General features: G+C 38.9%; 3 protein-coding genes across 11 annotated transcripts; all 3 read left to right on the top strand.

The window, feature by feature from the left end:
* Positions 1-2,387: 2,387 nt before the first annotated feature.
* Positions 2,388-9,083, top strand: RPL27A (ribosomal protein L27a). 2 transcript variants are annotated; one of them, XM_081327397.1, is made up of 6 exons: positions 2,388-2,432; positions 3,433-3,496; positions 4,736-4,811; positions 6,286-6,460; positions 6,642-6,675; positions 8,897-9,083. In XM_081327397.1, exons 1-6 carry the CDS (start codon positions 2,430-2,432, stop codon positions 9,055-9,057), a joined length of 513 nt encoding a protein of 170 aa, XP_081183523.1. In that variant the 5' UTR covers positions 2,388-2,429; the 3' UTR covers positions 9,058-9,083. The 2 variants fall into 2 exon arrangements, with proteins under 2 accessions (XP_081183523.1, XP_081183524.1); XM_081327398.1 differs by lacking the exon at positions 6,642-6,675.
* Positions 9,084-18,950: 9,867 nt separating this feature from the next.
* On the top strand, positions 18,951-83,694 carry TRIM66 (tripartite motif containing 66). Of its 2 annotated transcripts, XM_081341276.1 has the most exons (21): positions 21,108-21,203; positions 30,196-30,514; positions 36,647-36,756; positions 39,355-39,505; positions 42,584-42,716; positions 43,946-44,062; positions 44,979-45,093; positions 46,537-46,683; positions 47,315-47,432; positions 52,906-53,861; positions 56,647-56,790; positions 68,727-68,996; positions 69,805-70,027; positions 73,088-73,148; positions 73,953-74,127; positions 76,023-76,309; positions 77,146-77,281; positions 78,084-78,158; positions 79,753-79,905; positions 81,600-81,818; positions 82,054-83,694. In XM_081341276.1, the coding sequence occupies exons 3-21, from the start codon at positions 36,748-36,750 to the stop codon at positions 82,111-82,113; spliced, it is 3,549 nt and encodes a 1,182-aa protein (XP_081197402.1). In that variant the 5' UTR covers positions 21,108-21,203; positions 30,196-30,514; positions 36,647-36,747; the 3' UTR covers positions 82,114-83,694. The 2 variants fall into 2 exon arrangements, with proteins under 2 accessions (XP_081197403.1, XP_081197402.1); XM_081341277.1 differs by lacking the exons at positions 21,108-21,203; positions 30,196-30,514 and adding an exon at positions 18,951-19,477.
* A 9,114-nt stretch (positions 83,695-92,808) lies between these two features.
* Positions 92,809-179,287, top strand: STK33 (serine/threonine kinase 33). Of its 7 annotated transcripts, none has more exons than XM_081320076.1 (16): positions 92,823-92,883; positions 131,113-131,177; positions 140,176-140,314; positions 145,927-146,216; positions 151,259-151,378; positions 152,451-152,564; positions 156,213-156,317; positions 158,409-158,547; positions 160,226-160,314; positions 162,607-162,706; positions 166,467-166,542; positions 169,378-169,490; positions 169,713-169,798; positions 176,629-176,877; positions 177,021-177,104; positions 177,799-179,287. In XM_081320076.1, exons 4-16 carry the CDS (start codon positions 145,995-145,997, stop codon positions 177,964-177,966), a joined length of 1,665 nt encoding a protein of 554 aa, XP_081176202.1. In that variant the 5' UTR covers positions 92,823-92,883; positions 131,113-131,177; positions 140,176-140,314; positions 145,927-145,994; the 3' UTR covers positions 177,967-179,287. The 7 variants fall into 7 exon arrangements, with proteins under 7 accessions (XP_081176204.1, XP_081176203.1, XP_081176202.1 ...); XM_081320075.1 differs by having other exon boundaries at positions 92,832-92,893; XM_081320080.1 differs by having other exon boundaries at positions 92,832-92,893; positions 162,622-162,706.
* Positions 179,288-244,053: the final 64,766 nt, after the last annotated feature.

Raw genomic sequence — 244,053 nt, forward strand, 5'->3', positions numbered from 1 at the left:
GACTATTGGAACTACATACGAACGCAGCATGAATCTTCTGAACCCCAGCGATTTGATAATTCTGTTTACTTACAAGACTTGGCACAGATAAGCGGCCTCAGTGATGCCTGAACATCAACATTCCGATAGTGTGCATATTTAAATTGGAAAAGTCTTTTAGGCAAATGTTTATATTTACTTCGTCATGTGATAAGTCAACTCTCCGTTTAGAACATGTTGAAGGAAAAGTCATCATCATGGTTCATTCCAAGCCTGGAATAAACAATATGGCGACTGCTTTAGAAAGAAGGTTGCAGTTTATTGAACAGAGTCAGACAGAAAGATGGCTCTGGAAGAAAAGAGCAAGCACATGTGGAGAGTGGGTTTTTATACCCTCTGGGGCTTTTGTCTGGAGTTGTTTCCTGTTCCTGTTTGAGGCTTTGTATTTCCTGTGTCATATATTCTGACCTAAGTCTGGATGTGCCCTTTGGCATCTGTGGGATAATGTATTGTCTTAGAGTTTGGGTGGGGTATGTAGATTTTAGGTGTCTTTATCTTCTTAATCTTCTAGCTTCAAACTTACTGAATGGTTTACATCTGCATTTCTACAGAGCTGGTTTCTGCTTGGGGGAGAGACTTGGGACTATTAAGAAAACTGGGCATGCTTTTCTGCCTCTTTAAGATCCTTTGAGAAAATATATTTTTCTGCCCTTTTAATATTTCCTTCTCTGGGGGGCTGACTTCCCACAAACAGTAAAGCTAGCCTTTGAGTTTGCTAAACTTGCACAAGAGCAACAGCCAAGGCCAGATAACTCCATTTACATATCCATTTCATCAGAAGCAAGTTCTACTGTGCTTTGAGGAGTTGTAACCTCAACAGTGTTTGATCTAATGCTAGCCAGAAACCTAGCTAGTGTAGACTGTTGCTTGTTTTGTCTCTCGAGCTCAATACCTCTTTAGTTCTGCTTCTTTAAGGGTTCAACACTATGTAAGAAAAACAAATGTACAAATAATTCAAATTGTATTTTGGCAACAGGGAAATTGGGAGAGTTGAAGCCCATGCATCTTAAAGTTGTCAAGATTTAGAAACAATTCTGTAGAATTGGAGCTTTGCTGGCTGAGGAATTCTGGGAGCTGAAGTCCACAAGTCTTAAAGTAGCCAAGGTTGAGGACCCCTGCTCTACAGGAAGGATGGGAGCACTGTCAAAACCTGCTCTGAATTTTGCTCCTTGCTTGGTCTCTGCAAGCTCCAATGAGTTAACCAGTACTTGCCATATGTATTTAACTGTACTTTGAAAGGCAGCACACACATTTCTTGTCCAACTATATGTGCCATCAAGTCATTCTTCACTTTTACCAAGCAATGAAATAACTAATTTCAAGTTCAGTTATGCAATTCATTTCTGGGAGCATGTCTTAACACAAGAACCATATCCCCTGGCTGCAAGTAGCATTAATCTCAGTGGACAGAAGCAGAAATGGGGCATAGGGAGAACTCGATTTAAATTCCTGTATTTTTGCTGTTCTACACTCGTGTGAAGGAAGTGATTTAATTTTAATATAAAAATTCACACAGCAGGCAGGATTAGAAGCTTTGTTTAATGCAGAATTGCTGTCCCTTAAGAGAAATCAGACTATGGATTAAGTCTTTCTGAGGAATCCACATTCCTGTCCTCTTAAAGGTTGCATCAGGGCCAGAAATTCAAGAAATAAAGAGCTCCCCATTATGGAAGAGTAATAAGGGTTACATTGGGGTAGGATCCTCCATACTTGGCAACTTTTTAAGACTTGTGAACTTCAACTCCCAGAATTCCTCAACCAGTGCTGGTTGGGGAATTCTGGGAGTTGAAGCCTTAAAAGTTGCCAAGTTTGGAGAGCCCTGCATTAGGGACTCTGCCTGTGACATGTCCGCCTGCAGTAGCGGATTACTTTTGGGAGGCAGCTTTTGAGGAGCGGATTGCATTTCTTGGGTTGAGACAAAAAGAGGACAGAGCTTTTTACAGAGCATATTCTTTGAAGCGCTTAATTATAAATAAAGCAAATTAAAATCACACCCAATGCTAACTTTTAGCCTCATTTTTAAATTTAACAGCAATTTTCTTCCTTCCATCGTCAGTGTTTTATTTAGGCAGCCAACAACCAAAACCCAGCATGAAAACTGACTTCGAACAATCCAGGTAGGAAAACGGGACAGGATTATTTGTAAGCGAAACGAAAGAAATTCTCTAACGCAGCCCCATCCTTTCAAATTCCTACCAAATCTAAAGAAGCCCCGCTTCGGAGAAACCGGAAGCGGAAATGGGAGAGAGAGAGAGAGAGAGAGAGAGAGAGTCTCTCTATTTTCCGTTTCTCACGAGACCGCGAGAAAAGAACTTTTCCGGGAGGGGACGCTAAATCTCGCGATACGTTGCTTCCACTTCCTTCGTTCTTTTTGTCGCCGACCGAGCAAGATGGTAGGTCGGGAGCAACGTGGTTAGTCTCGGGCTCGGGGACTTCTGGCCCCTTTTTTGGGGGGGAGCGGTAGGGAGAGGCCCCGTCGGTTTCGCTTGCTGCTCTTGCCGGGGCTGCCCAGCCATATTCCGAGGGGAGGTTGCTCCGAGGGCAGGAGACGCCTCTGCTAACTTCCCCTGGGGAGGGCTGTGCTCCAGGGATTGTTTGATGCGGTATTTAAGGCACCAGGCTAGAAACCAGGAGATTACGATATGATATGATTGATTGATTGATTGATTAGCCCTGATAAGATATGCATTGAAAGATTTTACCCTTTTACCAAAGCAGTCAAAATAAATACCTAATACCCCACCTCTTGTCCCAAAGGTGCTTTTTCAAGAGGCAACTGCACTTTCTTGTTTTTCTTTGAAGACGTTTCGCTTCTCATTGAAGAAGCTTTTTCAGCTCTTGACTTCAAAGAAAAACAAAGTCTAGTTTAGTTGCCACTTGAAAAAGCACCTTTGGGACAATCACGAGAATCTCCATAGACATTTGCCCCACCTGTTAAATCTCCTTCTCACCTTTGCTTTTCATTCGTCAGTAATTAAAATAGGTAAAACGTTTTTTTGTTTGTTAGGACTGTATTTTTTGTTATTTTTCAGGTGGAAAGATGCAATTGATTTTGACATAGATTTTCGGGGAAGGATGGGAAGACGTCCACCCGGCCTAGTTTTAATTTTGTTGGGTTTGGGCTTAATTATTTGTTGGGTTTGATTGAAGCCTACTCTTCCCTGAAAGAAAGGATCAGGGACTCTGCCACCACTAAAACAACTTCCCTCTGGTTTTTCCTCTATACATCTTTTAAAAAAAAATCTAAATCAGTGATGTAGACAAAATGCAAAAAAAAAGTTTCTTTGTATAAAGTAGAGATTATAGAAAACCTTCTGCAGAGATGGGTGAAGTAAAGGAAAGAAAAAAATAAGAGTGCATTTATTATAACCAAATTTGTTTTTATATTTTTAGCCTTCCAGATTGAGGAAGACAAGGAAACTAAGGGGGCATGTCAGTCATGGCCATGGACGTATTGGTAAGCATTAGTGATACAAAGCTTTTGAAAATACAGAATTTTTTTTCTCAAGCTATGAAATTAGAAATCCTGTAAAACACACACACACTTTTTGAGTATGTTTTTTCTATTACTTTAGCTGAACAATGGATAGTAATAGTTCATTTTATGGGAAAATGATGGAATTTGGTGAGGTGCCATATGAATGTGATTAAATTTCTGACAAGTATCAAAGGCCCTATTAAGTATCACTATCATCCAGGACCGTTGGGCTGAAGAGCACTCAAAGTATAGATCATTGTAGCTACTTGATTTCTTACTTAGAAAAAGCAGATTTGCACCTTGTTTTGCTTCTGATGAGGTAGAATATTTTGTTTGTGTTGAGGATGTATTGCCTTGAAAGTTGTGGCATTTTAAATTATTGAGTTGAATGTTCTGGCTTTTATTTTATAATACTTTTATTGTAGTAGTAGCATCTGATTTTGTCCATAATAACCATTTAGTGGAGAGACATTTTTAATCATGAAGGTATTTACTCAGAAGTCGTTAATAGATGACATCAGAAGATTCTTGCAACCCTGAAAATGCTGTGCAGATTAGTGCAATTAATGCAGTATAATTAGGTAAATTTGCTACTACAGTTTTATATACACATAAAGAAAACAGCAGATATACTTGCTTTTAGTATATGAAAATTAGAGGTTACCAAAAAGCAAAGCTTCTCTTAGCGAAGATGGCTATCATATAGATCAGAATCGAGAAATCTCTCTTCTGGATGCTGTTGAATCGGTAAAATTCAACATTGTCTATGCTGACAATACTGTAACTTCCAGAAGGCCACAAGCTGCTATCTTTGGCTGCCAAGATTCATGTTGGATTTGACTATTGATGTAGATTGGCTTGCATAATGTGACATATCTTGCATTTGTACCCATCTTCTCTGAAGAAGGGTTAATAATCTCAAAGGCAAGACAAAAACAGTTTTGTCTTGATACTCTCAAGTCTTCACATCTGTGACAGTGATTGCTATCTGTGCAGATTCAAAGTATCTACATGGGGTATTAGAATGAAACTTACAAGGGTAGTTATTACATTAAAATAAAGTGTGTCCACCTTGGCAACTTTAAGACTTGTAGACTTCAACTTCCAGAATTCCCCAGCCAGCATGGGAATTGAAGTCGACAAGTCTTAAAAATTGCCAAGGTTGAACACCGCTGCATTAAAAGAATTCCAATTGATAGCTTTTGTTTTTTACCATAGGTAAACACAGGAAACATCCTGGAGGCCGTGGAAATGCTGGTGGCATGCACCACCATAGGATTAACTTTGACAAATAGTAAGCTACTTTTCCTTTTTCTCTCACAACTGCCTTCTGTATTTCAGTTTTGTGTAATATAAAGAGCAGACCTAAGTTATGAACCAAGATCAATGTACCCTGGATACATTTTGTTACCTATTTACTGAAACAAAGCTGTACACAGTTTTATATTTACCCACTGTTTGAATTTTCTGACCAGATAATGGAAATTGCCCAGCTTAACACATCTAAAAGTCCGGGAAAATTGTTTTAATAAAATGTTAGGATTGCAATTGTCATTTCTAAATCATTATCAGAAGTGACTTACAAATAGCTGAGACTAGAGTCACATCTTGGTACTGCCAGTGATCTTGGTGTGCTATTGTACTCAGAGAGTAACAACTGACCTTTATTCACTGACTGTCTCTTTCCCAACACAGTCGGCCACCAGGTTAGTAACAGAATGATTTAAGAGATTACATGTTTTCTAAAATGAAATGATGTAACTAGCCACCATTCTTCCCTGTTACAAAAACACTTTTATACCTAGCCATTGATGGATCCTGGTATTTCTGCTTGAAAGTAGAAATAGCATAGGGAGAGAGTAGATGGAGGGGAATAGCATTGAGTACAGGAAATAAGTTTGTAATAACCATATTAATATAATTATAATTTATGTGTTGAAGATCTAAAAGTCTATGAAGATTCTTAGTCATCCAGGATGTCCCAAAGATGCTTTTTCACAAGGCAACTGGACTTTCTTTTTTCTCTTTGAAGATGTTTCGCTTCTCATCCAAGAACCTTCTTCAGATCTGAGTGGATGGTGGGGAATGGAAGGATTTATACTCCTTGCAGACAGCTGGTCATTTGCATTCTTTTAGAGAGTCCTTGATGCCATCTGGAGGCTTATCTGTGTCATCAGGGTCACCTGAGTAGTGCAAATGGGTATGGAGACGTCTTGGAACTGTTGAAAGGACTGTTTTGTAAACTGAAAATAATATTGTATACCTCCTGTTGAGAGAGGGTTGTTCAAAATATGACATCATCTATCTTCAGTGTATAACAGTCCTTTCAACAGTTCCAAGAAGGCTCCACACCCATTTGCATATGTCCAGGTGGCATCAAGGACTTACTAAAAGAATGCAAATGACCAGCTGTCTGCAAGGCGTATAATTTGTTCCATTCCCCACCATCCAGTCAAATCTGAAGAATGTTCTTGGATAAGAAGCGAAACATCTTCAAAGAGGTAAAAAAGAAAATCCAGTTGCCTCGTGAAAAAGCACCATTGGGAAGATCTTAGAAGCTTGAATTGAAGACAAAAGGCATTTCTTCTACAAAGTATAGAATACCCTGTGGTAAGATGGGTGGCCAATAAGATAGATGGATGGATGGATAGATAGATAGATAGATAGATAGAAAGAATGAATTTTGTATTTTCTAGTTAAGATTACCATTGAGTGTCATAATACATTGCCTAATAAATTTACTTTGCATGTAATTTTTTTTCCACTAGCCACCCTGGTTATTTTGGAAAGGTTGGTATGAGACATTACCACTTGAAAAAGAACCAGCACTTCTGCCCAACAGTGAATCTGGATAAGCTCTGGACGCTTGTTAGTGAGCAGACGAGGCTGAATTATGCTAAAAATCCAGCAGGACTAGCTCCAGTTATTGATGTTGTACGCTCTGTAAGTGTTCTCATCTGTTTTTTTGAAAATTCCTATTTATTTGTCCATTCTAGTAAATGAGCAGCTTACAATATTAAAATATACAATTTAATATAAAATGTAATAGCCTGAACTAAAAACAACCAAAGCAATAAAAATATCACACACACACACACACACACACTCTCACTCCTTGGAACAGAACCAGATCTTAAAGGTCTTCCATAGCCAGGAGAGTGAGTACTGTGTGTATCTTTAGGGGGGGGGTGTGATATTCTGGAGGCCGAGGCAGCAACAGAGAAGGCACACTTACTTGTCCCACAAGATGACAATGTTTAATAGAGGGGACCTTGAATGCACTTGCTGTGCCCGAATGTACCAAGTGGGCAGAAACAACTAGAAGTAGGTAGTCCCTTAGATAACAGGCCCTGTGTTGTGAATGGGTTTATAGGTAGCAACCAGCACCATAAATAGCACCCAGATCCATCTGCAGCCAATGCCTCTCACTTAGCAGTGATGACATAAGCAGTGTTACCACTCATGCAACTGTATTTTACCCTCCAGATTGGTTCTGGATGGTTTTCAAGGGAAGCCCCACGTAGAGCACAGTGTAATAGTCCAGTTTTGAACTGACCAAGCCATAAGTAACTCTGAAGGGCCTATTGGTCGAGGGAAGGGCACATCCAGCGCACAAGATGGACTTGTGCAAAGGCTCTCCTGGCCACAACTGCCATGAAGCAGTAGCCGTGAGTCCAGGAGGACCCCCAAGTTGTGCATCAATCTTACAAGGGGAAGAGTAACCTTATCCAATTCCAGTGGTAAAAACATCCCAAACCACCCCCACCCCCGGGGGGGGGACGACAATCACAAGTCCATCCAGATTCAAAGATCTCAGTTTTATTTTAGAGGTTACATGATTTTACAAATTAAAATGTAATTATTTTTCAAGATTTTGTTGGAACAGATTTCAAACTTGGTGCTATAAGAGTCATCTTCGATGGGCAAAATGAGATACAGTGCACTCAAATAGAATTATGCTGTAAAACAGGGGTGTCAAACTGCTGGCCCATGGGCCGGATGCATCATCAGAAAACCATGTCGACCACATTGCTGGCAATGGTGAAAAAGCTCTGATTCATTGTGTGACATCACGAGTTTGACATGTCTGCTGTAAAAGGATAAAGGTTTCCCTTGTGTCCAACACTAGGGGGCAGTGTTCATCTCCATTTCCTAGCTGAGGGAACTAGCATTGTTGAAGACTATATGCCAGACATGTCAAACACAAGTCCCAAGGGCCAGATCCGGCCCGCGAAGTGGTTTCATGTGGCCCGCAAAGCCACCCTGGAAACAGTGAGGGAACGGCCCCCACTGCCTTGGCCTTGGCCCAGAGACCCTCAGATCTGTCCCATTCCTGCCCAGGCCCCCATAGGCACCCTTGATGTGAACGATGTAGAGCTGGCCATGCCCACCCAGTAGGCCATACGCACTTTAGCCACGCCCACCCAGTAGGCCACACCCACCCGGCCTCCTGAGGGCAACTGCAATGCTGATGCGGCCCTCAATGAAATTGAGTTTGACACCCCTGCTATATGCCGAGGTGCACATAATGCTGTTGCCTTCCCACTGAAGTGATGCCTATTTATCTACTTGTATTTGCTTGCTTTCAAACTGCTAGATGGGTAGGAGCTGTGGCAAGGACGGGAGCTGACCCTGTCACACTGTCCTTTGGTCTCGGATTGCAAACCTTCCAGTAAATTTTATACACAAGCTAGAAAGGATTTTTGATCAATTCCCACCCACCCCAGTAAATGCAAAGAGGCATCAATTATTAGAATTGATACACAATGTTTTAAAAATACTTGCCCATTGATTTTATTGACACTATGAGTAATGACTTCAAGGGACTTGTTGTTGTTGTTAGTTGCGAAGTCGTGTCCGACCCATCGCGACCCTATGGACAATGTTCCTCCAGGCCTTCCTGTCCTCTACCATCTTCTGGAGTCCAGTTAAGCTCACGCCTACTGCTTCAGTGACTCCATCCAGCCACCTCATTCTCTGTCGTCCCCTTCTTCTATTGCCCTCAATCTTTCCCAGCATTAGGCTCTTCTCCAGTGAGTCCTTCCTCCTCATTAGGTGGCCAAAGTATTTGAGTTTTAGCTTCAGGATCTGGCCTTCTAAAGAGCAGTCAGGGTTGATCTCCTCTAGGACTGACCGGTTTGATCGCCTTGCAGTCCAAGGGACTCGCAGGAGTCTTCTCCAGCACCAGAGTTCAAAGGCCTCAATTCTTTTGCGCTCAGCCTTTCTTATGGTCCAACTTTCACTGCCATACATTGCAACTGGGAAGACCATAGCCTTGACTATACGCACTTTTGTTGACAGGGTGATGTCTCTGCTAAAAAGCAGAGACATCAAGGGACTACATGTTATTAATTTTAAGCTTGTTTTGATATTTTCCAGGGGTATTACAAAGTCCTGGGCAAAGGAAAGCTGCCCAAGCAGCCTGTCATTGTGAAAGCAAAATTCTTCAGCCGAAGAGCAGAAGAGAAAATAAAGGAAGTTGGAGGAGCCTGTGTCCTAGTGGCATAAATGTTTATATATGTATGCATACTAAATCATAGGCATGAATAAACTATTTCAGATGTTGGAGTGACTTTTCATCAGAATATTCTCTCAATTACATTCAATACTAGAAAGTTGATTTTTGAAGAATTGTAGAACTGGAAAATAACATTTAGGCCACCAATCCAATTTCCAGTTTGAGTTCCTCTCATTCAGGAATTAGGAAATCACCTCCTCCCCAGTTAGTTGATTCCACTATCAAAATTATGTTTGCAGTAGTTTTTTCCAGTGCTTAAAAGTTTTTTTCAGTGCTTAAAGCAAAATATTCCATTTTCCTTGTTCCTTATCTTGCACTGTGGGATAATAGAAAATTGCCCAGCCACATGTATGTTATTGTCCCTTGTACTTGAATGTTGTATTTGCATCACAACAATCTTAATAAAAATAGACAATTCCCACAGTCTTATAACATTGGGAATAATACTCCCTATTATCTTTCGCTGTTTTATTCTGAATTGTGGCACTGAGGGACACCCCAACTTATTTTACATCCTACGCTGATCCCAGAGAGAAAAAAGCTGAAAAAATAAGTAGTATGAATGCAAAATTACAGGCAAGGCACGTCAAATGTCTTACAATAGTCCAGCTCTAGCCACCGTTACCTGCCTAGTTAATGGGGAATAGCCTAGTGATGTATTCAAGAATGAACTCTCCACTTGGACTGGGCAAACATTTCTTTCCAGGGATCTGGGTTTGGTGCTGCCTGGGAAAGAGGGTCAAAATTACACTACCTTCCTTAATTGAAGAGTTTGTCCCATAAAATGGAACAGCAAGAAAGAAGTCAAGCCCAGGAGATGACAGAGGAGTGGGAAAGAATACAAGGGCAACATCTCAGCAGCAGTCTACCTTTGTTTAATTCGTTTTCTTGGGATATGTGATTGGTTTTGGGTTCTAGAGGTTCTAGAGATTGGTCACCCTTCCCCCTCAGTTTTAGTTTAAAACCTGATGAGTTGGGCCAGTCTTTTTCCAGGTACATTTTTGCCTGTTTTCATGAGGTACAGACCATCCCTTGCCAAGAGTCCATGTAGGAAATGCAGTCCATGATCTAGGAAACCAAAGTTTTCTTGGCGACACCAACCCTTTAGCCAATGGTTTATTTCTAAAATTCTGTTTTCGCTCAGTGGGTGTTGGCCTTTCGTTGGGAGTGCTGATGAGAACACTTTGTGCTCCTAGCTTCTTAACTTTATTGCCTAGTTGTTTGTAATCTTTCACTATTGTAGAGGTCCCCAACCTTTTGTGCACCAGGGACCGGTTCCGTGGAGAGAGGTTTTGTGTGTTGCCTACATCTTGCAGAGGGGGCTTTGTACGGACTGGTTGCTGGCATGCCATGGCCTAGTACTGGTCCATGGACTGGGGGTTGGGGAGCCCTGGCGGTTGGGGACCCCTGCACTGTTGTACTCAGGTTGTGTCGTTAGTCCCAATGTGGAGGAGGAGGAAGGGGTAGTAATCTGTAGGCCTAATTATTTTGGTTAGGTTCTCAGCCCCATCTTTGATATTTGCTCCAGGGAGACAACATACCTCCCTGGATTGTATGTTTGGTCTGCAATATGGATGATTCTGTTCCTTTGAGGATAGGTAAAGGTAAAGGTTCTCTTGCACATGCGGGCTAGTCGTTTCCAACTCTAGGGGCCGGTGCTTATCTCCGTTTCAAAGCCGAAGAGCCAGCGCTTGTCCGAGGCGAGGATGTCTCTGGTCATGTGGCCGGCATGACTAGACGCCAAAGGCGCACGGAACGCTGTTACCTTCCCACCGTAGTGGTCCCTATTTTTCTACTTGCATTTTTACGTGCTTTCGAACTGCTAGCTTGGCAGAAGCTGGGACAAGTAACAGGCGCTGACTCGGGATTTGACCCGCCAAACTGCCGACCTTCTGATCGACAAGCTCAGCGTCCTAACCGACTGAGCCACCACGTCCCTTCCTTTGAGGATAGAATCTCCTATTACCAACATTCACCTTTCTTTTTTGGAGGCTGCAGTCTGTACTTTTCTGTTTATCTCTGCTGTGTTTGCATGTTTTCTTTGAGGGGGAGGTTGTGGGTCTGTGTGTTTCCATCTAAGGGGAGAAATTGCTCAGTTTTAGTGGGGCTGTTTCTGGTTGGATTGGATTGGGCAGAAAGGGTTTTAGTTGTATGCTGCTGCTTTCTTGAGTATTGTGTTTCCTCCTGTGTTTCCTCCTATGCGTGACATACCTCCATTTGTCTTCCTCCAAAGGTTTATCAGTAAAGCCAAATCCTCTGGGAGTTATTTGTTCATTAATTGGTTTGGTTTCCTTTTCTCTTCTCCAGTCTTTATTTTTCTGACCTCTTTCCCTCTTTTACCGTTTTGTAGGGTCAGATCATCTGGGAGTTATTTGTTCGTTATTTGGTTTGGTTTGGTTTTGATGGAGCTTTCTTTTATATGTTGGGGTTTGGCTAGAGTTGCCTCTTATGTCCCTAACTTTTTCTTGTAGTAGTTCACATAATTAGCATCTAATGCATGTATAGTTTGGGTGTTCTTTGGGCATGAACGCATACATGGAACATATATTGCACAATAGTATCAGTCACCTGTTCCATGAGTTTGTTGTTTGAAAAATCCCTCTTTTTGTTTGGTGGATGTGCTTTGCTGTTAGCCTTGTTTCTAGTTTCTCTGTTCTGGGTAATTATGCCTATTTTTCTATCCTTTTTTCTGCCTGTTTGTGCTGCCTTATTATTTATTTAACCGTCTTACTATTGTGTTAGTTTTATTTATCCATTTCTTCCCTCTTATTTTTTTTTTAAAAAAGTTTTTGAGCTCCAATTCCTTTTTGTTCTTTACTTGGGGTCTTCCGTCCCTTCCTATTGAGACCTCAAACTTAATTGTTGCCTTCACTTCTGTTATTCGCTACTCCAGCCTCTTGTTTTCTGTTGGCTCCCTTCTGTCTTTGGTGCTCGTCTCTTCTCTGGTCAGGCCTCCGTTCAGCTTTCCGGTCGGCTTAGCAGCTCTGTCTGGTCTGCTTCTCTCAGCCGGCCGCTCATCTTGAGAAATCAGAGGTCTGGCTAGAAGCCTCTCTGTTGCTGCTGCTGTGTTTCTCCCCCTCCCCCCCCAGGTTTTGCCACCTCCCAATTCCTCACAGCGGAGGGATTGCTGTGTAGGCCTTTTGTCCTCTGCCAGTCCAGGCTAGCAGGAGGCTGGGGAGGGAACGCCGGTCCAGTCCTCCACCTGAGGCAAGGCTCCCCTGGGGAGTGTTGCGAGGCAGGGAGAAGGCTGTGGGAATTGGTCTGTCTTTGCTTTGCTGGGCCCTGGTCAGGATGCCTTGATTGGGGTGCGAGTCTGCAATTGCTGAATAAATGCTGTGACCCACCAGTTCGCTGCTTCCAACGGTCTCCCTCGTCTGCTGTTCTCATGCTGGTTCACTGCTCTCAGATGCCTTTTTTTCCCCAGCCTTGGGCTGCTTAGTTGTGTTCCAGAGCTGGCTCTCTCCTTCCCTGTTGCCGGCCACATGCAGCCATTCACTCGATGTGCTCCCATTTGCTGGCGTTTTTCTCCTTGCCCCAATTTTTTCTTTTTCTTTATCCTTTCTTCCTTATCTAACTTTCTACTTCTTTTTCCTCCCTTCCCCCCCCCCTCCTAGTACCTTCCTACTTAGTTTGGTTACTTCCCTCCCTGTGATCCGATACTGCTTATTTCTGATTAGCTACAATTTTAGGATCCTTGCACAGATGCTATTGCCAAGCCAAGTAACCCCCATCCTGTATCTTCAGATTCCCTTAATCAAAGCACTGTACTTGTTATCTAATCAGGAGGGTAGAATATTTTTGTTGAGGAAAATGCTAGAATGTTAAAATCTCAGTTGGAATAAAGGCACGATTGAGGTATACAGTGGGACAAAAAAGTATTTAGTCAGCCACCAATTGTGCAAGTTCTCCCACTTAAAAAGATGAGAGAGGCCTGTAATTTTCATCATAGGTATACCTCAACTATGAGAGACAAAATGGGGGGAAAGAATCCAGGAAATCACATTGTAGGATTTCTAACGAATTTATTTGCAAATTATGGTGGAAAATAAATATTTGGTCAATAACAAAACTTCATCTCAATACTTTGTTATATACCCTTTGTTGGCAATGACAGAGGTCAAACATTTTCTGTAAGTCTTCACAAGGTTTGCACACACTATTGCTGGTATTTTGGCCCATTCCTCCATGCAGATCTCCTCTAGAGCAGTGATGTTTTGGGGCTGTCGCTGGGCAACACGGACTTTCAACTCCCTCCAAAGGTTTTCTATGGGGTTGAGATCTGGAGACTGGCTAGGCCGCTCCAGGACCTTGAAATGCTTCTTACGAAGCCACTCCTTCATTGCCGGGGCGGTGTGTTTGGGATCATTGTCATGCTGAAAGACCCAGCCACGTTTCATCTTCAATGCCCTTGCTGATGGAAGGAAGTTTTCACTCAAAATCTCACGATACATGGCCCCATTCATTCTTTCCTTTACACGGATCAGTTGTCCTGGTCCCTTTGCAGAAAAACAGCCCCAAAGCATGATGTTTCCACCCCCATGCTTCACAGTAGGTATGATGTTCTTTGGATGCAACTCAGCATTCTTTCTCCTCCAAACATGACAAGTTTTTACCAAAAAGTTCTACTTTGGTTTCATCTGACCATATGACATTCTCCCAATCCTGTTCTGGATCATCCAAATGCTCTCTAGCAAACTTCAGGCAGGCCCGGATATGTACTGGCTTAAGCAGGGGGACACGTCTGGCACTGCAGGATTTGAGTCCCTGGCGGCGTAGTGTTACTGATGGTAGCCTTTGTTACTTTGGTCCCAGCTCTCTGCAGGTCATTCACTAGGTGCCCCTGTGTGGTTCTGGGATTTTTGCTCACCGTTCTTGTGATCATTTTGACCCCACAGGGTGAGATCTTGCATGGAGCCCCAGAACGAGGGAGATTATCAGTGGTCTTGTATGTCTTCCATTTTCTAATAATTGCTCCCAGTTGATTTCTTCACACCAAGCTGCTTGCCTATTGCAAATCCAGTCTTCCCAGCATGGTGCAGGTCTACAATTTTGTTTCTGGTATCCTTCGACAGCTCTTTGGTCTTGGCCATAGTGGAGTTTGGAGTGTGACTGTTTGAGGTTGTGGACTGGTGTCTTTTATACTGATAACAAGTTCAACCAGGTGCCATTCATACAGGTAACGAGTGGAGGACAGAGGAGCCTCTTAAAGAAGTTTACAGGTCTGTGAGAGCCAGAAATCTTGCTTGTTTGTAGGTAACCAAATACTTATTTTACCGAGGAATGTACAAATTAATTCATTAGAAATCCTACAATATGATTTCCTGGTTTCTTTCCCCCCATTTTGTCTCTCATAGTTGAGGTATACCTATGATGAAAATTACAGGCCTCTCTCATCTTTTTAAGTGGGAGAGCTTGCACAATTGGTGGCTGACTAAATACTTTTTTGTCCCACTGTATGAAATCGTGTCTAGCATAGAGAAAGGTTTCTGGACAGACCAAAGAAAGCAGTTTTTACTGTGCCCTACTAACTTGGAAATTCATTATTACAAGACTATCCTGAAAGGTAAGAAAGCTGAGTACTTAGCTATCTTACTCATATGTAATCTGCATCTCTGATAAGCATTTCTTCCATCATTGAAATTAACAATGAAGTCTAAAAACCTAGATTTGAACCTTGTGGGGTTCTTCCCCCCCCCTCTGAAACTTTTAAAAATATCTTTACAAGTTTTGAACTTTGCAGTTCTAATATCCATTCCTCACTGCCTCCTTTCTAGGACTGAGGGAGAGAAAATGGTTCAAGGCCACTAGTTTGCTTTGTGTCTGAAGTGGTACTAGAACTCATGGTCTCAGTTTCTAGCTTGATGCTTTAAACCACTACACCAAACTGGTTCTCCATAATAAAGAAATATTTTTAATTAATAAGAAACATCTTACTATAAATAAAACAGGATATTGGGAACTGCTAGAACATGGGAATTTCATTTCAACCTTCAAAATCTGATGCCCAAATAATTAAGCAGAAATCAATCAGCTTTGGGTTTTTTATATTTTTATTGAAATATAGATTTCACATTACTTCATCACTGTCAGTTGCAGATGAATTCTGTAATCAATTACTAAAGCGCCTTCTTCTTTCCTCCGATTCTATAGTATCCCTGAAAAAATAATAATTCAAAAGTAGTATTCAATCTATATCAATTTACCGTTATATAATCAGGCTTGTTTTGTCTACCAATTTATAGCAATTCAGCAGCCTCTCTTCAATTATCAGAATAATAAACCTCATCTTTTATGTCTGCCAGCTATATCAGGCTTTCTTCCTGAGGCTGCTTCTCCCAAGCCACATGGACCACTCTTTCTCCAAATAGGGCATGTGTTATGAGCAGGCAGGAGAAAAATGAGTTAATAAGATTAAGCTAGGCATCCAAAACTTGGGGGCCACATAGTGGTGGGGCAACTGGGGTTTTGCACAATGATATTAGTGTGACTGGCTGGAGTGTGGGGAGTTGGGTGGCATTTCTCAATGGCAGTGGTGGCACTGGGGCTGAAGTTGAGGCCAGGGAGAAACTACTAAAGGCTCTGGGCCTTTTACTTCAGCTCCAACCCTAGTGATGCTGAGTGATGCTGTGCAGGGGGGCAAAAAGGTATGTATAAGCAATGAATTAAGATTAGTAGTCTTCCTACAGGAATCATAGCACAGCAAAATGTATCACAATGCAACTCTAGCTCCATGGAAACAAAAGGTATTGCAGTTAGAAAATTTCACTTACTGTTTACAGAACAATGTAACAAATCTAACAAGCCTGATATACTAATATCTAAAGAAATACATAGGACAATATAGATTCTATGGAGAATTCTATGCAAGCATAGAATTAGGCAAATCCTGACTCACTGATAGAGAACTTTAAAATTTGCTAACTATAGTAAGTTTAAACATGGACCAAAATAGAAAAATCAAAGTCAATGCCTATTTGAAAACATATGAAATAATTTTAATAGCAAATAGAATACAATGATCAATTAATTATCCATGTTTTGGGGCACAATTTCAGGTATGAGTGAAGCCCATTTTGGAGCTTTAGATAAAACTTTGAGTTTTATTTCATTACCAAGTAATAGCTTCTTTTATAACTTATTTACAAATAACATAACTAAAGTAGTTCTAGTAATTTATTTCTTGAAGAATTTCTTTTAGAAAGCAAAATACTCCTTTTTGCTCTCTATTTTATTTTGTTTTAAATTTTAAAGTGTAAACTACTTGCCTCAGAACTACCATGTAACGACAAGTTATCCCCTATCCCCAGTAATACAGGAAAAGTTTGCTATAATTCGTATCTGTTACCAACCTGGCAACTGACTCTGCTAATGAATCACAGAGTCAGTGAATAAAGGTCAGTTATTACTCTTCGAGGACTATAGCACACCATGATGATTGATGACATCCAGATGTGACTCTAGTCTCGGTCACAAATAATTTCTTGCTGAAAGACCTTCAGCTTAATAGATTAATTCCATCCGTACTTATGGCACATATTATGAATGCATTATTAGTTGCAGAGTTAAAAAGAATCTGAGCAAAAGTACCGGTATACACTAGCCTTTCTCAAATCAGCAGAAATGCAGGAATATTGTACATGTTTAGGTTTGAAAAAAAGGATATAAAAGATTTGTATGCAAAACTACGCTGCTCCGCATCTACAGATTTTGGCAGAAATTATCTTGGAAATTGTGCTGAAAATTCAACATTTTGGTCATCGCTATTTTTTTTCTATAAGTGCAATTTTTAAAAAAATTATCTCGATTTAAATAATTTTTAAAAATATCTCTTCCACGCTACCCTACCATACCTGACGGATAGGCATTGTTTTAGCTTTCCTTATTCACAAAATCTAAAGTACATTACGTAACACCACTGCTTTTTCTTTTTTTTAGAATTAAATAAAAACTAAGCCATGCTGATTTATTTGCTCTCTCCCTAAAAGCCCCTGGCAACACTCACCGTCTTGCAAAGCGCAACACAGGAAAGACAGAGAAACGGAAGACGGCTTTTTAAAATAACGCTTCCCAGCATGCTCTCGGAGAAAAGACGCGGGAAAGGGAAGCATAGCCACTCAACATCCGATAATGGCAGGAAAGCGCCGATAGTCCGTAGAGAGACAAGTCGTGCTAGCCCTTGATAACTCTATGATAGAAATGATAGACGTTCCCCATGGGATCCTTAAGGTTGTACGATGCTGGTGTCGACTCCGCCTTCTCTAAATAACGATGATGTCACCCGCGCGCTCGGAGCCGGCATCTTCGATTTGATCGGATAAGTCACGTGAGAGAATACGAAGCAGCTGTTAAACTGCGCATGGCAAATTTCTACGATTATTTGTTATTTATGAAATAAAGCGAAAAGATAATAGGGAGCGTGTTATTCGGTTAAAATAAGCGGGTCTAGGACGACCTGTACTTTGAAAGGAGTGGCTCGGGGGTTCCTTACATTTCTTAGCTTTTTTTGGTTGTATTTGCTCCAAATACGATCGTAGCTGTGCATCTAGGAAACTTACTTCAACGCGTGGATTGTTTAATCTTCTGTTGCTATGATCTTGCAAAGAATGTTAAGATTGATTTTTTAAAAAAGTATTACAAAGAAGTGTGCATGTGGTTTGCTGAGCTTTTTTTTAGTAATGATTACTAACGGAATTATTGTTGCATCAAAAATCGACCCCCAGATAATTGGAATCAGAACCAATACAGCCTAATTCCAGCCAAGTGCTTAATATGTGGATATGAATAGTAAACTTCAAATGATTTTTTTTCTAGAATTTGTTTTGCTTACCCTTGATTCTGCATCTGTTCAATGAAAATTACACAATATGCATTAAATATTAAAAAACCAAAGACAACCATTCATCCTTAATTACTTTACAATTTATCATGAAGAGAAGGCGATAGTTTTCTTGGCAGAAATATGGTGGGATAGTAATGGAATTAATTTTAGGGAGTAAATTAATGGCAAGCACAGGCAAGCTCATAAGCTAAAACAATTGCATGGCAACTAAAATCAAAATAGGTCAAATAGTATTTTTCCCCTTGAGAAAGAATATTCTGTCAGGATTTGGTTACAAAGTTTTGCATGGTTTGAAAAATAACCAATGAACTGATCCTGGAAGAAATATACTGATATTTGAGACAATGATTAGCAAACAGAAACTTGGAGAAATGATACAAGCATATGAGGAATTAGGAAAAAAAACTACCATATGACAATGGGAAATGGAAGATAGTAGATGGATGACATCAAAAAGATAACCTGAATGTTTCTGAAAGATCAAAATTCCTGCTAAAGACAGATGGAGAGGGCAAGCACTTCTGAGCTTGATGTTAATGGTGGTACACTGGTACCTAAAATGTTCTGTCATTCTATTGTACTTCTTCCGTATGATGCCTACACTACGATACAAACCTATATGTATCTACTTAGGAATAAGCCTGAGTAACACTACTGGTACTTATGTTCAGGTAGGTTCATATGATTGTAGCTGTAATTTTTAATGACACAGCAAATTAAGGTATTTTTTTTTTAAAAAACCTTTCAGGTTTATTTGAAGTAACTTGAATATGCGTCACTTTCTGGAAGCTTGTCTTTCTCCAAGAAGCAGTATTGTTATTATCGGAGAATGCCGTCTGGTGGCTCCCAGGGGGAGGGCGTTCTCTGTGGGCGCGCCTGACCTATGGAACCGTTTACCGGTTGAGCTCCGGATGGCTCCCGACCTTCGCTCCTTCCGACGCGACCTAAAAACACATCTGTTTAAGCAATCCGGTCTGGTCTGATGGGTTCTTTTGTAATTATTATCTTAAAGTAACTATCTTCTACATTTGGGCTAAATTAGGGTTTAATTTATTTTGAATATCTATATTTGTACATTCTATTATTTATGTCACTGTTCACCGCCCTGAGTCCTTAGGGAGAATATACAAATCAAATCAAATAAATAAATAAATAAATAAATTAAATAAATAAATAAATAAATAAATAAATAAATAAATAATTACTTTTAATCGACACAATGATTAAATATAACAATGTAGGTTTGCAGAAAACATCCTGCAGAAAACACACCTCCACAACACACTCCTTTCAGCAGTTCCAAGAAGACTCCACACCTGTTGCACTACTCAGGTGACCCTAAGGACACAGGCAAACCTTCAAGTGGCCTCAAGGACTCTCTAAAAAATGCAAATGCTGTCTGCAAGGAATATAAATCCTTCCATTCCCCGCCATCCAGTCAGAGAGATGAAGAAGCTCCTTGGATGAGAAGGGAAACATCTTCAAAGAAAAACAAGGAAGTCCAATTGCCTCTTGAAAAAGCACCTTTGAGACAACCATGACCTGGGTGACTAAGCATCTCCATAGACGTTTGTAGATTTCAATTGATTAACCAGAAATATTTGTAAGTACTTTACAGCATACGGTAACTTTATTTCTACAGTGTAACATTAAAAAGAATCATTAACGTAGTAAAATGTGTTTGTAGAGTGGTACTTCTTGCGCTAGATTTTGTACTATATATTCTGTCATGTTCCTCTGTAGTTATTTGAATTAGAGACTGCAATAAGAACTTTGCCTAAAAGCACACATGTTGTGTGATCCTATTGGTTTGCTTTCCAGTATGGCATGAATTTATCCACATTACACGGATTCTTTCAAGAATAATATAGCATGCTGATTATTTGTTTCCTTACTGGCTGCCTGATAAGATATTTTAATAAATGCATCCATTATTAAGTAAATATGTGCACAGATAGTCCATGACTTGTGGCTGATCGATCAGCTGAAGCTATAACAGTTGCCCACAAAGGTATTTATAACCTGGTTCTGAAGCCACCCCTCTCCATGGTCATGTGATTGTATGTCAGGGGCTCAAGCTACTGTCCTGCCTTTATGGCTGTTTACAGCATCCTGACCATGTTTTACATTTTTTTTGCCTTAGCCTGGTATTTACTCTTGCCAAAAATGACCCACAGTGAACAATTGGTTCAATTTATGACTGCAGCATTTGCTTTACAACCATGGCAGTCGCTTTACAACTGCTTCAAAAAAGGTTGCAAAAATGAGTCTGGTCACATGGTGACCCACTCTATAACTCTCGTGACTGATGATCGTAATGGACCATTACGGTTGTTAGTTGAGGATTGCCCATAAAAGGATTTTCTTCCCCCCCCCCCCATTTTCCAGATTGTCAAACTGAATGAATGAATGAATGTACTTTAGAAGGGCCTTGGAGCTGCTATCATATAGTATATCTTAATAGAACTTACTCTACAACAATTTCCTCCAATCTCTGATATCATTTGTAGGTCAAAATACCTAGTACACGTCATAATCTAGAAGCCAAATTCTGAATTTCCATGTTAGAATTAGGGTTCATTATCAAGTGTTTGTGTGATTCTGTGAATTTATGAAATAATAAATGTGTTTCCATTCTTTATTCTGTTTTTTAGTATTTTCATTTGAGGTTTCTTAATTGTGTAGTATCAGAAAGAGGCAGTTGTAGACCTAAAATGTACATCTTGAAAAATTTGTTGCATTATATTTTGGAAGTTATTCATACTTGTGAATTGATACTGAGTTAAATTCCTGTCTCTGGTGTAGCACATCAGGTTAGGATGGAAGAAGAGAATCTTGGACTTTTCATTGAATCCAGTGAAAATACTTTATTTTCTGTTTTGTGGCATTTTGGTAAATCAAAGTTAACTGCTTGATATTTATGTACCAAATCTTCAACTTTATTCATTTTTATATTTATGCTAATATACACAACAAGTCTTAACAATTACATCAGTATTGTATAAAATCACAGAAAAGTAACATTAAGTCGTGCACATATGCTATTTTGGTGTGTTTTTTGTTTTGCCAGCAAAAGGAATCTAATAGTAAACTTAGCCTGAACTGAGTGACTGTCATTTGAAAACAGGATAACACCATAATTCGTCTTGTATTGAGTTCACACTGTACTATATCATTATGTGTGTGTTTGGGATTGCTTTTCCCTGTAGTATCTCTGAACACTGAATCCCTAGGCTGCTTTTTAAATTAAAGAACAGCTACTACAATTCACGGCTGTGAGCTGTGAGCTGTGAACTGTTGTGGCCAAAATCAAGTGCCAGGCTGCAAATGTGAGTATAAATATGCTGCGCATATTCACATTAGATCTATTTGGGGTTTGCTTGTTTTTTTTTCTTTTTTGAAACTGATAAGAAAGCTGATTAACAGAAATAATATTTTAAAATGTTTGATTAGAAAATTAGTAATTACAAATTTATTAACCCATCAAAAATCAGAATGCTGAACAAGGTAGAAAAGGGGAGACAGAATCCTTTAATAATTCTATGTCCTTATTTTCTTCTGTTATAAATCAAAATATATTTTTTAAAAAGCAAATGAGGTGAGGAGAAAGGAGAGAGAAGAATCAATCAACAGTTATATTCTCATAGGCCCATGCAAGGCACCAGGTGCAAAACTCTAATTAATATGTTAGCAGCATGGAGAGGAAAGAAAACATGTAAGGATTTTATTTAAATGAGATTACAGGAAATAGTGAAAATCAATGCAAAGCAATGAAAGAGATGATAATGGAGCATCAGCTACACTTTTCTCATTCACAGTTAAATGATAAATTATTGCATATGGTTGGTCTAATATGTATTTACCATTTTATTTGTCAGAATTGATTGCACTGTTGCAACAAGGGTAAGGACGGGGATGATCGTTGTATTTGCCACGTTCTATAGTAATCTAACTGAAGTGTTCATAGACTAGGAAGCCCATTTACCCTATAGATGAAGAATACTCAAAAACTTAGTGATCAGTGACTTAGTGAGGAAAGAAAGAGAAAAAGAAAGAAAGAAAGAAAGAAAGAAAGAAAGAAAGAAGAAAGAAAAAGAAAGAAAGAAAGAAAGAAAAAGAGAAAGAAAGAAAAAGAAAGAAAGAGTGCAGGAATGTATTTTGAGTGAGATCTTGATAGGTCAGGGGGAAGTAATTCAAAGAGGAGCAGAAGATTAAAGTGTTGCACTGTTGCAATATAAATTCCTTTGTTTTATTGCATTGTGACATCTTATGCAGGTATGACAGGGATGGAAGTCAGACAGCATTATGAATTTTTCATTTTGAGAAAAATGTCATGTCCTCTGAACCCATCTAGTTAAAGAAAAGTTTCTGAAAATAGCAATGTGAAATGTAAGGCAAGTGTGAAATTTTTAATTTGGGTAAAAGAGAAAACACATTGCCTGAAAATGATTGTGGAATAGAATAGAATAGAATAGAATAGAATAGAATAGAATAGAATAGAATAGAATAGAATAGAATAGAATAGAATAGAATAGAATAGAATAGAATAGAATAGAGCTGGAAGGGACCTTGGAGGTCTTCTAGTCCAGCCCCCTGCTCAAGCAGGAGAACCTATATCATATCAGACAAGTGACTGTCCACTCTCTTCTTAAAAACCTCCAGTGATGGAGCACCCATGATTTCCGAGGGCAAGCTGTTCCACTGGTTAACTGTCCTCACGGTTAGAAACTTTCTCCTTAGTTCCAGGTTGCTTCTCTCTTTGACAGTTTCCAACCATTGTTTCTTGTCCTGCCCTCTGGTGCTTTGGAGAATAATTTGACCTCCTCTTCTTTGTGGCAGCTCCTCAAATACTGGAACACTGCTATCATGCTATCACCCCTATTTCTTCTTTTCTTTAGACTAGCCAAACCCAAGTCCTGCAGCCGTTCTTCATATGTTTTAGTCTCCAGGCCTTGGATCATCTTAATTGCTCTTCTCTGAACTTTTTCAAAACTCTCAACATCTTTTTTGTAGTATGCTGACCAAAACTGGTTGCAGTATTCCAGGTGTGGTCTCACTAGGGTTTTATAAAGTGGTAACTAATACCTCGTGTGATCTTGATTCTGTACCTCTGTTTATGGAACCCAGTATTGTATTAGCTTTTTTGGCTGCTGCACATTGCTGGCTCATAGTCAAGTGATCATCCACTAGGACTCCAAGGTCCCTCTCACAGTTACTGTTTTTGAATCAGGTCTCACCTAATCTGTACTTGTACCTTTGATTTTTTTCCCTGCCTAAATGTAAAACTGCTTTTTTCCACACTGAAACTCATTTTGTTGGATAGGGCCCATTGTTCAAGTTTGTCAAGATCTTTTTGGATCCTGAGTTTGTCTTCTGGGGTGTGGGCACAAGTGTTGTTGTCGGAGTTCCTTGTATAAGAATTTCAACATGGATAAAGCCTAATCCTGAAAAGCTTCCTCAGAATTAAATCTTGCTGTTTTTGTTGAAATTAGATACAATGTTACTGTTTTTGAACCAGGTCTCACCTAATCTGTACTTATATCTTTGATTTTTCCTGCCTAAATGTTAAACTTTGCTTTTCTCCACATTAAAATTCATTGCTCCAGTTTGTCAAGATCTTTTTGATTCCTGAGCTTGTCTTCTGCAGCATTGGCTATTCCTGCCAGTTTGGTGTCATCTGCAAATTTGATGAGTTCCCCTTCTATTCCCTCATTTAAGTCATTGATGAAGATATTGAAGAGTACTGGGCCTAAGATGGAACCTTATGGTACCCCACTGCTTACTTCTCTCCATGTGGATATGGCACCATTGAGGACTACTCGTTGAGTACGGTTTGTCAGCTAGCTACAAATCCATCTGGTGATGATGTTGTCTATTCCACCTTTTTCTAGTTTACCAAGCAGTAGATTGTGGTATACTTTGTCGAATGTCTTACTGAAATCTAAGAATTATAGAATTGGTTATAAAGCAAGTATGAGTTAGTAGTTGGGCTCTGAAGCACTGCTTGGATTTGATTCCCAAAAGAGTTCTTGGAATGCAAATAGTGGCATGAATTAAACTCTTCTCTGCCATTCGGTAATATAATAACCATGCCTTTTTTGCAGGGTTTCATGGCAGCTGCTTTAAGGAGTTCCTGTCAGCCTTGTAAGATAGTCCAGACAAGCACACCCAGAAGTGCTAGCTCTACCTTTATTGTAAGGTTCCATTAACAAAATTTTGCAAGTCTGAAAGTATATCTCCTCCTTCTGTCACCTTTACACTTCAGGAAACTAGGGAAGGTTTTTTTCCCTGAGATGTTTTATCACACCCACATTCCTTCTACAGGCTCATCTTCCACTTCTCTGACTGATGTCTAGTCTGTGGTTCTTCCACCTGTCCCCCAAGGTCATTGCCACATACCATTACTGTTACAGGGAAGACCTCAAGGCAGCAAACATAATGCTTCCTTTCCACAACAACCATGTAAGGTAGATTGGGCTTAAAGAGAATGATTGCCTGATGTCACTTTGGTTTCCCACTAAACAGTTAAGGGATAAGGTTGAGTTTGAAATTTGTAGCTAGAAATTTTGCTTCAAGCCAATAACAATGTATGGTTCATGAGAATAAGAATTAACCATTACAAACAATGTCATTCCTCCTATTTTATTAACTACATTATTGCCAGTATTCTCTTTTTAAAGTGTTTCAATATCATACGATTATTTTAGTGTTAGGACTTTATATTCTTTTTTTTTAAAGCACAACTCCTCATTTAGTGGCCAAGTTTTATTTTTTATTTATTTATTTTAATTCCATTTATATCCCGCCCTTCCATTCCAAAGACCAGGTTATTAAACAAAATATTCGTTAATATACAGGGAGGGAGGAGGAGAGAAAGGGACTTTGAATATCACTGGTTGCTGCTGTCTCACTTAGTTAAAATTCTCTTGTGCCGCTGTAAAGGAGTTATTCTTATATTAGTGCGTGTTGTTGAAATTCGGTTGTAAATGCATGCATTGGTTGGAAAATGATTTTTTTATAATTGTTTATTATCGTTGTATTTGCAAATGGTTACTAACCAAGGAAATCGCAAGGAGTTGGGTATATGGTTTTGTTTTTTGGTTGTATTTTTCTAAGCCCCCTAGAGCTGTTAAAAGCTAGGTAACGTCAATTTTCTAAATAAGGTGGATTGCCTCATGTAGCTCTTTGATTCTTCCCAGAAGGATTCAAATGTTCTGAGGCATTCCTGGCGGGGTGTGTGTGTGTGTGTGTTGTGAAACCTTTTTATCCAGGTTGTCTTGGAATGAGAGGTTTGTAATGGTAGAATGAAAATGTGAGGAGGAAGCTTCCTGAAGTGATGAAGCTTTAAAAATTTGCTTTAAACAGACATTCAAAAACTAGATTTGTTCATGCATTCTTAAAGAAAATTACCAAAAAAAGCCCCCAGTTAAGTGCAAATTATAAATATCAAAAAGGCACAAAGGAACACTAACAATCACCCAGATGAATATTAATTTTTAAAGTAGACAAAAAGACCACTGCTATTGGTTCCAGCAGTAAATTCCTTTCAGTCCATGAATTTGTTTTATTGTTGTCCAAGCTTGCTATCTTTGAATCAGGAATGATTTTGTATACTAGTACTGGAAGTGGGAATGTCTGACTAGCCAAATTTTAGCTGCTAGAACTCACTAAAACAGGAAGTGGTAAAATTGATGCAGCATTTTTATTGCAGATTTTTGAAAAAGCAAATTATAATTATGTATGCTATTTTGACCAACTTCATATTATTGGTGCTAGATTATAGGGATTGCAAGTGAAATTGCTTTGTTGAAATCTCTCCAAAGGCAAGTGATGCAACTTGTTACACATTCTCCTGTCTGAAAATGAATGTCCCCTAGTTTTAATTAAACATTCACCCTGAGGTGTAGATGAAAGCATCGCTTTATTAATCACGCCAAGAAGGATGGGCAGGAAAATAAAATGTTGCAAGCAGTTTGCATAAGGGTAAAAGTTTGCTGGGCAGGGTGAGGCCCACTTTGTCCTTCTTTTGCTCCCCACTCAGAAGGCAAATTGAACAACTGAGTTGACCAGGTAAATAAAAAGACAATACAATACCTATTTTGTCTTTAAAACTGTGCTGCTAGGTCCCATTAATTGGGCCTCTGAGAACATGTGAATAATACCAAGAGTTCTAAGCATTTAGGTAAAGCTCTTGGAGATTTATTATCTTAACATTTGCTTAGAAGAAGTAAGATTAGCCAGAAGGTGAAATAGTAGGCATTGGAGAGGTTGAATCAGTCAGACTGAAGTAAGTTAAACTCCAGTATCTCCGTATCATGTATGAATAGGTAGTGTTGAGTTTCTCAGTAAAAATTCAAACCCAGGTAATACATATAATTTGATTGGACCGTTCACATTGGCTTATGTTTTGGAAGGATACTTTTCAGGACAATCTGGGTCCATTCATTTTGTTTTCTGTGAGAGACTTGAGGCATTGTGCTAAGCCTAAAAAGGCTTAATGATGATTTGCTGAATTATTGCACATTTGACTGGATTTACATGACATACTACGCCACGGATGCAGAAAATGCAATTTGGGGACCATATATTTTTTATGGCTCTCTTTGCTCTTGAGCAAAGGACCATAATAATCACACACACACCCTCCCCTTTTGATTCATGGGAATGGATTAAGAGGCTATATGATTAAGTATTCTATGGGCTTAAAAACATCTGGATCTCCTTCCCAAGGGTCACAACCACACCCAGATGGTCTCAACATGCTGTGCAAAATCAGATACAATCCTCAGCTGGTGGAAGTTAAATACTGTATTCCTGTGTGACTGTAATGTGACTTATTTGTGCCTGGCATAGATCAGTGTGTGACCCTGATCATACTTCATAAAAGTTAAAATAATAGATTGCCCAGATAAATGTCTTGATTCTAGAATACAGCTTTTTCCTCACTGTTTCCTAGAATGAGGCCATTGCAGTCAGTCTATCATAACTGAAAAATATATTATGTACTATTTTAAAAAAGACAGAAAAATGCTGAGAGCTAACAACTTCATCCGAAATAGTTCATCTTCAGTTTAATCTGCTATAGCATAGGTCACAAAACAATTTGCGCAGATAGAGTATATTGTCATTTTTTTTTCTTTCCATTCACTTGTGTCCAATTCTCACAAACTGCCTGGACAAGTCTCTGCAGTTTTTTGGGCAAGGTTTTTTAAAAGTGATTTGCCATTGCTTGCTTCCTAGGATGAGAGAAACTGACTAGCTCAAGGTCAGCTGCTGGCTATATGCCTAAGGCAGGACTAGAACTTAGTCTCCTAGCTTGCTGCTCTAAATCACTACGCCAAACTTCCTCTCATATTCTCAAATATTTAAGCATTAATATATGATTAGTTTACCCTGTCTTAGAAAAAGCCTAAAATAGTATCACCATTTTGTGACAGTAAAGCACATAAGCAAACATAATATAAATGAATAGAAACTGGATATTATTTTTAAGCTTTGCTGCACAATAATAAAATTGGGAAAGGTGATAGTGGAAAATATAGAAGCTCTGAAAAAAATGTGGATTTAATATTTTGTGGCATTATGTATTGCATAATTTTACTCTTTTACAGAAGATCTGTTTGTTGAAGTCTGCAAGTCTTGCTAGGCGTAGTTTCTCAGATGTAAAAGGCATGATCTGCTGCCCCATGCTCGGGGACAGTAATAGGGAAAGTGAGCTATTGCCTTTATATACCGCTTTAGGCTTTCCATTGGCAAGGCATTTGATTGGCCACTGTGGAAAACAGGAGACCAGTTCTGTTAAGGGTTGTAACAGGCTGTTTCTTAGATTCTTCATCCAGAAGATAATCAAGAACCCAGGGGAATCCTACCAATCATAATTTCTTTCAAATGAGCTGTTTCCTTGGTGTTGTGTTTCTCACATTAAAGCTGCCATGAAGGTACTGTGTAAATTAACAATCTGGTTCCATCATTTATATCATTTTGGAGCTGTTAGTACTGGTATTAATGTAGGGTTGATTGCCCCATAATATGAATTTGTTGAAATACTATTCAGTTCTATGTTTTATGACTATAAATAAGAATAGTGGTGTACATCTGAAGTTGGATGTGTCAGTAAAACATCTACTCTGACTCTGACAGGGCATATGTACAACCTGGGTGCATGTTTACATTGCATTGTAAGCACCCCAGAGTTGCCTTGAATTGTGAGATAGTAGCATATAAATTAGATAGATAGATAGACAGATAGACAGACAGACAGACAGATAGATAGAATGTTTACTTAGAAATAATGCTCTTTAACATCAGTGCAGCTTACTCTCTGAAACAATAGTGGAGAGGATAATTATACCTGTAAATCATTTTATAATACAATCCCATATGATTTCACTGGGGAATAAATCCCAGTGAATCAGTCTTGTATTCTTATTTGGGAATATAAAGCAACATTTAAGCAATTACATTTCCTTCAATTTTAAAAATTCTCTTTTAGAGACTATGCATTTATTTATTTTGTATGGCAGGTGACTCTTGTATGGCAAGTAACTCTGGGTAGTGAACAATCATAAAATAAATTAAAAACAAATTGCCATCATCATACAAAATTTAAAATGTATGCAGCAGCTGAGGAGAATATTACAAACCGTGGTTGTTAAAAGAAGCAGGAGGTTGGGCTCTTCACACACTTGGGGCCCAGGTCCAGGCACTTAACCAAGTATTTAGGGCCTTACAAAAGGCCAGCAGGGTTGGGGCCATCCTGATCTCCAGAGACAGAAAAGGCACATCTCTTCTGTCATGGCAGCTGGCGTTCCCCTGCCGATGGAAGCTGGAGCATGACAAGGTAGAAAGAACTGGAAAAAGATTGTCCCTCGGGTAACCTGGTCTCAAGCTATGACGGGTTGAATTGTACCCAGAAGCACACTGGCAGCCAGTGCATGAAGTAGTGGTGTTATATGGGTTGAGTACCCAACATCGTTTATTACCTGTACAGCTGCATTCTGCACCATTTGAAGTTCTGAATGCTCTTCAAGGGCAGCTCCATGTAGAGTGCATTGCAGTAATCCAGATAGTATTGCAAGCCCACCCTTCCCTGCTAGACAACAGTGTGAGAGGTAATGAATTCATTGTATCATAGGCATCATCATGCAAACAATGTGAATTACATAAATTGCATCATGCACCTATTTCCTTCTTACAAATACCCACAGATGAGATAAAGCAAGGGAATGTTTATTTTTTAAAACTTTATTTTTCAAGGCAAATTTGGTTTTGGGGTTTTATACTGTTACGGTACATGTTATTCTATTTGTCAATTAGAAAAATGATGTATTGTTTTTATAATGTTAGATGCATCATCAAAGTAGTCCTGACCTCTAATGACTATATGGACCAATGCCTGACTCATTTTTTATAGTTAAAATAAATCACTATGAAGTTTATGGTATATTATAGGTTTGGTATGGAAACATTTTAGCCTTTTCTAGTTATTTTTGTCATTCCCTTGTTTACCCAAATATGGCACAGGTTGACATTTAAAGATTATTTTCATTAACTGATTTACTTCTGCATTCTGCAGATGTGGAAACTCCAAAATAAGCATTATACAACTTAATGGTCTAAGGATTTTTGTTAGTTCATTCTGAATTAACTGTGACATTGTGATTATTTTTATAGCATTGTCATGCCATAAATAGATAGCTATGGATTCAAGCCAACAAGTTAGTACTTGATAAATGTTGAAAAAATTGGTATTTTTTATGAGTCCATATTCATAGCCCTATGAAAAGCATTAAGTAACATTAATTGTTAATGGAGAAATCAAAATATTTTTTAAGGACTAAAGGCAGATTTTTGTAAGAAGCAAGATGTGCTAATTTGGACCATGTAACAATACAAAAACCGAATTTGCTCTATTGCTTTTTAAATATTGTGGTTTGAGTTGTCTAATTTCATCTTGGATTGCTATTTAGATTCGCTGATTGCATCATTCTTCATACGTACAAACAGTAAATCTCTAGGGCAAAGCTGAATACTCTTCCTCTACCAACAGAGGTATAATAATGGTATATTTAAAAGAAATCTCTCCAAGATACAGGTGCTGGAAAGAGATGCGGTATTGGGTATAAAATCCAGCCACTTTGATGAATGAAATACCTGACTAAACGGGTATTTGTAATTTGGGTTGTCGCATTATACTCTCCCTTTGTGAGTTTTTATTGTAAAATATGTTGAGAGATTTTCTTTCGGGGGGGGGGGAAATCTACTTGAAAAAGAGAGCTTGCCGTACTTCTTATCTGACTGTGGAATTGTATTTTCTTCCAGCAAACTGGAAAAATAATTCAGAGGAGGCCTAAATGTAAGATAAGAAAAACAAAACCTGTTTAGCGATCTGTGCACCCTTCTACGTTGCTTAGTTTTTGAAGTGGGCATTAACAGAGAGAAAAAGAAAGAAAAGAAAAGAGTGAACCCTCAGAGGCTGCATAGGAAGGTCTAACTAACCCTTTCCTCTCAGCGGCAAGAGAGTTACTGCTGAACAGTAAAAGCTGTTTCCAAGGATTACGCTGTGCATGCTTGTCTGCTTAGTAACAACCCATTTCCTCAGTCAAGAGACTCCTAAGTGGCTGCTTTAGAAAGAGAACAGGTAAGCAAACACGAGAAGTATTTTTTTCCCCTGAAGAAATAAAATTGTGCAGAGCTTGGGATAAGCACTTAACGTTTCTGAGCAGAAGAGCTCTCTGGTCAGTTACGATTTATTGCCTGGTTATTTTTCCAACATGCTTCATGGTATACTGATCAACTTTGAGTAGCCAATTCCAAAAGGAAAGGTATTGATGATTAAATATTATGTAGATTTAAAAGGTAAAGGCCACCAGGCACGTGGAGGGTGAGGAGATTGGTGCATCTCTTCGGTGCTCAGGTTTAAAATTACCAAGTAATGCAAGTCGCCGATGCTCTGACTTTGAATAACTGAAGGGCAGTTGTTCTCTCTGTGGGATAAAGACAGCAATGTACAAATCAAAATCTAGATGAGATAATATTTAGGTAGTTGATCAAGAGGCAAAAGTTGGGAGAGTGTGCATGTACTTGTGTGTAGGTATGTGTGTGAAAGCTGCTTAATGCAGTAACTGCATATATCTTGGCTTTGCTGTGTTACGTCTGCTATATTAGCAGTTATATTTGGATTGCTGCTGCTGCTGTTGCCATTGCTTCTTCTCTTAACTAAAAGGCCTGAAGGTCATAATCACCTTGTCCTTTGTCCAGAAGGTTTGTTGATTTGGACCAATAGGCTAATTCAAATGTTTACTTGTTTAAACTATCTTTGTACCGAACCTGTCACATATGTTTTTGGATGAGGGCTTTTTTCCCTGTATCACGTTCATTCAAGCTTTCAAAGACCTACCCATTGGTGAGATACACCCTAACCTAATTTTGACACATAGCAATTCCAGGGACACCATTTCAGATACAGTCGTTAGGCAGAGATGAGTGTAAATTAGAGCATATTTCCACAGACTGCTTTTTAATTTGTCCTATTAAAATACACGTCCCCACAAGGGCATTATGCATTTCTATTCTGCATCACAACTCCAGCTGTCGGCAGCAATGAATCATACTATAGAGCTGCCAGCTGTCAAGAAAAATCATCTTGCTTAAATTATTTTAGTTTAAAAAGGAAGCTTAAATAGTTTACAAAAGAAAGTGGTTTTAAAAAGGAAGCAAACATTGGAACAACTGATAGAAATTGTGCAAAATAACAAAATATCTGCTAGGTCTTTTCTCCAATAAAGTCTAGCAAATTTTCCTAGTTATTGTCATTTTCAGATACTGTGCCTGCTTGAATGTATAATAATAGTTTAGTTACACATTGTACATTGACTTTATATGTTTATAACATCTATTTTATTTAATGAAAGAAGTTACCAGAAATAAGTTGTTTTGAGTCGAGTAGTAGAGGGGGAAGGAAGTACTGAATTTGCTAGGATTTTTCCTCTCCATCTTAGCATTATCCCCCTAATGGAAGTGCATCAGCAAAAAGAAGTAAAGATATGACATCAAAAGAGATGCACAAAATTTTCATATGCTAACTTAAGTACAGTATGCACATTTAGAAAGTACTATAATTTAGAAACTTATTGCTTTCCTAGCCTGCTTTTCCTCTTAAGAGTGTTAGCCAGCATACACAGCGTCCCCCAATGTCCTCATAACAACAAGCTTGTCAGTTGGGTAGGTCTTTGAGAACGTGACTGATCCAAAGTCACTAAGTGAGCTCCATGAATAGTCATGGTATGTATGTATGTATGTATGTATGTATGTATGTATGTATGTATTTATTTATTTATTTATTTATTTATTTATTTATTATCATAAACATTTCTTTAAAAAGAGCACAGATGCATTAATAATACACAGCATGATCATGCTTGCATTAACCTAATGAATGTTTTGCTTTATACAGTTGATAAGTTATTTTATATGAGAACGAAGCAGCTTGACATAAATCCTCCTTTGAACTAGCATGGCTAGGGCAAACTATTACAGAGATGTGTTAAAAAGGTGCAGTGTAACAAAACGTGTTGTATTGTCTCAGTCTTCCCAGATTCACACAGGGAAGAATGCTCAGCCTGGGAATTTTTTGTTCAAAAATACAGAAGGGAGAACTTTATGCCACTCTGTGGTTGAGTGGGGACTTGTATTTGGATTTTCCCAGTCTAAGTCCGACACAACCAGTATGCTCAATTAAGATGTTGGACATGGAATAATGGAAAAGGTACCGATTAAGTGAACTATAAGTGTGTGCTGTGTGCTGCCCAAGTGCTAAAAACTGATGGGCAACTGAACAACCACTGCTTTCCTCCTTGTAGTTCTTCAACCCAGGCTGGTCTGCTCTATTACTTATAGGATACTTTCAGCTAATGGACTGATCTCTCTTTAATGTAGTGTAATATAATTGCCCTTTGTAAAATAAGAGTCATAGTAGTTGTATCCCCAATCTTCTACCTTTGCTTGGCAAATAGGTAGCTATATAAATAAATTAGCCAAATCACTGGGTTTTTTCCTTCGGAGCTTTATTCTCCTGGCTATTTCCTATCATAGTGAACAAATTCTGGATATCCACCCAATAATAAAACTGGAGTGTAACAAGCAGAACTGTGTATCTTGGTCTGATAAGTGGGCTCTGCTATATAGTTCCTGCATGTCTGAAAGACACCACACTGGAAAAGACCAGTGTATAACCTGACTAGAGAAATGTGTGAGGTAGCTCTGGTTGGGGATAGAGAAGAGTGGGTGGGTTTTATCTAGCAGATTATTACTTATTTCTATTTCCATCCTGAAATTTGATTTAGAACAATAATTGAAGATGTCCATCAGTTTACTCTTAAGAAATTTCTCCCAGGCTTCTAGATTGGCACTAAAAAAATTTAAATACAAAAAGATTGATTTAATTGTTGATTTTTATTTTAAATAAATTTCTAAATCATCACTGAATGCTATAAGAATAATACAAATCAAAAGCAATGAAAAAGCCAATAGGCTTGTACATAAAACCTATAGTAATCAGTACAACAATTAATACAATACTGATTAAGTCAGAAAATAACTTCACTTTGCTATTTTAATTGCCATCTTTGTATACTTCACAGAATGTTCCATAAGATTTTCCTGCTACAATTTCACAACTTGGTGAAATTTGTGGTTAATCACACGAAACAGTTATGAAATTAAAAAATAAGGCTCCAAGGCCATCAGAAAAATTTGTTTTAAATGCTCAATGACTAGAAAGAATCATATAAATTGAATAAATAGATAATATGAAAAAATGATATCATACATATTATGTGAGTAGGTCAGTAACACAACATAAAGGTAAAGGTAAAGGTTCCCCCGCACATGCATGCTAGTCGTTTCCAACTCTAGGGGCCGGTGCTCATCTCCGTTTCAAAGCCAAAGAGCCAGCACTTGTCCGAGGACGTCTCCATGGTCATGTGGCCGGCATGACTAGACGCCAAAGGCGCACGGAACGCTGTTACCTTCCCACCATAGTGGTCCCTATTTTTCTACTTGCATTTTTACGTGCTTTCGAACTGCTAGGTTGGCAGAAGCTGGGACGAGTAACAGGCGCTCACTCTGCTACGCGGCACTCGGGATTCGACCCGCCAAATTGCCGACCTTCTGATCGACAAGCTCAGTGTCACTGAGCCACCACATCCCTCAACACAACATAACTGGCCTCAAATTTCCTTTGTTTTCTTATTTAGATTTGTTAGGTGATGAGGACATCTTTAAAGTAACGCTACTATGAAAAACATCATAATATTGAAAATACATTTTGAAAAAAATAGGATGCCACTATCTTAGGAAATTTATTAATTTTAAATGTTAGTACCTTGATGAAATTTGGGTTATACATGTCAGTTAACTGTTTTGTCTTTATTTACTTCCATATTTTTTGATAGAAATGAGATGCTATATAAGAGCAAAATTTACATATCTCTTATCATTTCTTTAATATACCTGATTAGGAAATATTAGGTTTGCCTCTCTGCTAATTCATACAGTACATTTCAGGTGAACTAAAGCTTTCTTTCCTACATTCATCACTTACCTATTTTTCTTGTTGTTGTGAAAGAAATATTCCCATGTGAGTTTCCCTGAACTTTCTCTAGAAGAGCATGGAACAAATAAGATAGTAGCAATGCATATTTGAAAGAAAGACATTTAAAAACAAGTTTATGTCATATGTAATTCAGCTATTATTGTGCAGGTGGCATTTTCTTTAATAGCAAAAATGCAATAACTTAGAAGAATATGCATAAAAGACCCCCACCCCATGAATAAAAGTCATTTTAATTGACACATTGACACAAATATAATTAATCATAAGAATAGTAGATGTGTTACTAACTGAATGCTCTACAGATCATTTAATAAGATAATATTAATATCTGAAACTATACTTACTCATAAGTATACTTAAAAAATTGATTATGTGCCATCGTTAGTGTCAAGTCTTAGAGATAGCATAGATTCCTTCATGACTATCACATACCTTATATTTTTAAAAATTATTAATTTTGACCTCTCTCTCTCAAGTTCTATCTTCTCTCTTTCTCTCTCAATTTCTGTCTTATTTCATCTATCTATCATCCATCTATCTATCTATCTATCTATCTATCTATCTATCTATCTATCTATCTATCTATCTATCTATCTATCTATCTATCTATCTATCTATCATAATGTAATGTTTAAATAGGCCTAAAGTTTTTTTTCCTATTTGAAATACAGGGGACATTAAAATAGTTTGTATTTTCATATTATAAATGAATGATTTTCAGAATATAAGAATAACATACAAGAGATAGACCGACTTTTACAATATTCTATTTCCAAATGAAACAGAAAAATCTTTTGGAGATATCATTAACCAACCTATTCAGCCTCAGCATTTGATATAGAAGAGTGATATCTTCATATTCAATATAGTATTAACAGGAAAAAATAAGCTGAGATTTTGAAATAATAACAATTCATTTGCACATCTACTCTGCTTTAACATTGCACAGTGGAAGTAAAAGCTGATCATCTGAAACATATTGGAAGTATTTTACATACATCTATAGTTTAAACATTTTAGTACAACCATAAAGGGCACACAAAATAACTGGTTTGTCTCATTACTTTGGCAGCTTGGAAAGGATAAACACTAGCCCCATTTCCTCAGAATACTCTCTTGTTTGCTGTTAATGTAGTAGCATTTTTGCATAATAAGTATTTCAATGCAATAAGGAAATAAGCAGTGTTGGGATCCAGCTGGTTCGCACCAGTTTGGCAGAACCTAGAATGGACTTCTGGAAGCGGCATCCACACAGAGAACCAGTTGTTCACATATCTGGATCCCACCACTGGAAATAAGACAATTCTAGCTGTTTCTGGATAGTCAGCAGACTCTTGGAGAAGCCATTACTACATCTGTTTTTGCACAACTGAAATCTGATTTGCCGAAAAACGCCATAGATTTTAAAGGATGCAAGTAGCCAAATTATTGATTATTAATTAATTATTAAAGGATTAAGATTATTATGACATATGTAACACGTAACATATGTAACATCTTTCTTATTTTTTGCTTTATGATCATGATTTTGAAAATTGTCAATGTGAAATGAGCATTTTCTTAAAGAAACTAGGCAATTTTTTAGAAGAACACAGCCAGTTCTTATGTGGGAAATTGCCTTATACAAAGCCAAAATATTAGTTCATATAGTATAATAACGTACATTAATTGTCAGTAGCCTTCCAAAATTTGTGTACATCTTAATTGTGCTAAGAGATATCAGGAACCATACAAATTATATCCCCAACCATCCTATTTAATCTTCTGTTGGGTCATGTCACAAAATGTTCATCCCTAATGTCAGTCCATAATATTGGTTAATATTTTTTGGTTTTGCGTGGTGTGTGATTGTAATCATTCTGGCTTAGTGTCATGTACAAACTAGGCTACCATGATTTGTTCAACAAATCAGGATTTAAAAATCTTGGCTTAGTTTTATTCATCAGTGCAGTTACTATTGAGTAATGTATTCAGCAGGCAATCAGGGCCTATACTAGCCAGGTATATATACCATTATTCTGTGTACTTAATTCCTTGTATATACTAAATTCTTAGGTATATACATGATCATTTAAGATTTCAAGACAAATATGCAAAATGTGTCCAAATGTGATTTTCTGAATGCTGCTGATGTTTTTTTCCCTTCTCTTTATGTAGGTAGCATCTGCTTTGTACATAACTTCTATATAACTGTACCAAGGAATGTAGTATCACAGAAGATTTCTTTTATAGGAATTGTTGTCACAATAAAGCCAGACATGGCAAGGGTAAGTATATTTAGTTATAGTTGTTGTTTTGTTGTTGTTGTTGTTGTTATTGTTTCGTTGCAATGTTGAAGTGAAAAGGAGATACTCTGGGCATAAATTGCTGTTGATCAGTAGTTGTAATTTAAAAGAAGCAGTTGTGCTTAAAAAGAAATGGTTTGTCCTGTTCAACGTTGAATTCCTTCATAAAATACATTTCGTGTGTCTGCACGCACACAGTGTTATGCAGGATGGGATTTCATTATTCTCTCAGAGCTAGATAATTTAAAAGTTTTCAGGTTTTTATGCTGCATCCAGTACTACAGTGTGTGTTTACTTCCATTAACTGAATTGTCACACTTGTGTAGGGATATAGAATCAGAACAAATTATATTTGATCTCTATATGTGACACAGATTGTCAAGCCCCTTTCCCACATGAAAAGTAGTCCTTTTGGTGATTCTCACTTATCTCTGATTTATGAACAAGTCAAAGGAAGAAATAGGATCAGCCATCCTCAGGAATCCTAAAAGTCTATGGGGGAAAACCTTTGGAAAATAATATGTCCAGCTTATTAATGATTTGAAAAAGCATGATGTATAAAAGTATTGAATAGCAAGGAATATCTCTTGTAGACTAGCCTTGCTTTTTTCAAAATGATAATTCTTACTCTCCATTGTCTCAATTTTGATAAAACTTACAGTACAAACCTCAGAGCTGGCAAAGCACAAACAGGATCTCAGAGCCCCAAGAGAGATGTTACTTCAGCAACAGTCTGGCTCAAGCTGAGAGTGTAGAGAAAAGCTTTCCTGAGCTTTCAGTCAGTCTAATTCAAGCAAATTCCCATGGGGACTTCCTCTTCTAAGTAATCACACAAAGGAAGCCTAGGTAACAGGGAACTGGATGCTTTGTTGAAGACACCCAAAAGGGCAGTTCTGGAGGATTTAGATATCCATGCTGAGGCCATAATGGATAACAGCAGCTCAGGGTTTCAAGGCAGCTGTTAGCTCAAGAGTTATAACTGGTCACATGCTAAATTTGGTTTTCTTTATTAGGCAGTACTTTATTAGGCAGTATTAGTATGATCTGGAGGTGAAGAATTATATATGTGTTCTTTGTCATAGCCGTACTACTGTTTGCTGAAATTTAGACGTATAGTTAACCATATTTGTGCAGGAGTGTGGGATAAACAAACTCCAAAGGATGCAGTGAGACTTTCGGCAATTTTCCAGCTAGCATGGGGGTACTTCTGTTGAAGAATTATTACTCATTTGCTAAAATGAATTGAGGGAAATCTGAAAAAAAGGAACATGGACTTTAGAAAAAGATAATTTGAAGACATTCCAGTTATGATCTGCCAACTTGAACATTATGTTTCCAAGAATAGTTTGTGGGTTTCTTCCCCACACATATCACTCAAGGATTTATTACTCTAACAGCATAGATAGGGAGAACAAGATCATGAGAATCTGCTAGTTTTCATTTGCTTTCATTTTTAAAAAATTGCAACAGGTTATTTACTATTATATTTGATTGGATACATTTATATTTTGCATTGTGGCTATGCTTGAATTCTGATAAACACTTAGAAAAATAGTACAAGTGTTTCAGATTGAAATGATATGGTATGGTTGCTTCCCATATATTTTGAGATGGAAAGAAACATATAGGATATGATGAAATAGCTTAAATATGTCTCACACATATAAAGATTTCCTGGTTTATTGTAAACTTCTTTTACCAAGGCATCATTCAGTTGTGGGAGTCAACTCTCAGACTCCTTATCCATTCACTGAATATGTGAATTAAACAAGATTAGAGATCAAGAACCACGGGTCACGGGTCTCATCTCTCTTGTCAAATGTACTGTGTGTGGTCCAGAGCACGAAAGGTTGCCATTAAAACAAAGGATGGAAAATGGATATTATTGAACTACAGCTCCCAGCAGCCCTAGTTAGTAGGACTGATGACGAAGGATGCCATAATAAGAGAGCCAGAAATCCCATACTTCTTCTTTTAAATAGTTTGGAAATGTGATATGTCAAAGAATATGTATTATTTACTTCTGCCACTAAACAATGTGCTCACACTTTACATTCTTTATTGGAAACATGTCACTGGGTATCTCTACAATTTCTCAATTTAGTTGGGTAGTTTCTGAGAAAGCACTTTCTTTGGTCTGATGTTCAGAGAGGTTTGCAACCCACATATTAGCAGAATGAATTGTCTGCACAATTTAAAACCTTCTTTGTGTCAATTCACCATCCTCTGACTTTTTCTCTCTCTAACAAAGTGTTTAAGAGATGGAAATCTCTTCGTCCATTAATACTGTTTTCTCTCTAACGAGTTATATTATCTCATAGTCAACTATCACTATGGTGATATAAATCTTGCTTTAATTATTCATTTCAGAGGCCGCATAATGCTGTAAGATGCTAGTAACAAGGTGACCTGCGCCATCATAGTTATATGTGCTTCAAACTATGGCTGACTTACTAAACAGCAAATGCCACCTTTAAAAAGAATAATTTCCAAATTTGCATTGTATTGAGACAGTGACAGTCAGCTAATGGGAATCATCCCAATGTAATTATCTTTTTCGTCTCTCTGAATCTGTTACAGAACTGCTCTGGTTGTAAAGAAAAAAGGCCTGCACACAGTTTGTGTACTAACTGCAACAAGTGGCTTTGTAGCTTATGTACTGAAGAACACAGCCATAGCAAAGAAGCCGGAGGAGAACATTTTTTGCCAGTCTCCTTGAAGGGGTGTTCAGGTAGAAATGGAACCTGCTCATGTTTTTCCCCTTTCTTGTGCTGAACAATATTTATTTATTTATTAGTTGAATTTATATTCATATATTTATGATTCAGTTATAGGATCTGTGTATGTGCAGACAGAGTGCCTTAGCTAATGTGATATAGTTATCAAGGGAATTCAGTGAGCTTTCACCCATCCCCAATTAGTGCAACTCACTTACAATGCAATTCACAGTAGCCCCGTATTATGCTTCCCGAAAGGTGAAAATTATAGTTTAGCATATTTGTAGAGCGCCATCATGGAAAATCAAGGAGAGACTCCTTGATCACTTGATCAAGGAGAGATGCAACTTGGAACTGAGAAACTTCCTAACAGTGAGAACAATTAACCAGTGCTTCATCACTGGAGGTTTTTAAGAAAAGACTGGACAGTCAATTGTCTGAAATGGTATAGGGTCTTCTGCTTGAGCAGGGGGCTGGACTAGAAGACCTCCAAGTTCCCTTCTAGCTCTATTCTGATTGATTGATTGATTGATTGATTGATTGATTGATTGATTGATTGAAAAGGCTGTCATAGCTGATTGAGATCAGATTCTGTAAAGATAAGACAGGAGTAGAATTTAAAAAACCTAGAGGAAATCAGGGGCAGGAAGTAAAAAATCAGACAGGAATAAGTTAAATTAAGGAGAAATAACACATAAACTGAAAATATAATATTTGGCAATATATTTGCCAGATCGTTTGAAATTTCATCCCTCGAATCGTAACTAAAATTTTCGCCTAAGGAAAAATGCACATAAATTACAAATATATAACATTCCAAAATTAGCCCATGAAAAGAATTCTGTACATACACATACATACTGAGAATGATTAGATAGGTAGTCCTCGAGAAGCAACCTAGAACTAAGGAGAAACCTCCTGACCGTTAAAACAATTAAACAGTGGAACAACCTTCCTCCAGAAGCTGTGAATGCTCCAACACTGGAAGTTTTTAAGAAGAGACTGGAGTCTGGACAGACATTTGTCTGAAATGGTATAGGGTTTCCTGCCTGAGCAGGGGGTTGGACTAGATGACCTCCAAGGTCCCTTCCAACTTCTTCTTCTTCATCATCATTATTATATTATTTAACAACCATTCATTTAAGTAACTTTTTGAAGTTACAACAGCAATAAAAAGTGACCATTTTTCACACTTATGACCATTGTAGCATCCCCATAGTCATGTGATCAAAATTCATATGGTTTCAACAGGTTCATATTTATGATGCTTACAGTGTCCCAGAGTCCTGTGATCAGTTTTGGGGACTTTCTGACAAGCAACAGGGATGCCAGGTTCCATGTGATCCTGGGACACTGCATCAATCATAAATATGAGCCAGTTGTCAAGCATCCAGATTTTCATCACGTGACGATGGGGATGCTGCAGTGGTTGTAAGTGTGAAAAATGGTTGTAAGTCACGTTTTAGTACTGTTGTAACTCTGAACGGTTGTAAACTAAACCATTTACTAAACAAAAGGTGGTAGTTCAAGGACTGCCTATATAAAGTAAAATAAATACTTTATATATTCTGGATTCCAATCAAACTAAATGGTACTACAGAATGTGCCCTGGATTGACCTTGTCCCTAGGTAAGGCCATGTTGGGAACATAATTTTTTAGTGGCTGAATAAAGCAAATTAAAATTATGCTCAAAACAGATTATCTTTTTTTCGCTTTGCTGAAACAGGTTCACATTTGGTCTCTAGAACATACAGATGATGTGTTTAGAACAGCTTATGCAAATTAGCCACAAATGCAAATTTGTTTTATTTTGCACAAACTGAACAGCTTGCATGGTCTATTCCAAGTACAACAGAGAAAAAAGTGAATGAAATATAAATAGTAGTAGGGATTATGAGAGTAGGGAAAGATAAACAAAAGCAATGTGGAAAGACTTGAAGTCTTAGTAGATAAAGAAATCTGTATGATTAATGAGAACATCCCATGTTCTAATTCAATTCTATCTTATTATACCTCTCTTATTCTTGACTATTTCACTTCTGGGACAAATGACATGGCTTTAGTCAACTAACACAACATAAGAACTTTAACTCCTTGTGTCTGAGACCAAAGTCTGTATCATCCAAAATTCTACTTCTCCCAGTAGCCGAAGGGAAGTCTATAAGCAGCATTTCCATTGACAGAGGGAATTGGGTGCTACGGGGAGAGAATATCTGTGTTTTGACTCTGCACAAGTAACACGCCAGCTCTCTATACCTGGTCTGCTATTTTGTATGAAGGAAGGGATGTCTAGAACTTCTATATCCTTTCTGAAAATTGCCAAAAAGGACAATCTGCAAAGGGAAACTGAAAAAGGTTCTGAATTTCTGTGGACTCATCTAAACACTTTTTTGCTAATTCCGTTTTTTCCTAGCTCCTTCCAGAGGACAGGACATATTGTATTTTGAAGGCACTGCACAAAGAGTCAGATTCTGCTCTTTTTTCCCTACAAACTTTTTAGTTTTATATTGAAATAGCAGGACATCATAAATTTATGATATTTGCATATGAAGGGTTTATATGATTTACATAAGAGTGTGAAATTTGATTGATATAAAAATACATGACTTCTGACAACCCTAGATTAATTGTGTTAACTTTCAGAATGTACTATATAAGATCATTTAGTAATCATACATTTATACCAATCTTTCCCTAAAAATCAACGTCTAAAAATCAACATCCCTAGAACTAAGGAGAAACTTCCTGACAGTTAGAACAATTAACCAGTGGAACAACCTGCCTCCAGAAGCGGTGAATGCTCCAATACTGAAAGTTTTTAAGAAGAGACTGGACAGCCATTTGTCCGAAATGGTATAGGGTTTCCTGCCTCAGCAGGGGGTTGGACTAGATGACCTCCAACTTTGATGATGATGATGATGCATTTTTTTCCTAGAATTTTTCCCACAAATGCAGGATACACTTTTTTTTTATTCAACTGACTGTCAGTCCATGGGCTGTGGCAGGAATTGACTGACCATCTTGTTGCCCTAGCCTGATATTGTAGGCAATTGCAACTGTTCTTATTTTATAGCAATGTTTTCTTTTTCAGGAGTTGAAGGGGAAACCAATGAATGTCCCTTGTTTTGTCCAATGCACAGCCAAGAAAGGCTTAAGCTGTTTTGTGAGACTTGTGACGTCCTTATATGTCGCTGCTGCCTCCTGACGGAGCACAAGGATCACAGGTAGAAAATCAAAACTGCCATAAGTTGACTCGCCCAAAGGTGTCTTGGTACAATAAGAGACAAGGTCCCTTAACTTTTTAAGACTTAGGCAGAAAAGGGAATTGGAGCAGGTTACTGGTGTTCCTCCCTCCTTTCAATTTTTCAACAGCCATGTGCCCGCCCCTATTCAATTTCTGGCCACCCTAGGAAGATTCTCTGTCCCAGTGCTGTAAGGCCAGTGGGAATGCATTTGAGGCCCTGCTCATTGTAAACAAGACTAGAGTCAAAAAGACATAGGAGCTTTATTTTGTTTATGTATTTATTTATTAAATTTATATGCCACCCATCTCTGTAACAGCAACTCTGGGTGGCTTGCAGCATACAGCTCTCCTTTTTGCTGTTGCTGTCTTCCACCTATTTTGTTCTTGTCATCCTTTTCTCTTTCTTTTCGTTCCTTTTCTAAATCTGGGTGATGGAGAGAGAGCTTTTGTCCTTTTTCATTGTGCCTTGACTCCTGGTGCTGGCCTGGAGTACTGCTTGCAGTATTCTTGGCAATATTTTTAGAAGTGGTTTGCCATTGTCTTCTTCTTCCTAGGACTGAGAGAGAGAATGATTTGTCCAAAGTCACTCGGATGACTTTGTGCTTAAGAGTAGATTAGTTTACTAGTTTTTAATCCAATTCTTTTGACTACATCAAACAAGCTTTCGCTGATACAGGACCAGATGTGAAATAATCCTCGGAGAGGTTCCTCCCTCACACCAGGGCCCTGGTGGCACAGTGGTTAGAATGCAGTATTGCAGGCTAACTCACTGCTCACTGTCAGGAGTTTGATTCTGACCAGCTCAAGGTTGGCTCAGCCTTCCATCCTTCTGAGGTCGGTAAAATGAGGACCCAGGTTGTTGGGGGCAATATGCTGACTCTGTAAACTGCTTAGAGAGGGCTGTAAAGCACTATGACGTATATAAGTCTAATTGTTATTGCTATTTTCTTCTTGCCCACTTTCTTTGGCTTTAGGCTTCCCACACCTGCCTAAAATTAGGCCAAGGGATATATGCTGCCCATCTCTGCTATGCAGGATGTTGTTGAGAAATACAGTCACTGTTTAATTCCTATGGAATTGGAAGGGAGAATAGAAATAAATTTTTAAGAGATCGAGCTTAAGAGGAAGGGATGGCAAGCTGTTGGGGAAACTGTCTGATTGGCCTTTTGAATCCAGGTAAAACTTCCAAGACTTCTCTTGTTTCCCTAGATTCAGGCATCTTCAAGAAGCTTTGCAAAATCAGAGGGTTATCCTGGAAAACATAACCTGCAAAGTAGAAGAGAAAAAAAATGTAGTGCAAGTCTCTGCTAAACATATTGAAGACAGGTAACTGAGGAGATCCCTCTTTTAAGAAGATGAATTCTGTGATGTTTTTTTTAATTGACAAATTGATTTGTAATTCTAAGCATTAATTCCTGAGACTATCTTAGAGAATGATTTGGTGCTTCTGCCTCTGCAACTTAGTAAATTCTCTACCCATTCATATTCATATTGTTTTTCACTGTGGATTGACATCATACACTCATGCTGTTATTTAAATCACTGTAGATGTGGTGCACTAATTAATAATCCTCAGAGAATCCTCATATCAAGTTTGAGCGTTCCACATTTTTAAGGATTCTTCTTTGATCTGATTTCTTTAGTGACATTTTTCAGATGTTTACAGAGGTATGACTTACTGGCAGTAAGTAACCTAGTATAGGCTAGGACACTCTCACTCTCAATATAACCTACATGGTGGCATCATTTAGATGACCTGTTTATTTTATTTCGTTTTATTTATTTTTTGAAATATTTATCCTATGGGTAGAAAGTGCTGGAATATTAGGTTGGTTTTCTTCAAGATGTGAATATGGATACCAAAATACCCGTAAAATAAAAAGTGAAACACTGCTGTGTGGCAAATAAATATTTAATGTTGTACATTTAAATGTAGTTCAAAAATCTTGTCAAAGAATTTTTAAAAAGGTAGTGCTTAATATTGGCAAAACTATTCTTTATTTTTGTCATTTTGCCATTTTAATTGTTATCTGTGTACAAATGCTAAAAAAAATATTAGGTTGATCAATGCACCCTGCAACTTGAAAGTTTCAGGCCATAAATCCATATACAAACTCATTCTGCACAGGTTTTTACCATTGATAACCCAGATAATTGTATTTTTAACCTCCATAAATACAATTTCTTCGAAACATTTTGAAACATGATTATAGTTATTGAAATCGTTAATCTCTCTCTACAGATTGTTTGAAGCAAAACACTTGCAACGGAAAGTGGAAAATCAGATCAAAATGGCCAAAATGGTCCTGATCAGTGAAATAAATAAGCGGACAAATGTTCTCCTGGAACAATTGGAGGTAAGTAGGATGGCTTCTTGAAGCAAAGAAGATAAGGAAGCAGAAGATGCCAATTAACTGCAGCACTGACTGGTTGATAAATTCACTAGTTATAATAGCCAGTGAGAATGACCTTGGGAGATGGAGGGGGAAAGAAAGGCTGCCTAGGGAATGTCAAGAAAGGACATGGGCAACTGATGCATAATGGGCAAAGAAAGAAACTCAGAAGAAAATCACTGTGACTTCTTGGACTGTAAAAAAGACTGCAGGAAATTTGACCTGCAAGATTCTGTTAATGTTGCCTTACAGTAGAGTTAGCTCATCTGGTTATGTTTCCTGTCCAATCTACCTGGGAAGGCTGAGGGAACATAAAACTTGGAAGGATACTTTTATTCTGTAAGTAAGTCTGGCAATAAAGGGACACAGTGGCTCAGTGAGTTAGGACGCTGAGCTTGTCGATCAGAAGGTCGGCAGTTTGGCGGGTCGAATCCCGAGTGCCACATAACAGAGTGAGCGCCTGTTACTCGTCCCAGCTTCTGCCAAGCTAGCAGTTCTAAACCACTACAGTAGGAAGGTAACAGCGTTCCGTGCGCCTTTGGTGTCTAGTCATGCCGGCCACATGGACCACGGAGACGTCCTTGGACAAGCGCTGGCTCTTCGGCTTTGAAACGGAGATGAGCACCAGCCCCTAGAGTTGGAAACGACTAGCACGCATGTGCGGGGGAACCTTTACCTTTACCTTTAAGTCTGGCAATACCCTGGGCTACTACTGAGTTTGGAAGAGAGATACAGCTGAATACTTATTAGATGTATACCATCGATTGGATTCATAATGTGATCCTAGATGTACAGGAAATTAGTACGCAGTCAGTTTCTGTTCTAAGGAAAAGAGGATGAATGAAAACTAACTTCTACCACTCTTTATTGGTTAAAGGATTAGTCTTTAACCATTAGGTTTTTTAATTAGAAATAAATTAGTCAGTGTGCTAAAACCAAAACTTTTGCCTATGTTGACAACTACATTTACAAGAAATGCTCCAGGACCCATCCAATTCTTATAGGGTATCTTTAAAAATAGAAATGGAGATTTACTGTTCTATTGGATACTTGCTCATCTGTACAGAAAAAGAGACAAAACTAAGCTACAGTCATGAAATTGTTGAGGATCTATGTGATGGTAGAGAGCTACAAAAACAGTTCATTTTTCTGGGAAATAAATACTTTGTGAGTAGCTGTGCTTTCTGGGCCACGCCTAAATTTTATGTGAACACATCATTCTTCCATGGCAGCCATTTTCTGAGAGTGCCGAGTGTAGGCTTGAACCATGTTATTTGGGTCTATTGACTTAGCAAAGGTTCTTTGCTCCTGATCTAATTTGTGGATTTTTACAGATGTCATTTTTACAAAACAAACTATATTTTAAAATGACTGTTCATTTGTTTCTTTATTCCTGATTGTTGACAGCGGATCTCCAGTGAAAGGAAGCAAAAAATGGAACAACAGCTTCAGGGCATCATGGTGTTAAACAGGCAGTTTGAACACGTGCAAAACTTTCTTAGCTGGGCAGTATGTAGTAAAAGCACTGTTCCATTCCTCTTCAGTAAAGAACTGGTAAGAGTAAAAGGATACTTTACATGGGCTTCTTGTCTAAAGTATTGTTTGACCTTTTAAATGAACAGTTTGCTATAAAAATTACTCAGATTGATCATTCTGAACTGATAAGTGAAAAAGTGTGAAGAAAAAGAAATACCATAAGCAGACAGTGAGAAGAAGGTAGTGCTGATAGGTCAAAAGTGCCTTCTTTCCATGAATAGACCATTTAAAAGGTTTCTTTTAAGCAAATAAAAAGTCATCCCAACAGAAGGAAAGGGTGCATTAAGCCTCTAAGAAAAGTATAATAAACATTATTCTGGAATGGCTTTTCAGGCCAGCCATGTTGATTGTATCCTCATTTGATTACTATAGTGGCCCAGCTTTATGGCCTCCAAAATTTCTAATGCTGATAAAACGGAGTCTAAATGCAAGATAATTTATTTTATGGTGAAATAAAATTTCCTTTTTTTTCTTTTCAGTTCATAATAGCTTAGGAATCTCCACTTTAATATATAAGCAAGCCCATAGTGAATGGGAACAATAATGGAAATGTAGGACCAGGTACCCATTTCACGTCCTAAGCCATAAATAACCAAATATAAAACATATATTTATTGCATCAAATTATAATTTTCTGGTTTGTTACTAGATTGTTTTCCAGATTCAGCGTTTGCTAGAAACCAACTGTAATGCAGATGTGGGTTCTCCTTGGAAGATCAGATTTACATGGGACCCATCTTTTTGGACTAAACAACTATCCAATTTAGGTAAAAAGAAGTATATTACTGTTTCTCTGAAAATAAGACCAGGTCTTATTTTTTTTTGCCTTCAAAAGAGATACCAGGTCATATTTTGGGGGGGTGTCTTTCCCACTCACCTCACAGGGGTGGCACCGACAGCCCCGCCCAGCTGGCCCACTTCTTCTGCGGCTGAAGGAGCAGCTTCATTCTGCAGCTGAGAATGGAGCTCTGGCCTGCATTTTGCAGTCAGAGGCCTTTCCGGAAGGCCTCTGCAGCCAAGAACCAAGCTATGGATTGAATCCATAGCTCGGTTCTCAGCTGCTGAGGCTTTCCAGAAGGGCCAATGACTGAAATGCAGCCCGGGGGATGCTGCAGGAGAAGTGGGCTGGTGAGACAAGTGTCAATTCATGGGATGTCTGGTAATTGGTTGCAGGGCTTGTGGGACAGCTGCTTGATTTTTAGGTGTGCACCTCGCCTCAAAGCTAGGGCTTAATTTTGGGCCCACCCCCAAAAATCAAGCCAGGGCTTATTTTCAGGATAGGTCTTACTTTGGGGGAAACATGGTATATAAATTGTACATTTTTTTGGAAAATGAAAGTATGTGTATGTGTGTGTGTTTATGTGTGTGTGTGTGAGAGAGAGAATGAAAGAGAGAGCAAGAGAGAGTGAGAAAGAGCTGTTCTTTATGTTATGTGAGTGATGTTTTCCTTTCTCCAATGTGGCCTGGGAAATGAGGAAACTAGCTTAGAATGGTTTCTTATAGTTTCAAAAACATCTTGGATGGGACAGAACAGAGCACAGTCAGAATCTAGAGGAGCTCATTGTAAGAAGTTGCAGGCTGGGCATTTCCCAGTAAGAGCTTTTTTTTTTTTTATTAAAAAGTTTTATCATACATTTTATCTTTAACAAACCCCCCTACCCCTCCCCTATCCCTCCCTCCTTACCCCTCCCCCCCTCCCCCCGACTTCCCAGAGCTAAGTACAAGGTATAAAAAACAGAAAAAAAAGAATCATAAACAACCACATGCTAACAACCGTAAACTCTAAAATCTATCACTCTCTAGCTCATATAGAATAACTACAAACACTATTAATATAAAATCTTCATTTCAAAAAAAAAAAAGATTTAGGCAATCTAGCATGACTTGGGACGCGCTTAAAAGCTCCAGCCTTGTCCATCTGTACATCCAAAACACCATTCCAATCCCCCATAAAAATAACAGATTTATAATCCAACTGGGTAAGCTTTGTATAAAGTAAACTAAAAAAGTCAGCTTGTTGTTGATTAGGAGCATATAATCCAACTAAAAGCGTCTTTTTGCCTTCTAGCAGCAGCTCTATCATAACGTATCTTCCATGCTTATCTGCTTCAATTAAGTCTGCTGTTAAAGCACTTTTAACATAAACAACCACTCCATTTTTCTTATTCATTGCAGAAGCAACAAATCACGTACCCAACCTTGAGTTCAGTAAATACTTTTGATCCACAACCCTAATATACGTTTCTTGCAAACATATAACATCTATCTTGAATTGTTTTAAATATTGAAAAACTTTCTTCCTCTTCTGTGGTGAATTTAGTCCATTAACGTTCCAAGTTAAAAATTTAGTTGTCATGCATATCATCCCAAAGCTCTTAAAGCGCTGCTCTGATAGAACTATCTTTTTTAGGCCGTGCTCCTCCCACTGCTTGGCTATAAGTACGTTGTGAAAGTTCCATAGGCATCTGCTGATCTTGTTCTTTTATTTTTTATTTTTTAATCGTTTTAAAGCAGCACGCGTCACCCTCTGCTCTCTAAGATCATCCAAAGAAGTTGTAGCTTGATCTCCTCCAGCACCGTTCTCCTCTGTCTGTCCATCTTCAACCTCTTGATGTTCTCCTTCTCCAGATCTCTTTGCAGCTTCCAAAAGTAATAATGGGGTTGCTTTTAAAACGTTATTATAAAAATCACGCGCCTGCATCACAGTAACCAAACGGTACCTTTTACCTTCATGCATCACCATCAACCCAACTGGGATCTCCCATCTGAACCTTATATCTCGTTGTTTGAGCTCTTGCACAAGAAATGTAAAATCCTTCCTTCTCCTTAAAATCTTTGGAGGAATTTCTTTTAAAACCAAAACTTCTTGATCAGCAATCACAACTTTAGAATCATAGGCAGCTTGTATAACTTCATCTCTAATTTCCCTCTTTACAAAATAAACCACCACATCTCTAGGCAGCTTTCTCTGTCTAGCAATCCATGAATTCACACGAAACACTTTATCCATGCCTCCCTTTATTTCAGATGCTGGCTGATTCAATACCACTTCCAGAGCCTCAGAAATCAGCTGCTTTAGATCTTCCTTAATATTCTCTTTTAAGCCTCTGATTCTAACAGCAAACTGCATCTGGTAATATTGAGCAAGACTCAATTCTCTGTCCATTTTGTCTCTTAAATCTTCATTCTCCAATACTTTTGCTTCTAATATGGCATTCTTTTGAGTCAAATCTTCCACTTTTTCATCCAGGTCTTCCACACATTCAGCCACTTTATACACTGAAGACAAAATGTCTGCCTTCATCACACTGAACTTCTGTTCCATCCTCTCTTCCATTCTCTCCTCCAATTTCTCCAATTTCTCCTCCATCCGTGCAAATTTATCACCCATTGATTCCAGAATTACCTGAGCATGTTTTTCAAGAGCATCTTGTAGATCCTTCGGTGTCAATACATCAGGAGGATGCAACGCCTGCAATGATGATTGTTGCGTCGGAGAAGTTCCAGCACTCCGAAGAGTTTTTGAGGGAGGTTTAGCCGCCATCTTTTACTTCCACTTGTGACGCACTTTCACTTTAAGTTTAAAAAAGTCCATCAAGCTCGAGAGTAAAATATAATAATCCTCTTCATCCTTTCCTCTTGTACCGCTCTGCCTGCTCCTTTTATTCCATAGTCCTTCCTTCAGGCAGGGGTGGTCGCAAACGCCTGGCTCTGCTCCAAAAAATCCGGAGCAGAGACGCTGGCCAGCTGGGAGCGACCCAGGCTACGGGGGAGTTCGATCCTTCAGCTGCCCAAGCAACAAGCTCAGGCGGCCCCGGAGAACTCAACCCCTACCTGGGGCCTCACCCCCTCCTCTTCTCCCGAGGAGGGGGCTTCAAATTCACCCGAACAGCTGATCGGCGCTGTTTCGGGTGAAAATTACTCAGCTGAGCCGCGGGCAGCCCGGGAAGGCTGTCTCCGCCGCCGCGCAGCCACCGGAAGTCCCCCCAGTAAGAGCTTTGTTCCAGCAGTTCTCTGTGGTCAGTGGAGAGTTTTGGATGACTGACAGAGCCAAGGGATTCTTTAGCGTTTTCCTTCTTGTTGCTATATTGAAAATAAAACACCTCTGATTATTTTAGTGGCTCTGCTCAGCTGATAAATGGAGAAAGTATTTTCAGGCTGGATGGAATAACAGAATAGCTGATGGTTTCTCCAAAATTGGTGTCTTCAGGGTTTTGGAGAACTCCTGAGGCTGGGAATACAGTATGATATCCTGTTTTGATGACATTTTGTTGATGCACAGATTTCTTAAGTGCCATCCAAGATTTTTTGGTATGGCACCTGGTGTGTGGATAAGCACAGGGACCATCACATTATTATTTTGATTATTATTAAGGACTTCCATGGATTAATAGTCTATTGATTACTATTTTGTAGTGCCCTCCTTCAGTGTATGTTAGTGTTTTTTTGGGTAGACAATCAACAATGAGTGACTGCAATTAGAAAAGGGCACACTCTACACATACATTATCCTTTTTTGATTCCTGATGCTTAGCATTTTTGGTCGAATATCAACAATTTTAGTCATATATTAATTTAATTTAATAACATTTATATACCGCCCTTCTCCCTGAGGACTCAGGGCGGTTCACAGGGCAGAATAAAATAGCAAATACAAACATTAAAAAAAGATTAAACAATTGCCCTAGTTAAAAACAATGGAAATACAGTGCTAAAAACCCCAAGAAAAATTAAAAGACCAAAGATAAAACAACCCCAACAATCCCCATCAGGCTAGGCCAGCTTGTACAAACAGAAATGTCTTAAGATCGCGACGAAAGGAGCGAAGATCGGGCGCCATCCGGAGCTCTACCGGTAGCTGATTCCACAGCTCCGGAGCGCCCACAGAGAAGGATCTCCCCCTGGGGGCCACCAAACGACATTCTCTGATCGGTGGCACCCTGAGGAGGCCCTCTCTGTGGGAACGCACAGGGCGCAGGGAGCTTGATGCCGGCAGCAGATGTTCCCTGAGGTACTCCGGCCCCATGCCATGGAGTGCTTTAAACACCGTTACCAGTACCTTGAATCTCACCCGGAAGACAACTGGCAACCAATGCAGCTCACGGAGCAGAGGTGTAACGTGGGAGTATCGGGAGACTCCCAACACCACTCTCGCGGCTGCATTCTGTACCAGTTGGAGCTTCCGGGTGGTCCTCAAGGGCAACCCCATGTAGAGAGCGTTGCAGTAGTCCAGACGAGAGGACACGAGCGCATGAGTGACCGTGCATAGATCATCCCGGCTAAGATAGGGCCGCAACTGACGCACCAGGCGAACCTGTGCGAAGGCCCCCCTAGTCACAGCTCCTATATGGTCTTCCAAGGTGAGCCGTGAATCTAGGAGGACCCCCAGGTTGCGAGCCCTATCTACGGGGGGTAATAGTTCACCCCCCATAGCCAGAGGTGGAATGTCCGAATAAACCCGGGATGAAGGTATGCAAAGCCACTCAGTCTTGTCGGGGTTGAGTTGGAGTCTGTTCCTCCCCATCCAGACCCGAACCGCCTCCAGGCAACGGGACATCACGTTGAGGGCATCACTGGGGTGGTTTGGGGTCGAAAAGAAAAGTTGGGTATCATCAGCATACTGATGATACCCAACTCCAAAGCCACGAATGATCTCACCCAGCGGCTTCATGTAGATGTTGAACAGGAGAGGCGAGAGGACCGACCCCTGAGGAACTCCACAAATGAGAGACCTCGCGGTCGACCTCTGCCCCCCTGCCAACACCGACTGCGAACGTCCCAAGAGATAGGAGGAGAACCACTGTAAAACTGTGCCTCCCACTCCCAATCCCCTGAGACGCCGCAGCAAGATACCATGGTCGATGGTATCGAAAGCCGCCGAGAGGTCTAATAGGACTAGGACAGAGGAATGCCCCCTGTCCCGAGCCCTCCAGAGATCATTCACCAGCGCGACACTTAACTATTGAAAAATATGTACTGATACATTGGATCAAACCATTATTTTCGCTCAATACTATGTTTTTAGAGTAAAACTGTCTTTCAGAATTTAGTTTATCAGTGCTGCTTTCCTGGTGCTCGTATGTTTATTGCATAAGACAGATTTTCCAGGATGGAAAGCTTTTAGATGGTTATCTTCTCTACACCTTTTACTGAACATGAAATTATCCTATTCTGGATAAAGAGTCTTAAAATGGGGACTATTAATGTTGTCCTCCATTATTTCTGGTTTGTTCTTTTTAGGCCACTTGTCAATGGAAGGGGGGCCAAGCCACCATTCAGATGTACCAACCTATGCAAGTATACAAGGAATACAGCCGTCTCTGTATCACCATCATGGCCATCATTCTCCAGTGCCACAACATGACCCACTCAGTAACCAGCCCCACCAATTTCAACCTCCTGTCCATTGCCTGGCACCCATGTGCTGTGCCCATTGCCTTAATATCCCACATATGAACAAAGGGCAGCTCTCTCATCAAACTGTGAGCCATCCCCAGCCTTTCCGCCAGCCTTCTGAAATGCAGCACCACCCGCAGCATTTCTCTCTGCAGTACAGTTTGCAGCAACATGAGAGGGAGCAGAGGTGTGCCCCACGCGTGCTGAAAACCATGCAGCCATGTGCTGAGCAGAAATCTCACCAAGAGCCCGATAGCCTACCTACCAGGTTTGGCAAGAACTCCCAAGAGCAGCCAATGCACCATGCCCTTCCACCTGTTTATCCCCTTTCATCACAGGATGGCCACCAAAGCCAAGGTAATCACTCCCAGCAACTCCCTGTACAGTCTTCTCTGCACAGTCCAACGGTGCAGGTTCAAGTTGGTCCCCTGCAGAAGTTAAAGCTGAATAATTTGCAGCAACAGCAGCCGCAGCAGCCACCACAGCCGCAGCCACCACAACAGGAACATCCATTGCCGCCCCCACCCCCACTCTCCCCGCAGCAGTCGCCGGCAGCAGGCCCAAATGAGAAGGCTCACGAACAAGTGATACAACAGAGCTTGGACATCATGCACCACCAATTTGAACTGGAGGAAATGAAGAAAGATTTGGAGCTTCTCCTTCAGGCTCAGCAACCAAGCCTGCAGCTCAATCAGGCCAAGCAGCCTCAGCATGTTCAGCAAACCATTGTTGGCCAGATAAACTACATTGTCAGGCAGCCAGCCACGGTTCAGCAGCAAAACCAAGAAGAAGTGCAGCAAGTGAGCTGACTAAATTTATTTTCTTTTGATTTTTACATTTGGTGGCATCTTTGTCAATGTTCATGAATATTTAGTCTTAAGCAAGGCTGGTGAAGGATCGAGTAAAAAGACAATTAGCCCAGGTTAAGAAATAATTGCTACTTTAACCTTATTTATTTGTTTCTTTGTAAAATTTATTGGCCGCCCATCTTACCGCAAGCTAACTCTTAGCCTTAATTTTAAATAAATCCAAGTAGATATGTTTATCAGGTAACTGATATTTAAGCTAGGCTTGAAATATTAAGCTTTCCCCTTGAAATTTATGTGAAAATTAGAGTTACAGGATAGCCTTCCTTCAAAAGTTTCGGGGCTACAGAACCGTTTCTTGGGGATTGTGTTTGGCTCCCATTCTCTCATTTTTTAAGGGAAATCTGTAAAGATATTTCTCTTTCTCCAGGTGAAGAATTGTTAGATAACTGTAACATTTATTTAAGCTGTTTTTTAAAAAAACCAAAACAAAACAAAAACGTTTTAATATTTGTTATTGCTTTTAAATGTTTTGGGCCTCCTCAGAAGAGAGCATGCTTACTAGATCAGAAAGATGGGGTGCAAATCAAGTATAACATCAAGGAAAAGATGGTGGATTAATATTATCATGTCTTAATTGCCCTGTTTTTGCTTTGATGTGATTGTAGGATACCTAGATTCGCCATTCTCTTAGACCAGTACAAGCCCTAAAGGAGAATACTTAACAAATCAAAAGTTAATGCATGGTGGGGCAGAACATGGTGTCTGACAGGTCCAGAAAAGAATGAGGTTGTACATGTCACTCTAGAGTATTAAAGTTATACCAAACATTATTTAAATAGAATCCATTGACAAGTTCCCAGTCTATCATTAGAAGTGATTTTTCTCTCTATATTTCCATGCTGTAAGGTGGCCGAGCGGTTAAGATGCTGGGCTTGTCAATTGGAAGTTGGCAGTTTGAGGCCTGTACCATGTGATGGAATGAGTTCCCATTCCTGCCCCAGCTCCTGCCAACCTAACAGTTCAAAAGCATGCAAATGCAAATAGATAAATAGCTACCACTTCTAGGTAACAGCGTACCGTGCACCTTCTACATATAGTCATGACAGCTACATGACTACATATGTCTTCAGACAGTGCTGACTCCGACTGTGAATCAGAGATGAGTGCTGCCCTCTAGAGTTGGGCATGTCTGGCAGGAGAAATCTTTACCTTTTTAAAAAAAGGGATAAAACTCACCTTCCCCAGAAGTTAGTCCTTTTCCCCCAGGTCAAATAACAATTTTGGGGAAAATTTATGATCAGATCACTGCCTGGGGAAATGATGTGAGAATGTCCTGTAAAATGTTCCTCTTTGTAACAGATATCATTCTAAGTTTAAAATATCAGTGGAATGAAAATGCTGTCTGAGAAGTGAATAACAAGAATGAAATGTTATTTTAAGATAGCCCAACCTTTTTTATTTATAAAAGTTATTAAAATAATAATAATAATAATAATAATAATAATAATAATAATAATAATAATAATAATAATAATAATAATAATAATAATAATAATAATAATAATTTTATTTGTATACCGCCCTTCTCTCGAAGGACTCAGGGCGGTGAACAGGGCAAACATATAAAAATACAAGAATACAAATATTAAAAAAGATTAAACAAGGTGCCCAGAACTAACAACAATAAGTTAAAATGCACTAAAACAATATTAAAATCCAAACCCATCACCCATCAGGCCAGGCCGGCTTGTTCGAAAAAGTAGGTCTTCAGATCGCATCGGAAGGAGCGAAGGTTGGGCGCCATCCGGAGCTCAACCGGCAAACGGTTCCACAAATCCGGCGCGCCCACAGAGAAGGACCTCCCCCTGGGGGCCACCAGACAACATTCTCTGACCGGTGGCACCCTGAGAAGGCCCTCTCTGTGGGAGCGCACAGGGCGGAGGGAAGTTGATGCCGGCAGCAGGTGATCCCTAAGGTACGCCGGACCCATGCCATGTACGGCTTTAAAGACCATTACCAGCACCTTGAATCTCACCCGGAAGACAACTGGGAGCCAATGCAGCTCACGGAGCAGAGGTGTAACATGGGAGTATCGGGAAACACCCAGCACAACTCTCGCGGCTGCATTCTGTACCAGTTGCAGCCTCCGAGTGGTCCTCAAGGGTAGCCCCATGTAGAGAGCGTTGCAGTAGTCTAAACGAGAGGTCACGAGCGCGTGAGTGACCGTAATATATTTTCTTCTGAAAGGCAAAGTGATTTAATATGTTTTAATTCAAATAATATTCTTTTTAAGTGATAATAAAGTTGAACAAACAAAAGTAACAAGAACAAAAATTCAGATTAAATGACTGAGAAAAATAGGCTCTAGGGACAATTTTTACCACTCAACTGATTCCCAGCCACGGATGGTCTGCCAGGTTTCCGTAATCTCATAAATTTCTCTTATATATGGTCAAAAGTGACCTCAGAAATTTTGAAATAATTATGAAGTTCATTTGAGAAGTGATGTGTTTGCTGAAATGCTGCAGTAAGGATATTTAAGAGCTAAAAATGGATACCAACATCTAAACTGGTGATATCTAGGCAGCCAAATGCAGGCAGGTTAATGTAAAATATAACTATATATGAAGCTTGAAAAGTATCCATTTTTGGGGATAATATAAATGATCTTGTTTATATACTGTAAGTGATCTTGCTGCCATGTGCTTATTATTCCTTTATTTTGCTGGTCATTGACTGAATAAACTATTATATCTATGTATTACCTTTATGAAAGATTGGTGAAGATTCTGCTGAATCAGAAGGTCAAAAGCCAGCACTTCCTCTTGACAGAAATGTGATTCCATCTATGTCTCAGCCAGTAGATGAAGCCATTGTCAACATGCAATCTCCAGAGAGTATGTTGAGTCCAGTCAGAAAGGTAAACTTCCTTCCTTCCTGTAAAACAATCTGTTCTTTAAAATTCTATGAGGCTGCTTTAAAAATCCCCTTTCTCTACCTTTATAAAAATGGAAGGTAAATTTTTCACCTTCATGGAGGAAATCTGTGTAGAAACCTTACATAGTATCATGCAATTTATATGACATTTGATCATTGTGAATGAAGTAAAGCATAGGAAAAAATGATATTTGTTAGACGAGCTTTCTGAACAAGATGATTTTGATATTTCTGTTGCAAGGTAATTGAAGCCATTTTAAGGTTTAAGTATCAAAATGCCTTTAGTTTGTTTTAGATCTCTGTTATGGCAAGATAAAACCCTGAAAGGATAATTTGATTTAACAAAAAATTTGGTCAAATCACCCTATCAAAGCAGATTTGCTAGGGGAAGCAAGGACCCACTTTGGTGTAGTAAATTTAATAAATATGTAGTAGTTTGATTTGGTTTGCAAGTTCAGTGACTTTTCTGCTTCTGGGAATGTTGCAGACAGTACATTGTTGCAATTCACTTTATATTGACAATATATTGAGCATATATATTGAGAATATTGGAAGTGGGCAGAAGTGTTGTGTAACAGACACTCTGACTTTGACATAAATAACCAGCATCTCATGTATGATTTCATTCAATTGCCTGCCAACCAGAGCAATTGATAAAGCTAATCTTGATTTGAGTTTCATTTACTTTCTCAACTGCCAGTTTCTATAATGTGGCCAATCACAAGACTGAACTCTGCTCTTTATCATGCTAATGGAATATAACATATTTGATGTTACAGAGCACCTTAACTTTGAACACTTTAATATGGACTCATGGTTACCCAACCCAGTATACTCTTCTGGGTCAAATATTATTTTTAAATTCTTCATGAGTGGGACATTTATAAATGGGTGCAAGGCTAACACAAACACTGTCCCAAATGTTTGCTGCTCCTAAAAAAATCCGCTTTATCTGTGCCAGATAATGGCTGGCATTTCTCTCAAAGCCTGATAGATACCAAGTCTATCTTCAATGACTTATAAGTTATTAATTTTTGGATGGGCATTCACGTTTTAGGGCTGTTTCATAGATGGTTTCTTTATATATTTTAAATAATATTTTAGTTTATTTTACTTATTTTATTTGAAAGCGTAACCAAGAAAAAGAGGTGAAAAAGTTGAAAAGAGGTTTTAAAATTATATAAAATTGAAAAAAAAATCAAAGTAATACTAGATAATACTGCATATAATGAGAACCTTTTATCAATATAGCATTGTAAAACTGCTATTAAAATCAGATGAACATTCAATAATTAGCAAAGGGAACCAATATACAGTAAGACTTATCAATCAAAACATTTTGTGGGAGCTTCTAACTTTTCTGGACAACTCTGTCCTTATTATCACAAATCAGGCAAGATCTAGTATTTTAAAGCCTTATGTTTACTTGTATTTTTTGTTAAAAAAGAACTTCAGTATTGCTCATTCATGTGGAAAATTCTTTTGTGAATAAATAAAATTTATAACTAAAGGCTTCCAACTAATGTACAAAATTGTAGCAGTGATGTTGGCAAAACTGACATGTAATATAGAAACGTGCGATCAGTTGGAGACTGTTGCAAAGATAAGAAAGACAGAGAAGTAAAGAATGGCAGTCCGATGTCATGATGAGGCATGTGGTTTTTCCTAATTCCTACTTCCACAGGTTGTGGAATTATCATGTGCTTTAGCTCTTTCCAAATTCTTGATTTGTCAGAGCTGTAAATCTCAGAATTCCCTTGAATGTGGCCACTGAGTATTATGAATTATTGTGAGGACAAGAACTTTAGTAGACTGCACGGTGACATATGCAAACTGGGAGAATGCTCATAGGGCATGATAGTTTGTGGTGAGTACAAAAGGTGGCCTCAAAGGGAAGAAGGAAGATCTGTTAGCAAGACAACAATCAGATAAATGAAGGTTGAGCCCAGCCCAGTGGTGTATGAAAATGCCTCAGATAGCCTTGCCCCCTACCCCACATTTTATATGAAGAGAAAAGAGAGAGGAATAGAAGGATTTAGTAGATTATTAAAGATTCTGAGGCTGAAGAGGTAGATGATCTAAGTCTTCTTTGCATAATCTCAAGTGATGTCCCCCTGCCCTGTTGCAGGGAAGAGTGATATATTTATTATCTTCAGTGACAATAACAAATGATACATTTATGTTGATATCAATATAGAAAGGCTGGAGGGAGGTTAATGGTGTAGACACATAGGAAGAATTGTACTTACTAGTGGGTTTGTTTTGGTAAAATATCTTTTGTTTTTTAACATGCACAGAAGGAATCTTTCCTGATATTACATGTATAGCGAGACAGAGAATTAAATCATTAAGGACTGTACCAATGATTACTATACAGTATATGTCATTGTTGTTTCAGTTCCAGACATGCATGATGGAACCTCTTTTTTAATATAAGTAATATAACATTCCGAAAGCTGCTTACTTAAGTTGACAGACAGTTCTTGGAATTGCAACTAGAGCTCTTCATGTGTCAGCCTTGATGCTAACTCTTCCCAGGTTCTTGGTCCTCTTCTGTTCTGTTCTCTTTTACATGGTGTACTTCATGGCCAGTATGAAATGCTTATAGATAATAAAGAAGGGATGCTTTATAAACATAATTTAATAGTGAACTTGTTGGAGCCACACAATTATCATTTGCAAAGCAACAAGCAAAGCAAAAAAGCATATTTGTATATAATTCTTATAGAAAAACACTGAGGCACTTTGCATATATTTGACTAATTAGATACTGTTCATGAGTATTAGAAAACAACTGATAGATAAAACGGAGAAGGGCTATGATTGCCTCTTATTGCTCAATGTCCTTCATTAATTAGGATCTGAAGAACTTTACAAATGTCTTAACCGATAGATTGGACAACAACACTCAATACATCCATTCTGATCAAATGGAATTCCTCCCCTGATGATATCTGATGGACAGAGTGTTCTACATTTTTGATATAATGCACAAGAGAGAAAAACCCATCATTTGAGTCCCATGATAAGAAAGCTATTGTGCTGAATTCCGTTCCAAGTATTTTCTTTGTCAGATGCTTTCTGAGTTTAACTCTACCATGGCTTTTCAGACTAATTATTTACATTGTTATGAGCTGATATAAAGAATTGACTTTTATGCCTTTCATTTCCAAAAAGATGTTAGACAAATCTATTTGTCTAACTATAACTTCTATACTGTTCAATGAAAGTTATGTGAATGAAGGATATGTCCATGAAGTCACCAGAATATGAATATGATTTGGAGAAGACTTTTTATTGGTGAACATAGTGAACCAAATATGAAACAATATGGCACTTTTCTCTGATTGGACCCCTCAACATCTCCCTATCAGGATTGACTTGATAGATTTTCTAAAACATTTGAATATAAAGCCAACTATTAACTGGAATTCAGTTGCTCCTAAAACAATTCATTAGTTTGTTCACAGATCACACTGATGTCACCTCAGGTCTTTCTGGTACAATCAACAACATTCTTTAATCAACTGCATGGTAAAAACAAGTTAATCCATGGACTTTTCTAATATTTCATCAGTTTTCCTAAGTCAACCCAACACTCTTAAGGATAACTATGACTAAATCAGTCTGATACAACAGAGTTATGATTTATTATATTTTGCACCAACTCACTACAATTATTAACTGAATAACTGTATCTCTCTTAAAGCTTCAGCGGATCGGATACTCCAATGCCAATCATTTTACTCTAGATGCCTTGATTTGGAAGTTATTTGTTTAGGAAATATCATAGGGATAGACTTAAGTAAATACTCAACATGTTTTCATTAAAGATACTCTATTTGGGACTACTGGAAATATAATCTGCTTTCTGGCCTGAAGCTATGTAGAATTTGTCTTCTCCCCCAACTGGAAGGCAGCAAAGGCTCATCAACTTGATAAGAAAATTCTGTCTTCTTCAAGGACCTATTGCAAAAAGCTGAAGTAATATAGTTTCAACATCGGTGTTTTCAACTGTACCATTTTCTCAAATCAATCAAATAACTTGGGAATTTTACTGACAGCATTTTAAGCATGTAGTTTAATATGTAATGCTATTCTGCAAACAATTTTTTTGTCCCTCAATTTGTTTTTTGTCTTTCAATTTTTAGGAAGAAACTTTCATAGAAGGACATTGAAAAATGGAGGGGGTGGTTTAGATTATCAATTGGCAAAATATCTGAAACTCAATCACCACTAACATTAATTTCAAGAAAACACTATTTAAAATGCTTTCAAGCTACATCATTTAATTCAGCTAAATGAGCTAGGACTTTATCCAACTGTAACGGGAGAATTTTTCTTCTCACTAGCTACCATTTTTTGTGTGCTAAATATGACTTTAAAGAAGGCAAGCTATGTTTCCTGCACAAAGTCTTGATAAAAAAAACAACAAAACAAGATAACCAAAGTGCCTAGGAAAGATTTAAAGAGTATTTATGTGTTTTGCCAATACATCATGCATTCAAAGGGGTGCACTGATGTGGCACTACTGTAACTGCAGCTAGCAGAGGCCACTTTATGATTACATATGAATCTTAAATCCAATAACTGATATATTTATATAATCACTTTCTGCAGATAGAAGATACATTCCAAAAATAGTGCAGTTGCAAATTTAGTGTTTAGTGTTTAGTTTCAGGTTTTTTTTAAAAAAAACACTTTACATGACAGACTGCAATGGTATATATTCAGAGCTATTGCAAACGATTGAAAATGTAATTTGGCAAATGCAAGATAGCATGACAGCAACTCTTAAGAACAGGAGGATATTCCATCCCAGCCCAATAGATGGGGCTATGGTCATGCTGCCATTTGTTTCCTTTCTGAAATGTTGGTTGCACATACAATCTTGTACAGTTGGTTCTGTATAAGGAAGAAGTTAAACTTTGATAGATTGAGAAAGCAATTGTGTCATGAATACAGGAGGGATGCAGTGATGGGATTTAAATATGTGAACAACCGGCTCGCTCTGTGGATGCCACTTCCGGAAGTCCATCCTGGGCCTGGGCAACAAAAAATTAGTTACTGGTTCTGCTGAAGTGGTGAGAACCGGCTGTATCCCGCCACTGGAGGGATGATGTGGAATTCACGTGATAGTTGCCAGTGATACTGTATATTGCATTCTCAGTGTCAGTGCTTCTGGGAGAAACATCACTAAGTATACAATATTCTTTGACTGTTCAACTAATACTGTAGTTTTATAATAAGAACTCTTATTATATTTGGTAATGTGTGGATGATATATAGAAATGTAGTCATGTGCAACTCATCGAGATATATGTAAGTATATCAATCACATGGTAGAAAATTATACTGTACATAAAGATGGTGATGATTATTTGTACTTTGTTGCAATTGCCGTGATGACATAAGTGTCATACATGTGAATTGTGACCTGTTAAGAACCCAAAGAATCAAATGAGCCCAATAGCAGTACTAGTCAACATTCATTTTAATTTTCCTCAAGCTTACCACACATACAAATACTGAACATTTAGGTACTGCATACTGGGACAATAATAATAATTGCTTCACTTCACTCTTATAAAAATACTATCTGAAATAACTACTGTAGCAGCAAAAATATGACCAGCATTTGTGCAGTGCAGTGTCATATGAAGACCATCCCGTACATGCTTATGACTATCTGAGAAATATTTAAACTGAAAATTGAGCACCATCTCGGAACGATTTAACAGCAATATTTGTCTGAGGTTTAGGAAAAACAAATATTTAGACAGTGAACAGGAATTATCAGAGTAATTTAAATTAATTACTATAAAATTGTGTAATTTCATTCTTTATCTTGGTTCTTCTAGTAAAATGTGTCCTTTCCAGGATGTTTTTATGATGCAAAAAACCAATGCATGTGATTATTTTCTGTGAAAAAGAAAAGGCTAAATGTAGTCTTTCAATGTGCATTTAATTTTTTATTTTTTTTTTACATTTAAAATCTACAACATAGTGCCATTGTTATCATATGTGGAGGTTCAGTCAAGCTTTTGCAACCAGTGCAGATAATCTACTTTCCACTAAGGAATTCTTGCCATACATCTCTTGTGCTGTTTAATCATTTATTTTGATGTGAAACCAGCATAAAAACCAAGACAAGTACTGTATAGCACTGGAAGACCAGTGCTCTGGAATTTATGCAGACATTATTGGAGCTGATCTTTCTACAGCCTTATAGTTTGCCAGTAAACTGCCAAGTCATGCATTTACTTATTTAAAAAAAATATTCTTCTGCTTCTACAGTTCTGGAGTTTTCCTCCCTCCCTCCACCCTGAGTACTAGAAACCAGGGATTGTTAGATCAAATTTATTCAATTTATAACAAAAAGCCTTGGCACTATTGCAGATGTGAGGTTTAAAAATATGCTATTGATTGTAGTCATTCGTGGCTAAATCCTAAATCTTGCTGCATTGCTAAATATGCACCTGACATAAGCTTACAGCTTTATCTGAGTAACTTTACCAGGTTTTCAAGCTGTTTATTTTAAGAAAACCTGAATGCAGATACTGATCTCATAAAGACACCTCTTATCCTGAAGTCTTTTGACATTTAAACAGATTTATTTCTGTCATAGATTTAATTTGGTAGGTTTACTTCTGTTGTTTACTTCTGTTTATTATAAATATGTATGTATGTATTTATGTATGTACATATGTAAGTATGTGCCATTCATCTTGCTACCCAAAGCACCTCTACATTTGGAATCCACTTAAAATGATTGATGATGTGATAGCACAAAAAAAGTAATTCTGTTACTAATCAAGCGTTCAGGATGGAGCAAGTATTCAGCATCAGCCAAGTTGTTCCTTTCACATCATGTCTTGAGAGAAGCTATGCTATCCATCTCTCGGTATACGCCTAGCAACTATCTTTTGTCTTCTTGACCATGTGTTTCAACAGGCAGCTGGTTTGAACTGTGCAGAAAGGTTGCTTAGATTTTTTCCCTTGCTTTAGGTCAGTTGGCAGGCCTGATGGTGGCCTGATGCCAGTGCATCCCAAATGTCATGGAGGTAGATAGGTCAGTTGAAATGGGCAAGGATCAGATCCTTTGGTTTCTAAGCATCCTATGAATCTGGGAACATTAAAGAAGGCCAACTCATCATGTCTCCCCCCCCATTCCTTTTGTTTTAGGGGAGACAATTGTCAAATCATTTGTTTTTATTAAACATATTTTGCATGTTATTTTTATTTGACCTGAAATGAATATAGAGCTGACTTTAGATTCCCTCCCAGAGTTTTATTTAAATTCTAGTGTAGGCTCCTGGTCACTCTGAGATAAACTTGAGCTAACTTGGTTTGAATTACTGCATGTGTTTAAGTTTACAGCATAAAGGAGTTGCCAAGGGATTTTTCCACTTAACTGCATCTTTTATTACTTTGTAGCCATTTGCTCTCAGTAATTTCTCTGCAATTGCAAAGATTCTGTGCCATCTTAGCAAATCCCAAACCTGTTTTTTTATTAACAATTGTCATTTCCCTATCCAGTTTATTCTGTAGTTTGTTTTGCACACATTATACATTCTATTCTCCCTTTTTATTGTTGTAAATAAGACTTCAATCTTAAATAGGCATTATCCCTGCATCACTTGATAGCTTCCTGATACTGTAAAACCAAGAAAGTTCATTTTTTCTCCACTTTTATGCCATTAACAGCATCACATCCTAATTTTTCCATATAAGGTTGCCATTAAATGTATGGAATAAAGACAGTGAAAAGCCTGGTACCTACAATACTGAAGTTGAAATTCACACAGTAAACATGAAAGCAATTGTAGGAAAATTTCTTAATTAATCATTTTCATGTTAGATAAAGAGCATCATTTCAGATGCTGCTGCAATTTATATGTTAGTATAAGGAGAAATACAGAAGTATTTCACTACACAAGTGGAAACAAATGAGAACGAATAACAAGTAGAAACAAGGATTGAGAAAAGTAAACAAACTGCAAAATATATGTAAGGATGTAAACAGATGTGTTTGCAATATACTAGATATCAAAAAGTCAAATGAATTTATACCACAAGTTGCAACATGAAAGCATATGACATGAACATTTGTTATGTATAAGGGTGAGATATTAAATCTTTTTAGACAACATAAAAATAGAAGTATCGTAATTTAGGGCAGTACAAACCACAAGGGGAAGATTCCTCTCCCTTTCCTCCACTAATGGAAAAAGGAATGATCGTTTTAAGGAGATAATTAATAGAACTTAATGAACCTTACTCCCAATACATTTTTATTGCATCCTTGACAGTAGCTTTGTGAATCAGCATGAAAATGCATCAGATCTTGCCAGGAGCTTAGATAGGCACACACACACATATACATATGCAACATTCCATATACACATTTTATTAGGCAATGCATAGTTTCCTCATTATTAATGTCACAAAATTAACTTTTATTCCAGAGAGAACTAGGCAATTAGATAGCCTCATTTCCCATTTCCCAGCTATTTTCCCTCCTTTTAGTAAGATTAATGTTTTATATTGCCTTAAGGAGTTATATTTTCCATGTAAGTATTCTAACAGAATATAAATTCTTTACTGTTATTGGTAATTTGAGGTCTAAGTACCAATGTCTTTCTCATGTTCCTATTCATATTTGAACTTAGTCACAATACCTTAACACAGAGGTACCCAACCTTTTGGGTCCAGTACTGTGGAGAGAGGTTTTTTTCGTGGACCGGAGGGGGCCTGGTTTCATGTACATCCTGTATATAGGGCTTCACTTGTTTGTGTGGATCGGTTTCTGGCATGCCGCGGACTGTTGCTGGTCCAGGGACCGTGGATTGGGGACCCCTGCCTTAACAATAACACTGTCCTTACTGTCTTCAAAATGTTGCCCTGGTTTCATCTTTGGACCATGAGTGAGACTAGCTGAAGGCATAATTAGCTGTACCAGTAACAAAGAGATATTTCCTCACTTTTTGACGCCGTCCAAGGACAGCCTTAGCGTGTAAAAAACTTTTACAGTTTATCATCCCGATATCTTGCATAGATGAGACTAGAGTCATATTTTTGGAATGCCCAGAAACACGAATATACCTCTTCTCTGGTCACTAGCTAGCATTCATTTTGACCATTTCTTTCTCAACTTTTGGCTCATGAGCACTTTATATCCCAAAATTAGATCTAGATCTGTAATTACTCCCCTCTTTGCTTTCGACATCAATTTTTTTCTCCAGTCTTTCAATAAGACAAAGCTTTGTTCATCTTCACTATTTCATTTGGGGAAGACATAGGGGTTTTACTTCCTTGCTAGTTTCCTTGTATTTGCCATGTTCTGTACCTTCTTTCCTCTCCTTAAAGGAAGAAAGGTATTGCCCATCAGCAAATCAGTTTTAGTTCTTCGACTCTAGTTATACAACCAATTTTCTGCCTTTTCTGGAGCAATTTCTGCCCTGGTGCTATCCCATATATTTGTTATTTAACTTGGTAGAGTTTGGGAGGAGGGTCCATCAACCCAAGCTAGGGAAAGTAGACCAAGAAAGGTGCCTGAAGTTAGGGATGCCACACTGATGTTTTTTTTTCATTGACTGATGGTATGCTGGAAGAGGTAACAAGTCAGAGGAAAAAAACCAATAATTTTGCTTATGAATGACATATTCTCAAATCAGAACAGTATCATTTTGTAGTGATATAGAAGTCATCCAAAGCAGGGCAGGGTTTGGCAGGAAGACATTTTTTTGCTGGAACCAATCAAGGGTGAGCAGTTAGCACTTTCACTCAGTAATACATACAGTAGTCAGGGAAGGGCTCAGTCACATGATTGTTCCAAAATTTTGGGATATTTGAAGATATTTCAAATCCTGACTCTAGCACTTGGAAGCTCTAATGTCCTGATTCTACAATTCTTCCAATTGGGAGGATTTGTTTTCAGAGCCCACAGTGTATGGAAATTCCACAAGCCAATAGATGAACCAAAATACTTTAACTATCATATATGTAGTGTTCCACATTTTGTAACAGAGTTCTCTGATGAAAAAATTAGTACACATTTTTTTAGGGAAAATCTCACAATAATATGAACATGTAAGGAAACTAATTCTCAAAGTATGTATACTTATTAGATTTTAAAGTATACATTAAAATATTAATTAAGAAAATAAAGCTAAGAGTATTAGGAATAGTTATCATTGTATCTATGAAACCCCAATTTTATAAGACCCCAGACAATGAGGTTTTGTTGTGTGAATTAATCTCAAAGATTTCAATATGCCAGAGGAAAAAAAACTTCTTTTTATAGTTTTTTTGTACATACTTCTGTAAAAGCATGAAGGATAAAGGGAAAACTCTTCTTGTGACAAGGCACAATTTTCATGCAGTTCTGTGAATTGATGCAGAAAAAACAGCTGATTTAATACTGGAAATAAATGAAAAATTAAGAAAAATCTAAAATGAAGTTTTATTAATTTCCCATTAAGTTTGTCTTAAAATAATGTTGCATTAGATTTAGAAGTACACCAGCTGGCTGCTGAATGAATAGTCATTTCGAGATGTCATATCAGAAATTCATGGTGCTTGCATAATATTTGGGGTGAATGTCCAGCATGCAGTGTCCATACCTGCAATTTATTTGTTCCATAATTCAGTTACTACTATGAGACGCACACAATACTCACGAACCATCTTTATATTTTTCTTATTATATATGTAGCATTTTAATTTTCCGAAAGAACTAGTTCCATTGTCTCAAAATTTCCTAGGTTTCGACCCATTATCACATTGTCACTTTCTTCCCATAGACATCACTGGCAGAGTAGGAGAAAACAAAGGAACAAAACAGGAAAATAAAAATAATAAAATAAAATAAAATAATAAAATAAAAATAGGGAACTTCAAGAAAAAATGTCTTCCATCTGGCAAACCTTTGGAACTTAATAGAATATTTTTACTGAGAGAAAAAGCTTCTTTACTAAAATCAAATATATATATTTAAATCAGATGTTTAAGATAGATTGCAATTTTAGTGTTAATGGCTCTGAGATTTTTTAAAATAGGAAACTATACAAATATTGTAAAACATATAGTTTTATATCAAAGTTCCCTAGCATAGGAAAAATAAAATTTTTATATAACAGGAAAAAACTCTTCTTTCCTTCTGTATAAAATAAATAAAAAAACAACTCAATGAAAAATCATAACCATTAATTTTGTGAAATTTGCTTGAAGATTACTTTTATTTATTTATTTTTATTTATTTTAATTCCATTTATATCCCGCCCTTCTCCGAAGACTCAGGGCAGCTTACAGGCTTAGCAGTAGCCTTCATTCTATGTATATGCCTGCTTATTAGGGCTTTCACACACACCCCAAGTGGCATTATTACAAAGTCAGCTTATTGCCCCCAACAATCTGGGTCCTCATTTTACCTACCTCGGAAGGATGGAAGGCTGAGTCAACCTTGAGCCTGGTGGGATGCGAACCTGCACTAATTGCAGGCAGCTGGTGTTACTTAAGGAGGCATTAGCCCACTGCTCCACCAAGGCTCTTGCAACCTTATTAACATAATTATCATGAAAAGCTATTTATTTTGCTTTTAAATTTTATGTCTGAGGGTTTTAAGTGTCCATAATTTCCAAAAAAGCATTTCCTATTTTTAAATGAGGTGATCTTTTCTGTTAGGACATTGTATGGTTTTTAGAGATTAATGCATTTTAAGAAAAACACATATGTTGACTGATTGAGGAAAGTTTTAGTGGATTTAAACATTTAAAATAGATCATTGTTGTGATAAACATTTAGAGTGGTGTTCAATAAAATGTTATAATATTACAATTAAATATTGCAACCTTCCCAGTGAAAGAATTAATGTTGCAATGAATACTGAGCTTCCTATGGTCTTTTTCCTCCCCCCAGCGGTCAGCTTCAATGAACATTGTGGGTTTTCCAAACATTTTAGAAGTTGATTTGTCTTCAACAAGGACATCCAAACAAGCTGATTCACAGGCAAAAGAAATCTGCAGTACAACACCTAGCCTGTCCCAAAGTGTGCCACATATCTCTGAAGTGCTTCCTGAACCTATATCTACTTACAATCTGTCTTTGGATAGAACCAGTACCCTGAGTTCTGAAAATATTGAACACTTAGCAATTGGTGGCATGCCTTTGGTAAACCCAGTTTGTAAGGTAAGAACAGTTGATCCATCAGGTAATCATTTGGTAGGGAAAAAACAACAAGAAGAATGGCCACTCTAGTTCATTTCATAAGCCACCACACACCTGAAAAATCTCTGCTGAGAATTTTGGAACCTGAAAAATTGTGGCAGTATTTTTGTGCAGCTCTCATTTAGGTTATCTGGAACTTCAGTACTGATATGCCTTTTGTATAAACCAGGGGTAGGCAACCTCGGCTCTTTTATGACTCATGGACTTCAACTCCCAGAATTCCTGAGTCAGCTATGCTGACTCAGGAATTCTGGGAGTTGAAGTCTATGAGTCATAAAAGAGCCGAGGTTGCTTACCCCTGGTATAAACCCAGTTAATTTCAAAAGCTCCTATGCAAATCAAATTCCTGGCAAGAATTTCTTATTTCTTGAGACTAATCTAGAATCCATGTGGGGCTTTCCTGTTCTTATGGCAAAAAGTTAAAAGTCTCCTTTAAGAAAAATTAAACACTGGATTTTCATGAACAGTTCCAAGGAATTTTATTAGAAGAAGTAATTTGCTTTTGCTACATACAGTGAGCCTATAGATATGATACTTCCTTGTAAACATTCTGTGTCCACACTGTGGTAAAGTTGATGTTGAGAAATTTTTGAAAATTTGTTGTAGACCTATGGTTCAAAGATGTTCAGTTACTTGAATTCATGCTTTGTATGCCCCTCAGAATGAAGCAATCTGAGTTGGAATAAAATAATTCTGCTTTTCTCTTGATTATTTTGTTGATGTATAAAATATTTTGTAAATTTCACTTTTTCCCCTCTTCAATTACCAGCTGGAAAATGAAGAGTTTAGCCACGTGAGTTATCCTCTTGGGAGCAATACTGTCACTGGACAATCAAAAGACATGAATGAAATGACTCTTCCTTTACAAAATATTCTGGAAGAGCCTATTAATCTCTCAGTGAAGAAAACTCAGCCATGTACCTCACCTCCCTTACTTATCAGCAACACAACCTTCATGCAATCTGTTAATCCCAAACCAGGACACACTGAAGGTACCAGATTTTTTTTTTCTTTAACTTTCATAGATGTTTAAAAACATAATTATTTCAAGATTTGCTACTGAAAATACAAATGTTTTATGTGATAAACCATAAATTAAATTATGATTTCTGTAATTGTCCCATGTTTTCTGTCCACTGTACTGGCCTTTAGTACACATGGAACAACTTCCTGACTAATGGTGGGATACATAAAAATAGAATATTTGTCTAGGCTTGATTTAATGTTAGAAATCTGTTATATTAGAGATCTGTTAATTTGAATGAGCCTGATAACATAGTAAATAAAGATGATACAGCACACTTTTAAATGTTATCAAAAATGTCATACTACCGCTCACAAGAGAAGTAGCAGAGAAAAGTTTTATTATGCATTAAGGTAGAAAAGATAGCAGGGAGTTTGGCTGTTCAAGAATGACATTTTGGAAGCATCCATATACCATCACCATCACTTGATGATCCTCCTTTGTATATTTTATTCATCGTGATTACAGAATGTAAAAGCAATGTAATTTTGTAAGATAAATTGTCATTTTCAACAGTTCTGCCAACTGTCATGTTCTAGTAACATCCAAATTAGATTATGAATTTTCTATATGAGGATACCATTGATGGCAATTCTGTATCACAATTCTTTCAGAATGAAACTGCTGTTAAATTCTGCTATAGCTCAAGCTCTGCTGGCTTTCTCAGACAGAACAATTTTTTTTCTTTAGCTTTTTTGCCCCAGTGGATCGTTGAATTTATAATAATCTCCTTTCCCATTTAGGGAGGGGCTATTATTTATGGCAGGTAAAGGGAGGGGTGAACGCGGTGGCTCAGTGGGTTAGGATGCTGAGCTTGTTGATCAGAAGGTCGGCAGTTTGGCGGGTCAAATCCCAAATGCCGCGTAACAGACTGAGCGCCTGTTACTCGTCCCAGCTTCTGCCAAGCTAGCAGTTCGAAAGCACGTAAAAATGCAAGTAGAAAAATAGGGACCACTACGGTGGGAAGGTAACAGCGTTCCGTGCGCCTTTGGCATCCAGTCATGCCGGCCACATGACCACGGAGACGTCCTCAGACAAACGCTGGCTCTTTGGCTTTGAAACGGAGATGAGCACCGGCCCCTAGAGTCGGAAACGACTAGCACGCATGTGCGGGGGAACCTTTACCTTTACCTTTACCTATTATTTATGGCAACTCCAGGGTTGGTATAGCTGACAGGGCTGATTAGGTCCATTTGAGGGAATAGAATGGCTTTGGATCCAGTAGATCAAAAACTGACTCTTCCATGCCCCCCACCCCAGAACACCCATTTTGTGGCTTCCTGCTGACTACTGCCGGAAGGAGAACTACCAGCAGATTTCCGCCTACTTGAATGCCATAAAGGTCTTCACCGTGGTTGGATCCCACCCCAGCAGTGCTCCTTGCTGACAGCAAAGGCCGTTGGAAAACCACCAAGCTCCTAGCTTCCTCCAGCCACTAACGTTGCCAGTGGAGGACTTGTGCTCTCAGATAATAACTTTATGAATTTAAGATTCATAATTGAGAGTTGATAAGATTTTAGACTTGTGCCAGGTCAAAAATAGGGAAACTTTGTGAATAGATCAGCCTATTTTTTAGATATGTTATATGTTAAATGTATCTCTAATTTTTGTAATGTTGCTCTATCAATAAAGATTTTTGTAAAAAGCATTTATTCTCTGAGGTCAACATATTGACACTTAATGATAGTCAGTATTATAAATAAGATTAGCAATGCCTCCTTCCCCAGGAAAACACAAAAGTAGATTCATGAGTATAAAGAAAAACAAATCTATTTCTTAATAGAGTCCAAGAATATTTTCTTCCAGCCCTTCCTGCCCCATGTATTAGGATACAATCCTATAATCCCTAAGAGGTTTCAAGAATCCTAGATAGTCCTATGAACGAATATAGAAATTTGCATACTGAAGGAAAGAAAACTTCAAATTCCCTTTGACTTCCAGGGGTGAGCTCCACCAATATAACTGTGTGAGGGACTAAAAAGATCACATGAGTGACAGATTAGAGCAGAGTCTGTATCTGCTGGATACAAAGCCCCTTATGTCTCACTATCTTTCTGTAATTGGAGAAAACAATGTCATCCCTGGAGCTGTTGTAAGTGTCAAAAACAAACAATGAATATTTAAGGCAAAAACATCCTCCCACGTTACAGTTTTTGGAGCATCAATTCAACACAAATTCTCTCTTCTTAAAAAGATTTCTCTGTTAATGAACTATGGAAGGAAGGAATTAAGGATATGCATATCAACCTAAGTCCAGTAAATGTGACATACTTGAAAAAAATCCAGAATTATAACTTCTGATATTCATGTTATCTGCACACCATAGTCACAGTGTAGCTATCTTTGCCCTGTATGCAGCTTTCTCTACAGTGCAGTAAATTCCTTTTCCATGTCTTTTGAACTAAAAAATATTTTGAGACCAACAGTAAGAAATTCTGTGAAATATACCTGTTCATGTTCCAGGGGATTCCATTGGGGTAAATCTTAGTAATCTTGATTGAAATTACAGTACAGGTAGTTCTAAATTTATGACAGTTGGGACTGGAATTTTGGTTAATAAGTGATGCAGTCATTTTACTGGACCTGATTAGAACCATTTTTTATTGCAGCCATTAACTGACTCACCATTGTTGTTAGGGAAATCACACGGTCATGAAGCAAATCACATAGTTATTAAGCAAATCCCCTCTCCCCCACTGATTTTGCTTGTTATAAGCCAGCTGGAAAAATCACAAATTGCAATCATGTGATCGCAAGATGCTGCAACTATCATAAATGTAAGCTGGTTGCCAAGTGCCTGAATTGTGATCCTGGGGGTGGTGCGAAGGATGTAACTTCAAGGATGTGTTGTATGTCATTTTTTTCAGTATCATCGTAGCTTCAAACCATCATTAAACGAATTGAAGTTGAAAACTACCTGTACTTCTGTGAGAAATTTACTGTAGGTCTGTATTTTGGATGCTTAAAAAAAACTCTCCCCTTTGATCAAGGTAGCTTTGTGTTATTTTACTCATTTTATTTCTTGTAGATTGTCCTAACTGTGAAGAAGAACATTTTGAAAAGGAAATTAAAAGTAGTCAGAAAAACAGGTAATCAGAATTAATGGATCTTACTAAGGCTCATTTCAAGAAATGAAACATTTTTTTTCCATTTAGAAAGTATGTAAATTGGGATTAATCAATTGTGGAAATAATCTAGATAGAATGAAGCAATTCTAGATGAGAAAAATCTATGAAATAAAAATTAATCCAAATTACACAGTAAATGGAAAACTGTAATTTTTTCTGTAAAACTGCAGATGTTAATACTAATATACCTAGCTATTATGTTTAAGTAGTATCATACCTAATAAGATAGGAGTGACATAAATGATTCAATACATCAAAGGAATTATATATTCCTGCAGAATTTATAACATAGTACTATAATTACACAATATCCATTTTTCGCTTTAGTTTACCTGATTTTGAAACAATTATATATGTCTTTTAAAATCAGATATTTCCTTTATATGCACTATAAAAATCATAATATCTAATTCATTTATATTGCCTTTTTAAAAATGTCCTAAGTAGTCATAGACATCATTCCAAATTTACTAATATATGGAGTCAGTATAAAAATTATTTGAGTATGAAAATGTGCAAGCTGCTTACTATTGTGTATGGGAATCTGTTGATTCTAAAATAGAAATGATAGTGTGGAAATATAAGATTAATTAACAAAAGCAATGTTAAAATATTAATTTTTTAAAAATTAAAATTGTTAAAATATCAGTACTGATTTAAATACTAACAAAAATATAACATTTTGACTTAGTTTGCTGAATTGTATTACAATGATAAAGGTAAGTTAGCATTGATAAAGTTGATTCACTATTTAATACATTTTAGAATTTGTGCCAAAGAGGTGAAAATCCCTTATGTGCGATTGGAACGATTGAAGATATGCACATCAGAATCTGGAGAGCTTCCAATTTTTAAATTGCAGCCACAAAAAAGTACACATGATGGGACATTTCTGTTGATTATTGAATGTGGTACTCAGTCTTCAAGCATGGCTATTAAGGTAAATTCAATTTATCTGCCTTAAGTTGTTTTTCCCCCCATTTTATTCAAATGCATTTAGTAACATTCAATGATGACCATGATCAGTGAATTTGATCATGGTGATATACTTTGAGCCAAAGTAGAGGGACAGCTAGGATTCATAATCATATCCTTCAAAATTTTAACGCTTAAGAAGTAATATTAAATTTGGGCATTAGGGTACCTTTTCCAGCAAACCATTTTTCTGAAGTAAATACTCATACCCAAATATCAAAATGAATATCCTAACAGGGGAGAAATATTCAGAAAATAACGCTACATATAGATCTTGACTTGGAGGTATTCTTTCATTAGAAGTTGTGATGTTTTTGAAAGGGTGGGTGCAGACAAATGGAAGCAGTATTCAGTAGCATATTACATAAAAAAATAATAAGTTTTCAAACATTGTGTACCAAACGTTGAGTCAAAGTTGCATTTGTGTCAAGGACTACCACGTGGAAGTGAAATATATAACTATTCCTTTTCTGCATATGCACTGTGCTAGAGCAAGGGGCATACAATACTTTTGAGAATATTATTATTAAGTGGCTAGTGATTGAAATCTTGTAGAACCTGAACATTATTGTATTGACTCTTATTGTATCCTCATCATGTTATTTTCTTTAAGAGTGCTTTGCCTGCTATGCCAGTGAAGAAATTAAATTAATATTCATTAATTTATAAATTTTATTCTATTTTAAGTAATATCACTCTTGAAGATTATATAAAGCAGTGGCTTTACTTGCGGGAATGCTGGGAAGTGACGAATAATTATATGTTCATCTCAATTTGTTGTGCTTATATTTCAAAAGTAATGTAGGTTGTCCTCATGTAATTCCACTCAGTCAGCAACCGTTCAAAATTATGACTATGCTGAACAAAGGGGACTTCCAGCGGGTCGTCATAGTTGTGGCTGTTGCAATAGCTTTGCAGTCACATGATTGTAAATCAAGCAGTTGGCAACTGGTTTGCAGTTATGACATTGCAATGTTTCATGGTCATGTGATTGGTATTTGTGACCTTCTTTGCTGGCTTCCAACAAGCAGAGTTAATGGAGAAGCCAGCAGGAGTGATTTTGCCATAAAACAAAGCTTTAGAGCAGGGATCCTCAAACGTGGCCACTTTAAGATTTGTGGACTTCAATTCCCAGCATGGCTGACTGGGGAATTCTGGGTGTTGAAGTCCACAAGTCTTAAAGTGGCCACGTTTGAGGACCCCTGCTTTAGAACCTCAATGGCTGCGAGAATCATAATGAATGAAAATATAGTATCATCAGTGTGTTGCAACTTTCATTGAGCAGAGTACAGTCTGAAACTTCATTCAGCCTATGATATACTCCTATTTCTTTTTCCTTCAGGTCACTTATTGTTCCCTTGCCCCAGATGGAGGCTTCTTTAGATCAGCATGTGAAGCAGTGCTGAAGGCTGCTGAGAAAAGGAACAAATTGGCGAACGATGCTGTTCTTCCCCCACCCCCATGCCCCTTTTCTTCTGTTAGGGACTCTTCGTTGAACCTCTCTTCCCTCTTTAAATGGAAGGAACCTTTTTTTTAATTAAAAGGCCAGTTTGCCTACAAAGAAGGGCTTATATGTCTCACTTATAACCTATGCTTCCGTTCAGAAGCGAACATTTTAGCTTTATAAGTAGCTGGTAACTATACTGCTAAGGTCATTTAAAACTCTGGGCAAAATTACTGAATTATATAATGAATGTTAACTGGAGATTATGTCACAGTTGAAATCCCAGGAGACCTCCCCAATATCCAGTCTTCAGGAGAAAGTAATATATTACATTCACTACAGGAAACATACAACTATTTAAGCTTCTGCAGTATATTAAGCACTTTTTGTGAAAAAGTTTTCCCTTTTCATCCTAGGTCAATCAAGGACATTCATCTGAAAGTCTAAATCCTAAACCTGGAGAAAACCTGGAGAAAAGCAGGATCCTCACAAGCCAGCTGACTGAACAGGTGTTACTTCCTTCAGGAGATCACAGACTCAGTAATAACCTGAAGAAATCTGGGCATCCTCAGGAAGATCAACCCATTGAGAATGAAGACTTTTGTGCTGTTTGCCTGAATGGAGGAGAACTTTTGTGTTGTGATTACTGCCCGAAGGTGTTTCATCTCTTGTGTCATGTTCCTGCATTACTTAGTTTTCCTGTGTGAGTATAACAGAATTAGGAATATTTGTTCTCTCCCTTAGGTCTATATCTTTGCAAGTGAACTGCTTTAGAACCTCTCTCCTTGAAATGATGTGTTACTTTTAGTGCTTCCTTCCTATTAATTTTGTTTTGTTTGTTTTGAAATAATAAGAACTTAGTCAATGTTAAGCTTGGATTATATAAAAATCTAACGCAGTATAAATGTTTCCAATGGAATTTTTGTTTTTGACAAGGCAAACATTGAGGATAAACATCAAAAAGATTTGTTTGGGTGTTTTTTTAAGGTTATTACAATCTATAAACAAACAAACAAGTATTTTTGAAAGAATATCGTAACTTTCTTCTTTGCTCTTGATGTTTGGGAATTCTGTTTATGTCTCTGCCATGTCTTATATTAGTTATTAAACTTGTTATAATAACTTAAATAATGTATAATCTGTATAGATTTCTGCAATATTCATAGCATTGGGATTTTTCTTGCTAGAAGCAATGAGTAAAAGAAAATTCTTCCCTAATTTAGCATTAAAAAAATCAAGAATTTCTTAGTCTAACACAGAGGCCCCCAACCTTTTGGGCATCAGGGACCGGTTCCGTGGAGAAAGGTTTTTACGCAGACCGGAGAGTGCGTGGTTTTGTGTGCTGCCTGCATCCCATGGATGGGGTTTTGCTTGTTTGTGCGGACCGGTTGCTGGCATGCCACAGACCAGTACTGGTCCACAGACCGGGGGTTGGGGACCCCTGGTTTAACAGAATGTTAGTTATCACATTGTCTACCATTAACTTTTTAACTGAACTATACTGTACCAATGCTGCATGGTTTTTTTTGTGTGCTTCAGAGGTGAATGGGTGTGCACAGTTTGTCGCAATGTGGAGAAACCAGAGGTAGTCTATGATTGTGAAAACACACGATTTGACTACAATACACTCATGCGAGCAAGACCAGTTTATGGCCTTGATGAATATGACCAAAAGGTAAGTTCAGGTAACAATAGTAATAACACATGTATCTTCTTTGCCAGTAATGTACTTTCCCTTTTCAGTAAGTCTGCGTGTCCCAGGGCTTCTTTAGAAACTGGGCAGAATCAAGTTGTGAGTTACAGTAGCACCTGAACTGAAGTTTATCTAGATTAGTTAAGCAGTTTTTGAATTATTTTGTCTTTCCTCTCTTTTATGAAATGAAAGGGGATAAGAAAAATATGTACAGGATATTTTTACATGGTACTAACCATTTACTGGGAATGTATTTATTTAAATGACCTATATGGCTGACCATATCATTAGTGATTCTGGGTGCTGTACGAAGATTAAAATATAAACCCCAACATATAAACCACAATGCCCAAAACTAAAACAATAACCCCCCAATCACAAAAACACAAATCCACAGCTGCAGAGCTGGCCTAACCTCCTGGCCTGAATGCCTGGAGAAATAACCAGGTTTCCATGCCTTGCAAAAGGCTAATAGGATCAGGACTACCGCATTTAGAGTATGTTACAGTAAACTAATTGTATTACTGTATTGTGCTGAATTGTACTATAGATATTATGTTAAAACAATAGAAGTGAAACAGGGGAAGCTGGCCAAGAATTTGTTTTGAGCTGCACGTAGTTCTACCTGTGTTAGAATGACACTATGAGAAACTAGGAATATTAAGAAATACAAATGTCCGTGTAAAAACTCTTGCTTTAAATCAATATAGATATTTATACAGAATATAGATGTTCATGCAGTCATTTAATATTCATAAGTTAATTGTAGATTTATGTCTTATAGAAATGTGAGAAATTGGTGCTGTCACTGTTCTGCAATAGCTTGAGTCTTCCATTCCATGAACCGGTCAGTCCCTTGGTAAGTACACAGAACTTCTCTGGACGGTATGACCTTCTCAATCAGTGATTAGCTTCCCCCCCCCACCCTTTCAGTGTATACAGGCTTTTTTGTCTTTGCCTTGCCTTCTGCAATGAAAAGGCTTTTATCAATTAAATGACCAGAACTACTTCACCAAAATCGCCAGTTATCTTGGAAATTGATCTAATCTTGTACTTGAGTCAGTTGGTAGTTTTGGAAACAGGAAAAAAAAGGGGAAGGCAGTTTGGAGATTCATTGGACTTTCAAATACTGTTCCAGCTTTCTTTCCATATACTGCCATGTACAAAGCTAGAGGAAGGAGGTACAATGTGCTCTTTAATATTGATATGAGTGCAGTAGTTGGCCAGTAATTTTTTTTTAATCCCATTTATATCCCGCCCTTCTCCGAAGACTCAGGGTGGCTTACACTCTAAGCACAAATCAATGTGCTTAGCAATAGCCTTCATTCTATGTATATGCCTGCTTATTAGGGCTTTCATACACCCCCCAAGTGGCATTATTACAAAGTCAGCTTAATTGCCCCCAACAATCTGGGTCCTCATTTTACCTACCTTGGAAGGATGGAAGGCTGAGTCAACCTTGAGCCTGGTGGGATGCGAACCTGCACTAATTGCAGGCAGCTGGTGTTACTTAAGGAGGCATTAGCCCACTGCTCCACCAAGGCAGTAAATTCTATAAATTCTGCCTACTTGGGGAATAATTGCTTTATTGTTTATGCTATATTTTATTTAAGGGAATTTCTTTTGAAAGAAAGAAAGTGTTGCTATATTAGAAAATTGGGCATAATTCCATTTCTTCACTATACTATTAAATAATAATAAATAATCACTTTTTTGGTAATTGTTCCACAAGCTGTACATAATCCATCATTCACAGAAAAGGTTAATCTTGCCATTGAGCCGTGCTAACCAATCTGCCATCCCAGAAAAAGCAAGTGGTCCTGGCTTTTTAAAGTTTTTATCTGTTAGTTGGTATAAGATATTCGTTATATTGATTGGTTCAGCACGGTTTGTCTATTGGTGCTTTGCTGAAGAGATTTAAGGTTGCTATTCTTTCTCCTCCCTGCTATCTCTCCTAAAGAGGTGCAGGGGAAATGTTTACAAGGCCAATATTTTTTAAAAAAACATACAGCTGAAACTTTGAATGGTCAGTGTTGTCAAAAGCAAATGCATGCTAGTTCTTTGGGGTCAACGATTGCACTTGCTTTGAATGGACTGAGTGTGGCCACACTCCTTAAAAGTAGGGAGCATGGTCACGACAAAGGCAAACTGAATTTTATTCCATTGACTTTGACTATAGAGTGACTTAAAATTCTGTAATCATGGATTTAATAATTTTGCCCTTTTCTCCCAATAAAAAATGAGGTCCACATCAAAAAGTGGGACCTCAGTTTAATATATGCATAAGTATATGGGCTTCTATAGGGATCAGAGAAACCCGGAGGTTTTATTAGAATGACGTTATAATCCTGGCTTTTATCATCACATATAAAAAAATGAAGGAAATATTTGTTTTGTGAATGATTTAGCATCGTGGGATTTATCAAATATCCTGCTAATGGGATTCTTTACAGGCTCGCCATTATTATCAGATTATCAAGAAGCCCATGGACTTGTCGACAATTCGGAAGAAACTTCAGAAAGAGGACAAACTGCATTATACCTCTTCAGAAGAGCTGGTGGCAGATGTCCGCCTTATGTTTTGGAACTGTGCAACATTCAACTATGTAAGTTCTAGTATCATACACATAAAGGACATGGTTTTGTTTAGCTATGAATATTTTTATTTGAGTTTTTAAATGAGATTATAGCTAAAGAAAATATGGAGATGGCTAGAGTTAATAGAAGAAAAGATGCATATAGAACAAATGCCGGTACTACTTCTGATTTGAATATTTTGAAAAGTGCAATTCAAAATAATTTTAAGGGAAGTAAAGGAGAAAGGAGGACTTCATCCTTTCATTCTGCGCCCTTTTAATGTTCCCACTGCTTTGAAAGAAAAAAAATCAAGGTACAAAAGACGAGGGAAAAATACCTGCTGTATTATTTTAGACTTTATGGTTGACATGTCTTCAGAAAATTATAATTTGTTGTCATCTTTGCTTGTCATCATCTAATTTTTTTTATTCCAATAGTAACATGCTGTATCATTCAACTGCAGGGTGTTGGAGACTATTAACAGCCTTTAAAACTTTAACTTTCTAACTATTGAGTTTGGTAATAGTTAAGGAATCTAGAAAAATGGTTAATCTGGTGTTGTGTTTCAGTGTATATGTGCCATTCACTTGCTATATTAACAAGAATCCATCTTCGTATCACCATTTTGATGTGTACTGATAATTTAAAATTATATTCAAGGTACACATTGTATAACAATATACTCAGCTCATGCAAGACCATACAAACTGATTATAAACAATGACATAAAGCAGTCACAAAAATGATTCACTGCAACATCTGTAAAAATACGCCAGTAATGAAAAATTGGGAACATATAGTTGAAGAAGTAGTAGATAACAGGGAGGTTAAAATATTGTGGGATTTCTGAATACAAACTGATAAAGTCTTGCATTTAACTGCGGTTGAAAAGAAAGTGTGTATAATTGATGTGATGAGATAGTAGAACATAAGACAAAAAATTGTAGACCATTAGAAAGTATAGAGATCTGAAAATCGAAATTGAAACATGCATAAACTGGCTAAACTAAAAAAATCTTGGATGGCACTTAGAAAAAATGCACATTGACAAAGTGCCTTTGTCAGTTGCAAAAGGCCAAATTGCTTGGATCCACACATCTACTATTCCGATACATTATGACACTCTAGGTTCTTCGAAAGAATTTGAGGCATACGAAAGCCAACACCAGGTAAAGAACTGGCAGCTCTAACTTCACATTGTTGTGAAGAGATAATAATTTATTAAAGTTATCTGCCACCCAATCTGGGTCCATTATATATTATAATGTATATTACAGTGATACCTTGGTTCTCAACTGCTTTGAAACTCATTGAATTTGGTATGCATTGCATTTTGACATGAATGTTTTGTCCCAGTACTCAGTGTTTGTTTGGTACTCAGTGCACAAGCTAGAACTTGTCGGCTGCCTTGTGACTGACTACATTATTCCTTATAGGAAAAATTAGTTTGGTACTCATCAATTTTGGTTCTCATTGCACCTCTTGGAACTAAGTAATGATGAGTACTGAGGTACCACTGTATATATTATACTAATATATAGTATTGTTCATTTTGACACACTACTGCCATGGAACATTTTCTTAGTCAGTGTTGCAGTTAATCTTCTTGCTTTATATAAAGTTACTTAGTTTTGAAAAACAATTACCCTTAATAAATAAAATAATAAAGACTCATTGTCCTGAACAACATTATGACCTAATTAATTATGGTGTTTCTTTGCAGCCTGATTCAGAGGTTGCTGAGGCTGGAAGGTGCCTGGAAATATTCTTTGAAACCAAGCTCAAGGAAATTTATCCAGAGAAGCAGTTCCCCTTGGTGCAACAAGATGATTCTGATTTAGAAGATGTGGAGAATGAGAATAATCAAGCAAGTCCCAAAGAATTGCAGTGGCCCTCATATAGACAAGAGTGTATCCAGCCTAAAAGAAGAAGACGACATGCTGTAAGAATTTAAGAGCAAACTTCCCTCGTAGCTAAATGGCCACAAAGATAATTCTGTCCAAAGCTGTTGGTTAACTATGTATTTTGGAATATATTTCCAAATGCTGTTTAGATGAGTGTTCTCCTTTTTATATCTTCTCATAATGTAGACACACCAAATATAAAAGAATATACAATAATTATGGAAAAGATGAGGTGCTTTTGTAATTCACCTGTTTGTTTCCTTTTTTAAACAGGAAAATGAAAAACCTAAAAGACCCATGTTTTGGCCAGCAAAAGGTTTCTCTCAAGTATGACTTCCGGAGTGTTGCTTGGTATGCTATGAACAACAATAACAATCAAAGGAAATGACTTTGTAAGAGGAGATAGAAAATATTTATTTCGATGCTTAATATGAACTTCAGAGTGATTGATTGACCTTATTTCTGTGAAGGGAGGATACATTCTGAAGATATTTTAAAGGGTAGTTTCCAAGTTATCTGTTATGTTTAATTATTTGTATTTAAACAGAAGTTTCAATTATGAAATAGAGATTAGTAATAAAAAGATTTGGTGTGCTATTTTTAAAATTATTTTATAAATTCTGTTAATTTATAGATTAGGTAACATAGCTACTGGGCAGTTTTCTGTATGCAAGGAATATTTCCCACTTTGTTATCCTGGAAATAAAGTTACTGTTTTACTATAGACTTCACTCTCTAAGACTATCTTCTCTTACATTGAAGAAACTGAATTCAACCTTGCAATGCCATTCTAGGCATGTGATGTTGTTGGCTAAGTCATGGGTGGTTAACATGTGATGTTGCTGGCTAAGTCATAGGTGGTTAACTACATCCTAAGAGGCTACATGAAACAGGAGGACTTGGTTTTTTACTTAATACAATTCCAGAATGTGACTCTACAAGAAAAAAATGGAAAGCACTTCATATAAGATTATTACTCCTTGAGAAATGGGGAGGTTTGAATACCTTTCTGACACCAAGAACTCACACTACAGATATGTTTAGATTATCTTAATTCTTTGTCTGATTTTACTATAAATAGAGAAGATGTTATTGGAGCCAATCAGCAAGTGCGAGTTTCTGTAACTATGAGGGATAGAGGGAGAGAATATTTTTGAGGTCATTCCTTGCTCCCTTTTGATCAGTATGGAATATAGTTTGAAATATATTGAGTCCTGATCATGGTGTGTTTATAAAGCCACCTATATGCCTGATTGTTAAACCCAAGTGAATTATTTATGTAATTCATACAGTTGGTGACTGGAGGTATGGGTGATGGACGTTTTATCTTCCCCAGTTCTTATCTCTTAAAGGCTAAGCAAAGGTGCTTTAAGCAAAAGGTAACAATTTCTCATATACACTAGACCAGGGGTCTGCAACCCCTGGTTCGTGGACCGGTACCGGGCCACGGCATGCCAGCAGCTGGTCTGCACAAACAAGCAAAGCCCCACCAATGGGATGCAGGCAGCACACAAAATCACACTCTCCAGTCCGTGGAAAAACCTTTCTCCATGGAACTGGTCCCTGGTGACCAAGAGGTTGGGGACCTCTGCACTAGACAATACTCTAAATCAGTGTATCTCAATGTTGGTAACTTTAAGATGTGTGAACTTTCACTTCCATGATTCCCCAGTCAGCAAGGAATTTTAAAGTTGCCAAAGTTGAGAAACACAGCTGTAAATGAAGACGGCTTTTCAGCACAGTCTATGAATTCATTCAATATTGTATCCATGAACGTTTCAGTGGAAGGCACTTTATGTGAGTTTATAGAGTTATTAGAAAGTATGGAATATTTTCTCCATTATTGATGTGAATAATATTCAACATAAACTCTGTAGAAAATGTCTCTTTTTCAATTGTGTAATAAACTAGTCTATGAAAGAAATGTAAACTGTTCCGCTACATTATTTCCTGACAGGTAAAGTTCTTAGGGCAATTCTTCCCAGCAGTGTTAATCTGCTTGCATATGGTGTTGTTAGCTTAAAAATTGTTGCCCAGGTTTCAAGCACTGGTAATTTTGTTGGCCAGGTGTTCTATCTTGATGGCATAGTCTATGGCATAGCCTATGGCCTCCAATTGGTGAAGTCCCATGCTTATTTGCCTCTCCCACACATGCTGCAAAAGTAAGGACTGGGTGGATCTTTGAGGATACATGGTTTCCATTTGCACGAGCAAACAATGGCCAGCATCATAGAAGCCCAGTTATAGAGTTGGAATGGATTTTAGACGTCATCTACTCCAATCCCAGACTCAGTATAGGAATTGCTTTCCTATTCTGAGTATTTCAGTAGTCCATCAAGGGAGAACCCACAATTTCTTAATTCTTCCAGTCACCTGTTCTAAAAGAACAGTGAACTCTTGTCAATTTCATCCAGCTTCCAAATTTCCTAAATTGACATTTTTTATAGGGGCATGATGGCCGCAAGTAGCCTCAGTACTTACCTAGCAATATTAAAAGGAAAAGTAATGTTCAATGTTTCAGTACATCACCAGTGAATATTAAAAACAAAAACAAAAAACAATTTCATCAATGGGGAAAAAAGGTAGCTTTAGCATGGAAATATTCCTTTTGAAGTGTGTGTGTGTGTGTGTGTGTGAGAGAGAGAGAGAGACAGCTTGGTAACCCAGATGATTGACATGGAGGGCAGCAACCAAATCCAGAGGGGAGGGAGCATGCTCATCATGCACACAATACCTGTTTGGAAATAAGGCATCACTTAAAACAAAATGAAGCACAGCACGTGGACTGAGAAATGCTATTGTTGACATGGAAGTAAAAAACGGGTACTGTAAAGCTTCTGTCCCCTTCCTTTTATTTATTTACATTACAAATAGGAACATTAGAACTTTGTTTTTTATGAAGCTAAACAATCAGCTCAACACTGCTATAAAGTTTCCATGGACCTACAGAGGAAAGTGTAAGGTGGAAATGAAAGAACATCCTGTTCCTTATTACTTTTAATTACTGTAGTGTTGGAACCACAAGGGTACCAAAAGGGATTAAAAATAGAAAAATAGTCTGTGTAAATGTTAAAAGATGCAATATGGGAGGGCTAAATCTCTCTCCACTTTCCTCTCTCCTTCCCTCCCTCCCTCCCTCTCTGGTTTGCAGTCCATATCTAGCAATCACAGTCAATGCAATTACTCTCTAAGCATCTACTTTTCTTCTTTTTTAATACTAAAAATTACTTTCTAGTTAGTAATTGTGTTTAGAATAGAAGCCTTAGAACTACTTCACCTTAGAAGTACATTTCCTTAAATTGCTGGATTTGCACCCAAGTATGAATCTATACAGTATGACTAGGACTGTATAGATGTATATATAAGATTGATGATGATGGCATCTGTTCAATTGTGTCCAATTCTTGACAGTTCTATGGACTAGCTCTCTCCGCATTTTTTGATCTTGTAGAGTTTCTTTCAGTTTCATACCGTGACTGGTGTCAGCACTGAGGGTGTCTAGACACTCTTTTTGGCGCCCTCATTTGCTTTTACTGTTGACCATTCTGAGCACAAATGCCTTTTTCTAGTGACTTGGTCACCTGATATGGCCAAAATAAGTAAGGTGGAATTTTGTGTTTTTGCCTTCCAGTAATATGTCTTATTTTGTATGCTCCGTTACTTGCTTGTAATGGAATGACCAAGAAATGGAACAGGAGACTTCTTCAACACTACAACTTGAACAAGTCAATTTTTCTGTCTAGTTTTTCATGGTGCAAATTTTGCAACACTAGATAGCTATGGGAAATGTAGTAGTGCAGACTTGTCTGCATTTGGTGGTCGGGCTGATATCCTTGCTTTTCCACACTCTATTTATAATCCTCATTACTAGATGCAAAAGCCAGTTAGTCTATGGCTCTATGATGAAAAGATAACACAACTCCAGTGTTGGCATAAGACACACTGAAATGTTTTTGGCAACTCAACTTATTCATACAACAGAACACTTGTATTCAGTAGCAACTGAAATTTCCAGGTTGCCCTGAAATGCCTGTTGGGTCATCTGTGGCCACAGACACAGTTCACTGGAAACAAATGAAATATTTGTTTAGTGACCCAGCCACTAGTCTGAATAGTGATGTTTGCACTTGATAAACAAGATAAAAAACATCTTGACTAGAAAATAGACCTGAGAAAGACTGCTGAATTTAAATGTCAAGTAATTAAGTAAACTCAATTGAACTATGCAACCTTGATAAACTGGCTTGGGTTTTGTGAGCAGAATCACAACATTGTACTACGATCATTCCTTCTGCCTGAGGGAATGGGAATGTTACGTCTTGAACAAGATTAGTACAACCACAGTGGAGCCCAAAATTTCTGTTGGTAAGTGAGAAATTTATTAAGTTGGCCCCATTTTACGACGTTTCTTGCCACATTTGTTAAGTGAATCACTGCAGTTGCCAAATTTGTAACACCGCTGTTAAGTGAACCTGGCCTCCCCATTTGACTTTGCTTGTCAGAAGGTCAGAAAAGGTAATCACACGTCCCCGGGACACGGCAATCGTCAGAAATATGAACCAGTTGCCAAGCATCTAAATGTAAATCACGTGACCCTGAGGATGCTGCAATGACCTTAAGTGTGAAAAATGGTTATAAATCACTTTTTTCAGTGCTGTTGTAACTTTGAACAGTCACTAAATGAACTGTTGTAAGTCGAGGATTACCTGTACATTTTATGGAACCAACATGTATGTTTGCCATGATTCTTTGGGGAAAATGGTGCCACATAATTTCTACAATGCACTTATCTATGGCTAATTCCATAACTGATGTATAGAATTATCTATTTTTCATTTTAACCTAATACAGTAGACTCAAATGTTAGCTAATATGCGTGTGTCATGTAAACAATAACTATATATGATAATCTCATCTAATCCTATCAATAAAAATATGATGAAGCCAGCTGCTCAGCTTTGAGTTTCTAAATAACTGAGCACAAAGGAAAGGCAGCTGCAAAACTATCATTTCTTCCAAAGAAATATTGGAAAATTTACACTGGTTGATGACTTCATATCTTTAAAAATAGCTTTGAAACATACTGGAAAGTAAACTCTGGATTTACTTTGGAGAACTGTTTTTCTTCTTACAAGCCTGTAATCCCTTGCTTCAGAGTGGAGTTGGGGTGACTGAATGGAGCTGAGCGTTTACTGGCTGGATGCCCTTCCTGAGGTCTATGTGGAGCTCGCAGCAGATATTTTCTCTTTACACCCTGATAGAGAAACATTTGTCACTGCCTAGGATTGAATTCTCAACCTTCCGAGTGGGAGTCAAGTGTCTTCACTTCTAGGCCACTGTGCCGCTCTGCTTTGGAAAATGTTCTTATGCATTTGGGCCATATTAAATAAATATATGTGGCAAATAAATATACATGTGATAAAATAACATTTGGGGGCTTTTTAGTCCTTACAAGAATTTATTTCAGGAATCCTCTCCTTCTAGATGAATCAAGTCTTTGTTTCTGGGGCCTTTTACTGTTCAGAAAAGAAATGCAAAGGTAAGGTCTGTTTCAGCATTATGCAATAGCCTTTAAAAAGTTTGTCATTATTGCCTGTTTAGGGTTTCATTTTGATGAAAATTTTATATTCTCTAACAATCTTTTAGGCTATAAACATACTAGTGTGTCTTATTTCTAAGTACTTATGCACAGGATTAAATCGTCAATATTGCAGAGGGCTCTCTGATGCTACTTTTGTTTATTCTCTTTTATTGGTATAAAAAAAACTAAAATTTCTGCAATTTGTTTGCTTGCACTTGTTTATGTGTACGGCATGGACGAGCTAGTATAAGTAGGACAAAAATATAGGCATGCAAAGGTGCTCTCTGAGGTTGAGCCTGCCAGCTTAAGTGCTTTCCTCTCTCTCTCCTAAACCCCACTGCAGAGGCCCTGCCTTATCAGGGATTCAGCTGCAAAGCATCTTTAGATTGGACTTCCTTGGGAAAAAGCAGAATGCTTCTGTTTCTTTGGAAGTGGAAATGATAATACTGAAGAGCTGCTCTCAGCTTCATTAAGAAAACCCTGGATTTTAAAGTCACTTGTTTTCTTTTTCCAAGAGAATACATGTACGAGAGCTGCAAGCAAGTGTTTTTAGTGCTTCTGAAATGAGGATTCAAATGTATGACAATAAAGTTACATTGTGGATAATTACAGAAATTCGTAACATCTAGACCAACATGCTGTAAAATACACAGAAGCGGGCAATTATAGCATTTATGTACAACTATGGTATCTGCCACTGTCAGGTAATAAAATAGGAATAATTACACCATTATACTGGAACTGTCTTTCAGTAATGTTCACTCTGGAGGCTGAATCACATAATCCCTAGCACCACCAGAACCATTCCTTAGGGCCAGGCATTCTGAAAATAAGGTATACCCAATGGAAAATAGAAGGCTGTTATCATCTTTACTGTATTTCACTTCTTTTAGGGGCCCACTTTTTGTTAAACCGCTTCTTTATTTTAAATGTAATAATGTTTTCTAGTGAAGGACTAGAAATTTGCCAGAATCACATAAATCATACTGTATTAGCTTACAATATTTTCTATAACATCAAGGATTTATCTTTCAGCATGATATACAGTATGTGCTAATATTTGTTACTAAGGAGGTCTAGCAGTGCATACTACTTTCCATACAGGAGATACAATTAATATTCACACAAAAGGAGAAATGGATTATGCATCTGATATCAGAAATGGCAATATTCAAAACTCAGTGGAAGGGGCTGTTCCCACTTTTTGGAATACTCCGAGCCTTATTTCAATATCAGGTAGGTGGATTTCTGTTCTCACTGCAGGGACTTCTCTATATTTTCTACTGACCCTCATAATATGCTTCAAAATATTTAGGCATTTTCTTTTAATAGATAAAAGAAATGCTATCCTATATATTTTTTTATTAATAAGTAAGCCCCAGTGAGATTAATAAAATTTATTTTCCAATAAATGCATGTCAGATTGCATCACAAATAATTGAAGTTTAGTGTGTAATGACTGTTACTATAGCTAGAGAACACAAGGGTTTTATTAAATTGTAGTTATCTTGAACATTCTACTGATCTATAGCAAACAGATTGTTTAACTTTCTACCATGACTGTCAATAGTTTTGACTTTGAAAATGATCACAGTACCACAATCCATTGTTCTGTGCTTTTAGTAATGCTCCATCATGTTGATCAGCTCAGTTTATACATTCTAATCTGACACTGGATAGATGAATGGATTTTCAGTGCCTGATAAAATAAGCATTGCTGGCATGCAAAGCCATTATCAATGTCTAAATGTCACATGATCAGTTCAGGTGTTATATATTAAATGTAATGATCTGCCTTCTCTTCAGTTGCCTCTTTCCTCATATATATTGAAGCCACTTTGGACTTCACACAACACACTACTGTAATTTGTTTGGTTTTTGCTCAGTGTGTAATGTGACCCTAATCACTGAAGTTTGTAAACAGATGAAATAGTACAATGTGAATCTAGTTCACTGTAATATTTTTTATTTTTTTTATTTTAATTCCATTTATATCCCGCCCTTCTCCGAAGACTCAGGGCGGCTTACAAGCTTAGCAGTAGCCTTCATTCTATGTATATGCCTGCTTATTAGGGCTTTCACACACACCCCAAGCGGCATTATTACAAAGTCAGCTTAATTGCCCCCAACAATCTGGGTCCTCATTTTACCTACCTCGGAAGGATGGAAGGCTGAGTCAACCTTGAGCCTGGTGGGATGCGAACCTGCACTAATTGCAGGCAGCTGGTGTTACTTAAGGAGGCATTAGCCCACTGCTCCACCAAGGCTCTGAATATATATACAGTATACAATATATACAATAAATCATACTTGCTGTAGCGTGAACCAAGCCAGTGTGCTTAAATACTGTATATGAAAACCTACCGCATTAAGATCAACTTCTCTGCAGAGTACTCATATTCCAGTTGCTCAAAGGAAGGGTTATCCCTTACTAGCATCTAGACCTGATACTGTTCAAAAAGAATTGTATCACATAATATTTCTATATATTTGAATTTAACCATCTTGAATGGTAGTGAATTTTGATGTGGTTATTTCATTTTTGAAAATCATGATAACATCACTAATCCTATTTAAAAAAGCACCATGGTTATTCCCATAGCAAACCTCTTCATCCCACCTCGCTCTTTTAAAAAATTGCACTACATAAGCAAACTGACCCATTTATTTATTTATTTATTATTGGGACTTATATGCCGCCCTATCTCCCGAAGGACTCAGGGCGGCTAACAACAATAAAAGACAATAATACAAATGTTAAAAAAAAGATGAAACTAACAAGCCCCAGTGATAAAATATTAAAAACATTTTCTTTTTTAAAAACCCCTATCATCAGTCCAGGTCAGCCTGATGGAAAAGAAATGTTTTGAGGTTGCGACGAAAGGACCGGAGATCTGGGGCCATCCGGAGCTCAAGGGGAAGCTGATTCCACAGGGCAGGGGCTCCCACAGAGAAGGCCCTCCCCCTGGGGGTCGCCAGCCGACATTGTCTAGCCGACGGCACCCTGAGGAGGCCCTCCCTGTGTGAGCGCACCGGGTGATGGGAAGTTGTTCCTGGCAGCAGACGGTCCTGCAAATATCCCGGGCCTAAGCCATGTAGGGCTTTATAGGTAAGAACCAGCACCTTAAATCTCACCCGGAGGGCAACCGGTAACCAATGCAGCTCACGTGGGAGGGGTGTAATATGGGAGTATCGGGATATGCCCATCACAATCCGTGCGGCCGCATTCTGCACCAGCTGGAGCCTCCGGGCGGTCTTCAAGGGCAGCCCCATGTAGAGAGAATTGCAGTAATCTATACGGGAGGTAACGAGCGCATGAATGACCGTACGTAGAGCATCTCAGTCCAGATAGGGGCGCAACTGGTGCACCAGGCAAACGTGGGCAAAAGCCCCCCTGGCCACAACTCCTATATGATCTTCAAAGCTGAGTCGTGTATCCAGGAGGACGCCTAAGTTGCGCGCCCTATCAACGGGAGGTAACACCTCTCCTCCCATAACCAAAGATGGAACCTTTTGGACTAAACGAGATGCCAGTACGGAGCCACTCAGTCTTGGCCGGGTTGAGCCGGAGCCTGTTCATTTGCTTGCTGGAGTATTTTACTATTAAAAAGTAAATAAGTCTATGAAGTGTAGTGGGTTAACACACACAAGATGACGCCAGGCAGTGAATTCAGCTCTTTATTTGTAGAGAAGAACCAGCAACAAAATGGGCTGCCTGTGCCCTTTATATACTCTGGCTGCTGAGCTGACAGCCAATCAATTTAACCAGGCTTTCCCGCCGAAAGCTGAGCCACGCCTTGCGGCAGTTATGTACAGCCCCTTCTAGCTGTCATCTGTTAAGCTATTGCTTAATACAATACACACTCCAATACACAGCACCCCTTCCCTCTTAAGAATGAACAGTACAACAATATAATACAACTATATATACATTTTTCCAGACAATATGTTGGTTCTTATGGTTGCACATAGTCTTTGAGGTAAGCCGGTGGCCTGTGATTCCTAGCAGATCTTCTCAGAGGCTCACCCCTGTCCTGAGCCGATGAGTCAGTGGGTGCCTCTGCTCTGTCCTCACCCAGTGTACCACCTCCAGTTCCCAGCTCATTGTGAGCTCCCTGTGCCTGTTGTTGCCCAGGTTGAACAGTTCTTTCTGGCCACAGATCCAGTTACCCCCTTGCGTTCGGCTGGTGATCATACGGAATCGTGGGTGGTACTGACAAGTGTCCCTCATGTTGGTTGCTGGCTGGCAGTCCTTCAGAAACTCATGACCTGATCTGATCAATGTGTCTTATTATTTGTTGATCCCCCTCCACCCCTATAATGTAAGACAATGGCCCCTTTCTGTCAACCACCACCCCTGGGATCCATACATGTCCAGGCCCATAATTCCTTGCCCATACCAAGTCGCCTGTGTGTAGTTCCCTAGGGGGGTTGGATCGATCCGACTCTGCAGCCACTCTGTCGGGGTGCAGTGTGTCTAGCTTGGTGATAGGCCTTCTGCCCCAACGAAGTTCCGCTGGGCTCTTTCCGGTAGCCGTGCATGGTGTGGTGTGTTGGTTAAGTAGGAATTGGGCTAACCTTTGGTGTCAGTAGCTCTAACAGAATCTGGGATACTATTAAACTTGACAGTGTAGCAGATAGATATTATAAAACCTTCCACTATAAACACTGCTGTAATACATAGAAACATCACAAAACCAATAAAGGAGAATATTTGTAGCTCAGCACCGATGATGATGGTACCTAGTTTGGGTAATGAAACGTCTTCAAGAAAACAAGCAAGCTCAGAAAGTACCAAGGACCCCACATTACAAAACAGAAAACGGTTTTGATTTTGAAAATAATTTGAGTTTATCTATAGCAGACAATTTGGGACACAGTTAAACATAATTCCTATTAATGCATCTTTAGATTTCTGGGCTGTATTTCACGCATGCTTGCTTTTAAAGACTGTTACCAGTAATATGTTAAAAAAATATTTCCCCCCTCCCTGCAACAAATTTAAACTTTAGTATCAAAATAACAAAAAGAAATTCAGGATATTTAAATGAGAGTAACAGGCCCCCGATCAACCTACTGTTTTGAAATTATTTTTATCAGTTCTGGGATATGGCACCTATCTATAGGATCGGGGCATAAGGCTGCCACAAAGGGACTGAAAAATCCCGTTTACCCTTTGGCTCAGATTTTTGAATATGATACCCCAACTGGAGGAACAGAAAGTCAACTCCTGTCACCCCAATCTGAACTCAGCAAAAAATAAAATAAAAAATAAAATAAAATAAAAGACGCCCCGAGGGAGGTGGTCGAAAAAAAAGAAAGAAAGGGAACTTTCCTGTTCAGCAGCTGTGGCCAGCTCCACCAGGGGGCGGGAAGAATAAGGAACGATTTCGCGTCGTGCACTAGTTTGACCGCCCGCGGCCCCTGTACCATCTGCGGCTCTCCGGCTGTTTGAACGCGGGGAAAAGTTTCTGCAACGCGATGGTGCCCAAGTGTGTCAGAAGAAGACCGCCGCCCGGCAGGTCAGCGAGGGTGAGCTGCAGGGGTGAGAGGAAGAGGAGGAGGAGGAGGAAGGAGGGACTGGTGGGGTACAGGGTCTAAAGCGGGGGAACTCGGACATTTTAGCGAGCGGCTGCCGCCGGGGCGACACGGAACAGCTGCAAGTTGTCCAGTTGCCATGACGACGGCGAGGATGCTCGCCGCATTGGGGCGCCCAGAGCCGCCGGTTGCAAGGAGGGGGAGGGAGAAAGAGCAGCGAGTCCGCCGGTTTATCCCACGGGGGCGGGTACGCGCGAGACCCCTCTTTTTTTTTTACTCGGGTGCTTTTACCAGGCTAGCAGTGTTCAGAGCGGCGCTGCGTTTGTTGTAGCAAAAACAAAACAAAACAAAAACAAACAAACAGCAACAACAACAACAACAACCCAGCAGTCCCGTGGTCATTTCAAAGCTACCGTGCTTCTTGTGACTTTTTAATGGCTTGGAGTCCCAATTCATGAACTGCACGAAACATTGTCCATTTTGGTAAACGAGTTCTACAAATGCTGTTAGGGGTGTGTGTGTGTGTGGGGGGGGGGGGAAATGCGTGAGCAATACTATTCAGAGGAAGACAAAATGCAAAAGGTGCTGACTGCAATAAAAGCCTATATTGAGGACCCAGATTGTTGGGGGCAATAAGCTGACTTTGTAATAATGCCGCTTGGGGTGTGTGTGAAAGCCCTAATAAGCAGGCATATACATAGAATGAAGGCTACTGCTAAGTTTGTAAAGCCGCCCTGAGTCTTCGGAGAAGGGCGGGATATAAATGGAATTAAAATAAAAAAATAAATAAAAAAAATATTGCACTTTACCCTCCTACTAGGAACTCTGTAGTTTTGTCCAGGCTAACGAAGTAAGTTCTACAGAGTTCTATGAGACTTGCTCCTAAAGAAACTGATACGTGATTCAAGCCTAAATGTATACAAAATTAATACAGTGATTGTTCATATGGGTGCTAACAAGCATTTTCTATTGTAAGTCAGTTAACATGCAATAGGGCAAAAATACTTAACCTTTTGTTAAGAAAAAAGATGATGGAATTGAGCATCTTGTTAAACAATTTAGTGGGTCTTTGCTGAAACATGTTGCTTCCAGAATGGGTATCTCTATACTTCTGTTGCACATAATCCTGAAAAATGGAAATGTTTGCCCACTAATTTTCACATGTTAGTATTTATCATGTAGATTTACACCATTAATTGATTGGTTGATTATGTGCCATCTTAGTGATCACATAGATATCTTTTCTCCATGATGATCTGTCCCTAACCTTTTCCTTCAAGTATGCACTGTTATATCATCATGTAAATTGTCACATTTAATCACAATTTTCATTTTAGAATTTTATTTGAAGTGCAACATTGTCAATGTGATAATTTTTTTATCTGGACTCTGGATAATTTTAAATGTTTATAATCTTAACATTTTTCCTGCTTTGCTTTTATCAGTTGTGCAACTGCATACATTCAGTTGTAGCAGCTGCAGTGACAAGGAAAGTTTCAGATATGAATTTTCTTCTGCCTCTCTCCAAATGTTTGAAACTGAAGCAGAAAATCCTTTTAGAAAAAAGTTGGCAACCTGAAATATTGAAGCAAATTAGTCTAGTTTTCACATAAACTCTATATGTTTATTAAATCAAAATATATCTGTATGGTTTGGCCAGAATTTAGTTTTATAAATAAAATGATAAATCAGTATCAAGGTTCTTCAGCATCCCTGACTAGAACACATTTTTGCAAATATATCTAGATAATCTGATTTTCTTCTTCTGGAATGCTGGGTGTTTGTAATAGAACTACTTCATCTAACACTATAATCAACTGTGGTGTTTGCCAAATTAAAAACACAGCTAGGTTATCTTGTTCTTCAGAATTGGAAGAAAATGCTTAATTTTCTTTTTTTATTTAGCTTTCCATCTGGGACATTTCAGTAATATAATTCCTTCCAGTTTTCTATTATTCTTAGTGTCATAATAAACTCACAATTTATCCTAACTCATAGTTTTCTATAAAATATTACTTTTGTATGTAGCCTTTCTACCATACATGCAGACCAGAATAAGATCTCTGAGGCTGCAACAAATTTGTCTAAATTAAATGAGGATATAATTTAGTATAATGTTTTTTTATTGCTGTCTCATACTACTTTGTAAACGTTTCCTTAATACTTAAATTATATCTAATATATGGTCTTCATTTATACAAAAGTAATTGAAATAAGAATTAAAAATATCATATTTTTAATAATTTTCTTTTATTTGGGGAGTTGAGTTGCCTTTCCTTATAAGTTGCACCTGTCTGCAGGTATATATAACAAAAAATAACTTATTGTTAGCTACCAGATTTAATATGGCAAAATGTTATGAAGTAAACCATATTTTTATATCACTTGTATTGAAAAGGTATAAAGGAAATGGTAATAATAATAATAATAATAGTAGTAGTAGTAGTAGTAGTAGTAGTAGTAAAAGTTGGAAGGGAACTTGGAGGTCATCTAGTCCAACCCTCTACTTAGGCAGGAAACCCTATACCATTTCAGAGAAATGGCTGTCTAGTCTCTTCTTAAAAACTTCTAGTGTTGAAGTATTCACAGCTTCTGGAGGCAGGTTGTTCCACTGATTAATTGTTCTAACTGTCAGGAAATTTCTTCTTAGTTCTAGGTTGCTTCTCTCTTTGGTTAGTTTCCATCTTGCCATCTGCTTTGGAGAATAGCTTGACTCCCTCTTCTTTGTGGCAGCCCCTGAGATATTTGAACACTGCTATCATGTCACCCCTAGTCCTTCTCTTCATTAAACTAGACATACCCAATTCCAGCAGCCGTTCCTTATATGTTTTAGCCTCCAGACCTCTAATCATCTGTGTTGCTCTTCTCTCTACTCTTTCCAGAGTCCCAACATCTTTTTTACATCGTGGTGACCAAAACTGGATGCAGTATTCCAAGTTTGGCCTTACCAAGGCATTGTAAAGTGGTATTAATACTTCACGTGATCTTGATTCTATTCCTCTGTTAATGCAGCCTAACACTGTGTTGGCTTTTTTGGCAGCTGCAGCACACTGCTGGCTCATATTTAAGTGATTGTCCACTAGGACTCCGAGATCCCTCTCACAATTACTACTATTGAACAAGGTACCCCCTATACTATACCTGTACATTTGGTTTTTCTTGCCTAAATGTAGAACCTTACTTTTTTCACCATTGAATTTCATTTTGTTAGATAGTGCCCAATGTTCAAATCTGTCAAGATCCTTCTGTATCTTAAGCCTGTCTTCTGGAATGTTGGCTATTCCTGCCAGCTTGGTGTTGTCTGCAAATTTGATGAGTTTTCCATCTATCCCCTCGTCCAAATCGTTGATGAAGATGTTGAAGAGCACTGGGCCCAGAACAGAGCCCTGGGGCACCCCACTACACCCTTCCCTCCATGTAGATGCGGTTTGATTGAGGACCACATGCTGAGTACGGCCGGTCAGCCAGCTACAAATCCATCTGGTGGTGATGCTGTCTAACCCACATTTTTCTATCTTATCAAGTAGTAGGTTGTGATCTACTGATTTTAATCATATCAATTAAAAATTATCAATATACTGAACAACTGAAGAATTATTGAGTTAAAGATTCTTTAAAAGTCACAATTGGTCTCCATTTAAATTTTTTTATCAAGTATATCCTAACAGATTACTTCAGAAATTGTTGCTACAGGTAGTCCTTGATTACAACAGTTCCTTTAATGACAGTACAAGGGCACTGAAAAAAATGAATTATGACGGTTGTTCACACTTGCAGCATCCCCAAGATCAAGTGATTAAAATTCAGACCCTTGGTTGCAGTATCTCAGGATCAAGGGATCACCTTTTGTAATCTTCTGATTAGCAAAGTCAATGGGGAAGCCAGATTCACTTAACAACCTTGTTACTAACTTAACAACTGCAGTGATTCACTAAATAACTGTGACAAGAAGGGTCTTAAAATGGGGCAATGTTTCATTTAGCAACAGAAATTTTGGGCTCAATTGTTTTTATAAGTCAAGGACTACCTGTATACCATTAATGCTATGTGTTAATCTAGCTATTGAGAAGCTTTTGATTTCTGTTCAAAGGAATTTTCAAAAGCAGATTGAGTTGACTGAGATACATTTATTTGCATTTAAGTATTTTGAAGAAAGATTGTAGAGTCAGACATAATAAGACTGGAGGGAGACAATGCAAGGGACAATATAGGATGTGAAAATTCAATTTCCTTTTGATCCTTAGGAATGTTCTAAATGGAATTCCAGTCATGAATATTCCTTCAGCAGGATGAAAACTCTGGATTCAAGTCTACAAAATAAGCAATATTGCAGTAATTACCCAATATGAGTTTTTCCTCAAAAATATGTACTTAATATTTTTTCAAAGATCATATTATTAAGTAAATTATTAAATTTAATATGGCCATTTTTTCAACTCAGAAGAGTATTCTTCCCACCTTCTCACTCCACTGACTAGGTTTGAATCAGGAACTTTACAACAATAGTTCTTTAGTAAAAATAAATTAACCCATTTTTTACACTAAAGGACTATTGCTGTTCTAAATTAAACAAGCAAAGGTCAATGTAAATTATGATGACCCTGATACAAACTGCCAATACTAATCTGATTTGAAATATTAATGGTTTATGTAATCAGAATTTTGGTTTAAAGTAAGATTCAAATCTAGTCAGCGCAGAGATAAGGTGGGAAGAATTTGAACTCAAGAACTGAGAGGGTGAGAAGAATAATAGTGGAGAAGGAATATAATCTCTTTTAACTGATTTGTCAAGAAATCAATATTTCAACTGATCATGGAAATTCAATATTTCCACAGTGACACTGTATTCCCAGAAGAATAGTTTACTTTCCAATATTTGAAAATTTGTTATAGAGAAGCTCCAAATTTAGACTTGTTTGTATTATTGTCACATTTCTAGCTATTTTATGTCTACAATCTTTCCAGCTTCTTTGTCTTGAAGTATGGTTATTGGAGTGATATGTATAGCAAATCTGGCTTTTGATACTTCAGTGTAGGCTTTTGTATTGATAGGAAAGCAAGGGGGCAGGGTGTTAGCAAAGCTGGATAAGTAATGCTGAGCAGAGGAGCAAGAAATGAAAGAGTCAAGTCCTTTTGTTGTTTAAACTAAAATATCTGGCCCTATCAGGAAATACTGCTGTGGAGTAACATGAGCTTATGTAGCTTAGTGATATCTGGAAAGTATTCTTTCATATGATTTTGGTTCCTTATAATTATTTTCTTTTGGCAGAGTTCTGTGATGATATGCAAGCCTAATCCTTTATGCTTTCTAGCTTCAAACATCAATCTCTAATCCTTATACACAATACATTGAGTTAAAAAAGAAAACGTGCCTTTTGTTGCTTTATTTTAAATTATCCTGTTCTTCTAAGACATCAATTTGTAGCAGTTTGGAAAAAAAACCCATCTTATAACATTCACTTCTTTCAGCTGCAAAATCCTAAATGCAATTTTAGGATTTGCTTTCTCACACTGTAAATAGCCCCCCCCCCGCGTCCCATCTTCATCTCTCTCTCTCTCATTCTGTCTGTCTCTGTCTCTGTGACTCTCTCTCTCTCTCTCTTTCTCTTTCTCTCTCTCTCTCTCTCTCTCTCTCTCTCTCTCTCTCTCTCTCTCTCTCTCTCTCACACACACACACACACACACACACACACACACACACACACACGCACACGCACACAAACACACACACACACACACACAGAGGGGGGGCTATATAATTGTATTTGCTGCTTGGATTTGTACACAACTCAGCACACACGAAGAAAAGCTTTGCTAGATCAGACTAAACACCAGTCTAGCTAATGTCACAATAGCCGCCAACCAGAGACAGACTACATCAGATAATGGAGGTAGTATTTGCCTTCAAGTCTAGCAACTCTTGATAATATCTCTGGATTTGTATGGTCTTGTTCTAAGTCCGATATTATCTTGGTCATGAATTCAATACTTAATTGATGTTCTGTGCAAAGAAAAAAAGAGTTTTATTGTATGAAACAAAAATATTTTTATGGAAAGAAGAAAAAAATACTATATTAAGATAGCACAACATCCTAGGAAAAGGAAAAGAATATTAGAATTAAAGAATCAGAATATTAAAGCTATGTAGAAACTACTAGTCATTGTTAGTAGTTCCTGAATCCATAATTATTTCACTATAACTTATCTATAAATTACCATGGATCATAGGAGATTGGATATTTTTAGCTCATTATTAATACAAATTATAAATTGTGACCATACTTATAATTAATATTTCTGCTCATCCTCACATGGTTTATTACGGCCAAGTTCCATACCCTCATGATACAGATTAATTGAAAGTCATACTGTATTTCCATGAGTGGGCTATAATCTAACGGGCAACAGTCTGGAAAAAACTCAGTTAATCTTACCTGATGACTCTTATTTGCAAGTCATCAGAAACTGATAATAGAATAACGGGGATTTGGAAATAACCCTAATAGGATTATTAATCCTGAAAAATTAATAAAATTAATTTTTATTAATTAATAAAAAGTTCAGTCATTTTAATGGTTGAATGGTGCCCATCACATATGATCACATGTACTGTATTTTTATGTAGTTCAAACATTACCTATGAATTAAAATTAACTGAATTTAAGGAATTTAATGAACCATATTTTATTCCCACTGTTTTTAGTATGAAATAAATTGTATTTAGCTCCTTCTAGATCAGTGGTGGCGAACCTTTTAGAGACTGAGTGCCCAAACTGCAACCCAAAACCCACTTATGCATCGCCGGGTACCAGGTGGGCATGGCCCACTGGGTGCGGCTATGGTAGTTATGGCAGCATGGGTGGGTGTGGCCACCTCGATGTTGCTCCTGAGGAGGGATGTCTGTGGGGGCCAGGCAGGTTTGGGGGAGATCCAGGGGGTGTCTGGCGGGTGGGACAGTGGGCAGGAGGCTCCTCATCTTGTTTTGGCAATAAGGCAATCAGATCACAGTAGGATTCAATTATTGTCATGTATGGAAGCTGAGAGGAGGACATTTGTCAGTGTGTTATGTGATCGCTATCAAGTTGGTTGTGTTTTTTGTGTTCTTTCATTGAGTTTGTAAAATGTAATAAAATTACAGTAATGGTGCAAAGAGTTGACTGGTTGCCCAGAAACTGATGTAAAATAGTATTATTAAGTGAACAAGGCTACAGTTATAAAGAAATTACAAGAAAAATTGGTGGAAACTTAACCAAAGGTGGCATTTCTACTGTACACTTTTCCCAAAAGGTTTCCACAATTTTGGCCACTACTGTATGAGGGGGGAATTAAACAATAAAAGCACAGTGTCTTGGATTTTACAGGTTGTTGGAAAAGTACTTATTCATTTTACCAGATGCTGAAAATAACAGAAATCTGAAGCAGAATGCCTGTACTAGCAGATGCAACTGATCTGGACAAAGAATTGTCAATACAGCATTCTTGGTTGTCTATTTTATCTTTCCTAATAAGTTGTAACCAAGTTCTTCACTTAACTTTGCAAAACCTGTGGGTCCCACGCCATTCCACATACCTTCAAAAAGCAGCTGCAATCTGAGTACTCTAACTCAGGGCTTTTCCAGTCGCCTAGCAAGGTGTCAAAAACTTGATGACACACACCCCTAGTCAAAGTTGGCATGCATTTTGGGGATCTTCCTGGGCTCTTGACTCCTGTTCAAAGAGCAGGTAGCTATGTGGGCAGGGGAGCTTTTGCACAGATTTGTCTTGTATATTAACTGCATCCCTTCCTGGACCGGGAGGCTTTATTTATGGGGACTCCTGCACGAGTCACTTCCCATGTAAGTCACTGTCCTTGAAGACTACTCAGAAGATGCAGGTGGTTGAGAATGCAGCAGCGTGGGTAGGTTTTGGTGTTGCTGCAGAAGTTGCAGTGGTTCCTAGTAGGCTTCTGATGCAATTCAAGGTGCTGACCATTACCTATAAACCTATTTATAGCATAGGGCCAGGTTACTTGCGTGACTTCCTTTCTCCCATGGTTTCTGCTCACCCTACAGGATCTAATTGAGAGGGCAAACTCCAGGTCCCCTCTATTAACCAATGTCATTTTGTTGAACAATGAAGTTGTATGTTCTCATGGGCAGCATCTGTAATATGGAACAGCACTCCCTGGAGTTCTGTTAGCCTTCCATAAGTCATTGAAAACAGATTGTTCCCCAGGCATTTGAGTTGGGAATGCATGAGCTCCATTGTTGCTGTGGGTAAGTTGACTCAATGGTTTTCATCACTGTTAATGTTATAGTGTGTCTTTGATGTTGTCTCTTCATCTTCTTCTGGGTCTACCTTGTGTTTTTTGACCTTTTCTCTTTTTGCATATGCCTTGTATGGTATGGACTCCCAAGACATCCTCTCCAGGTGAGCAAGCCACTTTATTTGCTGTCATGTAATTTAAGATTGGTTCTATGTCAATTCTTTCTCTTATGATCTCATTTCTAATTTTTTCTGGTCATTCCGGCAACTTTCCTCAAGCATCTCATTTCTGTGGTGACTAGCTTTGTTTTATGTTTTATTGTAAGTGTCCATGTAAGGCACTTGTAACACAGGGTGAGGATGAATATGCTTTGTATGATAATCTTCTTTGTACAGATGGGTACTGCCTTATGTTATAGGAGTTGAGGTAGCTATTCCAATACTTGATTTGCCTTGTATGTTAATCTCTTCTTCGACTTTACAATCTTCGATGAATGTTGTTCCTAGATATTTGAGCTTTGATACTTGTTTATACTTGTTCCCTCTATTACTGTGTTTAAGGTAAACTTTTTTCTTCCAATTTGCCATTACTTCTGTTTTCTGTTTGCTGATTCTCATATTATTTGTCTTGCATTCTTGGTTCATGGGCATAAGGTGTTACTGCAGTTGTTTAGCTGTACTTGCTATCATTGCCTGATCGTCTGCACAGAGTAGTTTGTTGATATTATTCCCATTCTTGAGTTTGGCTTCTTTGCTTATGCTGTCAGTACAGGCGATAAACAATAGTGGTAATAGTACATATCATTGTTTTACTCTGGATGTTACTGTGAAGAGTTCTGATGTTCCTTGGCTTATTCTAGCTTCTGCAATCACCATATAGCTTTTGCATAATCTAATAAGATGCTCCTTACTCCATATTGGGTCAATGTTTGCCTGAACAATTTCCTATCAACTCTATCAAATGCTTTCTCTTGGTCTACAGATGCAACAAAGAGATTCTCATTGTATTTCATATTCTTTTTTAGTTGTTTAAGTGCAAAAATTGCACCTGTGCAGCTTCTATTTCTAAAACCCAGCTGCTCGTCTGCTAGTTGAAGTTCTATGGTCTTAATTTGTTTCTGTTATCTTGGTGTACATTTTTCCTAATGGCTCAAGAGTGAGTTTCCTCTATATTGCGTGCATTCTTGTTTATTTATTTATTTATTTATTTATTTATTTATTTATTTATTTATTTATTTATTTTAATCCCATTTATATCCCGCCCTTTTCCGAAGACTCAGGGCGGCTTACAATTTAAGCACAAACCAATGTGCTTAGCAATAGCCTTCATTCTATGTATATGCCTGCTTGTTAGGGCTTTCACACACCCCCCAAGCGGCATTATTACAAAGTCAGCTTAATTGCCCCCAACAATCTGACTTTGTTTTTCCACAGTAATATTATTATTGCTTGTTGCCAGTCAGTAGGAGCAGCTAGTTGTGTCCATGCTGTGTTAAAAATTCTGTGCAGCTCTCTGATACTGCTTTTCCCTGCTGGTTGAATTATTTCTGTTAGTAGCCCATCTATTCCAGGCGCTTTGAATTTGGGTGACTTTTTAATAACCCTCATTACTTCCTCAAACAATATTTCTGGCTCTACAGTGGTGGCTAAAATTGTGGAAACCTTTTGGGAAAAGTGTATTTTTGAGGTTTGATGGCTAATAACACCAATTTTTGGGGGGAGTAGTACCATAAAATTTGTAGCACTGTTGCTTTGTGGTCTTGTGTTGCTTCTTCATGCTTATCTCCTAGACGGTTGAGGAGCTCTTTGAAGTCTTCTGTTCACCTTTCTATTACTTCGGATGGTTCTATTAGTAGCCTTCTGTTCTTCTCATTGATTATTTCTATGCGGTTATAATTCTCTCTTTTCCATATACTTTTGACTATTTTGAAAAACATTCTGCAGGCTGATCTCTTTTATCTGCTAACGATTTTCTGAAGCACTCCCAGGATTTTTGTTTTGCTTTCTTGATTATCCTGTTGGTATCTCTGCATTGTAATCTGTAGTTTATATAATCTTCTTTCCCTGATTTTATCCAACATTTGTCCAACATTTTTTAAATAATTTTTTTAAAAAAATTATTACTTTTTTTACTGCTGCTTTAACCTTTTCACACCATCATGCAGTCCTTTTGGTACCATTCTGTTTTTTTTCCTACTTTTCCTCTTTCTTTTGTTTTGCAATATATTTTATTGATTTATAAATCACCTAATAATTGGTGAACAGTATGTTGTCTGGGTTACATTTGTAAAACAATCACTAACAATTGATTTCTATAATCCATAATCTACATAATAATTTTAGTTGATTTCCTCTTTTCCCAAAATATCCTTTTTTGCAAATATTGAGTTAATTTAGAGTGGTCCGCTCCCTTTTAAATCAAGGGACGGGAGAGGACCCCCTACGAGGACGGGCTGAGGAATTTAGTAAATATCTGGTGGACAAAACTGCTCAGATTCGGGCTGGTCTGGACGCTGACTGGGCAGTATCTGACGAGAGGAAAACGATGAATCTGGCCGAGAACATTTGGGAAGAGTTTGATCCTGTGACTCCGGATGAAGTGGACAAGATCATGGGGAAACTAAGTGCCGCCACATGTTTGTTGGACCCGTGTCCCTCCTGGCTGGTCTATGCATCTCGGGAGGTTACACGAGGCTGGCTCCTAGCAGTTATCAATGCCTCACTGAGTGAAGGGTACTTCCCTGCCGCCTTGAAAGAGGCGGTGGTAAGGCCCCTCCTTAAGAAACCTGCATTGGATCCAGCTATTTTAAACAACTTCCGTCCTGTCTCCAACCTTCGCTTTCTTGCGAAGATCATTGAGAGCGTGGTGGCACGGCAGCTCCCTTTGGTCCTGGAGGAAGCTGAGTATCTGGATCCGTACCAATCGGGTTTCAGACCCGGGTATAGCACGGAGACGGCATTGGTCGCGCTGGTGAATGATCTCTGGCGGGCCCGAGATAGAGGTTATTCCTCTGTCCTGGTCCTATTAGATCTCTCAGCGGCTTTTGATACCATCGACCACGGTATCTTACTGCGTCGTCTTGAGGGGTTGGGAGTGGGAGGCACCGTTCTGCGGTGGTTCTCCTACCTCTCGGGCCATTCGCAGACGGTGTTAGCAGGGGGGCAGAGGTCAAGCCCTAGGCCCCTTAGTTGTGGAGTGCCTCAGGGGTCGGTGCTCTCGCCCCTCCTGTTCAACATCTATATGAAGCCGCTGGGAGAGATCATCCGTGGTTTCGGGGTGAAGTATCATCAATATGCTGATGATACCCAGCTTTTCATCTCCACCCCGAACCAACCCAGTGATGCACTCAATGTGATGTCCCGTTGCCTGGAAGCGGTACAGATTTGGATGGGAAAGAACAGGCTTCGGCTCAACCCGGCCAAGACTGAGTGGCTTTACATACCGTCATCTCGTTTAGTCCAAGAGGTTCCATCTTTGATTATAGGAGGAGAGATGTTACCTCCCGTTGATAGAGCACGCAATCTGGGCGTCCTCCTAGATTCACGACTCAGTTTTGAAGATCATATTGGAGTCGTAGCTAGGGGGGCATTTGCCCAGATTCGCCTAATATACCAATTGCGCCCCTTTCTGGACCGAGATGCCCTACGTACAGTCACCCACGCACTTGTTACCTCCCGTATAGACTACTGCAATGCTCTCTACATGGGGCTGCCCTTGAAAACCACCCGGAGGCTTCAGCTGGTGCAGAATGCGGCTGCACGGGTAGTGATGGGAGCTCCCTGATACTCCCATATAACACCTCTGCTCCATGAGCTGCATTGGTTACCAGTTGCCCTCCGGGTGAGATTTAAGGTGCTGGTACTTACCTTTAAAGCCCTACATGGCTTAGGCCCGGGATACTTGCAGGACCATCTGCTACCGGGAACGAATTCCCATCGCCCAGTACGCTCACACAGAGAAGGCCTCCTCAGGGTGCCGTCGGCTAGACAATGTCAGCTGGCGAACCCCAGGGGAAGGGCCTTCTCTGTGGGAGCGCCAGCCCTATGGAATCAGCTCCCCCCTGAGCTTCGGATGACCCAAGATCTCCAGTCCTTTCGCCGCGGCCTCAAAACACTCCTTTTCCACCTGGCTGACCTGGACTGACAGGCATTTTAATTATGTTTACAATTTTTAATTTATTTTTAATTTTTAATTTTAATTTACTGCACAGATTACTTTAATTTTAATTTTATTTTAATTTCTGTTATATGTTATTGTTGTTAGCCGCCCTGAGTCCTTCGGGAGATAGGGCGGGATATAAGTCCCATTAATAAATAAATAAATAAATAAATAATACAATTCTTATCGTTTTGATAAATAACAGTTAAATATATAATTTTTCCCCAATAGTCCTAAAAATAATAATCACATAATATTTCTTTTCTATCCAATCATTCTGGTTGCCTTATCATAGATCCTGTTACAGTCCTTATTTTAATTTGTTTCTCCCACCAAATTCTATATATTCTTACTGGTTAAGATTTTCTCAAAAATTAATTACATTTAAAAATTTAACTCTATTTTTCCATATGAACCATCTCCCTTTTTTACATTTCTTAAGAAATAGATAAAACAGTAGAAAAAAAGAAAAGCAAGAGTAAAAAAGCCTAAAAAATAACATACTACTTAAAATATATACTGCTCAAAAAAATAAAGGGAACACTTAAACAACACAATGTACTGTATTTAATAGTAGGATGTCTTATTTTCTGTTCCCTTTATTTTTTTGAGCAGTATATATCCCTCCTAAGCTAATAAGTATTTATTTCCTAAATTTCTTATTCTTTTTAACCATAATTAAAAATATGTTTAAACATTTCATTTAATATATCTAGTCATCTAGTCCTTTAACTCTTATTCAAAACATTTTTAATGTTTTTTTATATTACTCATATCAGGAAAGAGAACAAAAAAAGCATACTATATTATATTTAGAGAATTCATCCCTATTTGGAATATATGACACATATATTCCAAAACTTTTCTATTTCTTTAACCATATTCGAACAAATGTTTCTTTTTTAAGTATTGTCTCTGGTAAGTTCCATCATCTATTTTAGTTTCCACTTCAGTCTTTTTCTTTTGCCCAGTGTCTTTCTTAATCAGTGTATTTTGCTGAATCAAAAAGTTTTTCCGTATGTTCATAAATGTTGCTGTAGATATATAAAGTAAATCAGGAAAAGTATCTTTGTACGGGACTTCTGCCTTTCCATGTTTGTTGAAAATATTTTTCTTTTTCTTTCTCTCCACTTCTCTTATCATTTCCTGTCTCTCCAATATTCCTGACATCTCTACAGTCCATTTTAGCCAATCTGTTTTCTTGTCCTCAGATTTATTTTGTAGTCTTAAGGGACAAGTTTTTCCCCCAATTCTTGTGAATTTTTCCCCACTAAGATTAAATCATGTTTCCTTGTTTTGTTAAGTTTCATCTTTAAGTCTCTATTCTAAATTCTAAATTCTATATCTATTTATTTGTTTTATCTGCTTCTTCTCTGTTGTTGTTTTCTGGGAATTTTTGTTGTTGTTGTAGAGTTAACTTGGAAATAGATTGATTTATATTTTCAAAGTTGTTTTGGATTTCTTTGTGGTTTAAAGTCATTGTTGTTTAAATTAGTTGCAGTATACTATATATCTCTTCCTGTGATGTATTTATGTTTTCTTTTTTTTTATTAAAGAGTTTTACAATATTTTACAATATATCCCCAAATCCCTCCCACCCCAACCCCCCACTTCCCCCCCCCCCACTTCCCAGAGCTAAATACAGGATTATAGTTACAACAATCATATTCTAAATAAAAATTTACACAATATACAATCAACCAAATTCGTACTGCGCTTTAACTCTCTCTTAGCATAACTACTAACAATAACAATATCCCACTAAATTCTACTCATAAGCTAAATGGAACTTTTTGGTCCCATATTTGTTTTCAATATAATTTATCCATCTCCTCCAAACTGAAATATATCTCTCCTGTGAGTGATCCTTTAAATAAGCAGAAATCTTGGACATTTCTGCAAGATTAGAAACTTTAAACACCCATTCTTCTACCGTGGGCAGATTGTCCTTCTTCCAATATTGTCCCACCAGTAACCGTGCTGCCGTTATCATATTCAACATCAGATTAGTCTCTTTGACATCACAATTTACAACGATACCCAGTAAGAACAATTGCGGGGAAAACTTTATCTTCCTCTTAAAAATCTTTTGAATGTTCCACCAAATTTTAATCCAGAAGGCTTTTATGTTTCTACAAGTCCACCACATGTGGAAATAGGTAGCTTCTAAGCTACCACACCTCCAACACTTAGACTGCAGATTAGGATACATGTTGGACAACTTCTTGGGATCCAGATGCCATCTATAAAACATTTTGTAAAAATTTTCTCTTAAATTTTGAGCCTGGGTAAATTTAACATTTCTAACCCAAATTATCTCCCAGGTGTCCAACGAGATTGGTTCCTGAATATTTTGTGCCCATTTTACCATGCAGTCTTTAACCAATTCCGTTTCCGAATCCAATTCAATTAAAGCATTATATATCCTCTTTATATGTGCACATTTTGAATCTCTAATTTGCTTTACTAAATTTTGATCTGTAATTGTGATACCAACCTTTTGATCTGACTTCCACCTAGCTTTCAATTGGGTATATTGAAACCAAGAGTAATTTATGTTTTCTTGTCTTAACTCCTCTGCTGATTTAAGTTGCCAATCATTCCCTTGCAATTTGAGTAGTTCCTTATAAGAAACCATATCCATACTCACTCCCATAGATACACCCTCTATCGCGTGTCCAGGAATTCCCCAAATCGGTATTTTATAATTTAACTTATTATAGTACTTTTTCCAGACACGCAGTAAAGCACTTCTAAGAATATGGGATTTAAAAGCCCTGTCTACCTTCTTATCATAAAGCAAGTATGCATGCCATCCATATACCAAATCCCATCCCTCAAGATGAAGTATTCTCTTGTTAGTTAAATTAAGCCAATCACTAACCCAGGTCAAAGCAGCCGCATCATAGTACAATTTCAAATTCGGCGCCTTGAGTCCCCCTCTTTCCCTGGCATCCTGTAAAATCTTGAATTTAACTCTTGGTTTTTTCCCTGCCCAGATAAATTTGTTAATACCCTTCTGCCATTGATCAAGGTTGGCATCCTTTTTCAGTATAGGTATCATCTGAAACAGAAAGAGGAACTTTGGTAGAACATTCATTTTAACAACTGCAATTCTTCCCAGTAGTGATAATTGTAATTTTTTCCAATTATTTAAGTCCCTTTGTACCTTCAACCATAGTGTTTCATAATTATTCTTATACAATTTTACATTTGAGGCTGCAATATGCACTCCTAGATATTTAACCTTCTTCACTATTTCAAAACCTGTTAAGTTAGATAACATATCCCTTTCACTCGTAGATAAATTCTTGGATAATATCTTAGTTTTATTACTGTTCACCTTAAACCCAGAAACCTTACCATACTGAGTTATAATTTCCATCAAGTCTACAACCGACTGTAGCGGTTGGGATACTGTCACAACCAAGTCATCAGCAAAAGCTCTCAGTCTATAATCATTCTGTTTTATTTTAATTCCCTTTATCAAAGAGGACTCTCGAATTTTAATTAGTAAAATCTCTAATGTTAAAACAAACAATAATGGTGATAGGGGGCAGCCCTGCCTTGTACCTTTTTCAATTCTAAAAGTCTCTGTTAGTCCCCCATTAACTATAATTTGTGCAGTTTGTTGTTGATATATAGCTTTAATAGCATGTAGAAAACCTTCTCCAAAATTCATCTCCTCAACAACTCTTAATAAAAACTGCCAGTTCAATTGGTCAAAGGCTTTCTCTGCATCCAAAAATATCAGTGCTGCGGAGACTTGGTTGTTCTTATCCAAATATTCAAGCAAGTTAACAATTTGTCTTACATTATTTTTCATATACCTCCCAGATATAAATCCCGATTGGTCACTATGAATCATTTGTTTCAAAACTTGCATTAATCTATTAGCCAATACTTTCGCAAAGATCTTATAATCTGTATTTAAGAGCGATATAGGTCTATAATTTTTAGGTTGGGTAAGATCTTGATCCTCCTTTGGGATCAACGATACAAAAGCTGTCCTCCATGATGGAGGAACTGCGCCTCCAGTCTGAATTTCATTAAACAAAATCTTTAAGGGTTCAATCATTTCAGGCAGCAACTTTTTATAATAAATTGCTGTTAATCCATCTGTTCCTGGAGTTTTGCCAATTTCAACTGTTTAATAGCTAAAGAAATTTCTTCTGGTGTAATTGGGCAATTCATCTCAAGTTGTTGTTCTTGTGAAAGTCTTGGGAAATGAGCTCCCTGTAGATACTTATCTATATCTAGAGCTTGTATATTCTCTTTAGAATATAATTTCGAGTAAAAATCTAGGAAACTCCTCTTAATCAAATTTTGTTGGTAGACTTCTTTTCCTTTATATTCTATTTTGTCTATAGTACGTAATTTCTGTTTCTTCCTTAATTGATAAGCCAGCCATCTACCAGGCTTGTTGGCGTTACAGAAAGTATTGTGTTTGGCATAACGCAAATTAGTTGCTACTTGATCAGCCAATAGCATATTAAATTGTTCTTTCAATAAATGTATTGAGATCTTTAAATTATTATCCAATGGATTCAAAATAAACTTTTTCTCTTTAATTTTAATCTCTTCCTCAATATCTAAACGTTTTTGCACTTGCTTACGCCTATAAGCATTATTCATATAAATCAAAACCCCTCTCATATAGGCCTTACTAGCATCCCAAACCATTTCCATCGAAGTACTTTTATGCATATTCGTGACAAAAAATTCTTTCATATGTTCTCTACATTTCTGCAAGAACAAGTCATTTGTAAATAAGTTCTCATTCAGCCTCCAGGATCTCCTACTAGTGTCTTCAGTAAAGAGCTCCAGCCAAACAGGACTATGGTCAGACATTGTCCTAGGGAAAATCTTAACATTCTTAACCGAGGAGGAAAGGTCAGTAGTAATCAAAATGAAGTCAATCCTGGAAAAAGATTTGTGTCTATCCGAAAAAAAAAGTAAAATCCCTGTCTCTCATATTCCTTTCCCGCCATACATCTCTTAATTCCAGATCTTCCTTCAGATCAAAAAAGGCTTTAGGCAATTTTGAGTTACAAAGGGTTTTAGAAGACCCCTTCTTGTCTTCAGATGGCACCAAGACCCCATTCCAATCCCCCATCATAATAACAGATTTATAATCCAGTTCAATTAGCCTTTGGTGTAAGAATTTAAAAAAAATTTGCTGTTGTTGATTTGGAGCATATAATCCAATAAGAAGAACTTTCTTTCCTTGTAATATTAATTCAATACTAACATATCTCCCTTGCTTATCTGATTCAATCAACCTTGCCGAAAAGTCTTTTCTTAAGTAAATAACCACTCCAGCCTTCTTGTCCGGAGCAGAAGATGCAAAATATGTTCCCAATCGGGAATTAGTCAAATATTTTTGATCTCTTAATGCAATATGTGTCTCTTGTAAACAAACAACGTCATTTTTATGTTGTTTCAAATAAAAAAATACTTTCTTTCTTTTCTGTGGTGAATTTAGCCCGTTAACATTCCATGTCAGGAACTTCACCATCTCTGGTGACCATAAGCCTTTGGAACATGGCCTGAAGATCAGCTGTTGCTCTCTTAGGACGTGCTCCTCCCACGTGCTCTAAAACAGTCGCATCTTGCGTAGCTGAACCAGTTGCAGACTTCTGTTTTTGTTCCTTTTCCATACGCTTATGTGCAGCTCTTGTCATCCTCTGTTTTTTTGGGTCTTCCTTTAATATCAAATCCTGCTCTATGGCCTCCGGTTTCTGGATCTCCTCAGGGGGCAGTAACATTGCCTCTTCACTCAATTGTTTATCATCTTGTCTAGCTTCTGTTCTCTTAATTATGTTTTCTTGATATGTTCTTTCAACATGTCTCTGATCCATGATAGCCAAGAAGTTAAGTTTTCCTCTTCCTTTCTTTTCTCTGAAAATAGCTTTAGAGTCCTAATTAGATAGATATTTGTAATCCAAATAGTTCAAAAAAGATTTTTTTCTGTCCACAGCCCAGATTATTGTCTTTTTTTTGTCATAGCTGTTCTTTGTTGTTAAAGCTTTGAAGTTCACAGACACAGATTAGCTTTTCCCAGATTTTGCCAAGTTTTATATTAAAGTCATAGCTGTCATAGGCTTCATTTGCCACTAGGTGTCAGCAACTATTTGTTTTTCAATTTCCAAAATGAACAATTATCTTTGAATGAGAGTCTTAACCATTAAAACAATTTTAGATTCATCCAGATTTATGCTTTTAAGTTTCAGGTTTTATATTTATTTCACTTCCATATATTTTGATCCTCCATAAAATGATTAATTCGCCACTTCCGTTAGTATGAGGGTGGGGTGGAAATCCCCCTCCTTCCCTTTCGTAGGTATTTTGCTTCTTGGGGATCTTGTCCAGGAAATTAAATGTAAAAGAGAAAAGAGAAGATCAAATTCCTCACCCTGTTTCAAGCACGCTGTTCACAGTTGTGCTGGTTAGTGCTTTTGGACTTTGGTTACAAGTTCATTGGGCTGGTCAATGCAATACGGCCAGCCTTTTTCCTGTTGGATTAGAAGGCTTTCCCCAAGTCGAACGGAACGGCTGCCACTGTGTTCTGAACCAGCCCTCTTCTCGCACCCCTAATCAAAAGAAGAGTCTGGAAAGCGTCCAAGGCTAAAAGGCTTCTGCCAAGATTTAATTACGCAGTTAACAAAAACACAAGAGCTTGTCTTCTCAAGCGGAAAAGGTTGCTTTCAGCAACCAGCCCCTCCCCAAACACTTCTTTTATAGAGAGCTCAGGGCGTGGTCTCCCTGTGCCTCCTCCCGAGGAGTCCCATAGTCTTTCTTTGTTTGTCCCTGCTCGTCTGCCTCCTGCGTCGGGCGTCCTTGAACAGGGCCAGCTGTGGGTCATCATCCTCCGCACTCTCGGGCTCACACAGCTGAGAAGAGGTCCCCGGCTGAGGGCTCTGCAAAGCCTCCAAATCATCATCATCAGCCGGTTCGTTTCCCTCCTCCCCCACATCTGAGTCCTCCGATACATCGGAGCCGGCTGTCGGACCCACAGGCTGGCCCTGAGTCACAACACTATCCCGCACCGCAGGGCCCTTCCCCCGGGTCTGCCGATCCGGATGCGGTCGGGATGGGAACTGTTCGTGAAACGCAGTCACCAACGCAGGGGCATGAACGGCGGTCGCGTCTTCCCATGTGAAGTCCTCCGGCCCGTACCCTTTCCACTCGATCAGGTACTGGAAGCGACCTTTCAGCCAGCGGGAATCCCTGATGCTGGCGACCTCGTACTCGGGGGTGCTGTCGCCATCACGAGGTCCTGATGGGGGAGGTTCCGCTTGGCGAAGTGGACAAGCCGGTCGTTCGGGGACCAACAAGGACCGATGGAAGACGGGGTGCACGCGCAGGGAACGTGGCAGAGTTAAACGATAGGCGACCGGGTTGATGACGGCCTCGACTGGGAACGGTCCAAGGTAACGGTGGTCCAGCTTCCTCGCCGGCCGAGTGGATGGTAGGTTCCTGGTGGACAGCCAGACCCGATCCCCCACCGATAGTGGAGGCGTATCCCTTCTCGACCGATCGGCGAACCTCTTGTAGTCGGCCTTGGCCTTCTCCAGCTGCCGTCGCACCAACCGATGGATCGCCTGTAACTCCGCCATGAATTCGTTCGCTGCCGGCTCCGGTGAGTCCACGGGAGAAAGGGGGAAAAACCGGGGGTGATAACCCACATTGGCCAAGAACGGTGTCATCTGCGTGGAGGTGTGCTGCGAGTTGTTAAAGGCAAACTCGGCTATGGCCAAATAGTCCACCCAATTGTCCTGCTGCAGGTTAACGTAGCAGCGCAGATACTGCTCTAAGATGCCGATGACCTTCTCGGTACCCCCGTCGGTCTGAGGATGATGCGCGGACGAGAGGCAAACCTTAATGTCCAACGCCCGCATCAACTCCTGCCAGAAGCGGGCTGTAAACTGGGCCCCCCTATCGGAGACGACTCTATCGGGAAGGCCGTGCAGCCGGAACACCTGTTGGATGAACATGCGACTAGTGGCGCGAGCTGACGGTAAGCCGCGACAGGGGATGAAGTGCGCCATCTTGGTCAACATGTCCACCACCACAAACACTGTCGTGAAGCCGGAGGATGGGGGTAGATCCGTCAGAAAGTCCATGGACACAGCCCCCCAGGGTCTCTTGGGCGTTGGCAAAGGCTGCAGTAAACCAGGCGGGGCCCCTGTCGCTGACTTGGCCTGCCTGCATGGGACGCAGGAGGTGACATAAGACTGGACATCGTGTCGGACTCGGGGCCACCAGAAGGTACGGGAGACCAGGTTCAGAGTCTTGAACAGGCCAAAATGCCCCGCAGCCGGGTTATCATGACATTGGCTGAGGACGAGTCCCCTGAGTGGCCCTCCTGGAACATAGAGCCGGTCACGATAATACAGGAGTCCATCCGTGACCGACCAAGGCGAATCTGGCCCCACCTCTTCCTTCCGCTGAGCCACCCACGCCTCCTGCTGCTGCGCCTCCCGGATCCGAGCCCGTATATTCACCGGCTCCCGCACCGCAGCAAAAGACTCGACGGGGATCACGGTCCTGGGCGGAAGCTTGTCTTCCACTCGGGTGTACTCGGGCTTCCTGGACAGAGCATCCGCTCTCTGGTTGTGCCCGCTTGGTATGTACCGCACCCGGAAGTCAAACCTCGCAAAGAAGAGGGACCACCGGATCTGGCGTTGGTTCAAATTCCGAGCGGTCTGCAGGCTTTCCAGATTCTTGTGGTCCGTCCGGACCTCGATTTGATGCCGCGCCCCCTCCAGATGATGCCTCCAAGCCTCGAACGCCGCCTTGATGGCCAGCAGCTCCTTCTCCCAGATGGTATAGTTGCGCTCCGAGGGATTCAATTTCCGAGAGTGATACGCGCAAGGGAAAAGGGTACCGTTGGGCGTCGCTGCCTGGAGCAACACGGCCCCAATGGCAATGTCGGAGGCGTCCGCCTCCACGACAAACGGCCGTTGCGGGTCAGGATGCTTCAAGATGGGCTCCTTCATGAAGGCGTCCTTCAAAGCTTGGAACGCCTGTTGTTCGGGGGCGTTCCACTGGAACCGAGTCTTCTTCTGCAGGAGCCGGGTGAGGGGGGCTGTCAAGGCAGCAAAGCCAGGGATGAATGTCCGATAGTAGTTGGCAAATCCAAGAAGTCGCTGAACATCCTTCACGCGACGCGGGGGTTGCCAACTCTGCAACGACTCAACTTTACTCGGTTCCATGGCGATGCCCTCAGGAGAAATGCGGTGACCCAAGAAATCAATGGTCACCTGGTAGAACTGGCACTTCTCCAACTTGGCAAACAGCCGATGTTTCCGGAGGCGCTGCAGGACCTGACGGAGATGCTGATGATGCGCTTCACGCGACGGGGAGTAAATCAGGATGTCGTCCAGGTAAATCACAACAAACTGGTCCAACAGATCCCGAAAGATGTCATTCATAAAATGCTGAAACACAGCGGGGGCGTTGGTCAGGCCAAACGGCATCACCGTGTACTCGAAATGTCCATAGCGAGTACCAAACGCCGTCTTCCACTCATCACCCGGCCGAACCCTGACGAGGTTGTAAGCTCCACGCAGGTCCAGTTTCGTGAAGATCTTAGCCTCCCGGAGTCGGTCCAAGAGCTCGGGGATGAGGGGCAGCGGGTAGCGGTTACGCACCGTGATAGCGTTGAGTTTCCGGTAGTCACAGCAAAGCCGTAACTCGCCCGACTTCTTTTTGACGAAGAGCACGGGCGCAGACACTGGCGAGGACGAGGGCCGGATGAAACCACGAGCCAAGTTCTTTGTCAGGAAGTCCCGCAATGCAGCCAACTCGGGCTCCGACATGGAGTACAAACGCCCCACTGGGAGAGGCGCATCAGGGACTAGGTCAATGGAGCAGTCGTAGGGCCTGTGCGGGGGTAATTGGTCCGCCTCTGACTCGCTGAACACGTCAGCAAAGTCGGACAGTTCGGGAGGCAAGGAAACCCCTGGGGAACCCTCCACCTGGCCGGCACAGATATGGCGGGTGTGGTCCACGCACTGCAAACTTGGGAAGGTGACCAAGTTCTGAGACCAATAGATCTGTGGATCATGCGCCCGGAGCCACACCAGTCCCAAGACCACGGGGAAGTGCAGATCCGAAGTGACGTAGAACTGAATGGCCTCCACATGGGTACTGATGGCCATACACACGGGTTGCGTGGCGGCCGTGATAGGCCCGGACAGGAGCACTCGACCATCGATGGTCTCCACAAGCATGGGCGGATCCACCGGACACTGGGGAACAGCCCATTTGGCCACGAAGGCCGAGTCCATAAAGTTAGTGGTAGCCCCAGAGTCAATTAAGGCATGGACCGGAATCCCCTCTGGCTTGCCAGGAAGGATCAGTCGTGCCTCCAAAATCAAATGCCGTGGAGGTTCACAGGCACCGTCGGAACGGCGTCGCTCGGCGTGATCGTTGTGGGTCGCCCGATCTTTCACACCGTCTAGATCGGGCTCGGGCCGTTTCCCGATAGCAAAGCAGGGGACTTTCTCGGGGCAGGCTTGGTCACTGACGCCCGCTGACGCTTCTTCGGGCAAGAAGCAGCCAAATGTCCAGGGTCCCCACAGTAAAAACACAACCCCTCCGATCGTCGTCTGTCCATTTCCTTCACCGATAGACGGGACCTGGCGGCACCCAGCTCCATTGGCTCCTCCCTCTGGACTGGGGGCTCACGCACAACAGGGGCGGCAGGGGTCTGTGGGGTGGCATGGCGACTCTTACGCTGCTGCAGCCGGGCATCGATCCGCAGACAAAGATGGATCAGCCCATTCAGGTCTGAGGGAATGTCCACGCGGGCCAGCTCATCCAACATCTCCTCTGACAAGCCATCCTGAAAGGCATCCACGAGCGCAGCCTCATTCCAGGCGGAATCCTGGCTAAGCAGCCGGAAATCGCTGATATAGGCCTGTAGGGGGCGCTGACCCTGCCTCAAAGCTTTCAGACGTCGGGTGGCGGTCTGCGCCTTAATCGGGTCCTCGTACATGAGGCGCATATGGTCACAAAACCCCCCAAAGTTATCCAACAAAGGGCTAGGCTGTGCCAACAGAGGCGTGCCCCAACGAGCTGCATCTCCCGACAGAAGGCTCAACACGAATCCCACCTTATCTCGGTCAGTGGGGAAATCAGCTGCTCTCACGCTGATAAAAAGCTGGCATTGTCCCAGGAAGGCAGGAAACAGTTCTGGTTTACCAGCAAATTTATCCGGCATAGCTATCTGACATTTCCTCCTGGGTGGGGGGGCAGCATGTACCTGAGCCTGCAGTTGTGCCACCTGAGTGGCCAGCAAGGTGAGTTGCTGGTTGAGCTGGGCATTCTCGGCAAGAAGCTGCTCCATCGTAGTATTAAGGGGTGGGTGGCTGAAAGCAAACTGTTCTGAACCAGCCCTCTTCTCGCACCCCTAATCAAAAGAAGAGTCTGGAAAGCGTCCAAGGCTAAAAGGCTTCTGCCAAGATTTAATTACGCAGTTAACAAAAACACAAGAGCTTGTCTTCTCAAGCGGAAAAGGTTGCTTTCAGCAACCAGCCCCTCCCCAAACACTTCTTTTATAGAGAGCTCAGGGCGTGGTCTCCCTGTGCCTCCTCCCGAGGAGTCCCATAGTCTTTCTTTGTTTGTCCCTGCTCGTCTGCCTCCTGCGTCGGGCGTCCTTGAACAGGGCCAGCTGTGGGTCATCATCCTCCGCACTCTCGGGCTCACACAGCTGAGAAGAGGTCCCCGGCTGAGGGCTCTGCAAAGCCTCCAAATCATCATCATCAGCCGGTTCGTTTCCCTCCTCCCCCACATCTGAGTCCTCCGATACATCGGAGCCGGCTGTCGGACCCACAGGCTGGCCCTGAGTCACAACACACTGTTCCAGAATCATTGGAGCACCCTTCTTTATTCGTCACCTCTCCGGGGCGACTTAGACCCATTTAGAGTCCCCTGGAAGGGCAAAATTAGCCGTGGAGGTGCGGAGAATCCACAAGACTGCGACCGGTCACTACTGCGCAAAACCGGAAGTCCTACTTTTTCCCTCTTTCTGTATAGTTCTGTAATGTTAAGCAGGGTAGTTCTTCCATTCATCCTCTACATTTCCCACCCCTTTAGTGACAGTTGACCAAATGCTGACTCCACTTTTTATTGTAATTTGTGTATTACTTCTTGTTTAAGTTTTGCTTTCTTAATTAATTCATGTTTTTTTATTTGGTGTTTTTCTATTAATATTAGAGTTGTCATGTCTTACTGTTAGCTCTCCAATCTTATGACTGACTGATGTCACATATTCCATTGGGGATAGTTTTTGCATCAAGTATTCTGAATCGTCTTTTTACTCTTGTTAATATGTAATCCATGTGACATTTAGTGCTGGTTATTCCATTTATACCATGTGTAACGTTGTGAGTCTCTATGTTCAAAAATGTTAGTGATAAAAAGTTGGTGTGGGCTGCATAAGTCCAGTATCCTTTTCCCATTCTCGTTCCTTTCCCTGTTCTTAGCATCATGTGGACTGATGAACTGTTAATACTCTCTTCTGTTGGTACCCACTCTTCTATTGAAATCTCCCATTATGTACAATATATTGTTAGCTTCCACTTTCTCTATCTCCACAGATAGTTTATCAAAGAACTCATCCTTTTGTTCTTCTATGTAATTATAATTGTATGGGGCATATAATTGTACAAATGATTTGTGTTCTCTTTTCTTCGATTTTCAATATTATTATTCTGTCTGAAACGTCGTTGATGTCCAGTGTACATTTTGCTATGTCTGGTTGTCCAAGAAGCCCACTCCATTCTTTGCTGTGGCTTCTCCTGAGTAAATAAACAAGTGTCCTTTGTGAACTCTTTTACTACCATGTCATTTGCATCTTATATCAGCTATTCCCATTATCTTGATCCCTCTTCTTTGCATTATTTCTACAGGGACTCGATAGGTAGATAAAAATAATAACAAATCCCGTCTCAAGATTTGGCTGATTGTGCAACAAACCATAATAGGGTGGCACACAAATACATGCTAATGTTATTGAAAGAATGTAAGATTTCTGTACTATTTTCTTACTGGATGAAAACATAGGACCAGTTTTAGATTTGGTACATTATTTGGGAATAAATGCTTATTTAAATAAATCAATTAATTTCATGTCCTGTCCTCATTTCCCCCCCCCCCCCCATTACATTTATATAGAAAAAATGAGAATGTTGTCAAGTAGCTATGCCCAGAATGGAGAGAAAATTATTTGAGCTGTCTATAAAATAAATGTGTGATTTTAAATACTTTATTTTGTAAAACACATTGAATTTAAAGTTTGAAGAGTAGAGAAATATGTAAATTCTGTAGTAAGAAAAATGGCAAAAGAATGAATAAATCTAAAAGAAAAATATATTTCTTTTGCTTTGTATAAGAGATAATTTTACAATATTATCTCTTTGTATCCTTTCAAGAATCCTACTCTATTCTTCATGGACACTTCATAGTTACAGTGCATTAAATTTCTTAGAAAGAATGTTGAGATTACTTGACAGTTAAGCAGTCCTTTCTGAGAATAACTTTTTATTCTCTGATATGAAGTTTGCTTCCGAGTTTTATATTATCCATGGAACTTGTTTTTTAAAAAATCTGTTATTAATAATTATATTGTTAGGTTTGGCCAAACCAAAGAACATTGCTATTCAGTCCTACATTCATTTAGTCCAATTATCTTATTTCCCCATGGTTACTAATTACATAAGAATAGTTTTAGCCTTTCCTAACAGAGAAAAAATACCTGAACTTCCTGATTCTTGAACACTATGTTCAATAATAGATTGTACTTGAACTGGTTTATTAAATGGTTGTTCTACTAACAGCTTTGTGACCTATAGCAATTGAAAATCATGAATTTGTTCAACTTTCATCTGTAAGGAGGCCTGAAGAAAACGTTAGAGACAGAAGATAAAATTTTTGTTGTTTTATGGTGAGAGCCAGTTTGGTGTAATGCTTGAAATGCTGGGCTAGAAACCATGAGACTATGAGTTCTAGACCTGCCTTAGTCTTCACACAAAAAGAAACTATAGCCCAACATACCAAAAAAACCCACTGCAAAAGAGAAATTAGAAACAAAAATTAAAATAAGCAAGAAAATGGTAAGAGAACACCTATCCAACCTTGATGAATATAAATCACCGGAGCCTCCCAGAGTTCTGAAGGAGCTGGCAGATGTTATCTCAAAACCATTGCACCACATCTTTCAAAAATCCTGGAGCACTGGAGAAGTACCTGAGGATTGGAAAAGGGCTGATGTGATTCCCCTCTTTAAGAAAGGAAAATAAATGGACCCACGAAACTACAGACCAATCAGTTTAACATACCTGGGAAGATCCTAGAAAAGATAATCAAAAAACAGATCTGCGAACAACTGGAAGCAAACAAAGTTATAACCAGTAGCCAGCACAGGTTTGTTAAAAACAGATCATGCCAAACCAATCTTATTTCATACTTTGACCAAGTGACTAAACTACTAGACCAGCAAAATACTGTGGACGTAGTATACTTAGCCTTCAGTAATGTATTTGATAAAGTAGACCACAACCTACTCCTTGGTAAGCTAGAAAAAGGTGGAATAGACAATATCACCACCAGATGGATATGTAGCTGGCTGTCAAACCATACTCACTGAGTAGTCCTCAACGGCACTACATGCACATGGAGAGAAGTAAGCAGTAGGGTACCACAAGGTTCCGTCTTAGGCCCAGTACTCTTCAATATCTTTACCAATGACTTAGATGAGGGAATTGAAGGGGAACTCATCAAATCTGCAGATGACACCAAACTGGCAGGAATAGCCAACACCCTAGAAGACAAACTCAGGATCCAAAAATATCTTGACAAACTTGAACAATGGGCCCCATCAAACAAAATGAGTTTCAGTTTGGAGAAAAGCAAAGTTTTACATTTAGCCAGGAAAAATCAAAGGTACAAGTACAGAATGGTCTTAAAAACAATAAATGTGAGAGGGACAATCCTAGTGGACGATCACTTAATTGAGCCAGCAGTGTGCAGCAGCCACCAAAAAAGCTAATACAATCCTGAGTTGTATAAACAGAGACATAGAATCAAAATCACACAAGATATTAGCTTTATAAAACCCTAGTAAGACCACACCTGGAATACTGCAGCCAATTTTGGTCACCATATCACAAAAAAGATGTTGAGGGTTTGGAAAAAATTCAGAAAGAACAACTAAGATGATCAAAGGCTTGAAGAGTAAAACATGAAGAATGGCTGTAGGACTTGGGTTTGGCTAGTCTAAAGAAAAGAAGAAATAGGGGAGACATGATAGCAGTATTCCAGTATTTGAGGGGCTGCCACAAAGAAGAGGTCACATCATTCACCAAAGCATCAGAGGGCAGGACAAGAAACAATGGTTGGAAACTGATCAGAGATAGAAGCAATCTGGAATTAAGGAGAAACTTCCTAATAGTGAGGACAAATAACCAGTGGAACAGCTTGCCTCCAGAAATCGTGGGCGCTCCATCACTGGAGATTTTTAAGAAGAGGCTAGACAGTAACTTGTCTGAGATTGTATATAGGTTCTCCTGCTTGAGCATGGGGCTGGACTAGAAGACCTCCAAGGTCCCTTCCAGCTCTATTCTATTCTATTTTAAAACAAGTTTACATCTCTAAACAGGGAAGCACAAACTTTTTTATAGAAGTCTGTAGTGTTTTATATATATATATATATATATATATATATATATATATATATATATATATATATATATATATATATAAAGCGAAGAGAAGAAATATAGCAATGCTATAGCAAATACTTTAGGAAGCTAACTAGGCAAGAATGCAAAGATTCTATTTGAAGGTGCTGCTCCTAGCAACCAACCATGTCTGTATGAAACACAAGCATGGTGAACTCCTTTGTTCAGTGGATCATTATTTCCATTTAACTGGAGACTCTATGGATTTTATAGAATGTTTTGCACAATTCCTTTCTCATAGGTTTTTTTTTATGATTATGAGTTTAACAGCCTAATCTGGGAAAAAATGCTTAAAATGTTCACGTTGTATTGGAATGATTTTATAAGCTTGTGAAGGGCAAACTACCTAAGTACACAATGGGTTGTCATAATACATGAAATAGTTTCTTATGCCTTGGATTAGTGTGAATCCATCCGTTATAGCTTAATGTTTTATGTAAACAAGCCTGTCAGGTTAACATAATGTGAAAATCAGGCCAGCAAGAAGTAACAGTATTAACAAACACGATATTACAGTCATGGCATAATATGAAACATGGAGATTTAATGCTAAGATGCTATTAGTCATTCTGCATTTGTTTAGTGTGTGCAATATTATGCAATACGTCTTAATGGGTAGTTAAAATCATTGCTTGTTTATGAGAATACTCAATTTATTTTAAAAGACATTTGTGTGCCATAGGATGGAGTGGAATATAACAGGGTTTGGGCTAGAAAGATAGAAAGGTTAGTTAGATGAATAGGCACTACTGAATTTCAAACTGTATTCTGAAGTGTTGCTTTTTCCCCTGAGGAAATTACACATCATGAACTTGAAGGTTTAAGAAACACACCAGTGAAGTACCTATCATCTTCTGTGGAAAAAACAAACCAATTTCCTGATGATTTGGCAAGAATTACTTCTGTTACATAGATAAGACATATGTATTTCAGGGACATTTAAAATGATAGTTCACTGAATTCAGAAGTAGAAATAGCTAGAATGCACCCACATAATACCGGGTATACTATAAAATCCTGGTTAGTTTAATTTGTATAAGAAAGAATGGGCCTAGGGTGCCATCTTGTGGAAAAAAACTAATAATAACATTGCTATCTGATAAAATATCATTTACTGTGTATTATTGCTGACAACTCTAGCCGGCTTTATAAATATTATAATTAGACATATGTAGTTGTTTTTTAGATTAATTTTAAATGCCTTTGTAATACCTACAATTTGTGACCTGTAAATCTAAATATTTTGCAGAAAACTAGTAAAATATAGCATATACTTCAGCAGTGTATTTTTATTTTCTTTACTTTTTTTTACTTTACTTTTTACTTACTTTAGTTTTTCCTTTTTCATAATATGATACAAAAATAAATTGAAAACATAGAAACATTTTTTATCTAAGCCTTAACTTTCAGGATTTATGTTTATTTCAGATAAAAGTAGAAAGATAATCTCAATTTATTTCACTTTAAAAAGAAAATAATTTAATGGAATATAAAGTAATTAAACACACTTGTTTAGGGGTTTTTAGAACTATTCTCTTTAAATAATTATCCAGAACCTGTTGTATATTACCTAATACAAGCACTTACACTGGAAACTTTGCAGCTTTTAAAAATAAAATAAAATAAATTTAAATTTGTTTTATACCTGGACCTGAATATATTCCATTTGATTTTAGTCTGTTACTGTGGTGGAACTGTGCAGTTCCTGCCCATCCTTGAAATTGTTGACGTTCATATATAAATATGATGTTTCTCTGGTAAACAAGAGGCTAGACTTAAGTGTCAGCTGGAAATTCAGTCAAGGTTATAGACTTCCCAGAAAAAGGATAGGGCATTTTGAATGGGATCATGAATAGGATCAACTGTGGACTTATTTATTTCAGGACAAAGTTGAAATAGTCAGACAAAATTTAAAAAAGGAGAGGAGAAAAGATGAATGGGGGCAAGTAGAAAGTAAAATGAGATGGGTTGTATAAAGCTGCAAGGTGGGTTTGAATAGATTGCCAAGAAATAGAAAACAGGTAGTCATTGACTTAGAAACAGTTCATTTAATGACTGTTTGAAGTTACAACGACACTGAAAAAAGGGACTTATTACCATTTTTCACACTTAATGCTGTACCTGCATCCCCTTGGTTATGTGATCAAAATTCGGACGCTTGGCAATTAGTTCATATTTATCATGACTGCAGTGTCCCCGGGTCATGCGAGTACATTTTGCCTCCTGATAAGCAAAGTCAATGAGGAAGCCCGATTCACTTGACAATGTTACTAACTTAACAACTACAGTGATTCATTTAGCAGCTATGGCAAGAAAGGTTGTAAAATGGGGCAAAATTCATGTAACAAATGTCTCAGCAGCATAAACTTTGGGCTTGATTGTGGTCATAAGTCGAGGACTACCCATAGCAGCTTTATCATAATGCGATGAGATTTCTAGATAATAATTAGTACTAACCATTGTTGTTGTTGTTAGTTGCGAAGTCGTGTCCAACCCATCGCGACCCTATGGACAATGTTCCTCCAGGCTTTCCTGTCCTCTACCATCTTCTGGAGTCCATTTAAGCTCACGCCTACTGCTTCAGTAACTCCATCCAGCCACCTCATTCTCTGTCGTCCCCTTCTTCTATTGCCCTCAATCTTTCCCAGCATTAGGCTCTTCTCCAGTGAGTCCTTCCTCCTCATTAGGTGGCCAAAGTATTTGAGTTTTAGCTTCAGGATCTGGCCTTCTAAAGAGCAGTCAGGGTTGATCTCCTCTAGGACTGACCGGTTTGATCGCCTTGCAGTCCAAGGGACTCGCAGGAGTCTTCTCCAGCACCATAGTTCAAAGGCCTCAATTCTTTTGCGCTCAGCCTTTCTTATGGTCCAACTTTCACTGCCATACATTGCAACTGGGAAGACCATAGCCTTGACTATACGCACTTTTGTTGACAGGGTGATGTCTCTGCTTTTTAGTGTCCTGTCTAGATTTGCCATGGCTTTCCTCCCGAGGAGCAAGCGTCTTTTAATTTCTTGACTACAGTCCCCATCTGCAGTGATCTTGGAGCCCAGGAAAATAAAATCTGTCACTACCTCCATTTCTTCCCCATCTATTTGCCAGGAATTGAGAGGGCCGGATGCCATGATCTTGGTTTTCTTAATGTTTAGTTTCAACCCAACTTTTGCACTCTCCTTCACTCGCAACAAGAGACTCTTCAGTTCCTCTTCACTTTCTGCCATTAGAGTGGTATCATCTGCATATCTTAGGTTGTTGATATTTCTTCCAGCAATCTTAATTCCAACTTTTGATTCATCTAGCCCTGCCTTTCTCATGATGTGCTCTGCATATAAGTTAAATAGGCAAGGCGACAGTATACAGCCTTGCCGGACTCCTTTCCCAATTTTGAACCAATCAGTGGTTCCGTGTCCAGTTCTCACTGTTGCTTCTTGGCCCGCATATAGGTTTCTCAAGAGACAAATAAGATGTTCTGGTACTCCCATCTCCTTAAGAACTTGCCACAGTTTGTTATGATCCACACAATCAAAGGCTTTAGCATAGTCAATGAAGCAGAAGTAGATGTTTTTCTGGAACTCCCTAGCTTTCTCCATGATCCAGCGTATGTTGGCAATTTGATCTCTAGTTCCTCTGCCTCTTCGAAATCCTGCCTGCACTTCTGGTAGTTCTCGATCCACATACTGCTGGAGTCTAGCTTGTAGGATTTTAAGCATAACTTTACTAGCATGAGAAATGAGTGCAATGGTGCGATAGTTTGAACATTCTTTGGCACTGCCTTTCTTTGGAATTGGAATGTAAACTGATCTTTTCCAATCCTGTGGCCACTGTTGAGTTTTCCAAATTTGCTGGCAAATTGAGTGTAGCACTTTTACTGCATCGTCTTTTAAGATTTTGAATAGCTCAGCTGGAATACTGTCACCTCCACTAGCTTTGTTGTTGCTCAGCTTTTCTAAGGCCCACTTCACTTCACATTCTAGGATGTCTGGCTCGAGGTCAATGACCACCTCATTGTGATTATCAGGGACGTTAAGCTCATTCTTGTATAGTTCTTCTGTGTAATTTTGCCATCTCTTCTTAATCTCTTCTGCCTCTGTTAGGTCCCTGCCATTTTGGTCCTTTATCATGCCCATTTTTGCATTGAACGTTCCCTTCATCTCTCCAATTTTCTTGAAAAGATCTCTGGTCCTCCCTATTCTATTGTTTTCTTCTATTTCTTTGCACTGTTCATTTAAGAAGGCATTCTTATCTCTTCTAGCTATTCTCTGGAATTCTGCATTCAATTGGGCGTATCTTTCTTTTTCTCCCTTGCCTTTTGCTTCCCTCCTTTCCTCAGCTATTTGCAAAGCTTCCTCAGACAGCCATTTTGCTTTCTTGCATTTCTTTTTCTTTGGGGTGGTTTTAGTTGCTACCTCTTGTACAATGTTGCGAACCTCTGTCCATAGTTCTTCAGGCACCCTGTCTATCAGATCTAATTCCTTAAATCTATTTGTCACCTCTACTGTATATTCAACAGGGATATGATTTAATTCATACCTGACTGGCCTAGTGCTTTTCCCTACTTTCTTCAGTTTAAGCCTAAACTTTGCAACAAGAAGCTCATGGTCTGAGCCACAGTCAGCTCCTGGTCTTGTTTTTACTGACTGTATAGAGCTTCTCCATCTTTGGCTGCAGAGCATATAGTCAATCTGATTTCTGTGTTGACCGTCTGGTGATGTCCATGTGTAGAGCCGTCTCTTGGGTTGTTGGAAAAGAGTGTTTGCTATGATCATCGTATTCTCTTGACAAAATTCTATCAGCCTGTGCCCTGCTTCATTTTGTACTCCAAGGCCAAACTTGCCTGTTATTCTGGTTATCTTTTGGCTTCCTACTTTAGCATTCCAATCCCCCATGATGATAAGGACATCATTTTTTGGTGTTAGTTCTATAAGGTGCTGTAGGGCTTCGTAGAACCGGTCAATTTCATCCTCTTCAGCACCGGTGGTTGGGGCATAGACTTGGACTACTGTGATATTGAATGGTTTGCCTTGGATTCGAACTGAGATCATTCTGTCATTTTGAGGATTGTATCCCAGTATTGCTTTTCCTACTCTTTTATTGACTATGAAGGCTACTCCATTTCTTCTGAGGGATTCTTGCCCGCAGTAGTATACCTGATGGTCATCTGAATTAAATTCACCCATTCCTGTCCATTTTAGTTCGCTGATACCTAAGATGTCGATGTTCAGTCTTGTCATCTCTTGTTTGACCACGTCCAGCTTGCCTTGATTCATGGATCTTACATTCCAGGTTCCTATGGAGAAAAAATCTTTACAGCATCGGACTTTCCTTTCACCACCAGACATATCCACAGCTGAGCGTCCTTTCGGCTTTGGCCCAGTCGCTTCATTCTTTCTGGCGCTACTAGTACTAGCCCTCTGCTCTTCCTCAGTAGCATATTGGACGCCTTCCGACCTGAGGGGCTCATCTTCCAGCGTCATATCGTTTTGCCTTTTGGTACTGTCCATAGGGTTTTCATGGCAAAGATACTGGAGTGGGTTGCCATTTCCTTCTCCAGTGGATCACGTTTTGTCAGAACTCTCTGCTATGACCTGTCCGTCTTGGGTGGCCCTGCACGGCATAGCTCATAGCTTCATTGAATTACGCAAGCCCCTTCGCCACGACAAGGCAGTAATCCATGAAGGGGGGTACTAACCATAGGGGGGAAAAACAGATTTAATGAAAATTAAGTTCCCTAATTCCCCAATGAGGTGCAGATGTGTGTTTTACGTATGGAAGTGGAAATCAGGTTTGCCAATAGCGTTTTTTGCCTGATAGAGTGGGACACCACTCTCTTTTTAAATATATTGTTCCTTACGTTTATTTTATTTCCATGAAATAAGCTTTGAAATCCGAACAATTCTCATGTGGTTTTAACTTCCACCTATTAAGCTCACATTCACAGCTCTCAGGTCTTCTCCATCTACAAATTCAGTTTTTTTAAAAAAATCATTTTCCAATATGCTTATATTTCTCTTAGGGTACAAATAAATGAAGTTTAGCTGATAGACTGGTGTCTCTTAAATTTCCGTGATCACTTAATACCAACTATCACCCTTCTGCTTATATTCAGGATAATCTAGATCAGTGATGGCGAGTGCTCCAAAACCGCCCCATCCCTGCTCCGCCCCTGCCCCATTGAAAGACTAAAGGGAATGTCACAATACTGCACACAGGTAGTCCTTGATTTACTACAGTTCATTTAGTGACCTTTCGAAGATACAATAACACTAAAAAAAACTGTTTTTCACACTTATAACTGTTGCAGCACCCCCCAGGGTCATGTGATCAAAATTTGGGCACTTGGCAACTGGCACGCATTTATAACTTGCAGTGTCCTGGGTCATGTGATCTCCTTTTGTGAACTTCTGACAAGCAACATCAATGGGGAATCCACATTCACTTAACACCTGTGTTACTCACTTAACCATTGCAGCGATTCACTTAATAACTGTGGCAGGAAAGGTCGTAAAATGGGGCAAGACTCAACAAATGTCTCACTTAGCCAACAGAAATGTTGGGCTTAGTTGTGATCGTAAGTCGAGTACTGCTTTTATTTATTTTTGAAATGAGTTACTTGTAAAAATGGTGTGAAGCTGAAATGAATGAAGAAGAATGAGGGGAACAGGACATACGATTTTTATACTTCTAGTGCTAACTAACTGAAGCCAAATGTGAAATATCTGCATTCTGCTGAGCAGCGATTTTTAGCCATAGTTTTCAAGCAAATCACAATGTATTTGTTTGCACCACACGAAGTAAAAAAAATAAATTCCTATTATAGTATAAGGTAAAGGTAAAGGTTCCCCCGCACATGTGTGCTAGTCGTTTCCGACTCTAGGGGCCGGTGCTCATCTCCGTTTCAAAGCCGAAGAGCCAGCGCTTGTCCGAGGACGTCTCCATGGTCATGTGGCTGGCATGACTAGACGCCAAAGGCGCACGGAACGCTGTTACCTTCCCACCGTAGTGGTCCCTATTTTTCTACTTGCATTTTTACATGCTTTCGAACTGCTAGGTTGGCAGAAGCTGGGACGAGTAACAGGCGCTCACTCTGCTATGCGGCACTCGGGATTCGACCCGCCAAACTGCTGACCTTCTGATCGACAAGCTCAGCGTCCTAACCCACTGAGCCACCACGTCCCTGTATTATAGTATAAATAACTGGCTAAATCAGAATCATTTCTTTTAAATTGAAATTATTCTTAGTGAGGGAATAGGAGTCCACTGATTAATTAGTTTTATGAATAAGGGTAAATAATGACCATGAGATAAAAGTACCTATGATTGACTAAATCAAGGGTCTGCAATCTTGACAACTTTAAGACTTGTGGACTTCAACTCCCAGAATTCCTCTGCTAGACCCCTGGATTAAATCCCATGTTCATAACCAATAGGCATCAGATGCTTCAGATGTAAATTGAAAAAAGAACTGTAAGCTTTCTAGAAGCTGATTGCCATTGGAAACAGAGCAAGATAGATAGGTCTGAGATTAGAGTGGATGCCTTTTGACACATTTATAAATCTTTTCCGATCACAGTTAACCACAATTTGATTAGTGTCTGCTAGGAGCAATATGTAAACTTCATTAAGCTTCCCAAATAAATAGATTGCATATGTGAACTAATAATAAGTAATTTATATGGCAGCAGATTTGTCTCCAGGTACTTATATCGAAAGCCATGGAAGGTTAGGCAAAGCTAAATCTTAGTCCTTAAGGAGAGCTTGTATCTGAGCCAGGAGTTAGTGAAGCTCTTTGTTTATTGACCAGATATATTTTTTCCATTAAAACTCTATAACTACTACATTTTTATAGTAATGTTTTTAAGCTGTGTTCAATAGCTATTAGACACAAAATGTGTTACTTGCACTGTAATCTTGGTGATAATTGTGATTATACTGTTTATGCAGAGTGAGGCTTTAGCTAGTGGAAGACATTCTGTGGGATTGTTGACAGTTCAGTCTTGAACTCAATTATGAAATTGGCCCTAAATAAGATGTGAGACAGAGGAACTAAAGAGCCTCTTGTTGAGAGTGAAGAAGGAGAGTGCAAAAGTTGGGTTGAAACTAAACATTAAGAAAACCAAGATCATGATATCCGGCCCTCTCAATTCCTGGCAAATAGATGGGGAGGAAATGGAGGTAGTGACAGATTTTATTTTTCTGGGCTCCAAGATCACCACAGACGGGGACTGCAGCCAAGAAATTAAAAGACGCTTGCTCCTGGGGAGGAAAGCCATGGCAAATCTAGACAGGACACTAAAAAGCAGAGACATCACCCTGCCAACAAAAGTGCATATGGTCAAGGCTATGGTCTTCCCATTTGCAATGTATGGCTGTGAAAGTTGGACCATAAGAAAGGTTGAGCGACAAAGAATTGAGGCCTTTGAACTATGGTGCTGGAGAAGACTCCTGCGAGTCCCTTGGACTGCAAGGCGATCAAACCGGTCAGTCCTAGCGGAGATCAACCCTGACTGCTCTTTAGAAGGCCAGATCCTGAATTTGAAATTCAAATACTTTGGCCACCTAATGAGAAGGAAGGACTCACTGGAGAAGAGCCTCATGCTGGGAAAGGTTGAGGGCAAGAGAAGAAGGGGATGACAGAGAATGAGGTGGCTGGCTGGAGTCACTGAAGCAGTAGGCGTGAGCCTAAATGGACTCCAGAAGATTACGGTAGAGGACAGGAAGGCCTGGAGGAACATTGTCCATGGGGTCGCGATGGGTCAGACACGACTTCGCAACTAACAACAAGATGTGAGACTCACAGAAAATTCAACTTATTGGACTGAGCTTCTTATGGATATCTGTATCATCATATGATGCCACTTCATACTTTAGGATGATTTCTCTCGTCAGCTTCAGACAGACGGTAAAGCTATAAGATGGAATCATGAAGTATAAAGAACATAAGGCTAAGTAAAAATACCTCATAATTTCATTCTGAAAATGACACTAAAGACATTAGCAGAACTGTTACTCTGCTCTCGATACAGGCAGTCCTTGCTTACCAACCGTTTATTCAGCAATTATTTGAAGTTATGAAAGTGCTGAAAAAATATCTCTATGGACCACTTACAACCTTTGCAGTGTCCCGCAGTCATGTGATCAGTCTATATGCATTATCCTGTGCTTGACCTGCCATTTTTTTCTTTTTCCTTTCTCTTCCCCCCTTGCAAAACAGAGAGATTGGAGAGGGATTTTAGGAGAGTAACTGTCTTCTACACATCACAAGCAATATAATTATGCTGCCAGTGGGCAAGAGAAAGATTGTCTACAGAAATCACATGCTTCCCCCCCCCCTTCTCCTCACCCACAGAGAGGAGAGATTGGAAACATGGGGATTTCAGGAGAGTAACTTGTTTGTGTAGCACCCAGCCTTGGGTTGTGCTTTCAAGAGCAGGGGAGAGATTAGAAAGCAAATAAAAGCCAAGAGTGTGAAACTGAGTAGTCTTGTCTGTTTCCAGCTAGAAAGAACAATTGTGGTTATTTGATTTATGTGACTTACTGATTAAGGTATGTGATATTATGTAATATTCAGTTATTTGTTTAATGTACAGAATATATTTCCTCAGAAAACACTATTTTTGATGATAGTTATATTAGAGGGGAAGATCAAGGAGAATCATTTAAGGCAGTTTTAGATATTATATATTTTATGTTTAGTGTTCCTAGCAATCTGTTACCCAATTAGTAAGTTGACTAGTTATAGAATTACTTCTACTTGTACAGACTTGGTCCTTGCTACCCTTGGATGATTTCATATATAATCAAGCATTTTTTTCCAACCCCCTTGGGTCTCTTGCATTTGAATTTTCCTTTTCCAGATGTGCTCCACTGATTATAAAGCCTTGGCATCCAGCCATTGAAAATCCAATGAACCTTTTGGTTGCTCTGACGATGTTACTATATAAGTTGGATGTTCTCAAATGTCCTTTCTGTATTTATCATTTTGGAACAGTAAGTATAATGGAAAGTCCAGTATTCTGTTTAAATATAACAGAACACTTTTTTTTCATTCTTTGTTAACAATGTAGGTAATGAGAACTATATGAAGTCATGTTGCTGCTTTTCTCCTGCAGATTAGATGTAAATGAATCAGGTAAGAATTGTGATTTTTAATCAATTTAATTAAAATGCTAGGTGTATATCCTTCTCCCTTGGGTGTTCTATAGAAACAAAATAGGCCTTTCTGTTAAAAAAACATATATATTTGGAAGAATAAAGATAGTTTATGACATCAGTAAATTGATGTCCATGTAGTTGTGTAAATAAAGCTTCATGCTCACCACTCATAGAAAAAAAATGCTCACAGCTCCTGACAATCTCATTTCACCTTTTGTATATTGCTTCTTGCTTCCTAAAAACACACATAGTGAAGTGAATAAGAATACTGCAGATAATTTTCAATAGAAAACCAAGTTCCACTAAACTGAGAAACAAATTGAAACACTACATCAAAGTAAAAAGTAAGCAACAATTTCTGGTTTGGAATTGCAATGTGGTTGTGAGGAATTTATAGGAGACTTTTTTTTATCAATACAGACAGAAGATAGTGAGATAGGAGATAAGGGAAATCAGTCTGCAATAGGATCACCACGTATGCCTCTAGGTAGGAAATCTAAATTCACTTTGAGAGAAATGGGTGGTTTAGAAACATGAAATAATCAATCAATCAATCCCCAGGACTGTAGTCTGGATTTGCCCCCACTCCAACTGTTCTTGCAAATTACTCTGAAAAGCCACTTGCACAGTTCTTAATTGCATTAATGACAGTAATTGACTTTTAATTTGCATGTAGAATAGCAGTATATGATTTAAATAAATGCTAATATACATCTAATTCACATGTTTAAGAATTTATTGCTCATTGCCTCAATTCCTAGGTACTATGTTCTGCTGTTAAATATATTGTAGTACCGTAATTAAACTTTGTAGTTTATAGACTACTAATATGAAAGCATAGTAGCACATACTAATATATCTAATTTCAATTTCTGCACTTGTATGTTAGATATTTGTAGGTTAAAGTTGCAATCCTCAACCTGCTTATTCTAAATACTGTACATTAGGACATGAATTTATTTATTTTTTCAAATTACCATCATGCAACATACGCTAAAAGATAAACTTAGATTTAAGCATGGTAACATCTGTTTGGAACTGCTCTTAGTGGGAGCAGTTCTATCTTTATTTTATACATTTCTTTTTTCACAAAGTTGCTAATGAGGACCATAAATAGAAATATTTGAAAAAGTACATTTCTGTTCCATACAAAAAATCCCCACCAAGATGCATATGGTTCTTTACTCTCTGATTCGCAGTCCAGAATGTAGTATTTTTATTCCAAATTGATTGTAAATGGAGATAAAAATATGGCAACTGCAGTTTGTCATTGGAATTGACAAACAGCTTTGTTTCAGAGCCTTCCCTCTACTGTATTTATGAATCAGGCTGTATATTACTCCTTCTCAGTGAGGATGGTATATATTTTCAGCTCAGATCTTTGATTTAGAGTTTACTATACTGCTTAAATAAGTCTTGTTTTTAGGCAAGCAATGACTTTTTGACCTGGATGGTTATTTGTCTGGAAATGGGGATATGAGAACTGAGATGTAGACTTTACTAGCATGGTACCCTCTAGATGTGTTGGGTTATAGTTTCCTTCTAACATATTCTGATATTCTGATTGTTTTTAGATGGATGTGATTTTTTTTTAAAAGTAGGATTTAGAATCTCTCATTTTATGCATACTATATTATAGAAAGCGGTGAAAATGGTTACAGTATGTAGTGACTGACTGATATGGCAGAATGATCTTGTTCAAATATTCTTCTTTTGTCAACAGTCTTTGCAGTTATTTTTATATTTAAGTTTAACTCCTGTTCTGAGCATCCAAGTGCCAATACGTATCCTAGATAATAAATATAAATTGATCCTTAGGTAGGAAAAAACAAAGGCACAGGTAAAAAATAGGCAGTACCCGGCTCAGCAGTAGTAACTGTGAGAGGGATCTAGGTGTCCTAGTGGACCACCAATTGAATATGAGCCAGTGGTATGCTGCATCTGCCAAAAAGGTCAATGCAGTCCTAGGCTACATCAATAAAAGATCACAAGAAGTGATGGTACTGCTTTATACTGTACTAATAAGGCCACACTTGGAATATTGCGTCCAATTCTGGTCAACAAGATACAAAAAAGATGCTGAGGCCCTGGAAAGAGTGCAGAGAACAGCAACAAAAATGATAATGGGCCTGAAGGCTAAATTGTACAGTGAACAGTTAAAGGAACTTGATGCGTCTAACCTAATGAAGAGAAGGTTTAGATGTGATATAAGAATTGCCTTTTGGTACTTGAGGGGCTGTCACAGAGAAGAGGGGGTTGACTTATTCTCCAAAGCACCTGAGAGTAAGACAAGAAGTAACAGTTGGAAGCTAGTCAAAGAGAGATCCAATCTGGAACTAAGGAGAAATTTCCTGACAATGAAAACCCTTAATCAATGGAACAGGTTGCCTTTCAGAGTTGTGAGTGCTCCATCACTGGAGGTTTTCAAGAAAAGGTTGGATAACCATTTATCTGAGATGGTGTAAGGCAGACATGTCAAACTCGCGACGTCATGTGACATCATGCGACGTATCGGAGCTTTTTCCCTATTGCCGGCAATGGGGTAGGTGCGGTTTCTTCATGACGCGTCTGGCCAGCGTGCTGGCAGTTTGACACCCCTGGTATAAGGCCTCCTAACTTGGGCAGAGGTTGGACTAGAAAACCTTGAAGTGCATTTCACCCTATGATTTTAGTCTATATTCTATATTCTAGTCTAGTTTAGTCTAGTCTAGTCCATATTCCATTCTACATACTGTTCTCTATTCATTCCATTCCATTCCTATATAGAAATACTAGATTGCATCCACACTGCATGCTTTAGTTTTATTTACTAGCTTATCTCTGCTTAGTGTCCTGCCAATAGAAGAGCAAGGAGAGTTATTTTGCTTATTTCCACACTCTCTACCGTCTGAAAAATCTGCTGAGGAAGTCTGAGGGATTCTTTGGAGTAACTTTTTTTAGAGAATTCAAGCAGTTGCAAAGTGAGAAGAGAAGTGGCAATGCTTACCTTTCCCTTGTAGTACTATTTCTCTGCTTGACCACAGGTTGATCAAAAGAGCTTCTTCTAAATAAAGCCTGTGAACTTTGGATTTAATTCGTTATAATTCTATATACTTGAAAAAGAGGGATATAGGAAAACTAAATATAAGAATATTGATTTTCCCAAACATGCAGATATAAAATACTGTACTAAAAACCTCTAAACAACCATCATTATTTGGAAATGATTTTGTGCATTGTGAAAAAAAAACCCTTCAACCATAACTGGCTAGAAATCTTTTAAATGAAAACATTAGAACAAAAAAAAATTAGCCAGGCTTCACATAACAAAAGAAGGAGATTTTTAAGCATTGGAAAAATGACATGGTGATGCCCTTTCAAACAAGGAAACGAACCTTTTCCCTGTGAAAATGAAATCTTGCTCATTTCTCAGTTACCTTTTAAGCTTTTCAACCTGTCAATAAAATTGTGTAATCAAATAATAGTGAGCTTGAGGCTTATTGCCTTTTCTTGAGAAGTACATCATCAGATGATGTGCTCTATTGCTTTTAATCACATTGAACCAGAGATTCCTTAAACTTAGAATATTGGTTTCAGTAGACTTATTCCAGAATTTATATCATATAAATGTTCACTTAAGAAAAAATATGATCCAAGGTAAATAATAGAGTAACATAATAACATGGTTGCATTTTATTTTCATGTACCATATTTAAATAGTATTTTTCTCTACTTAATTTTTCCAGCCATTTTGCTTCCATTTTTATGACATTAAACGTAATTATGATGTTTAAATGGGTACAGTATATATATTGTATCAGAGCCCTACCATGTATTTAGAATTACATTTTTCATTTTTTAGCTGTTAAACAGAATTTTCCTTCTGATGGGATTGGACTTTGAGATGGGAGGTCGGAGAAGCTTCAGTAAATACAGGCGGGAGTGAGAGTTCTCACAAGGTCATCTTTACCATTAAAGTCAAAAGGGAATAGGCAAAGCCAGGCACGATCCTCAACAGATAATGAGAGGAGGTGGGCTGTGCACATGAGGGAAGGCAATTCATGTAGAACGAACTACAAAAATGAATTGCAAGCCTTGTTATTGTTGCCAAGAAAACCGGATTAAGCGGCTGAAACATTTCAAATACCAGATTATGAATCTGCAAGTCAGAAGGCTCTTTTTTTTTGTTATTGGGAAATAATACTAAAGTCTGATACGTAGTTCTGATGATATAGCCAGACCAAAATCACAAGGAGGCCTGGTTGTTTATGGTGCTTTTATTGAAAGAAGAATGTCCCATTATCCAGAGACACACACCAGTGATACATAGAATATGAGAAATGTGTACCAAGAAAACACTGAAATTGTCAAAGTAGAAGTGAAGTACATTAGGAGAAATTAGGAGTAAGTGAACAAGAGTGTCAGAAGGGGGCATTTTAAATTAAATGAGTATATAATATACTATTCAGGACATGAGAGCTTAATATGAAATAAAATGGTAGTAAATTCAAAACAAATTGCTAGGTATGTGCTTATCTATAATCCAATAAATGCCAGGATCCTTTGTATTGGATTTAGTGGATATAATGTGAAAATTGAAATCAAATTGACCACATCATTGGAAACAGACAATACAGAAATGCAATCTAGTTACCTGAGACAGTTCAAATAGAGAACAGAACAGACATGAGCTACAGAGGTCAAATATACAGATTACACTTAGAAAATTGAAGTATGTCTGCCAGCAAATTTGACCTGGAGGACATACACCCAAACAATAAAATCAATGTAAGGGACAGACTTACTTTGTGTAACTTATGTGAAAGATAACTTGAGAAGCTATGGGAAGCTATAAGAGCTATTGTGGAATCCAAAACAGAAAATAAAATGCACTGCAAAAATTTCAAAGGAAAAGACCCAAGTGGCTTTCAGATCTAAACAGTGTTTTCAGATCACGAGAGCCAAAGTAAGCTAGAAAATGAAAGGCTAGGCAACAAAAAGAACACCCAGTACAATGGCTGCACACAGACTTTCAATGCCAGGTAAGAAATAAATATTCTTCAGAATAACAAATAGAGAGGGAAGGTATAACTACTTAAAGAATCACCTTAGCTTTAAGTAAATTTCTTAAAACAATGAAATCTTTTTTTCCAGGCTTGCACCTAGAAAGTACATAACTGAGAGGCAGGTTTTTCACAGAGATGAAAACACAAACCTAAAAACACAGCCTAAAACTATATGTATGTCGGACAAGCAAAGAGCAGATTAAGCCTAGGAAGAAAGAAAGCAGTGGCAAACTGTAATATAATAATAGAGTGTGAGAATATTTGTATGACAACAAAGATAAGAATATTTAAAGAAATTGTTTACTCGGTGACAAGGTTTCAACTGGTTAAGGAAACCTGTAATAGTAGTGTTTTAACAATCTTAAAGTCACTGCATTGACTATCAGTAGGGTTCCAGGATCAATTCAAGGTATTGATTATTACTTATAAAAGCCCAGTATGGCATTGTGTTGGGCTGTATTAGGAACACTTTTGCTAATTGTGATTCAGTTTATACTTTCTACAGTAGTCATCTAGAGAGAGCTTGTTAAAGATTTTATTCCCTGAGGGAATAAATTAAAAGGACTATGAATTGGATATATTTACTGTCAGTCCTTCAGGGTAGAACAGACTAGAAATTCAATGTTATGTAGGCCAGTGCTACTTTTACTGTAAAGCTATAGTAACAAAATCTTGCAAGTCTGAATGTGCTCCCTCCCCTTGTCTTTGTGAGAACTAGAGAGGGAGTTTTCTGAGGTTTTATTCAGGCACAATCGTGTCCCAAACTCTTTTATCAGACTCTTGTCTTGGTGGAGTCTTCTCCTCCTGTCCTTCAAAGCTATTCCCTCTGGTTTCTACGTTTGTTAGGATCAACCCATGGAATCATTGCTCTTCTATTCTTCTAATCAGGGCTCTTTGCTTTTGATGGAGGCCAGCAGAGAGGACCAAGCACATTATTTTCACATTCTTCACACTTCAATATGGGCTGGACATGAGGGACAAAATAATGCCTTTTTAGAACATTTTGGAAAATTTCATACCACTATTCAGATAATGATGTAGTCTGTATTATCCTAGTGAAAAATTTGAAGGGAGGATACATTTTTAATAAATTAGTACTAATGAGCTGAAATAAAATAATATCAATAGAGAATTTTTGATTATACATATTTTGCTAAAAAGTCAAGTATATAAATTGAACAAATGTTACCTGTCTCATAATACAATTGTATTATTTATGCCTTTACCCTATAACACAAGCCTAAAATATTCCTAAATAGAAAATTTAAATAGGCGAAGAATGCCTTCTTGTGACTATATAATAAAAGGCTTTTAGTTTTCTTAGTAGAAATAAAGCTACAATTACATGGTATTGGCTTGAGCTATTTTATTAATATGCAATTATTGCTTTTAGGGATGAATAACATGACACTAATTCTTCAGCTCACAATGGACTTCCTATAGCATTCAAGACTAACTTAATGGGCCTTATAAAGATTTCCTTGTTATTTTCATTTTGAGTATTGAAAGCTTTTGTCAGTTTGGAAAGAATAATAATAATAACGTTTCCCCCCACTTTTGTTTATTAGCAGTCTTATGTTGCCTTGTTCTTTTTTGGTATGTTAGGAATGTTTTCAAATGGATTATGAAATAAGGAGAGCAAAAGAATGACCATTTGACATGGTTTGTTAACATTAAAAAGTTTAAGAGGTTCCTTAAGTTAATTATTTCTTGGTACCTTGGTGTGGCAGACAAAACACTCTCATTATGCACAGTTGACCATTAAATAAATGATTGTATCATATGTCATGAACAACTAATTTCTGTGTCGTGCTTGGTGTATCCTGAACATTATATTAAGTGTTTAGTGAAGTAAAGTTTAAAATGTGGAATATCTTTTTCCCCTTACATAGTAAATGATTCTATTTGTTTTCCTTACAAATGAAAACTGGAGAAGCAGAAAAGGAGGGGAAGCACTAAAGGCTGCATCAAATGTCAATATATTCAATGAAAACATATTTTCCCTATTTGGTAGAGACCTGTTGTAACTTCTGAATTTTCCTAAATGACTTGCATTGGAAATATTTTAAAAAATCCTAAGCCTGCTGATGTTGTGTTTTAAATACTGTAAATATTCTTAAGATAGACAATGACCATTTGCATGAAATACGGAATGACATACCAGAACATTCACTTTTAATAACTCAGCATGGTCATGTTTTGAAAAAAAAATGAAAAAAAGTTCATGTCTTGCGTGAATTTAAGACTAACTCATATTTATTGGAAACCTCAGCAGATGTTTATAAGTCGTTTCTGCAGGAGAGAACTTTGATACCTGTGATACATGCCGGTCTAGAGCAGACATGTCAAACACAAGGCCCGGGGGCCAGATGCGGCCCGCGAAATGGTTTCATGTGGCCCGCGAAGCCATCCTGGAAACAGTGAGGGAACGGCCCCCACTGCCTTGGCCCTGGCCCAGAGACCCTCCTTATGCCAGAGACCCTCAGATCTGTCCCACTCCTGCCCAGGCCCCCATAGGCACCTTTGATGCCAACGATGTAGAGCTGGCCACGCTCACCCAGTAGGCCATACACACTCTAGCCACGCCCACCTAGCAGGCCACGCCCACCCTGGCCTTACCCACCCGGCCCCCTGAGGGCAACCGCAATGCTGATGCGGCCCTCAATGAAATTGAGTTTGACACCCCTGGTCTAGAGAAAAGAAGAGACTACGGGTGACATGATAGCAGTATTCCAGCATTTGAGGGGCTGCCACAAAGAAGAGGAGGGGGTCAACTTATTTTCCAAAGCAGCAGAAGGCAAGACCAGAAACAATGGATGGAAACTAATCAAGGAGAGAAGCAACTTAGAACTAAGGAGAAACTTCCTAACAGCGAGGACAATTAACCAGTAGAAAGCTTGCCTTCAGAAGTTGTGGGTGTTTTATTGCTGGAGATTTTGAAGAAAAGACTGGACAGCCACCTATCCGAAAGGGTTTAGGACAGGGGTAGGCAACCTCGGCTCTTTTATGACTCATGGACTTCAACTCCCAGAATTCCTGAGTCAGCGTAGCTGACTCAGGAATTCTGGGAGTTGAAGTCCATGAGTCATAAAAGAGCCGAGGTTGCCTACCCCTGGTTTAGGATCTCCTGCTTGAGCAGGGAGTTGAACTAGAAGACCTCCAAGGTCCCTTCCAGCTCTATTCTGATTGATTTGGGCTTGCTTACTAATACTGTAGTCCCATTTTGTGTGGATATTCAAATTATTATTAATGTGATTTTGCATAGAGAAATATGTTTAAAGTTATTGACATGATTTAAATTATTGACCAAAAGTTTTAGTTCGTTAAGAATTTTTAGTTCTTTGGGCTTGGAGTAGAGTGAAGAAGGAGATAATTTTGTTTTGTTAGAAAGAAACTATTTAGATTCCAACTGTCGGATTGAGGTTGCAAAATTATTTTCAATCTTAAATTCACTCCAGTATTGAAATAGAAAGATTGATCTTTTTGGTTCTGCAACAGCAAAGTTTAATTTGTTGTTTCAAAACTGAATTGCCATTATAATGTATATTGATTATAATAATAGACCCATGATGTATTATGGAGCGTCTGTTAACTTTATTTAGTAACTTCAATCTTTCAGTAATTTAGGCCTTAAAAACTATGTTTTTTGAACTACAGGAGATGCTGAACTTACCAAAGACCCATGACTCTTGTTCAAGACAAGCAATTCACGGTATAGAATGAAGCATTAAAGAACTACATTTTCAAAACAAATAGAATTACCTATGGTCTGACAAGCACTGTCTTAACTAAAATGAGATGAGATCCAAAGGCAGGGTTTGAAATTTTATCCAAGATTTCAAGTTCTACCAATTGATACATCCTTATTAAACATACCTTTAACTATTCAGAACTTAGTTTTGATTTCTTGTGCTTTTCTTGTCTTTTTAGATAGCTCATGAATATTAAAGGGATTGAATCTGTACTTTTGGCATTCAGTGGCATTCGGTGATTTCTATCTATCCGGTATTGCTCCTATTCCTTTCCATGACAATATTGCCCATTTCATTGTGGGGCCTCACTTTATGAGGTAAGATTTTTCTTTTACATTGCATTAACTATTTCTTTTCTAATAATGAATGGTTACCGTATTTTCCGGCGTATAAGACGACTTTTGAACCCCTGAAAATCACCTCAAAAGTTGGGGGGTCGTCTTATACGCCCAGTCGCCTTATACGCCGGAAAAAAAACACCTTCGGATCTTTTTTCTGCTGGGCGGCGGGATCGCTGGGTGAATGGAGGCAGGCGATGGCGACCCGTGGTTAAGCGGCCGACGGCGGACGGCGAACGGCGAACGGGTGATAGAGGGCAAACTCGTCAGCTTCTGGGGCGGCTACTGCAGCTGCTGCCGTTGCTCGCTCAAGGACTGGCCGTGCTAGCGCCTCCAATGCTGGCTGACAGGTCCCTGATGAGAGGAGCGGGACTAGCCCGCGCCCGTCGTCTCGAGCAGCCGCTGCCCTGTTTCCCTCCCTGTTTCCCTGCTCCGCCTGCTCTGTGATTGGCCCAGCTTTGCTCCTTTCCCGCCAAAGGGGCGCCTCACATTGTCTCAGCTCTCTCGCCTGCTGCGCTGCTGCTCTCAGTTCCGCACTCCGAGCAAGCAATTCTTGTGGTCAGCGCGAGTCAGGCGGTGCCTCGGCGGGAGCAAAGGCTCTCCCTTCCTACGGTCGAGCGGGGCGCCTCTGGGGACCGCCTGCCCGTCCTCTCGTCGGGGACCTGACAGCCAAGCATTGGAGGCGCTAGCACGGCCAGTCCTTGAGCGAGCAACGGCAGCAGCTGCAATAGCCGCCCCAGAAGCTGATGAGTTTGCCTTCCATCACCCGTTCGCCGTCGGCCGCTTAATCACGGGTCGCCATCGCCTGCCTCCATTCAGCCCAGGGCTCCAGCCGAGCAGGAGTTGTGTTTCTGCGAAGAGGCAGCGGCCGTGGCGGCGGCAAGGGACTCGAGAAAACTTCCTGTTCTTCGTCCTTCCCCAGTGACAGGAAGTTTTCTCGAGTCCCTTGCCGCCGCCACGGCCGCCGCCTCTTCGCAGAAACACGACTCCCGCTCGGCTGGAGCCCTGGGCTGAATGGAGGCAGGCGATGGCGACCCGTGGTTAAGCGGCCGACGGCGAACGGGTGATGGAAGGCAAACTCGTCAGCTTCTGGGGCGGCTACTGCAGCTGCTGCCGTTGCTCGCTCAAGGACTGGCCATGCTAGTGCCTCCAATGCTTGGCTGTCAGGTCCCCGACGAGAGGACGGGCAGGCGGTCCCCAGAGGCGCCCCGCTCGACCGTAGGAAGGGAGAGCCTTTGCTCCCGCCGAGGCACCGCCTGACTCACGCTGACCACAAGAATTGCTTGCTCGGAGTGCGGAACTGAGAGCAGCAGCGCAGCAGGCGAGAGAGCTCAGAGACAATAAGGCGAGGCGCCCCTTTGGCAGGAAAGGAGCAAAGCTGGGCCAATCACCAATCAATCAATAGGGAGGGCCTCGCGCCCGCCGGACTCGTCACCAGCACCGCTCTCTCCCCCCGCGGGGATGCGTTTCTGCCGGACGGTGCTGTCGGAGACGAGCCAGCAGGCAGCCGGGATCGGAGCTGCGCGCCGGACTAAGAGGCCGTTTCGTGAGGCGAGAGGGCGGCGGGAGGGTGGAAGGAGGAGGAGGAGTCCCCAGAAGAGGCAGGAAGGCGCGGCGTCCCAGGCGGGGCGTGGGCGTGGCAGTCGCTCTCCCGGTTTGGCAAGTTTCCCGGCGGATGACCGAAGAGCACCCTGCAACTAGGAGTGCGAGCCACCGAGGACCCGGAGCCGCGGCGGAGAGGCGCTTTTTCCCTTTCCCTTCATGGGGGGGTGTGTGTGCCTCTCCAGGGACTGCTGGGTGGGCCGCGTGAAGCCGAGCGGCGCTTCCCGCGCGAGTAGCTCGGCAGAGGCGCTGGGAGAGGCCGGGGAGCGAGGCGGGCTGGCGGACAAAGGCGAGAGGGGCGTGCCTGTGCTGAAGGTTCTCCCGGAGCCTGGCCTGGGGCGGGGGCGGCGCCCCCTGGGCCTGCTTTCCCCCTCTGGCCCCGCTCCTCCCCCGTGCCTGCCGCTCTTCTCGGCCTGGCTTGGGGCTGCGGCTGCCGGCCCCTTGTTCCGGGAAGCCCCGCAAGGAACCATGTGGCTTTTTGCAGTTCTGAAGGTATAGGCTTAGCTTCCTGTTTGGCGGGGCCTTCCAGCAGCTGCAACATTCGAGCAAACTCGCATGGGGCAAAGAGGGAAGGAAGGAGACTTGGGGAGCTTAACTTTTGGGGACCAGCAACTTGGGAAAGCTGTAGCCTCAGGCTTCCTTCCGGACTCACCTGTCACCAGCACCGCTCTTCCCCCCCGCGGGGATGTGCTTCCGCCGGGCGGTGCTGGCCGAGACGAGCCAGCAGGCAGCCGCCGTGAGCGCGGTGCTGAGGGGCAGCGGCAGGACGTCCTGGCCCAGCGCCTGCAGGACGGCCAGCAGCCCCACGCGCAGCAGCAGCCGCCGGCTCAGCAACAGGTCGGAGCGCAGGAGCCGCACCGCCAGGCTGCCCAGGAAAAGCAGCCACACCGAGAGGCTGCACGCCCAGGCCAGCTGCATGAGGAGCAGGGCGGGAAGCCGGCCGGGAAGAGGGACCGGGAGCCCGGGCCGAGCGCGCCTCGGCCGACAGTGAGAGGGAAGCGGCACGTGAGTTCTAAAAAAGAGGCTGCGGGCGGAGCTGCCCCGCCCTGCGCCGAATGGGAGAAGTTCAAGGCCTGGGGGGGGGAAGCAGGAGGGGCGCCGGCCGTGGCGGGGTGGCGGCTGCCCTCCGGCGCTGCCTGCCGCCCGGGAAACGCTGCGCCTCGGGGGGCGGCAGAAGCGCGGGAGCAGCGGGAGGGCCGGCGGGTAAGTATTTTCCGGCGTATAAGACAAAACCTTCAAAATCTTCTTAAAAGTAGGGGGTCGTCTTATACGCCGGGTCGTCTTATACGCCGGAAAATACGGTATCTCTGGGCTGGACAGGATAGCCACGCTGCCTCAGAAATTCTGGGAGTTGAAGTCCACGAGTCATAAAAGAGCCAAGGTTGCCTGCCCCTGGCCTAGATCAATGCTGGATGACAATGAGGAATGAATCTGAGTACAAGCTAGAACCCCTATTAATGCCTACTTTGTGGTAGTAAATACAGCCACACACTAGTATTTCTCCATTCTTACTGCATTTGCAAATACCCATCTGATGGGCCTGCAAATAGCCAACTTGAAGAAAGTGGGACCATATGCAGACTCTCTGGGAGAAATATACTACGTACCTATCAGAGAAAGTTGCTCCAAATTGAGCTCTGGCCTTGATGGAAGTCCCATGAAATTGATTGAAGACCAGTCTGGCTTGGTTATCTGGAATGAAGTTGATCCTGCTAATCCTGATTCAGTGGACAGGGTTCTTGGAACTCTAAGCTAAGCTGCCTAGCTCCATGACTCTCCTAGTTAGCAAAGGCTACATGGTGAATTCTTGAGAGAAGGGCTTTTCTGCCAGTGCTTAGGAAGGGGTAGTTTATTCCCTCCTAAAGAAACAATAGCCGAACCTAATCACACTGAATAATTTTAGTCCCGTTTCCAAGCTTCTCTTATCTGGACCCTTTCAATCAGGTCTCAGACTTAGGTATGGGACCAAATTGGCATTGGTAGTTGTTGTGGATCACCTCTGATGAGGGTAAGATGGGAGTGGTGTGTCTGTCCTAGCTTTCCTTGATCTCTCAGCAGCCTTTTCTTCTTCAGGAGCTAATTTTAGCCAATGTTGATGGGGGAAAGAAATGTAGCCCATGGTTCAATGCTCTCTCTTTAACAACTATATAAAGCTTCTGTGTAAGGCAATTGAACATATGGGGTGAGGTATCGTTAATATTCTGATGATACCCAGCTCTTTCTTTCTATCCTGGGGCAACCAAAGGAAGCTGTAGAGATTTTACCTTGATGTGGAGGCTGTGGGAGTCTGGGCAGAGAAGAGCCAGCAGCTCAGCTCTAAGAAGACAGAGTGGCTTTGAATTTTCAGGACCTCCTAGATTTGGGGATTTTAAATGTTTAGTTTTGGAGAGGTTTGGACTACCCCAAACCGGATTGGTGTGCAATTTGAAGGTCCTGCTGGTTTCACAGGTCCTGCTTGGGCATCAAGTGGCAACCATGTCCAGGAAGGCTTTTTACACAACTTCATTTTATTCTGGACCAGAACACATTGCTTATGGTCGTTCATCACTTGATCACCTCTTGAATGGATGACTGCAATGCACTGTAAAAGGGGCTGACCCTAATCTAGAATTTGGAGCTGATTCAGTGTGTGCAGTTGTGGGCATACGTACAGCAGTCCTCAACCTTTGTGGCTTGGCAGCCTGGCTGGGGGGAGATAGGGGAACTGGACTTTGCGAGAAATGGGCGTGCATGCGAACGTGTGCACACAGCCCTTGCACAAGCAGAGGGTCAGACCTGTGTGCACAGCTTGACTTGTGTGAGCAGCATGCCGGCGCACATGCTTGCTAGTGCTCACTGGCCCGCCGTTCACGCACGTTGAGCTGCGTGTGCGTGCATGTTCCAGCCAGCCACTCATGCAGCCCAATTCTGAATAGGCCATGGCCTGGTAGTGGGCCACCACACGGGGGTTGGGGATTACTGCTTTGGTATATTGGTCCCCAACCTTTCCGGCTCTATCTAGCATCCATAGTGGGGAAGGGAAGAGGGGATAGTTTCGTGCACTCGTGTCGCTTGCACAAATGCAACCTTGCACATTTTCACGCTCACCTGCCACCTGCATAGCCTGATTCCCAAGGAGTGCAACTTGGTATTGTCTGTAGCCTGGGTATTGTGGACCTCTGCTTTAGTACATTTTCATTATATTTCTGCTCTATGAGCTGCACTGGATTCCATTCCATTTCATTGTGATTCAGGATGCAATTTCTTTCATGGAATAAGTCTGGGATATTTGTAGAACTGCCTTTCCCCAATTTTTTCCATTTGTCCCATTTGGTCTGGCGGGAGAGGCATGGTATGAGTTGCACTGGTTAAACAATTCATCTTGCTGGATTCAGAAAGCTTACCTTTTCTGTTGAAGCATTTATACTTTGGAACACCATTAGCCCCAAGACCTGGTTGTCATATTTATTGTGGCTTTATTATGCTTGTTGTATTGTTTTTATATGTTGTTGGACATCCAAAACTGGATAGTGAAATGAGTGGTCATATACAGTAAATTAAAACAAACTAAACCAAACTAATACTAGATCATAAAAAACTCAGTGCTATTTTTTCTGCTTTGTAAACTGAATCTATCAAGACCAACAGTTATTTCATTTTTGTAGAACTCACTAAGTCCTTTTCGAATTTTTACTTTGTACTCTCTTACCGCAGTGTTATAGTGGAAGTGATAATGATGATTTAACTTCTTTACTTATAGAAATATTTTTACAGACCCAGTTTTATTGACTGTATTTTTAATACATGGGAAAATTCCCATAATTCTTTGCTGGAGTTTGCTTTGTAGAAAAATATTTTTACAATGATGTTTTTGATTTTTGCTTCTCCAAATTATCTGTAAATATCACGGGTCTTTCTTTGTTACAATATTGTTGCTTGCCAGTCACTACATATTTTGTGCCACCAGAACAATTCCTTTTCTCACCTCCTTGTTCTGTTTCCTTCAACAGTATATAGAGAGGCACCAATCTTTGTGCTACTATTTAATTTGCACAGCAAGATCCATACAATCAAACAAATGGCTGATCTCAATAAAGAAGAGAAGAATGTAAAATGCCTCAAGTGCTCTGCAACATTTCAACCAAGCAATATTGTATTTTCTTGTCCCTATTGCAAAAAGGATTCTTTGTGCTCTGGAGGAACTGTAGTAGAAACTTCAGATGTAACAACTGATACAGCAAATGAGAATTTAGAACCTGAAGAAGGCCCCTCAAGAAAACAAGTATCTTCTTTAGAAGATGTAAGCAAACAAAATTTAGACGTTTTCTTGTCTCCCTCTGCTCTGCACTGATTTACTTTGAAATTACTTTCTGTGGCACCTATATAACAATAATTGCAGAAATATTACATACCAGGTGACATTTGTCATCTACAAATTATCACCCACAAACCCAGACAAATACGTCAGGATCATAGCCGTTGCCCTGTGAAATAGCAGTGATTTTTCCTGAAAAATGTATCCTGCTCAAATCTTGGATGGAGCTTCCTTTTAAAATGGGGATGAGTTTTATACCCAACTGAGTGCCGAGAAATCTAGCTATGGATGTTGCGTCATATATCAATTGCTTTATAGACTAATTCATATTATTCCTTCTCTTATGAAATCCTGTGACCACTGTAACTTTTCGTTCTTTTCTAAGTAGGCAAACTCCTAGTTATTGACTCAATATTTAGCTATCTCTATACTAATCTTCAAATGAGTGTTTCATTTATCACAGTAATTGTAACCTAGGACATCTGCAGGCTATTCTGTTGCTCTTTCCCCATCTGTTCTCTCTCCTGACTGAGTCTGACTTCATGTATTCAGATGGAGAGTCAGTTTCTGGAAAAATTCTTCTAATGTCTTGTCAATGCCACTGTAGGTCGGAGTGGAATTCCTAGCATTCCTCATCAACAAACTGATCTGTCAGGTGTAGCTGTACTCTTAATTTACTCCTATATGGAAAATAATGAACCTAAGGATTTGCTTTCAGGAATGTGTAATGTTTTGAGTTTAATCAAGGCAGTTTAATCAAGACAGAACACATTTATTACAAATGCATTTGCAGCCATTTTAAGGCACTGGTTTCCTTTTGCTTTACTTATTTATATAGAGTCCTCTGTACTTATAAGATAAGATAAGATAGGAAGCAACTAAGTGAAAGAAATAAGAAGTAGTAGATTACATTAGATAACCCATTTTGGATCTACTTCCCCAATTTTAATTGTTCCATTTTGGCAACAATATTACTGAAGGCCTGAATGGATGACATCTCCAATCAGAGGAAAAGAGATCAGAGAGTAATCATCAGAAAAGGATTTAATTGATCCTGGTAACTGGCTGAATAGGTTTTAAAATTGGTATAAAGGGCATGCAGGTATAATGATTCTGTGTACATAATTGGTTCTAGAAAGTGGCACCGATGAATTTCTGTTTGACCCCATGGTATGTTAAAGGTTTTATTGCCCAATATTTTTCAGTGTTTTCAGCATATGTAGGCAATGGAATAGGTTATCCAAGATTTGGAGTAGGGTCTTTTTTCCCCCCTAGGCATTTAAATTTAAGAGATACCTTAGTTTTTTCTGTATTTTTGTTTTCTTATGTTGTTTTTATAGATTAATTATATACTTAAATGATATATGATTTAATTATACATGATATAAATCATATAAATTAATTATATATTTTAATGCATTGCCATAAACCAATGTTATGTTTATGGTTGCTTTTAGTAGAGTAGAATGGTGATATATAAATATTTTAGTAAAGGATGAAATACAAATATTTTGAAATAAGTAATGAATGACTGCATTGATTTTATAAGAGACTCCTCTTATTCGAAGGTAAAGAAAAAAATTAAAAGGCCTTTTATTTAATTTTAATCCAGTATAGTGAGTTCTTTTTTCTTTTTTTTCTTTTGGGCTGGTAGAGCTGTATTTTTCTTCTATCATAATATTGTTGGAAGCGTACATTTAAGAATAGACTTAAGGCAAAAATTGCAGGAAAAAAAGGTAATTTATCTCTTCCTATAAAATAGTTTCTTTAAAGAGGTTCTCTTAAAATGAAGAGGTAAAGCTTTATACTGTCATATAAATAGTATTTGAACATGCCATGAATAATCAATATCTGGGATAGAAAATGGTATTCAGACAGCATGACAGGAATGGAAAATTTCTGAATCATATGACAAGTTGCCAGATGACTGGCAAAAGAAAGACATGTCATCCATGCAAATATTGCCTGGCTTTTTGAGTACCATGTTTTTTTAAAAAAACAACAGTTTTTACAGCAGTGTCATTCAAATTTTTGACCGCATAGATTTACTTTATTTATTTTATTTCCTGATTTCAGCAATTAGCTTCAATCCAGCCCCTTCAAAACTACAATCACTGTAATCTGTAGATCACCTGACTCATATATTTTTATGGTGACGAAAAGTGTATCACTGTTGAAATAATTTCTGATGCTAAAAAAAATAATTTCATATACAAGTACATTTTTTGCAAATTGTTTTGCTGTATTTTTTCTTGTGATTGCCAAGAAAGTTAAACGATATGTCCTAGTTTCCCCTCATTTGTACTGCTTTACAATTGTCCATGTACTCCTTTGCTTATCTCTGGTCACCCTACCATATGCCCTGTTCCCCATATCCTGAGATTAACATTGACATATTTAACAGGGATTTTGTGGAGTTTATGGATGAAATGTGAGCTGGTTGCAGTCTTAAAACTCACCAGAAATTAACAGACCCAAAAATGTTGGCTCTACTCTTCACAGTAACACCATCATGTTATCTAATGGCCTTTTGGGTGTTCAGAAGACTAACCCTTGACCCTCAAGATTCCTTTTCCTGCACTAAGATATCAAACATTTAGCTATGAATTCTACATTTCAGGATGGTTAGTGGTATGAAAAGAAATATTCAATCCTTCTGGCAAGAAAGATGGGGCATACTAAGTATGGGACTGTTTAGTTTTACTTGTTTCATATGAAACCTATTTATCATTTACTTGTTTCTTCTTTCTTAATTTATTTTATTATAATATCCATAGCATTATGGATGTTATGTATTTGTTTCTCATACATTGAAGATTGTATTAATTTAATCTTTAATTGCGTAACCTATAAGAAAATATGCAGTGTTATTTCCTTCTAATTTGTATGAGCTTACCTGCAGATGAGTCTACTACTGTAATTCTTTAATTTTAAAAATAGATGAGAAAATGCTAGATCATGAGATGGTATGTTTTGCCTCTTTGGCTATCTAGTTCCTTTTTGAATTTTGCACTCAAAGGGTTTTAAACTATGTACTGTATCCGTCAGGAAGATTTTTTTAGAATCTCATGTTTGTTATAATTGAAATTATGTATTGCTTTTTATTCAGGCTGCTCCAAATTTGCAATATTTAAGCACATGCTCAATTGTGAAAACATTCATGAGTATAGACTTTTTTAGTTGGATTCCTCATACATAATTCAGCTTCATTTTAAAAGGCATGTTAAAATTAGCCATTAAACTTCATATTCATTAACTTGTATAGGTGATTATGTATATATATATACATGTGGAGCACATGTGCTGCCATTGAACTATGACACTTAGGGAACATAACTTATCTGCCTGATAGTTAAACTAGGGCTTTTTCTGGAGAACACAAGACGAAATAGGCCTGCTTCAGGAACCAAAGATTGTGTGTAGACATGTTCAAGATCCAAGCATACTTGAGGACTCCGTTTTTGAGTAATGTTTTCCAGAAAAGAAAAGAAAAAAAAAAGAAATGTTCATTGTCAATAGGAATGAGCAGCAGCAGCCACAAGATTCAGCTTAATTCTGAACAGTGATTCAGAAAGCAGTCAGTTTTTCAATTTAATAATTCAGTTAAGAACCAAAACTCCCATTGATTATAATAGGAAATTGATAAACATTTCTGTATTCATTTCTATTTGGCATAATTTAGTTTACAGGAATGGAAGTAATTTATTAGGGATATAATCCTGCCCGAGTATATATGAACAGCTGGAGATGTTTTGTTAGAGAATTATTTATTGAAGAAGAGAACTTCTTGACAGAATTGGATGAAATATATAACAAAAGTGACATGGCACCTCTGATGGGCTCAGGTTTGCTTGTTTGCAGATTTTAAGTTTAGAGAAACTAATATAACTACAAAAATAACAGTTGAGAGTTTCTTTAAAAAAAGGATATATTCTCTCCTTAGTTTCTATCCTTTTTATAGATATTCTCAAGAAAATTGTCATGCAAATTTCAGAATGGAAGGTCCTCTGTTAAAACTCATTCATTTCGCTTCCTCTTTACCCATTTTGGGAAGGATATATGAAAATAGAAACACAACAGACATCTCCCACAGCATCAAAACTGAATTATTTCAGAAAAATGGGGGGATTTATGATGTAGTGATTAATAAAAAGCAATTTAAGTGTTTTTTTTTAAGGGAGTTGTTATCAAAGTCACAAAAATTGCAGTTGGGCATGTGAATGGATGCACAGCAAACAGTGGAAGAGACAGAAATCTTGGACATATAGTATGATGTTTTCCAAATAAACAGTAAATATAATAATATCCTAAATCTCTCCAAGACTAACCAATCTGTTTTAATATTCAAGTTTTAGAAAAGTAACATAACAAATAGCACTGCAACTGGAGAGCCCGTTACAATATATAAATTGAAATAACAGAGCTGTCTCTTGCCCTTTCGCATCTTTGCTTTGAAGAGATGCTTTGCATTCTTATATTTCTCCCTAAAAGCTCATTTTTAAATGCAAATAAATTGGCTCTGGATTCCTCTGAGTCTCTAAAGTACATATGTATACAACCTCAGAAGAGGTCAGATCCTTTGGACGAACATTGCTGTGATGTGAACCGCTCCTGGATACACAAATAAATCAGACTGATTCAAATTTGGATTCAGCTGATTTTGAATATATTTCAGTTTCAACCATTAATTGAAACAGAGCATAAATGTTTGACAAAGTATGAATGAATTTAAATTTCCATAGTTAAATTGATCGAAAGGTGTCCGTATGGAGGGGAAAGCTCAGTTACGATATAACATGTTGCAAGAATATTTTCTCTATTACATAAGATAGATTTATACGGATGTGTGTTCTTTTATGACCGCTAAGTATGTCTTTTTAGTTCCCATCCCACTTCATATATTTTCTTCACTTGTAATAAGTTAAATAAAATGTATCTCATATGCTTGAAGCTATTTCAAACAGTATATAGTCTTTAAATAAGGGCTTATGTTTTAATTTCATGCTTTTCTTTTTATGTTCCTAAAGTTGTCAAAGCCAGACTTAGCAGACTCTCACAGAAAAATGCTCGTTACCCCAGGCATTCGTGGCAATATTGCGGAATGCAAAATTCCACATACACGAATAGACGATGGAGCAGCTATTCAGGTTTGCAATTCAGTATCCTTGTGAAATGTTGTTGTAACTTTTAAGTATGATTTTATGATAAAGAGATAATGGTTTAGGATTCAGCAGGTTTGAAAAGAGTTTAAAATCATGATATGGAAATATCTAAAGTCATGAACAAGCTATTGAATTCTCCAGAAATCATCAGTCTCAAAATTAAACAAAATGAAATGGATTTTGGACTAGCTTACGTTACTCTGTTTAGAACACATTTTCAAAATATTTGTGTATTTTATTTATTATTCTTGTGCTCAGAGAAATTATATCAATCTGGCATACAAATGATCAGATTATTGTGGCTAAAAATTATTCTAGAGATTTTCCCCCCTCATTGCAATTATGATTCAAAAGACATGCTGCTCTGTTTATCAGAACCGGCTTAAATCAAACACAAGGGTACTAGTTTATGATCACATAACTTGCTCAAGCAGACAACATTCTCACACAATTTTTAGTTGTCTTGTCACAAATATTTTGTAAATGTGTTGTAACATACATGTAGAGCTTAGTATTACAGATATGCCAGGAATATAAAAGATTAATTCTGGGACTACATTTCTGATGCACCATGTTAGCTTTAGGGGAGAATGAAGAGATTATAATTTCAAGAATAAGAAAAATGATATTGGGTGCAAAACCCAGCCTTTAAAAAAAAACAACTCTTTCTGAACACCAGAGAAGGCCAGGAGTAAAAGAGCTGTATTTATACCGGTATTTATTTTATAAAAATAACCAGGTAACAAAAATGGCATTAGATTTAAAGGAATATAAATTAGAATGTATTACCTTGAACACCCCAAGCATTAAATTGGAAACAGAGGGAACTGCCTATAGTAAACATTTCAAAAAATGAGGAATTCTATTTTTCTTTTTTAATACATTCAATTCTTTTGTCCCTTCCATTGCCTTGTACTTTGTTTTTCTTAATGCATAAAGAAAATCATCTACATGTAATTGTGCATATTTATCATCTCCCTAATATATATAAGTATCTTTTTTTTCTGTACTTTGTCCTCTTACTTATTTCTTTACAATTTCTCCTCTATTTCTGTAGCAAATTTATTCTTTTGGAAGGAAATTAGGACAAGGCAGCTTTGGTGTAGTGATTGAAGTAACACACAAAGAAACAGGCATAAAGTGGGCAATGAAGAAAGTGAACCGTGAAAAGGTAGGTATTTTAATAAACTAAGTCACTAAGAGTTTTTCACCCTCTTGGCAATGATTACCTTATTTTAACATTTAATTTGAATAACCACACTATTTATGTATTTATTTTTATTTATTTTAATTCCATTTACGTATATCCCGCCCTTCTCCGAAGACTCAGGGCGGCTTACAAGCTTAGCAGTAGCCTTCATTCTATGTATATGCCTGCTTATTAGGGCTTTCACCCCCCCCCAAGCGGCATTATTACAAAGTCAGCTTAATTGCCCCCAACAATCTGGGTCCTCATTTTACCTACCTCGGAAGGATGGAAGGCTGAGTCAACCTTGAGCCTGGTGGGATGCGAACCTGCACTATAATTATGTGGTTCAAGTTTCTACTATAGTTGGGGAATATTGATTATTGTGCTTTTATTATTTCTTCAACATTTTATGGGAGATCCAATAATGTTAACTTATTTTAACATTAACGCGCCGGATTTATGGAACCACCTTCCGGTCGAGCTCCGGATGGCGCCTGACCTCCGCTCCTTCCGGCGCGATCTCAAAACCTACCTTTTTGAACAAGCTGGCCTGGCCTGATGGGATGGGGTTGGGTTTTATAAATTGGTTTTAACTTTTAATATGTATTAATTTATTCATGGGCACTGTTGTTTAATCGTTTTTAATTTTTGTATTTTGTTTTTTAATATGTATTGCCCTGTTCACCGCCCTGAGTCCTTCGGGAGAAGGGCGGAATACAAATTAAATTAATAAATAAAATAATAAATAAATTTTGACTGTAACTGGGGAGACTGAAGATACGTCAAATGAAATAAAACGTTTTACAATGCAGACTAATATATTGTACAAATCAAGATAGTTCATTTCAATAAATATTATGACAAAAGACTGCTTTAAAAAACTTTAATTAGTCATATTGGCAATATCAAATATGTAATGTTCAAATTACAAAGTATGCGTGTTTTACTCATATTAAATCAAGCCCTTTCAAAGTAGATTGTGTAGGGCATATGAGATTAAATCCTTCAACTTTGAACCAGCAAGTATCACTGAGAGGCAATACCATATTTTAAAAAATGATATATGTTATAAAAATGGAGTTGAGGGCTTTCAAAAGAAGAACAAAAATGTGAGCAATGAGCGTTAACGATTTAAAGAATTGTAATGAAAATTGGCAATTACAAAGTTAACGTATCATAGATACTAACAGTACTACCAAATGTATATAGATGTGACTTAGAAAAGACTGAAACAAATAAGTTCTTTGCTGATGTTCTGGCAAAAATGAACAGGGGAACAGTAAATGGATATGAATGGAGTTTAATTAACTTTAGGGACATTTTGCAAATATAGGTGGTTTTTTTTGGGCTGGATGTTTTAGAGCAGTTTTCAGCATACATATAATTCTAAAAACCAATTACAGACCTTTGGAGAGGCTTCTATAAATATATAGAGCTTCTATAAATGTAGGAAAAACAATAGTTATTTTTTGACTGAAGAATTGACTTTGACTTAAAGAACTGATTTCTTTAATTAGAATATTTAAAATATCAATTAGAGCCATTCGGAGAAAAAAATGGCTCCTTTCACCTTTTCTACTTGGTATCATTAATAGTTAGTAGGTAGGAAGATTTCATTAATACCGTACTGTATATACAGGTAAAGTACTTCGTGAATAATGTGAATTCTGATTTAACTCTATAGTTGTGTGTGTGAGTAAAGGAATGGAGGAGAAAGCTTTCTGGCATCTTTCATGTGGCAGGCAGCACTGCCTGTTGAAGGTTCCTGGCAATGCAGTCTGAAAATAGCAGGGACTAGCCATAAGTGGGCATCTCCCTATGTGATGAGAAGCAATTGCACCTAAGGATATTGACCCACCAAACCCTTTCTGTTTCCATTACCTGGTGAGGAAATGTTGGGTAGTTTAGATTAACATATGCAAACATTGATGTTCATAACTTTTCCCAAAATGTGAAAGTTATGTTAATTCAAGAAGTGGCTGTAGATGAATCTGTTTCTAATCAGCTAGTTCCTTAGAGAAACCATGCCTAGGGTGGTCACTACTCAAGTGGTATGGGGAACAAGATCAGACAAAAGAGATTATAGTAAAAGCTCTAGCTAAGGTGAAGGTGATAATACCATATTTACACACAAAAAAAGTAACCTTAAACCTGAAGTTAAGCAAGGAGCTAAGCAAGATGGTGGTCACAGAGGCAGCATGGTTACATTGTGGGAAGAGAAGTAGCACTTAAACTAGGTTATCTCAAACTATGACAAAACGGTAGGAGAAGAGATTTTTAAAAAGAGGCTAGACAGTCACTTGTCTGAGATGGTATAGGTTCTTCTGCTTGAGCAAGGGGGTGGAGTAGAAGGCCTCCAAGGTCCTTCCAGCTCTGTTCTATTCTAAATTTAATCCTGCTTAAATGAAAGAATAGAAACAACCTATCCATCTTATCAGTTTAGATTTGCCAACTTGTTTGTTCTTGGAAGCTGGGTGTGTGTGTATGTGTGGCATGTTTTCTATGATTTAATATTTGTAAGCTATCCAGAGTCAGTTTTGTAAGATGGGTAGCTATGTAAATCAAATACATAAACAAACAAACAAACTCCAGGCATTTATCTTTATACAGGTATCTAATAGAGTCACACTTTAAAAAATGTATACGGACAGGACAAAATACATTGTATTTCTAAGGAATACATACATACATACATACATACATACATATATTCAGCAATATCTGCTATAAATATTTTTATGTTCGTCTGTTTGCTACACACATATGGTGTAAAGAATAAGAGTGGTGATAAAAAAAATCAATGGTTCTCATGCCAGAGCAAACTGTTATGTCAACAAAGACCAAATAGTGCAAGGGACTATCAAAAGAATGGTAAAAATATCTGTTGACTCAGTATGGCAGGTGGAAAATGCTAGAATTCATACCTTAAAACCTAGACCTATATATAGGCTTTGCAGTAGGCAAATTTTATCTTGCTTAGTTTGTCCAGAAGACTTCTGCCAAGTCAGACAATTTCTAAATCAAGATTTAAACATTTGGAGTGCATGATTTCTTGCTCTCCCTTGTATGAAATATGACAAATGGTCTGGTAGCTTTAGAAATCAGACTGAGAAAAAATACTGCAAATCAGGGAACTTTAGAAAATATTGTTGACTTGAATGATTGATTATGTGTTGTCACGTTGCTGTTGACTGTTGTCTTCATCATGATGGGTCCCTAATCCAGTCTTTCAGGTCTTCCAACCATGCACTCTTACCAGTATAGCTGAGTCTATCCACTTTGCTGCTTATCATCCTTTTCTATTTCCTTTTGTCACATAAAGTGGCATGAAGTAGGCATTTGGGTGATATTTTTTTTTTATTTTGTTGCCCCAACCAAACATTCAGCTGCACAAAGCTTAGCTTTGTTGCTTCTTGTTTGAGGCTCTTGCAGTGTCTGATAACTTCTATAGTCCCAATGTCAAGTTCTTTTTGGTAGAAATGTATTTTGCATCTGTTCATCGCCTTGATTATTTGTAAAAATAGTAAAGATGGGATACAAATAAATAAATGAAAATAAATTATAAGAACAAACAAAAAACAATCAAATTTAGTACTATTTGTAAAAAAATAATACTTTTCTCACATTAAGGCTGGGAGTTCTGCTGTGAAGCTTCTTGAACGAGAAGTAAGCATTTTGAAAAGAGTAAACCATGAGCATATAATACATCTTGAAGAAGTGTTTGAGACACCAAAGGTAAGATTTCATAACTTTAATTCCCAGGGTTCAGTTAATATTATGCGGAAAACAAGATACAATGATGGCAGTTAGGTATGTTATAATTAATTTGCACCTAAATTCTTAAAAATATTATTAAGCAACCCTCATCACGGTGGGATCAAAACTTTCTTCTCAATTATTTAATTCTACATATTTTTTTTCCTCTGTTTCAAATTTGCAGCATCCGGATATCTTTTTTCTGAATAGATGTGAGATAAGCTTGCATATTGTGAAATGCATTTGGTTGGGTTTTGGTTTTTTTTGCTAATTTAGACTGGATGAATGCCTTATTATTCTTGTATTGGTTGCACTGATAACAGTTGGGTGGTGGTAGTTATAAATGGTGAGATGGTAGTTGCAGCTAGGTGACCGAAAGCCCATCCCATTGTAAAAGAAAAAAAAAAGCTGCTATGACTACCTTGCCTTTTGACCCATAGACTGTGGTGTTTGTTACTTGTTTCCATTGGGATTGTTATATATGCCAGCTTTTCCCTGTCAACTATTTATGTTTTCATTTATTAAATTGTTACTCACCACAATCTAATCCAATTCTCAATGGCTTACAAATAAAATGAACATAACAATAAGTACAGTATAACACACACACACTAGACATAAAACATACACTATCCATCATGATTCAGATGCCTTCCGAAAGAATTCCGTCTTCAGCTTCCTTTGGAAAGTGATCAGTGTTGGAACTAACCTAACCTCAAGTGGGCAGCCATTCAAAACACCAGCGTTGCCACCATAAAACACACCTTCCTTCTTGACTTCCTGAAAATTGGGAACAATCAGGGGACTCTCCTGGCACAATTGCAAATTCCATTGAGGAGATGCATTCCTATAAATAACCTGAAATCAAACCATAAGGGTTAACACCAGTGTAGGGCCTGAAATATATAATATATAATATCATAATTTTTTTATTTTTTTTATTTTATTAAATTTATATACCGCCCTATTTCTGTAGGACTCAGGGCGGTTTACAGGGAGAGTTAAAAACAAACATACAAAAGTTAAAACCAGATTAAAATTAATTAGATCAAGTCCCCAATTTAAACTAAAACCCAATAAAATTAAAACCCCTCAGCCTGGGCCAGACAGCTCGAAGAGCCAGGTCTTCAGGTCCCGGCGAAATGAACGAAGGTCGGGGGCAGTCCTAAGTTCCATTGGGAGTTGGTTCCATAGGGCCAGCGCGCCCACAGAGAACGCTCTTCTCCTGGGAATAACCCGCCGGCATTCCTTAACCGGCGGTATCCTGAGAAGGCCCTCCCTGTGGGAGTGCACAGGACGAAGGGAGCTTGATGCCGGCAGCAGGTGTTCCCTCAGATAACCCGGACCCAAGCCATTTAGGGCTTTATAGGTCATCACCAGCACCTTGAATCTCACTCGAAGGGCAGCCGGAAGCCAATGCAGCTCGCGGAGTAGGGGTGTTACATGGGAGTATCGGGAAACCCCCATCACAACTCGCGCGGCCGCATTCTGCACCAGTTGAAGCCTCCGAGTGGTCCTCAAGGGCAGCCCCATGTAGAGAGCGTTGCAGTAGTCTAATATCACATAACCCCATCTGTGTCCTAAACATCTATAAAGACATTTACTGAAGTTTCAAAGGCTTTGTAGAATGCTTTGCTGTAGTCTGGACAGGTGGTGATGCTAGCATGAGCCACTGCAGTTGTCACTGTAGATCCAGCTACAATAGGTGTAGCTGAAGCTAGGCAACACCCCCCTCCCCCAATGTCTCCAAGAGGTCCATGTGCTGCAGCATGATTCTGGGCTGACATCCAAGCTGTGGCCCTGCTCCTTCAAGTATAGTATCTCTGTGTCTAGAGTCATCAGTGGGGCCAAAAGAACACCATCATTCAAAGTATTGGGTGAAAGCCCTCACTGATATTGAAGATTCAGTGTTAAATCTGCAGCCATCAAGAGTTTTGGAACATGCTGAATAATTATTTGGGAAAAAACTATTAAAGTTACTCCCACATTACTCCTTCAGTTCAATATTCTATGTAAGCTAAGGTGGTGGTACACAGAGACAGAGACACATATATTCTTTATTAATGTCAGCGAGTGTATCTTGTAATGGAGTTATGCGAAGATGGAGAACTTAAAGAGATTCTTCAAAGAAAAGGTCAATTTACAGAGAATGAGACTCGGCATATAATCCAAAGTCTTGCATCAGCAATTGCTTATCTTCACAAGAAAGGTAAGAATGTTCATTTTATACTATATTTAGTAATTGCAATTTTCCTATTTTCATTGTACTTTTAGCTGAAAATCGTTTTTCTAATTATATTTTTAGTAAGTTAATAAGCAGTTTATTCAAAGGTAATAAGGACATAAAATATTGCTAATAATCATTATTTTCTTATCATTTCTGTGGACATACGTTCTAGTCCAGAAAGTTGTTCAATAAGCAAATGAGTGGGATGTGTCTTTTTCAAAATAATCCTTCCATTTCATCACCTCCTGGTTTGGAGGTTCAGAAAAGACCCACAGTGTAACAAGAACTGCTATTGGAAAGTCAAAGAAAACATATAAAAATAAAACATAGAGTCTCTTACATGTGTGTTTGTCTTTTAGCCAGTTTGTTTTAATGTTGTATAAAACATTTAACAAAATTTGTTAAATTTTGTATTTCCTTGTATGTGACATTACAAACTGATGCACAAAAACCAGTGAGGTTGGCAATGAAGGTGCTATTTCTAGAAATATTTGGACCCATTACACAACATACTTATCAAGTTTGGGGTTTTCATTTTTATCAGTGTGAATTTGGGCAAAAGTTAATATAGATTCTGATTCTTTTTAATCTAAACTGTGATCCATATGAGCATTTGTGTATAGCTTTCAGTAATCTTCATTAAGAGAATTAAGAAGATATGTTTTAGAGAGCAAAGGGCCTTGAGAAGAAATTATATCTTTCTAAAATTATCTCCTAATTTGTTCACCTCTATTTTGAATGGACAGTTGATAAGACAACGGTTATTCTTATTTGATCCATACAGAAATGTTTTATTTTTTATATTTTTAGAACAATAGGATTCATACCTTCCTTGGGTCCTATCACAAAGCTTTCCTCCAACTTCTTGGATTAAAAATACTGTATATAGAATTGGAATCTTTTACTTATGGATGCTGGTGAATTATCACATAAAGTCCTTTTCTTACAGTACAGAGGATTTGAGCCTCATCGTCAACATATAGTCATCCATTCATTTTCCCTTTAGTCATTAAGATTGTGTGTGTGTGTGTGTGTGTGTGTGTGTGTTAGTATAGAGAGTTCACACTATTTTGGAGAGGGTCATGGAGCCCCATTTTATTCCCCCAGGATGCTCAGAGAAATAGACACACATGCATATGGAATAAAATACTATTGTGAGATTTGCTATATTTTTAAAAAAAATACTAAGCAAATGATAGGAAACAGAAATGATTCAGGCCATGAATAGAAGTAAAACAGTAGTAGTGGAGAGAAGGAACTGAATAAAAAATAAATGCTCACCTGAATTTTTTTTTAATGTTTTGTGTTTCTGAACATAGAAAGCAAATTGAGCATTTTCATTTGAAAATACTAATTTTATACATTAGTGCTTTTAAAATATTCCTGTGACAAGTTATATTCTTTAATGTAATAAAATCTATGCAGGCTTCTCTTTCATTTTATTTGAAGAATAGATCTAAGTTTGATCGAGGTTTGGGACATACGGACACTGTTCTTTTTTATTTTTTATGAAAGAAAGAATACAGTGTCTGCTTGCAGGCATTAATGTAAAATGAAATGCACATAAATTAGTCAAAAGGGTTTTAAAATATTTCTGTCAGAATATTTTTCAATGCATTTGATAAATAACACTTTTACTTTTTGTTCCCCATCTTGACAGATATAGTTCATAGAGATTTGAAATTGGAAAACATTTTAGTTAAAAGCAGTGACATTGATGAACAAAATGAAATGAAATTAAACATAAAGGTAAGAAATTGTAATACTTCACTTTATACACTACTTTTTGTTTTTGTTTTTTCCCCAGATACAGGTATCAAAAGTCATTTTTCCTAGTAAATGCCTATTAGTAGCTTTTAAACTGAACTGCAATGGTATAATCAAGCCATAAAATAAGGTTCTGACATAGCAGCAATTGACAAGAATGTGGGAGTCAAGTGCCACTAGTGAAAAACTTCTTATTGAACAAAGAACAGTATAGTTATATGTAAAGAAATGTTTTTAAAACTATTCTTTTTGTTCACTTTTTGGATAGAATTTTAAACTGTTAGCAAATGTAAGCCTGGAGATCCATGATTAGCATGAATTATGCATATTGGCATTAATTTAAACATTTTAGTAATTTTGAAAACTATAGTTTTTACATCCCAACAACTTTCTTCTATATGGACTTCAGATGAATATTTATTGCCAAAATGCATTAACTGACTCAAGGGCGTACACTTATTTATTTATAAAGAAATAATTGGCCTTTAATAAATATAATTACAAAATGCTTACTATTTTTATAGTTGCTTTAAACAACTGGGAGAATTTAATAAAATGTCTATAATGGTATCTAATATTAGGGTACATTTTATGGGAAATAAAGCCACATATTATGATCAAGTGTATTTTATCTCCATGAGTGTTCTGCATGAATCAAGGTTTCTCTTAGGGCTAATTCTTGCTTCTCTTCATGCCTTTTGATTCTGCATATCCTCCTGCTTGCATTTATGTATGATCATTCTTGGGTTTGAGGAGAGGCATGTTTGTGTGTTAAAGGAGACTGTTGTTTTTCTCCTGTTCCAACACAGTACTGACTATGTTTTAAGACTGCACAGCCTTGCTGTGCTCTTTTGGCATCAGTTTTCCTGGACAGTTCTGATGAAAACGTTTTAGAAGAAACAGTGCACCAGACAAAGCATCAATGCCTGAAGACACAATAATGTAACTCAAGTAGCTGAGATTTTCAGAAATACAGTATGCGGGCAATGTTAGTTCTTCCGTGTTGATTTTTCTTCTATTGCATAGCACTTTGGCATATTCCTATTCTTTTATGCCAACAATAGATGAGTGCAATATGTTGTAGGCACAATTATCCAGCCTCCATCTTATCAGGTTATATGGTTCCTGAGTTCAGTGTAGCAGAATATTTCCCACAGATGCAGAAATAAACTCTGTGTACAGGGAAGCAGGGACCACAGATTACCTCAGCCAGGCACTGAGACAGGAAGAGAAAAAAGGGAAAAGGTAGTAAATTGGACAAACCTACTTCCCCCTTCTCCTTTCTGCCTCTACCCACACAATAGCCCTTTCAAGGGAGATGTTACCGAGCAATGGATTGACATTTCTTTTTGCCATATAATATGCCTGGAAAGAAAATGGAACACACTTCCCTAGAAAGTTGACGACATAATTTGCTGTAGTTTCCATTACATAATGATATCTGGTGACTTCATGAATGTTCTTGTTATTTTCTTGACAATAATACAGATTTGGTTATCATTTTTTCCTGGATATTTTTTGACCTCCCAGTCTCTCTTATAGATGGAATTTTCTGTTGATCTCTCATCTAAGCACTCACTAGATTTGCCTTTGCTTAGCTTTTTTGAGATCAACTAGATGGAATGGACTAATCTACTGCAGACACCATGATTGACAGGAACACGACTGACACGTGATTGACACCGTGTATCTCATTCTGTCCTTTATGTCTGAAATCAAACATACAGAGAATAGACAATACTTTGGCAGCCCTCTCAAAGCAGTCTGTGAAATATAGGCTGTAAAGATCCTTGGGTACTTAGATTCCCTGAAGGAAAATATTCTCCAGCCTCCCTCCCTTTTCCTTCTTGCTTATTTGTTTATAGAATGTGTACGAATAAAATGTATGAATTTCCCCCAAGTTGAAATATTCATATAGTTTCTAAATGTCTTTATTTCTACACTGGCTTCTACTCAATATTAGTATCTTCTATATCACATACTGCATTTGGATCTTTAAACATAGTGAAATTATAATTATGTGTTAATGTAAGTCCCACAGCAGCATGAGGTTTTCCTGGCTATTTCTCTTGAATATCCACCTCGCTTTTGTGTATGTACGAATGCAATTTCTAAACAAAAAATTGGGAATATTTATGGAAGCCTTGATGCAGAGTTTTTGCTTAATGTGAATTATTATAGGAAATCACTTGAGATTTTTTAAAAATCTCTCACAAAGTGGTTTTGCTCTGAATCTTGAAAGAAGAATAAATACACATGCAAGAAAGAAAACAGTTTTGTTTCTTACAGGTAACTGATTTTGGTTTAGCTGTTCAAAAGACGGGAGGAAGTGAAAGCAGGTTCCAGTCTACCTGTGGGACTCCTATTTATATGGGTAAGTCCAGTACTTTATATAATATTTTCCATTAAATCTGAACTGATTAAAAATAATATAATGAATTAAAGTTTTGTAACTATCAATACATATGCACAAATATGCTGGATGCTATTTATATATGTACAATAATTGCTATGCTCATGGGTTTCGGATACATTATTATGATATACCGTATATACTTGAGTATAAGCCGAATTTTTCAGCCCACTTTTTGGGCTGAAAAATTCCACTTCGGCTTATACTCCAGTCAACAAAAAAACTTACCGAGGACTTGTGCGCGGCCGAGGCTTTGGTGCTTCCGGGATCGCGCGCACCTCTCCCAAGCCACCGCCGTCCGAGACCTGCCCAAACGTCGGCAGGTCTGCGCGGAGGAACGGAGACCTGGGGAGGTTTGGGGAGGTGCCCAAACCTCCCCAAACGTCGGCAGGAGGAACAGAGACCTGCCGACGTTTGGGGAGGTTTGGGGAGGCGCCCAAACCTCCCCAAACGTCGGCAGGTCTGCGCGGAGGAACGGAGACCTGGGGAGGTTTGGGGAGGCGCCCAAACCTCCCCAAACGTCGGCAGGAGGAACGGAGACCTGCCGATGTTTGGGGAGGTTTGGGGAGGCGCCCAAACCTCCCCAAACGTCGGCAGGTCTGCGCGGAGGAACGGAGACCTGGGGAGGTTTGGGGAGGCGCCCGAACCTCCCCAAACGTCGGCAGGAGGAACGGAGACCTGGGGAGGTTTGGGGAGGCGCCCAAACCTCCCCAAACGTCGGCAGGTCTGCGCGGAGGAACGGAGACCTGGGGAGGTTTGGGGAGGTGCCCAAACCTCCCCAAACGTCGGCAGGAGGAACGGAGACCTGCCGACGTTTGGGGAGGTTTGGGGAGGCGCCCAAACCTCCCCAAACGTCGGCAGGTCTGCGCGGAGGAACGGAGACCTGGGGAGGTTTGGGGAGGCGCCCAAACCTCCCCAAACGTCGGCAGGAGGAACGGAGACCTGCCGATGTTTGGGGAGGTTTGGGGAGGCGCCCAAACCTCCCCAAACGTCGGCAGGTCTGCGCGGAGGAACGGAGACCTGGGGAGGTTTGGGGAGGCGCCCAAACCTCCCCAAACGTCGGCAGGAGGAACGGAGACCTGGGGAGGTTTGGGGAGGCGCCCAAACCTCCCCAAACGTCGGCAGGTCTGCGCGGAGGAACGGAGACCTGGGGAGGTTTGGGGAGGCGCCCAAACCTCCCCAAACGTCGGCAGGTCTGCGCGGAGGAACGGAGACCTGGGGAGGTTTGGGGAGGTGCCCAAACCTCCCCAAACGTCGGCAGGAGGAACGGAGACCTGGGGAGGTTTGGGGAGGCGCCCAAACCTCCCCAAACGTCGGCAGGTCTGCGCGGAGGAACGGAGACCTGGGGAGGTTTGGGGAGGCGCCCAAACCTCCCCAAACGTCGGCAGGTCTGCGCGGAGGAATGGAGACCTGGGGAGGTTTGGGGAGGCGCCCAAACCTCCCCAAACGTCGGCAGGAGGAACGGAGACCTGCCGACGTTTGGGGAGGTTTGGGGAGGCGCCCAAACCTCCCCAAACGTCGGCAGGTCTGCGCGGAGGAACGGAGACCTGGGGAGGTTTGGGGAGGCGCCCAAACCTCCCCAAACGTCGGCAGGTCTGCGCGGAGGAACGGAGACCTGGGGAGGTTTGGGGAGGTGCCCAAACCTCCCCAAACGTCGGCAGGAGGAACGGAGACCTGCCGACGTTTGGGGAGGTTTGGGGAGGCGCCCAAACCTCCCCAAACGTCGGCAGGTCTGCGCGGAGGAACGGAGACCTGCCGACGTTTGGGGAGGTTTGGGGAGGTGCACGCGCACCTCCCCAAACCTCCCCAAACTTCGGCAGGTCTCCGGACGGCGGCGGCTTGGGAGAGGTGCGCGCGATCCTGGAAGCACCGAAGCAAGTCCTCGGTAAGCTCCGGGCGGTCACTTGCTTCGCGTCTCCTGAGGGAAGGGGGGGCGACTGGAGCGGGCGTGTTTCCTCGCCTGCTGGGCGCCGCGATTTGCCCAGGGAACGCGCGGGCCCCGAATGGCAGCGTGGAGCGAGGAAGCGGACAGCCAGGGCTTCCCCGAGAGCCGCGGCCACACAGGGTATTCCTGTGTATTCAGGCTTGCAAAATGGCGGATCGAGCCTCTGCTGGCGGCAGAGGCTTGCAGAGCGCGGATCCAGCCTCCGCCGGTGGCGGAGGCTTGCAGAACGGCGGATCGGCTTATACTCGAGTCAACAACTTTTCCCAGTTTTTGGGGGTGAAATTGGGGGTCTCGGCTTATACTCGAGTCGGCTTATACTCAAGTATATACGGTAAGTTTCTTCAAACAGAACTGAGTAAGCTTTCTAGAATGGAAATAATGATATTAATAGGTACTGCCGAGAACAGAAGTTTGCTTCCAATATTACCATTCAGAAGCATGCTTGGTACAGAGGGCTTTCCTATTCCTTCCCCCCCTCTCCCATTCTTCTGCATCCTTGGGAGACCTGGAATCAGAAGAACGGAGATATGGCATGGGAAAGAATGAAATGACTAACTTGGTAGAGGCTGCTTGTATGAATAGTGTCCAGGTTAATGTAAGCAGACTTTGCATGATAGTAGGCAAGATCACATTATCACAACATGGGTCTATTTGTGCTTTTTTGTTGGAGATGAAATAGAGGAGAGCAGGAGTTTGCAATGAGAGAAGCAAAATGCCTTACTGCATCAATGGATTTTTACTTGCACAGACGTTTGTATTCCATTTTCATAAATCTGCTTGCAATTTTTGATTCAGTTCAAAGGGATTTCTAGTTGGGAACATTGTTCTATATTGGTATGAGTAAGCATAGTCTTTGAGTTCTTAGAATATTGCTGGCAAGTACAATACCAGGGTTGAAGTTGAATTTGAAGGATGAGCTGACTAATTCTATTCAATTTTAATAGAGTATTTATAAAGACTAGCACTTCATCTATTGAAGCACTGTATGAATTATTTATTTATTTATAAAATTATTGCCCTCCATCTTACCATAGGGTAACTTAAACCATAATAACAATAGTAACAACAACCACAACAACAATAATAACTAACAATAACAATCCTGTTATTTCATAAAATGGTGGCTATGAAGCTCTCTTTTCCACCTAGCTTTAAAAAATAATAACAAATAGGAAATTTGTAAAAGAACCTTTAGTTCCTACAACATTTTCACTTGGATGACAGAAAGCATATTTGATGACCATTTGCGTTTTGGAAAATTCCTTCTGAGACTAGTCATGTCCACCATGGCTTCCTTTTTTTGTGTATGCCCATTGTTTAAACTCAACATCCCACATGACCTCTCAACACAAACAGGTTACTAACTCCTATTCTGACCCTTTTACTTCTCACTGCATGTCATACTATTTAGAATCTGCCCTTACAGTATATACTGGGGAAGAAGCCTTTCTGACTTTAAAACTAATATATAAATCTATGTATTTGTTTTTCAAATGGAAATGTATTTGTGTGGTATTGTAAAGGATTTAAAGTCAAGATTTTAGGAACAGTGTTCAGAATTTACAAATAGGAAGAGGACAAGCAACAAAATTAGGAATTATGATAATCGTGACTAACTAAACGATCAAAGTGAGGATATATCATCATGAATTGTTTAGGACCCTACATTATTAATATCAACATCTGCTACTTTTTGATGGGTGAACGAAGTGTATCTCATTCATACTGCTTTCTTTTAAGTAGTTGAAAATATCTATATTTTTTCTTTGTTGGCAGCTCCAGAAGTGATAAGTGCACATGACTATAGCCAACAATGTGATGTCTGGAGCATAGGTGTCATTATGTATATGCTGTAAGTAGTTTACATACAATAAAAATATTTTTTCCTAAAGAAGACAATATTTGTCAATTATTGTTTGATTGGTGTTTTACATTGGTTAAGTTGTCTCTACTGAATTCTTTCTAAAAGAAATTATTAACCTCAACTCTTGTAAGTATTCTTGATCATAGCTGAAAATATGTACTCAGTTTCTATCTCCCTCTGTCTCTTTCTCTATGATCATACAGTTTTTTATTTCTGTGCTATGCTTGTTATATTTAACAAAATGGAGTTTATTTGCCAGAAATATTATCTTTGAAAGCCTTTGTTTTAAATGGATACTCACTATAATGCACATATTTTTATTTAAGATTAGAGTTGGATCTAAGTCATGCTTCATGTGAACCTTTTGAAATTGTTTGTGATTAATTTAAATCTCATTTATTATAATAGATCCCCTTTTAATATGACCAAATCTGGATCCAAGTTACTATCTGTAATACTTTTAGGCAGTTGTACTTTATAGATCTTGGGTTACTGTATTATTCAGTTATTTATAAATAAGACTAATATTTTAATCAAATAAAGAAAATCAGAAATATTTTATGCAGTATACTTGAACAGTAAAAAACCTCTAGTCCTTACATTTATAATTCAATTTGAATTCTACAAATATGTCTGAATTGTAATAAGGAACTCTCTTTGATAGAGAAACAAGATGGGACATAACAGTGTTCTTTTCCTTTGTTGAATTTCATTAGGCTGCCCTTTAAAACATCAATATTGGCAACTGACAAGAGATTAGTCAAGTAAAAAGAATAAACTTCTTTCCAATAAAGTTAATACTTCCCAAATAATTATTCTTCCTATTTATCCAATATAGTTCTTGCGCATAGCACACAGATTTTACTTTTTAAAAAATTTGTAGATCATGCTGTGTTCTGAAACTTTTTAATACCGAGAAAGTACCAATTTTATGATCACAGTTTATTGTATTAATGTTGCCATGCCATTTTTGCACAATATAGCATAGCTGAATGTATTATACATTGGACTGGGGTAATTTGATTGGACAGTAAGAATTCCATGCTGCTTCTGCAATCTGTACAATTCACAGACCTTGTAAAACAAAGACACTAAATTGTCCTGATTTTAGTCACAGTTCAGGCTTCATAACATTATACTTTAATTAACATATAAATATTTTAAGTTGGCATTGTAGAAACACAATAATATTATAAAAATGTTACTTGATATTGCCCCTAACTGACACTTAAAAATGAAACTTGGTAAGAATTAATAGAATATACGTTCCTTTTATTCTATTTAGAAGATATATTAATAGACATATGAAATATTCTTTAATTTTTGTACAGTTTTCATAAGCAGCTCATTCTATCATTGTTAGATGATCTTTTTAGCTATCCTTGCTAAGTGAATGTTTAATATTGTCATTGCTAACTGATGTGCCTAGTAGTTTTTAATGGATCTATATTAATGTATTAGCTGCTGAACCAATTGCATTAGTAGAGATGGCATACCTTCTCTTAACAAGCATATCTATTACAGTACACTAAGCTTGACCTTGTTATCCATAGAAAATCCAATCCTTCAAATACAATATTCATTTTACAATGAAATGTTGAGTTTCATGGATACTTTTTTGTAGTAGCATAGGGCCTCAATGGTGTATTTTATTGTAATGTAGCTGCAGTTTATGGCCCATCTCTATTTAAACACCGACTAGTAAAACAAGAGGCAATTATCTTTTTATTGAGTTCCTAGTGGGCTGAGTTTGTCAACCCCTCATGGATTACAAATTTTACAGGGATAAATTAGCAATATCTCTGGTCAGTATTTTTCCCCACAGTATTCTGGAAAACAACTATACTTGCAAATAGGAACATATTGGGGAATATTGAAATACATCTATTTCGTATTATTTTTTTGTAATGCTTCTCAAAATGTTTTCTTGTTCATTTACATTTTAATTTCTAACCTCAGTTACCTTTCTTTGTACTCCAACAGTACAGACATCATGGAGTTAACGTGGATTGACTGCATAATGTAATAATAATTTTTCCATATATTATAATCCCCACTTGACTGGGATCCTCTATGTGACTGATTCAGAAATGTTGCTTTCACTCAGTCTGTCATTTAATTTTAATGATAATAATGCCAGTAAAAATAGGTTAGATAACAGTAGTATGACATCACACTTTACAGCATGATTTCCAACTGGCTGGATCATTCATGTAACTGATCCAGAGAAGCAAAAGAAGCCATAACCTACATGAATACAAATATAAGAAGAAACCAGTAGTTCTGAACAGACTTAATAAACAAATATCCTAAAAATATTTTTGTGGAAATATTTTAATTCCTGTTTCCTGAAACAAGTTACTATGTTCTAAATTTGAATGAGCAGTTTAACTCCCTATATCCATATATAGAGTAGGGGTAATTTTGTAAGTATCCATTATGTCAACCTTCAAGACTGTCTCCTTTTCTGTCTTTCCAAACCATGCTTATATTTTTCATAATGGCTGGTTCATACTTCTTCAAGGCTACTTTCATTGGTTATGAATCCTATTTAAGCTAGAGTTGAATCACTGCAAAAAGGGATATTTGGTGAAGCTGTAATACAATATATAACTTCTCTGTGCTTGACAGTTAAGAGTTTAGAATTGGTATTTGATGCTTCTTTGCCCATCATATTCCCATTCTTCCTTTTATATTTACTGTTCCACTGAATAAAAAATGCTGCCCTAAATTGAAAAAAATACAGTATACACATAAAGCTATTGGTAGAGAACTAGAGATATATTTCAATAACTGAAAATATTTTTTCTGTTACCTCTCCAGATTATCTGCTGAACCACCTTTTATGGCAAGTTCAGAAGAAAAACTTTTTGAAGTTATAAAAAAAGGAGACCTTCATTTTAAACAGTCAGTCTGGCAATCAGTCAATATAGCTGGTAGGTAGATAACTGCATGACTAAAAACCCACTGATAAATAAAAGCGTTGTCAAATGACCTTTTGACCTTTTAAAATCACTAACATGATCATTGAAGTATGAACAAATTTCATAAAACAGTTACTGAATAGTACTCTGCTGGGTTAACATACATGAATACAATGGAGAGACGTAGCTTTTACAAATATTAGAAATTAGGTTCATGAATGTCTTTTTTTATAGCTAAAAATATATTGCGGCTTCTTCTGAAAGTAGATCCTGCCCACAGAATCACTGCAAATGAACTGCTTGACTGCCAGTGGATCACAGTAAGCTTTATTTCATTTTTCTTTTAAACATTTCTAATTTCTTTGTTTGCAAAATTAATTTTTCCAATTAAGTTCAAATGAACATTTACTTACCTACATGTTATATACATGTTATACACCTATACGTTTAACATATTTTAATTAAAGGTAAAGGTAAAGGTTCCCTCGCACATGCGTGCTAGTCGTTTTCGACTCTAGGGGCCGGTGCTCATCTCCGTTTCAAAGCCGAAGAGCCAGCGCTTGTCCGAGGACGTCTCCGTGGTCATGTGGCCGGCATGACTAGACGCCAAAGGCGCACGGAACGCTGTTACCTTCCCACCGTAGTGGTCCCCATTTTTCTACTTGCATTTTTACGTGCTTTCGAACTGCTAGGTTGGCAGAAGCTGGGACAAGTAACAGGTGCTCACTCTGTTACACAGCACTCAGGATTCGACCCGCCAAACTGCCGACCTTCTGATCGACAGACTCAGCGTCCTAACCCACTGAGCCACCACGTCCCTTATATTTTTTTTAATTAGGACAGTTTAAAGGTGAAACCAGATTTTCTTAATGGTCCAGATAATTTCATGCTGTACAGATATTTAATAGCAAAAAAATATTCTACTGTAAAAATTAATCCCTTGATTCTAAATGGCAGGCAGCACTTTTAGAAACTGAGCCCTGTGACATAATCAGGAAAATGTATTTAGCTCCTTCAAAAATTTATAGTAACAGGGCCACGAGTTAAATTTAAGATTATGCAGGACACGCGTGAGAGAGGTGGTCTTAAAATGCCTAATCTTAAACTATACTATGAAGCTGCTGCTTTGTCAGCGATAAGTGATTGGATTAATTTAACACAAGTGAGATCATTAAATCTTGAAGGTCATGATTTGCTATTTGGTTGGCATGCATACCTATTGTATGATAAGAAGGTGGATAATGCGTTCAAGGTGCATATTTTAAGACATGCTCTGTTGCGAGTTTGGAAAAAGTATAGACATAAGCTAAATTATAAGATACCTTTATGGGCAATACCGAAACATGCAATAGAAAACATAAGTGTTGGGTTTAAACATGATGTGACTACATATAAGGAAATTTTAAGTTTGGAAAGGAATGTATGGTATTTGAAGCCGTATAATATCTTACGAGAAGGAAAGATTTTTCAAACTTGGTTTCAGTATGGGCAATTACAGGCCAGGTGGAAAGAAGATCAGAAAATTGGTTTTTCAATGACTGATGAAAATTTGGTAAAGCAAATTAGAGATCAAGGTCAAGCACATATCAGACGGATATATCTTGCACTGATAGAAATTGATTCAGAGACAGAACTTGTTAAATACTGTATGATAAAGTGGGCTCAGAATTTTCAAGAAGTTATTACAATGGATACTTGGGAAAAGATTTGGGTGAGTAATGTAAAATTTACGCAAGCTCAAAATATAAGAGAGAACTTTTATAAAATGTTTTATAGGTGGCATTTAGATCCTAAAAAACTAGCAAGTATGTATCCGAACTGCCAGCCTAAATGTTGGAGGTGTGGTGGTGAAGATGCAACGTATTTTCATATATGGTGGACCTGTAAAAAGGTTAAAGCATTTTGGATTAAAATTTGGTGGAATATGCAGAAGATATTTAAGAAAAGGATAAAGTTTTGTCCGCAATTGTTTTTACTGGGTATTACTACTGACACTACTGTTGTGGACACTAAGTTGATGTTGAATTTAATTACGGCAGTAAGACTTTTAGTAGGGCAATATTGGAAGAAGGAAGAACTGCCGACTATAGAAGAATGGACTTTAAAAGTTTCCAACCTGGCGGAAATGGCAAAGATTTCAGCGTACTTGAAAGACCATTCGCAACAGAGATATATTGTGGAGTGGAAAAAATGGATTGATTACATCCAGAATAAATATGGGACTAAAAAGTTTCACTTAGCATTTGAATAAGTATTGATGTGATATTTATATCGCTTGTAGTTATTTTATAAGAGTTAAAGTGCGACAGACTTAATAGTTATTGTTGTTTGCATATGGTAGATTATGATTGTTTTTACTGTTATACCTTGTATTTAGCTCTGGGAAGTCGGGAGGGGGGAGGGGGAGGGAGGGAGGGGTTGGGGAGGGTTGGGAAGAGGGGAGGGGGTTGGGAGGGGTTTTGTTTTGTTTTGTTAAAAATAAAATGTACTGTAAAACTTTTCAATTAAAAAAAAATTTATAGTAACAGATCTTCATTTTATGTAGCTAGATCATAAATAAGCGAACGTAATACAACAGAAATAATCAGTTAAGGGCACAATTTACTGGAGACTTCCTCCAAACAATTGTCTACAAATGTTCTGCCTCCACACATAAGCAAATAAAATCTCTTTTTACTATCAGTAATCTGCAGAGTACTGTATATATTCATTTTTTTCAGTATATTAAGTTTAGAAACTGCAGAAAGTTCCTAAAAGCTGTAGAAATAATTATTTCCATAATATCCATAATAGTCTCTGATTTTATACAATTCTATTTTTTCTGAGTCTTTTAGAACTTCTACAGTGATGGAAAGAACTCTGTCATTGAAACTGAGATCCAAGCTCTAAATTCCTCTGCCAGCTGCCTTGGGCTACTCAAGCAGAAAGTGGGGTGTGTGTGTGGGTGGAGGGATTACAGAAAGTCGCGAACCCACAAGAACAGCAACTTTCCCATTATTCATACTTGCCAATAACATTAGGGAAAAGTGTGGCAATCCTGGAATTGGTCAATTTTCTATTCCATTGTAAACAATGGGAGGAAAATTAAAAATTAAAAAACTTACAAAGAGAGGAAAATGCCAGCTGTCCTGCTGACATAAGCCCAGTTGAGTTCTGAATAAACAATTCTACTTTTGGCTCTTGTATCCATTGGTGTTGCTTTCTTTTGGAAAGGGATATACTGAAAAAATGAATCACAGTAATAGTCATATGAAGAACAATTTCTATAGAAAATCATATACAGCAAAACTAGGTTTAATTTTAAAACTTCCTCTAAGTTAGAATTTAGATATTGCATGATTATGCTATACAATTACTAAGATTGGTGGGCCTTTCATAAGCAAAAGTTAAAACTATAAAATACATGAAAATAGCAGAGCAATATAAAATGTAAAAGAAACATCAACAGTACTAGAATAGACCTAGAATGGAATAGAATGGGTTGAACTATGCAATCCTTGGCGCTCTCTGAACTTGGTTGTTTGCTTGCAGATCTTTCTTGCCCAATTGGGTAACATCATCAGTGCCCTCTTTACGTCAGTCACTGATGATGATATCTAGTTGGGTAAGGAAATGTCTGCAAGCAAACAACCAAGCTCAGTGAGTGCTTAGAACTCCACAGAATAAATTTAATGAAACTCAAAAGCCCAGCATAGTAGCAGAGCATGGATCTAAGAAGTTCTTTTAATACATGAAGGGCAAAATACTTGGAATTACCAAAAGTTGTGCATCTGATGTTGAAAAGATTGTGGTGTGTATGCCAGTCTTATGGAAAGTTTATATTTTGAGCTAAGTTGAGCTAAGAGATTTATGATGGGTGAGGGGGAATCAGGAAGGTTGAAAATTTATTGGAGTAATGTTGTGTACAAGCAAGGATAGAAACAAGGAGAAATGAGAAGAAGCTTTTCTTCTTAAATTACAGCAACAGCTAATGTAACAAAATTTAAAATTTCCATAACTAACTTTACATTGCTTGGCAGGAGCATCCAGAGAAAGGTCTCAAAATACAATCTGACAGCCTAAGTACATATTGATCCTAAGCCATTTAAGACTTTAAAGATGAATATCAGCATTTTGAAAGGGGTATGGAAATGGAGAAGACATCAGTGCAAATTATGAAGTAATTGTGTGAGGTTATCATGGCTAAGATAACCCATTAACTATTAATTTATCTGATAATTAATCTGAATGATTGTAATTCAGTTTCTTTATAGTGCAGCATCAAAAGGCTAAAATATCAAATGAGAGTTTGCCATCCTAACATTGTTAGAAGAAAAATTGTTGAAACATTATTTTTGGACATAATGTTTACAAAATTGTAATAATAGCTATTGTAGGAAGAGAGATTCCAGAATGACTGCATCCTTGGAATTTTCTATTTCTCTCTTTCAATGATTAATTAACAAAAGCCTTTGAAGAAAATAAGGTAAATAATTGGCATGTGCTTGTGAACTTCATTAGACATAAATTTATTATCTATATTCTGAAAGTATAATTTACTATGTTTTGATGTTGATTTTCAACATGGCTGAGTGCTACATTTTTATTTTCAATAACATGGTTTTTCCGTTCACCATTATTAAGCACTGAGTATGCTTTCTCTAGTATGTTCTGGTCATTATAAATTGTTTTAGTCATTATAAGCTCATCAATTCTGCAATGTCTTGTTTATGGGCATATATTTAACTTTAGTAGCCAGTAAGTGCTATTAAAGCCTCTTTTTCTGTTACTGTAGGTTTTTTGTTATTATTTTCTTAATTTTTGAAGAAGTTTCTTCAGCAAATCTTTATTTTTTTCTCTTGACATGGTCTGGGAATATTGCCATTCAGAGGCAAGTGTTTGAAGATCATAAAAGTGGAAAATGTCTTTCTGACGTAAGCTGAGTGCCACATGATAGAGGGGCATATTGTTTCAATCTATGATTTTAATCTTATTGACATGCCCTTTCTTAAAATCTAGATGAAAAGAACTTGAAAGAAAGACAAAAGAAAATGAACAATCTAAAAGGCAGCCAATTAGTAATTCTCCACTTTCCCCACAATTAGCACCAGATGCTAGCAAAATTAAAAGCAACAGGTGTTCAAATGAAGCAATATAGCAATTAACTTAAGTGGTTCCACTTTCTTAAAAACTGTCAGAATACAACCATCCTATTTCATGTGCTATTTAAGTATTTGTAGCTCTTTAAAACATAGGCTTGTTTCCCCTGGCTACAACTCAGCCTCTTATTTGGTAGGTGTGATTTGGTGCACTTAATTACCTGAATGTGCTTGCACATAAGGTAGTTATTTTGTTGTCTGAAACATCAGTTTGTCTACTGTTAATTACAGAAGTAAATTTGCATCTGCACAACTGGTAGTTCATATCTGAAAATTATTCTATAAATTCAGAAGTACTAGGCATACATTATTTAAATGCATATAGAATTTTCTTTATGCATGCCTCTATTATTCCAGTCCTTATGTCTAGTGTTTAAGGTACCAGGCTAGAAGCCAGGGGTTTGTGAGTTCTAGTCCTGCCAGATTGGTGATTTTGAGTCAGTCACATTTTTTCACCTCAACTCTCCTCATGGTTGTTGTGGGGAAAATAGGAGGAAGAAGTAGTGCGTGTGTTCACCACCTTGATAATTATAATAAAGGCAGTAATAAAATCAAATGTTTACTTTTGTCATAGATCAGAATAAAAAACTTTATACACACGCATGTGAACACACATCTAGTCTAGTACTAGGTAGGCAGATTGTGTCATGATACCACCACCACCAAATAATTGTTTGGTCTCCATACTTCTGTTACATTAATTCAGGCATGTCAAACTGCTGGCTCTCAGGCTGGATGTGTCACGCCAAAACCACGCCCACCCCATTGCTGACAGTGGGGAAAAAGTCGTGATATGTCATGTGATGTCGTGAGTTTGACATTAATTCAAACTGAGGATAGGAAGCTGTACCTTCATTCTAAATGGCTATGGTCTTTCAGCTGTTCACAGCTCCAATTCCCTACAAAGTAATAGAAAAGGAGCTATACTTTTCATAAGGACAAAAGTGCTTCTTTGCTGCTTGCGAATGATTGCACTTGTGTGTAGCACAACATATGTGGGGGTCATTGTCTCAGATACTTCTTTGTCTATTTAAATATTTTGATACTTTGCAATGAGAAAGCTGATGCTGAGGGTAGGTTGGCTGGAATGGTACAGTTATTCTAGAAATATTATTGCTTTGAAACTATAAAGGTGAAGCTTTGCTAATAATCCCAGTACTTTTCTGACAGAATTCATGAAATTTTATGTTGCCAGGAAAGAGGCAAAACATATTTGCAGATACTGCACGTTTCACTTGCAATATCAAGATTGAGTTCTGTTGTTCTTATTTCTAACCTTGATCATTTCCAATAATTTATGATAATTTTTTTCAGGTATTCTTAACAAATATGCAATATCTAATTATAGGGCAGAATCTGAGGCTTGGCTGAGAGATCAGCATGCCACCAAAGTTGCTGCCCTATTATACTCTTAAAATGATGGAAGGGAAACATTTTTAAATGGAAAATAACTGTATGAATTTATATGTAAATAATTTGGTTGTAATTAAATGCCAGACAAATGGATTTGTTATCCTGGCCTAATTACTACTTTTTTCCTAAGATGTACATTTCTGAAATAAAACATGAACACTCTAAATTGAAGGATCATGGTGGGTGTTGGCGCAGGATTTTTTTTTTCTGATGGGAACTCTCAAGAAGACCTTTTTCTCCAAAGAGGCCAGCTTCATAATCTGTCATTCTTGTGCTATTTATAAGCAATTTCTGGCATGTTCTGGCATGTTCTGGTCATAATGAAAAAGAGTTATATCAAAAAAGTACTCTGTTAAGTTGGTAGTGTTCTTATTAAAAAGCCACTAGTACTCTACTGTTTTAATTTTCTATGCTTGTCTCTGTCTCTCTCTTTTAAAAGAGAAAAAAAAATTGATTTCTTTGGCTTACTTGCACTCTCGTCATTGGCTTATTAAAAAACACAATTTCTATTTAGAGCAGTGTAGTACTGTAGTTGCGCATCTATTTTGTTCATTTTTCCTTAAACCCCCCCCACTCTTAAATTGATTGTTATTGTTTAGGGTGAAACAGACATTGTTCAAAGGCCATTTAATGTCCTTGAGTTAATGAAGAAGTGGAATAACAGCAGTAGCAGCACTACAGAAGTAACAGTTTTTGAAGATGGACTAAATGGTGCATCACCTGCCTCACAACTGGAAGAAATTCGTGGAGAACAAGATAGCCCTGTTAGCAGCAATGGCAATTCAGACCCCAATATAGAAACAGAACCCGAGAGTGGCAGCAGCAAACCCTCAACACCAACAAAACAAGTAAGCTTAAAATATTTGTCAGCTTAAATGAAACAGCCCAGCAAAAGCACAGAGCTGTGTTAGTCGGCCTGATATCTCTTTTTTTTATGTTTGCAGCGGATATTTTCCTTAAAATCAATTTGTCCTTTACTTTTTCCCCCCAGACTAGCAAGAAAAAAATTCATATCAATGTTTTACCAAATGGGACTTACAGAAAGAAGAGTACAACTGCCAAATCAACTTCCAGTGTAAGCATACTTACCCAACCATCAATTTTGTTTAATGTAACAGCCCAAGTGTAAGCACTTGCACTAGGCCGGGATCCTGGATGATCAGTGCTCTATGTTACTAGAGTTGATAAGAAAAGTGCTGCTATCACAGAGATCAGAATGTTTTCATGAATTCATTTTTTTTCAGGTGAGGTAAGTATGGATGGATGTAGTATGGATGTAGCTCCACAGATTTTCAGGATATGTTCATATGCTGAACCAGAAAGTTTTTTACTAATATCATAGCACACGTGAGTGAAAAAGAACTCTAAAGCAGTAGGTGCAAAGTACTTCACCATTGCCATGTTTCTTAGGGCTTGTGGGAATGGCTTAGCTATTCCAGCTCTGAAGGATTGACTTGAACTGAATAATTTATTTGGCCATGTGTGATTAGAATTTGTCTCCAGTGCAGAAGTTCTCAGGATACTCTCAGGGTGTCAAGGGTTATAGCTTTGCTGTGCAGATTTTGTTGCTAATTCACATTTTAGTTTATTTGATTTACAGTCATTTTGAGCGATAACTACATCTCTGTTCTTAATATAAACGCCTTCAAAATCCTACCAATGAAATTTTGTTTCAGCAGTAACAGACAAACCTTTGTACTTTGGCTAAATGTGATCTCCCACGTTACATTCAGTATTCGACATATCTTGTTTTTAATTGTCTTATTAAGATTCAGAGTGCAGTTGGATCATTGTCCCCAAGACTAGTTGCAAAACGCGCAGATAATCAAGAGAAGAAAATTGAAATAGAGAAGTCTTTGACCCAAGGACTTTCAAGCAAAAATACACAAAAAACCAGTGCCCATAGTGGCTTACACAAAAACAAGAAGAAATCTTAGAAGAATCCCACTCTTCAAAATGTAAGTCCTACAATGTAACAATTGCCAGTGCCAAAATGTGGCAGCTCTTTAAAAAAAGGACCAATATACCATGAACTTCTATACTTGCTGTTGTTGTTGTTGTTATTCTGAAGCCTGTAATCATCAAGAGAAGTCTAGTTTCAGAGTAGTGCTGATAAGTGTTCTAAAACAGTGTGAAATCCCAAACTATGTGAGGGCATCCACTGATAGTATTACACTCAGAGCAGAGAATTGTGTGAAATTTCTGTCTTTTATTTATTGTACTCTTAACAGGTATCATTCAGGCAAGCAACTAATTTCTTTGAATCTACTTGTATTTGTCTATGATTACTTTTTATTGTCATAAAAATTTGTGAAAGGAGGAAAGAAAGTAAGAAGCCAAAATATGTAATGACTAAGTGATGAGGTTATTTAAAAAAAAACTCACTGCATTTTGCACTTGTCAAAAATTGATAGGATTTTGTTTATAAAACTGTAGGCATTATAACTGGTGTACCAAGGTCAATTAAATTTGTTTCTAATTCTTTATGCATTATAGTTAGTTGGACAATTTACTTAAAGCAATTGTAGATATTATGAAAATTGCCAAGGTTAATCCTGCTGCTAAAATGCTTGTGTATTGAAATAAAAGCGATCTTAGAAGAGTGTATTTCACATGCTAGTTCATCTTAATTTTTTTTAAATAAAGATGGATTGTTTCTGATAAAGAGAAAATTAATTGTGTGTATATGTCTGTGTATATAGTTAAAGGTCAAAATATCTTAATACACTTGTTACATGATGCTTCAAGTTGTACATTCTATCAATTTTCTGCTATGTATTTATTCTAGTTCAATATTTCTGTTGGAATCAGGTCAACAGATAGGCTTCTTTCAAATACTGGGTGCATTTATTTTTGAATTTGTAAAAAATCCAGTATTTACTTACCATGAATTATCAGCAGCATTCCTGAGTTGCATGTGCTCCCATGTTTTTGTTTCTGAGTTGTAAGGTATCTTCCCGCCTTCTTTCTTTCAAGTTTGTCAACAATACTGTGACCCAAGCAATATGCAAGCCACATATTCCACAAAGATTTCTAGGCTCAGGAACCTGGGACGACATCAGTTAATGCTACGCTATGCTTACTAACCCCTTGCAAAAGATGCTCAAAGACTTTAAAGTGCTAATGTTTCAGATGCTCAAAATACCATTTGGGATTTAATTGAAATTATTGAAAACAATAATTTGATATGCAAATAATTGTTTATATATTGTATGTATGTATGTATGTATGCATGTTAGCTGCTGTAATTCAATCTGGATTTGGTGGCCTATAAATCTAAGGAGAAAAAAGACAGTAAAAAAATCTGATACAGCTGACCAGTTCCCAAATAGATGGTTGTTTTCCTTTGCTCTTCAAAATTACTTCATTAAAATAAAATCAAGAATGGAATATTTTGTTAAACTAGTGAAAGCATTACTAACTTTATTAAAATATGTTTGGAAATTCTTCTGTTGAAATTAATTTATTGTTTCCTATTTCCCTCTGATATATTAAGCTTTTCACAAAACAAACTCTGTTTGCATCTGACTTTCTCTCTAGTCTGTTAGGAAAAAGGAAGAGAATTTCAGAAAGCTCATGCACATTTGGCTTTTCCTGACGGAAGCACATGAGGTCCCCTTTGTCTTAAAAGACTAGATCGAAATGCTATTAATTCTCAGTGTTAGTTCTTTCCCCTTAGTCAGAGTCCTGCTTGAAGAAGTCAATCCCTCAGAGTTGCAGAAGTACCATTAGTTCATCTCAGGTCAGTTTAATTTTATCATAGTACTTATTTCATGGCAAACTCATGACATTATGTTTCAGAGTGACTCAGTTTTGGGTTTAAAGAAGATATTGATGATTATAGATGGATTTTTTTTAATGAGCAAAGCTAATAGAAATTGTGACCTCTGTTGTTTTAGGTTCATGAATGGATAGCATTTTATGCAAAACAAATGGACCTGTAAAATTCTTTTACAACTGTGAAGACTGAATGCAAAGCTTTTGCTTTGGTATCATGAAATATACAAAAGGTCATGGTTTTGAAGTTGAAATGTCCAGGTTTGAATTTCCACTTTATTTTGGTTTATTAGGGCAACAGTATCTCTCTAATCAAACTTGTTTCTCTTGAGGCCCCAGGAGAAACAATGGAACCATTTATTTCCATTTAAAAAAGGAACCATTTATTTCAGAATGGTTTAATATTTTAATATTTTTTGGCAGTTTCATACTGTAATTAGGTAGGTTGCCTATGCTGATGCCTGCACAGCTACTAGCAGTCACATCATTGGGAAAACTCTAGCAATTCTGATTTGACAAGGCCTCAACCAACAGCAGGTGATCCCTTCAAAAATTGCCTCACTCATTCATTCTATCTATGTGAATATTGAAAGCTATAAGCCCTTTGAAGAAAGTTCTGGTATTATTATTGTGTAGAAATGCAACAGTGAACTGTTCTGCTTACATAAAAAGGGCAGATTATACACCAGAACTTTACTAATATGTCTTAAGGTAAAGGTAAAGGTTCCCCCGCACATGCGTGCTAGTCGTTTCCAACTCTAGGGGCCGGTGCTCATCTCCGTTTCAAAGCTGAAGAGCCAGCGCTTGTCCGAGGACGTCTCCCTGGTCATGTGGCCGGCATGACTAGACGCCAGAGGCGCACGGGACACTGTTACCTTCCCACCGTAGTAGTCCCTATTTTTCTACTAGCTTTCGAACTGCTAGGTTGGCAGAAGCTGGGACGAGTAACAGGCGCTCACTCTGTTATGCGGCACTCGGGATTTGACCTGCCAAACTGCCGACCATCTGATCGACAAGCTCAGCGTCCTAACCCACTGAGCCACCGCGTCTTAGGCCTAGGCAAAAGAAAAGAGATGAGTGATTTTTTTAAAAAACCCTCTGGATTGTGGTATATATATTTGGAAGATGTGACAGAAATTCTTGAGGCCTGTTTTCAATGCTTCATACATTAAACTTTTGAAATAGACATGATGTATTAAAATGTCAAACTATATCATTTATTTTCCTCTATTCCTCCCTCCCAAAAGATTATAGAAATTAGGATCCAGGATTTTTTTAACACCCCTTTCTCTGCTTTTTAGCATTGTGAAACATGTATAGCTGGCAATCCCATGCTTGATTCATTGTGTTTTGAATTCAGTATCAATTTTCTCAGCAGCAATGCAATGAGAATGTTAACATCCTTGCTGAGTTGCAGCAAGTTTCAAGAATATAGAATTTTCATTTGCTTTAACCTTATCTGTATATCATTGCCTTGTTGATAAATAGCACATTTGTACTTCATCAAAACATAGAGCAAATATACAAGAGTATATGAGGCAGCAGGCTGAAAGGTAAGACTGCTGCTGAAAATAAATGGGAAAGGAATATATTGTATATTGTGAGAATATATTGTGAAGTCATGATATATCCACATATGCGTCATAATGTCAGTTGCCCGTGCTAGATTTTGCATATATGCATCTTTATGGGAAGTGAAATAAACCATACACCCCTTGTATGTCTACTGCTGCTACATGATGCATTCTGCTTAAAATATCAAATGTATCTATATTATTACTACGCAGCAAAAACTTCAAAGCAAAACTCTGCTTGGAGTCAAGCTCAGCTTCTAGAGACTTCATAGACCTGCCTATGAAACAATCAAAGGAGTTCAATAGCTGCAATTGTGTATTAAAGGGCTAGAGTGCTGTGATCAGTGTTGCTTAGATTTTATATAATATGCTATTGCTAAATGCAACTTCATGTAGTATTGGACAAATCTGTCAATTTTAGCTACTCTTTTCTCAATTTTTCTTTCTTAAAAAATCCCGTTTAGGTACCATCTAAAGATTCTTTTAAAAAAATCCACACAGTCATTTATATTTTTTCATGTGCATTTTTCCTAATTCATGTATTTTTGAATTCAATTGTATTTAATACACAGTTTTGAAACAGTGTTCCCCACATTATGCTCAAAGGGTAAGATATTTGACAGAGAAAGGTAGAAGAGAAGAAACAGGGATCCTCTTCTTACTTCATTGTAACAACTGAATTTGAACTTTTGCATTAAAAAATGAATTGTTTCGATATATTGTTTAATTAGTTTTGGATACTTTCGGCCTATTTTAGCCTAGCCCTTGTCTCATCAGGAGATCAATTTTTTACAGAACCCAAATCTAATTTTCACAGTTTGTATGATGATGTTGAATCAGATTAATATCATATTAGGTAATCAAATTGCAATTGATAAAGCTTCTGTTGACCTATACTTGATTCTTGACACAGTCAATGTCACCAAACATTTGAGTTGCAATTGATTCAAGAAGTGTGTTGGGGTTCTCCATTAAGGCAGGAATGGACAACTGAAGCAAACTCATAAGAAATCCAGAAACTACAGGTAAGTAAAACTTGCTGAAGGAAGTAGAAACCTATAATCAAAGAATTTCAGTAACTGTTCAAGAACAAACCAGTATAGAAAAAAAAATCAAACTCTTTTGCAATTTGTTTTCTTCCCCATTCTATGGTCTGTCTCTACCTGGCCTTTGTTTTATAATGGTCACATTTGTGATCATCGTTCTGTTTTTCATGTTTGTGAAAACTAATTCTTGCAAAAGCCTATCAAGGCTCTGTGAAAATCCTTTCAAGACAAGTCATCACACCCAGGACAGTCCTTAGATAAGGGAATCTTTATGTTGAAGGTATTATAAAATAAAATAAAATCTGCTTCTTGACTTGTCAGTCATAGGAGGATCTGGTCCAATATACTTAGTTGTATCCATTGTGAGTTCAGAACTTTTTTCACAATTTTATGGTGAATCCTCCTTCAGAATTTGGTGAGTAATGTTTAAGGCAATAAAACATAATTGTCAAATTTGATGTCATAGCTCAGATATTCAGTATCCTCACAGAGCAACTACAAGCTTCTTACGCTCAGGTTCAGCATCAGAAGGAGGGAAAAAAAACATCCCACAGAAGACAGGTTGTTGACAAAAACAGTTGAACTAATACAATTAATTCCTCCACAGAGTTTTAGTACGTAGTAATGACACATTCAGAAGAGTAGGGAGAATTGGAATGACCAAAACACTCCTGAGACTTTAAGTACTGACATACCTTTTAATTTCAACACAGCTAGTATTGCTTCAATCTCAGTCTTCTCTTTTACAAGGCTCCCTCCTACCCTTCCTTTTAAAAACTTATTTTTTTTACTTAGGAGAGTGCTTAGAAGGGAGGGGAATTGGCAGGTCAAAAGCTTAGCAAATATTGTGTACCCTCCCTAAGTTCTAACTATTGCTAATGAAGATTGTCAAGAGAAGTAAAAACAAAATAAGCAGTCTTGAGTGAGCATATTCAGGAACTTACTCTATGCAGATACATGGAGATGCTATTTAAATTTTATCTCTCTTCAGCTTCTGATTTTTTTCTTATTTAGTTACAACTTTATAAGCTTAAGAAATAGAGATAAGATTTCGTCATGCTGGAGAAGTTTCCCTAGACATGGATTTTTGTTTTAGATTTTAGATTGGTTATGATCTTCAAGTCCTTACATGGCATGGGTCCGGGGTACCTCGAGGACCACCTGCTGCCGGCGTCAACTTCCCTCCGCCCTGTGCGTTCCCACAGAGAGAGCCTCCTCAGGGTGCCTCCGGTCAGGGAAAGCCGACTGGTGGCCCCCAGGGGGAGGGCCTTCTCTGTGGGCGCTCCGGCTCTATGGAACCAACTGCCGGTTGAGCTCCGGATGGCATCGGACCTTCGCTCCTTCCAGCGCGGTCTGAAGACCCATTTATTTGAACTAGCTGGTCTGGCCTGATGGGGGACGTTAGGGTTTTTTTAATGGGTTTCTTATATTGTTATTGTATTTTTTAACTGGGCACTTGTTTAATTCCCTTTTAATTTTTGTATTTGCTATTTATATATGCCCTGTTCACCGCCCTGAGTCCTTCGGGAGAAGGGCGGTATACAAATTTAATAAAAGTAGAAAAAGTAGAAAGTAAAAGTAGATTTTGAATAAATAGGCTTGAAAAGGTAAAGGTAAAGGTTCCCCTGCACATGCGTGCTAGTTGTTTCCAACTCTAGGGGCCAGTGCTTATCTCCGTTTCAAAGCTGAAGAGCCAGCGCTTGTCTGAGGATGTCTCCATGGTCCTGTGGCCGGCATGACTAGACGCCAAAGACGCACGGAATGCTGTTACCTTCCCACTGTAGTGGTCCCTATTTTTCTACTTGCATTTTTACATGCTTTCGAACTACTAGGTTGGCAGAAGCTGGGACGAGTAACAGGCGCTCACTCTGTTACGCGGCACTCGGGATTTGACCTGCCAAACTGCCAACCTTCTGATCGACAAGCTCAGCGTCCTAACCCACTGAGCCACCGCGTCCCTAGGCTTGAAAAGACCCATCCTATTTACGAATCAAAACTGATGCTTGCTAACCTCAAGCAATGCTTTTTTAGCATTTGTCATGTGTAAGTCATACACTGAAATGTTATGTCTTAGATCAGAATACTCTTACAAAAGTAAACTCATATATTTTACATGGATCCTGGAAAGCATTTAACAGGTTGACTCCATGCTGAGATAGTAAGATATATTGAATTAATATTTGTTTCTCTGAAAGTATTTACTTTACCTGTCTGGCAATAAACTTTAAATTCTGGATTTCTAAACTTTGGCCAGGAAGGTCCAAGAGCATTCATTTTTATTCTCCATAACTTATAGGGAAGCCAGCTGACTCATCTGGACAGATTTGTTTTCAATAATTTTATTAAACATTAAACAGATAAAACAGATAAAACAGTGACTTTTTGTCTTCATAAGTACAGGAACATCTCTTCCCCAAAGGGAAAAGGACTATTAAAAAAAAGAACGTTCCCTTTTCATCACCAGCAAATATATTCAACATTAATAACTTATCACTGTCTTTTAAAACACAATCAAATACAACTTTATTCCAGGTAATCCTGTTTCTATAAATTCATATCTAAATCCTCAGTTTGCTTTATTAGTCAGCAAAAAATTCAGTAAAAATTAATAAAAATGCCAAACATATAGTCCCACTTTCAACCTAAAAATCTATTTTCCCCAAATAACTCTATTTAATAATCAAGTCTGATCTCAACAATTGAACATTATAAAAAATTAAAAACTATTCAACATATCACTTATTCATATAGTAAAAGTACTACTATAAATAATATAAACCATATACTTATTACAAACAAACGTATTACACTCAATAAAACATTTCAACAGAGATAGTGACCCATTATTTGAATAACCATTTATATACCAAAAATAATAACCTAGATATTGTAGGCAAAACAATGACATCCAACCAATAGAAATATCCATTGAACAACACCAGAAATTAGCCATAATCAAATAAACCAGTTTTGCATTTTTGTCTTCTTCCTCCCAGCAGTCTTTAAAATCCATACATAAAATTCTGATGCCCGCTTTCTTCTGCTATTTTTGTATCTTTTTCATAGTCCTTGTCACCTTTATTAAAGTCTACTTGCAGTTTCAATATAGCCCTTCTAGTACATCTTTTAGATTTCAGTTTAAATAAGTAATTCTCACCATATAAGAGAAGGAGAGACAGAGCCTGGGAACAGAGTTAAAAAAGGAATCAGAATTGCTACACAATCACAAACATACTAAAGCTAGCCCACCATGAATTCTGTTGACCCTTATCTAACTTTTAGCAAGTGCTAACTGTTACTGAGGAATATTCCTGAATGGGCAATAGATACGTTTAATTGGAATTTCACACATGGTCCTGGTTTTTCCACATCTGACACACCACACTTTTGATATGTTATTTGTGTGCTTGTTTTTTATAATAAACTCCAGCTCCATTTGTAAATGTAATGTTTCCATTTTTTCTTGTAGGTTATGGTTTTAGGGCCCTCTATAATATCTTTTTCAAATTTATTCAAAGAAGTTTGGTTCTCAACACTTTTTGGTTGCAAAATAGGGTTAAGCAGCTCATACATTTCTTGAGTCTGCAGATCATAAATTTCCTTTAAGTAGCAATCTGTTGCTTTCTAGTAATATTCAAAACCTTCATATTGGCAACTTATAAACAGAGAAATTCTTTCCCACACAAAGGATATTTTTAGTTAGTTTCCACATCTTTCTTTAAATCAATTTCATCCACATTCTTAGCATTTAAAAACTTCTCAGAAACAACACTATAGTCATCCTTTTGCTGTACGTTACAAAAATAAAATCTTACAAAGTTGGAAGTGTGTAGTTTCCGTTCTTTTTAAACATATTAAAGATTACAAAGCTTGCTGTTCTAAAGGTTTTTCACTCTTTAAGAGGTAATAAAAAAATAAACTCCAAGTTGATTAAAAAGATAAGGGTTGGTCAAACTCTTTAAAAATTCTTTAAAAAGGCTATAATAATTGCTCAGAGCAGGATGAAATCCATAATTCCCAATGACTGCAAATGGTTGAAAAAACATAGCGTCTGCTATCTATTAAAAAAATCAAGTTGTCTGGAATACATGAGGTGATCTCAAGATCTATCTTTAATCCAGAGAGTATTATCGACAGTCTGGATCCTACGCCCAGTTGCCTTATTCAGCTGCACTATCCCAGTGAAGGACTGGGCATCCATTTGCCTGCCTCATTAGAAGCATTCACCATCTGAAGAGATGTAATGGGCTGTGAAAATCAGCTTGAGGAAGTGAAGGAAGAATCACAGCTAAGGCAAATGTCTGACAAAGGAAATCTGAGCTCAAAGTGGGAATGGAATTTGAGAAAGCATCACAAACTGGACCCTTCCTAGTTCTTTTTAGGATAAGTGTAGAGAAGTGGAGGAGACATTCGGAACTGCAAGTAACTCAATAATAAAAAGTATCTTTAGTATTCATGGCCTTGATATTTAAATCTGCTCTACTTTGAAAGGCTGATAACAGATTATATTATATTATACTATATTAGGATGTTCACCCTGACTGGTGGCAGTGTATGAAAAGAATTTGTCAGTGAGATTTAAACTATCCATTTCCCAACTCATAATAAATTGATTTTATTTGGGAGCCTGTGCCCGTTTGGAAGTAGATTTTTATCAGTTATTATGTCCATTCCCTGTTAAAATTCTATTACAAAGGCTCTACCTATAGAGCCACCCGAAATTTCTGCATAACAGAATGAAAGCTTCCTGAAAATCCTTTCAAGGAAAATACTTATCTTCAGTGCTGATATAAGAAAATACCACTGCATACTTGTAAAGAGATAGAAAGAGCTGTGCCTTTCTAAAGACCGCCCCCCCAATTTTAGAATCCTTTGATAAATAAAAATATTTTAAAAGAAAACCTGCTTTGCCTGCCTCCCTAATTATGAACAAATTAATCCCAAAACAAAAGTCTTTTTCCCCACTGAAGAGATTTCATGGGGGATATAGTTGAGGGTTCTTGGCATTTAAATGTGGAATTGTTTTGAAGAAAAAAAGAAGCTAGAACACAATATTTCACTATCAGAGAAAAAAGAAAAGAGGTGCAGATGAAGGACAGAGAGCAAATCCGGTAACAGAACAACTTGGTTGTTTCTATGATTGATGTGGGATGAATGGCCTTTTGGTTAAGTAGAATAAATTACATTCAGGATGATTTTTTTTGTCAAAATAACAGAAAGATTTTAATTTTTCCTTTTGAGTAAATGTTGGAATAACCTGAATGTGATCAATGTTTCTTCTTGCTCCATGGGAGAGTAAGGAGATTTATTTATTTATTTATTTATTTATTTATTTATTTATTTATTTATTTATTTATTTATTTATTTATTTATTTATTTATTTATTATTGGGACTTATATGCCGCCCTATCTCCCGAAGGACTCAGGGCGGCTAACAACAATAAAATACAATAATACAAAAGTTAAAAAGAAATTAAATTAATAGCCCCAGTAGAATAAATTAAAATTAAGTTAAAAAATTAAAAACATAATTAAAATCCCTGTCAGTCCAGGTCAGCCTGATGGAAAAGGAGTGTTTTGAGGCTGCGGCGAAAGGACTGGAGATCTGGGGCCATCCGAAGCTCAAGGGGGAGTTGGTTCCATAGGGCTGGCGCTCCCACAGAGAAGGCCCTCCCCCTGGGGGTCGCCAGCCAACATTGTCTAGCCGACGGCACCCTGAAGAGGCCCTCTCTGTGTGAGTGCACTGGGCGATGGGAAGTCGTTCCCAGCAGCAGACGGTCCTGCAAGTATCCCGGGCCTAAGTACCAGCACCTTAAATCTCACCCGGAGGACAACCGGTAACCAATGCAGCTCACGCAGGAGGGGTGTAATATGGGAGTATGGGGATGCTCCCATCACTACCCGCACGGCCGCATTCTACACCAGTTGAAGCCTCTGGGTGGTCTTCAAGGGCAGCCCCATGTAGAGAGCATTGCAGTAATCTATACGGGAGGTAACGAGTGCGTGAGTGACTGTACATAGGGCATCTCGGTCCAGATAGGGGCGCAACTGGCGCACCAGGCGAACCTGGGCAAATGCCCCCCTGGCCACAACTCCAATATGATCTTCAAAACTGAGTCGTGAATCCAGGAGGACGCCTAAATTGCGTGCCCTATCAACGGGAGGTAACACCTCTCCTCCCATAACCAAAGATGGAACCTCTTGGACTAAACGAGATGCCGGTACGTAAAGCCACTCAGTCTTGGCCGGGTTGAGCCGGAGTCTGTTCTTCCCCATCCAAATCTGTACCGCTTCCAGGCAACGGGACATCACATCGAGGGCATCACTGGGTTGGTTCAGGGTGGAGATGAAAAGCTGGGTATCATCAGCATATTGATGATACCTCACCCCGAAACCACGGATGATCTCACCCAGCGGCTTCATATAGATGTTGAACAGGAGGGGCGAGAGTACCGACCCCTGAGGCACCCCACAACTAAGGGGCCTAGGGGCTAACCTCTGCCCCCCTGCCAACACCATCTGCGAATGGCCCGAGAGGTAGGAGGAGAACCACCGTAAAACGGTGCCTCCCACTCCCAACCCCTCAAGACGTCGCAGCAAGATACCATGGTTGATGGTATCAAAAGCCGCTGAGAGATCTAATAGGACCAGGACAGAGGAATAACCCCTATCTCGGGCCCGCCAGAGATCATCCACCAGCGCAACCAATGCCGTCTCCGTGCTGTACCCGGGCCTGAAACCCGATTGGTACGGATCCAGATACTCAGTTTCCTCCAGGACCAAAGGGAGTTGCCGTGCCACCACGCTCTCAACAACCTTCGCAAGAAAGCGAAGGTTGGAGACAGGACGAAAGTTATTTAAAATAGCTGGATCCAAGGCAGGTTTCTTGAGGAGGGGCCTTACCACCCCCTCTTTCAAGATGAGGTCCCAGTACCAGCTTCTCTGGAACCGTTCTGTTTCCCAAGAGCTGGTTGGTCACCACTTTGTCAGAATTTTTGAAAGTTCTAATACCCAGCCTTTCGGTTAAGCACTTGAGATCACATCAGTTGCAAAGGGGTTGCTTTATGTTTTTAGTATGCTTTAATCAAAGTATAGTATAATTTAGGACTTACTTATACTTTTATATAAGATGGCCAGGACTTTGTAGAATTGTATAGGATACAAATAAAAAATAAATACAATCTCAAATATGTCTAACTGATGTTTCAGGATTAAGATAACTTTTCTCATGGTTTCACTCTATGCTGTGTGTAACTCAGCATATACCCCCTTGTTACTGTAATCCCTGGGCCACGGGCCACTACTGGGCCATGAGCCATTTGGAATTGGGCTACGGAAGCGGCGGGTGAGCTTGTGCGCATATGCATTTCCCCTTGTGTCAGCAGCGGGTGAGCACGTATGTTTATTGGCTGCTATGCCCTTGCCAGCTGAATGCTGCTTCTCCCAGTCCCCCAGTCCGCAGAGTTGGAAAGGTTGGGAAATTCTGCTGTAATCTGAATATGCAGCCATAACTGTTTTTCAACAAAAATCCTCAGTACATTTCTTCTGGGACATCTCCAGAGTGGTTAGTCTCAGAACAATGTCAGATATGATGGCAGGTGCTGCATCTCTAAGACAGGCTTGCACAATTTTTGATCCCCTAAACTAATAATAGTTTATTGCTATAAATACCAGATGCTTATTCACTCCCCTGTAATACAAATGATGTTCATCACTCTGGGATGACTTTCTTGTATGCTTCCCTGGACGTTAGTTTGGATGAGGTAGAGCTGGACCCAGGGATTCTGGGGGGAGATGTGGAGGAATGTCTGGCGGTTGCCAGAGGCTACGAGCCAGGAGTCGAGGGCCTGAGCACAGTGGAGCAACCAGACGAGCAGCTGGCTGACCTAGGGACAGGAGAGACACAGCTGTAGCTGGGAAGCCCAGAAGCTTGGAGTGGAGTGGGAACACAGCTGCAGCTGGCTAGTGGAAATGAAGAAGTACTGCCTCCTCCTCCCGAGCAAGGGAACATGTAAAACTGAGAAGAGGCAGGTACAATGAAGGTCAGCCAGGCTACTTGCAAGAAGGCAGCCTCACCCCCTCTTGATGGGCTACACTGGGAAAAGGCTATTTAGGTCAGCGAGTGGAATGAAATAACGCTGGGAACATGTCCGTTTCCTTGCTGTGTATTCTTATCTTGATTCTCAGACTGAATTCTATAATTTGAACTTTGGACCCTGCCTCTGGAACTCTGGATTTGTCTTTGCCTCATGGACTTGCCTTGCCTTTTCGCAGTAGATTGGCTCTGGCTACTCTTGAGTAGTCTACTGAACTCATTGGGGGTTTGCTGGTGTTGGCAAAGGGGAATAATAATTCAGATTTGGAAGACTTAATAAAGCCTTAATAAAGACCTGTGGTGTGTGTGTGTGTGTGTGTGTGTGTGTGTGAGAGAGAGAGAGAGAGAGAGAGAGAGAGAGAGAGATCAGGACAGCACACACACCTTCGATAACACATAGTTTGAGCAGATACAGTGTAAATCTTGTTCTTTCTGGTCCAGCTTTTCAATCAGAAAAGAAAAAGCATATCCTATTCAGAAACATTCTTAAGGAAGGTGTCAACATCTTTTCTCAAGACTTACCCATATTATACTTACCCATTTTTTCTCCTCCAAAAGAAAGGGCAGCTCCTTTCACTGTGCACAGAGAAATAGTAATTTGACCATTAAGAAATAAATTGGGTGTCTTCCTTCACTGCCAAATACATGTCTTAAGGATGTTGTGCTGGGGAAGATGAGCCATTTGGTTAGAAGGGACTTTCTTCATTTCATCTAAGTCCTTAAACTATCATGAACCAAATTGTTTTGTTTGTATAAGATACTGGATATATGGATAAAGAATGCAAAATAATTTGATTTCTGAAAACATTTAATTGCACATTGTTACATCATTTGTAGTCTCTGACTTTTTAAATGTAGCTATGAATACATGCAGTAAATAATAACTGATGGACCTTTGCTTGTTTTTATTATTTTCTTACACAATTTCTATTGAATCTGTGACATATAAATGCATAGCCCCCCCCCCAAAGGCTACTCACATCCAACTGTTGTATGTTTCAAAATTAAGATCTCATTTATACAGCATTTATGGATCCAAAGTTCCTCTAATTTTAGTATTCAGTTTGATTTGGATTAAAATATGATAAAGAAGATAGTTTGATCCAAATTCTAAATAGAAAGCAGCATTTTTAGATTTAAAGACATAAAATAACACATTGCACCCAATATATGTGACAAATTCTCCTGGGATTTGTGTACAACAACCATAAGGATCCTTGGTCCTTCCCAGCAGTTCTATACTGATATCACTTCAATTCACATTTTAGCATAATTAGAACATTACTATATCAGTTGTGAGACAATCTATAGATTCAGAAACGTATCCTGGTAGATAAAACAATGTACTGTATACTGTAATCCTGTTCTCACTTACATGAACATAAATCCTATCAAACACACTGAGTTATTTAATTCTGAATAAATGTGCATAGGATTGCAACTTTGCCCTTAAAAACCAAAGGGGTTATCAGCCTTACCAATGTCTGGAATAAAAATTAGTTTTCTTGAATATTTGTTATCAAGTCAATGTCTCCAGAATAATCTGTGTCCAGTCTAGCCCTTCATGTTTTCCAGTGATGCATCCAATATCTCTAGCACTGAGTCTATCAATGTTACTAGTGGTTGTCCTTTTCCCTGTCTTTCCATCTTTCCCAGCATTACAGATCTCTAAAGAGAGCCAGGCCTTTGCATAATGTGCTCAAAATGTTATAATTTCAGCCTGTTCAGTTGTGCCTTGAGTGAAATCTATGAATTGATTTCTTCTGTGGTCCATTTATTTCCTATTTTGGCTGTCCATCATCTTCTCAGGAGTCTTCTCCAATACCAAATTTCAAAAATGGCTGTACTCTTTCTGTTCTGCTTCATCAAAGCTTCCAGAGAGTGTCATAGGGAAAACGATTGTCTACATGATTCTGTTCTTTGCAGCTACAGACACATTTTGGCATCTGAATGTCTTTTCCAAGGCCATCATTTCTCACTAGTGCCAGTTTGCAGCATCTTTTTTTTTGTAAACAATTTTTATGATAGGAACTTGTAACATATAAAAACCATAAGCACAAATAAAGATAATAAATTAATGAAGAGTTGCAAATAGTGAAAAAAGAAAAATAAATAGAAAAGAAAAAGAAAAAAAAGAGAAAAGGAAAATAAAGATTATAAAGGCCTTCTGAGTGAATTTCTATGGTGACTAGATACCTCCCAAGTAGTTGAGACAGTGGTGCGATAGTGAATGGCAACCAGTGGTAAATGATGTACTCTTGCCAAATGACAAGAAAAATTGTCTAGATTCTTTATAGATTTAGACTCTAAATATATAAAGGTAACTTCAAATTTATGTTGGAAATGTAGACAACGTGAAGGGTAGTTTTATCATGCCTGGTAGACTAGTAACCCCCCCCTCGAGATCTCTTGGTTCCAATATATAAATGATTCAAATAATTTTAAAGATCAACTTTCAACTGAAACCAGATTTTTTCTTGATGGTAATGGACAGTCAATTAGAAAAAGAGCCATGTAATATTATTTTTATATATGATTACTACTGCAAGACAATTGTAAACAAAAACTTGGGAAAAAATTTGAAATATACACAATGGGGGAATGGTTGATGAAAATGATAGAACTATAGCAGAGATAGCAAAATTAACCTGTTTGAATAGAGAAAGATCAACAACTACATTTATTAGTGACTGGAAGCCCCTAATGGACTGTTTGCTGAAAAAAAGAGATAAATAAACTTGTGGTTTTGGGGTTTGACGATTAGAAGCTTACGTAAAAAAGGAAATTATGAGGTAACCTTACAGAGAATGGGCAAAATAAAAATGTATAACTGCTGTCAAGAAGAGAGGAAATCTGCAGCATATTTCTTGATTGCTAATTCCCTTATGTCTGTAGATGTGGGAACATTTTTTGTACATGATTTACTGATATATCTCAGGGAAGATACATCATTACAGTTGGGAGAGACTGATCTATCCTATGGAGTCCATTCCTTTTGTAGTTCATGCCTATGATCTGGTTGGGACAGAAATAGATCCATTAAACATTGCTCCAAACTAGACTCCATCATACACACACCCATATTTCCTTTTCCACAAAGTGTTTCCCATGTGGCCCTGATATTGTTTTCTGAAGATTGCTATTCTGCTGCCGCTTTCATCCAAAATTGTTGGACGGGGGAGGGGGATACCTCAGTTTCTGACATCTCCAGTTAAAATGCATCTCATGTAGAGATGCTAATGAGAACTTCTAGACAAGACCCTGGAAAACTGCTGCTAAATGGAGTAAACAAAATTTCATGATTCGCCCCTGTAAATGTCCAGTGAAAGAGAGGGCTGTCTACATGCCAATGAAAATGCTATTTTGCATTCAGAATATTTATAATTGCACTAAAAAAAAGTTCATTTAAGCATAATATCAATTAGTACTTTCATTGCAAGGAAATTTAAATACCAATTATGTCTGGGGAAAAATGACCTATGGCCTCTAATTCTATATTAATGCACTTGATGAGTGATGCTAACGGCATGGGAACAAATGCAGCTGTCCATACGCTTACATCAGTAAAAGGGGGTATTTCTGTCACTTAATATAATTTCATGGACAAGAAGTGGCTCTTTTATTGCTCTTAACGATGAGAGATCCCATCAAATTCAAAGAAACTGACACCCAAGGCATTTCAGAGGATAAAAGACATGAGATGCGATAATGGGTAGATAAGTATTTCCCACAATTGATGGGCTAGATCTGCCTTATTACAGTTCAGTGCAATCTCTTGCAAGGGCAGGAAAGAGTGATAATAATTACAGCCTGGGATTTGCAAAGGTGCTAAGAGAAACTAGATGTTCAAATATAGTTATAAGTCAAAGGAACTGGAATGTTTGGAAATCTCTAAAGATCTAATGACCAACAGATGGAGAAAAATTATGTATTTATTAATAGAAGTCTGCTGAATTTGGAAAATATGAAATCCCCATTTATAGTTTCATAAAATGGTTTTAAGTATGAAGGCATCAAGGGAGTAAGGATTGCTGCACCTAGATTAGAGGAAGATAGGATTTCCCATGCCCCAAATACTCTTTCTTATTAAAGATATCCAATAGAGCAAGGCCCATACAGAAATAATTAAAAAATATGATTCCACATTAGATCATTAAAAGTGAAATAGTCTGGAGCAAATGTAAGCAACCTGTGGGTGCTGAGAATCATAGTTCAGGGTCATCTGGGCTGTCAGGAATTGTCAGCCCTAGATTGGAGGCAAGGGTTCTCCCCTTTTCCTCTCCTTGCAGATTTGATTGCTTTTTTTCCTTTCATGTAGAGTTTGACTGGAGTTTTTGTCCTAGCTTTCTTTGAGCATTTGGGAATGGGGGAATCTAAAATGTTAGTGAAATTTGAGGGGCAAACATAATTCTCCAGAGTTTATAGAGCTGAAGGCAACTCAAAAATCTAATGAAGAAAGTGGTTTCTCACACTAAAAAGAACAAAATGAAGGAGAAAACTCTCACTGGGCCAGAACTGTCAGGAGCAAGAGGTTTAGAAAAAGAATATTCGGTAAGAGTGTGGAGCTACATATATAAGCAAAACAACACTATCCACACCAGAGAAAAATATCAGCAGGTTTAGAAGAATTCAAAGTTCACAAAAGTGCAGAAGTGTGATTGAAAAAAAATTGGAGAAGAAAATTGTGTCGGTTTGGGTATTCTTTTTAAGGTAGAATACACAAAAATACTATGTAAGCCTTAAATTGATTCTAAAATCATTTTAAAAGAAAGGTGGATTTTTATATACTGGCCAACTCCATATTATGACCCTATCTACCGCGCTCTCTGAAATGTTGGAAAATATTAATGCATAATTAATTGTCTTTCCTCTGGGGCCAGTTCCAATCAATCTTGATCAGGGGAGAGGGGAGAGGTCCTTGCTTTGCGGAATGCCACAGGAACTGACTTTTTCTCCATGATGTTTATCATCTACATAAAGCCTCTGGGTAAGGATATTTGATGCCCTGGGGTAAGGGACCATCAGTTATGCTGATGATACCCATCTTTATATATCTATCCCAGGCCAGTTAAGTGATGCTATGGAGGTCCTGTCCTGGCGCCTGGAGGCTGTGGGGGTTTGGATGAGAAACAGCAGGCTTCTATTCAACTGGCTTTGGGTGGCTTTGCCCGTTGCAGACCTCTGGCTTTCCACCCCTTGTTCTGGATGGTGCTGCCCTATTCTAAACAGAATCTGTGTGCAATGTGTGTTCCTTCTGGACTCAACTCCTGCTCAAAGAACAGGTTTTAGTTATGACTAGGAGGGCCTTTGGCAAGTATATCTTGTGTGCCACTTGTGCCTCTTCCTGAATTAGGAGGCCTTGCTCATAGTCACTCATGCCTTAATAACCTCTTGTATGGATTACTGTAACATGCTGTACATGGGGCTGCCCAGAAGCTTCAGCTGCTGCAAAATATGGCTGGACATGCAATTAGGTTCACTCCACAATCCATACATGTTATACCTCTGCTTTATAAGCTGCATTGGTTGCCAGTGTGCTTCTGACTTCAATTCAACATGCTAGTAATGTCCTAGAAAGTCCTATATGGCACGTAACCAGGTTGTTTGTGGGACTGCCTCTTCCCAATCACATCTACCCATTGTATCGGATCCAGCAGGAACAGCAAGTTTCATTCAAGGATTATTGTCTGGTGAAACCAAGGAAGGGACCCTTTTCTGCTATGGTGCCCAGGGAGTAGGTTTGCCCCAACCCTGCTGGTTTTTTTGAGATACCTTGAAAATATGGTTTTGCCAGTGGGCAGGAGGATTCAGAGTTGTGGTGGAGCTGAGATAATGGTAGCTATGTATATTAGAATAATAAATAAAATGTATGTAAGCAATTTAAAAAGTAAGAACTCAACAGGCTGATAGTGAAGAAGGTAGCATAGTAATATTTGACTAGCATTTGATTGGGAGACAGCTTGCAAATCTCAGAAATTTAAAGAAAATTCCAGAAGAAAACAAGAAGCTGTTGATAGGAAAATAACATGGATGTATCCATGTGGTCACCAGAAGACAAACTTAGCTTGGAGAACACTACTTTACAAGGAGTAACCAAGCAGATAACTAAGTAAGACATTGGTCTTTAGCTTATATCTGTTCTTTCAGTCACTGTTCAAAATTAGGCAGCTCTGGAAAAAATGGATGTTTTGAAGTTTCCACCACTGCAGCACCCTCATGGTTACATTGCCTGGCTCATTGTCTGGCTCACAATTGTAATGTCACAGGGAACTATGGTTACATGAGTACCATTTGTCATCTTTCCTGCTGGCTTCCCATAAAATCAATGGAGAAACCAGCAGGGAAGGTTGCAAGTCACTCTGGTTCCTGCTTTTTCTCCCACCCAGTGCACAACCTTCACTTCTTCATGGCCTGCCTGGTACTTAAAAGGCCTCCCCCAGCCTTCCCTCTCTGCAGCAACCTTGTACTCCTTACCTGGGACTCCTGCCTCTTCCTATTTCGCACTCACATATCTTGGCAACCAGGACTGTCCGGGTCACATGATATTGTAGTTTATGACCGCATCATTTAATCACTGCAATCCCAGTTTCAATTGTCATTGTAACCCGAGGATTGCCTGTTCATTTTCTCATTTATAATTAGTTAGACATTTTTCCAGCCAATATTACAAGTGTTCCATGAGGTGGACATAACGGGGAGGAAGAAGTAAGCCTTCTAATCAATATGATAGAAAAGACACTGCTAAGTATGACAAGAGAAGGAAATCTTTGAAAAAGAACACCAAGAGATTAAAAAGTGTTAATCATTAAATCAACAGATAACGATGACAGAAAAATACTTGAAAAAGAGTTTAAACTCTTCAGTGACTTTTTGCTGGCATGTTTAAATTAAATATTTCTCTCTATACCTGCCTTTTTCTTTACCTGCTATGGACACTGTAGAACAGTAAGGTGCCATCCTCAGCTTGTAAAACATACACGAAACACATTTTCTTTATGTTCTTTTTTGAACTTATCTGACTATAAAGATATTCTCTTAGCAAAGGGAAAAAATAACCTGGAGTTGAATAGTTGTACTCATGATTATTTTTGAGTTTCGAAGTTTCATTAGTGAAAGTGCTACAGAATGTGTGCAGCAGTTGAGTTTCAGTTACTGGATTGGAGGGTGAGTATGTGGTGTGCTTTCAGAGCTACATCTCTTTAAGTTCTGTAACTCATGATTTCACCTATTTTTATAATTAAACAAAGTTTAAGAGTTAACATTTGATGTGATTGAAGAGCTAAACTTGTTCCCCTTGAAATAAGCAAAAGGGAAAGTGACAACTTTTCAACCCCTTTTCTAGACAATCAAATACTACTGTATCCTGATTGCCTCCAAATAATTTCCACATGCAATAATACAAACTGGATTTTTTTATTTTTTAAAATGTTAACTTCCTATAAATATCCACGATTTACTGTAGAGTAAATTGCCTAGTCGTCTTTGTCTACACAATCCATGGTGTAAAATGGAAATTTATATTTATGGCTAGACTCCAGCTTTCATCCCATATGTTTTTGAAGATCTGTGTAGAGCAGGATAGAAAGGCTATTCATATGGAGAAAACTTCGGTGAGTACCATGGACAGCAGTTGACCAGGCTCAAATTATCCAACTTTGGACATATTATGTGAACACCTAGCTCTCTGGGCAAATCTGTAATGCTGGGCAAGATGACAAAGAGGACAATCAGTAGTAATATGGATGGATTTAATTACACTGGTGGAGAGGTGCACTTTTGGAACACATGACCAGTTTTGGGATAGATTCTCTGTAGAAAATCTATGTACATGAAGTTGACACCAGCTTCATAGCACACAATCATTCTATGGGGCAGATATTAACTCCCAATAGTGATCTACAGGCAATAGAGCAGAGTAGTAGGCTTCCATCTGATCACTGCTGATCAAGATAATTGCCACTGAACTGAGCATGATATTTAGTAATGTATTTTGCCCATTTTCTACTTTTCTTAAGTTATATGCAAAAGAACAATTTGTACTCTTCCTAGTCTCAAGGGCTGTACAATCTTTAGCATAGAACCTTCAGATATAATTTGTGTCTCAATTATTTGGTTGAGTGCCCTTATTGGAAAATGGTCAGGGCTCAATAAAAATAAACTGTAAAAAGGATAATCTGCACTTTGAGGCTGTGCTGTTATAATTATACATTTAGTTTGGATATTCTTTTAACAGGCCCATGTATATATTTAATGAGAACATAAAAACACACAGAGCAATTCTGGATCACACCAAAGGCCTAGCAAATCTAGATTAAGGCAAACACGATTCCTTATATTCGATTCCTTATATTCTCTAGTAGTCTATTTATCAACTGATTGTTAGGTTAACAATCTTGCTGAGGATGGAAGCTTCTCTACTGCAGGGGAACTGTGGTTCACCAAAATCACAGGATTTCTGGAAGGGAAGGAAGCCTACTGGCTTCGCTTTTTCCCAGAGATCCTGTTTCAAATTATTTCCACAAGTGGATAATTGCTGCTAATGATAGAATGAAATTAATGGATTGGAAATCGATTGTTGGGAGGAATGGATCATGCCACTAACATGAGGATCAGAGGAACTCCATCTCTTCCTTCATAGTGCTTTTTCTGAGGTTTGTTTGATGGGAAGGAGATATATCTAAGGATGCTCCCTTCCTTCCTTCTTTCCTTCCTTCCTTCCTTCCTTCCTTCCTTCCTTCCTTCCTTCCTTCCTTCCTTCCTTCCTTCCTTCCTTCCTTCCTCAATTTATATAGCTGCTTATCTCATGTATATGACTCTGGGCAGTTTAAAGGTAAGGTGACTTACATTTCTTTGTTGTTATTCTGATGTTTAGGAGATATATAAGCGGACTTACAGTAACTATAATGGCAATGAACCATTGGTGTCTCCATAGTGTGGAAGGAGTATGTTTCTGTATTTCACAGACTTTTGGTTTGTTTCATCTGTCAGTGTTCCAAGTAGATATTTTGGAAGAGGTATTGTTTAAATCGCAATATTCTATTATTTATTATTTAAAGGAAAATGGTGTTTTGGACAATGGATTGTACTATGGACATAAACAAAGTCCAAAGTAGCCCCCAAGGTAATATCTCCAAGTAATACTTAAGTATGAAGTTCCAAAGTTCCATTTTCATACTTGTAAAAAAAAAAGTACACAAGGAGAATTTTAAAATGAGGTTTCTCAGACTGTCTTATGAAACCAGAGGGGGCTAATTAAAAACTAAATATGGAATCTACAAACACCCAGATTTATTTACACTGTTGTTAATTTCTTCTTTAATATTCATAACTGCTTTCTGTTAATTAAGAAGAGAGAGAGAACATGAAGAGAGATTTGGAACTAAAGCAGGCTGCATACAGATAAGGGGCTTGGTTCCTGAATATCTGGAATATTGCAGACTGCCAACCATGAGCCAGAAATTTATATGCAGCAAATGTGTGTTATAGTTGCAAACCCGGCTCGATATATGTATGAATCTCTTGATGGCTGCTTGTTAATATTATAATCAGTTGTGCCATTTTCTTGTTTGCCAGCATACTGTATCTCCAATGGTTAAGTTATGAGGCTTCTGTGGCCAAGAGAAGGTGGAATGGCGTAACAGTGCCTGTGGGAGGAAGGAGTAGAACTGGCACCTCTTCCAAGAGGGGGAAACAGCCTTTCATCATTGCGTTGATTAATGTGCATATATGCACATATTAAATGGACCATTATTTGACACTATGGATGATTGCAAAACGCCAGAGCAATTTGGGCCAAATGGCACCTCTAATGGGAGCTGACTCTCATCTCTGCTTCCAGCTGAATATTTTTTATCCTCACAAAGGCTGGGATGCTACCAACGAAGCTGCCACCTGCCCCATTGTTGGGAATATAGATAAAATGCATCACCATGTCCTAACCTATCTACTTTTTCAGTAAACAAGGAAAAGATGATTTTCACCCTGTTAATGAAGAGGGTAGAGGTGACACTTGGTTAAAATGAAGCTTTTTTCAGCCTTTTTTGTGCAGCCCAGGAGAAACGGAGAACTTGCCATATTAGAAAGAACCCTGAGAAAAAAAAATCAAGGAAAAGGTTTATTTTGATAGTGGGCATCTTGAAATGAAGTGACTAAAAAAAGGAAAAGCTTTTAAAACTCCTTCCAGCTATCATAAAGCTAAGAAGCTGTCATTTTCTTCTGGACTTTTCACCTCAGAAAAAAAAAAGTTAAGTTGGGTTTGCTGCCACTATGAATGGAATCAGGGCAGACTTGCCCCTGTTTTTGCTCTTGTCCAGTCCTGTGTGACTGGGAAGTAAGAAAACTATATCTTCCCATCCAGTTAGGTATGTTATGCTTTTGATTTAAATGAAATCATGTGATATGGAAAACATTTAGGCAGCCTAGTGATTGCATTGTCATTGCATGTCATTGCATTGTACGACTGTATTATTTAGCAACAGAGATTCTGGTCCCAATTGTCTTTGTAACTAGAGGACTACCTGTACATAGAATACAGCAGTTGATGCCAGGATCGTATAGTACACTGGTGAAAAGATTGAGGCCCTGTTGCTTCAGTTGTGTCCTCACCACATCAGTTTTATGACTTGTTCCCACGTTGTTGCTTTTGTCTCATCCCCAGTATGTGGGTGACATCGGCTTACATTATAGTAGATGCTCTGGCACACTGCAATTATTCTGTTATTGTCCAATTATCTCAAGAAAATACAATCTACTTTACCGTATATTTCTTTGGAGGTAAAGATAGGTGACCAAGTGTGAGTGTAATCAGAGATAGTATGGACAGGCCCTCTCCCATGTATGGCTGTGAAAGTTGGACCATAAAAAAGGCTGAGCACCAAAGAATTGACGCCTTTGAACTATGGTGCTGGAGAAGACTCTTGCGAATCCCTTGGACTTCAAGGCGTTCAAACCAGTCAGTCCTAGAGGAGATCAACCCTGACTGCTCTTTAGAAGGCCAGATCCTGAAGTTGACACTCAAATACTTTGGCCACCTAATGAGAAGGAAGGACTCACTGGAGAAGAGCCTAATGCTGGGAAGGATTGAGGGCAATAGAAGAAGGGGACGACAGAGAATGAGGTGGCTGGATGAAGTCACTGAAGCAGTAGGTGTGAGCTGAAAGAGACTCCAGAAGATGGTAGAGGACAGGAAGGCCTGGAGGAACATTGTCCATGGGGTCGCGAGGGGTCGAACACGACTTCGCAACTAACAACAATTAGCTTCTTCTTTCATGAGTTCCTTCACACCCATACCCCGCCTCTTCTCTGTTTTTAGTACCATGTGGAAAGTAAATGTGTGTGTATGTGTGTACCTGTGAGGGGCGGAGGGAGGAATTCTTATTTGCTGATTTCCCTAAACTGGTCATTAACTTTTTACCCTCTCCTTCAAAGAAGAGAGGTGTTGCTTATCAATTAATTATTTCCAGTGCTTCTGTTCTACAGGATGAGCTATGTGTATAATCATATCAGGGTCTTCCTTTTGTGTAACTATTCCTACCTGTTGCCTTCCCTCAGGTTTATTTGCTACATGTTTTTGTAAATTTGGAAAATTTCAACATGGGGTATGGGAGGCAGGTCAGGTAACCCAAGCTAAAGAAGATGGGCAGATTCCTGAAGTGAGATTCACCACATTTCTGCTGCAGTGTTCCACTTGGCAGATGTTTTCCCTGCTGCTTGGTGAGTTGCCACAAAGGGATGGCTCTAAAGCACTCTGGGGAATTCTGAAGTCCATACATCTTCAAGCTGCCAAGTTTGAGAAAGAGTGCTCCAAAGCTACAGGAAACAACCAATCATGTTGCCTATAAATAATGGTACTCACAGACAAGGACACCATTCGGCAGTGAGTCAGAGACAACAGAGGCAGAATGCAAATGGCCAATGGGCAAAGCAAGGGTTATGCCCACACTGACTCAAAGTCAGCTGGATGAACCCTTTTAATGTAGTAGTGGTGATGCCTCAGTATGGTTCTGGAAATGAACAAGAGTTCATAAAAACTTCACCCTCCTTCAAGATGTACAGTAGAGGTACCTATGCTTCAGGTGAAAAGTGAGAGCATATAAGCAGAATGAAGTCCTCATATTTCTGTTTAATAGAATAGCTAGACTGAACTTGAAATCTGGCTCAAAATCCTGCCCCTGCTATGAATTTGCTTGATAGAGATTTAAAATAAGCTTCTCTTGCTGGCTCACTTGCTCTCATAAACTACATCTGCAAAATGCAGATGAAAATAGTGACCCACTGTGAAATTGTTCAATTTGATATTAAATCAGTGTCATTGTAAGTTCAATGGTGAGTGCAATGCCCTTTTTGGAAATTATAAGGCTCTTTCTACCAAATATGTCAAGAGGTTCTAATTACATTGAAGCATAAAAAGCACATAATACTGGTGTAATTGTATATCATCTGCTTTCAGGGCAGAAATGAAATGCTCAATGAGTGGAAGAGTACAAAAGAGGGAAGTTCTTAAACCTTACAATTGATTTCAAGAAAGTAGAAGAAGGAAGAAAGGAAGGAGAGAAGTTTCCTTATATTCAAGGAAAGCTTATGTCATATTTCCCAAGGTCTAGCTGTAGATTAATGATGGCAGAAAACTGTTTAGCCTGGGGTGGGCAGTGAACAACCTCAGACGCCTGTTGCCCTGAGGCCTTTTTTTGCAGCAGAAAATCAGCAGGATGTTTCCCCAAAATGTTGAGCGAGGAAACGCACAAAGCTATGATATAAAACATGTTCGATATGGTTAACGCTGCAGGTAGTCCTCGACTTACGAGCCCCAAATTCTGTTGCTGAGTGAGGCATTCGTTAAGTGAGTTTTGCCCCATTTTATGACCTTTCTTGTTACAGTTGTGAAGTGAATCACTGCGTCAACAAATTAGCAGCATGATTGTTAAGTGTGTTTGGCTTCCCCCTGACTTTGCTTGTCAGGAGGCCTCAAAAGGTGATCACATGACCCCTGGACACGGCAACCGTCCTAAGTATGGGTCAGTTGCCAAGCATCTGAATTTTGATCACGTGACCACAAGGATGCCACAACAGTCATAAGTGTGAAAAATGGTCACAAGTCACTTTTCGCAATGCTGTCGCAACTTGAATGGTCGCCAAACAAACTGTTGTAAGTCAAGGACTACTTGTACAAAGAACCCCTATACTCCTATTGCTCAAACCCAAGAAAATACATAAATTCCTTACCATCTTCACTCACATCACATCACTGCCATTCTGCCTTCTCCCTCAGTGACCCCTGCCCCAACCCCTAGGTCAGGGGTAGGCAACCTTGGCTCTTTTATGACTCGTGGACTTCAACTCCCAGAATTCCTGAGCCAGCATGGAAATTTACCAGCATGGCTGGCTCAGGAATTCTGAGAGTTGAAGTCCACAAGTCATAAAAGAGCCAAGGTTGCCTACCCCTGCCCTAGGTGCTTCTCCCAGCCTCCAAGAAGTTTCTTTCTCCTGATTAAGTAGGCATTCTTCTCTAGATGTTCCCAAAAAACAATATTAAACATTTCAGCTGGAAATGAAAGAGAAAGGGCTAGGAAGAAGAGTGGAACACAATAAGCCAGAGGTCCAGGAAAGGAAGGGAATGTACTATTAGTTACTGTATATTCCAGTGACAGTTGTCTAGGAACTGAATGGCTTTGCCTTAGCAGAGACACCTGGCTGTGGCTTGAACTTGCCAACTCAGCTAAAGTCTTGTGATACTCTGTGCTTGCTTGCAGTTGGGAATCCAGTTGGACAGCAATCTCCACGTTCAGCTAAACACCCAAATCAAGGATGAGCCCATACGGGTGATGCTTTCACTGGGCTACGAATAGCTTCTCTTGTTCCTTTTTTCTCACCCTTTGACACTAAGTCTTTCAGCCACCCAGCCCAAAACATGTGATAGCAAGTCTCATTATATTCCTGCTGGGTCCAATTAGGATTTACTTTAAAAACTGCCAGAGTGGCCATGTAGGGGTTGTCTTAGAGTAGACATGTCAAACTCGTGATATCATGTGACGTCGCACAACGTATTGGGATGGTTTTGCCATTGTTGGCAATGGGTGGGTTTGGCTTCCAGATGATGCATCCGGCCCGTGGGCCGGCAGTCTGACACCCCTGTCTTAGATTGACTTAGGGTCAAATCCATATTTAGCCTTGGAAGCCCAGTCACAAGGATGGTATTGTTTCCTGCCATTCCGTGAAATGTGAACAGGTCCACATTGACCTAACTGGGTTACAGCCAGGGTGGAACTGGTTACTCACTCCATTCTACCTGTTCCTCCAACCTCTCTGACTCCCAACCAATGTTGATAAAGTATTGTGTGAAAAGGAAAAGAACCATATGTAGGAGTTCGGAGGGAAGCTCCATCTTTGTAGGCATTAGAAACTAACCTCTGGCTAAGCTTCTGATAACCCAGGTTTGCATGGCATGGTTAATTGGGGGAGGAGAGTTTGGCCTATGGTAGGAGTCTTCAAACTTGGCAACTTGTGGACTTCAACTCCCAGAATTCCTCAGCCAGCCAGCAGGCTCCACAAGTCTTAAAGTTGCCAAGTATGAAGACCCCTGGCCTATGGCAACCCCAGGGACATTCTGGATTAAATTAGCCATCTGTAGCTCACTAACTAGGTTTAATCAATTGTATGACCTGTTAATTTGGTCTTTATTAAAGTTGCCTCTCATAGGAACAAAGCCAGTCTCAACACAACCTACCTTTAAGGCTTGTTTTTGTGATAATGTTGAAGGAGCAAGTCTGAGGTACAGTGCTGTGAACTAAAGGAAAATCAGATTATATGTTAATAAATAATAATTATAAGAAAAACTGTATGACATTGATTGACTGGAAAATAAACTTTTAGAAAGTAGCAGAATGGAGACTGTGTTTCTCTGCCAGAATTTGAATCCTTAATATGAGTTTCTAACTTAAAGCTATTAGGACAATATTGGGTTTGCATTCACATTTATTTGAAAAATTAAATATTGCACTTCTGTACACCCGTAGCCTTTTAATCTTTTGAAGCAAAGATTCAGGAGCAAATTTTCCATTTGCCCAGCAGATGTCTCTTTAGAATTACTTGTAAGGAACTGCCTGTCTAAACTCAGATGATGGGAACTGCAGCTGGGGGAAAGCAGAGCAAGGAATGAAAGTGAAAGGAGGTTTTAAAAAAATCCCTAGGTATCTATACATCCTGCTGCTCTTTGGCATATAGACCTGGACGTCTAATTTTAAAAAAAAACTTTGTAAAACGGAGAGGAAAAGTTATATACTGTAAGAAAGCTAAAAAGGTAAAGGTAAAGGTTCCCCCGGACATGCGTGCTAGTCGTTTCCAACTGCTAGATTGGCAGAAGCTGGGACAAGTAACAGGCGCTCACTCTGTTACGCGCAGGGCTTTTTTTGTCATAGAACACTCAGAACGGAGTTCCGGCGCCTTTTTTGGATGGAACCTTGTAGGGTAGGCAAGGCGGGTTGTATGATATGTGTGAGTTCCGGCACCTTTTTCTTTTACAAAAAAAGCACTGGTTACGCAGCACTCGGGATTCGACCCGCCAAACTGCCGACCTTCTGATCGACAAGCTCAGTGTCCTAACCTACTGAGCCACCGCGTCCCTTGTAAGAAAGCTACATAGGCCTAAAAACACTCATTGCACCACAGTATTATGGCTGTAGACTCTTGCATATCTATAAATTCAGAAAACCAACAGTTGTGCTAAGGAGATTTGCCAGGCAAGAAAGGTTAAAGGGAGCCCTTCCATCTGACTGTTAAGTGTGCTGATTTCTTGACGCTGGCCAAACACATGCAAGCTGTGCAACTTGATTTGTAATGATATACTCCAGCACTTAATGGCACATTCAATACTTTGGCATGCAGTCATTTGTTTCTGTGAGTATAGGCTTCTTTGCTGAATCCCAACCCGAACCTTGCAACAGTTAAGGCCAGGGGTCTTCAAACTTGGCCCTTTTATGAGTTGTGGACTTCAACTCCCAGAATTCCTCAGCCAGTGTGCCTGGCTTCCCTAACAGGATGTCCTGTGATACTTTATTATGATGTTCATCAATCCACAACGACATAGTTTTTAGGACCTCCAAGCCAATAGTTCTGGAGAGGAACAGGGTTGTCAAAAGCTGAATTAAAATAACTGATAGGGTTCATAGTTCATAGTTGATGCTCAGTCATACCTTCATTTATTTATCATTGTTTGCTGAATTAGCTACAATAGCTGGGATTACCTGCATCACATAATAGTTAATGTGATGGGCACTGACTTTCACAGTATTGAAGTGAGAAGATAAGGATGGCATGGGTAGGATGGGTGAAATTTAGGAACTCAAATATATGCCCCTGAGCTCCTAATTTCATCACAAATTGGACAATTATCCAGAGTATATCAAATTGGAAAATAATTTCAAAAAAATCTGAAAATCAAACAATTGTTGTACATCGCAAATGGATACGTATTGGCAAATGCATACCTACAATTATATTTTATTATGGTGTATTTTTTATGCATGCATATTCTCTAGCATCAAATATGTTAGTTAAGGAAAAACTAATATTTTTCTAACTGGGAACTTCCTGTTCAGTTAAAATATCACCCATATCTTTCTTCAGGAAAATATTTGCATTTGATGTGGGATTTTTCAGATCCAACTGGCATAAGCTTTATTACTATGCCATAAATACATGAAAAATTATTTATAGTGGCAGCACTGAGAAAACCTTACAACTTGTAATGTGAAATGATGCTAGAGTTAAGATTGATGTCTCTAGAAAACAATTGTTAACTACTGAGTTTTGAAAATGCTTGGAAATGATATTCTGTTGCAAGAGTTTTAACCTAGGAGAAATACATTGCCAAATGAACAAAAACTACATTTATTGAAAAATGTGTAATGTCTGCAGGTTAACTCTGGAGGAAAAGAGGATCAACAATTTCATAATATATGGTGAAATATGGGTTAAAAAGAATAGTCCCAAGCTTTCAAATACAAATAGAAAAACAGTGTTTTCCAAAGGCAGCAACAGCCATTAGGGAGCTTCATGTAAGTCGCTTTGAGAATCATGATGGAACAAATTTGGGATAACAATTGGGTGTCTTGTTTACATCAGTGCAATGGTCTGAATTTACATATGCCCCCCCCCATGTTTCCTTTAGAGCAGGGGTGTCAAACTCACAACGTCACGTGATGTGTCGCGACGTATCGTGACTTTTTTGCCATTTCCGGCAATGGGGTGGGTGCGATTTCACTATGATGCATCCAGCCCGCAGGCCAGCAGTTTGATACCCCTGCTTTAGAGGCTACAGTGTTGAATATATTTTTATTGCTTACATTGTGAAGCTTTAGTATTTGTCTCATCCTACTATATAATTATAGAACATGTTCTATAATCAAATGTTTCTCTACACAACTTGGTGTGTAATCCCACTTTCCACCCATTATGGAAACATACAGTATGCACATTGCTGTGAAGTGTAACAAGAGCTAAGGTGCTTGGATTGATCAAGGAGATCATGATGGTTTTTTGGGAGTCAAAGACGGCAGCAATTATTAGAACACAACACAAAAAAAACTTAGTACATCAGAACACATGATCAATAGAGTGGGGAAAAATGAAATTCTTTTGATATTAAAAAGTTGTTGTTGTTGTTAGCTGCGAAGTTGTGTCTGACCCATCGCGACCCTATGGACAACGTTCCTCCAGGCCTTCCTGTCCTCTATCATCTGCTGGAGTCCATTTAAGCTCACGCCTACTGCTTCAGTGACTCCATCCAGCCACCTCATTCTCTGTCGTCCCCTTCTTCTCTTGCCCTCAATCTTTCCAAGCATGAGGCTCTTCTCCAGTGAGTCCTTCCTTCTCATTAGGTGGCCAAAGTATTTGAGTTTTAGCTTCAGGATCTGGCCTTCTAAAGAGCAGTCAGGGTTGATCTCCTCTAGGACTGACCGGTTTGATCGCCTTGCAGTCCAAGGGACTCACAGGAGTCTTCTCCAGCACCATAGTTCAAAGGCCTCAATTCTTTGGTGCTCAGCCTTTCTTATGGTCCAGCTTTCACTGCCATAGATTGCAACTGGGAAGACCATAGCCTTGACTATACACACTTTTGTTGACAGGGTGATGTCTCTGCTTTTTAGTGTGCTGTCTAGATTTGCCATGGCTTTCCTCCCCAGGAGCAAGCGTCTTTTAATTTCTTGGCTACAGTCCCCATCTGCAGTGATCTTGGAGCCCAGGAAAATAAAATCTGTCACTACCTCCATTTCTTCCCCATCTATTTGCCAGGAATTGAGAGGGCCGGATGCCATGATCTTGGTTTTCTTAATGTTAAGTTTCAACCCAACTTCTGCACTCTCCTTCTTCACACGTAACACGAGGCTCTTTAATTCTTCTTCACTTTCTGCCATTAGAGTGGTATCATCTGCATATCTTAGGTTGTTGATATTTCTTCCGGCAATCTTAATTCCAACTTTTGATTCATCTAGCCCTGCCTTTCTCATGATGTGCTCTGCATATAAGTTAAATAGGCAGGGTGACAGTATACAGCCTTGCCGGACTCCTTTCCCAATTTTGAACCAATCAGTGGTTCCGTGTCCAGTTCTCACTGTTGCTTCTTGTCCTGCATATAGGTTTCTCAAGAGACAAATAAGATGGTCTTGTACTCCCATCTCTTTAAGAACTTGCCACAGTTTGTTATGATCCACACAATCAAAGGCTTTAGCATAGTCAATGAAGCAAAAGTAGATGTTTTTCTGGAACTCTCTAGCTTTCTCCATGATCCAGCGTATGTTGGCAATTTGATCTCTAGTTCCTCTGCCTCTTCGAAATCCTGCCTGCACTTCTGGTAGTTCTTGATCCACATACTGCTGAAGTCTAGCTTGTAGGATTTTAAGCATAACTTTACTAGCATGTGAAATGAGTGCAATGGTGCGATAGTTTGAACATTCTTTGGCACTGCCTTTCTTTGGATTGGAATGTAAACTGACCTTTTCCAATCCTGTGGCCACTGTTGAGTTTTCCAAATTTGCTGGCAAATTGAGGTGTAGCACTTTTACTGCATCATCTTTTAAGATTTTGAATAGCTCAGCTGGAATACTGTCACCTCCACTAGCTTTGTTGTTGCTCAGTTTTTCTAAGGCCAACTTCACTTCACATTCTAGGATGTCTGGCTCGAGGTCAGTGACCACCTCATTGTGATTATCAGCGACGTTAAGCTTATTCTTGTATACTTCTTCTGTGTAATTTTGCCATCTCTTCTTAATCTCTTCTGCCTCTGTTAGGTCCCTGCCATTTTGGTCCTTTATCATGCCCATTTTTGCATGAAACGTTCCCTTCATCTCTCCAATTTTCTTGAAAAGATCTTTGGTCCTCCCTATTCTATTGTTTTCTTCTATTTCTTTGCACTGTTCATTTAAGAAGGCATTCTTATCTCTTCTAGCTATTCTCTGGAATTCTGCATTCAATTGGGCATATCTTTCTTTTTCTCCCTTGCCTTTTGCTTCCCTCCTTTCCTCAGCTATTTGCAAAGCTTCCTCAGACAGCCATTTTGCTTTCTTGCATTTCTTTTTCTTTGGGATGGTTTTAGTTGCTACCTCTTGTACAATGTTGCGAACCTCTGTCCATAGTTCTTCTTTTGGGCACCAGGGACTGGTTCTACGGAGAAAGGTTTTTCCATGGATCTGAGAGTGCATGGCTGTGTGTGCTGCCTGCATCCCACAGATGGGGCTTTGCTTGTTTCTGCAGACTGGTTGCTGCCATGCAATGGCCCGGTACAGGTCCACCGCCTGGGGGTTCGGGAACCACTGTCCTAGTGGATAATCACTTGACTATGAGCCAGCAATGTGCAGCAGCAACCAAAAAAGCTAATACAATCCTTGGTTGTATAAACAGAGGCATAGAATCAAGATCACGCAAAGTATTAGTACTGCTTTATGAAACCCTAGAAGACCACACCTGGAATATTGCAACCAATTTTGGTCACCATATCACACAAAAAAGATATTGAGAGTTCAGAAAAAAATTCAGAGAAGAGCAGCTAAGATGATCAAAGGCCTGGAGACTAAAACATACAAAGAACAGCTGCAGGACTTGGGTTTGGCTAGTCTAAAGAAAAGAAAAAAAATAGGGGAGACATGATAGCAGTATTCCAGTATTTGAGGGGCTGCCACAAAGAAAAGGGGGTCATGTTATTCACCAGAGCAACAGAGGGAAGGATGAGAAACAATGTTTGGAAAATGATGAAAGAGAGAAGCAACCTGGAATTAAGGAGAAACTTCCTGACAGTGAGGACAATTAACCATTGGAGCAGCTTGCCTCCAGAAATCATGGGCGCTCCATCACTGGAGATTTTTAAGAAGAGGCTAGACAGTCACTTGTCTGAGATGCTATAGGTTCTGCTGCTTGAGCAGGGGGCTGGACTGGAAGATCTCTAAGGTCGCTTTCAGCTCTGTTCTATTCTATTCTAACTCACAGTTTCCCTGTTTCTTGGCCAGCACCTTAAGCAGTACACCAAACTGGCTCTTGGAAGTTATGACCATCTGCATATGAAAGGTTTCTTCATGTCTTGGGCAGAAGAGCGCCCAGATGGTGTTCTCACTAGTACTTTTATGGTTGAAGGCCAAACCCCCGCAAGCAAAAGGAAGAGAAAGTTTAAGGGCTCCACATTGAATTGGAAATCAGTAACCAGTGGTGTCCTGCAGTGATCTGCCTTGGGGCCAATGCTATTCAAGATTTTTACTAATAATCTAAATATGGATTGATCGGCTGTTTATCAATTTGTGGGTGATATACAATTGGAAGAATGATATAAAATTAGAACACCCAGAATGATTAGGTTTTCCAGACATCCAGCAAAAGAACATGTCCTCCTTTTTATCCTTATATACTGTCTCTGGCAGGCATAACCTTTAAAATATTTTTCTGGACTTTTAAGTTTCTTGTTTTGTTTTAGACTCTTTTCACAACAAGAGTATTGTGGCCTTATAAAGTCTGCTTTTTTTCTTTTCCTAATCCAACAGACTCAACAGGCTAGATTTATGTTAAATAATTTTCTTAAATAACACACATTTTATTTACCGGTATGTTACTTTAATCTGGAACCAGCAGTTCATTTCAATTCCATCTCTCTAATCCCACTATGATCACTGTGGTATGTAGATCCCATGACTCATAATATGTTTCTATGGTGAAGTTTAAAAAGCGTATCATCATGCATTCTGCATATCACCTTCTTGAAAATAAAGATTTCTTGGAAAAACATGGCAGATGTAATGCTATGTGGGAGACAAATAGCCATGTGCTGATGGAGAATGCGTGGAACAGGACATCATCCCTAAGGAGAATGGTGTCTTGACTACAGGAGTTCAGAATCATTTAGGAGATCACCCAAGGTGTATCTAAGCATTTTGGATTAGCCTTTTCCCCCTTTCTGGAAAATGCTATAAGGAAAAATGGATTTTTTTAAAAATGTCCCAAGCATGAAGGGAAATTACAAAAATAGATTACATGATCAACGTTGGTTGTTTTATATGATTTTGGTATCAGTTTACGTGACTTGAATGCTTGGAATTGCTTCCCTCTTAAAGGACTTGAATCTATCTATCTATCTATCTATCTATCTATCTATCTATCTATCTATCTATCATCTATCTATCTATCTATCTATCTATCTATCTATCTATCTATCTATCTATCTTTCTCTCTCTCTCTCTCTCATCTATCTATCTATCTATCTATCTATCTATCTATCTATCTATCATCTATCTATCTATCTATCTATCTATCTATCTATCTATCTATCATCTATCTATCTATCTATCTATCTATCTATTATCTATCTATCTATCTATCTATCTATCTATCTATCTATCTATCTATCTATCATCTATCTATCTATCTATCTATCTATCTATCTATCATCTATCTATCTATCTATCTATCTATCTATCTATCATCTATCTATCTATCTATCTATCTATCTATCTATCTATCTATCTATCATCTATCTATCTATCTATCTATCTATCTATCTATCTATCTATCTATCATCTATCTATCATCTATCTATCTATCTATCTATCTATCTATCATCTATCTATCTATCTATCTATCTATCTATCTATCTATCTATCTATCTATCATCTATCTATCTATCTATCTATCTATCTATCTATCTATCATCTATCTATCTATCATCTATATCTATCTATCTATCTATCTATCTTTCTCTCTCTCTCTCTCTCTCTCTCTCTATTATCTATCTATCTATCTATCTATCTATCTATCTATCTATCTATCTATCTATCTATCTATCATCTATCTATCTATCTATCTATCATCTATCTATCTATCATCTATCTGTCTATCTATCATCTATCATCTATCATCTATCTATCTATCTATCTATCTATCTATCTATCTATCTATCTATCTATCTATCTATCTATCTATCATCTATCTATCTATCTATCTATCTATCTATCTATCTATCTATCATCTATCTATCTATCATCTATCTATCTATCTATCTATCTATCTATCTATCTATCTATCTATCATCTATCTATCTATCTATCTATCTATCTATCTATCTATCTATCTATCTATCATCTATCTATCTATCATCTATCTATCTATCTATCTATCTATCTATCTATCTATCTATCTATCTATCTATCATCTGTCTGTCTGTCTGTCTGTCTGTCTGTCTGTCTGTCTGTCTAGCAAATTTAGGAGGCCACTCTTCTCACTAACCATGACCCTGGGAAGTGTACAACAACAATTGAAACGATATCACAACCATTAAAACACTTAAAATAATAAATACAATAAAAATAAAATAAAAGGAGATTAACAATCAGCTAAGCACAATATAACCCAGTATTCTAGTGGCATTTCTGCCATGCATTTGGCAAGGTTTTTTTTTTAACTTTTTCTTTCTTTTTCTTTGAAAATTCTTTCAAGCAGGTTTATGTAGTTCTATGGCTCTCCACCTCTGCAGTTTGTGGTTCCAACATTTGCTATTAGAGTTCCTCCATATATATCTCATTTCCTATATCATGTACACAAATTCTAAAGAAATGGCTGCCTCGGGGGATTCACACGTCCTTTCACTTCCACAGGCACCATTTCTCTAATTTCTTGCCAAACTTAACTTTGTTCCTGCAGTGGGAATTTAATGGAAAGAACAAAAACCAAGACCAGAAATACTGTGAATAATGAGGCCTAGAAGTTAGTAACCTGGAAACAGAAATGCTAGATGACTGCAAGCCAATTGGAAAGCTCAGAGGAAAAAAACCCAATTGTTGTTAAAGAAATGTGATCCTTCAGCTGAAGCTTTGGGACAAAATCTAGAAAGTTTTCACTTGTCAGTTTAAGATTAGTAATGGTAATGTCTGTTTGGAGTCAAGTCCTATTGTTTTCAGAAGGGGGCCCTCCCACAGAAAAGGATATAGGATTGCAGTCTTTTTCTATTTGTAATGTTAATATAAAATCACACACTCGAGATGGATCAGATGCTAATACTCCAGTTCAACTGAAGCAGAATGTTGGGCTTTGTGTGGTGGGTTGTTGTGAACTGAGATGATGGTCAGAAATGCACCGTCAAAGTAGCAGTCTCCTAGGACTATGTATTTTAGAGGACAACTAGCAGTAGTAGGCAGAGGGGAGCAACCTGTCAATAAGTGGGGTGTCCTTTGGGTTGCTTTCTTTGTGTTTCGGATAGTCAAAGACTGTAGTGTGTTAAAAACGGTTAGAATAATGTTAACTTGATTAGTTTTGTTTAATATAAACATTGAGCTTGAAAGGATGCTATAAAATTGGTGGCTGTTTTATAATTTTTCAAATGATTCCAGCAATGGCATTATCCCATAGAACAGGGGTCCCTAACCCCCGCTCCGTGGACCACTACCAGGCCACGGCATGCCAGCAACCGGGCAGTGCAAAAAAGCGAAGCCCCATCCATGGGATGATAATAACAACAACAACAACAACAACAACAACAACAACAACAACAACAACAACAATAATAATAATAATAATAATAATAATAATAATAATAATAATAATAATAATTTAATTTTTATACTGCCCTTCTCCCGAAGGACTCAGGGCGGTGTACAGGGCAATACAATAAAATACAATATATAAAAATTAAAAGAAATATTAAATACAGTCGCCCAATTAAATAAATTAATACAAAATGTTAAAATACCCCTAAACCCATCAGACCAGGCCGGCTTGTTCAAATAAATATGTTTTTAGGTCACGTCGGAAGGAGCGAAGGTCGGGAGCCATCCGGAGCTCCACCGGTAAACGGTTCCAAAGGTCTGGTGCGCCCACAGAGAACGCCCTCCCCCTGGGGGCCGCCAGTCGACACTCTTTGACCGACAGCACCCTAAGGAGGCCCTCTCTGTGGGAGCGCACTGGACGAAGGGAAGTTGATGCCGGCAGCAGATGCTCCCGTAAGTAACCCGGACCCATGCCATTTAGGGCTTTATAGGTCGTAACCAGCACCTTGAATCTTACCCGGAGGACAACCGGAAGCCGGATGCAGGCAACACGCAAAACCACACCCCTTCCGGTCCGCAGAAAAACCTTTCTCCCTGGTTTCTAAAAGGTTGGGGGCCACTGCCATAGAAGTCCTGATTTCTTACTTATTTATTTATTTATTTATTTATTTATTTATTTATTTATTTATTTATTTATTTATTTATTTATTTATTTAAATATTTATTAGATATTTGATTAACACTTCTGAATTTGGCATCTACTCATTTATTTTGTTCCAGCAGTGTCCGGAACTTATTGTTAGTCCTTCTGGTTCTTTCTTGTATTTTTCAATAAGAGAATAACAGTGTTGGGAGGGACCTTGAAGGTCTTCTAGTCCAACCTCCTGCTCAGGCAGGAGACTCTAAGTGGTGGCGAACCTATGGCACACATGTCAGAGACGGCATGCAGAACCCTCTCTGTGGGCACGTGTGCTGTTGCCCCAGCCCCACCTTCCCCATGACCCCCTCCTCACCAGTAGCCCCCCCAGAGGAGAGTCACCCCTGGCGCGGCCTGCACGGAGCAGTGCAGCCAAGGACATGGCAGCCGGGCAGCAGGGACAAGACTCTGCCCTCGCACCCCGTCGTGTGCAGATGATGCTGTGGGGTGTGGGTAGATGGCGGGGCCACCATGGTGCTGCAGGGCTACCTGGGTGATCTGATGCGGTGGTCCATGGAGGCGGGCGGGGTGAAGGCCGGGGCAGAGGCAGACGGGGCAGTTTTTGGGCATTCGGTGTCTAAAAGGTTTGCCATCACTGCTCAATGCTATTTCAGACAAATGACTGTCCAATATGATCAAACCATAAATCCAAATTCCAGAATATAAGCTTGGATAACAACCCCCATTCAGAATATCTCTTATTCTACTTGTGGATTCACTGCAACTGAATTTATAAGATCTGGACAAAAAGAGTGGATAAAATCTCTTTCAGTCTCAATTCAACACTGGGACACTATATTCTTCTGCTGGCAGTTTGAAAGTCATTATCATTGCCTTCTTCCAAGAGTTTTTAAAATGTTTAGCACTCTTGAAGGTCTTCTTTCTAAATATCTTAAGCACAATCTCTAATTTAATCTGAAATCTCTTTGTCAGTGGAACTGCAGCCTGGTCTACCCCGTTGCCCCAAATCTTTGTCTCAGAAGATCCAGTGCATAGGTCCGCAACCTTTTGGGCAACAGGAACCGGTGCCATGGAGAAAGGTTTTTCCACGGACCACAAAGGGTGTGGTTTTGTGTACTGCCTGCATCCCGTGGATGGGGCTTTTTTTGTTTGTGCGGCCTGTTGCTGGCATGCTACAAACTGGTGCTAGTCCAGGGACCAGGGGTTGGGGACCCCTGATCTAGTGGCACCCTTCCTGTGCTTGAATAGAAGCATATCCATGGGCAATATTCTTTTTGTTTTTATATCAAAGAGCTTCTAACAAATTGCTGAGGAATACCAAATCTTTCCACAACTCTGTTTTGCTTGTTCCTTAAGCCTGTCTTTGAGATCAAAACATTTTCTAAGTCAGGGTACTACTGGAAGTAACAGACTTAATTTCTTTGTGATTAAACTCACCCATAAGTACAATCCTCTTTCTTGCACTGAACATTAAGAGAAGGATGACCGGAAGGAGATACTTAGAAACTTGTGTGTCCACAGGATTTAGAATCAGGGAAACAAGTCCTGTTGTTGGCAGTGAATAGTACTAGTTCACTAGACTGTGACAATCTCATGAAACTGATATCCACATAAAAAGAGCTTTTGTGAAATGAACCCATGCGTGTCCACTGGCTGTTTGAATTACTTTGTCCAGGAATGCTGTAGAACTTGACCTGTTCCGTTATCCAGGACTGAGTTGATAAAGAACTTCTTCGAGGATTATAGACTGTGCTTTTTTTATTGAGCCATGTTATCTTTTAAGAGCATGCCTGCAGAAACCCTTAGGATGGATGGGGAAAAATATTAAGTCCAGCGAAATGTATCTGTGTCCCTGATGGAACAGTGATAGTTTTTACAGCATTTCACAAACGTTATAGCTGATTAGATATACAGTGTACCATAGTTTAGATTTAAAGGGTGGGCTTAGCCTTAATAATCTACATATACCACAGGTATTAATTTAAAATATAAAAAAGTCACAGAATTATGCAGACGTAGACTCAAAGAACTGGAAACAGTCATTTAAGTGACTGAACCCAGCCCATTGTTTTATTTTGGATTCCTGCAGGGACCCAAATTAAAGTAACGCAGACAGATGGCTGTCTAGCCTCTGTTCGGACATATCCAATGAAGAGAAGCCCATTATCCTTCTGGTAATTGGTTCCACTGCTGAACTGCTTTTGCAACTAGGAAGGCTTTTTCTAAAACGTTTAATCAGAATTAACTTTCCTGTAAATTAGATCCATTATTCCATGCCCTCTATTCTGGAATAAGGAAGAGAAGGACTTGACTTTAATATTAGCTTCTTTGGGGCATTAGAAATTGAATAAGTAAATAAACATAAATAAATAAATTGGAAGTATACTGCTACAAATTTCTTTTCTCAAAACTAAATGTGCCCATATTAGTCAACTGCTTTTCCATGTTTTAGTTCCTTATTTCCTGATCAGTCTTTCTTCCTTAAATAACTTTATTAGATTTTTTAGAAAGATAAAAACCTAACAAAAACTAATATTTAAGATATGAAAGAGAAAAAAGTAAAGAAAGAGAAAGCAAAGCCAAAAGTATAGAAATAAAAGAAAAAGAAATACAAAGAAATTCCACCCAACTTTATTTTACAACACATGTAAAGTTTAAATTTAAATTGACCTCTTGCTGTAAAAGGTTACAACATAACTTTCATTTTTTTCTGTTATCTATCATTTTTTCCTAATCACCATATAACATAATTCCTCTCTGGTCATTCTTACCTATGTGTTTCAAGACAATTCCACTGATGCCACCAAGCTGCCTATTCACCACAGAAAAATGCTTTTTATAAAACAAATCAGGAGCTGAAATACTGCAGCACAAAATGCCAGAACGGTGGCATCATATTTATTTTCAGCAATAAAGATCCTACTGGGATAGCAGAGAGGCTATTTTGTCTGCTGATCAATGGATGTGTTGTGGCTGCCCATTATGGCAGTCATTTCGTGAATGTGTTCATCAGATGCCCTCAAAATCCCAAATGTGATCCTGATTCAGAAACATTGCATACTGGATTGTTGTCTGATCTGTAATCTGGGATAGACAGAGGTCCCAGGAGACTGTAGCATGTGGTCGTTTGTTTTACATTAAGTATGGGAATCATGGAGAGGAAAGGGTGACCATCGGTATCAAGACACCATTTGTTGGAAGGCTGCCTTTTCGTTGAGGGCCTCCACTGTTCTGTCTTCAGCTGAGCCTTTTTCATTACATTTTCTATCAAGCTAACTTTTCTAAAGCCATTTTCTTGTTTGATCATGCCTACAAAAAGTGAGGGTGAGCCATAGTTCTTTCTATTCTACAATTGTTGACTGTCTGAAGACAGATGCTTCAAATGGCTTTGCTGTGTGATGCAGAGTTAAATCTCCGGATCTTATTACAAAGAAGTTCCATTAGCAATATTTAAATGCTAGCTTTGAAAGGCCCTTGACTATGCATATTGGCACTGATCAAGAAGGGTACTTTCCAAAGATGAAATAGTAATGCGACTATTGGTTTAACATAAAAGAATCAAGCTGTGGGAAGGCTATTCTTAATGGGAGAGAGGTTAAAGTGAGAATAAAAAAAGGATTAAAAATTCCAGATATGTATTTGCACACTAAGGGATTATTTGTCCCAGCCCAGCTTCAGCCCAGCCTCATTTTTTTAAAAGACAGACTAACAACAGACTAACACTCTTTCGTGGAAGAAGAAGGAGGAGGAGGACGAGGAGGAGGAGGATTAGTAGTGATGGTGAAGGTCTTAGGTTATTTATGGAAGCCTGGTTAAGTCCAAAGACAAACCTTTCCCATCTATTTTCATAAGTTGGTGTCTCTTAAGAGAAAACTGTCCTGGCTGTCCTGCGTGATGATGTAGCAGCCAAGAGAGGATGTCAGAAGGGGCTCTGCTCCCATTTTTGTGTCAAGCCCAACATAGCCAGAGAGGAAGCCTTTAAGCAGCCATGTGCAATGAGATAAGAGTTTCACTCTAATGGGTTGATGGAATCCCTTCTTCTTCTTCTTCTTCTTCTTCTTCTTCTTCTTCTTCTTCTTCTTCTTCTTCTTCTTCTTCTTCTTCTTCTTCTTCTTCTTCTTCTTCTTCTTCTTCCTCCTCCTCCTCCTCCTCCTCCTCCTCCTCCTCCTCCTCCTCCTCCTCCTCCTCCATGCACAAATGGGATTTATGAGCTCCCCTGATTATCTTCTGAGCTCCTTATTGATTTTCTATGCCAAAAAGCAACAGAGACCGCCCCCCCCAGAAAGGCATTCCTATGCTTTCTTTGTAAAGCTGATTTACTCCTGCGTAAATATGCATACAAGGAAGCTGCTTCCACCTAATAAATATTACTGCTGAGGCTGGTAAGTGCAGAACCCCAGAAAGAAACAACAGACACCCTGCTTTCCCAGGCACAAGAGTAATTGCAGAGAAAGATGCCAACAAGCCATCTGTACTGTTTGGCTTATGCTAATCTTCCCTTGTGCAGTCATGTATGTACATGTACATGAACACAAAGGGCAGTGTTTCTCAATCTTAGTAACTTTAAGACATATGAACTTCGACTCCCAGGACTCCCTAGTCAGCTGGCTAGCTGGGGAATTCTGAGAGTCAAAGTCCACATATCTTAACGTTGCCAAAGTTGAGAAACACTGGCCTAGAAGTATCTGACAATGAGGACCAGCAGCAGATTTCACGCAGGTGGCTGGATGAAAGTATGACCAAATATGTTTTCCCTATCTCCAAAGCTTGGCTGCAGTCTGAGGGAGAGTTTAGTTTTAGATTATCCTCACAATGTATTTGTAGAAGCCTCATGAACATCAGGTTGGCACTATGGGGAAATGCAGTACTGGACCAACTGATCTTATCCAGAAGGATAATTTCTACTCTTTTATGCCTGATTTTGGGAGGAAAACATCAGAAGCTTATAAATATTGCCTTAAAAAAGTGATTATCCAATAAAACAAAAATGATTTTCTCTTGCTGAGAAAATGAACTTGGGTATTCAGAAAAGGACAATGTCATTTACAATGTTATGATATGTGTTCCCAGTCAAATGGTTTAGATTAGGAAGTGCCCAACTGCCAGCATGTGTTTCTGTAGGCAAAGGGTATAATTTGAGCTTTGAAACTTATTTAGAGACTTCAAAGCTCTTGTTCTAGTTCCATTTTTGAAGCAGAACAGTTCCTATGAAGAGACTGGCAAGACTTGAGTGCCTACAAGTGGGACAGTCTATTGATTTGTTTAGCAACATGGGTAAAACTAGGCTCTGCATTTATAAAACTGTATACCTCTTCTGCAAAGTTTTTAAATATCCTCTCTAGCAGGACATTGCAATTCCAGAGTGGCCCAATGCCTCAGGTCACCATATTTGAGCTATAAAAATTTGGGGGACCACCAGATGGCAGCAAAGTGATACAGGGGCCCTTTTTGCTGCCCTCTAATGGTTAAATGGATTTTTTGCAGCAGACCTGCCTATGGACTAATTTTCATGTAGGCTTTTGCTTTTGAAAGCAGACTATCTGTCTCTTCCCCATAATTTGGATCAAGGAAATGACATGTTCCGGGCAGATCTGCCATTTGTTCTGTATAGTTAACATTGCTATTGGTCAATAATTTGTGGCCCCTTCCCTTTTTCAGAAATCTGGGTTATCAGATCAGTAGGAGGGGGGGGAATCTGTCTACGGCAAGAACGCACAACCTATGCCCCAAAGCTTCACTGAGTTTCCTTCAAAATGATGGGGGGGTGGAGGTGGGGGAAAGGATCCCTTAACTCTATAATATCTTGCCTTTTTAGTCAGGATATCAAACTATTTGTGCTTCTTATGTGTGCTTTCTCAGAAATCTTTTCCTAAACTACTTATTCCATAGAGCAGAGTGTCCAACTCAGGCATCTTTTAGACTTGTGGACTTCAACTTACAAAAATCCCCAGCCAGCCATGGGAATTCTGGAAGTTAAAGTCCACATGTCTTAAAATTGCTAAGGCTGGACACCCCTGCCATAGAGACGCTAATGCTGAAACGCATTGCAGATGAAAACCTAACCAGTGTAACTTTGAGATCAGTTACAAATAGCAAAGATGTGTACCTTCTGATTAGACGTGCAAAACAAGATTGCCAGAGATTTCTCCCTCATAATTTCGTTGGGATATTTATTTATTTGTTGGTTTTTATTTGATGGGAAGCCTTTTTTTGCCACGTTTATCTACGAATATGCATTGCACTGCATCTTAAACATCTTTAAAGTATTTTATTGATGCAGGTTAACACAGGCCATTGTTATGTAACAGCATCTGGGCAACCTCTGAGACAGGAAACTGTATCTTGTTATCTTGGGTGCACAAATGTCTGAGTCTTTAATTAGAAACCCTCTGGTAAGGGCAGTAGTTGGCTGCTCCCAGCATGTTTGCTGAGGTGGAAAATTGTCCTTGTACATTTTAGGTCTGCACATTTTTTTTATGACTGCATTTTATCTTTTCTAAAGAGGAAATGAATATGTTTATTAAGGCGGTTGCATTTGCTCTTTGTGTGGTGTATTAAACCCCTATTTATTACAAAGGAATCCATCAACTTTATAAGCATGTACACCACTAAAGCAGAACTGTTGATTATAAATGTTTCTGTGGCACTTTGCTTTCATTAAAGGCAGGGAAGATTTGGAGGAGTGTGCTTCCATTTTTCATAAACAGAGTATGTGGTGCGGAACCTCTCAGCGTTTCTAACTGGGATTGCACTTTTTGCGAACAGTGGAATTTCTAATTTGAATGAGACCTAATTCAGTCCTAAATGAGATCTTTCAAATGAGTCGGTCTATCTGATCAGCTACTATAAGCAAAATGAGTAAATCTCAAAAAATCTAGTTTGGGAAGAGGACATTTCCTTATTTTTCTCAAATGTGCAAGAGAATCAAGAAAACATTTCAGCTGTAGTGAACTGAAATCAAACTCGTTCACATACTGCTCCTCTCTTAGCCTCTTTTCTCTTAAAGCTAGGATATGACCACGGTTTCATGCTCTTGAAATGAAAGGCTCCTTCACTGAAGGCCTCAGATGAGCCTTAAAGAGAAAGATCCTGAGGTCCTTTGTGAAATGGAATGGTTTTTCCTCACCATTTTCCTGCATTCTTGCGGGACCCACTTGTTTTTGCATTGTGCCAGTTCTTCCAGTGACGCTATCAGTGCATGACATGACAAGACAAGGGACTTTATTCACCAGCCAGCTTGTCACAGAGCTTGATGCTGTCTTGGGTTAAGAGGGAATGACTAGCCCAAGGTCACATAGCCGGCTTCTATGCTTAGGGGAGGCCCAGAAGATGGGGGCTCCCCCTTCTTAGTCCAGCACTGTGACCACTACATTATGCTGGCTCTCTTTGAATAGAAACAAAAACAAGATTTCGTTCTTATGTCACCTAGCTTCATTGTCAGCTTCAATAAATCTAAAGATACGACAGAATAATCCTGTTCTTCCATACCTATATAGGCCGAGTTACAAGATAGGCTCAGGCATGATAGAAGCTGGAAGAAAAGAATAATGATCACATTCTCAGGGAATGCTGTCAACATTGGACATTAGCTGAGCCAATTTTTATTCTTGGCTCCACCGTGATTTGAAACTACTGTAAAGCAAAACCTGGTTCGTATATATATATATATTTTTTACAATGCTGCACTCTGCTTATTGGAAGTCTTGTTTCTACATCTCCATATTTTTCTGCCATCGGTTGGTCAAGGGGAAATCAGCCACTAAACAATGTGGAAATTAGAGGTTTAAAGTTTATGGATACAATTATTAGTAATATCAATACTATTTTTGTTAAAATAGCATAATGATCTGTATGATTAAGAAGTTAAGAAAAAAAATGCAGCGAAACAGCCACTGCTACATTCTGCAGCCACACATATAGCAATATTGCAATAAGAAAATTACTAAGGCATAGATAATAGTGGTTATAGATGGCTCCCCAGAGGAATTTTTCAAGTGGGATAGCTGTACAACTAATATCAAATTGGTAGACCTGGTGATTTGCAGATCTGGTAATCTGTGGCAAATCCTGGTCATTTGGCCAAGTGAACTGATACGACATCACTTCTAAAAAAAATAAGCTAATAAGTTTATATCTCTGTTGCATCTTGGTATATATAGACAAAGAACCTTTCAGTCTGTTCCAGTAAAACTAAGTAAAACCCAGTTTTCTGTTAGGCACAAGTAACATCCTTCTAATCCCATCAAAAGTTAGAAGGATGTTAATTGTATCTGATAGAAGATAGGGCAATTTATCTATTTTTGTCTTAATGTGTTGCATGAATCCAGCCATTCTGGCTTAGCTATGGTTAAATGATTAGAAATCCTGGCTTGACCTTTAGTGTTATATGTGAAAACAAGAGTGTAGTAGTAACTTCCTAATACAGTGCAACTTCAGATTAGTGCAATTCTCTCCCACAGGCACTCCTGCATAGGGTGGCTGTTGCTTCCTTTGTGAGTACTGGCATTTGTCTGCCACTCATTGAGGAAACTTTTTCATTCAGAGGTTCTCTTCACCACTACATCAAACGGACTTGCTCAGGCCACCAGCATTAGATTAGGTGCAAGCAGAGAAAGCCACTTGTGCCGACCCCACACCTATTGAAACCTCTTCACAGCGAACCTCACATTAGCATGCAGTTTATAGTCAGAGTAAAATGTCTGTGTTGAGAAGCAGCATTACCACCACCACTGTGGCAACTTGTTTGCTCTTATTGATTCTGAAATTAAATTCCTCCCTCCCTTCCTAAATTGTTTTGGAAGATCTAAAGAGGTCTTTCTCCCCTTTCTTCTCTGTCTCTCTTTGGCATCTGGGAAGTTCATCGTGCTCCTTTCTTGTCTGCAGCTGGAGAGATCTCGTAACAGAAGTGAGGGCCACGCAGCAGGTCAGAATCTTCCAGCCCCAAAGGGCCTCCTTCTGCTGGCACTGTATTTTGATTCCACGGAGAGGCAACGTTCCTCCACAAAAACAAGCCGCTGACTTTAAAGTAATACATAATAGCTATAAAATTACCAAATGTCAGGTAAACAAAAAGTTATTAAGGATGACCTTATTAGTTCTATCTGCAATTCACAGACCAAGGTAATTGTCAAGTCTCGCTGCTATTAGGCTGAAATAATAGTTTAGGGACCATCAACATTAAAATTTCATTATGATGGGACAAAAAGGCTCATGTATAATCAATAGTAAGAATCCATTATTATTGACTTGGAATGAATGAAGCATGAACACATTTGTGCAGATATGAACCGTTAGCAATCTTTTGTATAATAAAGAATTAACACAACACAGATAATGCCATTTTGGGAATTGGCTTCCACTTTAAATTGGTACTTGTCTGTGTGCTATAAAGCCTGAATCAGGTCCCTGGGTGGCTTCTGTTAAGAGGTTTTTCAAAATACCTGGTGTCTGAGTTTCTGGATTGCAGAAAGGATACATAAAGTGTAACTAAAAAGAAGAATGAAGCAGGCTCAGGCCTTCTGGAGTGTTCCATATGTCCCAAATTAGTTCAGTCAGATATCCCATAGCTTTTTCACAAACACTTCCTCTCCCCCATCAAGGAGAAAGGCAACCTAGAACTAACAAGAAATTTCCTAACAGTGAGAACAATTAAACAGTGGAACAGCTTGCCTTCAGAAGTTGTGGGTGCTCCATCACTGGAATCTTTTAAGAAAAAACTGGAAAGACACTTGTTTGGAATGGTATAGGGCCGTGGTGGCGAACCTATGGTAGGCGTGTCACAGGTGGAATGCAGAGCCCTCTCTCTTGGCACGCGGGCCGTCGTCACAGTCCTAGGCCTTCAGCTAGGTTTTATAAAACCTTTTCGCTTAACGCCTCAGCCACCATGTGCAAAAAAAATGGCGATGTCCATTTTGCTCTATGACTTCTTGGTGACCTAACCCTAAGTGGAATTTTCCTCCAATGCGATTTTCCCCTGTATTTTACCAGGAAACATAGATAGGGCAGCCTAGAAAACCTAGTGCCCTCCTAACCATACCCAAGCACTCCGAATTTGTTGGTGATGTCCATTTTGCTCTATGAGTTCACAGTGACCTAACCCTAATTCTAAATGGAAGTTTCCTCCAATGGGATTTTCCCATGTATTTTACCAGGAAACACAGATAGGGCAGCCTAGAAAACCTAGTGCCCTCCTAACCATACTAAAAACTCCGAGTTAGTTGGCGATATCCATTTTGCTCTATGAGTTCACGGTGACCTAACCCTAACCCTAATTGGAATTTTCCTCTAATGCAGGTGTGTCAAACTTAATTTCATTGAGGGCCGCATCAGCTTTGCAGTTGCCCTTGGGGGGCTGGGTGGGTGTGGTCAGGGTCAGCGCGGCCTATTGGGTGGGCATGACTGGAGTGCATGACTGGGTGAGCATGGCCTGCTCTACATCATTCGCATCAAGGGTGCCTGTGGGTGCCTGGGCAGGAGTGGGACAGATCTGAGGTTCTTTGGCAGAAGAAGATGGGACCGGGGCAAGTGCCAAGGCATGATCTACTGGAGGAGCCTCACTGTTCCTCTAAGGCCATGCGAAGGAGGCAGAAGGACGGTGGCACCGAGGTCAAATGCCCAGCCCAGTACTTAAGCACCCACGGCACTAATTCCAGTCCCACTTCCTCAAGGGGGTGCCCACCTGCACTTTCCTCCTCCTCAAGGCTGCTGCTGCTGTGCTTGCACTCCTTAGCCTAGTTGCTCATGAGGGCAAAGTCAAGAGGAAGGCCCACTCCCTCTCCATACCCAAGAACTCCAAGTTTGTTGGCGATGTCCATTTTTCTCTATGAGTTCATGGTGACCTAACCCTAAGCCTAAGTGGAATTTTCCTCCAATGGGATTTTCCCACGTATTTTACCAGGAAACCTAGATAACCCTAAGTCCATATTGGTGAACCTATGGGACACAGGTGGCACTCAGAGCTCTCTCTGTGGGCACGCGCAGCATCTCCCCAGTCCTAGGCCTTCAGCTGGCTTTTATAAAACCTTTTTTCTTTAGGCTTCTGCCACTTTGTGCAAAAAAAGAGAGGTTCAATTAATCAATCAATTTCAACTTCTCGTGAGAAAAAAAACATCTTGCAAAGTTGGAATTAATTGAACTTTTTAGTCCCACCCAGTCTGCCGTTACCACTGCAGCCACAGTCACCCAATGGGCAATGCCCACCCAATTGGTCACACCCACCCAATGGGCCACGCCTACCTGACACCCGATGATACATAAGTGGAATTTGGGTTGCAGTTTGGGTGCTTGGTCTCTAAAAGGTTCGCCATCATTGGTATAGGGTCTCCTACCTGAGCAGGAGGTTGGACTAGAAGACCTCCAAGGTGCCTTCTAACTCTGTTATTCTGTTATTGTGCAATACAGCAAATAGTTTTGCTAACCACTCCTCATCCCCAAATGAATAAAAATGCTGGTCACCCCACCCACAATCAAGAAACCAACCGTAGCGCTCAGTAAAACACAATCTGAATCAGGAAAATCAATATACAATTAACTAATCTAAAATTAGCAGTATGCTTTACCTCTCTCTGCTTCTAGAAAGGCCAACTAAAGAAAGTCAACTTGTTGGAATAAAAGAAAGAGTTTACAAAATGTTTCTGGAATGAGAATTTCTAGTTCTAGGTATTAACTACATAGAAGGTCCTGATGCTTGCTGAGTGTATTTTCTACTGCTCTGAGTGTGACTGACAGATTAGTGTAAAATATTCGCATGGTAACAGACTGCATACTCCTGGATTTTTAAAGCCAAGCACTAGTAGTCCAAATGATCCTTAACAACTGACTGTAAATTAATGTAAATCCTTGAGTATGAAAGTACTTTCCTATTCAAGGATTTACATTAATTTATAGTCAGTTGTTTGGGACGCGGTGGCTCAGTGGGTTAGGACGCTGAGCTTGTCGATCAGAAGGTCGGCAGTTTGGCGGGTCGAATCCCGAGTGCCGTGTAACAGAGTAAGCACCTGTTACTCGTCACAGCTTCTGCCAACCTAGCAGTTCGAAAGCATGTAAAAATGCAAGTAGAAAAATAGGGACCACTACGGTGGGAAGGTAACAGCGCTTCGTGCGCCTTTGGCGTCTAGTCATGCCGGCCACATGACCACGGAGACGTCCTCGGACAAGCGCTGGCTCTTCGGCTTTGAAACGGAGATGAGCACTGGCCCCTAGAGTCGGAAACGACTAGCACACATCTGCGGGGGAACCTTTACCTTTACTTTTATAGTCAGTTGTTAACTTATATTTTGCCTTTATTATTTTTATAAATAACTCAAGGTGTCTGGCCCAAACTCACGCTGCTGGCAGTATTAGAAGTCTCTCTCTCTCTCTCTCTCTCTTTCTCTCTCTGAGAATGAAGTCTCATAACTTTGCTGCTGCTTCCTACAGCACTGTTGATAAGAAGGGTTTTTTCTTTAAAGGTCAATCAACTAAATATTGCTATTGGTCACAGATCTCATCTGAGCATCCAGAAACAGGACTGGAGCTAGCCATACTTCTCAATGCAAAGCTAACCCCAAGGAGAACCTAACTTTATTCAGAACTGCATTACTGGCTAAAAAATTCGCTTTATCAACTTTTTGGCCCACCACAACTCATTCCAAATTCCAGGTGAAATTGTCAGTTTGGATGCCCAGAAGAAAGAAGTTGATATTGGGAGAAGCTTTTTTGAGCTGGAAATCAAACAAGGTTTAAGTTTAGTAGGGCTGAACGTAGGCAATGTATTGTTACTTAATTTGCAGTATTTTCTCTCCCCTTTTCTATTATGTTATCAATCTTAATATGTTTTCATACGTTGATATTTGTACAATATATTTAAAAATTATTAATGTTCTATTATTTAAATAGCTTAGAATAATGAGAATCATATTACAAGTATAAAATTATTTAGCTTTTTCATTCAAAACTGAAAAGGATACACTATAGCTGACATCAAAGTAATGTTTATATAGGTTTGAAGCTGATTACTTATGAAAGTCTCCTTTACTTATTGTTACTTAGTGAGCGGGGATTCCTCTCTGTTTCTGGGTATAAATTTTATACCTATTAATTACCAAAGGAAAAAGTAAAAAAAAGTAAAACAAGAGAAAAAGATTATAATAATTTAAAAAGAGCTATTGGATTTCTCTCAGAGACCAGACTATGCAATGTGCTGTATCTATGGGAACAACTCCTGCCCAAATTTAGTTAAGCCAAGTTAAGCCATTGCTTTGTGTTCGTCAAACCCAGTTACCAATGAGAATTTAAAATGCAGCAATAATTTAAGCAATAGTAAAACTCATATTCAATACTGCCAAAGTGCAATCTTTTATGAAACATGATGCTGAGAAGGGGCCAACCAAAGTTGCTGTGGCTGGTTGCAATCTGTAAACTGAGAAGAAGCTGGCATGGATGGGAAATCAGCCATCCTGACATGAGAGGAACTAATTTTATCTATAAAATATTGCTTGGTAGAGTGGTCCAATGTTATTGTCAGAAGCAATCAATTTTAAAGAATTTCTTACAAGGAGACTGTCCACAATTTTCATCATCATCGTCAGAGGAAGCCTGCAGATGGCATTATAGTCTTCTCTGCAACTGGGGAGTGGTCCATGCAGACCAAAAAGTTTACAGCTATCTTCAACTGGATGAAATTCACTTTCCCTCTCAGCATTGAAAATAGTGTTGAGCTAGGATTGTGGTCTCTGCACATGAATTGAAAACCCTTTATAATTGCAGAGATACCTTCTAATTACATATAGCATAGATTCCAGAACTGAACTTTTTGTATTTTGCTTCAGCGTTCAATCCCCATTTTTCTGTTCAGGTACATCTTTGCCTATTTTCATTACAAACAGAAACTGTACTGGTTGCCCGTTTGTCTCTGAGTGTGATTCAAGGTGCTGCTTATGGTCTAAAAAATTCTACGTGGCATGGGGCCTTGTTTTTATTTATTTATTAAATTTCTACATTGCCCATCTCATCTAATTGACTCTGGGTGGTTTACAGCAACAAAGAGGTAATCTGAAGGACTACCTGTTTCCTGTGGTATCTTCCCAGCCCTTAGAAGCCTACAAAAATTGGCCTATAATAGCTTCAGACCCTTTCAGTGAAATAATGTCATCTTTCAGAATCAAAGAAGCATGCCTTCTCTCTTAAAAATCTTTTAAAAAACTTAATTATTCTCCAGGACTTGGAGTAGAGTGGTTGGGACCTTGATTGTTGTTGGCTAGAGTTTCCATATTGTTCTTTATTTTTTAATAATTCTGTTTATACTGTACTTTCTATTTTTGTGTATGTATTATTGTGAGCAAACCAGAAACATTCCAAAGTGCAAAGGCAAATAGGGATCTCATTAAGAAAATGGATTGCATTGACAGAGAGATCTCTACCTTTCTCTTAAGACTCATGCTAGTTTATGGTGAATATTAAAGGAAAGAAAACAAGACAATGCATCAGATAAAATAAAAGAAGTACATCTATGGCATCCCCTTACAATCATAATCTTTAACAAGTTGGTTCTCACTACTTTTTTGTATGTCAAGAGACATTCAATCTGAAAAGTGTTTATATTGCTGACCCAATCCTTGAGTGATATATTGAAAACAGTTGGTCCCAGCAAGCAGTCTGTACTGTTTGGCTTCCAATTGTCCTCAAAAGCAATACCATATTCAATGCATTGCAGTAATTTTGATGGTTGGAGGCCAGCAGATAGATGGCTATAGTCAACATGTCTCTAGTTAGTGTTGTCACAGCTGGCATGCCAACTGAAGTCACTCATCTAGATCAACTTGCTTTCATCTAACCAGTCAAAAGTCACTGGATTTATTCCTTAGAATTAACTTAACACTCTGCTGTGTACACAGCTAAATGGCCACACCTCATCCATTTTTAGACAAGCAGTTCATCCATTCTATCTTTAAAGGTATGTTAATGTGTCAGTTAATTTCCAATCTGAATTTTGGCTATTTAAAAACAAATTAGCCTGATGTAAGGGTTCAGTGTTTCACATTCTGCCTAAGTGATAAAAGAAAACAAAGAATATATTTTCAATTTTAATATATGGTGGGAAAAAGAAATCTATAACTCATGTCTGAAGCTGAAGCACTTCAAATGTTAGAGTCAAAGGCTTAGAACACATTAAAACATTTAAAAGAGTTTAAGAAACATTTGCCACAAATCAGGAGCTAAGTTGTTCTAAGTCATGCTAACAGTGAATATAATTAACCACATATGAATCTAGGAAGCAAGAAACCTTTTTTAAATTCTGTCAGATTGCCTGCTGATTTATGAACTAGATTAATTCCCAATGAAAAAGTTGTCAAGGTAAGACCAGAAATTATATCATCACTTTAACATCACAATGACTAGTATTTCTGATGCAGAGGATTCATCACAGATATAGCTTCTTAATAATAACTGTCAAAAGAAAGTTCTCTCAATGTTATTTTTCCATTAGGTGAGTGGGCCACTGGCCTTTCTTCACCAAAAAAAAAAAAGGAAAAATCCAGTCCTGATTTACTTCAATCTTTGAAGTATATAAGCTAAAACTAATTTGAAGGGCATGTATGGGCATTCAGTTTCTGTTAAGAAATGTTTTAAAAAACTCTTGGCTTCCTGTACAAGTGTTCTCTTTAAAATAAAAAAAGCAACAACAACCCATCCATAATGTAAAATTTTCTTTATGCTTTTGCTCTCCTCCTTTCTGACATTTATGTGAATGTTTGTTGATGTTAGAATGGACACATATGTGAAGTCTTGTTAATAATACATTTTTCCATTCCTTCTGATCTTAAAATTTCAAGAATTCTAAAGTATTTGGGAGAGCCCAATACTGGCTTTAATCTTGAAAACATGTAGACCTTTCCTGAACTTGGCACTTTCCGGGTCAAACTACCCATGATATTAAAAGTGGAGTGAGAGATTTCTTTTGGCTGGGCAGATAATTTAGTCTTGACTCCTGTTGACAACCTGGATGCATGCAGTCATCTTGGCATTTCTAGAACTATGAGTGTGACAGGCCCCAAATAATCAGGAATATTACCCAGATTTCCCTGATCTGAATCTAGCAGCTTAACTACTAAACCAAACTGGTTCTCAATAAAAGAATAAAAAGGTAAAAGATAAAGTTTTTTCCTGTCTAGTTATGTTTGACTCTAGGGTGTAGTACTCAGCCCTATTTCCTACCCAGCATTGTCCAAAGACATTTCTGTGGTTATATAGCCAGCATGCCCCTTCATGGATTACTGCCTTGTCGTGGCGAAGGGGCTTGCGTAATTCAATGAAGCTATGAGCTATGCCGTGCAGGGCCACCCAAGACGGACAGGTCATAGCAGAGAGTTCTGACAAAACGTGATCCACTGGAGAAGGAAATGGCAACCCACTCCAGTATCTTTGCCATGAAAACCCTATGGACAGTACCAAAAGGCAAAACAATATGACGCTGGAAGATGAGCCCCTCAGGTCGGAAGGCGTCCAATATGCTACTGGGGAAGAGCAGAGGGCTAGTACTAGTAGCGCCAGAAAGAATGAAGCAACTGGGCCAAAGCCGAAAGGACGCTCAGCTGTGGATATGTCTGGTGGTGAAAGGAAAGTCCGATGCTGTAAAGATTTTTTCTCCATAGGAACCTGGAATGTAAGATCCATGAATCAAGGAAAGCTGGACGTGGTCAAACAAGAGATGACAAGACTAAACATTGACATCTTAGGTATCAGCGAACTAAAATGGACAGGAATGGGTGAATTTAATTCAGATGACCATCAGGTATACTACTGCGGGCAAGAATCCCTCAGAAGAAATGGAGTAGCCTTCATAGTCAATAAAAAAATAGGAAAAGCAATACTGGGATACAATCCTCAAAATGACAGAATGATCTCAGTTCGAATCCAAGGCAAACCATTCAATATCACAGTAGTCCAAGTCTATGCCCCAACCACCGGTGCTGAAGAGGATGAAATTGACCGGTTCTATGAAGCCCTACAGCACCTTATAGAACTAACACCCAGAAATGATGTCCTTATCATCATGGGGGATTGGAATGCTAAAGTAGGAAGCCAAAAGATAACTGGAATAACAGGCAAGTTTGGCCTTGGAGTACAAAATGAAGCAGGGCACAGGCTGATAGAATTTTGTCAAGAGAATACGATGGTCATAGCAAACACTCTTTTCCAACAACCCAAGAGACGGCTCTACACATGGACATCACCAGACGGTCAACACAGAAATCAGATTGACTATATGCTCTGCAGCCAAAGATGGAGAAGCTCTATACAGTCAGTAAAAACAAGACCAGGAGCTGACTGTGGCTCAGACCATGAGCTTCTTGTTGCAAAGTTTAGGCTTAAACTGAAGAAAGTAGGGAAAAGCACCAGGCCAGTCAGGTATGAATTAAATCATATCCCCGTTGAATATACAGTAGAGGTGACAAATAGATTTAAGGAATTAGATCTGATAGACAGAGTGCCTGAAGAACTATGGACAGAGGTTCACAACATTGTACAACAGGTAGCAACCAAAACCATCCCAAAGAAAAAGAAATGCAAGAAAGCAAAATGGCTGTCTGAGGAAGCTTTGCAAATAGCTGAGGAAAGGAGGGAAGCGAAAGGCAAGGGAGAAAAAGAAAGATATGCCCAATTAAATGCAGAATTCCAAAGAATAGCTAGAAGAGATAAGAATGCCTTCTTAAATGAACAATGCAAAGAAATAGAAGAAAACAATAGAATAGGGAGGACCAGAGATCTTTTCAAGAAAATTGGAGAGATGAAAGGAACGTTTCATGCAAAAATGGGCATGATAAAGGACCAAAATGGCAGGGACCTAACAGAGGCCGAAGAGATTAAGAAGAGGTGGCAAAATTACACAGAAGAACTATACAAGAATGAGCTTAACATCCCTGATAATCACAATGAGGTGGTCACTGACCTCGAGCCAGACATCCTAGAATGTGAAGTGGGCCTTAGAAAAGCTGAGCAACAACAAAGCTAGTGGAGGTGACAGTATTCCAGCTGAGCTATTCAAAATCTTAAAAGACGATGCAGTAAAAGTGCTATACTCAATTTGCCAGCAAATTTGGAAAACTCAACAGTGGCCACAGGATTGGAAAAGATCAGTTTACATTCCAATTCCAAAGAAAGGCAGTGCCAAAGAATGTTCAAACTATCACACCATTGCACTCATTTCTCATGCTAGTAAAGTTATGCTTAAAATTCTACAAGCTAGACTCCAGCAGTATGTGGATCGAGAACTACCAGAAGTACAGGCAGGATTTCGAAGAGGCAGAGGAACTAGAGATCAAATTGCTAACATACGCTGGATCATGGAGAAAGCTAGAGAGTTCCAGAAAAACATCTACTTCTGCTTCATTGACTATGCTAAAGCCTTTGATTGTGTGGATCATAACAAACTCTGGCAAGTCCTTAAAGAGATGGGCATACCAGACCATCTTATTTGTCTCTTGAGAAATCTATATGCGGGCCAAGAAGCAACAGTGAGAACTGGACACGGAACCACTGATTGGTTCAAAATTGGGAAAGGAGTCCGGCAAGGCTGTATACTGTCGCCTTGCCTATTTAACTTATATGCAGAGCACATCATGAGAAAGGCAGGGCTAGATGAATCAAAAGTTGGAATTAAGATTGCTGGAAGAAACATCAACAACCTAAGATATGCAGATGATACCACTCTAATGGCAGAAAGTGAAGTAGAACTAAAGAGCCTCTTGTTACGTGTGAAGAAGGAGAGTGCAAAACTTGGGTTGAAACTAAACATTAAGAAAACCAAGATCATGGCATCTGGCCCTCTCAATTCCTGGCAAATAGATGGGGAAGAAATGGAGGTAGTGACAGATTTTATTTTCCTGGGCTCCAAGATCACTGCAGATGGGGACTGTAGTCAAGAAATTAAAAGACGCTTGCTCCTCGGGAGGAAAGCCATGGCAAATCTAGACAGCACACTAAAAAGCAGAGATATCACCCTGTCAACAAAAGTGCGTATAGTCAAGGCTATGGTCTTTCCAGTTGCAATGTATGGCAGTGAAAGTTGGACCATAAGAAAGGCTGAGCACCAAAGAATTGAGGCCTTTGAACTATGGTGCTGGAGAAGACTCCTGCGAGTCCCTTGGACTGCAAGGCGATCAAACCGGTCAGTCCTAGAGGAGATCAACCCTGACTGCTCTTTAGAAGGCCAGATCCTGAAGCTAAAACTCAAATACTTTGGCCACCTAATGAGAAGGAAGGACTCACTGGAGAAGAGCCTAATGCTGGGAAAGATTGAGGGCAATAGAAGAAGGGGACGACAGAGAATGAGGTGGCTGGATGGAGTCATTGAAGCAGTAGGCGTGAGTTTAAATGGACTCCAAAAGATGGTAGAGGACAGGAAGGCCTGGAGGAACATTGTCCATAGGGTCGCGATGGGTCGGACACGACTTCGCAACTAACAACAACAACAAATAGCCAGCATGATTATACACTGAGGCTCATGCCCTAGAATAAAAGAATAGCTTCCAGCTATTCTACTAGAAGAAGGGATGCAGTGGCTCAGAAGGTTAGGACGCTGAGCTTGTCGATCAGAAGGTCGGCAGTTTGGCAGGTCGAATCCCGAGTGCTGCGTAACAGAGTGAGCACCTGTTACTTGTCCCAGCTTCTGCCAACCTAAAAAACCTTGTAAAAATGCAAGTAGAAAAATAGGGACCACTACAGTGGGAAGGTAACAGCGTTCCGTGCGCCTTTGGCGTCTAGTCATGCCGGCCACATGACCACGGAGACATCCTTGGACAAGCGCTGGCTCTTCAGCTTTGAAATGGAGATGAGCACCGGCCCCTAGAGTTGGAAACGACTAGCACACATGTGCGGGGGAACCTTTACCTTTACCTTATTCTACTAGAATAGATCAGTGTTCTATTGGGAGTCCACTTTGGGGGATATCACAGTTTGATTTCCTTCCATTTACATTTCTGCCTGCAATTTTCTTTTCCACATTGTTATGGGAGAAAAGGCAAGTAGTAAAATCATGACCGAAAAGGGATGTCTTAAATCCACTCCCTCTTCACAGGTAAGACAACGTTTAGCCAGATATTTAATATAATACAGATCATTTTTGCCATGAATGAAATTGGCCACAAAAGTCACCTGTCATAAAAGATAAAAAAACCCTAGTCAATTTCCTCTCTATGTTGACCATGAAAACATATATCAGGCTAGCAATGTAGTTTCAGACTAGCCATCTGAAAAGTCCATTGTTATTAGGGCTAGTTTAATTTTTTTTAATCATATCCATTCTTGGTCACATTGTGTTGGATCTTTATTAAGCTGAAAACTACCTCTACTTTGATTGACCTCGGAATGTTCTCTAACTCTAATTTCAGCTAAAGCAAATCTTTGATATTTCATACATGAGCTACAACAATAGATGGTGGAAAGGGCTTAGAGCCTACCCCTGGCTTAGAGGCTTCTTTATCTCTTTGCTGCCATCTCTCAGTCATCTGCAGTATTGCAGACAGGAAAGTGTCTTCCACCATACTTGTGGACCCAAAGGTGCTTTTTCAGGAGGCAACTGGACATTCTTGTTTTTCTTTGAAGACGTTTTACTTCTCATCCAAGAAGTTTCTTCAGCTCTGATTGGATGGTGGAGAACTGAAGAAGCTTCTTGGATGACAAACAAAACATCTTCAAAGAAAAACAAGAATGTCCAGTTGCCTCCTGAAAAAGCATCTTTGGGACAACCATGACCTGGATGACTGAGAATCTCCATAGACATACTTGTAGAAAGAAAGCCAGCTTATGATTTGACCTTTTGCTGCTGCTTCCCTCCTTTTGGCATCTGCTGTTGGGGCAGTTGCTTCATTTTGCCCTCCAATGCAGGGCTTTTCAACCTTTTCACCCATTGTACCACTTTTAGGATATGGCAGCATCCGAGTACCACCAGTTGCCTAGCAAGGTGTCAAAAACCTGATGACCCCCCCCCCAAAAAAAGGAAAAAAGTGATGAAGTACAGGTAATCCTCGACTTACAACAGTTCACTTAGTGACTGTTCGAAGTTACAATGGCACTGAAAAAAGTGCCCCCAAGCCACAGCTGAGCAAGATACCTGCCTGCCCGCCCAGCAGTGCTCTTCCTCCTGTCTGAGGTTTTCATTGTTGTGAGCATTTCTGTTGAGGATTGGCAGTGGGGGTGGGGTGGGGGTGGTGTTTGGTTTTTATTCCCCCCTGTCTGCTGGGTGGTTGCAGCAGGTTTTGGTCACTTCACATGACCCTGGGACACTGTGACCGTCATATATATGAATCAGTTGCCAAGCATCTGAATGTAAATCACAAGATCCTGGAGATGCTGCAACATTCCAGCTGATCGGCGCTTCTTCTGGGGTCAGAAGCGCCAGGATCAGTGGCGAGCTCCAGCTGGAGCCTGGCGCTGATCCTGGCGCTTCTGCTGAGCCCTGCAGCCCTGCAGCTCCAGCCGTCTCTCTCTCTCTCAGGCTTGTGCGGTGCTACCATTCCTCTCCCCCGCTACCACTTTTCTAGGATGGTCGCGTACCACCTGCCAGGTTCCAATGTACCACAGGTGGTACCCGTACCACTGGTTGAAAAGCCCTGCTCTAATGGACCTACTGGACTGGCATTGATAGGTACTGGGGACTACTGACCAGTTGGAGAAAGCCTGTTTTCAGATTCTAGAAGGAGGGAGGTTTTTGAGAGCTTTTAGCTATTAAAGAGTTTGTTGCACTTTTTTTTTTCATCTGACTTATAAAAGCAATTTGCAGTTCATTTTAATAAGAAAAAAGTTTCCAAAATAAATCTTGATGATCCCAAGTGAAAGTAAGCCATTATATAAATTGTAATTCTATTAATGTATTTTGTGTGATAATTAAAATTATAAATTATCTTACAGCGCTATCACAGCTATTGAAACATTTTTGTTTGTTTAGTAGAAGGAATTATAGTGGAGTAGTATTTCAGAAAATACTGACTGTTTCAATTCGCTTTTGATTTACATATGTTTTCAAGTTTGCACTGAAGTGGGTGTATATGCTTGATATATTTCCATGCACTCTTTGGTCCAAAACATAGCAGCAGAAAATATATTCCATTAAAAATGAATGTGATTCTTATCCATATAACACTTCTGTTAGACAAAGACTCTAAAGTCTATTTCAGTACTCATATTAGTCAATACGGTCTGCCATCTTTAATGTTCTTCAAAAGAGTGAGCCACTGAAAGATGAAAGTTTGCAGTGTTTAGAGTCCAGTCTGTTGGATTTCATCTAAGTATCTTAAAGTTTACAAATGCCTTATCCTCACAATTTAGAGTCTAAAGCAAACCTGAGGAAGGCTCAAACCTAGGATGTGATTTGTATGTAGTGTACGAAATAACCAATAGTGACAGAAGGAATTCTGATAATGCTGCAGCCTTTTCTATTCAAACATTTTTTTTAAAGCATTTAAGGTTCTAAACGCTTCTCACTCCTTGTGAGCAGAGAGATAGTCTAGTCGAGAACTTTTATTCTGTCTATTTGTAATAGATTTCTTAAAGTTTCTATAGCACCAAGTTCTGGAACCCTGCATAAAATATGTAAAATAATTATTTGCAGTGCTTTTTTTGTAAAAGAAAAAGGTGCCGGAACTCTGTTCTGAGCGTTCTATGAGAAAAAAAGCCCTGATTATTTGTAATATTTTTACAGACTCCCTGCCCTCATCACATGCAATCCAAAAGACACTTTGATATGTATGCAATGATGAGGAATGACTATTTGAGGCAAATCTTTTAAGTTTTATCTAAATTATTGTTCTAAGCCTTCATTGTTTGGAGAACAGTAGCTTTAATGTTTCATCAAAGAAGGACTTTTTGACTTTCAATCATTCCATGACTTGATGTTGAGTTTCTGCTAGCCAAGCTTTTCTCAATCCATTGGGTTGCTCAAATGAGGCTAAACACCATGGTTGTAGAGTTGCACACATCTTTTAAATATTGCAACTAAACTTTTTTGGCTCCTTGTCTCAGAACCAATACTGGTGCGTGCAGAGAAAGACTAGCTCATTCCTCACATTTCAGAATCCAGACAAAATTCTCTCAAAGGGGTAAGAGGATGAAACCCTGTTAACCAATTTGTTATCTCATCAAAATTTCCAAAACAATGTTTGCCAAGTTGATTGGATTTGTAAGAGTCCAATAAACTAGGTTGGGGTAAGGTAGGCCATGCATTTGACAAGTTTGTGTTTCTCAGAGGACTTGCTACTTGGGTCAGCAATTGATGGCCTGAGAACTGCAAAAGAAGGGAAAGTTGGGCAGAGTATCAGATTTATACTGCAGTGGTGCATGTCTAAAGGAACTGCACCTCCTCTCACAGTGACAGGGGGTGATCAAAGGCTTAAAACAGCTGCATTCTTAACAGAGATTCTTATCTATCCATGCTATGTCAAATGCCTAGGCAGCTTCTGCCAAGTTCAGACAAAGGGTCCTGACATACTGTGTAATACAATAACAGAATAACAGAGTTGGAAGGGACCTTGGAGGTCTTCTAGTCTTACATCCTAATCAAGCAGGAAACTCTATACTATTTCAGACAAACAATTGTCCAATCTCTTCTTAAAAACCTGCAATACTGGAGAACCCACAACTTCTGGAGGCAAGTCGTTCCACTGATTAATTGTTCTAATTTTCAAGAAACTTCTCCTTAGTTCTAGGTTGATTCTCTCCTTGATTAGTTTCCATCCATTGCTTCTTGTCCTGCCTTTAGGTGCTTTGGAGAATAGGTTGATCCCTTCTTTGGAACACTGCTATCATGTCACCCCTAGTCCTTCTTTTTATTAAAGTAGACTTATGCAATTCCTGCAACCGTTCTTCATATGTTTTATCCTCCAGTCTCATATATAAATTAGCACAATCCCAATACCTGTGTCTGCTAATCTTCTGAAATGATCAGATTCTGTAGTATCTGCCTAAGAAAGTGGTTCTTTCCTAGGATTTATTCTCCCAGAGTCTCTTTAGCAACATTTATCAAAAAGTGATACAACAATTACTGTCTGACAACTGAACTATTTCCCTTCTAAAAGTAATATATCCTCAAAGTACATTGAAGTGGAAACATTTTCTTCTAACCAGTTTTCTATAAACTGATGAATGGGCAGACCTCTTCATAGAAAATGGAGGTCCTGAATTTTAATCAGTCTGGAAACCAATTATTCAGATTGGGTGGGTTTTCTTTTTTCAAATTGGAACCTTGGAAATCTAAAGCATTTGTGATCAAAGGACTTCATAACTTGCACTTGTATATTTGAAAAAAAACACTTATTGCTTGCAGTAGCTGAAGAGATGGTAACATTCATGATCTCGAGATAGAATGAATGATGAAGTATGAGCATCCATTACTTAATGAAGGCAACATCAAGAGGCAAGCATGTGTTAATGCAGTTCCAGACTCTCCAGATAAGTCATTTATATCACCACTGCTACAATATTTCACAAAGAAGGCAGACAACAGGTGAAATTTGGAAATGGAAATTAACCAAACAATGAAAATTGAAGCAAGATATGAACTAAAGGTCTAGAATTCATTTTTACAACTGTGCATGTCCTATCTATTCAGGTGTGATTAATACATTCATATAAAGTGACTCCATCAGTTTAAACTGTTAACTTTTCTGCTGCCAATAGTATGCTACAAATACGTGCTAGAAAAATATGTGTGGGCATAGAAATACTAACAGTTTCGGAGCTTAATTCGTGTACAAAGTTGAATGATTGTAGGTGGCAATGGCTGGAAATATAATTATAGTAATTGCACATATTGTTCAAATTTTAGTCCCACTGTCTTGGAAAATATACATTCTCCATTTGTTTTATTGTAGGCTTGCAGTAGCAATTCTGTAGCTAGGTATTAGAAAGCTTTTTAGGCTTTCAACAAATGTATGTAGTTAGAAGAAAGCATTTTCAACTGTAACAAGCAAGGCCAGTTAATGAGTCTTGTACATTTTTAAAAAGAAGACTTAGATATCAGAGGGTGGTTTTTATTCCTGGCAGATATTTTGTCTTCAAATTAGATGTGATGTGGAAATACAAAATTAGGATCTCTTCAAACAAAGCGTTAACAGTTTCCTGCAACTATGTAGAAAGTGGGCTCAAATGTAAAATGAAATAAAATGATTATTTCAGAGAGTGAACTTACCTCGGAGGGCCCTATTCTATGTGTGATGATTAAAATTATTCCCCTACCCCAAGTTTATTCTCTTCATGAATCTGTCTGAAAACTCAGGCTTTTTAGATGGAGGCACAGATATGCTGGGTATAAAAATTAGTTATACACGATGGTCTACAGAAGGAATGTGAGCAAGAGAATGAAGAATCACAGAAGGGTCGAGACAAGCATGTTTTCCATTCTAGAAATTGGCAGATTCTTTGATAGCCAAATGCAAAGCCTGGGGTTCCTAGCAACTATTAGATTTTGATCTGTAATTTTGATGTTTGTTTATTGATAAAGCACTACTGTCCTTTGAAAATTATATTTTGCAGTTTGAGCTGTAGCTGATTGCCAGATGAAAAGTCACTTCACCAAAATCAACATAGAAAGCAAGAAAATAATTACGTCTTATGAGAGAGCGTCAGCCTGAAACAATAAAAATGTTTGATCTAAACCAGAAAATTAATGTTAAAAAAAAGTTCTGTGAGTGCATAGAGCAAAATCTAGTTTCATTGAACTAAGGATTGCTCTCCAAGAGTTTGGCCTATCATTAAAGAATTATATCTTCCGCCTATTTTTTGGTTAAAAATCAAATAATATTAGTGCAAAGGTCTCCTCTATATTTACAGAACCCTACTTTACACTCACAGTGGACTTTCTAAGAAAATGTGCTGTGGAGTAGAATTTGCATCTGTTTGATGGGTGTGGTTTACATTGGGACCTATTTCTTTCCTGTCCTGGAAATGTAAGTAAGATCCATAAAGCATACTTGCTATACACTAATATGGCCAGCTGAGTCTCTTCTTTTGAGACCTAGAAAAGACCCATGGAGTCACAGAACCTTATGGGAACAGTCTTACAAGCCCTCTGGCTTAATTGCTTGTTGTTAACCAAAACCTTTAAAGCTTAATATCATAAAAATGGATAACAGTGGCACAAGAGGCATAAGTGAGAATGGAAAGCTTCAGAGCAGTGTTAGGTCAGGTTATCAATTGTTTTTGTTTACTGGCAGTTGCTGCTCAGGATCATTGCTATACTCTCCTTATCACCTGTGGATGGATCCTTTGAAGAGAAGATACCATGGAACAAACCAAGAACATTTATTGGGTTTATCTTTTTTTATTAGTTTTCCAATATTACAATAGTATCTTTAAAAAGCAACGTGGTGTCTGGGTTACAATAATTCCATTTCAGACAAATACATATTATTACAAATCTCCAAATTGTTGTAACCAATACTTCCTCTGTCTTGTTTCCTTTAATACAAATTATCTCTTATCGAAATTAACATACTTCTCATTACTATCCATCAGTCATTTAATAGTTTTCTTATATTTGTCAATACTTTAGTATATTTTATATTTTAACATTCCATCTTTAAAACATCAAACACCTTACATATTTTTCCAGCTTTAATTTTACATTGATATTAAACCAAGAACATTTAATATACAAAGCAAGGATTTTCTTTGAGAGACCCAAACTTCCATTTTCATTCCTCCAATCTCAGGAATCATTTGAAGATGCTCTACAATGGTTTTTACTGGTATTGCCTCAGGAAGACGTCAAGGAAGAAACCATAGGAAGACATCAAGGAAGAAACCATAGTGCTGGCACAAGCCACTCCCATGTTCTGTAACCACAGCAGCAACAACAAATCCCCTCTTTACAAAAGGGAGAGAAAGGAAAGAAAAACAATCTGTGGCCATGATGCTTTGCACAGGGCCTATACTGACTTGGTTTTAATGGGCTCTTTGAAGAGGAAGTACAAAAATAAGTGTTACAGACAGGGACGTCCAACCTTGGCAACTTTAAGACTTAACAGAATAACAGAGTTGGAAGGGGCCTTGGAGATCTTCTAGTCCAATTCCCTGCTTGGGCAGGAAACCCACTACCATATCAGACAAATCGTTGTCCAATCTCTTCTTTAAAAACTCCAGTATTGGAGCACCTACAATTTCTGGAGGCAAGTAATGCCACTGATTAATTGTTCTATCAGGAAAGTTCTCCTTAGTTCTAGGTTGGCTCTCTCCGTGATGAGTTTCCATCCATGGCTTCTTGTCCTGCCTTCAGATGCTTTGGAGTATAGGATGACCCCCTCTTCTTTGTGGCAGCCTCTTAGATATTGGAACACTGCTATCATGTCACCCCTAGTCTTGTGATATGCTGGCTGGGGATGTCTGGGAGTTGAAGTCCACAAGTCTTAAAGTTGCCAAGGTTGGATACCCTTGGATTAAGGCAAAATTGGACATCCCTGGGTTAAGGCAAAGTTCCCCTTTTCCAGTGAGAAATAAATTTGCAGTATCTCAAATCAACAAGTGTCACTGTGGTTCCAACTGCTTGGTAGCTGAGCGAGGAATAAACCAACTCAGTTCTTCCACCCATTACCAGAACACAGAGCTCTGAAGATGGATTCAACCTGACAGAAGAACCTCTGCTTAGCAAAAACCTTTCTCCAGATGGCTTTAGCTTTTAAGATGTTGGCTTGGCTGTTAGCCTCCCTCCCCCTGTTGAGATCCCCTTCACTCTAATGGTGAGAGAAAGGCCAACGTTTTCCAGTAAGATGGCCCAGCTGCATCTGGGTGATTCTCCTGAGGAAGACTGATTTTTCAGTCTGGCTGATCTTGTCCTTTGCCCTGTGCAGCTGATCCCCTGAATGAGCTGCATGGACTCCAAATGGCATCGTTTGCTGAATAAATCTTGAAGGTGCTTGAATCTGAAAAGTGGGTTCCCCCCTATTTCCCTAAATGTTCCCTTCTTATCCCAGGCATCCAAAATTATTATTCCATCAAAACATAACAATTGTTATGAATTATATCATAATACTGTGAACTGCTTAAGAGCTTCCACTTTAAAACTGTAATGGGCCGTGTAGACAGAAAAGGCGGGGGGGGGGGAGCTAAAAGCATAAATTGAAGATAATCAATGTGAATAGACCTTACCCATTGTGCAGCTTGAATAGGATAAGCACACATTATCTGGCATAATTGGTTCATGTGATTTTTCTAATTGAAGAGAAGAAGTAATTAGAGCCTAATTGAAGCAAAGTAACACAATGTCTGTCAGCATTTCTCCTGCTACCACATATTATATTATTACCTGTCATCTTCTATATTGGGTGGACTAACACACACACACACACACACACACACACACACACACACACACAAACCAATTCCATAATGGCTGCAATGAAGATGATTTTAGCTTTGGATTCTAATAGCCAGTGGAAAAGGACAATAAAAGAGATGGAATGAAACCAAACAAGTTTAAAATTCTGTACATGAAACTGGTGACCTCATGAAAGGTTTCCAGTGCAGGATGGTCCAGCTATCCAATTAAGAAAAACAGCACATTTTGCAGCACTGAAAAAGTACATTATAAATTTTGGGGATGGTACCAAAAGCAGCACGGTCTTTATGAGGGCTTTCGTATATACTTGAGTATAAGCCGAATTTTTCAGCCCACTTTTTGGGCTGAAAAAATCCACTTCGGCTTATACTCCAGTGAACAAAAAAAAGAACTGTCCCTTCGTTCGGGCCAGGCTGCTGAGAGAAGGGAGCGGCAGAGCCTTGCAGAGCTGGTAGAGGTGGCGGCAGTCCAGCGTTGTTTCTCCCCCTCGTGCGTGCATGTGTGTGTCAGACCCACGGGAATGGCTGGTAGGGAAGCGGCATTCCGGCATTCCCCCCTTT

This window comes from Vipera berus (assembly GCF_964194415.1).
Source record: "Vipera berus genome assembly, chromosome: 1".
NCBI classification, from domain to species: Eukaryota; Metazoa; Chordata; class Lepidosauria; order Squamata; family Viperidae; genus Vipera; species Vipera berus.

What these genes read in the sequence shown, in the direction of transcription:
- RPL27A (XM_081327397.1), top strand. An exon ending in AGGATTAACTTTGACAAATA is followed by an intron (nt 4,812 to 6,285) that starts GTAAGCTACTTT and finishes TTTTTCCACTAG; the next exon opens with CCACCCTGGTTATTTTGGAA. An exon ending in TTATTGATGTTGTACGCTCT is followed by an intron (nt 6,461 to 6,641) that starts GTAAGTGTTCTC and finishes TCCTTGGAACAG; the next exon opens with AACCAGATCTTAAAGGTCTT.
- TRIM66 (XM_081341277.1), top strand. An exon ending in TAAACAACTATCCAATTTAG is followed by an intron (nt 47,433 to 52,905) that starts GTAAAAAGAAGT and finishes TGTTCTTTTTAG; the next exon opens with GCCACTTGTCAATGGAAGGG. An exon ending in TGGTAAACCCAGTTTGTAAG is followed by an intron (nt 68,997 to 69,804) that starts GTAAGAACAGTT and finishes TTCAATTACCAG; the next exon opens with CTGGAAAATGAAGAGTTTAG.
- STK33 (XM_081320078.1), top strand. Translation starts at nt 145,995, where the DNA reads ATGGCTGATCTCAATAAAGAAGAGAAGAATGTAAAATGCCTCAAGTGC. An exon ending in AAATGAAATTAAACATAAAG is followed by an intron (nt 160,315 to 162,606) that starts GTAAGAAATTGT and finishes GAAAGAAAACAG; the next exon opens with TTTTGTTTCTTACAGGTAAC. An exon ending in CCTCAACACCAACAAAACAA is followed by an intron (nt 176,878 to 177,020) that starts GTAAGCTTAAAA and finishes TTTTCCCCCCAG; the next exon opens with ACTAGCAAGAAAAAAATTCA.